Raw genomic sequence first — 241,511 nt, 5'->3', positions numbered from 1 at the left:
ACAAACTTTCCAATGTTCGATCGTAAGACAGACCAAATGTCTTTCTCCCACCATGATCGTAAATTATTCGTGTGGCGAAGCAATTTGGTATCGAGGACTTCTGGTTTTCCCTGTAAAGGGATAGTGTTTGCAGAGTATTGCAAACAAGGGAAGCAATTTGCATCGAGTACACGCGATAAAATTCAAAAGAAGAAATGTTTCCCGATCGTCTTGAAGCTACCAAGAAATTGAGCAACATAATAATCATTACGTTAACGCGGGTAACTATCCAATGCATCGCTATCGATTCCATCGCGGCGTTTGTTGTGCTTTCGTCGTTTCGAATCCGACTAGGCAACTATCGTGGCGGAGGAACAACGATTTAATCTAAACCCACATCACATCCCCATCGCGTTGTGTTTGATTTTACAAATCACGAGGCGACGATTGATGAATTTTAACGATAAACCAGATCGTTAGAGATTATTAACTCGCCAACGTGAACCAGTAGTCGAGCCATCGCGAACGATAAACGAACCGAGAGCGATGTGGCGATTGAATTTCTTCACGTTATGGTTGTTACTCGCCCTCGCGAGCACCCAGAAATCCCTTTTGACCAGACCTCTGCACGTTTACGAAAACTTGATCCAAGGAGTTCACGATTACTTCAACAACACCTGCATCATACTCTTCCATGGTTCTCCCAATGTGATTGAGACAGAGGGTAAGAACAATTGCAATGGGATTGAATCAGGTGTGCCAGGATGAGTGTTTTCAGGGTTGGAGGACATCGATGGACTTCTGACTCTGCAAAAGTATTTCAGTGGATCTCTGAGCATACGCACCGCCATCATGGATTTTCATATGTTCAAGGACCGAGTACGTCCAAGGAGGAGTCGGTCCAGATTAATTGGGATTACTTGGAATTTTTGTTCCAGGTGGGGAACACTTACTATAACATCAAGCGGCCGTTGTTTGTTCTGCTGAACGACCTGGATGAAATCAAGGAACAATTTGTAGTAGTAAGCGAGTGCACTTATGCTTCTGATTGAAGAATGAGTGAAAAATTTGATAAGCTACGTTCGTTTATTAAATCGACCGTTCCATGTGAAACAAGTTAATAATTACATACATTGATGACGTGCTTGTGGAATCTTAAACAGGTTTCCAAGTGGATCGCGATGGCTTATCCCACGTGGCTGATCTTCCTAAGGAACGACACCAGCTTCGAGGACTTCCTGGAAGAAGTTTACGTGCCTTTCAATTGCGTGCTGATGGTCACTCGAACAGACACCGAGGGACATGGAGAAATCGTTAAAGATGTCTACCGTATCAGCAGAGAGGATGACTTAAAATGGATGGAGTTCGGGGTCTGGGACCCTGAACAAGGCTTTCGAGGACCTCGGAAAGGACTCTACCAACGCAGACACGACCTGCATGGACTCAACTTAAGAGTCATTTCCATTCATGTAAGAGAAATGATCGAGATGTATTATCCTGACAACTTCGGTAAGACCCCTGGGGGTGTGGTCCAAGCGAGGAGCTGAAGCTAAGATGTGAAACCTTTGGCATTCTCCCATTCCTGCCTGTACGCGACTCTATAAAAAAAAGTGGTTAATTTCTCCGTTTTGAGTTACACACTCCCACAATCGGTTACTCTATTCCCTCACAGTTGATGTGTTAAAAGAGGAAAAACTACGAAAGAATGACAAGGACCATCTTTTAGCACACTCTAGGATCTTACTGAAGATAGTCAGATGATACAAGTTAATCCACGAGACTTATCCACTCCTGTTATTTCTACTGTTAGTACTCCGATCAAAATCGTCTTTGACTACTTAACGACTATGTTCGAGATGACTTTAAGCAAACTCTCTCCAGTCCAAGTAGAAGAATTAGTGAGAAAAAGGAAAAATATAATTTCTGGAACAGAAAGTATTAAAAATATTTTCATAATTTGTTTTTAAATATTGAAAGGAATGTTGCGTTTTTTAACATGTTCGCTATCACGTGTCACATGGGTGACTACTTATTATAAATATTCAGTTGGCCTCAAAGTTAAAAGTATATCTTATATTAAATAAAATTACATGCCTCGAACGTTACGCAGTCTATGACAGATAGTTAATCAAGTGAACTGTGCTAGGAAATGTGTTAAATCGATTACTAAAAAAATAAAACTCGACAAGGAAGTGATTGATCATTTTTCCATTGATAAATTTTAAAGATTACTTTTTCTTTTAGGCATAATTCTACAATTTTTGTAAACTTCAAACGACTTCGTACGGGAATTTATCTTAACGGAACTTAACATTCTAGACGATTGATATCCTTTCCAGAAAATTGTTTGTTTAATATAAATTTTCACATTCAAGGTCGTTTGAAGATTGACTCGTTACTCATCTTATCCATGGTAACAAAATTTGTACGGGACCGGTAACAAGAAAAATAATAAGATTGGATAAGTTACGTAGTTCACCCTATAGAATTTGACGGGAAATTACTATTATCCTTCCTAGTTCACCCTATAGAATTTGACGGGAAATTACTATTATCCTTCCTCCAACAAACGCTTATGTTCACAGGATCCTCCTGTGTCGCTGTTTGTCAAGAACGAGGTCAATCGAACTATTGGAATGAGAGGTTTCTTCGGTGAAGTGATCCTGTTACTGCAACAGGGAATGAATTGCACGTTAGTCGACGTCACCTTCTAAATACTTTTGTAATATATGTAAAACTTAGTTAACGACGTGACTTAGTTCAGAACTTACACCTACTTCAGAAGTTTCCATTTCTTATCAAACTACAATAAACAAATTAAATCGAATAGTAAGTCCTATTCCTAAAATTTTTAAGAGCCTGACTATCGAAACCTTTTATAAGTTCATTAGAGAACTTACTATTCAGTTCAATTTTTTTGTTGCAGTTTAATAAAAACTAGGGGCTTCTAAAGAGCGTTTTGCATCGGTTCTGTTGTCAACTACATTTTACATATATTTGAGAATTAAAGATAACTCAAAAACAACCCTTATATCTTCCTATTTTTCTCCGCTGTTGGGTCTTCCGTGTCGCTCTCAACTTTTCTCTTAACACTCCGCTTGCGGAGTTCCTCCAGCTGTCTCCTCGTTTCCCTGCGAAAATATTCATCCTCGTTGGCGGCTCCCCTCTCCTCGAATATGGTTCTCTTCCGGCCATCGCCGCTCCTACGGCTTCTTGCGCTAAAGAACCATTTCATCGCGATGTCGCGTCTCCGTATCAAACGTTCTCCTCTTGGGCTAACCGGTTCCAAACATCGCGATGAAAACCCGCGTAACATTACTTGTTTCTTGGTTCTTTTGATGACAGTAGCCGGTTAACCGAACGCGGATTTCCGCGCGTCCATCCGCGTTAAGAAAACGGACGATCGATCGAGAGAATCGATTGGACCACAGACAATTTCGCGCTCGAGCGGCCAAAAAATCGATGGAGAGAATGAAACCATTTTACTGTTACTATAACTCACTGCCTCTTGCGATTCTTTCTTTCCAAACCTTCCACTTCAAAAAGACCGCAGCAATCGCATTCATATTGCTAACCACTACTAAGTCTGTTGGTGTTAAAATTTAAAACTCAGTACGTGCCATTGTTCTTAGGTTGCTATTATTTTTTAAAGAATCAAAATGCTACAATAAAGAGCTTGACCAAATTGTAATTCCTATGTAATTATTAATTGTAATTATTATTATTGTAATTAAGACTAAATTGTAATTATTATTATTTCAGATTCAGCTACCAAGAGATTAATTCATGGGGCATTCGATTACCCAATGGCACATGGTCAGGTTCGATAGGAATGTTGATGGATGACAAGGCAGACCTAGCAGCCACTGAACTGATGATGACGTTGGATAGACTGGACGTGGTAGAATTTACCACGCCCGTTTATTCAACCAAGTACATAAGATTCGACGATTCGTGATGAAATCCATCCATAGCCAGGAAGATAGAATAACTTCTTTCTGTGTTTAGATGTCGTGTATACATCAAAAGGCCAGACACAATGGCAATCAAGTGGGACGCGTATTTGGCTCCATTCACCTTCAGCGTTTGGAACGCAATTGCACTGACGATCATCATCACGAGTCTAACGATTGCCACGATCGACGCCGTATTCTCAAAGGAAATCAACTCACGCTTGACTGCATACCGATCGTCCTTGTCCACGTTCTTCGAGATCCTGTTTTTTGTTTTCGGCGCATTTTGTGGTCAGGGTGCGTATAGCTCAAAGAACCTGACTTTCAAAGTTATCACATTTGTTAATTATACATCTTTATTATTTATAAATCATACGTTCTCAAATGACTTGACAATTCCTTTGTTTGTTTATGGATTCCTAAAAAGACATTAATTCATATTTAGATAGGTACTTCCTTATAATTTTGGCAAAATTGCTGTAAACGAAGTGTAGAGCTTCATGGGGAATCTGAAGCATGATATGTGGCTTGTAATATCAAAAGATTTCCTGGTATAACTTAACGAGTTAGAAAAGTTCTCTGAAAGAGTGGTCAGAGAACAATGAGATGAGGTTGAGGGATTAAACATAGAGTTGTGTCGCCAACAAGTGTCATCTAATATTGTTCAACATGTAGATTGTCACACCAATTCATTAACATTTGTCTGCACGATAAGATTCGTTGAATTTGGCAGGCATGGAATTATCATCCCTCGATCCGATAAGACTAGTGCACCTGAGCATTCATTCGACAGCAGTCGTGGTACTGGCAGCTTATTCAGCCGCGTTGATTAGCTACCTTGCGATTAAGACATTTGTGATGCCGTTCACCACGATGGAAGGCATGCTGGAGGATGGTAGCTACCGCTTTGCCGTGGTGGCCAATTCAGCAGATTACAGTTTCTTTCAGGTAATGCTTTGAACGGTTGAATCTTTGTTTATTGCAAAAGTAGCTTTTCATATGTCTTTGATGTCTCACTCTTAATGTTTGATCAAATTATACTACAAAAAATAGAAATATTCAATATTCCAATTATAGGGATAGATAACAATTTTTTCCTTGTTGATATTCTGAAGGAATGAGACACCCAGAAACATATACTATGGACCAAAATTTGTAGTACAAATGAAATCAGGGAGATTATGATTAACAATTGGCATTACAGATTTCCCTATAGATAGCTACTGTAATTATTTTGATTTTAATTTTTGTATTAGGACTAAGTATTATATTCATTTTATTCATAAGTATTGACTCTATTTGCACCACAGTATTAGTATAATTTTTTCAAACGTATGGCTCTCTGCATTGTAACTTTAAAATACACATTAACTAGAAATATAAATGTAGGAAAATAACAAAATTGTAGAAAACAAGTATTATTATATGTAAAAGAAACTTACTATCTTAATTGTTGATTAATAAATCAATAGTAATTCCACGTCTATATTATTCTATTAGAACGTGAAACGCTCAACACTTGAAAGATCAAGGCAACTAAAAGGTTAATGGAACCAAAAACTATTCAATACTTGAATGGTGTAGTTATCATTTCAGAATATTTTCAATAATATTAATATTATTCACAAATTCATGATAAAGTCAAAAATACAAATAGCATGATAAAGTCGAGTATCAGTCACCGTGTAATGCAACTATAAACGTGTCAATTCCTTTTCACTCGCTTCTCGCACGTGTTAGAATACCAGTGATCGCGTGCTAACCTACATGTTTGATGAGCTGTTAACCGGCGAAAAAGATCTTCCGTCTAATTATCTCGACGGTTTGGGACGCGTTTGTTGGGAGAACAAATATGCGTTCATGACACTAGACAATATGGCGGCCGTACTCCAAGAAAGAGTCAACTGTATTTTGGAACCTTTAGACACAATAGCGCAGACCACCATAGCCATGGCAGTGCCAGCAAACAGTCCTTACCGTGGTATTATCGACACCAAGTGAGTCGAATCGGTACGATGATTTCACCGTTGAATCAATCATCTACGCGTTACTGTCTTCTTTTTTCGTTTTCAGTCTCTTATTATTACGTGATAGTGGAATTCTTCAGAGGTTGCTCGAGACGGAATGGGCCACTGTCTCAAACCGGGTAATCTATTGGTTCTCCATCTCGGAGAACTTCGATACACGACAAACTCTTGAGGCTGTATCAAATTTTGAGAGCATGATTTTTTCTTTTGTTTTAGCTGAAATCTGGCTGGACATCAGTCGAATTGGAGGATGCGATGCCGCTGCTACTGTTTTTACTCTTTGCTTTCATTATCACTTGGCTTGTATTATTTATTGAACGTTCGATTTACGAAAAGCGCGGTGGAAATATCATAACGCGACAGACGGTGCCCAATAACAATAAATAATTTGTGGCACCTTTGCCGGAAGCAGCGTGAGTTTCACAACGTCGTCTATTTCAAACGACCGCGCGAACGTAAAAGAACATTTGGCGCATGTTTAATCGAGCGAACAAACACCGAGTGTATCAAATGTGTTTTGATTTAACTCTCGCAATCAACTGAAATATAAATTAAATATAAATCGAATTGATATTCAAATTGGAAAATGTTAATCAAAATCGATGGTGTTGAGTCAATTCAAAAATGTACATACACTTTCGCGATGAAATCGGTACCGAGTCAATATCAACATTGAAAGAGTTCTATGTTACCGATTGCATTAGCTCTTTGCTGCCATCTTCTGAATATTATTGAAGTATTGTACTGACTTCACCAGCTGGACATCGATAATCTTTGGTACGTGCACGTGCAATGTAAACCTAACCTCACTGTATCGTTGACGTTAAAAAATTATAATCAATATATCATTAAATCGTTGATCGAAGTAAAATAGGAAACTAGAATAACGTCAACTTAAATAGCGTAGTCGAAAATGGGTAAATTAGGGCCACGACTGAACAGTAGGAAAAAAGCGAAACGTTGGCCGAATGGTCAAAGCGCTAGTTCTAATCCAGAGACAATGAAACATCGTCAAAAGGCAACATGGATGTTTTTTAAAGATAGTTTAGGTTGGTTTTTGCGATTAATCTATTTAGTTATACATAATACCTTTACGTGATCTATTTTTCAATATTGTATTCAACTTTTCAACCGTATGTCTTTGCTACTACAGGAAAGCCAGGTCTGACACAGGCAGATTTACAGAAACATGATGCCATTCAGGGTATCGGTCCTCAATTTGAAAAGCTTGATCTTGATGAAGATCGTTCCGAGACTTGTACAGAAAGTACAAGCAATACATTCTATACATTTGCTACCAATTATAGTAATTGTTCAAATGAATCATTTAATAGGCAAGTAACTGGTTGTACTGAAAGTAAATATAGTTTTATTTAAAATTTGATAAAAATTTAAAAGATTAAGTGAATTTGTAGGTTCTTAAATCACTTCCAGTCAAACTCAGTATTGCATAAAGAAATGTTAGCTGTTTTATCAGCAGTTACAGAAGTTATAAAGCAGAATAAAGGAAATGAAACATCCACAGAATATTTTGCTGCATTGGTAATACATAGAACATTATAAAATTATATTTCTAACAGAGATATACTTGAAAATTATAAATATTAATATGTATTTATTGTGTATAGATGAGCACCCTGGAAGTAATTGAAACTGATACCTCAATTGCAGCTACACTTTCGCTGTTGGGTATGGGTTTAAAAACTGTACCCCAGAATGTTTTGAATTTACAATTTGGACCTGCAAGTCAAATTTTCCTTGATATACTTTCAAAGACTGTATCATCAGAAGACTTCCTAATATTACGCCATGTAAGCTTCTAACTGTTTACTTTTTAATCATTGAAAAATGGGCTATTCATTATTGACAATTTTAAATCTATTTTAGTGTATTCATTGTTTGTCTTTACTTCTTCGAGCATTGGAGACAGCTTTATGGTCAGATTCATCTACTATGAAAGTATTAGATGCCATTTTATCATTTATAACACATAGTAAACCAAAAGTACGAAAAGCAGCACAACATGGAATATGTGCCATATTGAAAGGTACATTCTGAAAGAAATAAAATGAAAATATACCATAAAGTTGGAAGAAACATAAAGAAACATTAAGCTTAACTATTTCATGGCATGTCTTTAATGAATTGTAGGAAGTGAGATAATGAAGGGTGATAATCCACCACAGTATCATCCAGCTTCACCGCAAATTGCAAAACATTGTATCAATCAATTGCAAATTAGTTCTGAGCCTGGTGGTGTTACTAGCATTCTTCATGTACTTACACTATTGAAGGATATTACTCATCATTTACCGAAAGCGCACGTGAAGGTATTTATAAAAAAAGGTTTGCATCATTTGTGCACACTACTTAAATAAAGTATTATTCTATACTTGTAGATGATTTGTGAAGCTTTGTTGAAAATCATGACATTAAAAAATTGTTTGCTAACATCATGTTGTTTGCAAACCTTCCATGGTTTGTTTGTCTCTCGTCCCTCGACAACAATTTTACCAGCGCAAAGAAATGCGCAAATCATCAATGCTCTTTATGATTATCAGTCTCCTGCATCTGATACACAACCAACACTTGCATGGTTAACAGTCATGCAGGAAGCTCATTTAAGTTTAGCTCAGTGGGTATAAATTTTAGATTCCAATCCTATATTTTCATATTGTTATTAAAATACAGTCTACTGATACTTTTTTAACTTATAGGAATGCATTCAATTTATGCGCAGCTATTTTACCAAGAATGTTAGAAAAATGCATAGAGTTGTGGCTTTCTGACAAATCGAATGTTATATCTAGTACATCGCACACAATCAAAATATTATTGCAAGATTGTGTTGGTAAAATGTGTGAAAATGCAGAACAAATAAAAAAGTAAGAATAGATTAACATTGTATTTGATAGATATATGTAGGTATACTATTATTTATTTTATGCACTCTATTTTAGATATAGGACTACAATTGATCAAATAATTGTTATGATGCACAAAGCATTGAGTTATCAATACTTGGAAGCATGGTACCACATTCTTTATCTAATAGCTTTACTTTTTCAGGTAATATTTCATTTCTATTTTTTAATTTTCACTAACTTTGTTTAATTACGTTATAGTTTTCTTTTATAATAGATAACTGGAAAAACAGGAAGCCCAAAGTTGGTAGACATATTAAAAACACTAGCAGATTTACGCGATTCTTACAATTTTGTATCTAGAAGTGAAGCTGAATATGCTATTGGAGCTGCAATAATAACTATGGGTCCAGAAATAGTATTAAATTTAATTCCATTGAAAGTATGTCATTGTATGTCATTCCTAGTTATATCTGTATTTTATATGTATAATAAAAACTTTCATTCTATAGGTGTCAGATAATGTAATTAACTTAAAAAGAAGATGGTTGTTGTCATTATTGAAGGATTGTATTACTAGCGGAACACTTACTTTCTTTACAGATGCGTTACTACCATTAGCTATGTTGTGCGAGTGAGTATTTTAAAATATTTCAATTGAAGAAAAAAGCTATATCTTTTTTATTGTTAATTTTAGGAAAAAAGCATCTGAACCAGTAGGAGGAAAGACTTATGAACTTATGCTTTCCCAGATATGGGCTGTTCTGCCATCTATATGTTACAATGCTACTGACGTAAAAGATAATTTCAAGGTATATATTACAGATTGCATGATATACCTATATTACTGTTTGTAATATGAATATTTTTTAGAATATTGCTAGATTGTTGGGAGAAACATTTTTCAACAAAAAAGATTTGAGATTATCGATAATGTCAGCCTTACGAAAATTAATCACAAAAGCGGTTGAAGACGATAAGAAAGAAGATATAGCGGAAATTGCTAAATTCGCAAAAAATTATTTACCGATATTTTTAAATTTGTATACAACTAAACCAAATGGAACCGACGAAGAAGGACAGAGACTGGCTGTGTTTGAGACGATTAAGGTTACTTGTAAATAACCATCTTTAAGATCAAGTATAAAGAAATTATGATTAATTTTAAATTATTTTTTTTGCAGGCATACCTTGCAATTACACAGAACGAGTTAGTACACGAATTATTCGATTGTGCATTAAGTAGGTTAAATGAACCTAATACTGACGATTTTTTCAAAGAAAGTGTTCATGATATAATAAGACTACTAGTTGAATACACTGATGTAGATAGATTAAAGACTTTTTATGATATTTGTGTACCATCCATTAAAACGAGTTCCAAAATTAAGGAACAGAAGAAAGCGTATAGGTAAAGTTTTATCCAATTTCTTATCTTTTTTCCAAACAAATTTGTTTAGAATTGAATCGTTTCTTACATATATTTTCAGATTTTTGGAAGAAATATGCGGCAGTGAAAAGAACACATGTAAAACTTTTGTTCAACAGCATAGACGTGAAATACAAAAATTGTTAACATCCTCAGCAAAAGAGGTTTTAAAACCAAGTAGGGGAGTAAGTGTTAAATCTCATTAACGATTCAATAATTTAATGATTCAATATCATCATGAAATTTATTTTTGATTAGGCTCGATTAAGGTGCTTAATTCACCTAGTCAAAGCTCATCCACAACTTGAAAAAACGAAATTTTTGGAAGCTATTATCCCTGAAGCAGTGATATATTTAAAAGATTTAAATACAAAGTGTCGCACATGTGCTTATCAACTTTTGAACTCTATAGCAGAGAAATTTTTAGGAAATTCTGAACATCTTAAAGATTATATTAATATGTTATTGGTTGGATTGGGCGGAACATCAAAGTACTGTACTGCGTCTCTTTTGGGACTTGCGTCTATTACTTATCATTACAATGGTAAGAATTAATTTAAAAGTAAAAATAAACAAACTGTACAAGATTAACAATGAAATTATAAATGTTAATAAATTTTGAAACAGGGTCTTTAGGTGTAGAAACAGTTAAAGAAATACTAGAGCATGCGTGCAGACTTGCTTCGAGTTCTACAAGAGAAATCACGGAATCTGCACTATCTTACATCAAAGTATACATTAGCGTGATGCCATCTCCTATTGTTGCTTCAACTTTATCTAAATTAGTAAGTTAGAGAAAGCGTTCAAAAACCATAATATTAACGTACTAAAGTGAATTGATCAAATTGTAGATGGAAGCTTTATGTGGAATGAATGACGATTGTCATAGACATTTCAGACAAAAAATACGAGATATTTTAGTAAAATTATTAAGGAAATATGGTTTAGAAACTATTTCAGGCATGATACCTTCTTCCAATATAATGCTACACCATAGACTTAAAGGTATAAATAAAAGGGAGGAGGCACAGAAAAAGAATAGAGAACTGAAGAAGTTAAAGCAACAGGACAATGAAGAAGATGAGTTTAATGCAAAGAGAAGACCCAAGAGGTAATTTCCGATTTGATCATAAGTAAAATTTTTATTCAATCTTCAATTCATTATCTTTTATTAAAATATAGTATCGAGGAAATATTGGCAGACAGTGAAGAAGAATTCGAGGGTACAGAAAATGAAACGTTGAGGAAGACCAAAAAACGGACGTCACGAAAAGAAGCTTGGATTGCAGAGAGCAAGGAGATTATTGATCTTATTGATCCTGCGGCTGCTCGCAACATATCAAGTGAGTTAGTCTGTTTTATAGAATTTGTTCAATTTTTAACTGTACTTTGGTATGACAATTATGAAATTAATTTTTTGCTCTTTAGCCACACAACCTAGAGTTTTAAATCAAAAAATAGCAGCTTTGAAATTGAAGGATCGTGGATTTAAGACTGCGGCAGATGGTCGTCTTATTATCACAGAAGGAAATGAAAGGGATGATGAAAGAGAAGTAAAGAAGAATAAAAAGGTTCCATTTTTGCATAGTGATTCCGAAGAGGATTACGGTAAGAAAATAATGTATAGTTATATAAAAGCATCAATGCAACTAAATAGAAACAATATAGCTAATGAATTTGTTTTCAGAGGACATTGATGATACTCAGTCAATGGTCACACATGAAATAAATAGGAAACGTAAACCAAACGATCATTTTGATAACATTACTGTAAGAAGTGAAGCCACATCAAAGTATCAAGGTAAACTATTTATAAAAGATTTTTATTACATTCTGTATTTTGATCAATATTCGAGTAACAAAAATTTATTATTCACAGCTGGAGGATCGGGAATTCATCGACCATTAAAGAAAGCAAAGATAGATCAAGCACCTGGAGCGGAATACAAGGCACAGAAAGCTGGAGGAGACATTAAGAAGAAAGGCAAACCGGATCCATACGTGTACGTACCTCTGTCAAGAGCAGCGTTAAACAGGAGGTAAATAATTCTATTTTAAACTTTATGTTAAGTTAATTGTATTCACTACACTGATTCATTAATATAATTTTCAGGAAAAAAAAGAAGAATGCGAGCAAGTTTCAAGGTATTATTAAAGGTGCACAGAAAGGTGCACAGAAAGGTGCAAAGAAAGGTGCATTGAAAACTGCGCAAATGATGATGAAAAATAGAAAAAAAAAATTAGAAATTATTCATTAAGGCGATATCATTGGAATGTAATGAATCGAAAATTGAAACAATTATGCTCCTATCAGGTTTATTAGCACTTGTTGCAATTTCTTTCTTTTTTTTTTATAAAGATAAATGTGTACAAATATATAAAAGTTTATAATCTAAGAAATTATACAATTACACACAATTGAATACGAACTTGTTTTTAATTAACTATACTTAATGTATATTAGTATGTTAAATTGTTGACAAATATATGTTTGAGCAAGTAGAATAGTTTTCTGAAATAAAATGATTTCATAGTAAAAATATCTGTGCTTTAACTACTTCAATTGACAGTATGTTATCTTATTGAAATGCAGGGTTCATAGAGAAACACTTATATACAGGCAATTTAATTTATTATATATTTTAGTCGATCAAGTGATCAGAATTTTTACAACCGATACAAAATAATTTAATAATGATATTAAAATAGTGATCAGCCTCCCTTACTGTTTGAAAGAAAAATAATTATCTCATGTTCAGTAACTAACATTATGTATCCCACAATTAAATAATATTTGCTATAATATAAACAGTGGCTAATAACGTTACCAAACTTACTTCCCTTATAAATTAACCCTTCTCTTCGGCAATATCATTTGTAATTCTCCAGTTTCGCTCATTTCTCTTACAATATCCAATCCTCCAATCAATTCTCCATCCACATAAAGTTGTGGATATGTCGGCCAATTACTGAACTTTTTAAGTCCTTCTCTAACATCATTATCTTGCAAAATATCGAACGATTGATAATCTGCTTCGTAAGAATCTAATATTGAGACTATTGTTCTAGAAAATCCACAGCGTGGGTTGGTAGGATTTCCTTTCATAAATAGCATACAGGGTGCTTGATTTATTAACTTTCTTAGCCTATCATCAAGATTTCCTTTGGGTTTACAAGCTTCAATTGGAATTGAGTTTTTGCTAGCAGAGTGTCTCTTAACTTTCTCTGCTATGGCAGAAGGATTAGCTCCATCAACTCTGTCAACTATAGTATCATTTCTTGTCAGAATAACTGTTGGTACTGCAGTAATACCAGCTTTCAAAGACACATCAGGTACTTTTTCAGCCTCAATTTTGGCAAATTTAATTCCTTTGTATTCAGCTAGTTTACTCATTTCATCGATCACATCATTTATTTGAGAACATTGATCGGCCCATGGTGCATAAAAATGAATAACGGAAAGATCCTGCGATCTAATGTGATAAAAAAAAATGTTGATAAACAGTGTCCTTGAAAATCTCGAAGTTTCCGCATGTTATATATACAAGTGTGGTATCGAAGTTTTACTATGTTATCACAAAACTATATTGATAAAAACTCGTGACTTGTGATCCGAGAGATATTTCCATCCCAAATAATAAGAAAATGTAAAATGTTGATCATTATTAATTACAAAGAATTACAGAACTGTTTGAACATCGTAAAAATGAAAAACTTCAATTTGAGGTAATTATAACAACATACATATAGCAATACGTCGAGTAAAAAAAGATGAGGTTATTATTGTTTTTTTCTATAAATCGTATTTTTAAAGTTTACAATTACTCACTTAATATAATTCTCGTATTCTAGTTGAGAATTGAGATTAGTGACAGTCATTCTGTCATAGAACTGTTTTCTTTTCTGATATTCTTTAGACACACGTTACTAATGAAAAAAACTTGTTACTTATTCACTCGTCACAGCGGCATATACGCGCTACGCGACTTTTACCATTGCCTTCATGGAGGTTTATGCGTAATACTAAGATCCTGCTTCAGCGCAGCATTCGCCAATCTTTTCTAAGCTACAGTAGAATGTTCTCATACTGTGAATGATAAACTCCATTAAACGTTAGAATAATTAGAAACAACGTTCATTTATGCTCCAATTATCGGTATCAGATTATTTATTATGAGACAAAAGAACAAATTAAAAAATAAATATTATGTTAAATATATTGAAATTCATTTGCAAAATCCGATTACTCACAACATTGTTCATCTCCTTTAGTTTATTCAGAAAATATTGATTGTTTAAACGATTTGATTCAAATACTTCGATATAAACTAAAACCTGAAAGTTGGATAGTTTGCAGTGCAGTGGGAACCCGACTTTTAGACAACGGTGCTCAATACAGAGTTCACGCAATGAAAGAGAAACTAATATTTGAATGCTTAGAATACAACATATGAAAAAAACGATAAATATATTTGTTAATTATACTTGTTGATCTTTTATAGACGGTTATCGATCGGGTGTACCTACTGAGCGTTTATAAGTATGCCAGGATTTTAATCCAAGGAATTAAATAAAACTACAAACTGACGAAGTAGTCGTTCAGAAAACTGATGAAAGATCGAGAAAAAAAGAAGCCGTGAACTGAGTGTCGCTGATGTAGATCGTGTGTGGTAAAACAGGTGCACTATAAGAAAGTGACCAATCGCAATCATGATGGACAGTTGGTCGTGTATCGTGCAGAACGGTCGTCATTGCATATACGTCATCGGATGGGGGGAAAAGAGAAAAATACGAAGCGGCGAGGGTTGTCAAGACACCTCGCTCGACAAAAACCAGATGCAGATGCGACCGGACGGTGAACACGTGCGACGATTTTTTTGTATCGAGCGCGCGAACACGCGGGTGCAATGTTTAAAAAGTTGTCGCAGATCAACGCCCTCGAGGACATATCCAATTGGACTACCGGTGATGTGGTGTGTCTGCTACGAAAGGTGAGTAAACTCTGACGATCCTTGACATCATCGGATGAACTTCTTGTATAGAGAGATTCAGAATCTGCATCGAGATTCTGGACGAAATTAGTAAAATATTTCGACATCCTCCAGGATCTTAGATTTCTATTTAGGCTCCATCTAGAAGTAGTAAATCTAAGATAGATGGAGACGTCTTGTCATTAGATTGCAATGAATGTAGGGGGTGCTGTTACTCGATTGAAATTGTTCCTACGAACATCTTAAGAGGGAGCAAATTATGTTTTTAATGACTGTATTGCTATTGAATTTTTCATCAATTTGTCACGCATTTGATTAGAGTCAGGGCTCAGGAATGGTGAAGTATGGTTAATGGTAAAACTAAACGACAAGTGGTCACGACCGATCAGTAAGGAAACGATCGATGAACGCATTACACGTGTTAGTTTCGCTACGTGAGATCACTTAATCGGTTAGTACACTTCGCGGACTGGTTGTCAAACAATGACAAATCTGGAATGCCAAGCACCGTACGCGGTGTATGTGTACAAATAGTGGTTCACTTGTATATTTTTAGCGTTGAACTATGGAACGAAATGTACGAGGATCTCGTACCATGCGGTGCTTTCTTCTTCTCTCACTTTAAGGAAAATTTTGAACATAGTCTTCAAATTTGACATAGCATCGAAAACAAAAGTTTGCAATGGCTTGCGCTCGACTTTGTAATAGAACTGATAAAATTCAATGATTAGATAAAGGGATTGTAATGTCTCAACAGATAACTTCCTATTTACTTAAAGTTCGTGGAATTGGAAGTTAGTTAAAAGAAAACAGAGCACTCGGCGTATATTACAACTAGATATATATATGTTACGTACTAGAGTTTTGGAATTGTGCCCAATACCGCTGGATAGTGCGTTCGAGTTGTCCGATATGCACTTGAATATATTCTGCAAACTTGATCATTTTTTCAATTTTCGGAATTAATTTTCAGGAATATATACTAAAATAGTTAAATTTGTTAAACACGCAAAAAAGTAAGTTTCGATGTTTTTGACTCGGTAATGAATCCGCTCTGGTTTACGATTATAGATAGCGTCAATATCTGTTCGGGATATATTCACAAAACAGGCAGCGCATCCTGTTTGATTACATGAGTATCTTCGTTTTACAGAACGGTTTGGAGGAATGTTGTAACGTTATCGCAAAGCGGCAAATTGACGGCAACGAGTTGTTGGTAAGTACATCGCTTAGAATTTAGTCACTTCGGTGATTCTTTTTCTTCGGGTTACAATGTATAACATTTGCATTATCCACGGGCCTGTTGACATTACGTTTTCACAAGTGGTAACAAGACCTCAAAAGGATGTCGACAGGGTGAGCAAGAACAGAGGACGATTCTTCGTTAAAACTTGTGTCGAAAATATGAGGCTATAGTGTTTCATATGGCGTTTCGATACCGAAAAAACCGTCTTTGAAGACGCTGAAGGCGCGCGCGATAACTGACTCGCTAGAGGGAGCACTCTGACAATTTTGAAAATTGTTTTCCTTGATAACGAAGCCTCGTTCGAAAAAACGTTATTCCACATTTTTATTTACTTTTTAATTTAGAAATTCTTTTAATAATTTACACAAATTTTCTAGTAGGAATATGAATTTTTTCCAAAGTCCAAAGTAATTTTCGATAATTAAAGGTTAATTTGTTTCTGTTATGCGAGATAATAAGGACTGATAATTTATTAAATCGCTACATTCAGTTTTGTAAATCTTAAAAATACCATCCTTGATTCGTTGATGTTCAATATGCCTTGACGAACAATTGAAGAAAAAGGAACATTAAGTCGTTTTGTAAATGATCAAAATGGTATTCTTCGATGGAAATTAAAGAAATTTATTCCACGCTTAGCGTACAACGAATTTTACCGATATTAAGCGAGAAAAGGATACCAAAGAGATATTTATATCCGTCGAGGTGGACGCCTGCAAAATAACTTAGCGAGTTTCATTCATATCTCATGGGCTCGTATTTCGGGCCAACCAGCGCGTGCTCTATTATGCTCTTCTTAATTGATTGTAATTATTCCAGCAATTGACGGAAGGGCAGCTGGCACTATGGAAGAGTGACCTCACGCGTCCGTTGATATGGTAAGAGAAACGAAAGTACACGTGAAGCATGATACATTTCATCGGGACGTGGCGGAATAGCACGAGCCTGTTCTCCGAGAAAATAGGATTACGAAGTCCGTTTCACGGTCTAACGGTTCCTCTCTACGCCCGTGAAGAATCTCTACGAGACACGCCTTCAGATTGCGTGGTCACCTCAATTCTAGCAATTACTCGCATGCATCGAAACGCTGGGCGTTTTCACCCAGCACGGGATAATCGGTGGACCATCTGAACCAATCAGTGACCGCGTGGTTCGGTAAATTAGACAACTCGCTCGTAACAAAAGCGTCTTAAGTTCTTAAGTATCACGCCTCTCGCGATTAGTTCATTCACCTGAATTTTCCAGGATCTCTGAAACGCTCTTGAGAACGCAGCAGGGTTAAATTAGGGCATTGAGCGAGGATGAGATTGCTCTTTCAGAACAATCAATGCTCAAATCCCTCGTTGGACAGTTCTGTTAAATTTTCTTGATCGAATCGTAACAGTTGCTCGTTCGTAACCCTGCTCGAACTTAACTTCACTGTTGAAATTCAGGTTCACAAATATTGACACAAGTTTGAGTATCTCTGGACTGAATTGTAGCAATTGTTTGATTGAAAGCGTGTACATACACTTCAACTTCAGTTTGCTGTTGCAGTTTGAGTCCAGAAATATTGACACAAGAGTCACGAGTTTCAGAGACAAATGTTAACGATCCGGATAACAAGAAAATATACTCCACGGTTGCGTAAATTAATTTTTTTTATTCGACAAATCGACCCAATCGTCTACCAATTGAGGCGACGTTTAGGGTACTCTAGGTTCCAGCGTTGTTGTAGCTCATAGCTGTTAAAAATTGTCGCGAGTCGGTGACGCTTGTAGAAAGCACCACGGGACGCAGCATGCATACAAAAAAGTCGGTTCAACGGCACGCGCAAAATCGAAATATGCCGTAGGTAGCGATTCCGAAGGCCACACCGAGTTGGGTTGTTCGATGACTGCTCGTTATGCCACACACACGTAATTCTATCGCGTGGGACGCGCTCGATCATTCAATACTGCGCTGACGCTTAGGGATTTATCTTCTTCGTTTATTAAGGAAATTCCACTTGACAATAAAGCGACTCTTAACGACGACGTTTGCATGCAACTTGAAACGTTCGCAGGATTACGTTTGCAATTCGAAGTAACATAAATTTCAGAAGCGAAAAGGTGACCACAAACATCTTTACCGAGTGTCAAATTTACCATGCACGTTGCACGGTAGGAATACGCAAAACCTTGAAGCTTTAGAATATTTTGCAATTTTTTAACGAGGCCAACGTTTGACAAATTTCCAGAATAACATTTTAAGCTCAAATTACAAATATTTCCAAGTCGATGGAAATGATCTGTTGATCACTAGTATATAATTAAAAAATTTCCTAGCTTCTCTTAGCTTCAACATTCTAAACCTGTGACTCGAGAATCCTATTTTAATGAACACTGTTGCACCGTCCAACTACTTGCAAAGATACCTATTTTAACAACACCATTGTACTGTCTACTTTCGACTAACAACAACCTTTTCTGTCCAGGAGTCTGTGGACGTTCATAGAAGAAATGAAGAAAACTCCAGAGAAATTCGTCGAGGAGAAAATCCCCAAACCAAACGCCCACGAGGACCACTTCAGCGACACCGGTTCCTGGGGTACCGACTTTGAAGACGAAACCAACGATGACACCGTCGTGCCGGTGGTCCAAAATAAGCAATCGAGTCCAGGGTTCAGAAGCAGCCCGAGGGCGTCGCGAGACTGTTCAGAGTCCAAGCATAAGAATGCACGAGGAGGAGCGAGCCCCATGCAAGAGGAGGAGGGAACGTATGCCAATTGTTGCTCCGCGCAGGACAACGAGAGCACCTACGCGAATTTCCAAGAGTCGATGACCGTGGCCTCGAAGAACTCGTCCAGGTTGCACGGTCAAGTCGAGAAGTCGTTAGTCGAGCAGCTGAAAGAGCAACTACAACTGAGGAATACCGAGATATCTATGGTTGGCCCAAAACCCCCGACCCTCCAGTCGAGGAGGATCGAAGTTCCGTCCACAGAGCGCTACCAACCTCAGAAATCGTTTCTGCATCATGCTTCAAAGGCGAAACCGAATGTTCCTAGTCAAATACAAAGTCAGTGAGAATACTGTAATAGGAAGATCGAAGTCAATTCACTGTTCGAGGTTGCTTAGTCGCATTAAATCGCATCAGACGTTACTCTCAGTTTTATGATAGCCTCTCTGTTTGAGACAGTGTCCGTAATCTCCACGATAGATAAATACATTGATCACTACTGTGATTCTTGAGATCACATTAAAAGTTACTCTTAATTTTCTGGCATATGGTAGCCTCTTTGAGACGGTATCTGTACTTTTCATGATAGTAAAATGGGCACTGTTCGGTATCAGTATCAAGATTTTGTTAAACCATTGATATCATGAGTCAGTATACTGTTGGATTCCTTATATTAATCAGTATCGGTGTTATGGCTGAGTTAGGGTGTTTTAAAATGAAAAAATAAAACGGCAGGTAGCCTTGAATGGTTTGTTCACTTTGGTTCCAACTACAGACAAATTAGCAACGACTAATGATTGAATTTCTGGTTTCAGAGAGAATGGCAGTACCACCACCACCCGAGCCAAAGAAAACCAGAGATAAGACCGTCATTATTGAGAGATCCAACAAGGATCAAGCGAAACCTCCGGCTACCTTGAGGAATCTGGACCTTGTTGCTAATTTACCTGCACAGACGGAGGAGAGCGAGGACGAATACGAAGTGTTCGACGAACAAATCGTCGAGCAGAATCAGAAGATGAGTATGCTGAGAGCGGTTAGCAAGCAATCTCTGGTCAGTGGTCATCAGAGTTCTGCGGAGAGCGTTTATCAGCCACCGAGTGTCACAAGTTTCGAGGAGGAAGAGCTACAGTACGAGATTTACGAGTCGATTACAGAGACAGTGAGTTCGCAAATATTTCCACGATGTTGATTTTGATAAAAGAAACACAAATAGCTAACCGACCGTTGCAATTCTTCCAGTCATACGACAACGACTACTACCTGAGTCCCATTCAAAGACCGTCGAATACTGTAGCACCGCCATTACTACCAGCAAAACCTGCTCAATCATCGGCAAGTCCCTCACCAACTTTGAGTCAGACTAGTTTGGACAAGTCGAAGGGTTGGTGCATTTATTTATATCACTCTTATGCGTTTTACCAAGTTGAACGTTGCGCAGGATGATTCAGAAAGCATGGTGAAAAGGTAAAACCGATGTTAAGAAGAGAAAGAACCTTAAAATCCCATAAATCTGAGTTCCTAGGGTACAGTATCATTAAATTTCATTCAAACATAACTAAAGTTTAAATAACTGTCTTTAACGAACCAAAAAAAAAAAAAAATGAAATATTAAAATTGTTAATAGTGAGAAAAATAATGTTTAACGATCAATGAAATTCAAACATCCAGGTTCATCTACCCGCAGATCCGGTACTGGGTTCAAGTGATTACACACTTCCACGGCATTCCACACTTTCCTCTTCGGTCCTCGAATCCAAGCGAAATACTCAAGTGACTTTTGTACCTCAGAAACAAAGAGTTGGTGGATTCACGTTCGCTGCACTTGTAATTGCGACACGGCTTTCGAATTGTCCTGCCCGAAAGAAAGCAACGAACGCTCGACAAAGCAGTTCCCATGATGCGATAGAACTGTTGTGTCGATGGGAGAAAAGTTGTAGAAAAAAAAAAGAAAAAAGAAGGAGAAAATCGAGCGGAGAACATACTATGGGAGACGTGTCACGGGTTGCCGGTAAAAAAGCATAGACTGCATGAAAATCAACGCAATAAAAAACTTCGGTGGTCCAACTTCTCATAAACATCTGTCTGGCAAATGTTTTGGCCTTTCGTGCAACCTGCTGCGCGATGCAATTGTAAGCCAGTCATGAACGAACTATCGTCCCCTTTATTTCGAGTGATTTCGCGGGTATGCTTGTACGGGCCGTGTGACATTGTTTATCGTAGCCAATTTCCATGCAATTAGTCGGACCGGTTGCACGAAAATAGAACGAAAAAATTAACATAAACAACGTTGCGCAAGGCCGAGTTGTTTACCATGAGCAACGGCAAGCATAAACGGTTCGAAGAGCATCGAGAAATCATACTCTCGGTCCAAAAGCCGATCGAACGCGCGGTGAGGAAAGCCGTTATTTCGTCGTCGGGAAACTGAAGCGGAAACAGTGTGATGGAATGTGTTCCTGTTTTTATCTGAGACTGAGCAAACAGCTCTTAGGTGGTCTGGGTGCCCGTTTGGCCGACGAGGTGTCCGATATGATAGTGAGAATCAAGAGAGGACTCTCTAGGTGTTGTTACTCACAACCGCCCGAGCCACTAGGTACAATCCCTCGAAGCGAGTTTCTAAACAGTTAATTAAAAAAGAAACGAATCGTTTCGCAAAAAATTGACAAGAAACATCGAATAATATTTGATTGGTATTTGAATTGTTGCCGCGCGAGAAACCTTCAAATTTAGAGATCGATATGGAAAAGAGATCCAAAGTTTCGTGTAATTGAAAAGAAAAAAGAACGACGTTCCAATTCGTTTGGAATCTGCCACGCAAGAACGATCGCAAATGGTTAAACAACTCGCGATATCACTGAACATTGCACGAAAAATATTTTTAATTCGTTTTCAAAAATTCTTACACGACCCGCGTTCCTTCTGTCCACGTTTCGATCGAGCGCTATAAATTATTCCGCAACGTGTTCTCGTTTTCAACGAAGACCTACACGCGCCAGTTCGATATTAACTACGACTGGAAACAAACGGTACAAAGTGTAGATCGATTAAAATTTGGCCAGAAATACACGCTCTCTCATCGTATTTGTACATTCGGAGAAGACCCACGCTGTGAGGCACAAATATTCACACGTGTCCTCGAGTTGTACACTAATCGGTGGAAAAAAGAAAGAATCGTGAAAAATACACGGTCGATTAAAATTCACCCGAAATAATGGCTGGTAACCCCCTGAAACACACGCTATCCGACGAGGTATATTTTTACACTTCGAAAGGACCCCGTACCTCATGCTGAGGGACCAACGGATGGTCGATCTTTATAGTTCGTTCGCGTCGTTCGCTGGTTAAATGGCCAGTAGGTGCAGTGATTTCGACGCGATCGGATCGATTACGAACCAGTTCTATAAGAATTCGTACCGTGAAATAGAAACGAATACTCGGTGAAACTTTGCAATTGTATCGCGCGGTGCACAGGCAACATTCGTTGAATAATCTTCGTCTCAGGTGGTCATCGCCTTCTATGGTCGCTGTACTGTTACCTAACGATATCGTTGGTCTCGTTTCATTTTTCTTTTTTTTCCCTGCATCGTTTCAATTTGTTTCCCTTCTGACGTCGTATCTCGCGTAATCTTATTTACGTAGAGTAAACAAGAAACAAAGGTGGCCGCTTATTGGATCGATCGGGTGCTATTTTCGTTGGCTCGACGAATAGATTGATCGCAATTTGTCGCAATTTGTCGCGTGGGTGTTTCAGAGCTCTTGTTCCCACGTTCGAACAGCGTTTTTCTTTTATCTCGTCCCGCTGTTGAAACGTTATGGACAGTGGAAGAGGATCGGAGGACGAGATGCTGGTACACGTGCTGATGTTGAACGCGTGAACACGCCTGTAGTCGTTGTCGCCACGAGTGTCGCAGAACGTTGACGACGCGAAACACGGTCGCCGAAAATGGCGACCATAATCGGTGATCCGAAAAGAAACGTGTCCTTGAACACCGCGATTCGCCGACAAGCGAGCCTCTCGGAGTGTCTGACCCAAGCAACCCTCACTCAGGCTCGTCTCAATCTAGCAAGTTAGTAGAAACATTGCTCGTCGTTGTGTTACAAAACACTCTTGAGTAAGTTGGAAATGAAATTGCGACTGCACGGACTACCGTAATTGTTGATACAGGTCGTTGAGAACGAGGATTCAAGACCTTTGGGCACACGCGCTCATTCGAACCGAATGAGAGTTCGATCGATGTAGATCGAGCAACTCGGATTCGAACGAGTGATTAAACACGTTTCGTGTCCTTGAACGATTTGTTTGAGTAGCCTGTACAGAGCGGTACCAGGTTTTCTAATTTATAGTAGCGCGATCAGCAGTTGGATCGAAACTATTCGAATACTTTCATATTTGTGGGCATTCCAATAATGCTACGAATAAACTTCGAGTATTCGAGTATTCGAATGTTGCGATTAAACTTTGAATACTTATGTATTCGAATGCTACGAATAAACTTCGAGTATTCGAGTATTCGAATGTTACGATTAAACTTTGAATACTTAAGTATTTGAATACTATGAATAAATTTCGAGTATTCGAGTATTCGAGTATTCGAGTATTCGAGTATTCGAGTATTCGAGTATTCGAGTATTCGAGTATTCGAATGTTGCGATTAAACTCTGAATGCTTAAGTATTCGAATGTCACAAATAAACTTTGAATACTTAAGTATTCGAATGCTGTGAATAAACTTTGAATACTTAAGTATTCGAATGCTATGAATAAACTTTGAATACTTAAGTATTCGAATGCTGTGAATAAACTTTGAATACTTAAGTATTCGAATGCTATGAATAAACTTTGAATACTTAAGTATTCGAATGCCACGAATAATCCGTTAGAGCTTTTATCTAGAAAAATTGGATGAAAGAATCCTGGACACTAATTTTTGAACGTTCTTTACATTCTCGTGCCTTCCAAGCATATTTAACGCGTACTATGTTATTTGCAGAACGATCTCCCGAGAAGAAATCAGCAACACTGCCTCATTCTAATAGTAATACCTCGCTGTCGTCGGAAAGAGCCTCGCGACCACTTCCACCGCCGCCTGAGAGACATTCTTACGTCGACAAACCTTGGTTCCACAATATCACGAGGGAACAGGCAACATCTCTTATCAAAGAACGTAAGTGTTCAATCGTTTGCACCTTCCGAGGAAAAGAAGGCTTGTAATCGATGTTGCTGAAGGTTTCCAAATACAGACTTTGCTCTTTTGGAAGAAGTATCTCAAATTTTCCAAACTATAACAGGAACTGAGGATATGCTAATGAAATCGGTTTGTTTTTAGTTTTTTAATGAAGCTAACACTTCAACTTCAAAAAATGTCTAGGTCATAATAATTATCTACCATAAATAATTGAATACTGTTGGATCTAAATAGGATGCAAGAAAAGTGAAATATTGGTCTTGCAGAAACAAATTAGTTAAGTAAACTGTATGTATATTCTACCTGCTCCTTTGATCAGGATCACTATCAATTATGATAAAAGGTTTCACTGTCTCAATTGAAGAGTTACTGCAAGAAACCAAGCTATGGAAAGGTTCAGAGATCTCAAAGAAAATTTGTAGCTGGGTGTTCACTGATCCCTTTTTATTAGCTATGATTAACTTTCTCAAAGACCACTGTCTTAAAGTCTAATCCAATTTCTCATACGATTTCTTTTTTTATGTAGAAAGTACTTACGGCAACCCGCAAGATGGATACTTTCTTCTAAGACCGTCCACAACAAACGTGAACAATCCGCTCGCACTGGTACTCTGGTACAACGACAGAGTTTACAATGTTCCAGTCAGAAAGAGGCCCGATAATAGGTAACAGGGTTCATACTTATCAGGCTCGCAAATTAATATTCTCTATGCACACGTATTAGCGTTGAGCCTAGAATTTTCTCTGTACTAAACGAGAAGCTTTATTTAACGTTTTGGTAATACAATTTTATTCATTATCCTAAGCAGTATGAGTCCTTGAGTTATTTAGAGAAAAAACCAGAGCAGAAAATCACTACAAAGTATAAGAAAAATTGTCTAACACAAAGCTGTGAAAATTTTTATGATAAAATAAAATTAATAGAAAGGTGTTATGTATATTTGGAAAGGATTTGAACATAATTGAGAAACGTTTGTCTTGTTGATAGATACGCACTGGGCTCTGCGAAGACAAACGAGCAGTCGTTCTCGAGTGTGGAAGAAATCGTGATGTTTTACACGAGAGAAGAACTAGTACTCACTCACAGTAGTGGTGTACAAATGGGAAGCACGAAATTGACTGACACGCCATCCAAGTAAATATTTCGGAGGCCTTACGCAAACAAGGAACAAAAGCGTTTTTCTTAACTCAAAGAAACGCACTGTAATACTTAAACTCATTTGTGCAATGCAACAAATGCTACCTGTCCAAGAATTCTGAAAGAGATTAGAGCTTGATGCGCATATATTTATTTGAGAAGTGCCTTTTCTATGTGCAAGAAGTTCAAACACCGTGCAAGGACAGAAAGTTAACATTTTAACATATATTCATTCTAACCAATGGTTAATTTTGAGAAACGCAAAATATTGTTAGTAAAAAAAAGATAAAAGCTGAATAATTGGCTTCAGAATAAAGCCTCGTAGTTATCAGAATAAAGAATCGATTTCAACTGTTTTTTTATTCAAGGTAGAGAGTGCTACAAGTACGTAAAAAAAACGGTACTACGTTATCTGATGTTAAAATGTTAACTTCTTATATATTTTTACAATGTTCAGATGCATTTATATACGTACATTATAACGCGCATAACTAAAGTGTTTAGTGTGTCAAAAAGAAACAAAATGGATCTCTAATTATAGTTCAAATGAATTGAACTTGTATATTTTGAATACAGAATTTTACGAATTGTATTTTTATCAATGTTGTATCTAAACGTTCGAATCTTAAAAACGTTTAATGATAAATGTCATTTGCTTTGTCTAAATAGTAGTCACTCTATACACATATCAACATATGATTTATTGTTTTATATCTGTATTCGTTATGCATAAGTTTTTTTATAAGACAGTTTCCAAAATGCGAAATTAAAAACTGAGCAATGATGTATGCATCGTACTTGTAAATACGTTTCCTAATATTTTTAAAAAGCTAGGGACTTTCGAGATAAAATCGCTTCAATAAAGCAAACAAAGAATATTATGATATGTTCTCTACATAATATCTACGTAAAGTAACAAATATACTTCACAAATTATGTTGAATTTGGTAGATGTAAACATCAAGAACATCTCATAATCATTTTTGTTTATTTAGAATAAAGTTTAGTAAGACAAAATTGTCTCAAGGTCACTCGTATTTTTATATATGTAATTAATATATGTAGATGTTAAAGAAAGTCAAGGAAAACAGGAAAACATCAAGGAAAAAGATTGGTTAATTAAGGTCAACTTAGAGTCATGTCTATTTGTCAAATAAAACAAATTTAACTAAAATTTAGGGTAAATACTACTTAACAATACTACTTGCCAAGAGCCATTCAAAAAATGATAAATGGCCTTTACGTCATTCAATGATTTCACATCTTGATGTTCTATTTTCCTCAATTCCCATTAAATTTTGCATATTTAATTTCCAAATCAACGCTTTTTTCAGTACACATATGTGCACGTACGCGCGCGCGCGCGCACACACACACACGCGCGCGCGCGCGCGCGTTTATAGATTAATATTAATCGCGACCTGTAAATTTGGCTCGTCAAAAAATGAAAAAAATTATTAATTTTCGCTCTATTATTATAAAAAATAGAAAAGAACTCCAAAAGTATCAGTGATTACATTTTACTTAAGCTTTTTATCAGAATGTTGATCTTCTATGTATTTTCAAAATCAAAATTAAGCAATCACTTCATCATTTATACACAATCCATGCATGAATTACGTGAACATGAATCAGTGAACTTGTAACTTATCCGCTCATATTTATCTAAACGTTCAATAATTGATAAGGATAACATTAAATAAGTAAACACTTCTAAATCGGGTTTTCAGCCTTCGACATCTTCAAGTAGTTGCGTATCAGGCTGTTGCACGCACGTTCTTATTTACTGTTAATACATACATGTATAGTATCTCATTTGATGTTTATGGTGTATATCGTCATGTTATATATTTAATTCGCGAAGTGAACTTGTGTGTACGTGAACTTTAAACCAATTACTCAACAATTGCAAGAAAATTACGTGCACCGTGATGAGAGATGTACAACATATTTGATCTTTCTCGATAAGACCATACTCGATATTAAATCTGTATTTATTTGAGCAGATAATTTGTTTCTATACGTTGATTGTACTGGGATAATGTTTGATACCTCCTATGATATATAATCTGATAATCCGTATAAGAAACAACAAAATTGATCGAGTAAGTTACTCATGTTATCGAAGCATGTATCGCAATGACGAAAACAAACGAAACAAATTTACTGTAGAATAAAGCATGCCACGTGTATTTTTTTGATGTTTTCGTTCGCGAGAACTTGAAATTCAATTTGACAATTTCGAACAGTGGATTCGATAGAAATTGTTGAAAGTCGCCAAAACGAGATTCAAGGGGTTGTATTTTGAGCGGGAATCCACATTTTTGAATCGTCTCGCTAGGTAAAAGTTACGGCTTTCGAAAATTCCCTAGATACGTTCGAGTTGGTTACTTTCGTGATGTCACGTTGCTGTCGTACGAGAAGCAATGTAGTGGGAGGCCGTAACAACGAAACACACGACAGGTTTGTGCGCACCGCCCCGTTAACTGCTTGGAACTGAACGTCAATTGAACGATTCATTTAGCTTGTCATTCGAAGCTTTTGAGACGGCAACTCGTGGATCCGGGGCGTTGTACTGAAAATGACATTCAAATTGTAAACAGCCGCGCTAGAATTGTGGTATTTTGTTCCCTCTTTCCGGACAGTGCGATAAACAACGCTGACATGAGTCAGTCGTTGCAGGAGCGTAATTCTAAACGGAAATAATGATGCGTTAGATAAGAAGTGTTAATCGCTCGAGAAATCGACGTAGAGAGCAATGGAAGATGAACAACCGACGAGAGAGGCGAACAAGATCTGCGGTGTTTGCGGTGATCGTGCGCTCGGTTACAATTTCAACGCGGTATCGTGTGAGAGCTGCAAGGCTTTTTTTCGACGGAACGCTTTGAAAAACAAGGTGACTAGTTTGAAAGTGTTTCACGTGTCTGTATTTCATGTTTCGCGATCTTTGGCACAATTTAAAGTTCCTCTTTTGATGTATCGCAATTCATGTTAGCAACTTACATATGTGTGAATGTATTCGGGTGTACCGCAAAGTAATGCTTCGGTACTTTATACTTTTCTTTTTAACTCGAGGTAGGTGTTATTGTACGAAAAGGTGGCGTCACTATAGAAGCCAAATTTGAATTGAATTAAGTAATGACTGTCAAGCGACGGGACAACAAAAAAGATATTAGTGTTTGTGATTTCTTGAACCTCGTTCACAACTAATAAAAGACACAACCCGACATAGCATAACAATGTTAATTGAGAGATTTTCATTTAGGATTTTTAATATATTTTTACAGGACTTCCGGTGTCCATTTACAGAGAATTGTAATATTACACCAGTTACTAGACGTTTTTGTCAAAAATGTCGTTTAGACAAGTGCTTTAGTATTGGTATGAGAAAAGAATATATTATGTCTGAGGAGGATAAAGTATTAAAAAGACAGAAGATAGAACAAAATCGTGCAAAAAAACGACCTCCCGTGGATAGTGCAAAGCCATCAAAAACTAAGAAAGGTTGCCTGGATGATTGTAATTTTGATGATACTTCTATGTCGGTTAACTCAGTTGCGTCAACAGTGTCGGATACATATTTCTGGGAATCTGACAGGAAATATACTGATTTAGATGCAAGTAGGCAAAATGTAACAGAAAGCATGAGTCCTGTAACAGCTGCAAGTGTTCCAAGTCCTTCTAGTCCACCAGAAAATGGAACTATAACTGGATCAAAAACACTTGATATGATGAAAGATTCTTCTCATAGTTCTAATTCTACTTTTGACAATTATGATCAATCTCCTTTGCATCATGAGGAAAATGAAACTGATGTGGAAAGATTAAGAATGAATTCTAATTCTCTTATACAAAATCAACAAAGATTTGACAAAGTTAAATCATTGGCTCATAACTTAGAAAAAAATAAGAAATCTGTAAGTTCAAGGAAATTTGAGCAAAATGTTTTAATCCTAAAGTCTGAGTTTGGCCCTTCTAACAATGAATCATTAAAATATCCATCTGAACTTGATAATAATTCTACTTACCATAAACTTGACCGTGGTCCTGTGCAAAATTCCACATACACTGATCATGCATCACATAGTAGAAAAACAAATTTTGACACGAATTCAGAGATGCACATAAATTTGCAAAATTGTTCAGAAGAGCCTGCAGTGTGTCAAAAGCCAAGTAAGGAATCATGTCCAAGGGAAGATAATTTAATTGCCAAATTCACACAAGATCCTACCTTAGTTACAAAACTTGTTAATTCGAATTTTATTGCAAAGATATTTCAAAATCAGGAGATATTTCTAAAGATCATGACAGACTCTACTGTTATTAGTAAATTAGAAGAGGATCCACAAATTTCACAGTTCTTTAGTGAGAATGGTGCCATTGCTGAAAGAGAGACAAAGTCTGAGAATGACACAAATATACAATTTAAAGACGACTCAAAGTCTAGTAACATTTCAAGTCAAATATTTAAACAAACCTTTAAAGTTAAACAAACACATATAGAAAATCCAATTTTGACAGATTTAATTACAAATTCTAATCAAGAAGAATGCATGAAGCAACATGCAGAACTTGGTGGTAGCAGTAGTAGTAGTGGTGGTGGTAGTAGTGGTAGTGAGTGGAATAAAAATATAACAGATGTTACAAGGGATGTGCTTCAAGATGTACAAAGGTATAAATACCATTAAAGTTTAATTCAAACTAAAAAAATTAATATTATAAAATATGTAAAATATTTGTTTGATTTCAGGGTACCCATTGTTGCAAATTCCATCGAATCCATTCTTTGTGAAGCGATTAAATTAGAGTTTTCAGCATATTCTGCACTTGGTGGTATGGAGACTAGAAAAGAATTAAATGATGCTGAAAGAGCAAAGTTAAATGAATTAATAGTAGCCAACAAAGCATTATTAGCTCCTTTGGACGAAGATATAACAAATTTAATCGGAGAAGACTATAAATTTAAGGTAACAATTAGTCTGATTTAATATTAGTTGGTATTATCTTTAATATTTGATAAAAATTTATTTATTTTTAGAGTAATTTTGGTCAGTCCTATCCAGCACTATTAGATGTCATAAATCTAACTGCCATTGCCATTAGACGCTTAATAAAAATGGCAAAGAAGATAAATGCTTTCAAAAACATGTGTCAAGAAGATCAGATAGCTCTTTTGAAAGGAGGTTGCACAGAAATGATGATTTTAAGATCAGCTATCAATTATGATGCAGAGAAAGAAATGTGGTGGATACCACATAGTCAAGAGAGTATGTCGAATATAAAAGTGGATGTATTAAAAGAAGCAAAAGGAAATCTCTATGCTGAGCATGCAAGGTTTATCAGAAGCTTCGATCCAAGATGGAGAGATGAAAATATTATTTTAATTTTGAGTGCAATTGCTTTATTTACACCTGATAGACCGAAAGTAGTACATAACGACGTTATTAAACTAGAGCAAGTAAGTGAATTAGTTTTTTGTGCTTATACATTATATTATGATAATAAAACAAATTTTAATAATACATTTTTTCGTAGAATTCTTATTATTATTTGCTAAGACGTTATCTGGAAAGTGTATATCCTGGGTGTGAGGCTAAGTCTATGTTTCTAAAGTTAATTCAGAAAATTTCTGATCTTCACAGATTAAACAACGAAGTTGTTGGAGTTTATTTAAATTTAAATCCCTCAAGAGTAGAACCACTTCTTATAGAGATATTTGATTTGAAACATTGATTAAAATTTTTTATGCTTGCACCAGCTTTAACATGCTAAAAGGGGAATAAACAATAATTTTTTTTATTCATTTCTAATTGTTTCTTTAAGTAACAAATTTAAGAAACATGATTATGGGTTTTGTTTTTTAAGTAAACATATGTTTATACAAATAATGTGTAGTAATAATTCGAGTACTTGATACAAAGTGAACACAAAAATTTTATATTATGAATTACACAAAGTTAGAATATATGATTGAAAATATATGTATGTACATATACATATGTACATAAAACATATAGTTATGTGACATTAATATTGGTGCATAATACCGTAATGAAAATTTTACTCGTACCAAACTTCGTGTGTATATGGAAGGTACGTTATAATATTTACGTACGTTAACATAGTTATCTAATTCTTGTTTTAAGAATAAAAAATTGATTGTTAAGTAAAAAATCTATGCTTTAAAAAATATCAATTTATCGTTAATATATACAATTTTATAAAAAGCAGAGATTGTAGTTGTCAATGAGCGTAAAAGTATTGCATCACTTTGCGTAATTCTCATCGTGTAGAATAAACGCGTACATGTAGCATTAGTACAATAATTCTTATACGATTGTTGAAAGCATTATGTATATTTTGTCGAGAGTACCTTGAATTATTATGTTTGGAGAAAATATTTGTTATACTTATATCAAGTTCTATATTCATGTTTGACATGTTGATACATGCAAAAATAAATATTTGTTTGTTTTAAAACAAATTAAAAATTTCTCAGCATAGAAACCAAACATGAATTCAGTCCTTGGTATGAAAAATATAAGACAATTTTGCTCCAAGCATACAAATGAAAATGCGGGACATGACCCGAGTAACGTGGGTTCACGTTACAAAGATTAAAATGTACACAATTGTGATATCGTGTCAAAATATATTTTTCAATGACTTGTTACATCTGACTTTAAGTAGACTAATTCATTCCCTTGTTATTATTGTCTGACAATTTAATTTTTTAATTTAGTTAATGAGGATCACATTAAATTTTGAAATTTACTTTTTACTATATAAAAAATAGAAAAGATATACCTTCTTCCATGTCATTCACTTTCGTCGTTTAATTTAATACCAAGCAACTGCAGAATCATGATTATCACGAGGTATGAAGATACAATGAAAAATGTCAAACTGATGAGGATAATAAAAATATATCCTACAGTTCTAAAAAGAAGTGAAAAGCACCCGACTATGCAGTTCCAAATAGATTTCAGTATCATTTTTTTTTTTGTATCACTTTAGAATTTGTCCAAACAAACTTCATATTTGACATCTTGTTTTCGATATGTCATATCGCCGAAATTTTTATCGCTAGATTAAAAATTGAAATAAAGATCGGAAAGATCTATCGAGATTGTCAACTGTTTTACACGACAAGCTTATTGCTTCAAGTTAATGTATTTATTATGTAAAAAATAACTATAAAATATGTATACTGTTATTATAATTTTGAAATTACGTGTGCAATAATAATTATTATTTTCTTAGCATCAATGTTTCGCCTTTCGTCTTCCAGAATTTTAATTTCTTCTTATACTATCATACTTTGCATTCAACATATTCTATCGTCGATTCTGTCTTAATTACTGGTTTTACATAATTCTCGCGTTTGTAATGACAAAATTTTTCGACGTTATCTTCGTAACGTTTTTTGAATATCCAATCGATTTTCTCTGCGGCGAGGTAACAAGCACCTATTGCCGATGATACTTTTAATCGAAGCAATGAAATTTCGTCCACAGCATTTGATTTGTGGATTTCTTCCAGGAAGGCATCCTTCATAAAGTCCCACGATTTCCAGACCGATCCGACGCAGATAACATTTAGTCCACCATCCAATAATTTAATGTCCTGCATTATTACATTATTAAAAATATAAAATTAAACGTTACAAGTCGAAGCATAATTAGCAAGCATAATTAGCTTACATTATGAGCCTTTCTTGCAAGAGCCACGACATGCTTCGCAAGTAGTGTTCCATTTTCCCGTAGAATGTGTAAACAAAGTGAATCTTTCTGTTTACAACCGTTTGCTATTTCCTTGGCAAAACTGGCAAATTTACTTTTGTCGAAATTCGTATATAAATGGGACAACATTTCGTGCCTATTTGATACGTTAAAAAATATCCTAAGTGCCGACCATACATAGGTTATTGCTTGAGGGGCTTGGAACAGGCCGTCGATGTCATCGAAAACGTATTTACAGGCTCGATAAGCGATCGAGTAAGCTGAAAATTTGAATTTAGAAATTATTAGTACGATTAAAAAATAACGTCATCAAATTTTTACAAGTATACCAAATCGTATTCGTTACAGCTCCTTTGTCAGTTGCAACAAATATGTTTCTTTCTGTTCCGAATCAATTATTTTATACAATGCTTTATGAAAGGGTTAATACTCTATCAAAGGAAAAAATCAATCAGCTGTTCAAGGTCGCTGACACGAGAACCAATCCTTATTTATTAGGTTACCTCCCATTGTATATAAAAAAAAATTCAAGTCATGTAATGACCTTCATCGGCCAATTCATTTCTTCTCAACTACAGCGTTAAAAACGTGCACAGAATTCACACATTTATGTAGACCTGAAAAGTAGTCTCGCTACCTTTATAGAAGTCCCTGTATTTCACTATCCAATTAAGAGGTCCACGTTATATCTGCAAATTAAGTAACACATTTATTGTCGCAGTACTCACCACTTCCTTCATCTCCTATCATATATCCCCAACCCCCGCAACTGATCTGTTTCCCATCAGTATCAATCAACAGTGCGTTGCTACCAGTGCCGGCGATAAGGACCACTCCGCTGGTCTCTAAGCCAGTTCTGAAACTACCGACGGTATCAGAAGTAATCACGTAATTCTTGGCAGTCTGCGGGTATTTTTGTTGCAGTGTTTCTACGAGCAGCTGATTTGTCTCTTCCTCGCAACCGCTGAGACAAAGGCCCTGATCGTTCAACGGAATAGATTTGGTTAGAATTAACGGAACAAATCGTTTAACGAAATAGATTCGGTAACAGCGATTGGTTATTCCAGAAACCGAATTAGTCACCGGAATAACTCACTAAAATTTCGACAACTAGTATTCCAGCGCCGATACAATAGCGACTTTATCCGAATCTCTGTTATCTTAATACTCTACCGTTCGAAGCAGTCAGGTCTGCCTGTTATTTTTATTGTACTTACTAAACTATCTAAAGGCACCTCCTCAGGTATATTCAAATTTTCCTTCCCTTTTTGCACCATCGCACTGATTCTGGCGACAGTTTCGTCTACTCCCAGATTCTGAACAAGAAAATATTCATTATTGAATAAAAAAAAAAAAAAACAAAATTTCGTTGCAACGTTTAGTTAGAAGATTACCCAGTGATTAGTGCTCGGGCCCTTTACCGTCGACAATAATTTCTCGTTTCCGTCGATGATCATAAGCATAGAATACGTACCCCCACTGATCGTGAAAATGATTGAATAATATTAGCATAAATTTTTTATTCAAGAATTTGTTAATATCTCTATTTTTTTCGATCATTTCGATTATTATTTGACTCTTATTATTGCTAAGCGGATCGTATAGTGAATTTAAACAAAATTATAATTATTTTCATTATTTTTTCGATTATTGTACGATATTTCCTTGATAAAAGTAGACAATAGTAACGTAGAAGAGTGTACAATTCTTGCGCGGTGCCCTTTCATTTCTTTTCTGCTAAAAGCAAGAGCGAGAGCCCCACATTCGCTTACTTTCTCAACTCAATCGATCTCGCTCTCACCTTCCAGGATAGAAATGAAACAGAAATGGTGGGGAGAATGTTCAGCATTTAGCGTGCAGGTCAAATCTAACTTTCATCTAGGAAGTACCGTATTCCGACCACTGGCTAGTTCTTTCAAATATGCAATATTTAAATGTAACTAACGTTTATAATTGCACGATTATATAGGTCTTTTTTAATTCAATGTGAAATAGGATTGTAGAGTTTATGTCGAGACGCTAGAAATTGAAATGTGTTCGCGTCAAACCATATCTAAGCTTGATACAATTATGCTTTTACTTCGAAATGATCGATATTCGAATTATGATTCGATTTGTCAAATGTAATCTTATCAGTTTGAAATTACGTTATCGTTTAATATCGAGCGACTATTACTAGTGGTATCGTAATTTTTACAAAGTAAAATTTTCTAAAAGGAAATATAGTTATGTTAATAACTCATTAAAATATGAAAAACACATCAGTACATCTTAAACATTAAATATAAATAAAGTTTAAATTTTCACCCTTCGATACCGCCGAGTCGGATTTCTTTGGCATACTGCGATAGATCCATCTTAGGTTTTTCCTTTGTTGTTTCCATATACTCTAAGTGTCTTTTGCGTGCTTGTTCCCTTAAATCTCTACGAAGTTGGTAATCGTCTATCTTCTTCTTCCCACCCTTCTTCTTTCCGCCCTTTCCCTTCTTTTTTCCTGCCATTTTTCAATTATACGATTTCAAATTCATTTTAGTTCTTGAAGTTTCTTTCGTTGTCTAAAGGAAGTCGGGATTTAGGAGCAGGATGCAACTGTATGATCATTCGATAACGCACAATACGAAGATGTTACTCTCGATTCAAATATCATATAATAATTTTGTCTTATCAAAAAGACAGATCAAAATGAAACAAAATAATAATCTGAATGACATTTTGTATGACGTGCAATATTTTTATTTTGTAAGAATACTTACTATAAAATTTTAACGATTCTTTGATGATGATTTAGTAGGCCGAATTAGTATGTACGGTAATAAAATGCCAAGAAAGTAGAACGTGACAGTTCCATATGTTCGACTGTCACGAAGTGGTACAGAGTTATACAAGTGAAGTTGCCTTTGACTGATACTAGTTGTTCAAAAAATTCGCACAAGAGGAACAGTGGGGAAATTTGGCATTTACCAAATGGTGGGGAATGAAATACAAGGGTATCGTAAGTTTTATATCATTCCATTGTTTTATTATTTATCACCAAGTTAACGGTAGTTTCCAACACCTACAGAGAAAAGATAGTCTTCGACATTTACGCAACAAAAGTTATGCTTCCACGATGTAAAATTGTACAGGCATGTAAAGGAAAATAACGGACAGTATAGCGTCTGTAATGATAAGAAGCGTTTGTAATGATAAGAAGCGTTTGTAATGATAAGAAATAGGGTTAGTGGCGTCATCCAACGGCGACCAACCGATGTTGGTCGATAATAGAATACATCGTAAGTGACATTTATACCCGATGGTGAGTATTATTTTTCAAGTTAACGGCAGTTTTAAACACTTACAGGGAAAAAGTATTCTCCTACATTTAAAAAGGAGACTTATCTTCCATGTGCACGTTATGCTTTCACTGTGTAAAATTGTAGAAACACGTAGAGGACGTTAAAGTATGAAAATGCGTTTACAGTGTTAACAAATAGGGTTAGTAACGACATCTGTCAAGTCGATATTAGTACTACATCTTTATCAAACTCTACGTTCTTCAAGGAATAGTCACATAATTGCTGCGTGTACTATAATACTAGACTGATCCATTATAAATCAATTGAATGTTCAAATTTCATGAAAAAGGGGAGAAATACACTTGGTGAATGTATTATATTCAACTTTTTTAATTGACAGTATTACGCACACAGTGTTCATTAGTTTCCTTTCAAAATTATTCTACCGAAAGAGAGTGTCGATTTCTTTCGTATAAAGTTAACTTTTTTTCTCTAATACTTGCACCTGACGGCGAAACGCCCAAGCTCATAGGAAAATAGTTCGACGTTTGCTCATGGATGGCGCCACTAACCCTATTTATGTAGTTTGCGTACACGTTTCATACTTTAACGTCCTTTACATGCTTGTACAGTTTTACATCGCGCAAGCGTAACGTGCGCATGGATGATAAGTCTCTTTTTTAAATGTAACAGACTATCTTTTCTCTGTAAGTGTTTAAAACTTCCAGTAACTCGTTTACGAATAATACTCGACGAACGGCTGCAAACAAACACGGTTAAGTGTCTAATTAGAACATGGCGTTACTCTTGTGTTTGCATAAATTTTAAAGAACGCGGTTCAACTTGCCAATGAGTGTCGCGACATGTGGCGCTACCTTCTGGTATACCTTGAAACAAGTGTTCTCGACGGCATTGGTTGAGTGAACGATCTGCGTGGAACTACGACAAGCAATGTGGTCCATGGTTACGACACCGTGGGAGCCGTGTGGTGGCGACCGCACACTTTCGACATCGGCAGCGCGCATCGAGTGAGGGAGTTGCATCGAAACGTGAGACAGAGGTGTCCGTATGTATCTCGTTCGGTGGGTCGCTGTCGGCCATTGTCTCTGACATGGAAGCCCATCAAAATGGCAGAGGCCGTGCAGATGTTTTTGTTCCTATATAAATCGAAGTACCGTCGGAAAGAAGGGCAGTGCCGCGAGGTGGTACGCGATCAGTGCGGTGTAAATGCGGTGCCGTGGCCGATACTGTGGGCGGCGTTGATCTGTTGGGTGGTGCACGTAACTGCGGCCGCCTCCTCCTCCTCGTCGTCGCTGACGACGGATACGACCTGCGACACGGAGAGTTGCGTCAACGGGGACTGTGTCAATGGCACCTGCGTGTGCCACGAGGGTTGGCAGGGCACTGCGTGCCAATTCTGCGGCGGAAAAGTCAGGTGAGCTAGAATGAGTAAGAGTTCTTCGTGGCTGTCTTTTATTGCACCCTTATCTCGTGCTCAGCCGCGCATTCAGGAAACGACAAGGAAAGCCTCGTTCGAAATTCCGCACGTCGGTACACTCAGGATACGGTTAACTGTACATTCGTCGAGAGCAACCGTGCGTGCAACGGTATCGACGCTTTTTTAGGTCGACCCGCGTTTGTCGCTTTGATTGTCCGACGAAAAAATTCGCCTCGGTCTCTTTCTCCCCCTTCCGTGAGCACGTAAATAAACGAGAAAACGCGAACTTGCGTACATGCGGCTTCCTCAGATTTAATTGTTCTGCCGTGCCCCTCTCGTCGTGGCATTTTGGAGGGGGACCGGGTTCGGTCATTGTTTGCCCGTGCCATAGTTGACGATGGAGGAGTAATCGGAACACTCGCGAATGTAACGGTGTTGACAGTGACCACGGAAATCGGCCAGCCTGCGTGCCACTGGCGTTCTGAGAGCCTCGACCCGGGATTAGATTTTGCGTCGATCGATCCGACGGCTTTAAACTTGACAGGGATGCTACGGTTTCAGCCACTGTCAAGGATGATTGGCCACTTCGCGCGCGCTTCAAGGCAGAAATATATATATATTTCCACCGTGTCTCCCGAATTCTTGTTTATAGGTACACGCCAACTCAACATGATAACATTTGCCGGGGATATCGCATTTGTCGAAGTAGACGGGAAAGTCTTTTCGTCTTTGCAAACGAAATTCGTACAAATATCGAAAAACACAGTTTCTTATAAGGTACGTGGTAAATGTCAATGATTAGGTTATGTAGACACGTATTAAGTTAAAATGAAATGCAATTACGTTACGGTCGGCGAGTTTTGTTTATCGAAAAATACAAGAAGACTTTTATTCGAATCTCGTCCAGCCGATACGTCACACTCGTTGGTTCACGGCTCACGAACGTGTGTTTCGACCGAAAATGAGAGACGCGTTAGGCGTGAGCTGATCTGCATAGTAACGTGATGCCACGTAACACGATGTTAGTGATAACAGCGCGTCTCCGGGTAATTTAAAAGCAGTTGCATACACGCGCCCGCATTCTTGAAGGCGGTGTGCGTTCACGTGCGCTCGTGTGACAATAATGTGTCACCAGCGAAGGAAATTCTGTTGAAAATGTCGAATCTCGGCGCTTGTGCAATGTTTATTCTTAAATCTCCGTGCAGGTACTCGGGAACAGTTGGTATCACGACGTGTTGAGCAACTGCCACGTGAAATACGATGGTGTTGCGAGGTCTTTTCGTTTTTACATTTTGAGTCGGTTGCACCGACGGAATACGGCGGAGAACCTCGCAACCGTTGTAACAAACCGAAAAGCTGTTTTCACGAAACGCAGTGACTGCATGCATGCTTCTACATGTATACAATAACGTGTGTCCCTCGCTTTTGTGCGTCATGCAGAATTTTCACGATGATGGCGACTGTGCTACCGTTTGACATTTTACAAGTTCAATAAGAAATATTACATGTACACGGTGTCTCGAAATACATGACACGACCTGAAAGATTGTTCCAAAATGTGCATTGGATCTTTATTTTTCTGTTAGTTTATTCGAAATATACTCGAATAAATTTTTGAGAAACACAGGTTCACCAGAGAAGCTTCATTCCACACTTTTTATTTGTTTGTTATTTGCAGTCGTGTTTTACAATTTTTTTTTTATACAAATCACTTTTAAGCCGTTTCTTTGATCGACGCTTTGCTTTTCTAAGTCGAAAGATCCATCGACACGATATTTTCGATGGTGTTTCAACATCGTTTGACACGGTCGGTGCTCGTAAAAATCTTTGCAGTGTTTCAACGACACCGATTGATCGACGCGAGGGTCTTAAAATCCCGAGCTTAACCCGGATTCGACGGGAGAAGTCGTTTCAAATTTTCATCGCGTACTCGTGAATAATTGGCGCCGGAAATAACCGCGCCTCCGGGGTCACGTTAACGCGAAGCTACGGCTACGAACAAAACAGTGAGAGGAGAGGGTGCGTTCTTAACAGCGAGAACACATGTGTACAGGGTGATTCACGGTGAAAAAAAAAAAACTTTCGCGATTCGTTGAGGTCACCTAAAAAGAAAAAGAAAAAACATGTATACGTATATACGGGTTCGTTGCGTCTACGTAAAGAATATTCTGAAGACCGTAAATACACCGAACAATAACACCAGAGAGAAAGTGTTACTCTCGAACGAAAGATCGCAACAGTGTTACAATATAACCTTTACCTGTCATATTTTATAAATTACACACATCGCAAAATTTCGCTTAGGTTTTTCTTATATTTACAAGTACTCGTGTATCTCGTATAAATTTTAAATTAATCGAACGAATCTGTTCCACCGAGAACAAAATCTTCTCCTGTCTTTGTTTAGCAACGGATTGAAACCGACGTTCCGGCATAGGCGTACGTTGAATCACGCGACGCGATGTGCACTTTTCGTTCGCGCGTCACAAATTGGTAAATATAGTCCGGGTGTATCCTACGTTCGTATAATATTTACGACGGTTGTAAATTTAAATACACAATTGCACGTTTGACTCGTCCGTAATCTTGGTGTCTCGGGTAGGATGTTACGTCGTCAGTGGGGAACAAAGAACGCGTAAGTGCGATCGCAGAATTGCCCTACCGAAGCCAGGACAACCCTAACTGCATCCACCGGCGGTGCTGACGGAACACAGCGGTGCGAGTGATCTTTTTAACCGTGCAGCTGATTATTTGCGTATCGTTGCTCATATGAAATGTAAACACAATCCACTGGCAGAGTGCGACGGTCAATGAGCGGTGACGCGACAATGTTGGTTCGTTAGTCACTTCGTCCCCCTGCCCCTCTCTTACGATGTTCCAGTTTGAGCCATTCTAATTACGAGGCTACGTACGCTCGGTTTTGTGTGTACGTGTTGTTTCGCACCTGAGTAGCCAACCAGGTACTTTATTAACCGGTCTAACGAACGATAGGTGCGAGACCCCCTAAATTTTGTTTATTAATTCTCATTAACTCCTACTGGGTAGCCAGAACCGTAACGCGGCAGCCGGCGACTCTGGTACGCTTCCCGCGACGCTTTCCGGATAACTGTAACGCGATCGGACCATCGACGTTTCAGTTATCCGGGTAAAGTTGGTTTTTCGTTCCAGGAATCAAATTTTCTTACTTCAATAAGATCAAGGCATGTATCGATCGAACGACCAGGTTCTCTCGATGAAAATTAGTCCAGACACGATCGCATTTGGGAAATTTTTATTCCAGAATTGTTTCAAAAGCGATTCGGATAACGTGATTGTAAATAATTTGAACTAGGTCGTGTTTGGACTCATTCTAATTGGGAAAGTCTCAACACCGTCACATCGCGGTTTAAACATTCTAATTTTCATCAGCGAGAGAGTTCGTGTACAGAATGGCTCGTTTGTTTATAAGAATAACAATTGTATCTTGGCAAGAGTATTATCAACGACTACCGAGAATTTTTCCATCGATTCTTCCGATGAAAATAAGCCCAAACACGATTTCGTTCGGAGTAGTTTTAATGTTATATATTATTCGAGTTATTTGCCAAAAAATTGTAAATAGCGTATAATGAAAAATTGATCGAATTAGATCGTGTTTGTACTCATTTTCATCGGGAGAATTTCGTCAATTCGGTGACGATACTTTTATAAAGACACATCGATGAATCTAGAAATTTTTATTTTCAACGAGACGAGGGGACAGTAGTGGGGGTAATTTCGATTCAGTTATCCGAAGATTAATGTAGATATCCACGCACACAATGAGTTGTCGCGGACGGTGATTGTCGAGGGTAATGGCATTTTGTCATTTAATCGTACCGGTCCAATGGCAGTCTGTTTATTAATTACCTGTGATACCGCGCGACACCAGAGAGGCTGTTTGTCAAGCGTGATACTATTTGCGCGTCTCCGTTGTAATTTGATATTGTACATTGGTTATAACCGAATCGATAACCGATGAACGCGTTAAGGCCGTCCTCGCGTTCACCTTATCATAGGATTAATTACCGTGATTATAGGAGGTAATCACTCTTCTGCGCCAATTGGATCCATTTAATCCCGGATTAACGAGCATTCGCGAGAGCTCAGTACCGTGCAAGTTGTCGAATTTACGAGCGCTTCGTGAAACGTTTTTCAAGCAGAGTGATAATACCTCTATACTTGCGCGTATAGGCAAACTTCGTTTGTTGCATTTTCTCGACAAATATTGGGTTGTTCGGAGAGTCATTTCGTTTTCCAAAATAGAGAATATATAATTTAATGAAATGTTTATACACTCTAAAAAAATCGTGTTTCATTTTCACAAAAAAAAAAAAAACCGGAATGACTTTCCGAAAATACATAATCATCAGTCTCAAAAGTTATTCCGTGTTCCTTATTGAATCAAATTAAGGAACACCGTCGTCCGACACAAGCGTAGATTTAAATATGTGTATATTTTTTAAACGTGTCGATATTGGAGAGTTCTTCGGTAACGAATAAGCTTCAATTTACAACAAAAAGAAAGGAAAAAGCGATACAAAATTTGTTTTATGAAAGATTAACAGAAAGAGAAAATTTTCAATTGCAGACTAAATATTCAGTTAGGTAAACAGTACTTCAAAAGGTTAAAAGTTAGATTTTTAATAATAATTATTAATCAACATTCGATTCGGATAGTTTCTAAATTACGATCATAATTATCGAAGAATAAAAATAAAGAAAAAAGTTCATATCTAAATGTATACATATCTTTTTTTTTTTTTTTTTTTTTTTATTAGAAAGTGAGGTCACCGAGTATAGTTTGTATATTTTAGTAACAAATCAGAATTCCGTAATTATGGAATGGACAATTTCAAAAGCGCAATTAAACCGTGTCATCCTGTTCTCCGTCACGACAATATTCCTTAGAATATATTACGTACACACATTCCGGTGATAACGATCAGGAAAATTGCGCGCGCGCGCGCGCGTTAATAGGTTAAGATCGAAAGGAATTTTCGTATTTAGCGTGGGGAAAGATTTCATGGGGATTGTCCCTTGTTGGCGTCTCGATGGAATAACAAACAATCGCGTGATGTTTCCGGTAGCGGTGTTACACGCGTTACGAGGCGAAACACGCCGGTAACCGAACCGGCGACGAGGGATTCTTTGAGCGGAAACGGTAGCTGTGGCGGTCCCGAAGGGCCGTAGCGAGAAACAAAGTTCTGCCCGGGTTTCACAATAGGGAACGTCGTTTCACGTGAAACGCAAGATAACGCCGAGACACGACCGCGAGCGATAACGTTCTCCCGCGGCTTGCAGAAATAATTTCGTTCGACGAAATTCCATTACGGTTTCAAAGTGCCGCGAGGCACTCGGCGGGTTCAAGCGACCATGAAAATACGGGATCTTCGACATCGACGCCACCGATCAACGACCTTGCGTGCTCAAGATCATTGACCTATAGCTCGACAAATTACAAACGGCCCCCTAGGGCGTGGTCTGGCTCGGTGAGCGAGGAGGGGGAATAGTATTATACTGTTCATACACGGATCGAGTATTATAACGAAAAATATATTTCATAAATTCATTAACACGGATATTGATGAGATTCTCTGCAAATTATTGCACGTATCTTTTACTCTATGCACAACCAATAGGACGAGATATAAGAAACGATTGGTTTCCGTTGCGGATACTTCAACGATTTCCATTATCTTTTTAGATCTTTACGACATTGCAATAAGTATCTTATGACTTGTGAACGGGGGCTGTAAATCACTGGCTAATTTATTTTCATCGAATCGCATGTACCGCGTTATACCGACCATTAAAGGAAACGATTAAATATTTGAAAATTGCGCGATGCGTATGACGTTGCCTTCGTTTATATCTTTCGTAATTCCTGGACATTTTCCGATATATCTTTTCTCTTAAATGGACCCGTATAAAAGTGAAAGACTGATTGGTAGATTCGCAGGCGTCTAAGCTGAGCAACTCCGTCCAGATGCAGAGTAGTCTCGGGAAATTGGAAAGCGTTCTAAATGTCACCTCGTCCATAAAGTCGCCTACTCCTCGCCCATGAAAGGATTACCGTTCGTGTCTTTAGACAAGCGAACTCCGCATTTAATCGCTCCTGGTGTCAATGGCGGCGTGTTTCCAATGACGGAATCACGCGTACAATTTTCGCCGTCGGATCACTCGATCGCGAACGTTTAACGAGAGAGGCTATCGGACGGTGTTGAACAAAAACCGGCTTGGGAACCGGTAGAATTCAAGCTGGACTTTTTACGAATTCCTTGTGTCCACCTGGTCTGGAAATCTACGGTTGAATTTCCTCTGGTGAATACTTGTGTACTCGTGCATTTTCGGCGGACACTGGTCCTCGACTGCGATGCCATCTGCGCGTGTCTATTGGTACTCGATAAGTGTAAATCGACGGGATCCGATCGGTAGCCTAGAATTTGTGAATCTCAACGTAAGGTCGGTAACGGTGATTCCGAAATAATCAGTCTACCGAACTAATCGGATCTCTTTAAGCTTCGATCAATGGTCGTTCGTTAGTTCGTGACGACATTTGTCGCAACAAGAAGTACTTCTTTTCGATAACGTTCACGTTCTTAGTCAGCAAATTACGATATTTAGACTCCGCGGTCTACCACCGTCTATCTGTCTACCTACGTGTAATCCTTTTTAAGAGCTCGTAAGGCTTTGAACTATTAAACATCGATTTTGACGAAACTTCGAGTAGGTGTTACACTTCCCCTCCGCTACGTCTCGGTTACAGTCTCGTCAGAGTCTCACGGACGTCAAAAGCTACAGTTGCCTCGATAGCGGTGGAACGTGCTGCTGGAACGCTTTGGAAATACGTGTCATAATAGAATTCAGGTTGAACTTTTTATTGAACTCGTATCCAGCTGGCCGGAGGAGAATCTATTCTCGGTTGAATTTCCCCGGGGCGAAAATTGGCGAACTTGTACGTCTTCCCGTCGACGTTACTCTTCCACGGTGCAATCAGTGGCACCGTGCCGGTTTCCAAGCCGCTCGGTTTTATCCGTTCTATCCTATCATTGAATTATGAAGGGACTAAAACTTTATATAATACCCATTGGTGGCGGAGGACGGGGACTTGCGCCGGTACGTGGCAAGTAGGCGAATATTGCGTACCTTGCCCCGTTCGATTAAAACCGTAAAATCGTCCGATTAAGTCGGCCAACGTGATTGTTGCTTCAACGGGCCGGTGAAATTAATCGTTCCGTTCGTTTTCGTTTAATTTTACACAAAGGCGGCACGCGACCTTTGATTCTCTACCTTTCTTAATCTCTCTCTTTCTCCAGTCCGGCGATTCTTATTCACTCGTTCATCTCACTTTGTGAACGTTTGTCGTTTCTTGTAAATTTTCTCCCTTTTCTTTTTTATTTACTTTTTTTTTTTACTTCTCGTCGACGGTTCTCCGGTACTATTTATTTCTTCTCCCTTTCATTACTTTTCCTTCCCTTTAAGTAATATTTTTTCTCTTGTTCATGTATATTTTCTTATTTTTTCTGCTTTATATAGATTGTATATTTTTGCTGTATTTTTATCGCATGTATTGTAATTGATTTCTTACGTATTCTATTTTCCTGTTTAGGCGGATACCACTTTGTATTTTTGATCAAGTGGTTTTACGAAAGCTCATCCCAGAGCATGTAATAAACGAACGACTCTGTCTTTCATTTCTCTTTCTCTCTCTCTCTTTCACTTACTCGCTCTTAATTACTATACGTTGCAAATTGTTTCTGAATCTGATCAGCATCAAATACGTGCGCTCAAAGAGAAATACGATGTCGGTGAAATTAATTAGCGAATTTCACGATGGAGGAACGAATTCGGTACAAGGATTGAAAACCGTACTATGTAATTTAATATCGCTGAATTTTTATCGAGTTAGTGCATGCAGTACACGTAGATCTTGGTTGCCTCGTTTCTGTTGGCCTGGTAATTACTTTAACGTGAATATTGCGCACGTGTAAGGATACAATATCGAGTATGTAAAATAATAATTATATAAGTGCGTAGGGGATGAGATTCGATGGAGATATTGTTATCAAAAGTAAACTCACTCAGAAAGGGTGTAAATACTAGGTGTTCGACCCATTTGTTACAAAGTTTGACTTAAAATGGTCAGGAGAAACAAACAAACACGTTTCTCGTATTTCGTAAACAGGTGGCCACAAACATTTACTAAATGTAATTTACTATCAAAGCGATGCAACATTGTATTGACTCGTTCGGAAAGTCATTTCGTTTTTTTTGGTGCAAATGAAACATAATTTTCTCAAAGTGTATAAACATTTTATTAAATTATATATTCTCCATTTTGGAAAACGGAAACGACTTTCCGAACAACCCAATCAATATTGCTCGTTAAAGAATCTTCTGAATCGAGCCATCGTCAAAAATCTTTAACGTTAATTGTAAATCGTTCTCAGAGAAGTCAGACGACTTCTGAATTTTCGAAAACAGGTTTTAACCTCGACTAACAAGATCGAGATAAAATTCCTCGGTGATTTTTTGCAACAACCGTCCGGCTGCCTAAAAACCGTGCCGGAGCAGCGCAGAGTGGTTCTTCCATACGTTGTACAGTTCTGGAGTTACGAAAGACTAGCTCGTTGCTACTTTCCTCGAAAAGTGGTGCAAAAACAGTCGGCGGAACGACCGAGCCGGTACTTCCTCCCAGACCTTAAGAAGTCGTTAGAGACGTTCCCCTCCTTTCCCCCTTTGCGATTCACAGTCAGTCCATCGCGGCGCTGCATACACGTCTCCGTAAATATCCATTCGCGTTCGTTCCCTTCCTTTTTGTTGCACGCTTTCCAGCTTAATTCCACGGCTCCGCGTCGGCGCCCAGTTCCTTAAGCCCTGACGAATCAACGTTGAAATTTGTTTTTAGACACCCCCTTACACCCCGAGCTCGCGACGAACAAGCTTCGCTTCGCGCGAGTTTCATTACGAATTCTTCACGCGCTTCTTCCACGGACGATTCTGCAAATTGCACTCCCGTCTTTACGGGACCAGAATTTCGTCGAGGACCGTGGAAACCGTGTGCCCGTTAATTCGCAGGGGCCATCGAGTATCATCCACGCGCCGTAACGGTCCCCCCCACCGAGCCCTCGACCGTTTGAATTTTCCTTAATCAGATCTAGAACGGACTCGTCGGTCCGCCAGAAATTTCTACAGCTTCCTGCGCGAGCCAATCACCATCTGGACGATGGTAAGGCTGGTTTACAAGTCTTATCAACGAACGTGTATGGTGGATGATGAAATGATCACGTTGTTCGAAAGTACTGTTTAAATATTCGAACGAAGAACGGTACGATTGAATGTTTTATAATTATTTCAATTTCATTGGGTTGTTTCTGCAAAGTGTGCAAATAATTAACAATAAGTTCAAAACTCGGCAAGTTCAGGTTATTCGGTACATTTAGTGAAGAACTCGTTCTTTTTTGTTTACAATGCAACAGTTTGTCTCCTCGTTCGCAAATTTGATTGCATTCCCCGTCGAGTGAAGTACTTAGCGAAGTGATTCTTTTATCGGGAATTTCTGCAGCGATTTCGGTCCACAACGCGACACAATTTCACCAAACGGAAGGTTTGCGCGAAAGTCAACGCGCTCCGTATTGTCCCCCGAGGTGAAAAGCCCTCCGTCGTCGACTGGTCGCTCGATTCGACGCCTTGACGTCGGAGAAAAATAGTCGCGCGGGAAAAAAAAATGCACACGCGAGGTGGATACACGATGAAAGAACACCTGCGCGCCGTTATCGAGCAGAACGCATTTATAGGGATGATTGCATCCCGAAAACGGATGCGCCATTGTCACCGGCGACGTTCCGGGAATAACAATATGTTGTCTCTGACAATGCCAGAAGAAAGAAAAGAAAAAACATCCCCTTCCCGCGGGGGGGGGGGGGGGGGGGTAGACTGTTCGAGCGCGGATGTTGGAGTCGTGTACGAACGCACTTTGCCCGACGTAAATTCTCATCGGAGATTTACGGTGTTAACACGTGTTGCGGACAGACCGCCGAGTAATATTTCCATGCGGAACATTTTTGCGCGGGGAACACGGAAATGCGCGTGGTTTAAAAAACCGGAAACAGGGCTCCGCATTGTCGAGGCGCGCGCTACACGGTAAAACGGAAATACACTCTTTAGGATTTGTTGGGGAATTATTGTACTCGGACTGTGTGACCTATATTCGGAGAGTTACGTACCGCTCTCAATGTGCGGCGCACGCGATGCTCGTAAAACGCTCGCTATCGATAGTCGTACTCGCTTCGAGCCGAGTATATTTTCAGTACTCGACACTCGGTATCTGGATTCGGTATTCGATAGTGGTAAGGAATAGTTACGTGGCCGTTATTAGTTTTTTTTAATCGTGGTCAATACCGGTACTCGATAGTCGTTCTCGGTTCGAGCCGAGTATATTTTCAGTATTCGATACTCGGTATCCGTACTGGATTCGGTAGTCGTAAAGAATAATTACGTGGCCGTTATTAGTTCTTCGTAATCGTGGTAAATATCGGTACTCGATAGTCGTGATCAGCAATGTGAATACTTCATAGCTATTGTCAGTACTGTTACTTCATAATCGTGGTCAATACCAGTATTCAACAGTTGTGGTCGATCCTAGTATTGGATAGTCGGAATTCGTACCGTTACTTAATATTCATAATCAATACCAGTAGTACTCGATGCTCGTACACGGCACAGTACATTCGGTATTCGATACTCAATACTCGTTCTCGACGCTTGTAGATACAGTATTCGGTACTCGATACTCGGTATTCGTACTGGATTCAGTAGTCGTATTGAATTCGGTACTCTATAATCGTAAGGAATAGTTACGTGGCCGTTACTAGTTCTTCGTAATCGTGATAAATACCGGTACTCAATAATCGTGATCAGCAATATGAATACTTTATAGCTATTTTCGGTACCGTTACTTCATAGTCGTGGTCAATACCAGTATTCAACAGTCACGGTCGATTCTAGTATTCGATAGTCAGCATTCGCACGGTACACTCGGTATTCGATACTCAATACTCGTTCTTGACCGAATACGTTCGTAGATACTCGAACAGTAATCGTACTCGATCCGATACTCAAACTACACTCGTGCTCGCGTTAAATGTTCACCGAAAATCCTCCACTATCGAGTATCCACCTGTACTCGTCTCGTTTTACTCGTACACGGAATCCTCGAACAATTCCAACGTGAGAGCACTTTGTTCGAAAATACTCGATACAAAATAAATTCACTTATTCCGAGCGCCAATGGTACGTCGCGATCCCGCTCGAATTCGCGAGGTTCGCTTACGAGCGAGACGAAACTCCGTGAAGTTTTATCTCCCGCGGTTTTCAACGGAAAACGTACCGTGGCTGGTTTCTCCAGTGAATAATTCATCGGTCGCCTGCCTCATGCCAATTACGCGACAATCTCGCGCGGATCGTTTATCGGAAATTTGTTTTCCAACTGAACTGCGTAGCAACGGGCCTGCGTTTCGCAACGTCTCCCCGCGGTGCATCAGGAGACGTCACGGCGGTTCTTCCATTCTCTCGTCTTCTGAGTTCGAACGGTTAAATCCCTCCGGTTTCGTTCGCGTTCCACTCTTCGCGCGAGGAGAGGGCACCATCGGTCGTTTCCACGTGAAATTACGTACAGTATCGCGGGAACCGAGACAAACACAGAGACACGGTCCTCGTGGAAATTCATGACAATTAATTTCGCGTCTATTGATTTCGCGAAAGCTATCGTTCACCGGGAAGGGTATCGTTCTCGTTTAACGCGAAATAATGTTCCTTTAATAACGAAGGCGTCCGATGAGTCACGAAATCGTGGTGCCGACGACCGTCGTGCGTCATCGCCGGTTCGCACACTTTACGCGACGACGGTGAAAAAGGACTGCGACTACTATTAAAAGAAACGCGGTAAATTGGACCGGGGGAATACGCTCCTTACAATAGAGGACTCGCGATCGTTCCGTGGAGACTTTCAACGTAGCACGGAAAGTAAACTCGCTCGGGCGTCGATACGTGCGGACCATCTCGCGGGAATACGAATTTCAACGAATTGAACGAACGTATCGGAAAACGTTCGATAATTTAATCAACGACGCTCTTAGCGAGGTGAATCCGGGCTCGAGCGTACTTGGTACCGACGTTAAACTTCGACGCAAAGTTCGATGGCCATTGATCGATCGAAATTACAATTTGAATAGCGGTATCTGAAGGAAAATACGCACTGTGGTTTTATATATATTAGATTGTTCGGAAAGTCATTTCGTTTTCCAAAACGGAGAATATATAATTTAATCAAATGTTTGTACACTCTAAAAAAATCAGTGTTTCATCTTCATCAAAAAAAAACGAAATGACTTTCCGAACAACCTATATATATATATAGTTATTATATATGTTACACACTTTGTACTTAATTTTATTAATATTCACATCTTACTCATTGCAACATATATTTATTATATATATTACATACTTTGTACTTAATTTTATTAATATTCACATCTTACTCATTGCAATATATATTTATTATATATATTACACACTTTGTACTTAATTTTATTAATATTTACATCTTAATCTACGCACGTGTCACACTCATGCTAATCGTATATCAGTCTTCTTGTTTTGTTTTTCTCATTCTTTCCTTGGAAAGTAGATAGCACCATCGATAGCATACAGAGTATGCTATAATACTTAACAGTATCAAATATAATTATAGATAAGTCGATAGATAGATATCTTGTCGGTTAGGTATTGTTCGAATCGAATTAAAATATATATATTATTTTACGACATTCTATGGAGATTCAACATCACCAATGTTTATACAGTTCATTGTAGATTCGTTTTCAAATTTAAAGCGTATTTACTTTACTACAAATTTAAACTAGTGAATTGGTGAGATTCAAAATCACCAATGTTTATACAGTTCATTGTAGATTCGTTTTCAAATTCAAAGTGTATTTACTTCATTACAAATTTAAACTTTATTGCTTCGATTTACCTACTATTCGAATTGCTCCTGTTCCCGCAGATTGTAGTCTCTTTTAAATTAAAATTAATACAAAATTGTTCACCTCCTCGATTATCAACGAAAGTTCAACTTTCCCTGTTGCTTGATTGTTCCACGAAGGTGTAGCCCGTGACGCGTACTTACCCTGGTTGTTACTCTCTCTTTCGAAAACGTTCCGGGCTGCACGAGTACGCGAAGGTCGGCCGCCAGATCCTCTTTTCAGGCCCGCCACTTCCGGTGCCTCTGGCTTCTCATTAGCGCAGGACGAGTCCCCCGGTCTGAAGACCACGGAGATTGCTTCGCGCGATGAATTCCCTTCGGAACGGTTTTACCAGTCGTCTCTTTGCTCCTCTACCCTTCTGCTCAACTTCCTGTGGCGCGAAACGCATTTTATTCGTCTAATTGCGTTTCGTTGCGCGCGAAAAACGTCACGGGAACGTCAAGTGGCGTCAAGCGTTTCGCGTGAATTCGAATCTGGGCTAGAGAGGCGTTAACACGGAAACAACAAACGTCAGGAGAGCGTAAGGCAGTAACAATTGTTGGTAGGGAGTATCAGGTACAGTTACGTGGCACAATAAATGGTGGATGGTGCTCGAGATAAGGGACAGTTGGCTACACAAAACAAGCGATAGAAAGTGCAAGTCCCTCGCTGGGGATATCTTAATTTATTTAAAAAATTTCTATTTCCATCTTTTGGCAAGGGACGAAACGTTGAGAATTTTCTTTAGAGAAAATATTCTACAGTTTGGTTATTTTCTTAACAAATATTCCCAAATCTTTGAATTATTCTTCAGGCTACCAGTGAAGGCGAATCACTTTCAAAGGGTCTACATTTTTTAAATTATTCTTTAGGTTACCCAGTGTAGGAAAGGGAATTAGTTTCAAAGGGAGTAACAATTGTTTGTAGGGAGCATCAGGTGCAGTTACGTGGAACAACAAATGATGGAAAGTGCAAGTTCCTTGCTGGGAATAATATCTTGGTTTATTTAAAAAATTTCTATTTCTATCTTTTGGGGAAGGGGGTTGAGAATTTTCTTTAGAGGAAATATTCTACAGTTTGATTGTATTCTTAAACGAACAGGACTATGCCACAAATATTCTCCAATCTTTGAATTATTCTTCAGACTACCAAAGAAGGGGAATCACTTTCAAAGGGTCTACATTGTTTAAATTATTCTTCAGGCTACCCAGGGAAAGGAGGGAATTATTGGGTTGTTCGGAAAGTCATTTTGTTTTTTTTTCGGTGAAAAAGAAACACGATTTTTGTAGAGTGTATAGACATTTTATTAAATTATATATTCTCTATTTTGGAAAACGAAATCACTTTCCGAACAACCCAATAGTTCCAAAGGTTTACCATTTCTTAACTCTTTTAGTACCAAACGACGATACATCATTGCGTATGCAATTGTGCCTTGGTTATTCGCATAGCTCGCAAGCTTTATCTCAAAATAAATATATAAAATGTTACAAACGGTCTAATTTCATTGCAAAAGAATTTTAAAAATTCTTAACCGGAACAATACGCAGGAACAGAAAATATATTCCACCGTAGCTCAAACAGAAATTACAAGTGGGCGAATATAACTACGAAATCGGGAAATATTGTTATTAGCATATAGCGTATAGAAGGAGGGAAAAGGTTTGCGTTATTTATAGTAGGAAGGATGGTGGGCTTGTGCGAAGATTACGCAAAACTTTATAATCATTGCAATAAAAGTTTACACGGTGTATGCATCAGTGAGCATCAATGCTAAATAAATTGCTTGTGTAAGTAAAACTGAGCAAATATTACACATTTTTAACAGCCAGATGATTAAATACAAATATTTGTAATACCTAATTTTTTTTAATCACGTTATAACGGTTACACGATCCACTTGTTCCGTAGTAGATCTGTCTGACGTTTACCTTTTGTTCTCGGGACCGATATTAGTTATTTGATTAAAAACGATTGAAAATAACAATACTTATATTTCATTCTACGTGACCTACATAAAACTGTGATCGAACGATGATTAGTGCAAATATTGTTCATAGAAGAGAAACTTGTTCCTATATTTTTCATCATGACTTATATCGACGTTATTATACGATTTTCAATAAGTATTGAAACACAAATTGGCATTACATTACCCTCCGTTTCTTCCTCAATACGCTGCATTTTAAATTTTCAAAATATCATTCTTAGTTCAGTTTTTACGAACTCCTTTCCAAATCTTGTTATCGTTAATTCGTCGATTCGTTGTAAATTCGTTAAATTCGTATCTTCGCATAGGCACTCGTTCTTCTGATAGGGTTAAAGGGTCGTACCCTTTGCGGTCGTATTAAATTTAAACATGGGTGATCGGAATTAATTTCCCTCGAAAAAGCAGCGATACATAATATTTAATATTACGAAGGACAAACAAGATTTATTAATTCTTTTGCGAACTTTAGATATACAGTGCTGGACAAAAGTATTGGCACAGCATCATTGTTCTGATACAAGTGCTTATAACTATGAAACAAATTGATAAAAAGGAGAAATTTTTTAATACATTTATTTATTTATTATTCTAGATTATTATTTAACAGAAACAGTAATATAAATAAAGTGATATGCGAAATAATAACAAAAACATATTTATTGAGCGTTTTAAGCGTGGACAAAAGTATTGGCACAAATGATTGAAAGTACTTAGAAATTAAAAATTAATATTTGGTTGGCCCTCCATTCCTCATGATAACTTCCTTCAATCGTTTTGGCATTGAAGTTACCAATTTTTTTGTAAAATCCGGCTCTATATTGTTCCATTCTTGTAAAATAATAGCTTTTAATTGGTTTTTGTTTGTTATATTATATTTTCTAATTCTTTTTTCTAATTCATTCCAAACATGTTCGATGGGATTCATGTCTGGACTCTGGGGTGGGGTATTTAACGTGTGTGCGGTATTGTAAACGATCCATTGTCGTACAATATAGGCAGTATGTTTTGGATCATGGTCTTGTTGAAAATAAAAATCACGCGGGAGATTTAATTTATTAGCACTTTTAAATAAGTTTTCCTTTAATATATTTAAATATACATATTTGTCCATAATCTCATCTATGAATACTAATTCGCCAACCACAGACGCTGCAATGGAACCCCATACCATGACTCCACCTCCTCCATGTTTCACAGTGGCTTGTAAATGTTGTGGATCCATTTCCGTATTTGGCTTTCTCCAAACTAATACTCTGCCATCTGATTTAAATATATTAAATTTACTTTCATCTGAAAATAATACGTTATTCCAGAATGTGGGATCCTTTTTTATAAATTCTTTTGCAAATTCTTTTCTCATCTTCCGATTCTTCTTGGATATGTATGGTTTCCTTCTTGCGACACACGCAGAATATCCCGCATCTTTTAACACTCTCAGTATAGTTTTCGAACTTACTTCTTTTTGATTTTCTTCATTTAACTTTGCTCTAAGTTGCGATGAGTTTAATTTACAATTTATTTTCACTTCCTTTACAATTTTCCGTTTTTCTCTAACTGTTAACTTTGAGGGACGTCCACTTCGATTCCTACTTTTGAAATCTGATTGATTCTCAAATCGTTTTACGACACTTCTAATAGTGAATCGACTTCTATTAACACTTTTTGCTATTTCACTATAAGATTTTCGCATTTTGTGCAAATTTAATATTATTTTTCTCTCTTCACTTGTAGTTTCTTTCCCTCTTCTTGACATTGTTGCTTGTTATATTTCCTATGTTGCTAATCGACTGAACTTAAGGATGACTGTTAGAAAAAATGACTATCAGGGAATCCCCTACCTATACCATCAAGTGACAATCGGATTTTTTTCCGAGAGATACAACTACACTAAATTTTGTATAATGTGCCAATACTTTTGTCCACGCTTAAAACGCTCAATAAATATGTTTTTGTTATTATTTCGCATATCACTTTATTTATATTACTGTTTCTGTTAAATAATAATCTAGAATAATAAATAAATAAATGTATTAAAAAATTTCTCCTTTTTATCAATTTGTTTCATAGTTATAAGCACTTGTATCAGAACAATGATGCTGTGCCAATACTTTCGTCCAGCACTGTATGTTCGTACAACAGTGTATTTTAATGTAACGTTTTTATGTAAAAATTATATTATTATAATTCTCCATCGTGTGGTATCTTTCAAAACAGTCTCCAACATACAGTCCTGCTTTTCGACTACACGTATCGCAAAAATAATTTTGCTTCTTCGAGAACTCCTCGTCTTACTTTTCATGCTAATATTTATAAGACGTTATAAATTCTATAATGAGAATTTATAGGGCGTTTTTCTACTCGTCACACTTTAACTACGATATTAAATTTTCTATTACCATCATTTGGTAATAGAATTACCAAATCCATTAATACCCAAAATTTCGATCAAATCAATCACCCAAAGATCTTGCACTTTCCTTGTCAGTCATAGAACAAAACGTCTGCCAGAATTTGAAATTCCAAATTATTTAGTTTGGTGTCTTCCGCTCTTAATCTTTTCCTTTCAACGTACAGAACAATCTTTACTTTTCACATCTTCGTAGTGCCGCAATATATGCAATTTTCCATTAAGGAAAATATCATCAAAGCCTCTCTTCTTCTCCTCCCTCCTTACTGGATTCCGTTTATCTCCAACAGAAGCACCGTATTTGCTTCGTAAACAGATCCTTTAGACATTCAGAGGTTCGTTCGGAGAAAGTGTAACCTAATACACAATCGAACAAAGTATAAGATTAGTAACGGTTCCTCGCTGTGGTAACTGAGAGGAGCAGACGTACCGTAGAGATTCAACCGTAAGTCGTAAATAGAGAACAACGAACTGTCATTAACCCATTTGCATCTAAGCGCGGAATAATCCGCGAACCTACGACTATCAACTATTACCAAGCACGTAATGAATAATACGCGAGTCTACGACTGACTCCCTCATTTTACCAGTTGCAACAGACCATGTTTAATAACCACTTCTGAGAACTTTTTGGTTCTTTGGCGGCTCTATGGTCGAATGTAGGAGAAAGGAGAGCGTTTTATCCCGGGGACCCCTGCTAGTGGACTCGTCAGTAAGGCATCCTAGCAGACCCTGCCTTATACGCCGGGACATTGGGAGATCGGTAAGGGATCGTATATATACCGATCGGAGCAGGTACGGGAACTTGCGGGAAACGATTGGTGGTGAGTTTCCCTCTGGTGGCAAGCGTGGGGAGCGCCGCCACAGTTCCATTAGTTTGATATGCATCAGTGTATTCTAAATAAGTTTTACTCTTTTGTGAAAATCTTTCAAACTGCCACTATGAGTGTTGCAGCACGTAAAAAACACTACGCGAAGGTGCAAAGAAGCCTATAAAAAAATATTTTTTTTTATTTCATCGACACGATGCTGCTGAACAGTTACGTAATCTTTAAAAATCATAAGCAAGATCGAGCGTTTCGTGTGTATAAACAGCTATTAGCCGAAGAAATTGTTGATAAATATTATAGCCAACGCAAATGTAAATGAGACACCTGTCAATGATTCCATTACGCGATTTACTGGTAGACATTTTCCTGTACGGATACCTGCAACTCTAGCAAAGGGAAATAGAACATCGAAACGATGCGTTGCATGCTTGAGTAAGTCAATTCGAAGAGAGACACTCTTTAAACGTCACGTTTGTGACGAAACATTATGTATCGACCACTTTAAAGAATTCCACGAGAATCAATTCATTTTAATTCAAATAAATCTATTCTATGTATAAAAAAATATTTGTTCTTACTTCTTCGTAAAAAAAAAAAAAAAAAAAAAAAAAAAAAAAAAAAAAAAAAAAAAAAAAAAAAAAAAAAAAAAAAAAAAAAAAAATGTAAAATGTAAAATGCGATATTTCCTATATAATATTGTGTATTAATCGTTTCGAACAGTATATTAACAGTATATAAACTCCATAAATAATTTTGATACTCGTTACTGCACATACGATCAACCACCGCTCACGGTGATACGGGTCAGTCGTCGGTTGAACGTCGCTGATGTTTGAACGCCAGCAGCTTAAGCAGAGCGATGATGCAAATGGGTTAAAATTTTTTATTTTATTATTTTTTTTTCACTCGTACCAACAAATTAACTTTTACTCACAGATTGTCCGAGCCGAGCGGTAACATCCACGATGGTGTCGGCAACTACACGGAGGACGTGAAGTGTTCCTGGCTGATCGAGAGCAACCCGAATTCTACTATACGTATGCACGTGGAGCAGTTCGCGACAGAATGCGGCTGGGATTATCTGTACATCTACGACGGTGACAGCGTCGAGGCGCCGTTGCTCGCCGTCTTTTCCGGTCTGATGCACAAGGACGGTTATCACATACGCCGCGTGCCGGAAGTAATAGCGCGTTCCGGAAGCGCGTTGCTGCACTTCTATTCGGACGTCGCTTACAACATGAGCGGCTTCAATATTACTTACAAGATCAACGCCTGTCCCAGCTGGTAAACGATCTTGTTTGCACGCGGAGATAGGCACGATTATGCTCGCGAACGACTGTGCGCGCTCTTTTTCCTCCAGCGAGCGTTTATTTTCTTTGCTTTTTTCTTTTTTTTTTCTCCTTTTTCTTCTTCTTCTTCTACCTTTCGTCGGCCGGAGGAAAGTGTTTACGCGGCGCATACATCGGTCTGTTTGATCCCGTGCCGGCCAACTTCTGGAAACCGAGAGGTCGCTTTATTTGTTTTATTCTTCTATGCAGGGTCGTGACGAGAACGAGGCCCTGGGGCCGCCGGAAAAATTACAGAAATTACATCAACCGCTTCGACACTTCCCTCTCGTTAAGCTCGGGATAATTATTTTTATCTACTTTCACTCTTTCTTGAGAAATTTTTCGTCCGGTGCCAAACTTTAAGTCTATTTGGATTTATATTGGGTTGTCCCGAAAGTCATTTTTTTTTTTTTTTTTTTTTTTTTGGTGAAAATGAAACACGATTTTTTTAAAGTGTGTAAACATTTTATTAAATTGTATATCCTCCATTTTGGAAAACGAAATTACTTTACGAACAAACCAATAATAACAATTTTAAGATTAGGGTGTAAGGAATTGGCTTTTTTTCATTTAATTGCTCATGCATTGTTTAAGTCAAATGTATTTTTATATGCATGTGTGTATCTACTCTAAAGAGGCTAGAAGAAAAAATGTCCCTTTTGATTTACCTTAGAAATGATTCTAATAGACACGTTTAACAATATAAGAGATTCGAGTAATCTCTTGCTTGGATCTTTAGTATTTATTCAAATCGTGTATATATGACCGAGAGGTGCAGTATAGAATATTTTGAATAAATTATCAAGTTCCTATTATGACCAAGAGGTGTAGTTTAGAACATTTTGAATAAATTATTGAGTTTCTATTATTGGTCGTAAAGTAGCAGAAAACATAATTGGCTGATCAAGGTCGTTCAAGGGCTGTTCACGCTGCAAACAGAAGGCACGTGTCCGCAGGTTTGCTCGAATGGAGTTCACAAACGTACCAATTCATCATGTGACAAGTTATGCGACTATGATCGATAGAACTGTTTGAACGATAATTGTAAACTATTTTGGTACATCGTACAACTTGTCATTGCTACATGGCAGTGCTGAATGCTACAGCTCACCTCGTTATAAATCGTTACGTCCACGATCCTCTTGAAGAGATAAAGTCAAACGCTATTAAAGCAATTAAGTTTGACCGCACCTCGAAGGTTTCCATGACCTTAGTTTTACAAACTTTTCTTCGAATAAAAGGTGACGAATAAAAGTGCAAGACCCTCGAGTCACGGATTCACCTGACTCGATTATTTCGTTCGTAAGAATCTAGCATCCTAGGAGCAGATATTCAATGTTTTTTAAATATTTATAATTAAAAGTAAAAGTTTCGTTACTACGTTTGCTTCTAAATGGTACTTATACAAGAACGGTACTCGTCATGAATTAAGCTTCTTCGAGAACTCCTCGTCTTACTTTTCATGCTAAAATTTAGAAGATATTATAAATTCTATAATGAGAATTTATAGGGCGTTCTACTCGTCACACTTTAACTGCGATGTTACATTTTTTAGCATCATTTGCTAATAGAATTACCAAATCCATTACTACCCAAAGTTTCGATTAAATAAATGATCCAAAGGTCTTGCACTTTCCTTGTCAGTCATAGAGCAAAACGTCTGCCAGAATTTGAAATTCCTACCAGGTGACATCTTTCCAGCTCGGTATAGTACACGGTACCGCGTTCTGATTATTTTAAAAATTTTATCTGCCATATTTTCTTCCAACGTTTACACGTTATGTGGCTCCACAGGTATTCGGACATCGATTGCTCAGGTCATGGTGTTTGCATAGACGGTGTGTGTACGTGTGACGCCACGTGGACCGGCGAAGCCTGCGAGGTTCAAGTCTGTCCGAACAATTGTTCCCACAGCTCTGGGCAAGGCGAGTGCAATCGCGAGAGCCATCACTGCGACTGCATTCACGGTTACAAGGGTGAGGACGACAACTACTGAACATTTTATCGAGTTCGGTCGCATGGGAAACCCAACACGCCTGGAAAATTGTTTTTGAGCGTTGTTCGTTTAGAATTTTAACGGTTGCCAGCCAAAGAAAAACCTCGAGTAGCATTATTTGTAACGAAGGTCCGTCGAGTGCATCTGACCTGGCCTAGCAAAATCGCAGGAGAGGCTAGATGCAAACTGGCTGCTTCGTGTAACGAAGATATGCTATTTAACCTTAAGTATTGCCCGAAATAATATTCGAGGCCCAAATCCTCGAGGGTTAGGTGTTTGTAACCAGTAGGTCGAGGAAAATTGATGGAACGTGTTAGTTAATCTTAGATTCTCGATAACCCAGAAGGCTTGCAATTCACCGTGAGTGGAACAGTAGGTTGATGATCGCCTACGAACTTCGTATAATTTGGAGTTACCTAAAACTACGAAGTTCTTGGTTCATGACCTACTGCAGTTAATGCACGTCACGAACTTCCAAGCGGATTGCCACAAGTTGATCCGATAGGACGGTTTAAAAGTCTGGGTAACCTTAGAAATACCACCGGTTGAGGATTTCAGCAACCAGATTGCAATTTTGATCTTCTTCGATAATATTTCATCGGGCGTTCTATTCGACTTGTTCTATTTCCAATTTTATTGTGATAGTTTTGGCTTTGGAAAAATAAGATCCCTCTGGGACAGTGTAATAAGTTTCTGAGGCAAAAATGTCCCCAATGTGTGAAACTTGAGTTTCCAAATTTATTATAATAATTATAGTTATGAAAAAAAAAGGTAATTATGATAGTTTTGACTTTGGAAAAATAAGATCTCTCTGGGACAGTGTAATAAGTTTCTGAGGCAAAAATGTCACCAATGTATGAAGCTTGAGTTTCTAAATTTATTATAATAACTATAGTTATGAAAAAATACGGTGACGTGAAGATGTAATGGGTCAAAAAACACATCCACACCTTGGAACATAGTTTCCCATACGATTATAGGTATTCCACTGATCCGAATTCCCTCTAATTGTTAATAAACTTTCAGGTTCAGACTGTAGTCAAAGAAGCGACCGTGGATTTTGGGAAACCGTGACGTACACAGATTTCTCACCGGAAGGTTCAGCTAGCCATTGCTCCATCGTCTGGAAGGACTCCCTGTACGTAGTCGGCGGCGAGAGCTTCCACCGTGCTAAGATGATATACGTCTACGATTACAATGGGAACGTTTGGGAGACTCCTCACGTCGAGGGGAAGGTCCCCTTGCCACGTTATGCTCACTCGTGCGTGTTATTCGGCGACAAGATATTCATGTACGGCGGTGTTGTACAGAACTCCACCGTGACGAACGAAATCTGGGCTTTCGATGTGTCGGCTAAAGTTTGGGAGAACGTCACTGTCCACGACAACTGCCACAACAACAAAACCATGTGCGGTCCCTTAAAGGTGATCAAACCGTTTTCTGCCGGTGTATTTATTAATAACAACGCCACCATTGTTCGTGTGTAATCGTTTGCACTTGACTTTATCGTAGAATCAATAGTGTGTATCATTAATATAGAACGTTTATTAAAAGCAAGATCACTGGAAACCGATTAAATCACCTTTCAAGAAAGTTTGGAAAAGATTCTAACCACTGTTGCAACATTATAGAGTGTATTGAGAGAATGCTTTTTGTTACATAGTAGACACAGTTCTCTGAGTATTTTATCTTTAGTATCTTTTCTAAATATTGTTCCCTGGTCAATATCTCTTTAGTTAGAATCTTTTCTAAATATTGTATAGCGAACAGATCATGTGATCTTGTATTTATAGACAGTTCTAATAGAGTCCTCTGGTCTTCTCTTTGAAAAGATCGGTAGGAACGTAAAGCCTCCTTAGGGCACTCTGTATACAACTGCGTTAAAATTTCTGTCAAACAGCAATATTTAATATGTTACTTTACACAGGTAGCTGGACACACCGCGACCCTAGTACAGAGCCACGGAAAGAAGGAGAAAATGGTGGTGGTGTTCGGTTACTCACCCCAGTATGGCTATCTCAATGTCGTGCAAGAGTACTACTTGGGTACTCGTGAATGGCAGATAGTGGAAACCGTTGGTTTTCCTGTGAAAGGTGGTTATGGTCACACGTCCGCCTACGATCCACTGACGAATCTGATTTACGTGTACGGAGGCTACGTGTCCGAATCGCAGAGCACTCAGGTGTTGGCCAACAGATTATACTCTTATCATCCGAATTATCGCGAATGGAGATTGCTGACGTCTGCCCCGTCGGCTCGGTTCTTTCATACCGCCGTGTTCGTCTCTGGAGGTCTGATGATCATATTTGGCGGTAACATGCACAACGACACGCAACATTCGGACGACATCAGGTGCTACTCGGCGGACACCATGGCGTATGATGTCACTTGCGACTCGTGGCAACAGTTCCCCATGCCTAAGGAGATGACCGACTTGCCTAGGTATGGGCACACCGCGACCGTGTTCGAGAGATCAATGTACATCTACGGGGGATTCGACGGCCAGATGTTGTCCGACATGTTGAGGTAGTTCATCCCCGTATAGTGAATAGGGTAGATATTAGAACGGTTCTGGAAACATAAACGTTAACGATCACAACGTTTCTAGTTGGATCCGCTGGTTGGATCATCGGTAAGATCGGTTGCTTCACCAGTTTTTTATTTCTGGATCTGTATTAATCTGTATATGTTTTTAGAAATGCTCTGATAATTATGGACCGTACTGAAGAACTCCTTTGAGACCCTCATGGAACCTATGCATTCCTTTGGAAAATATATTCGATTACATTATTCGACAAATTAGAACTTCTTTTCTGCCTTCCAATATAAGTTTCTCGAATATAGTCGTGTATATTTTATTAATTGTTTTTGGTCCTAAATAGTTATGAATTAATGTCAAAATTTAAAAAAATACATATGCGTGTAGTTTCTTTGCATTATTTTTGTATGTTTACCAAAAGTTCTTTACCTAGGACAAAACTCTGGTTATTGGAAGGCAGAAAAAAGTTTCAATTTGTTGAACAATGTAATTTAGGATTACACAAAGGGAATAGAAGCAGAACAGGTAAAGAAAGAAAGATATTCGAATTACTCGAAGTAAATTTATTACATATAAGTTTTATACATTCTTACACGTCGCAAAACTTTTCAATATCGTAATATAATATTCTACATTCGCAGCCAATTAGCTCGGTACTAACCGTGACGAAGAATTATCATTCGTCGTGAGTAATACCGATTACCAGGTCTCATCACGTGGAGGTTGCTGCGAACGGAGACCCAGAGAGAGATAGATGGAATCAAAGTTCCATCGATCTCCCTTGACATGCAGTACAAACGAAATTACTAACCCGAGGTGATGGAAGGAATCAAAGTTCCTTCGATCTTCCCGTTTAGTTCTGTCGAGCAATTACATTATGGGAAAAATAAGGCAAAATTGGGAAATACGCGACGCGAATCATGGAGTCGGTCCTACTAGATGGATCCCGTTTCCCCTTAGTGGGCCCGATTCGGGAAGAAGTGGCCGCCGCCGCTGAAAGAAGTGCCCTATTTCTCCACAACTTCGCGCCAGGAGCCACGCAAGCGTAATTACGACTTATGAAGGATTACGGAAGAGAGGGTCTTCTTCTGAGATTTGTGACTTCCACAGAAACAGAGATGAAACACCCCCCTCTGTGTTCGCATCATCTTCCTCTGGAAGCAGACGCACCAGAAGAGAGGGCAACTGACTTCTCGGATCGCCTACACGACTGGTCACTTGTTTATGCAACAAGCAGTGGTGACCAGAGTGAGAATCAGGCCCACTAAGGGGAAACGGGATCGACCTAGTAGGATCGATTCTACGGTTTGCGTCGTGTATTTCCCAATTTTGCCTCATTTTCCCCATAATGTAATTGCTCGTCAGAACTAAGCGAGAATATCGAAGGAACTTTGATTCCTTCCATCTCCTCGGTTTAGTAATTTCGTATGTACTGCGTGTCTCTGATTCCATCTATCTCCCTCCGAGTTTCCGCTCGCAGCAACCTCCACGTGATGAGACCTGGTAATTGATATTACTCGCGACAAACAATAATTCTTCGTCGCGAGTAATACCGAGCTAATTGGCTGCAAATTTAGAATATTATATTACGATATTGAAAAGTTTTGCGACGTGTAAGAATGTATAAAACTTATATGAAATAAATTCACTACGAGTAATTCGAGTATCTTTTTTTCTTTATCTGTTCTGTTTCTATTCACTCTGTGCGATCCTAAATTATTTATCGTTTATTGGACTTTTCAAACCAAATTCAATAATATAGATTTATTTTATATTTGTAAGAATATTAGTTATTCTAGCAAGTCCTTGATAAGAACTTAAAAAATAGAGCTGATCAATTCATTGTAATGAGAATTGTCTTTGGAAAGTTTTCTAAACACCACATCTCTACGAAATTTATTTTTTAAAGACTATTTCCAAATTCAATAAATCTACTGTTATATTTTGGATCGAAGAAAGAAAATTATTATTAATATGTACAATTTATTGACAGGTACACACCCGGGAACTGCGAACACTTGACGAATCAGAACCAGTGTTTGAACGCGAGAACTGGCACGAAGTGCGTATGGGATAAACGCGAAAGTCGGTGTATACAAATCACCAAGATACCGCGGCACGTGCTCCTGAACGACGACATGCACGATGGAATTTACATGAGATGCCTGGACGACACGCCGCCACGCGGAATGACATCTCACAAGGAGTTGTGTAAGCTGCTCACGGATTGCGTGGCATGCGTGCAGACCTCGTACAACTGTGTCTGGTGCGGGAAGAGCTGCTCACACGAGATATGTCGCGACAATGTGAACGCACCGCCAACAAAGGTTGTCACGGATCTAGGACAATGCGACGCGCATACCGGAATCGAGTGCCTACAATTACATACGTGCCACGCGTGTTCCAGCGATTCCCACTGTACCTGGTCGTGGTCCAACGGACCTGATCGCTGCAAGCCTCACTCAAAGGCTCGCGACGTGAGCACGCAGGTAGAAAAAATCATCGAACGAGCTTTGTGAACGGGGTCAACTAATTTTAAGAAAGTAACAGGAGCATTGGAGCATTGTATCGGTAGCAACATTATACAGAATTTTTGGAGTACAATTATACTTTCAATACATTAATTGAGTGTTATAGAAAGGAAAGACAATTCTTGGTTTTACGAGAAACGAAGTGCTATGTGTAAGTAGACTGTTATAGAATATCAACTGTATCGACACAATGTTCCTACTGCTTCCATAATGTTAGATTTATTAAGAAATAAGTGTTTCCGATGGTGCATTTCTTCCTTAGACAATCTAGCATCTAGAGATTCTCAATATTTGACATTGAATTAATTTTACAAACGTTTGCAGCAAGTGACCATTTTAAACGGGACTATACAGGCGCAGCGGTTGTCGATAGACTCTTGTCGCAACCCATGCGTGGAGTACACTTCTTGCAAGAACTGCACCGAGTTGGATTGTATCTGGTGTCAGAACGAGAAGAAGTGCGTGGACAAAAACGCCTATCCAGCGAGTTTTCCCTATGGACAGTGTCGAGAGTGGACGACAATTGACGTTAAATGTCGCGCCACGGAGACGGGAAAGGAATGGTGCACGTTTTACTCATCCTGCGCGACGTGTCGCTCGGATCCCGGATGTGGATGGTGCGATGATGGTTCAGGAACTGGAAAGGGACTGTGTTTGCCGGGTGGGGCACGTGGCCCGAGCAGCAAAAGCTTGGACACGTGCCCCTTCGAGCGATGGTATTTTACCAAATGTCCTAGTAAGTGAACCGTGAGACAATGGAATTTGTGCATCAGTAATTTGTATTACGTTGGGCGTGTCACGGTTTCTGAATGATAATTTTAGCTTGCCAATGTAACGGCCACAGCAAGTGTCTTCCAAATAGCAGCGTGTGTATCCAGCCGTGCGGAAATTTGACTTACGGGCCTCATTGCGACAAGTGCATCCCTGGTTATTACGGGAGTCCTTTGAACGGAGCAACTTGCCAACGTAAATACCTTACTTCGTCATTAGACTACGCACTATTACTATGTTGATACCGAGCTTCTCATTGAATTATGTTTTCGCCTTGCAGCTTGCTTTTGCAATAACCAAGGTACACAATGTACAAGCGAGACGGGAAAATGTTTCTGTACAACGAAAGGCATCATAGGTGATCATTGCGAGCGCTGCGATGTGTCTAGCCTCTATCATGGAGACCCGACAAATAAAGGATCGTGTTTTTGTGAGTCCTCTGTTTAAATTGTTTTTAACTACTTTCTTTGGGTATTTTGTAATTGAAGTTGTTTCGTAGATGATTTGGCGATTGATTATCAATTCACGTTTAACTTGAGTAAGAAAGAAGATCGCCAGTACAGGGCAATTAATTTTAAAAACTCCCCTCCAAAGCCTGACATCGATGCAGAGTTTTCCATTACATGCTCCGTTCTCGCGAAAATGAACGTTACTATCAAAAAGGCGAACACTCCGGAAATACCACTGCTTCTTGGGGCGAATTGCACAACGAGCATGTACAAGCATCGTTTCAGTAAGGCAGATTACAGTTTCGGCAGCGAGGACAATAACACATTGACCACGTTCTACGTGTACGTGTACGACTTTCAGCCACCGGTCTGGATCCAGATCTCCTTCTCCCAGTATTCTAAACTGAACCTGCAGCAGTTCTTCATAACGTTTTGCACGTGAGTATTTGAAACATGATCGTTGGACAAATTCAAATACGTGGAAACACGCATGGATTTTCTGTGTTGCACGTTGGAAGACCAATAATTGGTAATATGTAGTAAAACTGATCGTGTGATTTATTGTGTACGCTTCTTTTTCTTTTTTTAAATTTTCTACGCTTTTGTGTTGTCCTAAGCCCCAGGCAGTATTTACTTGTAAACTAGAGATTACATGCCACCACACAGGTGCTTCCTCGCTCTACTATTTGTGGCCGCTGTTCTCTGGAAGATTAAACAAAAGTATGACATGTACAGAAGAAGACAGAGACTCTTTGTAGAGATGCAACAAATGGCCAACAGGGCGTTTAGCCAAGTCTTGGTAGAAATTGAGAGGCGGGACATCAACAATTCGGATTCGGAACGAAGCGACTCCGAGCTAACAAATTGCCGTAAAAAGAAAAAGGTCTGCATCAGGTTGCAGTGTTTTAATTAGAAATAATATTAATTGAAATACTAGTGTAGTAGACGCCGAAAGTTTATAGAAAATGAAAATGATATTTCAAACTGTAGTTTCAGCTTTGGTTCTCAGTTGAAAATCAATTAATTAACAGAGATGAACACGTCATAATACTTTCCAATATATTATTTCGATACACTTTTAATTTAAGAAAATTTATGTCATAATTAGGAAACTTTACTTTTTCATCGGTCAGAAATTAAAAATACGTTGTAAATTTTCATGTTACGTTTGAAATACTATTTTTTATTTACATTCACTACGTAAAATAATATTTTAAATTTTATCCTATCTTGTACTAATATATACTGAGAGTTATCGTCATTGTAAAATTTGAATCGAGCGCCATTGATTTCAACACCGCCTTCGATAATCGATATTTCGATAAATGTATCGAACATACTTACATGTTCAAATTTGGTGAAAACGAACGTTCGTGCACGCGGTCGCGGTCGCGTTCCTGTTCGCTAGTGTAATTAGTGTTAGGAGTGTTAATTGTGTAAAATTGTGCTAAATATAATTTCAGGATGCCCCTAGTCCGATCGCGTTGGAGCCCTGTTGTGGTAACAGGGCCGCGGTCCTGTCGTTGCTAGTCAGACTGCCTACTGGCGGTGATCCGTACACGCCAGCCGGCCAAAGCGCCGGTTTAGCAGTAGCGTCTGCTTTAGTTACGCTGGGCAGTCCGCGAAGGCCTTCTCAGGAATTGACGACGAAAGAGCCGAAGAAAACTCGAAAGTCTGCCAGCCAGCACCCAGACTCCACTTGCATTTAGCGATAAAAAGGAATGGTAAAGAAAATGCAAACGTGAACGCAGAGAGACACGTAATATATAACTTCGTTGTGGGTGACTATGAGCCTTAGAACATATTTCTGTGATCTTGCCTCCTATGCGAACGGGCAGGACTATTGAGAGATGTTATTAATCTTTGAACTCTTATCGAGTGAAGTGTGATTTTTTTCCGCGGCGAATCTTCGTTTCGTTTAGATCACAGTACGACCAGTCCGTGGAATACGTCGTGTTTTCCGAAGAGAATTGAATAATCATGCATCGCACTTGGGGATCAGCCGAGCGTTTAACGTGCCCGTTAACTGCTGCATTGTTATGGAAGGAACAGGAACCAGCATTTTCATTGAACGTTGTTTATCGATCGCGGTAAGTAACGATTCCTCGAATGGTACGTATTCAACGTTAACATGGCTGACTTCGAAGCTTTACCTATTTGAACTTCTTTCGTTTCCATACGACGATGTACAGTGTTTGTATATAGATCTGTTAGATGGTTCTTTTTTCGTTTCTATTGAGTTCAAACATGGGGAGGAAGTTCGTCCCTTGAAAGAACTTTCCTTTCATTTTGCAAAGTATCCGACGATTCACGTGAGAGGTCGCCAATAGGAAACAAAAATGGGGGTTCGACGAACGAAACATTGGAAAATTCGATTTGCCAGTTGTGGTTCGAGAATATATTTTCCATGTTTCTTTTTGTAAAGCTGTAAATATGTGCGTTGTGTGTCTCTGAAACGAAAGCGATGACGATTCGCGCGGGAATCAAACAATAACGCAGCCGAGAGTAAACTGTATAGATAAATTGGTACGAAAGGGGGAAAAAGAGGGAGTGAGTGATAAGGAATATATCGTTCGTGTATTGGTCTTTAGTAAGGTGTAAAGCTTCAATTCTAAATTAAACGGAGATAAATAGAGGCGACATACATTTTAGCGGAAACATTGATCTTTGAGAAGTACGACATCATCGTGTGATGTTCATATTAAAATATATATTGTGCCAAATCATTTTTCGTATTGGTATTATTGAAAAGAAGAAGAAAAGTATCAGAATTCTAACAATGGAAGGAAATCGTGTTTGAGCAGCTTAGGAAAATTATGAAACAGAAATACATTGTTTTCGCTATCTTGTCTCTAATCATCTCCGTAGAAAAACGGGTCCATTGCACGATTGAAAAACTGATTTAGGAACAGAGTTCACTAACTAACTTTGTTATGGTTTTGTAGCATTAATTCATCGTTTTATGAGACGTTTTTTATACTTTCGATCGTGCAAGACTCGGTGTAATTTTAATACATAACGAACATAAAAAAAGAAGAATGTGGACATTGCAATTAGTTGTAACAATTGCAGTAATTCTGCTGTCAATGATTCGTTTCTGTTTTGTTACAAGATAGCGGTGCTGGTTGTTTAGCATACCAAGTTAAACCTCAAGTTGTAATATTTGGTCAATGGAAAAAGACGATTGCATATTTTTAGTACGTGGCTGTGGATGTTCTTTTCCATTTGTTTTTGGTATATAGATTTGTATTCGCGTACGTAATAAATGTTAGCTGCTTCCATTGTAAAATTCAAGATGATCTCATATGTTTTACTTCCTCTTCTGAATTTGGAGGCAGCTCGGATGATTGTATGTGAAAAGAGAAAAGCGTTTTACCTATTTTTACCAGAAAGAGGTTTAAGAAAACTTCCAGCACTAGCAGAAAATACAAACAGAATTGCGGTACTAGCGCTGTCTATTTTGTGTTTGAAATAATAACTGAGTTTTTAGCGCCAGGATCCATTTATTGTACTACTCAATATAATTAGATTGTGTTCAAATATTAAGACCAAAAGAAATACTATATTTATTAAATATCGTAAGATTTTTATGAAATATTTCGTTTATATTGTATGAGTAACTCGTAATGTATAGATTATCTTATTATTTGGCAGTCTAATTATTTTGAGCAGTGAAATAAGACTTGCATATACCAAGCATATTACTCTAGCTCGTTAAGCTTTTGTTCACAGTGTGTGAGCGATACAGGTGTTTTTAATCATTGTATAGCACAGACCGAGTGCAATGCATTTTATTTTACCATTTAATACTCATTGAGTTTCTTTCATTCTCTCTATTATATCCAGAGTCTTTTTTGTGAGGGTGCAACCAGACAGCGTGTAATTTAAATACGACAAAGTTACCTTCTACACCGAACCACTTTTATGCAGTTTAAAAAAACGAGAGTTGTTATTTATTCTTATTGTTTTCTTACTGTGCTCTGGTTGCATCTGTGTAAGAGCGTGGTGTACATTTTATTACCAGGAAGATAATTTAATTTTTTATACAACTGTTTTTTTTTCCTTTTATTTGAATAAGGAGAGCATTTGTTTTTCCTATTTGAAATGCAATTTTGTTCTTTGTGCGAGAATTTAGTTGTATATATGAGTAAATGTTACGTTATTTAAAAATAGGAGTATTGGATATTGCTCAACATTGAGTAGATTTCTCATTGCTTTCAGAATAGCTTTTTTTATAAACTTCTACATTTAAAACCGTGTCACTTAGACGTGTTTAGCAAACAAGAAAGTATTTAACAGGGAAACAGTAAGTTTTATATAATCAGGACGATGCTTCATTAATTACCACCTATATTCTTCAACCATGTTCTCTTCTTTTCGTACGTTGCATTTGTCTAGCGTCTTGATACTGCCAATATTCATCTACCGTTATCTAATTTCTATAATCGATTTGTCTTCGATCCTAAACAATTCGAATCACTGATCATTCAACCCCTTAGTGCCTGAGTTCATTTATAGATACAGAAATCACACAGTACGAAACCAATTGAGTCAAATATATTTTATTCGTATAAGCATGTATTACGTTAAACTTGAGAATGTTCCGTAAGAAAGGTTTTCTGCTAAGGCAGGTTGGCAAGCTGACAAAGTTTTAAAAGAACACAATACCAACACACGCGTTACAAGTGTTACAAGATTTCTGAATTTTTATTTCGTCGTGCTTCTTTACAACCACTTTTGTACAATGATGGCATCCACTTTCTGGCAGGTTTCTATCTTGCGTTTCGCTCCACATTCTCAGGGGATTTGGCCAAAGTAGACATTGAATTATTCTTTTCGTGCAACACAAGATTAGGTGTAATCTTCTTCGACTGGTTTCTTACGGTTGTGAGATTATGCTCTCTTGATTGTATTCATCGGCTGTAAACAATGTTCATTTATTTCTAACCGATAAAACATTGTCAGTACTATGTCAGGCGGCAAAGGGTTAATTACAACTTTTCAAACGGAATCGCACACCGTTGTTGTTCATACACCAATCGCATTAGGATCATCAGTGATCACAGCTTGCGAAAAACCTTTCACTTCCTTACGTTGGAAGATCACTGACACAGAGATCCTACAGCGATTAACTATGCTCCTTTGATTCGTCCAGTGAATTAACAGCGAGCGAGAAGCGTTCTGGTTAAGCGTAATGGGAGAGAACGTTCTCAGCTTTAAAAAGTCGAGCGACACTCAGTCATAATCTACATAATAGACCAGGTTTTTAGATCGTTAGCGGTAAGGATAGGCGATTAGGATCGGACCTATAGCGTAATACGGTGTTTTCGGAATGTTTTCGAGTTCTTTTGATTCGAAAATAGTAAACAAAATATATCATATCCATCGAGATTGAGACGCAACGCGACTCGCAGCCAAAGCAGACTTTATACTCTTAGGTGTGTGCGTCTGGGGGGAGAAAAGTTAAAAAAAAAAAAAAAACAAAAAAAAACAAAAAAAAACAAAAGAAAAAAACAAAAAATGAAATATCTCCGAGCCGATGTCCTTGTTGTTGAAAATGAACCGTTTCGCGTCGTTTCGTTTTTATTTTCTTGGTGGCTAGACCTCGAGGTGGGATGATACAGATTTTTTTTTATTCGTACTCGCGGGCCAACCGAGCACTGGTCAAGCATGCGTTTAAGAATACTTAATGTAATCTGTAAGTAGTTAGGTATACTATACGATATAGCTTGCAACAATTTTTCTAGGACACAATCGAAAATATTTATTTTTATTCAAACGTAACCGTAAGGGAAACTCTTTGATAAAACACACGTTCAAGAAAACTAAGTGAAAATTAACGAAACATTACGAAGCTACAGGGAAAGGGTATGTGATGGAACGAAAATCTTCTCGAGTATTAGATAAATAGCTCCTTTAACGCTCTACATAAGAGAAAATGGACAAAAAGAATTAATTGTCACTGCACGCGCGTATACATCCATTGTGCATATGTATATGTTATTGTACGTATAACGATAATTTCGAATGGCGATACAGATTTTGCGCAACATGTTAACTATATTACATCGTCGTCGTTCGTTCTCTTTAAACGCGATTGGTTGGGAGAACAGGGAGGGCCTCAAACCTCCAGCATTCACCGACCAACCATGTGAAACCAATCGTTCCGTTTTCCGTGTTCGATAATTCCAGATCTAGGCACACGAGAATGGAGAATTACTGGAGAATCGATTTGGTCAAATTTCAAATCCCAATTACGATAGATTCACGTTATTTTCCCTATTTTAAGTGCACGAATCAGAGATATGTTTTCGACGAACTGGAAACTTACTAACGATCGTACGTGTGTCTACTTCTAGTTGTTTTTTTCTAGCCTGTAAACCTTCGGTGGACCCAACGAGAAAGAGAAGAGAATCCACGTTGGTGTTTGAGGTCCTCCCGAGGACTGTCGAAATCGCCCGAGCTTGGTAACGATCGTTCTTAACTTACATGTAACTTGTCATTTGTATATGTAAACACGTAACTGAAACTTATTCGTGTGGTGGGTCAGTTTTGAATGGCTTCCGTATAACTGTATTTTGTAATCGAAACATCGATTTCGTTTCCCCTCCCCCGTCAAGCTGTGTGTAAATATATATACAGGGTGTGATGATGATGTTGTATCCAATTGAGAAACTGGTTCTAACTACATGGAGGACAGTGAGACTCGACGGGCAACGGACACATCGTCCAAAACGTTTTCAAACACTAACGCATAGTAGATGTAACGAAGTTATGGACAGACACGTTAGGCAAGTCGTACTCACTCGCACGTATACCAGGGAGATTTTCGAAATTGATTTTTACGCGAAACCCCGTAGGAAGAACGTTTCTATTCCACGTTTTCGTTCCGTCTTTATTTAAACTCTATACTCTAGTTTGCTATTCGTTCGCACGAATACGCCCACAGAGAGAGAAAGAAAGAGAGAGAGAGAGAGAGAGAGTGAGTGTGTGCGAGAGAGGGAGAATAAATAAATAAACGAATAAATCAATTTTATTTCACGCGTACTCGTAACAGGCGTTTTCATTAAAAGTAACAAAAGTACGTGTTGGGAGAGCATCGTTGATGTTTCTCTCAGATTGCACGCGTTGAACAGAAAGAAGAGAGAGAGAGAGATCGAATATGAGAATTTTGAAGCATACGTGTAAATTAATCGATCCTGAAAACAGTCGTACGTTAATATATACTTTTTAAAGACTGGCGAATGGCATTTTTCCTGGGGGGACTTGAACGACACAAGTGGGAGAGGTGAGGGTGAACAGAACGAGAGAGAGAGAGAGAGGAGAGAGTAAGAGAGAGAGGGGGATGCACGTGTGTGAAAGAGGGAGAGAGGTTCCAAATTATGCTCGTATTTTTGTGCTAGAGGTTTAACGAAAAAGATGAAGAAAAAAAAAGAAAAAAAGACGAAGAGGTGGTGTAGATTATTAGCATGAACGATGCGAGCGTGAATAGCAGAGCGGAACAAAATGTATTGTATTATATTAAATGAAACAGATATTGTTTAAATAAAATTGATATACATAAAGTTTGCGATGCCTTTGATAATTTTATCCATTAGAAGTTAAAGTTTTCCAGGAGATTCCGTAGGATTCGTTCCTCGAAACGAGGAGTGATTGCACGTTCCTGTTGTTGCTGCTCTTGTATACGGGGTGGCTCGGTGTCGTTGGAAAATAGTATCGAATCACGGACAAAACGATCGAGAGAACATTTTGTTTAATTTTTCGACCGAATGCAACGAAATTCAACGCTGTACGCACTCGACGATAATAATAATTCTCAAATATTAATTGTCAATCATCGATCGTATTTAACCCTAATTGTCAATCATCGATCGTATTTAATAATGTATTCGACCCTTTGCACTCGAAGCTTTTTTGCTACCAGAAACTAGCACCTCGACGAAATCCTTCGAATCTTGTAGTTAATTAATTTAAAACGGAGCATTTTCATTTCAACATTTCGTATACGTATGTTTACGTCTTACAAGAAAGGAGTAATTGAATTTTAATCTCAATTCCAAACCACGATGGTTTTCCCAATCGGAGAGAGTACACCGAATTAAGTGGCGATCGAGGATCGTCTCTCGAGTGAAAAGGGTTAATAATTATTATAATCGCGCACACTCTCGTTCAGATTTCATTTACATATACTATCGTAAACGTTTCAAAGACAAAACATTTCTATTTATTTTCTATTTAACATTTCTATTTACTTTATATTCAACATTTCTATTCATTATATTTGTACTTTCTATTTAACATTTCTCTTCCATTTTCCATTACTCTCCCCGGATACAATCGTATCGACGCGACTTGAAACGGCACTTCGAAACACCCCGTACACACCCGATCTATCCTCACAGTTGCTCGATTCTCTCCGCGTTCTCTCACTTGTTGCTTGTCCTTGGTCTCATCTCTCCTCTCTCGTTCCCGCCACCAAAAATCCATACCCAGTTCTTCGCCAGCGGGAAATAAAAACTCACGAAGGATTTTAACAAACTATCTCGTCCGAACGCGCGTGTCACACGTTCAGCAAACAAGGATACCAATCTATCCGAGGTGGGATTCACCGGTGAAAGGTACAGAGAAATAGAGAAACGTGTAAAGGGGCGCGATACACCGTTGGAGATAGCTTATCCTTCCGGTTCTCTGAACGCGTCTCTCCCTTTCATCCGCAGTGACACTTTTCATTTAGCAAATGGACCCCGACACGCGTGCTCCCGCCCAGAAAGTAACGTACGAACGGAATCGGAAAATCAGATTACTCGGCCCTCGAAAATAAAAACGTAACCAGCCGGCGCGCGACCGGATTAACCGGAATCGAATTAAAAGAATACGAGCCCTGCGCACCGGTTCCACGAGTGAAGGGCTGGCTGGCCGGTAGATGGACCGGGGGATAGGTTGGGGGACTTTGTTAAATGAATATTGATGAGGGAGTCGGTTGACGAAAATAGAATTCGCCCGAAAACGTACTGTTATGCAACGATCCCTTGGCATTTTACCGAGGTTTTATTGAAATAGACCTGTTGTAAAGTTTAGATTATAATATCTAGTTTATTATAATATGCAGGGATCTCGCGTATCTAGTAGTATAGTTATTGTACATATAAGAATATAAAGTCCGAAGAAACGAGTATACAGTGATATGTCTTGATCTGAACGACGACAGTGTCGTGTGGTCTTCGTGACTCTGGACTTGGAACTCGACTAGAAAGAAAAGCCAAAAGGAAAATGGCCAAACCTTTGACCGCGCCAATACGGAGACAGTTCTTAAAACTGATATCGACATCTGGCACCCTTAACACTAGAAAGACTGAAACTTAGTATATACCTATATTGCCCCAAAGCAGTCAAAATGACTGCATTGTGAAAGTGCAGAAAAAAATAACTGATGTGTAAAGAAATTTGTTTAAAATTAATTTTTAATATTTCTTATATTATTTACAGTCATACGACAAGTTATTAGTAAATATTAACAATAAAAAAAATTTACTTCACTTGGAAAAAAAAAATAATTTATGCATTATTTGTACATTTTAAGCAAATAAAAGTGGAAACCTTTTTATGTGTACATCTTCCGCAAACACACTTTTCACATTTTTCACATTTTTCACATATATTATTTGTTTCGTCATTGTGGCAAAGTCGTACTTGACAAATTTTTCGTTTGTTAGAATATGTTGTATTTGATGTTTGTGGGTCTTCATTTTCTGATGACTCTTTCTGTCTTGCAGATCTGTAATCGGTGGAGAGCTGTTCTGCTAATTGAAACAAGAACTGTTTCCGTTGTATTTGTATTCCTGTCGCTTCTTTGTAAAGGATCCAAGCTTTTATAGCAGCCAAATCTAAAATATTGAAAAATATTTGGAGGGCCATTTGATCCGTCATATCAACTCCAAATTTTGTTTTGTTATAAAATTGAATAGAGTCCGGTAACATTTTTTTATTACTTCTATCAATTTTCACAAATTTATGCCTGGAACTTGGAACAGCTACTCTTTTATTCGGTTTGCTTTTATATATTGTAAGGACAGAATTTTCCGATTTATATAAGATAGTGAAAAAACGAGGCATGTTATCCTTCGTTTGTTTGGCTACTTTGGGTAGTTCTCTTTTATTTCCTCTAATAGTTCCAACTAGTGTTGTTTTTTTGGCCAATAATTTCGTCGCGAGTGACATGCTAGTGAAAAAATTATCGATCGTGATATTCCTTCCACAGTTTGTGTATGGCTCGACCAGTTTCAGAACAACGTGTTCACTGAGAAGCATTGACGATGGTCGTTGTTCGTCTTTCCCCAAGTAAGAAAAACCGTTCAAAACGTACTTGCTACTAACATCTGATGCAAGCCAGAATTTGATGCCAAATTTGTTGGGTTTATTAGGCATATACTGTATAAACTTGCACGTGGCTTTTGTTGGAAATAATTGCAATTGTTATATTTTGCCCTGGTTGATAGCAAGTTTGACTATTTTCAATGAACTTGTCCCATATTTCCGAAACCAAGGTAAATTTATTTGTTCGGAGGCGTCTACTTCTTTCGGTTCTTTTGTCAAAACGAATAAATCGTAGGATTTGCTTGAACTTATCTCTGGGCATAGTTCTTCTAATAAAGATTCGAATAACAAGTCACGTACAAGTGACGGTAATCAAAAATGTATAAACTGTTATGCGAATTCGGAGCCAATCTGGTCATATAAGAAATTTATTCAATTCGATAATAAAAGTCATTCGATTATTTAAAATTTCCCAAGTAGTCAAAATGACTGCTTTTGGGCAATATAAGTATAACACATATATATACCGGAAATGAAAGAGGGGGGGGGGGGAGGCAACTACAATGATTAATAAACGCATTTATATGTTGTACAAAAAGTCACAAAATTCTAAGAAGCTGTGTCATTATATATACAATTGTTTTTCTAAATTGAAAAGCAGTCAAAATGACTTCCTTGGGCAATCTAGTGTTAAGATCATTGTTGCATTCATTCCAACACGCCCGAAAACGTACTGTTATGCAGGAGGAACATTCGTGTAGAATTCAACGAACCCTTGGCACTATTTTTATTGAAATAGACCGACTGACAAGAATTTCACGGACGTACTTAGCACTTAGACACAACTTAGAGAAGTGACTCTCGACTGGTCTTTCTATCGTTCGGTGACAAAGAAGAGTTCGATCGCAGCATGAGGTTCACACGGGGAGTCACGTAGCCTGGTCCAAGAAGTGTTTTGGCTGCCTTACGTTATCTGTCTTCTATGAATCGGCTCGCATGGGAACAATGATTAATCTTAAGAACGCAACGCGGTAGGTATCGTAGCACGATTACGGTATGGTATAACAGTACACAGCGATGAAATCGCGGCCTGGACGCGTGATCGATTTTCTTACGCAAAACGTGGGATTTTAATAACCGACTCGATATTTTCAGCGTGTGCGGATCGATCGTCGGTGGAATTGGAACGTGCACGAGAGTGGAAAAGGACACGACGACGTGGCGTGCCGCCCCGCTTAAATGTTCGAAGATACGTCGATTATCGATAAGCGAGTCACCGAGATAGAGAAATGGTCTCTGACCGGTCGAAGAGGACGATTAACGAGAGACACGATAACGTTCTAACGCCTTGGCGCGAATTCGAGGAACGAATCTGATCAATAACCGAGGCATGTATCCGGTTGGAAGAAATCGCGTGTATCGGTCGACACTTAGCGAAAGCAAATCTAAGAGCTTTGTAAACTTTATCGAGGGACTGGAAGTAGTATTATTTGTGTAAATTATTTACCGTAGCTTAGAGTATGGTCGAACTGTGGACAGACTTGTGTCACCACTCTCGAGAGAAAATTATTGCTATGTCGGTTTATTTCACCCCGCGAATAGGTTCATTCTTGTACCACGGAGAAGATCGAGTCGTCGATCGTTGGTCCAGTGGATTGTGGGAAAAATTACATCGCGAGGCCGAAATTTATCGAAACGGGGACCCTTCGAGGGCTCAAATATTGTCGCGGTACGCGAGAGCGGGAACGCGCGCGGAGAGACGCTCGAGGAGGGATCCTGGTACTTGTTTTCGCAAATGTCACGGGTCAAGATCCCTCCTTTCCGGCTAGGTAAACAGTACGTCGAGTACATAGAAGCGAGGAAGCTATTTTCTCGACTGTAATCGCGTTACAGTGGATCTCGTGGGCGGTTCTTTAATCAGTTCGACGTTTATCGCGTACGGCTTGTTTACGATATTCGAGTTGGAGTACATCGGTTTCACTTCGAGCACTGTGAATCAAGATATGCACGTTTATGAGACGATTATGTATTTCTGTGCGAGAATTGGAGATGGAGAGTATTCGTCTGTTGTGTGGGCGGAGCAAAGGAGACGAGATGCAGTGGTGGGGGTGGATCCTTCGACGACCTCGAACTGTCAATACTTTTCTTTCCAGGCGAACGATACACAAAACTATTTTTCACGAGGGCTTCTTGTCTGTGAATGTAGCCTTGGTTATTGATAAAATTAATTCTGCATTCATCGTTTCTATCTGTTTTGTATACCGATGATAATCGATGGTTTTGATTTTCGAACATTAAGCGAGGTACTACCATATATTGTTTAATCTGCTGCACACGTTGCAATCTTGATTAATTCTACATTCATCGTTTCTATCTGTTTTGTATACCGATGACAATCGATGGTTTTGATTTTCGAACATTAAGCGAGGTACTACCATATATTGTTTAATCTGCTGTACACGTTGCAATCTTGATTAATTCTACATTCATCGTTTCTATCTATGTTTTGTGTACTGATGATAACCCATGGTTCTGATTTTCGAACATTAAGCGAGGTACTACCATGTATTGTTTAATCTGTTGTACACGTTGCAATCTTGATCGTTACAATACCTACGTTGCTTGCAATGTTCACGAAAAATCTGTATAACGGGTATAGGAGTTTCTTCAGATATAAATACGAAGATTTCTTGGTAAATTGACTCCGCGTAAGGTATTCCTAGTCGTTTGCCAGGTAAACAGGCAGCCACGGTTTCTAGTTATCGAACACTTCGTAAACACTGGGATGATTTCTGGTCGGCGTCAACCAGACGTACGAAATTCCTGTAATTAGAATTTCCAAATTTCTAGCCCCCTGTAATTCGGGTAAATAAGCGAGTATCGAAGTCTTCCTGCACTCGTGAACGAGCTACGGTAGCAATGATTGGTATTTGCTCAATAGGGATGTTTGGGGAACAGCTTTATATAGAACGTGACGAGTCGCGAGGAATGATAGCGTTAAGAACCATTCGATTTGTTTCGATTACTTTATATCGAATTCGATACATCATTGGATGTACTCATTGGTAGCTATACGTACTTATTAGTACTAATTCGTGTTCCAAGTATCGTCTTGAGATAAGAAATAAATTTGTTATTGTTAATAGGTCTACTTGTAGATGTTCTAGTATCGATACAATTGAAGCATCGAGTATCATTGAGACCTCAGCTAGACGATAATTTAATTTGTTATTGTTAGTAGATGTACTTGTTGATGTTTTAGTATCGATACAATTGAAGCATCAAGTATCATTGAGATCTCAGCAAGACGATAATTTAATTTGCTATTGTTAGTAGGTGTACTTGTAAATGTTCTAGTAGTATCGATACAATTGAAGCATCAAGTATCATTGAGACCTCAGTAAGACGATAATTTAATTTGTTATTGTTAGTAGATGTACTTGTTGATGTTCTAGTATCGATACAATTGAAGCATCAAGTATCATTGAGACCTCAGCAAGACGATAATTTAATTTGCTATTGTTAGTAGGTGTACTTGTAAATGTTCTAGTAGTATCGATACAATTGAAACATCAAGTATCATTGAGATCTCAGTAAGACGATAATTTAATTTGTTACTGTTAGTAGATGTACTTGTAAATTTTCTAGTATCGATAGAATTGAAGCATCAAGTATCATTGAGATCTCAACAAGACGATAATTTAATTTGTTATTGTTAGTAGATGTACTTGTCGATGTTCTAGTATGGATATAATTGAAGCATCGAGTATCATTGAGACCTCAGCAAGACGATAATTTAATTTGTTATTCTTAGTAGATGTACTTGTTGATGTTCTAGTATCGATACAGTTGAAGCATCAAGTATCATTGAGATATCACCAAGACGATAATTTACAGTAACAACAGTTTCTTTCGAGTGACAATTTTTGAACCGTTTAAGTAGTATTGTTCAGCTCCTTTCAACTTGAAATAGTACAATGTTACTCCCGTAGACTGGAGAAGTCTGGAAAATTGGAAGATGTTGTCCAAGAATACAAATTTTACACGATTGCGTGTTTCAGATCGAACAATTACATTTATATTCTAATATATTCCGGCTTTTAGATTATCAGCTATACACGTATCGTTGTAGATCATTGAGTTTGTATTATAGATTGTATATTATATCCCGTGATAATGACAATATATCGATAACAATAGATGAGGAGTTGGATTATGATAACGCGATATCGTGGCCACAATAGGTGGGATTTATCCACGGAACTCGTTTCCAGCTATAAATAGATTTTCTTTGTGAGAACCATTCGATTAATTCGGTAATCCCGAACTCGACCACGATGCTATTTCCCGATGGCCATTGTACGTACGTTAACGAGAGACGGTTCGTTCAATGGATATAATATAGAAGCACCCACACGTGTGCACCTACTCACGTACGACAGCTAGATGGTCTATTGACTAGGGCGCCGTTATATTTTGCAACAATTCACCGTTACGTGTCTGTTGAAAATGGCGGATGCATCTTAGGTAACGTAATGAAAACTCTTCGAGCATTCTTCTGCTCTGGAAAGTTCATAGTAGTTCTACCTTTACATTTTATATAATAATATATAAAATAATATGCGCCTGATCGAAATTAGTTTCTTTCCACAAATAAGAGAAAATAAAACGAATCGAATCTCACCAGTGATACAACAACGCTGCTTGAGAATCCAAACTCGAGCAGTATTGTTATTTTTGAATCTATTCCCCGTAACGTATGTGTTTTTGCAAGAATTTTTTTTCAGAGGTCTACAATAGTTATTAGAAAATTAGAAAACAGTACTGTCCTATTCGACAGGTTTATAGTAGTTGTGCCTTTATATTTTTTATAATAATACTATGCATCTGATTGAAATTAGTTTCTTTCCACAAATAAGAGAAAATAAAACGAATCGAATCTCACCAATGATACAACAACGCTGCTTGAGAATCCAAACTCGAGCAGTATTGTTATTTTTGAATCTATTCCCCGTAACGTATGTGTTTTTGCAAGAATTTTTTTTCAGAGGTCTACAATAGTTATTAGAAAATTAGAAAACAGTACTGTCCTATTCGACAGGTTTATAGTAGCTCTGCCTTTATATTTTTTATAATAATACTATGCGCCTGATTGAAATTAATTTCTTTCCATAAATAAAAGAATCGAATCTCATCCGTGATACAACAATGCTGCTTGAGAATCCAAACTCGAGCAATATTGTTATTTTTAAATCTATTCTCTGTAACGTATGTGTTTCGCAAGAATTTTTTTCAGAGGCCAATAGTAGTTCTTAGAAAATTAGAAATCAGTACTGTCCTCTTCGTATTTAGAAAAACGGGTAAAATTTTGTCCTACTCTATTTTTCGCTAAATTATAACAAATGCGACTAGTATAAATATGTTTTATATGAATACTATACGTATTCCACAGGAGCTTCCAGCTTTGCAAAATCCAACCACTTGTTGTTCTTGTATTTCCACGGAACAATGTCGCGAGGGTGGGTAGACGATGCAATAATCGATCGAGCACGAATTGTTTCCACATTAACAGCGATTGGTCGATTGGTTTTCACGTCAACGTCGATAAATCGCACGATTCCTGCGAGAAACGTCGTTAATCGTGCTCCTTAATGAATTCGTCCGAGCTAGAATTACGTTTCGTGTTTCAAACGTCAATGTTACTGCTTCTCTTTTATTTCTTACCTCTGGCTCGCTACTGTATTTTTCTTTTAATGTTTCTACACACCGTTTCGAACAAATTAATCGTGGACATTACGTTATTATTATCGCGAAAAATATTTTAAAAACGCACAGTTGGAGAAACGTAGTAAGGACCATAGTGTAAGGGGAATACGATCAATTTTTGTACACTCTAAGATCTTCAAAGGCTCGCTAGAATGTCTGACCAAATACTATCCTCGATTCCTTCCAGAAGTCAATTTCTCGGCTCCACACAGTACATTTTCTGCATAATCGCGTCTAATAATTAGAATTCTTTCTCGATCTTTTTCCTAAATTCAAGTTCATTTCGTAGTTGCACTTCGATTTGAATTTTTCATACCTGCGTTATAGAACGCAGGGAATTCTTCATTTCGAATGTTTCTTTCAGAAATATCGGGCACGATATGTTCGACACGGTTTCTCACCTCTTACAAACCGCCCCAGTCATTATTCGCGTTATTATTTTGGTAATGCGTGAGAATGAAAGGGAATGAATGCGTGTGAGGACATAAGGTGCGAGAGAAGAGTGTTTAGGGCAATAGTTATTGTTGGAAAATTGTCAAAGCGTGTCGTGTCGCGTAAAATAAGAATAGTCAGCGTCGTCAGCGCGGTCAGCGGAGTCAGCGTGGTCAGTGAAGTCAGCGGAGTCAGCGGAGTCAGAGTGGTCAGCGTAGTCAGCGTAGTCAGCGTGGTCAGTGGAGTCAGCGTGGTCAGTGGAGTCAGCGTAGTTATTAATTGTGCGCTTTGTTACTATTTTGTTCCTACCACTACCGTCATTCGATACACGTACATCTTAGAACTTTATTCACCCTTATTTTACAACCACCAGCAGTGAACAAATTCCTACAAAATTGCTTAATTTTCCGTCTCCGATAATATTTTCGCTCGCACGGGGTAGCAACGCGCGTCGAAACAACGCAGCAACAATATTAAGAAACAAATTACGCGAAGTTTTGTAAAAGCGTGGCGTGGTGAATTGTTTTAATACTAAATCACCAACGGGGAGCAGCTGTTCGATTCTCAGGATCAGACAAACGGATTCGCATAATTACCGGGGCGGAACGCGTTCTGCCTTTAATATCTTTGCCAGAATCGTCGCAACCGAACCCCTGTGAAATTGTTGCGACAATATCTCAAGAGAGTATCTAACGATAGTAGCAATTTGCGCGCGCGAGTGTGGCCCGTTTCTACCGATCTCGAATTATTAAGGTTCGTTTATAATTCATGTTACATCTTCTGACACTAACAAACCCTCCTCCCTAGTTTCTGATTCGTTCTCGGTAACTCATCTCGACTATATTTTAATTTCACTTTTAATTTTAATTTTTATTTATTCGTTCGACATTTCTCGCAACGAAAACCTGTAAAATCGATGAATGGACCACATACAACTATAGCTGTTTTAATTTTCTGGCAAACTCTACTCTCGATTCATTTATTCGTACGAAGTTACGAACCGTTTCGCCAAACAGATGTATTCAATAATATGCGTGGAGTGCTTTCAGGCGATAGTAAACAGACGTAAAGAGAATCAACATTTACATTAAATGAATTGGCTGGTCTGCACGTTTCGTAGATATGATTCTGCTGGCTGAAAGGAGCACCGTGCGAGTTTAAATAAACTGCAGAATACCGTCAAAATGCTTCCGGGTGGTTTCAAATTTAAGTAGATTATTATTTGTATTATTTTTCTCTTCTTTTTCTCACTTTTATTCATCGATTTATCGTATCCTTAGCACCGTAACGTACACTTACTTTTATTTTCGTACATTCTTTCTCTTTTTCTTCTTTTTTGCTCGATATTTCGTTTCTTCTTCTTTATACAAAAAATTCTCGTTTCGTTCGACAAGAAATTACACGCCAGAGATCGTTTCGGAGGAAAGTTTCTTTTGGAAAAATATCTAGTGTCAATGTATCTTTTTCGAGTGTATAAACATTTCATCAAATTATATATTCCCCGTTTTGGAAAACGAAATGACTTTCCGAACAACCGTACAAATAGAGAAGTATCGAGAGTGGAAATGGCAAGGTGAAGCACTGTTTTCGAACCTAACTTCAGAATAAAATTTCTAACAACAATGGGAAACTTATCTTTTCTTAAGTTCTTTAATCAAAGCAATTTTTAATCTACAAATATATGAACGGTGTGAGTTGCAACCAGAGCTCTTCCGAACTTAACCTCGATTGAAATTTTTACCAACGGATTTGTTAACTTTGTTAATTAGGAAGTTGAGAAATATTTAATGTTAAAACGAGTGAAAAGACGAGGTGTATAACTTAACGATAATTGGTCAACTATTAGGTTGTTCGGAAAGTCATTTCGTTTTTTTGTTGGTGAAAATGAAACACGATTTTTTTTAAATGTATAAACATTTCATTAAATTATATATTCTCCATTTTGGAAAACAAAATGACTTCACGAACAATCCAATTCTCTACCTGGATTTTTCATACTTATTGGGTTGTTCGGAAAGTTGTTTCGTTTTTTTTGGTGAAAACGAAACACGATTTTTTTAGAGCGTATAAACATTTTATTAAATTATATATTCTCCATATTGGAAAACGAAATGACTTACCGAACAACCCAATAGAACTAACGTAGAAAGAAAGAATTTGCATCTCATGAAACACATATATGTATTCAGGAAATAAGAAGTAAATTTCTTTTTTCCGTTTAGCGAGAACTTTTCCACAAAGACTGCATAAATCTAGAAACTTGGAACACCTTTCGTGGAATCACTTTTTATTCTTCACGCGTGCACGCTGCATTTGCACCCATTCTGCCGGTTTGAACTATCTCTATGGCATACAAGAGTGCTTTTTTTCGGCGACTTTCTACATTTCTCGACTCTCTTTATACATTCACTTGGCACTGTACTGAAAACGAAACATTGACTAGTTATTCCAGAGCAAAAATTCTTCATCCTTCTCCATTCTCAAAAGAATTCAACCCAATAGTATAAAATAGACGAGTCTTCTATTTTTTTCTCATCGTAACAGTGGAACCAATTTCCAAATAATTATCACAGCCCCAATCAGATGATAGACGAATTTATAATAACTTCTGACCCATAACACGTGGCTCGTCATCTAAATACTTTAATTCCTGTTGGAATAGCAATAATTATTAATCGTTGTCCGATAAAATCAAACTACCCAAAATCGAGTCGTCTTGGCTACAATTACTCTATTGCGGGAAAATTTGGAAAAATTCGTACATTAAAATTCGAAAGGAGGGTCTACAGATGGGACAAGACCCTCCGTGACGTTGCTCGACTTCCAACGGGAATCTCCCGGCCAATCTATTCACCGAATCTGGCGCCCTGAAGATATTACCAATTCCTTCGGTTCTCTCTCCTCGGGCCCCTGGAACTTCACCGAACTCCCGAGCAAATTATAAATCCCGAGCAACCCAATTCGAAGCTCTTGGCACGACGGCGAGTCGCTAATTCTCGAATACAGGCTTCGTTGTCCCAATAGCGCCGTACGTTAATTATCCCTCGGATCTCGCGCGAGAGTTTTCGCCACCGAGAGCGACGAGTTCGTCGAAATATCCTTTACAAACCTGAAACCTGAAACAAAGACGAGAGACTCTGGTCCTTTCGAGGCGTGCGCGCAACAGTCGTTCCAGATATCACGGGGAAGCATAAGTTTTGTTGATCACGGACGAGCCGCAAAAATTGTTTATTCCGGACGAGCGACTAAAATTGTTGATCTCCGACGAGCTTTCAAAATTGTCGATCCTCGTACGAGCCTCCAAAAAATTGTACTCGTGCGGTGTGCCGGTGTATATTTATGTATATTATTATGTGTATTGTATGTTACAGTGTTATTAGTATTAGACGTGGTATCGGTAATAGGTTTCTCTTTTCACTGAAGATAGATCGACTGTGTATAAGACTAAGCAAATCGTCTTGATACCCTCGGTACGCGTCTTTATCGTCCTCGTCGCTTACGTCTTTTTCAAGTCTCTCGTTTTAGCGCGTCTTTTCAGCTGTTTTGTTTTATTACGTCTTTTTTATCCATACATACTGCTACGAACTCTTCATTCTTACTATGACATACTACAACATACTACAACATACTTTCCGTGACATATTACAACATACTACGACATACTACGACATACTACGACATACTACGACATACTACGACATACTACGACATAGTCTAGTATTAGACGTGGTATCGGTAATAGGTTTCTCTTTTCACTGAAAATAGATCGACCGTATACATACTGTTACGTATTCTTCTTTCTGACTATGACATACTACGACATACTACGACATACTTCCCGTGACATACTGTGACATACTACGACATACTACGACATACTTCCCGTGACATACTACAACATACTACGACATACTTCCCGTGACATACTGTGACATACTGTGACATACTACGACATACTACGACATACTACAACATACTTCCCGTGACGTACTGTGACATACTACAACATACTATGACATACTTCCCGTGGCATACTGTGACATACTTCCCGTGACATATTGTGACATACTACGACATACTTCCCGTGACATACTGTGACATACTACGACATATTTCCCGCGACATACTGCGACATACTGCGACATACTGCGACATACTACGACATACTACAACATACTACGACATACTACAACATACTACGACATACTACGACATACTACAACATACTACGACATACTACGACATACTACGATATACTACAACATACTACGATATACTACAACATACTACGACATATTACAACATACTACGACATACTACCCGTGACATACTGTTACAAAAACTGTCCTCTCGCACCCTATACAGCCACGCGCATTCATTCTCTCTCATTCTAATCCTCAGTCCCCCTTATTTCAGACATTCGGTCACGTTCGCCCCATCCTGATCGTTCGTCTTTTCCAAACACTCTTCATTTTCTCTGAACCATGTGTATTCCTTATCGTCCGCGTGTATTCCCACGCTCGTCTCGCAAGACCCCCTCTAAAGTGACACTCGTGCCTTCCACGAAACCTAGCGAACAGATCACTGCCAAGTGTTTACCTTCACGCAGCCCCGTTCGCACGCGCCATCTCTTCCAAACCTGGGCTCGAAGCAGGTCCAAGCGGGTGTCACGTAATAATTCAGTATTTGATACAAAAATATGTTGATCTCTAACGGGAGACGAACTCTTTATTATTTTCCCTTGCATTACACTTTAATTACAATTACCGTACCGTCGGTCATAGATTCGTGCGGATCAAATCACAGGTCAAAGACTGAACTGTCTCCTATGGGTCGGGTTTTTATATCCGTTCATTCCCTTGTTCTGAGTGTCCTGCGTTATGCAAGGAGTGTTGTTCGTGCGTCATTATGGGAACGGAAAGAGTCTCATGAGTTGTTATGGGAACGTATGCAAAACGAATTTCGGTTATCAGTGGTCTGTCGTATGGAGTGTCATGCGTTGTTATAGGAGCGGAAAGAGACTCGTGCGTTGTTATGGGAACGTGTGCGAAAAGGAATGTTATCAGTGGTTTGGTAGGGTTACACGGACACGGAAAATCCGATACCACAATATACTACCTCAGAAACCGTGAGTTCAAAATAAGACAAGTGTACTTCATCCCAGAGGAGCGTGAACCGGATAACACTAAAATCAAACAGATTAAAGAAGAAATAAAAGCGCAAACTATCGACACGTGACAGATAAACTGAGCACAATCAACAAAAGGAAGAAATCGCATTCGAATACATCGTAGAACGGAGATTTAAAGACAATCTGGATCGATCGAAACTTCTATAGCATGCAACTCTTAACCGGGCACGGAAAGAATGAAATGATGAAATGAAAACTGAATAAACTTGGCATCGGTGACAACATCTGCAGCTGTGGCCCCAACCACGAAGAAGAAGGAAGTGTACTCAGAAAAAAGATCACACAAAACAACACGACACTTTTATAACTGTGTAAGTGGCGCGCGAGAAATGTACACGCGTTTCCAAACCCCCCGTTTTCCGGAAAAGATGGCAGAGAGCGGTGAGCAAAGTTACCAGATGAGGGACACCGAGATTTCCTTAATTTCGCCATCGCGTTTCACTCGCCGTTCCGTGCTATCGGCTTATGGGCCATGCCGTACACCGGGAGAATCTCTCTGATTACATTGCCCGAGAATTCTCTTACGGAGTTTTTCTACGTAGAGTCTTCCTCGACTTGCCACTCTGACGATAGTAGAGTGGTTATCCGGTTCGTTTTACGGGGGACCCGAAAAATTCACTTCTTTACACGCTGAATCGACTCGGGGGGTATTTGTAGTGAAAGCTGATCGTATGGAGATGTGAACGAGGATTTAGAAATTTTGCTGGAGAAGGAACGTGAAAGAGTCAGTGGAAATCCAGAGTGTGGACGATCGAAAATATTTTTTGAACTTGCTATTAAGTACTTTTGGTGTTCTTTTACTCTTGGAATTGTATTAGGTCATCCTGTGAGTAATGTCGTTTTTTGACGGTGAAAAATATTAATACTTACATTTATTTTCAATCGTTTATACATTGACCATCAGTTTCGATTACCTTTTCCCATCTATTGGTCGACTTTTTTATTCCATTTTCGAAAAACTTCCGGGATTTTTAATCAAAATACTCATTTAGTGCTGATTTTATGTCCTCGCTGTTGTTGAAATTTTATCTACTTAAAAAATGTTACATCGACCGGAATATGCAAAATGTTGCATCGAGCGCGTTATCAACCGCGAAACAAATTCGTAGGTCTCTCTGGGAATTAATTAACGACCGTTTCGTTGTGTTAGGTCATCTCGTAAGTAGTATCGTTTTTTGACGGTGACTTTCGGTGAAAAATATCAATACTTACATTTATTTTCAATCGTCGATACATTGACCATCAGTTTCGATTACCTTTTCTCATCTATCGGTCGACTTTCTTATTCCATTTTCGAAAAACTTCTAAAATTTTGAATCAAAATACTCATTTAGTGCTGACTTTACATCCTCGCTGTTGAAATTTTATCCACTTAAAAAATATTGCATCGACCGGAATAGATGGTAATCGCTTGGGGCAAGATCCGGAGAGTATAGTGTGTGTGGTAGAAATTCCCAATTGAAATTTTTAATTTTTTCTACCGTTATCCTTGCTGTGTGTGGCCCAGTGTTATCGTGGTGGAATAGAACACCTTTGCGATTAGCTAACGATGATCGTTTTTCCACTAACGTTGCTCGAAGACGTTCAAGTCGTTGGCTGTAAATCTCAGCCGTTACGGTCCGATTTTGCTTGAAAAGCTCAAAATGAATGATTCCTCTAATATCCCATCACACGCGCGACAAAACTTTCCGGGGACGAAGACCTGGTTTTGGCCACTGTAAAGATGATCGACCAGGTGATAGCCATTGCAAACCTTTTCGTTTGGGATTGCGGTACAAGACCCACTTTTCGTCATCAATAATAATCTGATCGAGAGACGAACGATTATTTCGTCGATCTCGCAGGGAAGTAGAAATATTCATGCGCTGGATACGGTTAGAAATCGTCGGTTCACGCTGTACCCATTTTCTCAGTTTCGAAACTTTTCCCAATTGTATTAAATATTTATGGATGGTACTGCTGCTACTGCCTAATCTCTCAGCGATTTAATCGGTAGTTAATTGTGGTTCTAACTCGATGAAAGCTTTCAATGCCTCAGGATTGAACGCTGTTGGTCGACCGGATCTCGGTTCGTCGGAAAGCTCAAAATCACCTTTTCGAAATTTGAAAAACCATCTTTGATACATTCTCAAATTCAAAGCACGTTCACCATACACTTCGCAAATGTTTTTAATCGTATCCGTGGTTGTACCACCTTTTTTAAATTCGTATAGCACAGAATGCCGCAAATGAAGTTCGCACACGCTCGTTTAAAAATTTTTTCTCAAGTGAAAAATGTCGATCGAACTGCATCGAACTGCATCGATAGACTGTCGAGAGAGCACTCTTTAAGCTACATGGAAAAAAGTTTCTATAAACGCATCGCTCAGATGCGATTCAAGCGTTCGTTTAAAGTACGATAAGAGAGGACATTACTTGTGGGATGACCTAATAATTGTAATCGTTGTGTACGGTTACTTGCGATGCTTCCCAATGTCAATGGAATATTGCGTAAGTTTCTTAAAGAATGTGTTCAAAAATTGCCACAGATTCAGAATACTCATCGCACAACCTGACCGCAATGTATTACTCGCGGAGCTTCGGAAGTTCCCTCAAGATGGATTCTAAGGACCATCGGGTCCCTAGTGATCCACCACACGACCGTAACAAATTTTATTCAACATCGATGTCGTGTCTAACGAATAAATAAATTTCAGGTCATGCTCGAAGGACTCGAGAGACCACCGAAGCCCAGGAACAACACGATCGTTGAAGATATCGAAGGTGGTTCCCATTCGTCGATTCCCAAAATCGTCAGCGATGTCACTCGTGGACCGAGCGGATATTCAACGGGCGTGTTCTACAAACAAACAAACAAACAAAGCTCCAGATGCCTCGAAAAAGCCCCAATTGGAGCAGAAGAATGTTACAGGCGTTGTATATCGGGGCACGCGTTGCCTGGTCGCTTGAAAGCGTTTAACGACCCAGATTTTAATTGGCAAAGTTATTTGAGCGCGTTCGCGTTCGGCGACGTATCTCGCAGGACACTGGCATGGTAATGCGGCCGGTTTTAATAAAATCACCGGGCGATATTGCGTATAATGTCCGTAGCTGTAATCGACGCGCGGAAATTGCAACTGGGCGAACGTTTTTCTTTTAATGGCCAGCACCGTCCGACCTTTCGCGGTGAAAGACCGCGTTATACGGTGAAAGACCCGAGGAGTCTTCTTTTCCCCTTTCATGCAGTGAAAATTGACCTGTCTGTTTCAGTGTTTCGTCGATACCTTGAAATTTTTACCTTCAACTTCAATTCCTTTCGACATTGAACGATGATACCACCGTGTATCCGAGTAATCAAATAGACTTCTTAAATTTTCCATACGTTGGCGTTATTATAATTTTATACCTTCGAGGTGAATAGAATTGTGAACGTAAGATGACACCATTCGCGTGGAAAGAAGTGGCCACGATTGGTCGTTGATCTTAAAATCTTGACCACCGAGTGAGTTAGGAAGAATTACTTTCAAGTATTCGATACACTACCTGAAACAGAACACGTTCTTTCTGTAAGGTTAGAAACGAAGAAGGTACGGAAGTATTGGGTTCTTCGGAAAGTCGTTTCGTTTTTTTTGTTGGTGAAAATGAAACACGATTTTTTTTCGAGTGTATAAACATTTTATTAAATTATATATTCTCCATTTTTGGAAAACGAAATGACTTTCCGAACAACCTAATACTTCTTAGAAATTGATCAATAATTTTCACTTAACGATATATAAGTATACAAATAGAAATGTACATAAACGTTTATAAATACGTACTAAGTACTCAAGAATTCAAACTATGTATATTTACTAATATTCGAATCATCCAAGGAGTCGAGTATTCCAATTATCCAAGCTGTCGAGTATTCGAATCATCCAAGGAGTCGAATATTCGAATCATCCAAGCAGTCGAGTATTCCAATTATCCAAGGAGTCGAATATTCGAATCATTCAAGGAATCGAGTATTCGAATCATCCAAGGAATCGAATATTCGAATCATCCAAGGAGTCGAGTATTCGAATCATCCAAGTAGTCGAGTATTCGAATGCAGAAAAATTGGCCAAGTAGACTTAGCTTTGATTCTATTTGTTACAGTTCCTTCTCTGTCGCGGATAAACAACAATACTCAGGATCGGACGACTCGGCCCGTATGCGTACGTTGAAAGGATTGAAATCGTAATCTGTTTCAATCCCAAGAGTCACCTGACCTAGAGGTAGGGCTCGCTTTGTCCCGTGTCCTCCGAATCGATGAATACCCGAGTGGAGACGATGGTCCGTATCAGTCCACGTCGTGGAGCGGAGAATTTCAAGCCGCGATCGGGGTCAAAGAGGGTTTAAATAAGCACGGGTCGTTCAACCTGCACGAAATTGTCCGTAATGAGAACTGGAACTGTTCGCAGCGATTATTCGTTCTATTAGGATGGCATGCAATCTAACGAGCCACTAACAACTTTATCGCCTCTCGACCGGCATCGCTAGAAGGGCCGACCAGAGAGACAGGGAGAGAGTTTGTTAAAGAGAGAAAGAGAGATGTAGAGGGCAACAGCGAGAGAGATATGTATATATATAGAGAGAGAGAGAAAGAGAGAGAGAAAGACATTGATCAATTACAAGGAAGAATCTCGCCGTGGATATATTAGAACGCACGAAATTCTAGGGAACTTTCGAGGGAACTCGAACTTGGCCACGACGATGCTTAGGGGGTTAATTAATTAAGAGTTTTAATTAACCGTCGGTGGTAATTGAACGTAATTAGCCGCTGACATGCAGACATCTTGCTGCGCGGCTCTGGTGAAACGGTGTTATAAATAGTTTGCGATGTACAGGGTGTTGCGTGAAACACGAACGTTACTTTGAATCTTGTGGATGGAAAATGGGGAGAGGAAGGTTCGTCGTGGCGGGAAATTTGGAAAGAATTCGAGGCTACGGGAATTTCAATAATATCGAGCGCGACACGTGATTCTCGTTTCAATCCTTACCCGTGGTTGAACTTTTGGGTTGAGTTCAGATTTTCCTATACACCCTGTGCAACGCCGAGGAATATCGTTTTCGCTAGTTCACTGTACACGTAGCCAGGGAGCACACGAAGCGTTGGCCTCGCTTGCTCATTTGCTTGAATTAATGGCGCGTTTATTAAACCGCCCGACATGCGATTTTTACTTCTAATAAACGTTGTTGTTGCTGTTACTGTTTACCTGGAATAATAGTCGTAGACACAAACATCGCGTCTCACGGTTCCCGTTGTTACGAGCAGTCTCGGTTTCGTTGAAATTCCACCGGGTAGCTTGTCAGTTTTAATTGACTCGTTACCGCCGAGTCGAAATTAAATAAAAAAAAACAGCTGATTAATTATGTAGAAATAAATATCGCGAGGAGCACCGAAAAGAAGCTCTAGAGCTTCGACATCGATTGCTCGAATGCTACTCGAATACGAGATACTATTTAGATACCAGATATTTCAATCTTTTATGCACTCAAGTATCTGGATGTTCGTGAATCGTTCGAATACCAGATACTATTTGGATACCAGATATTTCAATCTTTTATGCACTCAAGTATCTGGATGTTCGTAAATCGTTCGAATACCAGATACTATTTGGATACCAGATATTTCAATCTTTTATGCACTCAAGTATCTGGATGTTCGTGAATCGTCCGAATACCAGATACTATTTGAATACCAGATATTTCAATCTTTTATGCACTCAAATATCTAGATGTTCCTGAATCGTTCGAATACCAGATACTATTTGGATACCAGATATTTCAATCCTTTGTGCACTCAAGTATCTGAATATTCGTAAATCGTACGTAATATTTGTGTAACACGTCCAGTTCTAGTGTAGGCGTAGTATTATATATATATATTCTTAAATTTTTCTTCAAAACCAAGCGATCATGCGAGTCAATTTAAGTAACAGCGTCTGATTATAGTAGAAATGCGTGTACAATGTATTTAAAATTGTTCTTCTCGAATGTTAACTCTTGATCTGATTTACGATTCAAAGACAATTCGTTGACAATTCTTGTAACGATACAAGACAAATGTTTTCTAAGAAAACATAGATCGGTAGAAGGTTTTAATTATCATATCTCGCATTTTTCAAAGAACGTCGGCACTGGAACCGCGAACACTACGTTTGTCGTTGAAAAAAAAAAGAAAGGATTGGAAAAAAAAAGAAAAATAAACGCGAGTCATTCGTGAACGTTCGACGTCGTTTAACGACCGTAAAAAACAAAAAGAAGAGGGATGAAAAATTTCGGAAAAGCAGGTCGAGCCGGTCGAAACGCGGCTAATTCGAACGGAAACCGACTTTTTCCATGCAAATTTCCAGCGGGCACCGAGAACCCTGCGGTCTTATCCGAAACGGGAAGCTCTGGAGCGTTTTTTTGCCGCGTATCCAGTCGGCTCCTGATCGATTGCCTCGTTTCTCATTTTCCGTCGAGTTTTCGCGTAATTTTTTGCGCTCGTTCCGGACCGTTGTCCTCGCAGCTGGAAAACTGGTGCTTCCAATTTTCGAAATGGATTATCGATGAGTGTCGATCGTCGATGCTTGAATACGAAACGACCGCGAATTGTTTCGCGTCGAAACGCCCCATTCGGCCCTTCGTGCGCCACGATTCTTGTATAATTTATACCCGCTCGAATGATTTTGTAATTGAAATACCGAATACGCGCATATCGAATGCATGTATAAAGCGACCGGGGGAACCTCCTATTTTTTATTCAACGAACAAACGATCGATATTCATTTGTGTCTTGTATTCTGTAACTTGTATCCGATGTGTCGTCAAATACCGAGTACAGAATACCTTCAGTATCGTTACTCATTACTTCGTATGTACTTCGATAGGATGTATTCGATTCGTACGTCTCTGTACTCGTAGTCTTGAATTATTGCTAATAAGTATCTAGATGTAGTCGACAAGTATCTGGATGTTCGTAAATCGTACGTAATATTTGTGTAACACATCCAGTCCTAGTGTAGACGTAGTGTTATATATATATGCGCTCAAGTATCTGGATGTTCGTAAATCGTTCGAATACTAGATACTATTTGACTACTAGATATCTCAATCTTTTATGCACTCAAGTATCTGGATGTTCGTGAATCGTTCGAATACCAGATACTATTTGGATACCAGATATTTCAATCTTTTATGCACTCAAGTATCTGGATATTCGTGAATCGTTCGAATACCAGATACATGACTCGCATGATCGCTGGATATATATATAGTAGATAATACTCGCGAAGCAATAATAAAGTTTAAATTTGTAATAAAGTAAATACACTTTAAATTTAAAAACGAATCTACAATGAACTGTGGTGATGTTGAATCTCACCAATTTACAAGTTTAAATTTGTAGTAAAGTAAATGCACTTTAAATTTGAAAACGAATCTACAATAAACTGTATAAACATTGGTGATGTTGAGTCTCACCAATTCACAAGTTTAAATTTGTAATTTTACAATGAATATATATACTTATATTTTTCTTCAAAAACCAAGTGATCATGCCAGTCAATTTAAGTAACAGCATCTGATTATAGTAGAAGTGCGTGTACAATGTATTTAAAATTGTTCTTCTCGATCTTGAATACTTAACGAATGAGATGTTGAATACTTAAAAACAAAAGAATAGATTAATAAGGTGTGCAGTTTGAATTAAAACCCGGGACTACTTTGATAATTCAATACTCGAAAATTGAATAGGTATTCGAATAATACTCGAGTAGTTACGAAGCATTCGAATAGAAACATTTTGACAAGTAGCATTGATACATTTGTAACAAATTTTCCTCGTTCGTTTTCGTCGACAATTTTCGTCGTGGTTTTTATTACGTAACGACAAAGAAAGAACCGGGCAGCAAAATGAAAGAAACGTGTACGTCGCGGCGTGACCAAACGACACTGGTCGGGAATATTTAAACGAAATCGTAGTTCTCGGACGAAAAATATTCTGGAATCGATACTTCGAAACCTTATTGTTGAAGCTTTTTCTACGGCTCCCTCATCACCGAGGGAATATTTCCCGCGAGTCTGGGACGGACCCATTGTTTCAGACAATGGTTCAGCCTGGTCCGCGTGTATCCGCGAAAAATTACAGACTAGTACAATTGGGGTAATCAGGATGAATCTCGCAGACAATGAGAGAGACTCGGTCGTCTAATTGCATCCTTGGAATTCGATCCGTGAATTAGAATCGTATCGAATTCGCGTCTACGTTAATCGTTCTTTAGATTCCTATCGAATTTTTCCTCGGTACCGATTTTCAATGTTATCGTATTCATTTATATCTAAGTAAATAATAATTGTTTTTCTCGTTCTTTCCAGGTGAAAATAGATATCAACATCAATAGAATACAGAGGTATTCTCTTAACAGTATCAAATGTAACGATAGATAAGTCGATAGATAGATAGCTCGTCGGTTAGGTATTGTTCGAATCGAATTAAGATATATCATTTATTTTACGACATTCTATGAAGATTCAACATCATCAATGTTTATACAGTCCGTTGTAGATTCGTTTTCAAATTTAAAGTGTATTTACTTTATTACAAATTTAAACTTGTGAATTGGTGAGATTCAACATTATCAATGTTTGTACAGTTCATTATAGATTCATTTTCAAATTTAAAGTTTATTTACTTTATGACAAATTTAAACTTTATTATTGCTTCACGAGTATTACCTACTATTCGAGTTGCTCCTGTTGCTGCAAATTGTAGTTCTCTCTCTCTTTATCTATCCATCTATCTCTATCTATCTATTTATTTAATGGGTGATGTAAAAAGTTTTGAGCGTTTTTCGTTAGATAGCTTCAGCGAGCCATATCTCACGATGCATACATTGTATCTTGTCATTCTAAACTGCGACTTAAAGGCGACCTAACGCTTTAAAAAAAGTTCACTGACGGTTTTCTGTTCAGTGGATCCAGTTGTGTGTTAGAGCGTTCCAAAATAGGGGTAAAAAGAGAGAAAATTCGATACATTGTTCAGTAACACTACGATCAAGGGAAAAAAGCGAAGCAGGCGGCGAAAAAAAATTGTGCTGTTTATGGACACGATACAGTATCGAATGCAACTGCAGAGGGGTGGTTTCAACGCATCCGTTCTAGTAATATGGACGTCGAAGATGAGACACGCTCTGGTAGGCCAATCGTCGAAAATGTTGATGAAATCATGGAAATCGTCGGGTCAGACCGGCACGCGAGCACTTGTTCCCTTGTCCAGGAACTGAAGATCAGCCAGAAAACCGTTTGGTACCATTTGCATAAGGCTGGTCTCGAGAAGAAGCTCAATGTATGGCTGCCACACGAATCGACGCGAAAGAACCTTTTGGAGCGAATCGATGCCTGCGATTCTTTGCCGAAATGTAACGAAATCGATCTATTTTTAAAGCGGATGATGACTTGGGATGAAAAATGGGTCACATGCTAGAACAACAGGCGAAAAAGATCGTGGTCCAAGCGTGGTGAGCAGGCCCAAACGAACGCCCAGCCCGGATTAAAGATCAAGAAGGTGTACTGTGTGTTTGGTAGGATTGGAAGGGAATCCTCCACTATGAGCTGCTCCCATTGGACCAATCACTCAATTCGGTCCATACTGTCAACAACTGACCAGATTGAAGAAGACGATCGATGAGAAGCGTCCAGAATTGGCCAATAGGAAGGTTGTTGTGTTCCATGAAGACAATGCCAGACCGCACACATCTTTAACGACGCGTCATAAGCTCCGAGAGCTTGGATGGGAGTCTATATCGCACCTGATGTATAGCCCAGACCTGTCACCAAGCGATTATCACCTTTTCAAGCATTTGCAAAATTGTCATCATGATAAAAAACTGGCCTCGAGAGAGGCTTGTGAAATGAACTGATCAAGTTTTTCACCAATATGGACGAGGACTTGTTCAATTTTGGAATTATGAGATTGCCTTCGAAATGGACAAAAGTTAATGAACAAAACGGCGTATATTTGATCCAAATCCGAGAATTCTAACTTTGTTAATTTCATCGTCGAAATGAAGAGAAAAACGCTCAAAAGTTTTTACTTCATCTAAAGTCTATATACACAATAGTAATCGTGCACCACGTGTTGAGGAGTAGTTCCGAATGGTAAATCGAGAAGCAAACAATCGTCGAAAGCTCGAAGCTCGATTACTCTCGCAAAACCGAGGTTTTCTTTCGGAAATCTCGCCTCGAAAGTAAAAAAAAAAAAAGAAAAAAAATGGAAAGCATCGGTTTACCACGACCAAACCGGAAGGTTAAAGACGGGATACGTAAAAAACGCAAACAAAGGGTCAATTTCCCGATTCGTCTGATTTTTAAATCGATTCTCCGGTCTCGTGGTGCGGCCGGGGCTGGTTTCCAATGGCGCGCGACCCGCGACCTATAACGGATGAAATCGGACCAGCCGGACGAGTAACGGGAACAAAACATAGAGGGAAACGAAAATAACGAGAAAAGATGAAAAATAACGCGGAGGGGACTCAACGGGAATAGCATCGGCAATTCGTTTTCGTTCCGGGCGACTCGCTCTTTGTTCATTAAAATTCATGGTCGAATTGCAATCTGTCGAGACCGGCCATGTTGTCGCCTCTTCAAATATGTACATTTATAAATTGGGTTTCCGGTGGGTTTCGAAAAAAAAAAACACTCGAAATATTATCAGGTGATCGGGTTTCGTTGTCTTTATTTCGTAGCAACGAAGAACGAGGGGATTGATACACGTAAAGAGGAAACGTAGCGCGTGTCTCTCGGCTTCATCTTGTTCCAGGATGTATCGTGTCACTGACCCTACCTTCTGCCAAGAAAGCAGAATTTAGCTTTCTGTTAAAGCCACGTTCCCAGATTTCCCTTGTAATAATACTCGGTGCTATGCAAACAGCTCTCAGCTCTCTTTTACGATAGATCTATACCGGATCGAGGGTTCTCGAGTTGGTGTCGCGTCTTTTGACGAGGGAAACTTGTGCCCAACGTAGTTCAATGGAAGAGAAATAATCCAGAGGGTCTAGATGCGATTGGTACAACGTGTAATGAGATACAGTGACTATCTGACGTACCACTGCGTGTTGTTGTTACGGGAAGCTACGGAGTTCATCGCGTGGTGCTACGTCAACATCCACTAGACTCACTGTCGATACATTCGTCGATGATTTCAGGTCCTCCATCGATACGAAACGCTTCTCCATGTGGAAATGTTATCTTACGCAGTACTGCTATTACTACTACTACTACTACCAATATTACTACTACATCTACAACTCAACTACAACTACAACTACAACTACAACTACTACTTGTACTACTACTACTACTACTACTACCAATATTACTACTACCAATATTACTACTACATCTACAACTCAACTACAACTACAACTACAACTACAACTACAACTACAACTACAACTACAACTACAACTACAACTACAGCTACAGCTACAGCTACAACTACAACTACAACTACAACTACAACTACAACTACAACAGCAACAACAGCAACAACAGCAACAACAGCAACAACAGCAACAACAGCAACAACAGCAACAACAGCAACAACAGCAACAACAGCAACAACAGCAACAGTACGTTTACCGCGTCGCTGGTTAGGTATGGGTTAGGTCTGGGTTAGGTCTGGGTTAGTACGTTTACCGCGTCACTGGTTAGGTCTGGGTTAGGTCTGGGTTAGTACGTTTACCGCGTCACTGGTTACTCGAGATTCGATAGTCGACGCGTAGGGTGACCCTTTTCATGTCGCGTTATCTTCGAAGCTCTTTAATTGTTCAACGGAACAGAGTACAACAGGAGGTCAAGGTCGTAGCGCCCATCGGTGACGGAAACTTTGACAATGGACACCGTGGACACCGGCGACCCTCGAGGGATTTAAACCGATGTTTGCGAGAAGTGGCTCGGAATATCTCTCCTGGATAATAGGAGGATCCTAGGATTATTTACACTCCAAGATAGGAAGGGAACAGGCGAAGAAAGTGAGCCAATAATACGAAAGTATTCTATATTTATTCAGAATGATATTCGAGCGTTTTAGAATTGGAAGGAATCTAATTGCAGGTGTTACGGAAAGAATTAGTTTGCGAAAATCCAGTCGGGGAGAAATCGTGACGTAAGATATTGGTGATATTCGAATACTGTGAAACTCTCCTCTACGATATTTATCCATCTTCGCTTAGAATTTTCGGGACTGAATATTCATGGAAACGTGTAATTTAATTATCCTTATTTTTCCACGTGATTAATCTTTCTCCTGTATTTTGAAAAACAGTATCGTTCGATACAGATCGAATTTCCGTTTTCTCTTGTTGGAATCAATAATTCGCCCCTTTCGGGACGTTCAAGTTCCCATGAGTGAAACTTCGATCTCTCACCCTTGATAGGCGAAGAGTCAAATCTCGTTTCGAATGTATGCAACAACAACAACAACAACTAAAATGACGTGTGAAAAATAAAGGTGATTTCGGTTAGGCCTGGATTTGGTCAACAACCACAACAACAACAACTACTACTACTGCTTCTACTATTACTACAACTACAATTACAACTAGAACTAGAACTAGAACTAGAACTAGAATTACAACTAGAACTAGAACTAGAACTAGAACTAGAACTAGAACTAGAACTAGAACTAGAATTACAACTACAACTACAACTACAACTAGAACTAGAACTAGAATTACAACTACAACCACAACCACAACCACAACCACAACCACAACCACAACCATAACTGCAACTACAACTACACTTTCTGCTTCCACTACTACTGCTACTACTACTACCAATACTACTACTACAACTACAACTCCAACTACTACTTGTCCTACTACAACTACAACTACAGTTTCTACTTCTACTACTACAACTACAACTACAATTTCTACTTCTACTACTACCAATATTACTACTACAACTATAATTACAACCACAATTACAACTACAATTACAACCACAACCACAACTACTATTACAAGAATAACAACAGCAACAACAACTAAAACAACGTACGAAGAATAAGGGTGGTTTGTTTAGAGCGCGTTGTTGACAGCGGCGAGCGTTTATCCGACGCAGCCGATCTGTCCTGCCGTCGATAAAACCCCTTGACAGTGGCGGCCGATGGCAGTCCGACGCCGGCCGTCGTTGCGAGCGGATACGTCGACGCTCGTCCCACTTCCGCTCACTGGGGATACGCGAGCGGCTCGCGGTGCGACGTAACTCGAGGATCGATCGTACCTCGAAGATCGCGCGTGATTTTCAACGCGTGCACGGACAGTGAACTTGTTTCCTTTTCTTTCTTTTCTTTTTTTTCTTCTTCTCTTCCTTCCAACGGTGCGGCAAACACCGAACGTGTTCTCTGTTGTTCACAGTGCGTCGTCACAGAGAGGAACATTGTCCACGACGTTGTTCGACGCGAAAATAATATTAGTGTACAATCAGGAAACGAAGATCGCCGCGATAAGGTGTGAAAAAAAAAACAATACACGAAACATTACACACGGTTATTTCCGATTCCCGAACCAGGCCTGTTTCAGAATCTTCGTTTCACGGAGTTACGAAACAGGATCGTACAAGTGGTGATAATAAATTGACAGTTATCGATGGCTGTGGATACAGTTTTCGGGTCACCTTTGGAAACATTCACGAAGAGTACTATGACGGAAAGAAAGAAGAAAATTCGCGCGAGGAGGGAATATTTTACAAAAAACAGTTATCGAAAAACAGATCTTCGAAAATTGAAAACATCATCGGTCGAGTTTGAACAAAAATTCTCCTCGTTACAATTCTAGAATAGTCCACTTATCACCCAAGAGTAACACCAACGAAAATATTGGAATATTAATAACCAGCTGTATTTGTCAATTTCGTCCTCGAATTTTTCAGATAACAATGGTACAAAGTTTCCCCGAACGAATTGTTCACCCGTGAAGAAGCTTCACCGAGCATAAAAAGAAAAATGAAAAAAGGAACACGTAATCTTCGCTCTTAAACACAAGTAGTTCGCGCCCGATGCCCTCGATATCTGTCATCAATTAATTTATTGTCCCCACTCGTACAATCTTATCTTCTTTTGTAGTATACTCAATGAAATCGAGACTCTCGAGAGGCTCTCCCCACTCTCCGCCAGCCTCGAAACCCAATACACGATATGATCGATTCGTTGAAGAAACACTCGTTTTCCCTTATCTCGTTCCTGGATTTCTCACTAATCGACTCGATCGAATTTTCATGCCCTGTATCGTGCGAGTTTTCTCGTCACGAAACGATTGGAATCGGAAATTGGGGGGGGGGGGGGGGGGGGTGTGTTCGTCTGGCGATGAAATTGTCTGAACCTCGGAAGTTGGAAGAATATACAGTGACGAGGAGGGGGAGGGAGGGCGAGTGGGAGGAAGTGGTCGTAGAAATTAGAATCTCAGCGGCGGTAAATTGAAACGAGCGGTGAATTAAGATATCGGTTAATCGCGATGAGAATTTCGAGTGTCGAGGGATCAGTGGAAAGATGGAACGAGACGTTGGAAAGAAGGATTGGAACGCCCGGAACCGGAAGAGGGAGAGAGAGGGGGGATGGTGGTGGAGGGAGTAGAATATCGCGAGACCCAGGAGGGAAATTAGAATCGGTTATCAGCTGGAGGAATTGGGGTGAAATTTGAAAATTGGACAAAAATGATGGGATACAATTGACCAACGTATTCCCCCACCCCATTCTTGGGGGGACAGGTTATCAATAAACGAAACATTCGAGTGCACGAGTACGTCGCCCGGTTGCAATTTTTTGTTTCAAGAGTTACACAATTTTCGTAATCTTTTAAAATTCGATATTTGGATGTTGTCCAGCGGTTTGATTAATTTTTTGGAGGAAAAATAAGACACTTTTTTGAAAAGGAGGGAAAATGGCAAAGGGTATGTTCGAAACGATAGTTGTTTATTTTAGTAAGGTACTTTTGAATAGACTAAGTTTCCATTGTCAGTAGTGTGGTTTTATTAATTGGTAGATATTTCTCTTTTGAATTTTGTACAGTACGCTTTAAGTGTACAATAAAGGGTTCTCTCGATTCTTTATTTTGTAGAACATCGTACCAAAAGTTCATCGACGAAGATTAATAAATTTTACCTATGATATTTTATTAAATGTACGTTCCAATTAATACAAAGAATATTGTACACTTGTGTCGGTCTCTTGCATCGATCCAATGCTTCGATCGATCCACATTTGTTCACATGAAACATTTCCTCGTGCACCACCCTTTGCATTGTAAAACACTTTTATATTCACACCAATGTTCCGTGTCTCGTGTATCGATAAATGTTACTCGCAATCAAGTGTTTATACCCACCACTGTTTGTATTCCTCTGCTTCTAGAAATCCTTGCTTTCGTATATGCACACACAAAAACAAATCCTGATTATTGGAACCTCGTATCGTTATCCTTTTCGAGCATCGAGTTCGAAAATTTCCTGAAAAAAAATTCTCTATCTGGATTTTTCATACTTATTGGTTCGTTCGGAAAGTCACTTCGTTTTCCAAAATGGAGAATGTATAATAAAATGTTTATACACTCTAAAAGAATCGTGTTTCATTTTCACAAAAAAAAAAAAAAAAAACAAACGAACTGACTTTCAATAGACCTAACCCGATAAGTGTGAAAAGTCCAGGAAGAGAATTGAGTTGTTCGGAAAGTCATTTCGTTTTTTTTTTTGGTGAAAATGAACAAGTATAAGTATGAAAAATTCAAGTAGAGAATTGAGTTGTTTGGGGTCATTTTGTTTTCCAAAATAGAGAATATATAATTTAATAAAATGTCTATACACTTCATTTTCACAAAAAAAAAAAACGAAACAACTTTCCGAACAACCTAATGGTTGACCAATTATCGTTAAGTTTTCCAAAATGGGGAATATATAATTTGATAAAATGTTTATATACTCTAAAAAAATGTTTACATACTCTAAAAGAAATGTTTATATACTTAAAAAAAAAAAAAAACGAAACGACTTTCCGAACAACCCAACACAAGTCCTCGAGTTTCTTCGACAGTAAACATAGCGCAATTAATTCGTGGAAATTCGTGGCTGTTGCTCGCGAAATGTTCGACAGGTCGGTGAAACCCGCGAAACGATGGAATCGGTTTCGTGACGACGTTTCTGTCCACGGATTCGTCATAAGATAAAACCGTATACGGAAGCGTGCAATTCTCGTGCAACGTCCGTTACCAACAATCGTAATTGTCGTACGTTCCTTGTGTACAAGTTATCTACCGCGCGATAAGGCGAACGTTTTCGAGTGGACTGTTTAATGTGCGTAAACGTTACGTCCATTAAGCGCAATAATGCATTTGATACGTCGACGAGCAGTGAAGCGATCGGGAGTGCCCGCGGGACAGAAACGCAGTATGAAAAATTCACAGGACGAACGAGAAATTTTCCAATAATTACCCCCGGTCAATATTCACCACCGTGCGAATTATCGAATATCGTTCGAATCACGATTTCCACACGTTTCGAGAAGAAATATATCAAAAAGAAAAGAAATTGATTCTTACCATTATTTTTTATTAAATACACGTGCAATTCAATTTAAAATTGAACGGAGGGTTACCATTCCGTTAAAAATTCCACGAAAGAATTTCGAACCGCGAAATCATTTCGTAACGCGGGATTTTGCACCGAAAGCGATAACAATCGTGTCATTTTATTATTATTATTTTTTCCCTTTCAATTTACCTACATTTCACGATTATTGATTTTTAATAATTGGGATACGTCGAACGTTCGTTATCCAATTAAAGTCTCCTCTTCTCTTATTTTTTCACCAGTAGAATCCTAACGTTTCCCGTTTCATCAGCGATTCTTCGTGGTTCTTTCGATGGAAACCGAGAACAGCTGGGAGAGTTCGCGTGGATCGGGAAGATAAATAATTTCGTGTGGATAATCGGCGACGGGTACTTAAACAAACTGTTGGAAACAGGACTGGCGGAGTTTCAACGATGAGAGAACCGACAGAGCGAGCTAATTAGCGGTGTAATTTTGATTTTTCGCGGTGTCGACGAGAATCACGAGGAGGGAGAGAAGCTCAGCTCTGGTGTTGCAGCTCGCGGTGAGTTGAAATTTTTATTGGGTCGAGCTAATGAGTTTTTAAGTACTGTTCGCCACAATGGAGGGCCAATCGAGTTTAGCACGGTTTAATTCCCCCACCGTCTCCACCGTTTGGCGAAACGAAAGTCGCGTTAATTGTTTTATCTTCGTGGATAACTCTCGAATTCGCGTGTTCTATAAACGGGGAAATTACATCCGTTTCTGTTAAGTTTTTCTTCTGTTTCTTTTTTTTTTTTTTTCTTCTTCCTCTCCCTGAACGAAGAATGGAACGAAATCGTGGAACTGACTTCTGTGAAACGCCGGTTCTTTTCCGCGTCGAAGTAAAAAGGTTCGTCTCGTCGACGAATCGATTTTTTTAATCAACGCGTTCAGCCTTTGTGTCAAAGTGTTTTCAGTTACAGCGTTTTCTATTTCGTTTGCATAGAATTGCGGCCGGTGGAATTTTATACCGGAGTGGATTATTTACACGTTCTTAATGGAAAATGGTCGGTGTTTGAGAAACTATGAATCGGTCGAGTAAATTATAAATATGCTTTGGACAAGATTCTCTAAATATTGGGGTGGTCGGAATGTCATTTCGTTCTCCAAAATGGAGATTGTATAATTTCATAAAATATGTTTATACACTCGAAAAAAATCGTGTTTCGTTTTGATAAAAAATAACGAAATTATTTTCCGAACAACCTAATTGTTGACCAATTATCGTTAAGGAATCATTTTGAGGATTACGAAACGTAGGACGAAATTCCTGTCGCGAAATTGTTTAATTCTTGTACGGTGGGAAAAAATTAATATTAACGAGAAATTCTTATATCTAAAGAAACATATATTCTAAATTCATAGCCAATCAGCTCGGTGTTGACGAACAATTATTTGTTGTGAATAACGTCGATTATTAGGTCCCACCACGAGGAGGTTGTTGCAAACGTAGTATTATAATTACATGTATTATAATTACTAAACAAAGGTTCAGTATACTATTACGAGTCAATTTAGTTTCGCACTAGGACAGCTCTATATATATATTTTTCTCATTGAAATTATAAATTTATTTACGATCCTCTGGTCGATCGAAACAACGATGTTAACGATTGCAGGAAAATGACAATCGAATTAAAAAACTTTTTATTCAACGAATAAAATTTCCCGTCGAACCGTTCGAAGCTGTCCCGAATAATTACATGCAAAAGTATACCGTATTTAAATTCTTCGCGATATTAAAACTCGTCGCTGTGCACCGAACGCAAATAAAATCCGAATTAAAAACAAAAATTGAAGCGATATATTTATCAAGGGAAATGATTAATGGAATTTAACTTCACTCCGAAACGACGAACCGACAAACAGTCGGGGGGTCTGCGTAAATAATCGTGGGCCATTTTTACGGAACAGATAATAAATTACGAAACGATAATAAACGAACAATGTAGTAATTGGTAATTAATTGTATTCGAATTCGTTTCGAACGAGTCCTTCGTCGTTCGATCGCGTGGAGGACAACATTCGATTAACGCTTCGAATGAATCGAACAACACTTTCTCGCGTGATCGTTGTTCGATATTGCGTTTGCCAGCGAATTGAAATTTCAATAGGGAGCTGCTCCCGAAATTTGCACGCGCTTCGAATTCGGCAGGCAAATACGCGATCGAGCCAATGCAACGTTTAATATCTTCTCGTTTAGCATGCCGCGCGTGCCGCCTTCGTTAAAATCTATTTTGGCCGTAAACAAGAGCCAGCGAAATGTTCATCGACGATACATTAAACTCGCGAAATGACTCGGTGGATGCTCGTTAAGTCCGCACTTTGGAATTTCACGGGAACGAAGCTTGTATCTAGCGTTAAGAACGAAAAACTGGGTCGGGTTTGATGCAGGGATTCCACGGTGATTTTTGTTCACATGGTGTCCCAGAAACCGCGTGTGTGGATTTTGGAACTTTATTCTTATTCAGAGGGTGAATGGTTGTACAATCGTGCGCGTGGAAAATCTCTGTTTCGGAGCTACGAACTCCATAGAAATTTATGTCGAATAAAAATCTGGAGAATATTCGTAAAGGATCGATAAAACGTGTAATAATCGAATTTTATTATATTTGCACTAAGATTTCACGCAATACTTAATCGAGTGATAAAGTATCCGAATGATACTAAAGTATTCAATAATTCGAATTCACACAATACATAATCGAATGATAAAGTATCCGAATAGTATTAAAGTATTCGATAATTCGAATACCGCTTGAGTTACGATTCGAATATGGAAAAATTCGGCGTATAAATTTCTAGAATATTCGTAGAGGATCGATGAAACGTTTAACAATCAAATTGCATTAAAATTGTATAAAGAATTCACGCAATACATAATCAAGTGATAAAGTATCCGAATAGTATTAAAGTATTCAATAATTCGAATACCATTCGAATCACGATTCGAATACAGAGAAATTCAACGCATAAACTTATAGAATATTCGTAGAGGATCGATGAAACATTTAACAATCAAATTGCATTAAAATTGTATAAAGAATTCACGCAATACATAATCAAGTGATAAAGTATCCGAATAGTATTAAAGTATTCAATAATTCGAATACCATTCGAATCACGATTCGAATACAGAGAAATTCAACGCATAAACTTATAGAATATTCGTAGAGGATCGATGAAACGTTTAACAATCAAATTGCATTAAAATTGTATAAAGAATTCATGCAATACATAATCGAGTGATAAAGTATCCGAGTAGTATTAAAGTATTCAATCATTCGAATACTACTCGAGTCACGATTCGAATGCAGAAAAATTCGACGCAACGTGTTGTTTCTTCATATACATGGCGGTACATGCGTAAGAGTCCATAGTTTTTCGTAATGAGGGTAAGAAAACACGAAAATTAAAAGTCATGTCTTCAAAGACCATTTTCACTCTTGAACAAGAGAAAAGTCGTTAGGTCTGGGTTAGGTCTTTAAATCTTTATTTTGGAGCTACCAACTGCATAGAAATTTATGTCAAATAAAAACTTGTAGAATATTCGTAGAGGATCAATTAAACGTCTAATAATCGAATTGCATTAAAATTGTACGAAGAATTTACACAATACATAATCGAATGATAAAGTATCCGAATAGTATTAAAGTATTCAATAATTCGAATTCACACAATACATAATCGAATGATAAAGTATCCGAACAGTATTCAAGTATTCAATCATTCGAATACCACTCGAGTCACGATTCGAATACAGAAAAATTCGATGCAAAAACTTCTACAGTATTCGTAGAGGATCGACGAAACGTCTAACAATCGAATTGCATTATATTTGTACTAAAATTTCATGCAATACATAATCGTAGCGATAAAGTATCCGTATAGTATTAAAGTATTCAATAATTCAAATTTACACAATACATAATCGAATGATGAAGTATCCGAATAGTATTAAAGTATTCAATAATTCGAATTCACACGATACATAATCGAATGATAAAGTATCCGAACAGTACTAAAGTATTCAATAATTCGAATACCACACGAGTCACGATTCGAATACAGAAAAATTCAACGCAACGCATTGTTTCCTCCAATCCGTTTTACGTACAACCGTAAGAGTCCGTAGTCTTTCGTAATGAGTGCAAGAGGACGAGAAAATGAAAAATCATGTTTTCAAAGACCATTTTCAATCTCGAGTACGAGTAAAGTCGATGCCCTCCCACGCGTAAAATCCACACCCACGCGAAAACATTTTCAATAAGGGGAATCGATTCTCCGCGTCTCCGGAGCATTCGCAACAGCTGAATCTCGTCGCGCGCTCTCGCAGCCGGAAGTAACGGTACGGTAATCCTAATCAACGTAAACGGCGTTGCCCTGTCTTCATCGCCCCGGTACACGATATCACGAGAGATCACCGCGCTGAATACCACCCTCGCTGTCTGTTTGCAGATCGCCAGCTCGTGCCAACCCCCGCCCGAATTCAACGCGAAAATCGGTCAGCCGAGTTATTCGATCTCGTAAGATACCGTGTTTATTAATGCCCCCCGGGAAACGGGATCTGGCAGACGGTCTGATGCACGGCATAATAACGCGCGTTCCTGGCTGTCACTCGAACCAGAGATACACCAGCCCAGCCAAGGGGAAACCGTTCTAACGAGCGCGTTTCCCGTGCGTCTAGCACCCGTTCGCCGCTTTATCGTTGCGAAAATAATCTCTCCTGTTCGCAACCGAGGTAAACGGCACTGACGTCGACCACCGGAGTAGGTATTGTCGCAAAAATTTTCAACATCTCCGATTCGTGTCCACGAGCTAACCAGTAAACGTTCCGTGCGGTGTCCTGTGTTCGTTCTGCTTTCGCGAGGATATTTCTTTCTCGTTTTCGAAACGAATAATTCTCGATTAGAAATGATTCACGTATCGATGTCCACGGTATCGTGGAAGATGAAGGAGCATTTCAACGTTACATCATTGTCATCGAACCAGTCAAGAACCACTGACCGTTTACCCCAGCCCAGCTTCGCTGACTCCATCATTCACTTTCAGAGTCAATTACCTCATTGAGCGTTGCGTTCGATAGCGATGGGCGTTCGAGTCGACCGGTTACATATTCTCAAACCACTCGACAACAACAACGGGACAATGTTAACGGGTGCTGGATTCTTTCTGTTCTCGTGAATGTTTCGAATTTTTCGAAAGTTGACGACGAGACTGGGTTAGTCATCAGACTCGATGTTCGCGTACAATCAGGTGTAGTTAATATTGTCAAAATAGCCAATCGTAGAGTGTGTTCGTTTTGTACGGTTGATCTGACTCTCAAAATTTACGTCACGGTAGTGTTTTGTTATTCCGTTGGAGTTTCAGTTACATTTCAACGTCGATACAATGCAAAATTGGAGACCATTATTTTCTGCAAATTAGTGTCTAGTCAAAGCTGGCGTTAAATTTCAAATGGTAGATATTGGATCGTGTTGAACAAAGTGCGTCTCATTGTTAGGTGAAAGTATTCTAAAAATTATTTTTAGATTCAGAAGGTTAACGGAATTCAATAGAACATGCATTTTTAGAATCGAATCGATAAAGTTCTTAGTAATTTTCAGACCATACTGGCCTTTATAGGGCAAGACCTCGTTTATTTTACATAAAAAGACCTCGATAAAAGTATATCCGACTCTTCGGGTCAAACCTTGCACAGGGATGCTCGTTTAATTTTGAAAATTACATACAACCGAAACTTTGGGAATAAACTTTTTAAAATACACGATCAAGGTTTCTTAAGACTCCGAAGAGTCTTAGACACCTTCTGGTGTAACATTGAAAATTATTCGAGACTCGACGCGGCACGTGCCCATCGCTAGCTTTCGATCGTTTTAACAAACGACGATCAAGCGGCGCGAACAACACGCTGAAACAATTTCGAAGCTTTCTCCGGGTGATCGTACGACTGCTTTTTTCCTCGCCGGTATCCAAACACGCGATTCTCGCGAAAATTGGCGCTATCGAAGCACCCTACACCCCCCCCCCCCCCCCCCCCCCCGGCACACGGATCGTAATTCTGCGGGCGACAGGTACCCTGAATGGCTTATGGGAACGCGTACGGTCGCGTTGCTGTGTTCCATTTAGCGCATTTCTGTAACTCACGAAGACAGCTTTCGAAGTAGGATATCGTGTATACGCAACCCAGGCCGCCATTCAATGCGCTTTCAGTGTCTTGAAAGCTCGCGACGGCTTTTCAAAATCATGGAGTGGAATTTAGGGCACGATCGTCCAACGTCTGAGGAAGTCTCCAGACGGTGACGTTTTTCTTCTGGTAAATGTCCCAAAATATCGTGACAAATCTTGGATAACATTTTACATTATTTCACTTCTCTTGGGAATCATTCGGATGCACAGAGCCTTCGTTGCCGGATTTAATACAGGGACAATAATGTAGAAATTATCTAATGCTGATGGTTGTAAAATTAGGGTGAACAAAGTTCTGGGATATACGTTTGTCGAATGTAGTAGTAGTAGGAACAAAACATTAACAAAGAACACAATTGATAACTACGTTGACCACGCTGACTGCACTGACCGCACTGACTGCACTGACTGCACTGACTGCACTGACCGCGCTGACCACGCTGACCGCGCTGACCGCGCTGACTACGCTGCCTACGTTGCCTACGCTGACTACGCTGACCACACTGACCACGTAGACTATCTTGACTACGCTGACCACGTTGACCACGCTGACTACGCTGACCACGCTGACGTCACAGGACCGTATCGGATCACGAAATAAAAATAATACAATCTTAAAGTCGTTTCATCCGCGCACATTAACTCACGATTTGCGAATGCAAATATTAAAATAATAGTATCTTGACTTGTTTCCTACTCCGTAGAAATAGGAAGTAATCACAAAAAGTTACTATTTAGCGAACGTCTCTGCAAAGAGTTACCGTTAACGAAAGTATCCGTAGAGAGTTACCGTTTGCCGAATATCTCCGTAGAGAATATACTAGCGTAATTACCGAATATCTCCGTAGAGAATACACTAGCCCAATTACAGGTAAAAGTACGCGACGGGTGACGAACAGCGATTTAAACTCAAGTAAGGTGGTACAATGAATGAATCTTTATTCAGCGGACGGTGACTTTTATACATGGCTTTTGATTATCGGTGATCCTGGTGGTTGGGTTATGTGTTGCTCTTATCGGAGTGCTCGGTGGTCTCCACACTGACTCCGCTGACCACGCTGACCACACTGACTACGATGACTTCGTTGACCACGTTGACCACGCTGACCACGCTGATTACACTAACCACGCTGACTCCGTTGACCACGCTGACTCCGTTGACTCCGCTGACTACACTGACCACACTGCCCACGCTGACCACACTGACTCCGCTGACTCCGCTGACCACGCTGACCACGCTATTCTTATTCTACGCAACACGACACACTTCGACAATTTTCCAACAATGACTGACGCCCTAAACACTCTTCTCTCGCACCTTATATCCTCACACGCATTAATTCCCTTTCATTCTAATCTTTAATCTCTCTCACTCTATGCATCTGGTCACGTACGTCCAAAATTTCCCAGTCTGGCGACTATCTCGATCGCTCTTTCACACTTCGCTCGCTCGTCTATTCTCGTTCACACTTCGGATACTCTCCGGACCACATGTAATCCCTTTCATTCTCACGCATTACCACAATAATAACAATCAGTTTTAATCGAACAAAAGTACGAAGAAAATGTACCAAATTTGTCACAAATGGACATCTTTGCTTTTGAAGATCGCGAAAAAGAGATTTCCATAACCATGTTATTCGTAACGAGATTACTTGGCGACATTGACAAAAAGATATAATCGCTTCGAGAAAAATATATACGACCATGAAGTGTCCTTAAAAATGACCACGAAGACATTTTGTGCCCTACTCTCGTATTTGTCACATCGAACCTCGCCATTTATCCGTATCTTTCAAAACAAACGAGATATTTCCGCTATTCATGATAAATGAAATATTCTATCTACCGGGTGAGCCGACCGGAAAATATCCGAGAAAGAATTGACGAGGAGAAATAAAATAAGAAGGGGCGCGAGATTCCAGGGCTGCGCCTGTTTCGCTATTATTGGAATCAGTTTTGATTGTTATCGAAGAACGTTTCAACGGTGGTAGGAACGTTGAAACGATGACGTGGCGGAACAGTTGATGGAGCATTCTGATAACAGAGATACGAGTGACGTAAATTCCTCTGTAACGGACAGGTCTTTGAAGTTCCAGTCCTGAACGAATTTTGAAAAGGAAGTAATTTCGCTTTTCAATGAGAGCGACTTCGTAGAAAATGGAAAATCAGACGGTAATGTCTGACAGAGACTTGAAAAGAGAGTCTCTTGGGTAGGGTGTACAGAGGGGTGGGGTGGGGTGTGGTTTCTTGTCTTTATTTTTGACGTGATCTCGTTACCGAAGCTTCTTGCTCGATCATCCTGCCTTTCTTGCCGGGATTCTGAAAGGCTTGCGTGTCCTTCCGCTTCCTTTTCACGGTCCCGGGGAAAAATTCGTATTGGATTACGAGGGAAGTTTATTGAATGGCTTTTGGACATTCTGTCATGCGATAAATTCGAAAACCGGTGTCCTTCTATTGGATAAACACGAAACCTTCGGCTTGAAAAGTTTCAGAATATCCTGATTCGTTTTTAAAGCACACTCAGGTACGTAGAAATAATTTCATTTCGTAAATCGTGGTTATTGGAATTCTAATTTTATCAAATTCTCATCGGGAAGTAAAACGCTTTTCATAAGAATAAATTAAATTTATCGATAGCTGATGGGAGCTTCTCTTTAATTAGCTTTTAAATAGGCTTCAGATCGTCATATTTTGGTCCGTTTTAGTGCACGTCGATATCTCGCGAAAAATCTTATTCTATATATGTGTACGTATATGGAAAACGTCACGAATTGCTTGCAAGCTTTCCGTGAAATTCGAGTAAACGACAAGGTAAGAAATGAAATTCTTGGAAACTTTGTAAAATGTTTTCAGATATTCTCGTAAGCGTGATAACTGGTCGTTGAATTTCTCCAATAGCGTTTGGTATCGATCCCCAACAATTTCGAAAGTTTCTTCGGGGTTCACCGATTAAATCTTCGCATCGAATTTCAAGGAAACGCCGCGGCGCCGAAACGCACGTTGTCAAAGAGCTTCGTCCGCAAGCTCTGTTTCCCGTTCTCCGTCTTCGTACTAAAAAGGAAGCTTCTCAAAGCATTCGCCATATAACTAGGGCTTCTTCTTATCCTTCTGACGTATCGTGGCAACCTTCGACAACGTATCGTCGAGAAGTCGTGTAAAAATTCCTTTCACAACACCCGAACTATTTTTATAAAAGTATTTTTAAACATTGCGATTCAAACTCGTCGTATCGACCTCGTTCCTTTTTCAAACCGTAGATCATTGTAATAGAAACAAAAAAGTTTGTGGGCTCGTTGCTCTAGGACTTATAGTTTCGCTACAAAGTCGAGATTTAAATCGCGGTGAAAGTTTCGGCCGAATAATTTGGCCGTTCAAGGTCACTGAGTAACAGTTAAATACATACATAATAATAACTAAATATTTATAAGTATTAATTCTTAAAATCTTTACACAGATTTGTAAACAGTATACTTTATTAATACTTAAATACATACATAATAATAACTAACAGTTATTATTACATACATAATAATAATTGACAGTTTCATAGGGTCAATCAACTTTGGTAGACATTCCGGAAACCAGAATTCCCACGATACGTTAGTTACCCTAAACGGAGATGATGTTGCGTTCGTGGAAAGTGTTGTTTTCGAAAATCGCTCAAATTATCCGGGTCCAGGGATGTTTAAACAACGTGCAGCTCACTTCGAGAATGTAACACCGCTCGTCGAGACGAAGAGTAAGTCGTGGGGCCACGTAAAGGTTCATTGTCTCTCGATTTCTGGGGCGTACAATACCGTCCAATTTAATGATCGAGATCTGAAAGCGCAACGGAAGCTTCCTTCTGGCCGTTTCGTGTCCCATTGTCGCCGAAAACAATGGACGATAGTCGACCTCTCTCTGTCACCTCTGGTGTCACCGTTCTTCGATCGAAAATAACTCTCGGTTGTTCTCTCGTCGACAAACTCGCGGGGGCTCTCGAGAATCTTTTCGCTCCGTGCTCCCCATTGGGCAACGCGGGGAGAACGTGGGTAGAGGGGGCCAAGTGGGCGTGTATTTGCGTGCGTTATTTACTCGTCGGGAACCGACGACCGCTCGTTAGTGCGAGCTTATTTGCCCGTTAAGAGCTCGCACGCATGAAATTATTTGTTTACTCTGTCGGGTATTTGCTTTAATCGTATCTTCGCCCCCGCACCGTGAACGTTCGCGTGTCGATTGTTGTTTTGGGGGTAGAGATTGCAGGGGTGTGTCCGTCGAGGAGGTTAATTGTCGGGTTTTCGTGTAGTTTCGACGGACGAGCGCGAAACGGAGAGAATTTCCACGCGAGAATGGACTCGGGAGCAGCGGTCGGGCCATTAGCGCAGTGTTTCTCAAACTTTTCTCACCGCGAGCTACAGGGAGCTTTGCATTGTTAGGTTAGAATCAGGAAACTGAACCTGAATAAAAATCCAGTGACGGTTTCCGGTCGACTTGCTACGTGAACAAGATTTGATTCGATATTAACTTGGGTAATCGTACAAATTGCGGGGAAAATTAAACGAGACCGCCCGGTTACATCGGTTTCGTGCACCGTAGTTGTAAATTCTCCCGAGTCGTGTCGCTTTCCAGTCGCGTTGGTCCGTAGACAAAATTCGCTCCGATCGTGAATTCGACGTTATATTGGGCTATTCAGCGTCTTTTAGACCATGCCCGAGTAAAAGGAGCTCGAGATCGTCGGTCGTGTTGCTTTTCAGTAGCATCGGTCCACAGACGAAATTCGTTCCGATCGCGAATCAAACGGTACAGGGCAGTGTCTCGTTTAATGTTCAAAAATCGTAGCTGTACGTAGCAAATAACGTAAAATATTGGATTGTTTGGGAAGTCACTTCGTTTTTTTTTTTTTGGTGAAAATGAAACACGATCTTTTTAGAATGTATAAACATTTGATTAAATTATTTTATTAAATTAACAGAATATCGACGTAAGATACGTTATTTGTCAAGGAAACGTGTTTTCCAAAATATTCTCCATTTTGGAAAACGAAATGACTTTCTAAACAATTCAATAGAAGAAAAGATTGTTTTCCTTCGAACGTTTCAACGATTTCCGTTATTTTGTCAGTTCATTGTGACATTTGACAACAACGAACTTTATCATTGTTCGAGACGTTATTGTGTACAGTTACGAAAACAAATACGCGCTAATCAATGACATGGAAATTGCGAGTCGAGAACGAGTTCGAAGCATTTTTATGCGACAATATAAAGTGGATAGTCGATAAAATATGATCCTCAAACTCCAACTATAAACCAAGGATATGGTTTACGATACAGCTGTGCAAGAAACAAAATGTTTTCAAGTAACCACGAATCGATATTCTTTCTCGATTTGAAATATCGTATTAATAGAAGCAAGGAACTGTCGATTCGGGTAGCCAATAACGTACGTATGCACGATATGACTGGGTAATAAAAATAATTTTAAACGAACGGAAACACGTCATTGTTCTAAAAAGGATTGTACACCCACACTGAAGGTTTATTCATTCAAGCTTTCGGTTCGTACTTATAATGGCAATGCGTCTATAATGCAGTCAATCGATAAGAAAGCTTTACAAGTGACGTATCTTACGTCGATATTCTGTTAAGAGAGTAGAATTCAACGATGAAAGGGAAACTTCTGAATTCACGTGACGATAAATTTTCCAGCGAGAAATTCAAATTCCGCGGAGAATCTCTCGAAAACCGGGCGGTCGTTGATTGATAATACAGGTCGACAAAAATAAAAAAAAATTGTTAAGTTTTAAAAAAATATTTTAATATTTCTCCAGGAATGAAAAATACACGACGAAAAGGAGTTGATCCGATAAAAGGGAATTTTTCAAGTGGCAAAGGAATACGTTAGAATTCGCCAAGGGATTTGATTTCTCGCGACGAAAGAAGCTTCTGACGGAGCCTATCCAAGGAAAGCCATTTAACGTGATACGTCCTGCGAGCCTCTTCTGGGCAGGGTTTCAATGACGCGACGAGGAGAAAGCGTTCGTTCTATGTATGGATCCGTCAAGGAAACGCGTTTAATTCGAGGCGCGGTAATGCGACGCCGCGATAATTGTACGGACGTTCATTTGTCCGAAGAAGAACACCTCCATCAGAAGATTAAAAGTCCAGAGACATTGTGCCGGCGCGGCAAGACGCGAGACATCGTTTCCTTCATTGTGCTCGGATTCTTGTTTCTCCCTTGGCGTTCCCGAAATCTTGGGAACTGGGTCGTCGGAACTTTCGGGGTACTTTTTTTTTTCTTTTCTTTTTTTTTTTCCACACGGCTCCGCGGTATCCAGCCTCCTTTCGTTCGCATCTTCAGAAATTTCCACTTGCACGGCGAGAAAAGCCTCCCTAAATATTGTATGGCTCGTGGTTGGATTCGTTTCGTGTCAGGCGCAACTAAACGCCCGATTTAAGGCACAAATTTGCCCACGTCGCTCGGTGTAATAATCGCCCTCGAGCCGGATTCGGAAAATTGAACTATTAAATTGCACGCGGCGATACGACCGTTCAGATAGACCCGAACGGACGTTAATTCGGCCTTGCAATTTCGTGCGATACTCCGTGTAATTTTTCCCGTAGCAAGAAAGCGGGGATTACGGTCCGCGATCGAGGTGGTTCGTTAAAATTCGTTCGAACTAGGACTGGGCGTATTCGAATAATTTAATGTTCGAATACTGTATAGGTACTGGGCTCTCAAACAACATTTGTCGAATGTTACTGTTTGAATGAGAATGTACTCGAGTAGTATTATCGTTCAGAGAAAAGAGTATTCGAGTAATAGTATTGTTCAGAAAAGAGAGTATTCGAGTAGGTACAATTATTCAAATAAGAAAGTATTCGGTTCTATGAATATCCGGATACTTTGCGCACAGAGTATTCGATTACTCAATAATTCGAATAATTTTCGATTACTGATCAATTCGAGTAGTATTCGATTACTCAACAATTCGAATAATATTCGAATTACATTTAAATGTACAATGAAACGTAACTCAATATGTATATAAAAACTTAAATACAAATCGAAAAGTTAAATACAGTTCCTACTCGGAGCCATCGGATACTCCATTTAGCGATACGAGTTTTTTTCGAGCAATCGGATAAATTGACGATGCAGTGTTTCAATAGCGAAATACCAACGTTGCGTTGCAACGAATGCGTCGAATCGACAATCGTAACTGCAATCCAGTTCTCGGCTGATCGCGAGAAGCAGATTAATCCGGTCTTTATCGACGATGAGATTCATGGGACATCCACTGTGGTCTCGCTGCTTTAAAAATTCGCTACTCGACCCTAAACGGGCAGAACGTGGAAATAAAATGGAGCCCCAGGGATATAGGGGACTTGGAAGCGGATGAACTTTCATCCCTCATAATCATGAGCTGCCCACGCGTGAAGCGAGCGCATAAAACAACCGACGAGAAATTCCGAAAGAAAGGAAGCTGCTCATGATTTTCGAATGAATCCATTTCAAATAAGGAATCATCGTTCGTACGTGACTGACATTAAAATTTTCATATTTTTCGAGAGGGTATGGATTGGAAGGTACAAAAACTTTAAGATTCAGAGTGTATTTAACGATTCTTAAGACTTTCACGGGTGCAAGTATCGTTGTAGTATTGGAAATAAAAAAGAATACAGTATAGGTACTGGGGTTTCGAACAACATTTGTCGAATGTTACTGTTTGCATGAGAAAGTATTCGAGTAGTACTATCGTTCAGAGAAAAGAGTATTCGAGTAATAGTATTGTTCAGAGAAGAGAGCATTCGAGTAGGTACAATTATTCAAATAAGTAAGTATTCGATTACTCAACAATTCGAATGGTATTCGAATACTCAACAATTCAAATAGTATTCGATTACTCAACAATTCGAATAGTATTCGAATTTACGTTCGAATTACGTTCGCTTGTTATTTATAACAAGTTCCGTATATTTTATAAGGTGTTCAGCCAGAATTTCAACCCTCTTCGGTGAACAAAGACTGACGAAAATAATCCAAATATAAAAATTAGTATGTGGAACAGGAAATAGAAAATTTGCACGTCCAATAAAATATACAAACAATATGGAAACGAGAAACATTCATTGGTCACGTGTGCACAGACGAGAATCATTTGCAATAAATTTCTACGTACGAAATATAAGAAAAGAAAAACTATTAACCCTTTCCAAAAAAATCCTCGCTCGCCACTTAATTCGGTGTACTTTCTCCAATTGGGAAAACCGTCGTGGTTTGGAATCGAGATTAAAATTCAATTACTCCTTTCTTGTAAGATGTAAACATATGTATACGAAATATTGAAATGAAAATATTTCTTCATTCGTTTTGAATTAATTACACGATTCGAAGGATTTCGTCGAGGTGCTAGTTTCTGGTAGCAGAAAAGCACTTCGAGTGCAAAGGGTTAAACGTGCATAGGTTTCTTCACGACTACTGCAGTGTTTCATAATTTCTCAGGAGCGATAAAAATATAGTAATTTCCGTTTTCGAGCGATAAAGTCAGTCTCGTTGGTTCCTTGAAAGCGGGGTGAATAGCGAACTTTATACGGAATCGAGGCGAACAAGCTCGCGCTACGTAAACATAAGCATCGGTGGGGATGATTTCGTGACTCGAATCCGGGGTAGTGATTGTCACTCGAAAGCGGGAATTACCGTGTAACTGTGAAGCGTTTAAACGATTCGCTCGCGAAAAGAATTTTTAAAGAGGCTTCGAACGTGCTCCTGCGCGACGTTCGAACCGTTTCTCCCACGATTTCATCAAAGAGGTGGATCGTCGAGTTCTTCGGGACGCAACAAGAGGAAAAAGGAGGGAAATAAATCGTCGAGGAAATTGGTGGCTGCTATAATTTAGAATATACGAACGACACGTAAGCCATCCCCGTAACTGTACATACGTAACTGGCGCGAATCAACGAAGTAGAATACTCGGATGCACCGGGTCGCGTGTGTACGTGTCTGTTTTTTTTTTTCTCTCTTTTTAAGCTCTACCGGATATTGATTTACCTGGCCAGTCGTGTTAAAAGATAAGCTCCTGTACGCGCATTCCGGCGTTCGACGATTCGTTTACGAGCCATCTATGGCGAACGAGAACCGATGACGAGGTCATCTCTCGCCGAAAATATTAGGCGAAGTAAAAACTTCTGAGCGCTTATTTCTTTTATTTCGACGATCAATTCAACAAAGTTAGAATTTTCGGATTTGGATAAAATATGCGCCGTTTTGTACGATAATTTTTGTTCATTTTCGAGGGCGAGATTTCGTTGGTTTATATAGATATTAGACGAAGTAAAAAGTTTTGAGCGTTTTTCTTTCTCTATTTCGACGATGAAATTAACAAAGTTAGAATCTTCCAATTTGGATCAAATATGCGCCGTTTTGTTCGATAACTTTTGTCCACTTCGAAGGCAATCTCAATTTACAAGTTTATATTTGTAATAAAGTAAATACACTTTAAATTTGAAAACGAATCTACAGCGAACTGTATAAACATTGGCGATGTTGAATCTCATCAATTCACATGTTTAAATTTGTAATAAATACACTTTAAATTTAAAAACGAATCTACAATGGACTGTATAAACATTGGTGATGTTGAATCTCACCAATTCGCAGGTTTAAATTTGTAATAAAGTAAATACACTTTAAATTTAAAAACGAATCTACAACGAACTGTATAAACATTGGCGATATTGAATCTCCATAGAATGTCGTAAAATACATTATATATTTTAATTCGATTCGAACAATACCTAACCGACGATCTATCTATCTATCGACTTATCTATCGTTACATTTATTACTGTTAAGAGAATACTTCTGTATCTAACGAAAAACGCTGAAAACTTTTTACTTCACACATCATTTCGGTATTAACCCTTTGGACTCTATAGGAGATCCTCGGTCACCACCTAATTCAGTGTACTAATTTCTATCCGGGAAAACTTGGTGGTTTGGAATTCAAATTGAAATTTAAATATTACGTTCTTGTAGAGTGTAAACGCGTGTACGCGAAGTATATAAAAATGTACCATTCGAGATTAATTTTACCACTTAAAGGATTTTCTCGAGGCGTCGGTTTCTGGTAGTAAATAAGTCTCGAGTGCAAAAGGGTCAAATGGAGAGCTACGAACGAAAAGAGACGAAGTTAATCGTGCACTCGAAATGGTATTTCGTCCGTGACGATGTTTGTTCGTAACAGAGAACGTTAACTTTCACGAATGTTAATTGAATCGACGACTCGTGTTCCCCTTTTTCGTTCAAACTTTGTTTTATCGCGAGCGTTAAGGTCACCGGATCGAAACTTGCGATGCAGGTCGGGTGTGACCCATGTCTCTTACCGGAAATCATATTTCGTCTCGTTGACCGTCCGGCCAAGTTTTTCCAAGATGGCCACCGTTAAAAGGGGAGAATGAACGTCGATATGGTGACCTGAGGAAAAATTGTCGCGAGCCGTTCGAAAGCTCGACAGCTCAACTGCAACTGCGATTCGAATGCAAATAACGGAAGAGAGTTCGAAACTCCCTTAAAGTTTGACAAGTCGAATTTTCCGTAAGTCGCGTATTTCACGCTTCCATTATGTTTCTTTCATTCGTATCGAAGCTACAACTGCTCGAATAATTTAATATTCGAATGTTTCAGGTTCAATATTAGTATTATTCGAATGCTTGACAATTTATCATTCGGTGATATTAATAATATTATTCATTTAACTACACACGTTATTCAAACATTACGAATATCCAGATATTTGATTAATTTACAATATGTGCAATTTCTCAAATATTTGAACATTTTAGGCAACTATTCGTATAACATAAATTGGTCGAAATTTAATATTCGAATATTTGAGATTTAATATTATTATTATTTGAATGCTTGACAATTTATTATTCGGTAATATTAATAATATTATTCACTTAAAGACACATGTTATTCAGATATTACGAATATCCAGATACTTGACAATTTATTATTCGGTAATATAAATAATATTATTCATTTAACGACACATGTTATTCAGATATTACGAATATCCAGATACTTGACGAGTTTACAAAACATGCAATTTCTCAAATATTCGAACATTTTAGATAACTATTTGTGTAGCATAAACTGGTCGAGTAATTTAACGTTCGAATATTTGAGATTTAATATTATTATTATTCGAATGCTTGATAATTTATTATTCGGTAATATTAATAATATTATTCACTTAACGACACATGTTATTCAGTTTACAAAATATGTTTACAATTTCTCAAATATTCGAACATTTTAGACAACTATTCCTACAGCACAAACGTTATTCCGGAAAAGATGTTTCAACTGTTCGATGCAACTGTTCGCTTTTCCTGCTCATAATTTTCTATGCGTTTTACGATAATGCGGAGGGCACAGTTTATCTTCTTTCTATTATTTACCCAAGCTAAAGTGTTTCCCAAGTCGAACGAGTAACAAAAGAGGATTCGATGTAGAAACATCGAATCCAATTGTCTCGTTACAGCAAATCTCCTCTTGCATTATTCAGAATAATAATAACAATAATCATACGTCTTTATTACACCAAGGAACGAAGCGTCGAATCGAAAGAAACGAAAGAAAAGGAAATTAATAATATAGAAATAATTATTCTTAAATTAGCAACGAGCCATTAATACTTGGCTCGTGGCGTTTCAATTCAAACCGAACTCGATGTTGTGTAAACGCGTTTCACATAGAGATCGATCTGCTTGTTTATACTTGCTTTTATTGGGGCTTAAAGAACCAACGAGCTAGATTTATCGAAGAGTGTTCGTTCAATTAAAAGAGACATTGGTTCCCTCGCGAGTGCTCTTTTTCTCACAAGAATATCCGAGCGTGTCGGTTCGCTAAAGGGAATTTCACTCCTCCGTGCATCGATCTGATAAAAAGGAAGAATACTTTTCTTGAGTTCCCCAGCTTTGCGACCTCGGGAAACGACGTTTTCCTTTATTTTCGTTCAATTCCTCTACACGCACGAACGCCCGCGAGCGTGTACGAAGAAAAATCGTTGCTGGATGTTCTCTTTGTTAGCTTTTCAGTTTCTCTTTGCGGTCGAAAGAAAAGCGAACGAAAGTAGAATGAAGAAATGTGTTACAGTTTATGGATAGATGCATACTTTTTTCCCTTTACGTTCCACAATTCACGTGTGATCCGTGCTCGTTTCGCGTTCAAATTAATTAAAAATGACTCGTGGTCCGTTATTTTTTTCTCACATTTAAAGAAATTACATTTAACAATTTTTGAATTTGTTTCTTGCACAGTTACTCGTTGATTATAGGATCCCCTCTATGTTTGATTAGTAGATAAAAGCAGAGATCGGCAGAAGTAGAAATTAGTAATTAGAAATTATTTTCTTTTCAAATTTAAAGAAATCAAATTTAATAATTTTTGAATTTGTTTCTTTCACCGTTCCTCATTAATTACAGAATCCCCTCTATGTTTGTTTCGTGGGGAAAGAGGATAAAAGCAGAAATTGGCAGAGGTAGAAATTAGTAGTTGAAAATTATTTTTTTTCCAGATTTAAGAAACTTAAATTTAACAATTTTTAAATTTGTTTCTTGCACAGCTCCTCTTCGATTATAGATTCCCCTCTAGGGGTTTTTCATGGGGAAAGAGGATAAAAATAGAGATTGGCAGAGGTAGAAATTAGTAATTAGAAATTATTTTCGTTTCAAATTTAAAGAAATCAAATTTCATAATTTTTTATTCGTTTCTTGCACAGCTCCTCGTCGATTATAGAATCCCCTCTACGTTTGATTAGTGGGAAAAGTAGATAAAAGCAGAGATCGGCAGAAGTAGAAAATTTCTACTAATTAGAAATTATTTTCTTTTCAGATTTAAAGAATTTAAATTTAACAATTTTTAAATTTGTTTCTTGCACAGCTCCTCATTAATGATAGAATCCTCTCTATGTTTGTTTCGTAGTGCAGTGATCTTTTCAGCGATGAATTTTTTCGATAGAATTATTTCTATTTTTTTTTTTCATACTCGCGGCGAACTAAAGCCAAAAGTTTCGCGAAATTCTAGGGAAGTTTGGGATATATTTCTCACCGCGGGAAACATTTGTCGGACGTCAAACTGCTTTCGCGAACCGAGTCTCCGCGGGACAAAGTTTCACTTCATCCACGGGAATGATCGATTTAATGAAATTCTCAAAAGTCCACGGTCCGCCGAATTATACCGTGGATATTACCCGGATATTTCACGGTTCCTATGAATAATTCAACCGTAATTTGTCTCACGATTCAATCTAACTTGGACTAAGGCCCTTTTGATTTTACAAGCAGCCACCGCGGTCACCTGACCTTATTAAGGTCCGTCGACATTCTCTCTATCGGAGAGAAAAATAAACGCTCCGGGTCGCTGTATAAGACGAGTGAAATTCAAATCAGTTTACGCGCCGGAGGATCGTTTCAGATTACGCCTGGAACTAGGTGAATCTGTTTGAATAATATTCAAGTACTCGAATATTCAAATATAATTCGAGTACCATTTAAATATCATTCGAATTCTATTCAAATATAATTCGAGTACCATTTAAATACAATTCGAATTCTATTCAAATATAATTTGAATACTAATCAAACATAATTCGAATACCATTCGAATACCATACGAATACCATTCGAATACCATTCGAATACCTTTCGAATACCATTCGAATACCATTCGGATACCATTCGAATATTCTCGGCTCCATTTCGAATTCCAAAAGACTTTTTACCTAAATTTTTCTCTCTCTTTATATAGTTTTTTTTCTCTTCTAAATAAAACGAGTCTATAAAATTTCTCTGACATTTAGACAAGAAATATAATATTTTCCTTGAGAAATAACATCGTGTATGTTGCGTGCCACATTCGATACGTAGTTACCGTGTATGTTTGTAACCCCCTTTTAAATTTATGATCTATACTCGTCGCTACCCTCGTATGTGACATTCGGGACTTCAGTACGAGATTCGAATCAGCTTTGTCATTCTCGAAACGAAGTGAACGATCGAAACGCAGAAATAAGGAAGTCAATAAATATGACGCGTTCATAAATTCGTGAATGATAGATTCATTGGTGCCCGTGCGAACAAATTTACAATTTAATACGATTGAAGAGGTAGGATGGACATTTATTGGGTTGGGATAATAATATCCCCTGAGGTCGTAAACAATATCAGTATATGCTAGAGCAGATTTAACAACTAGATATCTTCATGTTTGTCTTATTTCATTTATTTAGTAACTGTTAAATTAACTTATATTTTAGAAGCTAATAGCCACTGAGAGTAGAAATACCAGGAAACATTGTTGTTCGCTTACCGATTCTCCTAGCTGCCCGAAATAAATAACTAGTTAGCCATTAAATGACGTACGAGTTATGAACAAAAGTATCTCCCTTGGTGGTGATTCGTGAAGACGGACGAACACTCTAAAGACAGGCTACATCTTCAGGGAGACTCTCAATCCGTAGAACCAACGAAATGACAGGGTTCACAGTAACTGACACCAGTGTCAAGTTGACACCGACGTCTCCCAACGTCAAACTAGTCGAAGAAGATGTCAGTGTCGCGACGACACTTTGAGACAAGGGGATCGATATCAACGCCGAGTCGAAGAAGTCGATAAACTTCCGTTCCAGGAAGTCTGGAAAACTCTAACCAGCGAGCTCGGGCTCATAAAAAGCAATCGCAACGAGTCCGTGAATCGTGGATCCGTCGTCGTCTTCATTCGAGGCTCGTCGCGGTCGACCTACTTCCTGATTGTCCAAAAACCAACGACTCCGCCTTAGAATCGTTTCTAAAGAACGTTTCAACCTTCTGAGGATTCGGAGGAAAATAATTTTCCTGTTGGGGCGACAAAGGAGCTTACGCGGGGAAGCGAAGAGAAGTCTCGAATTGAAGAATCGGCACGTCAACGAGCGGAGCACGGGGCTGAAAGCTATAGAGGGAACTTGGATACGCTTATCTAACGGTGATAGTGTGTCCCGGAAACGCTTCGTTTTTTTTCGGGGTCGCGTCTTGCGCGCTCGACGAGAGTTCTTCGCTGGTCGCGGTATCAGCCTATCTCGACAGCTTTTGTCTTTGATCGAGCACGTTACACATGCGACGACGTCACGCGATCTCACGAATTCAAAATCCCGTTTCGAAGCGTCCATCGAGCTTGGAATTGAGTCCAAGAACGGCGAATCTTTCTGCGTTCGAATACTCGGCTGTTCAAATGTCATTCGAATACTTGGCCGTTCGTTATACTCGAATACTCGATCATTTGAATACCATTCGAATATCTATCTCTACACCATTAGAATACTTGTCCATTCTTTATTTGTATACTATTCGTATATCTAACTCTACACCATTCGAATACTTGGTCATTCGCTATCCGAGTACTCGATCATTTGAATACCATTTGAATATCTAACTCTACACTATTCGAATACTTGGCCACTCGTTATACTTGAATACTCCATCATTTGAATACTATTCGAACATCTAACTCTACACCATTTGTAATCTCGTTTCGAAGCGTCCATCGAGCTTGGAATTGAGTCCAAGACCGGCGAATCTTTCTATACTCGAATAGTCGGCTATTCAAATGTCATTCGCATACTTGGCCGTTCGTTATACTCGAATACTCCATCATTTGAATACTATTCGAATATCTAACTCTACACCATTCGAATACTTGGCCGTTCGTTATACTCGAATACTCCATCATTTGAATACTATTCGAACATCTAACTCTACACCATTCGAATACTTGGCCATTCGATATCCGAATACTCGATTATTTGAATACCATTCGAACATCTATCTCTACACCATTCAAAATCCCGTCTTGAAGCGTCCATCGAACTTGGAATTGAGTCCAAGACCGGCGAATCTTTCTGTATTCGAATAGTCGGCTATTCAAATGTTATTCGAATACTTGGCCATTCGCTATACTCGAATACTCCATCATTTGAATACGATTCGAACATCTAACTCCACACCATTCGAATATTTAGACATTCACTATCCGAATACTCGTTCATTTGAATATCATTCGAACATCTAACTCTATATTCGAATACTCGACCACTTTGAATACTATTTGAATACTTGATTATACGAATATCCGAATATTTTCCTATCCGGCACCCAGATCTCAAGAGTTCAAAGATTACAGAATCTCGTCATTCACGAAGCTCAATATTTCTCGCTAAACTTGAGTTCGTACGTTTTCATACTTGTTCGCACAGGATCCCAACATACCCAGAAGAGTTTCGTGTCAAGATCGAAACATTCCAACCGTTTCTTCCCCTTTTTTCTTTCATCTACGTTCTATCGTTAAAATTGTGCTTTTTCGTTACCGCGTTGATACTCCAGCTGCTCCTAAGACTCGATCGTTGCAATTTTAACGAAAACTTCGTTAAATGTTCCCCGCGGATACAGCGGAATACGCTTAAACAATACACAATCAACGAGAAATGCTGCATGATTTGCGATAGCGGCACAAGCCGTACCGTTAATCACGCGACATTTGCCAGTCATTGAAACGTCGCTTAATATCGAGCAATAATTTTCGGAGTCACGCGTACCCCACCCCGGTGTCTGATGGCGGACGCGCTGACCAAAATAAGAAAACAACAATCGACGTACACTGAATTTACCGTACACGTCGCCACGATCGTTCACAACCAACGTGGATTCCCGACGAAGATCGATTAATTGCTTCAACTAATTACATTTAAATCGCCAACGGGACGACGCTTTAATTTGGAGAGTTCACTCGCGTTTAATTAGCCGAATTTTCGTACGAGGCTCGATTGTACCTAGCTGGGAATAGTAATTAAGGAATAATTCAGACAAACTGCCGTCAGAAACGAGATAGCGAGCAAAATTTATTATTACCGTTACACAGTTATCGTCGATGTTCCAGGTTGTCGATATGAAAAATTAAATAAGAAGAACTCGGTACTAATCCGGCAATTTATAAAACGGGGGAAAAGATCTTTAAACGAAACCACGAGTCCTACGTTTCTCGATACCCACGATACGTGACTTTAATTATTAATATCTCAAAAATTATCGAGTTGTTGTACCTAATACTTTGCACATGGCAAGAGGGATCCGTAATCTACCATCCTGCAAAAGTAGGTTAAAATCGGAGGGGGGTAGGTTAAGTACTTCCCTTGTGAGTTGATTTTGTCCGTTTCTTTTATACACCGTTTAAAACTTCTCATCCGATTTAGTAAACAAAAATTCGGGAGAACATTGTCACTGCTTTTGAAATTCAATTCTCTTTCGACCAGTGTCGAGCACTCGTCCACTTCCAGCGAGATCGAGGGTTGACTTCGACAGAGGGCTGGTATCGATTTCAAGAAATATTCCACCAAAGTTAATGAAGGAATTTAAGACGCACTCGGGTCTAACGTCCACTTTAATTTCGTTGTCCTTATTCGTTCGCCACGAGAGTCTTAACGGGCTGCCCATTGCACGCGAAAAAGATGCTATCGTCTCGCTCAGGTATCGTGAGATCCCGACCGATTTCGTCAGATCGTTGAAGGTCGATTTACACTATCCGCCAAGCAACCGTACGTCAATTTTATTTTACATACTTTATATTTCGCACCTTTGCTCGGTATATGTGAAAATACACGATTGTACAAGTATTGGGTTGTTCGGAAAGTCATTTCTGTTGAATAGTCTCAGCTTCTACTCGTAAGTAGAAAAAGTTCGATCCAAGTATATTAGGTCGGAAAGACATTTCTGTTGAATAGTCTCAGCTTCTACTCGTAAGTAGAAAATGTTCGATGGACGTATATTAGGTCGAAAAGACATTTCTGTTGAATAGTCTCAGATTCTACTCGTAAGTAGAAAAAGTTCGATCGAGATATATCAGGTTGTTCGGAAAGTCATTTCTGTTAAATATTCTCAGCTTCTACTCGTAAGTAGAAAAAGTTCGATCGAAGTATATTAGGTTCAAAAAGTCATTTCTGTTGAACAGTCTCAGCTTCTACTCGTAAGTAGAAAAAGTTCGATCGAAGTATATTAGGTTCAGAAAGTCATTTCTGTTGAATAGTCTCAGCTTCTACTCGTAAGTAGAAAAAGTTTGATCGAAGTATATTAGGTTCAGAAAGACATTTTTGTTGAATAGTCTCAGCTTCTACTCTTAAGTAGAAAGAATTCGATCGAAGTATATTAGGTTTGGAAAGTCATTTCTGTTGAATAGTCTCAGCTTCTACTCTTAAGTAGAAAGAGTTCGATCGAAGTATATCAGATTGTTCGGAAAGTCATTTTTGGTGAAAATGAAACACGAATTTTTTAGATTGTATGAACATTTTATTAAATTATATATTCTCCATTTTGGAAAACGAAATTACTTTTCAAACAACCATACAAATAGAGAAGTATCGAGAACGGAAATGGCAAGGTGAAGCACTGTTTTCGAACCTAACTTCAGAATAAAATTTCTAACAACAATGGGAAACTTATCTTTTCTTAAGTTCTTTAATCAAAGCAATTTTTAATCTACAAATACATGAACGGTGTGAGTTGCAACCAGAGCTCTTCCGAACTTAACCTCGATTGAAATTTTTACCAACGGATTTGTTAACTTTGTTAATTAGGAAGTTGAGAAATATTTAATGCTAGAACGAGTGAAAAGACGAGGTGTAACCATCGGTGTTTTCAGACCTGGCCTCGATACAATGTTCACCGACGGTGGAGGTTTCATCTTCCATTAACTTTGTTAATTATAAACTTTAAAAATTTCTTCTGTTTACGATCAAGATAAAGTCTCTTTGAAAGTGTTTGGAAATTTTAAATCTTCCCAGTGATTCAGCATTTATGGCTATTTTACTCGAGGAAGAGCCATCGATGAAGGAGACCCGTAATTTTAACCCTTCGCCGATCCACTTTCGTATTACGTTCGAAAATAGTTGACATCGTAATTTTTCCGGCTGAGATTAAACTGGAGGTTCTTTGTTCGAACTGAAAAAAATTAACGACAGTACGGTAATAGAAGATTGCAGTATAACGACGCGTTGCTTGTTTGTCGTAAGTGACTTTTAGTTACCTTGAACGGCCTCGTGCTACAGGTCACTCTATTCGTTTTAACAACCGCATTCAAAAGACAAATATAAACATAGGGCGTTCTATTTGTGAAAAAAATTCAGCTGACCTTCTCATCTGAGAAGCGACTCCGTCTAGAAATAAAACGTTGCCAACACACGATGGCGCATACTGTAGTGCACCACTTGTACAAATTTGTCTCCCTAATATATAATATTGTTGCCAAAAAGGAAAGAAAAATGAAATTGGGTGAAAACAAATTTTAAACAGTTTCTTTTTATTCAATTATTGTCGTTTATTCTTTCACGTATTTTCATATTTCATCATACGTAATACTCTTTCTCAATATTCATCTACTTTATATTTTAACTTCTTTGTTCTACATTGATTAATGGAAAAAGGGATCACGAAACAAACAGTTCCAACACGAATAAATTTGGATATCGCTTTTTCCAACTTTTTATCTCGAACTTGAATAATATTAACGGGAATCAACCTTAAGAGACGAATCATTTATATTAAATTAGTAATTAGAAATTATTTTCTTTTCAGATTTCAGAAAATTAAATTCTCAAACTTGAATTTTTATCTCGAACTTGAATAATATCAATGGGAATCAACCTTAAGACACGAATCGTTTATATTAAATTAGTAATTAAACATTTTCTTTCCAAATTTAAGAAAATTAAATTCAACAATTTTTAAATTTCTTTCTTGCACAGTTCTTCATTAATTATAGAATCCCCTCTATGTCCGTTTCTTGGGAAAAGAGGCTAGAAGCAGAGATCGTCAAAGGTAGAAATTAGTAATTAAAAATTTTTTTCTATTTTTTCAAACAATACATAATATTCTTCCTCAACATTCATCTACTTTATATTTTAACTTCTTTGTTCTCCATTGATAAATGAAAGAAGAGATCGCGAATAAATTCGGATATCGCTCTTACTCAACTTTTTATCTCGAACTTGAATACTATCAATGGGAATCAACCTTAAGAGACGAATCGTTTATATTAAATTAGTAATTAAAAATTTTCTTTTCAAATGTAAGAAAATTAAATTCAACAATTTTTCAATTTCTTTCTTGCACAGTTCCTCATTAATTATAGAATCCCCTCTATGTTTGTTTCTTGGGGAAAGAGGGTAAAAGCAGAGATCGTCAGAGGTAGAAATTAGTAATTAAAAATTTCTTTCTATTTCTTCAAACAATACATAATACTCTTCTTCAACATTCATCTACTTTATATTTTAACTTCTTCGCTCTGCATTGATAAATGAAAAAAGAGATCGCGAATAAATTCGGATATCGCTCTTACTCAACTTTTTATCTCGAACTTGAATACTGAATATTGAATCAATGGGAATCAACCTTAAGAGACGAATCGTTCATGGAAAGTTGCACAGTCAGCTGACCGTCTCGCGAGACCCCTACATCGTTCCCTAAACCGGAAATAACTCGAGCAATAAAAAAGAAATGCACCCTCGGTTCCCGCGGGGCCACCGTTCCCGATCGAAATTATTCAAGAGCGAGAAGGGCACAAGGAGCGTGTATTATCGATGAACCGCCGCGGTACGAACGGTGTATTCTTATCAATCACGTTTGACACGAACCAGAAGGATATCGAGTCACGTGCTAGGCGGAGTTTCGTGACCGAAAGCTCGTGTTTCTATTTTGTTCGCCCGATGGTTATCGCGCGCGAGCGAGCGAGCTAGCGAGCGCGAGCGCGCCGCTAGTTTCCGCGTCAGTGAATTTTTAAGATACAAGCCGCGATCTTGCCACACGATTCCCCTGATCGATACGGTCGAACGTGCGACCAGTTACACGAATCTTGCTCGAATCTCCGTGGCTTCGTGAGAAATTTTACCGCTCGTGTCGCTCTCGAATCCCCAACTGACTTCTCTTCGCGAGTGGAGAGACACGCTCCCTTTGACTATCCGCCGCACAGGAATCCACTTTTATCCGCCATCTTTCGCGGAGCGATGATTCTCAAAGCGTTCGAAAAGAACTTGGAACACGGACGGGTAGATAAAATAGAAATCGACGTGAGCGAATTTATACGCTTGTCGATGAGATCAACACGTGTGAGTTTATTTCTTCGCTAACGAGTGGAAAATTAAAGTTAATCGATCGATCGTACGACCAGTTCTCTATTTGACGGAGCGTTCGTGAATTAATTCCTTGGTCTGGTTACGGGAAGAAATTATTTTTCTCGCCCGCGAATAAATAAAATAAAAATTGTCATTAATTCGATCTTCGAGCACCTTCAACTTATTTTCCCACGAAATTCCAACGTTTGGTATTTCGTTGTCAAATTCGTGGCACCGAGAGACAGACTATTGTTCCTTCATTATCGAACGACGATTAATTTTTCCCTCCCCTTCTACCCTTGGTTATCAAAGAAATTACTTTCAGCAGCTACACGAAAATGTTACATCATTCGACGAGAACCGAAAGGTCGATATCACGTGACAGATAGTTCCATTAGCAGGGTGCAGCCACATATTGCACTCCTGACGTTGCACTTTAGAAAAAAGTGCATGCATTACGGGGAGTGTCATTATTATCGAGCCATTCGAATTCCTCTGCTGTCGCGAAAAGTTCCAGTTCGTTCCAATTTCTTCGGTTACTCCATTTTTTTTTTTCTCCTTTTGTTTCTCCATTAACGACCAAATTGGCGGTTTTCTTTCTGCGAGAGAGACCTGAATATTCATCGAAACATTAGAACATCGAAGTACTCGAAATTGATTCGTAATATCGTACGAGTAATTATTCGAATAGTGTATCAGCCCAGCTCGAAAGCTACAAACCATAAAACTCCGCGAAGCATTCGCCACCAGCTCTCTTTCATCCTCTTAGAAGGTTCAGAAACCCTTCTCCCTAGTTTTCGTGTTCCCTTATCCGACTAATAGCTTCCTCTTGTTCCGCGTTTCTCGTCGAGAGGCCAGTTTAGTTTACCCGGACTTCTTTCGAGGTCTTCCTGTTCGCCTTTTTATATTTTCCTGCCGTGTTTCCACCTCCTCTTTACGTACCTCCTTCAGTTTTCTCGGTTTACTTAATATTCTTCGGGAGACTCGCAGAGGCTGTAATTCATGGCCAGTCGACGTATCTCTTCGCCTGGTATTTTATAAATGAAAGGAAGCACTTTGAAGAGCTCCGTTTCGAGACGTCGACTGGATAGATGGCGATGTCGGCTCTGATTCAAGGAACAACGAACCCTTTGCCCGATGACAATTCTATAATTCTTTCAATATTAATCCGCGACTCGGTTCAAACGATCTCAAACCTGCCATGAATTCGTGTTATCCTTGTCTCTGAATATTCATGAATAGATAGTTAACTCGAAACCAATACATTCGTTCCATCAAACTGGAACAAAGAGTATGTAATATCGCCTCTGTTTGAGGAGAAACCTACTACCAATTCGTGTTATCCTTGTCTCTGAATAACCACAAATAGATAATTAACTCGAAACAAATACATTCGTTCCATCAAACTGGAACAAAGAGTATGTAATATTGCCTCTGTCGAGGGAGAAACAAGCTCGTCGGTCATTAGTGTAGGACTTTATTTAGCGCTGGTGTTTATAAAACAAGGGTGAATAAAGTTCTAGGATATACGTGTATTGAATGAGGTAGTAGTAGGAACAAAACATTAACAAAGCACACAACTAATAACTACGCTGACTACACTGACCACGCTGACTTCATTAACTCTACTGATCACGCTGACTCCGCTGATCACGCTGACTCCACTGACCACGCTGACTCTGCTGATCACGCTGACCACTCTGACTACGCTGTGCTTTCTTCACGCGACACGACACGCTTCGACAATTTTCCAACAATGACTACTGCCCTAAACACTTTTCTCTCGCGCCACATAATTAATAACTACATTGATCACGCGAACCAGGCTGACCACCCTAACCATGCTGACTCTGCTGACTCCGTTGACCACGCTGACCGCGCTGACCACGCTGACCACGCTGCCTCCACTGACCTCGCTGACTCCACTGACCACGCTGACTACACTATTCTTATTCTACGCGACACGACACGCTTTGACAATTTTCCAACAATAACTACTGCCCTAAACACTCTTCTCTCGCACCTTATACACTCACACGTATTCATTCCCTTTCATTCTAATCCTTAATCTCCCTCACTCCATGCGTCTGGTCACATACGCCGAAAATTTCCCAGTATGTATGGCGCTATTTCAATCGCTCTTCTTTCACACTTTCACAATCCCTTTCATTCTCACGCATTACCACATTGGTAAACCAATAAAATTTTGTGTCAGCGATTATTGTGTCCGTAGGCGGAGCGCAATACGAACGACACGGTAAAGAACATCGTCGTGAAAGAAGCGACGCTCCGATCGAAAGGTTGAAGGTCCGATTCCGAAAGGTCGCCAGTGCAGTCAGATCGACGTTATAATGTCCTCGCGGCTACCGTGTTCTCCTTTCGCGTCGCATTTCGCCTTTTGCTGCACTGCTTACACAGATTCGTTCAAGTTTCGTTTCATTCCCGGCACGACTGCATCCGTTTCATCAGCTCCGATTTTTCTTCTCCTTCAATTTCGAGCAATCCCCTTCTTCACCAGTTCTTTCACTTGTTTTATGGTGTCGAGCTCCGCTTTTCTTCCGTTCAACCTTTTCCTTCCTCTCTCTCTCTCTCTCTCTCTCTCTATTTATTTATCTATCTATCTATCTATCTATCTATCTATCTATCTATCTATCTATCTATCTATCTATCTATCTATCTATCTATCTATCTATCTATCTATCTATCTATCTATCTATCTATCTATCTATCTATCTATCTATCTATCTATCTATCTATCTATCTATCTATCTATCTATCTATCTATCTATCTATCTATCTATCTATCTATCTATCTATCTATCTATCTATCTATCTATCTATCTATCTATCTATCTATCTATCTATCTATCTATCTATCTATCTATCTATCTATCTATCTATCTATCTATCTATCTATCTATCTATCTATCTATCTATCTATCTATCTATCTATCTATCTATCTATCTATCTATCTATCTATCTATCTATCTATCTATCTATCTATCTATCTATCTATCTATCTATCTATCTATCTATCTATCTATCTATCTATCTATCTATCTATCTATCTATCTATCTATCTATCTATCTATCTATCTATCTATCTATCTATCTATCTATCTATCTATCTATCTATCTATCTATCTATCTATCTATCTATCTATCTATCTATCTATCTATCTATCTATCTATCTATCTATCTATCTATCTATCTATCTATCTATCTATCTATCTATCTATCTATCTATCTATCTATCTATCTATCTATCTATCTATCTATCTATCTATCTATCTATCTATCTATCTATCTATCTATCTATCTATCTATCTATCTATCTATCTATCTATCTATCTATCTATCTATCTATCTATCTATCTATCTATCTATCTATCTATCTATCTATCTATCTATCTATCTATCTATCTATCTATCTATCTATCTATCTATCTATCTATCTATCTATCTATCTATCTATCTATCTATCTATCTATCTATCTATCTATCTATCTATCTATCTATCTATCTATCTATCTATCTATCTATCTATCTATCTATCTATCTATCTATCTATCTATCTATCTATCTATCTATCTATCTATCTATCTATCTATCTATCTATCTATCTATCTATCTATCTATCTATCTATCTATCTATCTATCTATCTATCTATCTATCTATCTATCTATCTATCTATCTATCTATCTATCTATCTATCTATCTATCTATCTATCTATCTATCTATCTATCTATCTATCTATCTATCTATCTATCTATCTATCTATCTATCTATCTATCTATCTATCTATCTATCTATCTATCTATCTATCTATCTATCTATCTATCTATCTATCTATCTATCTATCTATCTATCTATCTATCTATCTATCTATCTATCTATCTATCTATCTATCTATCTATCTATCTATCTATCTATCTATCTATCTATCTATCTATCTATCGATTTATCTATCTATCTCTATCTCAATCTATCGATTTACCTATCTATCTATCTCTATCTTTATCTATCGATTTATCTATCTATTTCTATCTCTATCTATTAATCTATCTATCTATCTAGTGGGCAAAGTAAAAAGTTTTGAGTGTTTTTCGTTAGATGGCTTCAGCGAGCCATATCTCACGATGTATACGTTGCATCTTGTAATTTTATACTGTTACTTAAAGGCGACGTAACGCTTTAATAAAAATTCTCCGACAGTTTTGTGTTCAGTGGATCCAGTTGTATATTAGAGCGTTCCAAAATGGAGATAAAAAGAGAGAAAATTTGATACATTCTTCAGTAACATTACGACCAAGGGAAAAAAGCGGAGCAAGTGGTGAAAAAAATTTGTGCTGTTTATGGACCCAATACAGTATCGAATACAACAGCAAAGCGGTGGTTCCAACGTTTCCGTTCTGGTAATATGGACGTTGAAGATGAGACACTCTCTGGTAGGCCAATCGGCGAAAATGTTGATGAAATCATGGAAATCGTCGAGTCAGACCGGCACGCGAGCACTTGTTCCATTGTCCAGGAACTGAAGATTAGCCAGAAAACCGTTTGGAACCATTTGCATAAGGCTGGTCTCGAGAAGAAGCTCGATGTATGGCTGCCACACGAATCGACGCGAAAGAACCTTTTGGAGCGAATCGATGCCTGGGATTCTTTGCCGAAGCGTAACGAAATCGATCCATTTTTGAAGCGGATGGTGACTAGGGATGAAAAATGGGTCACATACGAGAACAACAGGCGAAAAAGATCGTGGTCCAAGCGTGGTGAGCCGGCTCAAACGTTCGCTAAGCCCGGATTAAAGACCAAGAAGGTTTTACTGTGTGTTTGGTGGGATTGGAAGGGAATCCTCCACTATGAGCTGCTCCCATCGGGCCAATCGCTCAATTCGGACCTATACTGTCAACAACTGACCGGATTGAAGCAGACGATCGACGAGAAGCGTTCAGAATTGGTCAATAGGAAGGTTGTTGTGTTCCATGAAGACAACGCCAGGCCGCACACCTGGAGTCTATATTGCACCTGATGTATAGTCTAGACCTGCCACTGAGCGACTATCATCTTTTCAAGCATTTGCAAAATTTTCTTCAAGATAAAAAAACTGGCCTCGAGAGAGGCTTGCGAAAATGAGCTGGTCAAGTATTTTACCAATAGGGACGAGGAATTGTTCAATTTTGGAATTATGAAATTGTCTTCAAAATGGACAAAAGTTAACGAACAAAACGGCGCATATTTGATCCAAATCCAAAAATTCTAACGTTGTTAATTTCATCGTCGAAATGAAGAGAAAAAACACTCGGAACTTTTTACTTCATGTATTATCTATCTATCTATCTCTATCTATCTATGTATCTATTTCTATCTCTATCTATCTCTATCTCTATCTACCTATTTCTATCTCTATCTATCTATCTATCTATCTATTTCTATCCCTATTTATCTATCTATCTATCTATCTATCTATCTATTTCTATCCCTATTTATCTATCTATCTATCTCTATGCCCCTCCCTCCATCGTGTCTCAGTGCTGAGCTTTCGCCTTTCCGCTGCTCGAAATGTCACGCGTAGGTAGGTAGCCGCCGCCAGCGACTTCCATTTGTATGCCTCGGAGTTGAGCGGTGAGCTTAAAAGCACGGGACGGAAGCGCCGGGCGCGCGTGTGCACCGAGCGGAACCGTGGGCGTTCTTCGATTCGTTATTACACGCCCGGTTCCCTCGGCCACCCCGAGGGATGAAAGATTTCTGGGGATCTGTCCTCTGCATGGCCGCGTCGGGACCTTCTTTATTCGACCGGTGAAATAAAGTGCCAGATCCTCTTGCCTCGAATCCGGAACCGTGGATCCACGGGCGCGGAATTTTTACGGCTAATACTGTTTGCGTTTTTCGATGCGAATCGTACTGTTCGATGAGTCACGGTTGAGGCTGAAAAAATTGGCCGGTCAAGGTTATTATCTTTACTCTGAATTCTTCACACGAGTGGTCAAAACCTCGTTTAAAACTCTGAACCTAGAATCTCGAGCTGTATTTTAATCTTTATAAGTTTAATGGCTAGAGTTCTTTTTCGAAGAGTGTTTTAACGTTTATTCGGAATTGTAGCTAAAGTGAGGGTAGAATAAATTGACCGCTCAAGGTCATTCTCTTTCTATACATTCTTCAGACGAATAGAGTCAGTCTTGAACTGCATTTTTGTCATTCCGTATTTATTATATAGATTGGAGACGGATGTGGGTCAGTTTAAGAAAAGAATTAAGAAATGTATTGTGTCTTCTCAAGGTCTTGGACCGAGCAAAAATTATTTTAGAACGTTCGTATTTCTCGTATTTATGATAACATATTTTTCTCGAGCCGAAACTGGTCTTCTTATCTACTTTCATTACCCAAGGTTGTCGATAGTAACATTTTACGTCGTTCGAAATTACCCGCGCGCCCCTTCGCGATTTTGGGATTTAGTTTCCTCCGCTTGAAATTAGATTGGGTAGGGATATCAGAAAAGAACACTGGTTGGGAGCTACCGCTAAACGGCTGGATAAACATGTAGAGCCGGGAAGGTAAATAAAACCGGTACAAAAACCTCGAAACTATGTAAAATAATGATAAAAAAGAATTTCGACGAGAGGGGAAATGAATAGTTCTTGTCTTGCATAAACTTTATGTAACGTATAATATTTCCATCAATTTTTATGTGTGCATGTATGAATCGCAAAGTATGTGTACCATAAAAGTGTCGATATCGTACTATGAATACAAAATTTAAGAATATCCTTCTCGTGCGTGGCCACGCTTCTTTCGATCGGCAGTGTAAATTATTCCGGCCGCGATTTCACTTTCACACTCGTCTCGTTCTTTCAGAGACAAAGAACGTAGACCCACTCGTGCCTTAGTCCCCTGCGGTGTGGTAGGCGGAGCGAAGAGACAAGTGGTGGGGGTAGCCACTCGGTAACCTTGAGCGGCCAATATTTCCAGCGCCTTCGATTAACAGCGAAACTGGAGCATCGTAGTGGTCGATTCTAAATTTATCCACGCTTGTTTAATTGTCGTTGAACTACCAATTTTGTCGTTTCTACTGCTTGGAAGTTTACGTAACTTTAAACTCGCTCAAAAATGATTTTTTCTCGTCTAGTAAAATAATTTTCGAACGTAACGAGCCTGAAATGACCATCGATTTTAAAAAAATAGTAATCTGGTTCTCGATAAAAATTTCGGTGCATTCGCCTGTTGGAAAGTACCGATCCATGGATACGAATGTCGGAACGCAGTAAAACGACGAACATTTACGCGAATGTCTGGATAAGAGCTTCGAGCAAAGAACCGGAAGGAGGAGGAGGAGGAGGAGGAGGAAGACGCGTCACGATAGAAAAAGCTCGACGCGCTTCGAATTCGTTCGGTTAATCTCGATGCTCTTTCGCGAACATTCCCATACCATTTATAATACGGTGGAAAATATTCGTTGAACGATTCTTCGTTTCGAAATTGTTCCTCAGATATCATTTATCATCTTCAAAGCGGATAAGTGGGTGGAGGAGGTAAATCTCGAAAGGTTAGAATTAATCTTCGGCTTTAATTTATCATTTTTGTTTCGCTTCGAGAAGTAACTGCAAAGAAAAATGATGGAAACTTCGATCTCTTTATTCTAATAATATATAACTTCGATCTTTTTATTTTCTTTGTTTTATCATGAGCGAGAGGTCAGGTAGGCACCTGTGATGCGATTGGACGAAATTTTGAAGCTTCATACAACGATGGTGGTGGAAGATTTATCTCTCGAAGTCACTGCACAGTAATTGAAAATTATACGGAGAGGATCAATGTTCTATCAGTTACATTCTATAGTTTTTATTTTCTTGATCGTAACTAATCGTTTTCAAGATATTCAGTTTCTCGTGTTCTAACCCAAGTTCTTCGTAATACGTACCGTACAATGACTGATATCTCAAGAGTTCAGAGTGTCAACAACTTATTATAGGTGGCCTCAACCTGCATTACCGAAGTACGTATTGAAACGAATGATCGCCATTGACCGTCTATTTTAAAAGCATTCGTCACTTCACGATAGGTATACATAGACACAAAGAACGTAGATTAAACAATGAAGAGTCAAATATTTTTAATCAGATTATTTCACGAATCTATGATATATCTCTCACTATATTTAATATGAATTTTCTTCGATACAAGTTACCGTTAATTACTCGTAACTTCCGAAGAATATTCACTTTCAAGATTTCGTACTATAATATTAGGTTGTTCGGAAAGTCATTTTGTTTTCCAAAATGGAGAATATATAATTTAATAAAATGTTTATACACTCGAAAAAAAAAAACGTGCTTCATTTTCAACCAAACAAACGAAATGATTTTCCGAACGACCCAATAATATTATTAAAATAGAAATTAAATAGAAATAAAATATTATTAAAATAGAAATGAAATAGAAATGAAATAGAAATGAAATAGAAATGAAATAGAAATGAAATAGAAATGAAATAGAAATGAAATAGAAATGAAATAGAAATGAAATAGAAATAAAATATTATTAAAATAGAAATTAAATAGAAATGAAATATTACTAAAATAGAAATTAAATAGAAATGAAATTTTTATTAAAATAGAAATTAAATAGAAATGAAATATTATTAAAATAGAAATTAAGTAGAAATTAAATATTAAACTAGAAATGAAATAGAAATGAAATATTATTAAAATAGAAATTAAATAGAAATGAAATATTATTAAAATAGAAATTAAATAGAAATGAAATATTATTAAAATAGAAATTAAATAGAAATTAAATATTATTAAAATAGAAATTAATTTCATTCTCCAGTTCACTTTGCGTACCATTTGTTGTACATTAATTGTCCCAGTGCATTACAGGGAGGATCTAAAAAAATCTTCAGTGAAATGTTGCCGGTGAAGGAGTAACGAACACCCGTTGTTCAGGTTGTCCCGTTTCCGTTTCGATAATCATTCGACAGCTTGGCCCAGTCGGCGTTCCGTTTGTTCCTTTTAAAATATCCTCCTCCTGCGGGAGGCTTAATTGATCGCTCCGAGGGAAGAAAGAGGAGATTCAGGGCGGATAGTTAGCAACTCGACTTGGGAAACGAGGCCCGATTTGCCACGGAAGATTTAATCGTGTTAATCGGTTCGCGACCACTTAAGCCGCTTCTCGTGAAATTGCCGTTTGCAGAGGGGCTCGGCCAACCTTTTTATCGAGGGAGTCTTTCTTCGAGACGCGAACGATTTATAAATTGAACGGTAATAGGATAGTCGGCCGCCACTCTCCTCGCCTCTGGTACGGTTAGGGAAGCTCGAGTCGTCCTGACTCGGCGGACTTGGTGATTAACACCCAGAAGAATAACGTTGTGCTACTTAACACCCTGTTGGAAACGGTCCAGCAACCTTCGGGTCCAACTAGGTTCTCATCAACGATGCAATTCTTGAGCATCCGTTCCACAGTTTTCAAGCGAGCGCAAAATTTCACTGAGGTAATTTCGAAGCTCGATATACATCTTTGAACCTAGTGTCCATGAGGATTGTCCACTCGAGAAAAATCTCGAGCCACGAATGAAATAACAATATACTTTAGTTTGAATATAAATTTGTATAATAGTAACATTCAGTTTGAATTGAAATCTAGGCACCAAAAGAAAAGGAACAGAAATGAATATTTTATTTATTATTGATCGAATAAAAATTATAATTCAAATTATAGAACATTAGTGTCCATGAGGATTGCCCTGTGATAGCAAGGTACTATTGTCGGAGAAGGGCAAAGTTATTTAGGTGAAAATCTCGAGCGACGAATGAAATAACAATATACTTTATTCCTTATTGGTTTGAATATAAATTTGTATAATAGTAACGTTTAGGTTGAGTTGAAATCTAGGCACCAAAAGAAAAGGAACAGAAATGAATATTTTATTTATTATTGATCGAATAAAAATTATAATTCAAATTATAGAACATTAGTGTCCATGAGGATTGCCCTGTGATAGCAAGGTACTATTGTCGGAGAAGGGCAAAGTTATTTAGGTGAAAATCTCGAGCGACGAATGAAATAACAATATACTTTATTCGTTATTGGTTTGAATATAAATTTGTATAATAGTAACGTTTAGGTTGAGTTGAAATCTAGGCACCAAAAGAAAAGGAACAGAAATGAATATTTTATTTATTATTGGTCGAATAAAAATTATAATTCAAATTATAGAACGTTATTATAGTTTTAACGTTCCTTAAGTTGTTTCGTGCGTGAAATAACATTGAGATCAGGTCGAAATGCAGCACCTGATTGCAGCTCGCCATTGTGCAGTCATTTGTCCCGTTGCGAGGAGAACGGTTTAATTTCCTTGGAAAGAGTAAGAATTTTCACAGATCGTTTTCACCATCCTGCCCTATTTATTTTATATCCGTTCAAGGAAGAGCACACCGATTGTACATTCGATTCTATTTCGGGATTACTTACCTAGGTTTCCGGCCGAGGCGGAAACAGGAGGCAGTTGGAACGAGTTTCGGCACGGAACTTCTCTCGGCACGCAGAATAATGGCGGACGAAAATCGTCCCGCGGGCGGAGTTTCGAAATTCATCGGGCAAAAACCGAGCCGCGAAGTAGGGGACAAATTAGCTGCTTAACTCGAGTTCGCTAATTTCCGCGCGACCGTCCATTAATTAATCCGACGACGGCTTTAAATAGTTTAAATACCGCGGTGAACTGTACGAGAGGAAGAAGTAAGGGGAAAGAGGACGATGGTGGGGGATTGGTTGGTTGGTTGGGAAGAGGGGGGCGTTGCGAGATCCTGGTTTCACGGAAACCCGGATACCGAGGGTCGACTCGTCGAAATTCAGCGTACGAGGGTCGGAAAGTCCTTGGTATTCTACGGGAGTAACCATGAATATTGGTTAGGTACGTGTTCAACCTACCGCAACCTAGCGGATACGTCACTTCCGGCTAGCCGCCGATTTTCCTATATCGAAATCCGAGAAATCCTCCCCCTGACCCTCCACATACCGCGCGCCTTCTCGTTCGTACAGACTCCATTTGTGGGGGCCCTAGTCGACGATTAATGGTAGGGATCGGTTAATACTTGATAGATTTCCCTTCGAGGGAGGGAGGGATTAATTAGAACTGAAACCGAATGCTACGTCGAGTACTGCGAATATGCTTGAAATATCTGGGTATTCGAATATTCGAGTATTTAAATACTATGATTCTAATACTCGAGTATTGAGTACTCTAGTACTCAATACTCGAGTATCATTACTCGAATATTAATCATTGAACAGGAAAGTATGTAAATTAACAAAGAATTCTTCGAATCGTAACGTTCTACAGGATCTAAAAATTGTTGCATGAACACTGATATAGCATTGCACTAGGTATAAGATTGAAATACCTGGGTACTCGAATATTCGAGTATTCAAGTACCATGAATTCCAATACTCAAGTATTTGAGTATCATTACTCGAATATTACTCATCGAATAGGAAAGTATGTAAATTAACAAAGAATTCTTCGAATCGTAACGTTCCACAGGATCTAAAAATTGTTGCAAATGTTGATATAGCATTGCACTAGGTATAAGGTTAAAATACCTGGGTATTCGAATATTCGAGTATTCAACTACCATAATTCCAATACTCAAGTATTTGAGTATCATTACTCGAATATTACTCGTCGAATAGGAAAGTATGTAAATTAACAAAGAATTCTTCGAATCGTAACGTTCCACAGGATCTAAAAATTGTTGCAAATGTTGATATAGCATTGCACTAGGTATAAGGTTAAAATACCTGGGTATTCGAATATTCGAGTATTCAACTACCATAATTCCAATACTCAAGTATTTGAGTATCATTACTCGAATATTACTCATCGAATAGGAAAGTATGTAAATTAACAAAGAATTCTTCGAATCGTAACGTTCCACAGGATCTAAAAATTGTTGCAAATGTTGATATAGCATTGCACTAGGTATAAGGTTAAAATACCTGGGTATTCGAATATTCGAGTATTCAACTACCATAATTCCAATACTCAAGTATTTGAGTATCATTACTCGAATATTACTCATCGAACAGGAAAGTATGTAAATTAACAAAGAATTCTTCTAATGGTAACATTCCACAGGATCTAAAAATTGTTGCAAGAATACGGATATATCATTGCTCTAGGTATTGTGTTATATCGGAATAGGTGGGACGATAGTAGAGAAACGAAGAGTGACGTACGAATTTATTATGAATGCGAGGCTCGCGAGTGAGTCTACGAAGTTCGAACCGGGTTTGTATACGTGTGTTATCATCTGACTGAGGGCAGAATTATGAATGGTTTCTTGTGTAAGTGTTGGCAGATAATACGTTGCGCGAGCGTGAGAATTGAAAGCATGTGATTGAATGTAGTACGAAGATTTGCAAGATTCGCGAGGGGTCGGAGTGGGTGTTGTTACTTCCGACGTACGTTTACATATCATCTAAGTGGACGAGTCTGTTGCGTCAGAATTTCTTACGTCGAATATTTTTTTTTCTTCCTTCATGCCGTTTTCTTGCGCGTCATCGATAATGGAGAATTGATTGATACGACAGCGTGGTTCGTAAATTATTTTCGCGTTCCTCTGTGTTTATCCCTTACAAACACACGGAAACACATCGAGTTCGACGTTGATTGAATCGCGACGAGATCATCGTTGCCTTTTTTTTTGCCTGTCGAAATTTAGATCGTTTTTTTTTCTCATTTTTAGCGATGTTAAGTTCAAGACGTACGTCGCGACGGATCGATGGTCGATGCACTCGAGTTCAATTCCTACGGAATGCGAATTCGAGTGTTCGAATAATAAAGTATTTGAGTATTCGAATGGTATTTGAATTATATTCAAAAGAATAGTTTAATCACCGATGTGTATCCGAAACACAGTGTCGACTTACCTTCGGATGGATTTCAGGATATCGGGAGAGCAGAGTTAAAGAAAGAAAATTGATTGGAAATTTATTTAAAGACAATGCGCGTGATCGGTAAACACGATTCCATTGGACACGCGGTGAGCGGATTAATTTTTAATCTATTTCCGTCTGAAACATCGATTGCTTTTGTTTGCCGAACAATACCGTTATCGCGATTCAGAAAATCCACTACATGTATAAATCGTCGTGTATTATTCCCCGGGATGGGGTGGGGGTGGGGGGAGAAGGGGTGGTGGAACGAGCACGGGAGGAAGAAAAACACACTGCTCTCCATTGTGCCCCGTAAAATCGATTGTTTCGGGTAACAGGAACTCGGCCAGCCATTATTGTTGCTAGCGAAAAACGATGCCGCCTCTGGTCCGCGTTTCGTTCTATCGTTCATTAACGAAGAACGACTCAATGTCTTCTAACGGTGTTGTGCTAAGCGAAACGGAAACGATTCTATTTGTACCTCGAATTTTGGGACAGTGGCAGACAATGATCGTGATTAAATTTCATCCAAACGATCATTGTTGTTTATTTGTCCCAGTTTAGCCAAAACTATCTATCAATGAAAAATAAAACTAACGACTCGTGCGATCAAATTAAACTCCCAATATTCGAGACTCGTCCTAGATACGTTAGACGTGTCGGGAGGTTAGAAGCGCTCCGGCGTACGGTCAGCGGTGTAATGATTACCGCGCAGCTCCGTCGCGCAGCCAAGTCCCTTCTCGCGAGACGTTGACTGGGAGAAGGGGTAGCGCATGAACTTAGCCGGTCATTCCTCATTCGGTAAGAAACCACGGGCCCGTGCGTATCGGGGATACCAGGTCCACTGTCACCGCTCCGACTCAGCTTTCACGTCAGTGAAACGAGATGAGCTGTAGCCAATCTCGTAGCGGTGAATTTGGTATCTCTGGTGTGCAAGCACGTGGTCCGTGAGTTGTTGAACGGCCGATAGGCGAGACGTTAAAGCCTCGATTCAGCCGCGGATGTACGGTAAGTCGTGCCCTTCGCCCTTTCGATTCTCGTGACAGATGTGACAAATTACATTTTCACACCGCGCGACAGTACCTGTTCCGCCTTTCAAACGAGCCGTAACGTACCAGGTGAAATTTACTGCTCCCTTAAACTTATGTAAACTTCTCCGTGCACCGATTTAACTCTCAGTTGCGTGACCACGTAGCGAATAAACAGAACCAATAATTGCTACACGTCGAGAAAAATCTAGTCAAAATGGTACTTGTTAATAATTCTACATATATATCCCTTGGAAAAAATTCGAGAATAGTAAATTTACACAACGTCGAGTTTAAAAATATCGAATCGGCTTTTGGAATTTCTTCATTTAATTAATATCGAAGTAGAGCTTCCACGCGAGTATGAAGATCGTCCACGAGATTCTGTTCTCGTTCCCTTGGCACGGTTTAACCAAAATCACGTACCCTCGATCGTCGAACGAGGAACAAGAACCGTACTAAGGGGGAACCTTCGAAGACGAAACCCCGTTCTCCCCACCCCCCCTGAATGAAAATTCCGCGTATCGAGTAATTAATTGTCCTCTCGAGCGAAGTAACTCGACGAAATCAATCATGTTCGCCTGTAAAGTTCCTCGCCGTTCGACAGAGAGCGCTAGTGGGGGGGGGGGGGGGGGAATTCTGAAGTTATTCCGAGTCACATCGCGCGTTGGGTGTGACAAATTACTTTTTTGTACCGTTGTACGCGATCCTGTCGTCCATCATCTGCCGCTGAATCAGCGACGCGATCGCGAATTACTTTCCTTCCCCTTTTTCAGTGTCTGCTGCCCGTTCACCGATGGAAATAATCGAGACGATCGAACCTGGCGGCTCGAGTGATTAGCCAGCGCGTTTCAGTCGGATCGTTTCGTTTTTCTTTTCTCACTCGCCGTGGAAGACCTCTGGAAATTGTATTAAATGACAATATCGAGGAGAGGATTACGCGAATTTGATCGTAACTCCCGTCGATTGTCGTTGAATTTCATTTCGAATTGAACTACCGTGCGCGGAGTGTAGGTTAAGCGTTCCCTTTCTTTTTTTTTTCTCCCGTTTCTTTTGTTTCTTCCGAGTTCGTGCGAGCCAAACGATAATTCGTACGACGAGATACGCAAGCACGTGAAAGACGAAGAGAGGGGCCGGAGTGCCGCTGTTAAATCTAACCTCAAATATTGGTTTTCGAACGAAGACTCTTCACGTGAAAAAGGGGAGATTTCTGGCCGGTATCGGTGGAAACATTTTCACGGAATAGATAAAGAGAAGGGGTGGAAGTACTACGAGCGCACGAGAATCGAAGCGAAGTTCAGTAAACAGAACGTATCCATAACAAAACATATCTATTCGGGTAGTGTTTGTGGAGATGTCACGTTCACTGGGTAGCCACTAGCTCTGTAGCCGTGCAAAGAACCGTTGACTCGCTGACTGACTAAATAAAAATCCTTGAAACAATTAATTCACGGATCTGTATATGCAGGTTTTTTTCGTAACTTCGAACCACGATGTTCTGTTTCATCATGTTCTGTTTCATGGAGATCTGTCGCCCAGTTGTATTCGAATATCGAGGAATTCTGTTCGGGAGTATAATTTATTCCGTATGGAAAGGTTTTTTTAGCCCAAAAGTAATTCTTTTGTTGCTACGAGAACATTATATCTCGCGGACCTAACTTTAAGATTGGGTTGTAAGGCAGCTGTTGCTGAAAACCTCCCCCATGAATAATAATAATACGTTTTTACTGTTATCAGAACAATCGTTGTTCTGCGTACTGTACGGTTACGAGGGTAAATGCAACGAATGAAATAATAATGATTTTGTGTTGTCGATATTCCACCATAGGTATTGGTAACAATTGTACATTACTTTTGACGTGATAAAAACGATATTTCGAGTGGCAATTCTCTTCCGAAGATTCCGACACATCGGTTCCCAAGCGGACCGACATTTTTCTACGATTTTATTGCTGTAATAAATCGTTAGATTTATATGCTGTTACGGCGTATGCAGGGCCAGAAGATACCGTGTGCCGTTTCCTTTGAGTTATTGTTACGAAAAGTAAAACGTGCTTCGATACGTACGTGAAATATCGTGTCTAAGATTTCACGCGATTTTTACGGGATTTGGCCGCGGGGCAAATAGAAAGCAAACGATGTATTGTTCGAAACTTGAAGAGAAAGCACCGCGGATCGGAGCTTTCAATTTTTCATCGATGAATCATTCTACCTGTTACGGCTGCTACAGAATGTCTACTACTCAACGGTGCTTACTTATTACTCGATATTATGTAGAACTCGCTAGTATTTGTGTATTATTCGATCTTTGGTCCTTGAGACTACTTGCTACACAAATCGTATTATTTAATTATACTTTACTCACTACTCAATATTAATTATCCAGTAGTATTTACGAAGTACTATTCAGCCTCTAAGTCTTTGGAAGTATTTCCTATTGAGATTTTACTATTCAGTAATACTTTATCCACTATTCATTTTTATTACTCAATGCTATTAGTTACACTTACCACCCGACAAATCTACTTAGTACTTGCTCTATTCGATACTTACTCACTACTTACTCTATTCAATCATAGTCACCTTATTCGATATTATCAGTATTTACCACTTTAAGATACTTACTTATAAAACCGTTAGTACGTAATTCTTACCACTCATTGTTACTCACGTTCTCTAATCGCAAAACTGTCGCGAAAACAATTACGTCGAAATCTCGATCGAATCCGATTCTTTCGTCGATCTTATTTAACGCCGATTTTTTCGTCGATCCTTATCTAACGCCGGTAAGGGTGTCGTGAATGGGAATTTACAGGCGCGATAAATTTTCCAATTTTTGTAAGTACAGAATGGTACATCGTTCGAGTTCCCACGTGGCCGGTGTTACCGGTCCATTACTCTCGCCCGCGCACCTCGCGTTCTTTCGCGTCTGGTCGCCTGAAAGAAAGGTATTTAAGTCGTATCCTCCGACGAAGTCACCTCGCCCGCTAAAGCCTGACTGGCGCGTTCTAACTGATACGTAACGTTCGTAGCAACTTGTCGCGTGGAGAGATTTGTTTTTTTACTATTCAGTAGTACTTTATCCACTATTCATTTTTACTACTCAATACTATTAATTACACTTACTATCCGATAAATCTACTCAGTACTTGCTCTATTTGATACTTGCTCACTATTTACTCTATTCAATACTGCTTAACTTATACGATATTATCAGTACTTACGAAGTACTATTCAGCCTCTAAGTCTTTGGAAGTATTTCCTACTGAGATTTTACTATTCAGTAACAGTTTACCCACTACTGAAATTTCACTATTCAGTAGCACTTTACCCACTATTCATTTTTACTACTCAATACTATTAATTACACTTACTATCCGATAAATCTACTCAGTACTTGCTCTATTTGATACTTGCTCACTATTTACTCTATTCAATACTGCTTAACTTATACGATATTATCAGTACTTACGAAGTACTATTCAGCCTCTAAGTCTTTGGAAGTATTTCCTACTGAGATTTTACTATTCAGTAACAGTTTACCCACTACTGAAATTTCACTATTCAGTAGCACTTTACCCACTATTCATTTTTACTACTCAATACTATTAATTACACTTACTATCCGATAAATCTACTCAGTACTTGCTCTATTTGATACTTGCTCACTATTTATTCTATTCAATACTGCTTAACTTATACGATATTATCAGTACTTACGAAGTACTATTCAGCCTCTAAGTCTTTGGAAGTATATACTCAGTACTTGCTCTATTTGATACTTGCTCACTATTTACTCTATTCAATACTGTTTAACTTATACGATATTATCAGTACTTACGAAGTACTATTCAGCCCCTAAGTCTTTGGAAGTATTTCCTACTGAGATTTTACTATTCAGTAACAGTTTACCCACTACTGAAATTTCACTATTCAGTAGCACTTTACTCACTATTCATTTTTACTACTCAATACTATTAATTACACTTACTATCCGATAAATCTACTCAGTACTTGCTCTATTTGATACTTGCTCACTATTTACTCTATTCAATACTGCTTGACTTATACGATATTATCAGTACTTAAGAAGTACTATTCAGCCTCTAAGTCTTTGGAAGTATTTCCTACTGAGATTTTACTATTCAGTAACAGTTTACCCACTACTGAAATTTCACTATTCAGTAGTACTTTACCCACTATTCATTTTTACTACTCAATCATATTAATAACACCCGACAAACCCACTCAGTACTTGCTCTATTCGATACTTACTATTAACGTGGTTTTCACATCCACGTTCCACGATCTTCGTAGGACGAGTACCACCACCCGACGTGGATCGTTGACGTGTTCCGTTGTGCAGATCGTATCGCATCAACGACCAAGTCACTCGACTTTTTCAGATCGATAACGTGTGGCGGTGGTGCAAGCTCTCTCGTTGGGCTTCGAAAATCGTTTTCATCGCGGTGGATACGGGCTCGATGCGGGTGTTACCGGTGCGTCGCGATGAAATATTTGCATGGAAGGAAGAGTGGAGAATGAACGGGAGGGGGGAAGGCTCCTGAACACCTCCGGAGATTGCAAATAGACGATGACTGTTTCGAGAACGAAAATAGTGATTGTTTCCAGTCGTCGGCACAATGGTTACGTTCAGATCGCGAACTATTATGCATTTATGGCGTAGGAAAACGGTGAGAAACATGAGTTAGACGCGCAATGAAACAATATTATTATATTAATTCGCGAACTGTATGTTTACTATATCAGCGTATTTTACAACGGCAAGTTGCAATTCGCGTTGGATTATATTTTCAGTGAGTTCTGTTTTTCTATTGAAAACGTAACGGTTTTTAATGCAATTTTACTTCTTTTCCGGCTTCCTCGAGGGATTCTGCACAGGCGTGCAGGAACGTTGGAATATCAAACTGATTACGAGAGAATGGAGGATATTATTACAGGATAAATTTGCTCTTGATATTAACGAAGGAAACGTGGGGTATATTATACGGTTCAACTTGTCCATCTTCCCGCGAGCTGAGCTTCAGATCGGTATCGGTTTCGTTGAAATCGGAACGATACTCGTGGTTGAGTCGAGTCGGTGCTCGGTTACTTGATACTCGGCACTTGGCGTTAATTGCTGTCAGCCTTCGAACTGTGTTGCAATTTCTTGTCGTTACGAGAACTGTTACCGAACTATATGTTATCGTGACGATAGTTCGGGTCCGCATTCCACTTGCCCAGATTCCGACATTGGTGTCGCGCGTGTCACGACTTCTAAACTAGGGCTGCTACCATTTGAATAATTACGAATAAACTTGGAATATTCGAGTGGTTGATATAAATATCAAAATATACATCATCGTTCGAAAATTAAGTATTTTACGTGTAGCATTATTCAAGTATCGTTATTCAAGAAACAAATACCATTTGAATATCATTATTCGAACATTATTCATCGGATATTCGAATATTCGAGTAGTATTCGAACATCATTCATTGGATATTCGAGTATTCGAGTAGTATTCGGATTCTATTCATCGGATGTTCGAGTAGCATTCGAATTCTATTCATCGGATGTCCGAATATTCGGGTAGTGTTCGAAGTATATTTATTGAATACCTATTCGAATGATTGAAGTGTTCCAATATTCGAATACAGAAAAATTTATTACGAATAAACTTGGAATATTTGAATGGTTAATATAAACATTAAAATATACATCATTGTTCGAAAATTAAGTATTTTACGAGTACCGTTATTCAAGTATCGTTATTTAAGAATCAAATATCATTTGAATACCATTATTCGAACATCATTCATCGGATGCTCCAGTATTCGAGTAGCATTCGAATTCTATTCATCGGATGTCCAAGTATTCGAGTAGTATTCGGATTCTATTTATCGGATGTTCGAGTAGCATTCGAATTCTATTCATCGGATGTCCGAATATTCGGGTAGTGTTCGAAGTATATTTATTGAATACCTATTCGAATAATTGAAGTATTCCAATATTCGAATACAGAAAAAGTTATTACGAATAAACTTGGAATATTCGAATGGTTAATATAAACATTAAAATATACATCATAATTCGAAAATTAAGTATTTTACGTGTAGCATTATTCAAGTATCGTTATTCAAGAATCAAATACCATTTAAATATCATTATTCGAACATTATTCATCGGATATTCGAATATTCGAGTAGTATTCGAACATCATTCATTGGATATTCGAGTATTTGAGCAGTATTCGGATTCTATTTATCGGATGTTCGAGTAGCATTCGAATTCTATTCATCGGATGTCCGAATATTCGGGTAGTGTTCGAAGTATATTTATTGAATACCTATACGAATAATTGAAATGTTCGAATATACGGATACAGAAAAATCTATTACGAATAAACTTGGAATATTTGAATGGTCAATATAAACATCAAAATATACATCATTGTTCGAAAATTAAGTATTTTACGAGTACCGTTATTCAAGTATCGTTATTTAAGAATCAAATATCATTTGAATACCATTATTCGAACATCATTCATCGGATGCTCCAGTATTCGAGTACCATTCGAATGCTATTCATCGGATGTCCAAGTATTCGAGTAGTATTCGAATTCTATTCATCAGATACCCCTGTATTCGAGTACAATTCAAAGTATATTCGTTGAATACCTATTCGAATGATTGAAATGTTCGAATATTCGAATACAGAAAAATCCCTCGAGTAGTGTCATCTTGGTTTCAAAGCAAATACGATTCCCGAGGGAATATCCCGCAAATTCTCGCAATGGACGCTAAGAGAGGCAGTTCGACGGCGCATCACCGGTGTCGACGTTTCGATTTTTCGGGTCACCAATCCCGTTTTCGGGCGTCACGGAGACCTTTTTCTGGCCGGGATTGCTGGCAAATACGCGAGGCGGGTTCGCGCACCTCGAGCCATCAGCGTCTGCCCACGTTTGGCCGTGTGTTGACATCCTCGTTGGTTGTCTGTTGTCGTGGCGATGCCTTTATATGGGCCGTGCATCCAGAGACGTGTACGTCTACCTTTCTGCCTATCTCGTAGCTCGTGAGGCTCGTTTCCCGCCTTCCTGGCACCGCGATGCACATTCTGCGTTTTCGACGTGACACCTCTTTCGCGGACAGAGACGAGACCAGAGCTCTCAATTACGCCACGGACGTTTCCTCGAAGTTTTTAGTCCGCACGTATTAAAACTTGAATGAAAATCTTCGAATTCTGTTACTTTGGTTCATTGTACCTATTTGTATCGCGCTAATATATTATTGGACAATTTTCAATACATGTGTTCTCTGTATCATTAAGTGCATTACGTAAATACAGCAATAAGTAATATTGTATGAAAGTATCCAAGATAGATATATTCCAAGAAGGTTGGGATTAAATTGCTTCACAAGCATGACAAAGATTGATACAGAGAAACAGAATTAAAAATTGTTCGATAACTTTTCGATTAAATTTTTAGCATACAGTATTGTTTACATTTCCTCTATAATGTGGAAGATTAGTAAGTTCCATTGGTCGTTTAGTTCTTGCTCGGTATTTACCAGTGTACGATGACTTATGAACGTGAGTGTACATTCTCGAAGAGGCATCTATTTAGACACCGACCTTTGTCTAAATTTGATCGTACCGACTCATCACGCTACAATAGAACACCTCGATAGCTGTAACAATATGAGGCTGAAAATTCTTGCAGGTATTCGAGAGTGATGCAATTATCAAGGAACGAAATCTAACAAGAAGCACTTGTACAATATAATAACTCTTCCACCAACGTAATACAACAAACCTAATAAATATTTGCACGCAGATATCGAGGTTCAAATTTGTTAGAAATTTCGAGTTCCATTTCTATTTTTGCCATGCGAAAGAAACTTTTTTCCAGAGTTACTATATGTGCGACAAAGCAGATCGTCGGGCATCGATGAAAAGGTAGAATGTTCTCTGCATTGAGGTGTGGGCACAAAGGGGTTGAAAAATGGGTAACTCGTATCTATGAAGTTGAGAACCGCTGCAACTCTGTGACGAACAAAAAGCTACTGTGACGGTCGTTCACTTGTTCACCGGTGTATTCGAACGCGGTTACGAGGGCGAGTTTCATCGCGATCGTACTATTACTCAAGGCGGGACGATTAATTCCGCGTTTAACACGTTCCGCCGCCGCTCGCAGGGGGTGATAACTGCGATCGTAACGAACAGCCCCTTCGTCGTGGACGCGGCGGTGATATACGGCGGGTATTCTGTGAAATCGCGCGATACAAACGACGACAGTGGAATTTTAGCCAAGTTTATTATTGAAGTTTTCCTATTACACGACCAGTGATCCTGATCGCGGGGCCTTGTAAGCGTCGCGACGCTCGAGCGCGTAAATTAAATCCCGATTCCACGGACCCGTGGTCCCTGGATTAATCGCTTTCGCGGAAGACGGACGGAGAATTCTTGAATCGTTTAATCTTTTCTGCGGTCTATTGAAAATTATTCCTGCGGGTGGAACACCTCGCCGAATGTAGTCCAAATACTCGAGTATTCAAATACTAATCGAGTACATGAATGTTCGAATACTGTACATATACTTGGTTATTCGAATACTTCTGAAAGATATGATCATTTGAATACTTCTCAAATACAATGGCTATTCGAAAATTACTTAAAGACAATGACTAATCAAGTATTATTCAAATACTTTGCTATTCGAATACTTGCTATTCGAATACTTTGCTATTCGAATATTTGCTATTCAAACACAATGGCTATTCTAAAATTACTCTAAGACAATGACTAATCAAGTATTATTCAAATACGTGGCTATTCAAATATTTTGCTACTCGAGAGCTTTGCTATTCGAATACTCTGCTATTCAAATACTCTGCTATTCAATAAATGTTATTTCAATATTGGACTTTTCGATAATGAATGAATTCCCAACTTCACATTTGAGGTGAAATAGTGTTGCACGAGTATGCATAAAACATTCTACAATCAAGGTTTCCCCCCAAACGGTATAATACCGGTGCAACAGGATGCAATAAGGACGCAACAGGATCTTGGTAAACGCGTCGAGCCTCTTGCTTCCGCGAAAACGGGGAATGATTCTCTCGACTCGAGCGGCGTGGAAAAACGAACTTGAAGGGGATAAAGCGACTCGGTTGAATAGCGAACGAAACGACGAGTCCTCCCATCGGGATCCGTAGGGTGAATCCTTCAACGGTGACTACCACGAAAAACACGACCGGGACCAACGATTTCAATCTTCCCGGCATCCGAGGACTGGTTAATCCCTCGACGCCTCCCGGACGATGAAATTCCAAGAAAACACGATGGAAATCGGTTGTCCGGAGAGAGCACGAGGGGCTCGAATACTGTACAAATACTTGGTTATTCGAATACTACTCAAACACAACGGCCATTCTAAAATGACTCAAAGACAATGACTAATCAAGTATTATTCAAATATTTGGATATTCGAATATTTTGCTATTCGAATACTTTGCTATTTGAATACTTTGCTATTCGACTACTTTGCTATTCGACTACTTTGCTATTCGAATACTTTGCTATTCGAATATTGTACTATTCGACTACTTTGCTATTCGAATACTTTGCTATTCGAATATTTTGCTATTTGAATACTTTGCTACTCAAACACAACGGCTATTCTAAAATTACTCAAAGACAATGACTAATCAAGTATTATTCAAATATTTGGATATTCGAATATTTTGCTATTCGAATATTTTGCTATTCGAATACTTTGCTATTCGACTACTTTGCTATTCGAATACTTTGCTATTCGAATACTGTACTATTCGACTACTTTGCTATTCGAATACTTTGCTATTCGAATATTTTGCTATTTGAATATTTTGCTACTCAAACACAATGGCTATTCTAAAATTACTCAAAGACAATGAATAATCAAGTATTATTCAAATACGTGGCTATTCGAATACATTGCTATTCGAATACATTGCTATTCGAATACATTGCTATTCGAATACTTTGCTATCCGAATACTTTGCTATTCGAATACTTTGCTATTTGAATACTTTGCTATTCGAATACTTTCCTATTTGAATACTTTTCTATTCGAATACTTTGCTACGGTAGTCTCGCGAATCCTTTGTCCCACCTAAACGATAACATCGGTCGCGATCAGCTCGAGTCTCCTCGCGTCGAAAGATGTACGTGACGTTGGCACCGTTTCGACGATTCGAAGGAAAATCGTTTCCCCTCGGTACTTCCATTACTCGACACCCGAGAGTGGGGAGCCTCCGGGTGACATCAGGATAATAAGGAAGTCGACGAACCCCCCACGAACGTTTATTAAGTCTCGAAGCAAAATTTTCTTACCGTTCGCCAACGACGTTCACCTTGTTCCTGCATTTTCCTATAAGAGAGCTTACCAAGATAAATATCTGCCACCTAACGCGGACTTTTTCTGCAATTTTCAAAGTATTTCCAGCCATTTCTGGCCACCTCTATTAGCACGGGGTAAACGTTTTAAACCCGGCCTTCGAGGCACTGATTTTCACAGAATTCTTTTTCTTGACGCTGGTCGAATTTTTCATTGTTTATCGTTTCCTCACGAGAATCGTATTCGAGATACGAAAACGAATTCTAAGTACACTCAGTTGTCGATTTGTTTTTGGAACGCTCAAATATTTTGTTGCGCCTTGGACGACGTGAGTTGTCGATGATTGTAGGTTCTCGTCGTCCGCGCTTCTCGACAGCTCGTTAGAGGTCTCGAGATGGTTGGTGATTAAAAATGCACTATTGTCGATGTGGTTCAACAATAATATATTTTGTACAATGATGGTGAAGATTGTTGTTCGAACTTGCTGGCACAGTTGTATTTCAAGTTTCGACTTGTGTAGGCGAAGTGTAAGAAGGTTTCAAGTGTGACTTCTGGCAAATATGTAAGTCAGTGACTCCGTGTGTAATTTGTAAGTGATAGACTTGTGGCAAACTTGTAAGTCTTGCAAGTGGTGGTGACTCGTGGCAAACTTGTAGGAGTCTTGTCACTTGTAACAGTGTGACGTGTAGTGACGTAGTGTAATGACGTGATCTAAAGACCAGTGTTTAATGACATTTTTCGCGTCTCTACCCTCCGCTATATACACTCGGCTCAGGATCTGATTGGTCGAGGAAATTTGGAGGTGGACAGCGGTGGTGCAGGAAAGGGATCCCAGGAGTGGGAATGTTAGTTTAAAACGTGGGTTCTTGGAAGTCAAAGTTACTAAAAATCATAAAACGGCGAAAGTCGCCTTAATTACTTGCAGCTGCTTAGCAGCCCTCCAAGAACCCAGGCAGGGTAGTTAGTTGACGGGGGGAAGTACGTGCGCCGATGACATGCTCGGCACCCGTACTAATCCCGCCATAAAACGTAGGGCTCGACGGACTGCGCCGATTTTTGCGTGCCGCAACATATTTCAATATTAAATCAGTAAAACAGTTCCAGTCGGAAGGTAGCACGATTCTCGTGGTTGAAAAATAGAACTGTTGTAAAGTTCAGATTATAATATGTAGTTTATTATAATATGCAGGGATCTCGCGTTATCCAGTAGTATAGTTTTTATACGTATGAAAATACAAAGTCCGAACAAACAAGTATACAGTGATGTGCCTTGACGTGAACAACGACAGTGTCGTGTGGTTTTCATGACTCTCGACTTGGAACTGACTAGAAAAAAAAACCAAAAGTTTTTTCTAAACAGTTGGAAGACTTGGAACTGACTAGAAAAACAAACCAAAAGTTTTTTTCTAAAAAGTTGGAAGACTTGGAACTGACTAGAAAAAAACCCAAAAGACAGTCCTTAAAACTGACATCGACCATTCGTTATCGACATCTGGCACTCTTAGGATCATTGTTGCATTCATTCCACCAAGAACGATGAAATGAAGTCTAACGAGAGATTTGGGCTCGTTCAGGACCAGCTTCGTTCGAAACCGAATTTAAAATTGAAAAATACGTGCACAGATCGAACAATTTGTATCAAAGCCCGGTCTATCGTCGAGGCCTTCGTTGCAGTTGACTCTTGTCAACCGTGATACGTAAATGTGTGGTATCCGTGAAACGATATTTTCTACGTAAACACGTACGAACGAGCACGTATCGCTTCTGGAAAGCATATCGCCACGTACAGGGAATGTTACTCTGTTTTATTGGCACTCGTTTTGCAGTTGGTGCGTTTAATTTCACGAATGCGGTCCGTGCCTCTATCGGAAAAGCACTTTTCCAGAATTGGAGCGGCAGTAGAGGATTGGGGTGGGGGAGGGGCAACCATCTCCATGGCCCGGAAAAATCAGACGTCTCTCAAGTAATAATACTTAACATTTCTCCTGTTTTATTAGCCAGAGGAGTCTTGCGGAAATTAAAAAAGAAAAAAAAAACAAAGAATTCTTCGCAACGAGTCGCATCAGGATCGCGAAACAAGTTTAATTATTTTTAAGGAATAACTTAGCTCGGTTGATTCGATTATTCGGTAACCATAATTCGTTGTTCGAGTACCATTCGAATACTGTCCCGAGTACTTTAAAACATTCGACTACTATTTGAATACTTGTACATTCGACTACTATTCGAATACCTGACCATTTGAGTAGTGTTCCAATGCCTCAACATTCGACTACTATTCCAATACCTGAACATTCGAGGACTGTTCGAATACCCGAACACTCGAGTACTATTCGAATACCTGAACATTCGAGTACTGCTCGAATAGTTGAACATTCAAGTATTCTTCAAATACCTGAAAATTCGAGTACTATTAGAATTCCTGAACATTCGAGTACTGTTCGAATAGTTGAACATTCAAGTATTCTTCAAATACCTGAAAATTCGAGTACTATTAGAATTCCTGAACATTCGAGTACTGTTCGAATAGTTGAACATTCAAGTATTCTTCAAATACCTGAAAATTCGAGTACTATTAGAATTCCTGAACATTCGAGTACTGTTCGAATAGTTGAACATTCAAGTATTCTTCAAATACCTGAAAATTCGAGTACTATTAGAATTCCTGAACATTCGAGTACGGTTCGAATACCCGAACACTCGAGTACAATTCGAATACCTGAACGTTCGACTACTATTAGAATATCTGAACATTCGAGTACTATTTGAATATCTGAACATTCGAATACTATTCGAATATCTAAACATTCAAGTACTGTTCCAATACCTGAACATTCGAGTATTGTTCGAATACCCGAACACTCGAGTATTATTCGAAAGGAAAACTTTCTTTTACGTTAACCTTATTCATTTCTCGCTATTTTCGCGCACAATATACGTTTCATTACCTAAACAGGGCAAATGTATAAATACTTTTTCATCGAAACGATATCTCAATATTGAAATATTCAAACATACGTGTCACGCGTATTCGAATATCGAAAAACATTCGAACGTTGAAGTATTTGGATATGAAATTATTCGAGTAACCCCAAGCCCAATGAAACCAACCGATCGCGAATGTCCAATCAGGTCGAACCGAGACTTCCACGGTTGACTGACGAGGATCCGTAGACGTCGTCCCGGGAACGACTTTTGCAGAAAAGTTCAATCAGTCGTCGGTGATAAATTCGTCGATATAATCCTCGAGGCGTCCGCGGTAGTTTTCCGCGAAGTTGCTTAACGAGAATAAAGTGGAGCACGGTGCTCCCAGCGAGTTGCTCTTTTTCGACGTTGAGCCCGTCACGACGCTTCATCGCGGTCTTCGTTACGCTTATTTAACTCCGTAGTGTCCCCTTGGAGGTAAAGGTGTCCTCCAATCCCGTACCCCGAGGCTGTTCACAAATTTATCGCGCGTATTCTCCTCGGGTAAGCTGGTTACTTGCCGCAGCTGCAATTAAATCCGCGATACACCCTGTTAGGTGTTGTTTCGCTCAATGGTCGATCTCTAATTGCTAACCCTATTGATTCGCGTGTCGACGAGTCCAAGCCACTCGTCAATTTTCGACATCGGGATCACGGTGAATCGGTGTTTCGATTGCTCGACAACGAACGAACGATTTCGAATTTCCTCTGAAATTGATAAACGCGATCCTCGTTGGGGCGATTAATAACACCTTGGGTACGATTTTTTCAGACGCTCCACAGGTAGTCGTGATAAATAATGTATCGAGATGACTAATGGAAAATGATTGTTTGTAATTTATTTTTGACGCTCGAAGTAAAATCGGAGACTACGTTTTGAATTCGCCTGTAATCATATGTTCGGACACTTCGGTTGATTGGATTATTCGGTCACCATAATTCGTTGTTGTTCGAGTACCATTCGAATACTGTCCCGAGTACTTGAAAACATTCGAGTACTATTCGAATATCTGAACATTTGACTACTATTAGAATACCGGAACATTCGAGTACTGTTCGAATAGCTGAACATTCGACTATTATTGGAATACCTAAACATTCGAGTACTGTTCGAATAGCTGAACATTCGACTATTCTTCAAATACCTGAACATTCGAGTACTATTACAATTCCTAAACATTCGAGTACTGTTCGAATAGCTGAACATTTGAGTACTGTTAGAATTCCTAATCATTCGACTACTGTTCGAATAGCTGAATATTCGAGTACTATTCGAATATCTGAACATTCGAATACTATTCGAATATCCGAACATTTGAGTACTGTTCGAATATCTGAACATTCGAGTACTATTCGATATATCTGAACATTCGAGTACTGTTCCAATACCTGAACATTCAAGTACTATTCGAATACCTGAACATTCGAATAGAATTGAATACTCGAACATTCGCAATCTTTTCGAATACTGTTCAAACAGCCGAGTACCCGGACACTCGTAGTATTCGAATAATGCTTTTGAATCTACGTCGGACTAACATCGTGGTCGCGTTTTATTCAGCTTTGTTTCCGGTCGCCGCGAGCTTCGAGAGCATCCACGTCGTTATAATACACATGAGGAGACATTAGAATTTATTTGCATACAGTGGAAGCAGCTTCCCGGATATGAAATTACCTGCGGATGCGTCTCTACGGCGTGTTCTACAAATAAGCCCGTGTTTCCCCCAGAAATGTCACGGTTCGCGTCGACCCGACGCCCTTTCAAAGGGTACTTTCCCGTCCTCTTTCCGCGAAACGCGGTCTTTGTTCCTCTTTCGCAGCTATTTCGGAAACGAGCAACTCATAATCCGCTGTATCTCATTGTTCCCTCTTTCGCTCTGTGTCTCTTAATATTTTCTGCTTTCGTCGTTCCTTCGTGTCAACTTCAATATTGGATCTCGCCTTTCACTCGGCTTTATCTGTTCCGCGTCTTTCATCGTACCAGCTTTCGTTTTTCCATTTTCCTTTCTTCTCTATTTATAAATTTCTCGACGTTTCGTTTATAAATAATTTACCTCTCTCTTTCCTACGATACGACATCCTTCCAAAAGTTTCTCTACTTCTTTCGTGTTCTGTTTCTTGCGTTTACTTTGAGGTTAGGTTTAAAAGTAACCTTTGTTTGTGTTCTGACGTTAGTACAAGTTATTTTTTACACGAGAGTGATATATATGTATGCTGTATCAATAATAACAATAACATGGTTCAGATGTGTTCTCAAGGCGCATTCTCCATCCTCTCAGCGTTTACCCTGAGCGTCCGTTTCGGTCTTGTCTTGAGATTATCGCGACGGCCAAAGTGATTTTCGGTTCTGCACAAGCTCACCTGCAGAGTGCCTCATGATACCTCGTGTTCACCTTGGTTTAACCTAATCCCCTTATCTCGAAGATAAACAGATTTGGGAGTCCCCGGCCGCGTAATGGTAACTGGTAGTTATGCGAGGAGGGAGCAATTCTAATGCGTGCAACGGTTTCATCGATCGACTTTCGCTCCAGTTTGAGGAACTCGAGATACTCTATACGAATGCAATTGCTGGTCCATGTGCCACCTCCTTATTTTCAGTTGCAGAAATTGTCAATCGATCGTAGAAATTGCTGCTCTAAACTGTGCATGTATTCATGGTATATATTTTTTAAAACATGGGACTGATCTTTCTTGCTCCCTGCAATACAAGGGTCACTGCAAAGGCAAGGGAAATCTATGTATCCAATGAGTCAAGATTAAGTAAGGTACGACTATGTCTAGGTAGACGGGGCCAGATAGAATCTATTCATGGGAAACTAAAGAATCAGGCCTAGAAGGAATTTTGTTCAATATAACGGTCATTGCAAAGGCAAGTGGAATTTATGTATTCAGTGAGTCAAGATTAAGTAGAGTACAACCATGTCTGGGTATACAGGATCAGATAGAATCTATTCATGGGAAAATGAAGAATCATACCTGGAAAGAATTTTGTTCAATATAAGGGTCATTGCAAAGACAATTGGAATCTATGAATCCAATGGGTTAAAATTAAGTAGAGTACAGCCGTGTCTGGGTAGACAGGGCCAGATAGAATCTATTCATGGGAAAATGAAGAATCATACCTGGAAGAAATTGTGTTCAATATAAGGGTCATTGCAAAGACAATTGGAATTTATGTATCCAATGAGTCAAGATAACCCTGTCTGAGTAGATAGGGACAGATAGAATCTATTCATGGGAAAATGAAGAATCATACCTGGAAGAAATTTTGTTCAATATAAGGGTCATTGCAAAGACAATTGGAATTTATGTATCCAATGAGTCAAGATAACCCTGTCTGACCAGACAGGGCTAGATAGAATCTATTCATGGGAAAATGAAGAATCATATCTGGAAGGAATTTTGTTCAATATAAGGATCATTGCAAAGATAAGTGGAATCTATGTATCCAATGAGTCAAGATAACCGTGTCTGAGTAGACAGGGCCAGATAGAATCTATTCATGGGAAAATGAAGAATGAGGCTTGGAAAAAATTTTGAGATTTATTGGATCAGAAAAGTACACTTCAAGTCGGTACTTTGACAATGATTATACGAGAATATCATGTCACTTATTCATAGTACTGCCTTCTTCTAACTTGAGATCGATTCATTTTTCCCTGTAATATTAATATCTGATAATACAAAAATAAGTAGAATGCACCACCGTCTGACAAGTCATGTTTAAGTACAATATAACCGTATCTAGGTATACAGTCAAACAATGTATTTCGAGACAAAAAATCAGCCCTGATAAAAATTTCGCACATTGTATTTAATTTTCCTTAATTTCGAGATGAAATTTCCGTTTTTCTTTTTGTTTTAATTCACACCAAAGAAGATCTAGAAACTGTAGATGGAAAATCATGCTTATCGAAGCTACACCCTGTATTCCTTTTGCTCGAACACGAGACACGTATTGTACAACGGTATATTTTTCTTAAAGTAACCTAATCCGTGCCAAAGTTACAGATTCGGGGATACCACTTTTTGTTCGATTCTACCACTGCGTACGCTACGGTGAAATTTCAAGAACTATTCCGGATCCGAGTTTTCGAATATCATATCGTACCTTGGGGTTTATTTTCCTTGTGAAAACTTCCATTCAACGTGGGTAGAATTTCCATAGCGATGTTTCGAATCGTACCGGAGAACGATAACGTTGAATCTCCGAAAGTCTGTGTATCGCAGGAACACTCGGTTCGCGGCCGTAGTTTTGCATTAATTGCGTACGGCTCGTCGAGGTTAATGGTTGGATCACGTTCAATCGTTACTCATAGGATTCGCCAGGTGTAATCGTGGGCCAGCGATAGGATGTTGGAAGGAGGGAGGATCGACGCGTTATCAGCCCTCGCGATTCTAACGCGTTCGACTAAAATTTCTAATGCAACCTTTTAACGCGACGCTCAAGTGCTGGTGACGCGGATCGAGGGCTCGAGTGGCTGGAACGATATCGGTATAAACTGTCGCGAAAAATAGCTCGGGTACGCCCGTACCCGCTTGGATATCGAGGATCCAAAATTTCCGGGAACAATCGACTCGGTTCGCATCAGGCCCGAACATCGAGAGGATTGGCTTTTAGCGTTCGAAATTTCAGCAGCCGTGGCCGCTCAACGACGCAGTTTTCTTTTACGAGGGTATTACAATTTTGAAAATATTGTATTTATATCGGTAATTTGTGGGTGGGTCGAAACGATCGATAAATTCCACGCGACCCGAGCTAGGTGAATAATTCAAGCGCATCATGGCCGGGACAAGCTTAATTAACCGCTTAAGGTCAGTCTCCGTGGAGGGGGAAAGGATATTAAAACACACCGTATGTTACTCTTTCTGTACTTGGTAAATTATTTCCCTTCGAAAATAACGATATTTACAATCGATTACAGGGAATGAGTAGAATACGAAACAAACGGTAGAAAATATTTATAGTAGCGTTGAGAGCGAGCTCTATTATTATTACGTAATCTGAATAACAATATCGTGGCGATGCAGGAGAATGAAAGGGATTGCGTGTGGTCCGTAGAAAATCTGATACACAGAATCTGAATGTGAAGTGTGAAAGAAGAACGATTGAGATAGCAACGCACTAGGAAATTTTCGGTGTAGGTAACCAGACGCATGGAGTGAAAGAGATTAAGAATTAGAATGAAAGGGAATTAATGCTTGTGAGGATATAAGCTGCGAGAGAAGAGTGTTTAGGGCAGTAGTCTTTGTTGGAAAATTTTCGAAGCGTGTTGTGTTGTGTAAAATAAGAATAACGTGGTCAACGTGGTCAGCCTAGTCAGCATAATTTACGTGGTCAGCGTAGTTATTAATTGTGTGCTTTGTTAATGTTTTGTTCCTACTACTACCTCATTCACGTATAGCCTAGAACTTTATTCACCCTTAGTTTATAACTACCAGTATTAGATAATTCGTACAATATTATAAAATCAAAAACACTACCTAATAATACTTGAGAAAGTATTAATACATTATTTGCAACGAGTACTAATTTCGTTTTAGTAGATTATTCTGATAGAAACAAGAAATAATGGTGGTCAGTGTCGTCAGCGTAGTCAGCGTAAGCAGCGAGGTCAGTGTGGTCAGCACAATCAGCATGGTCAGCGTAGGCAACGAGGTCAGTATGGTCAGTGCAGTCAGCGCGGTCAGCCTAGTTATTAATTGTGTTGTTTCGTTCTCTCCTCCTATCACTTGGATCTCTGAAGGAGAGATCCTTTTGAATGATTTATCCCCGTACGAGCCCCCAAATAACTATTGCTCTGATGTGGTATATTAAAGTATATTTAATAATATTATATATTACAATGATGGTAGTGTTAGATGTAGTGTCAGTGGTTAGTTTCGCTGGATACGTCTTTTAGTTGTCTCGTCTTATCGTCTTTTTAGTCATACCGTCCGCGACACACTCTTCGGACTTACTCTCGTCGTCATACTTTGTCATACTATATCATACTGTGTTCCTACGTTCTTCTCGCGCTCTATATAGTCATTCTCATTCATTCTCTTTCATTCCAATCCTCAGTCTCTCTCACTTCAGACATTCGGCCACGCTCGGCCATCCCAATCACCCGTCTTTTCTAAACACTCTTCACTTTCTCCGAACCACATGTATTTCCTTTCATCCCCATGCATTCTCACGCTCGGTCGTCGCACAAGACCCTTTGTAAAGGATACTCGTGCCTTCCAGGAAAGCTAGCGAGCCGATCGGCGCTAAATGTTTACTTCAACTCGAGTCCAACCGCGCACGTTATCTTGTTTAGGCCTACGCTCGAAGCAAGCCTAAGCGGACGCCGAAAATCCGATACTACAATTGTGTGCTTTATTAATGTTTCGTTTCTACTACCACCTCATTCACGTATATCCTAGAACTTTATTCACTCATATTTTATAACCACCAGTATTAGATAATTGCTACAATATCATAAAATCGAAAACACTACAAAATAATACTTGAGAAAGTATTAATATATTATTTGCAACAAGTACTAATTTCGTTTTAGTAGATTATTTCGATAGAAACGAGAAGTAATGGTTTCGAACGGTTGGAATTATTGTTGTCTCCTACCATTGTCAAAGGGTTAATGTTAATGACAAAGCGTTTCAGTTGCCCGTGTAGACTATGTCCAGGGACGTGAAACAATCGTCTCTTCAGCGAAGCTGTCCTGGAGAGAGTAGTCGGTCGTTGGTTTCCCCACCAGAACGGTCGACATTGTTGCTTGATTACGCACGCAAAAAGCTCTCTACGCGCGCGTATCGCGCTGATACGGGTGGACGAGCGCGCGCGGATTTGCAGCTGCAGCGTTTCGTCGACTGGTCGCGCGCGTTGAGCCTCGAATCGGCTCGGAAGCTCTTTTTTGGGGGCCGAGGCCGAGCTTTGGTCCATGTTTTTGTCCGCCTCGTTCACGAAGTATCGTCAATCCGGCTGGAAATTTCACTCCTGAGGACGCTCCGAACGAAACAGTTTTCAAACGACGACTCTCGTGTGGAGAATTTTCGTAATTCTTAACTCGCGAACTTTCCAACGAACTTTCGACCGTAAGAATTGAACTTCACCGCAATTCCCCGAGTTCCATCGCTACCATTTTCAGAACACGCTCTTTCACTTTTTACCTCCGTGTTTATCCGAGAGATTTTCACAATAGAAGTAACACAGCAAGATGGCGCGAGAAGATACTTTAATTTACAACGAATATTTTCATGTCCTTTGACACTGAATTCAGTGTTTTATTTTTCGAAAACTCTTCAGAGATAAGTCAGACTGAATATCAAAACTTAATATAATAAGTTTTGTGATACAATAAGTAATAATATAATAAGAATATAAAGTTCGATATAATTCACAGATCTTAGAAATGTATCGACAAGCACATTTGTTACACAGTCTGTCTAATAAGAGCGTGTACGGCAAAACTTTTTCCTATGAATTGTTAGCTGGGAAATTACCACTTGGGCAGGTACCCTGACCCTTCCTCTAAGATGCTTTGTACAAAAATACTCAATTATTGCCTATTCTTGGTCAGAGCATTACATATTTCGAGAGTTACACATTATGAGTGTCGCATACGTATCACGTTACGAAGCAGTGTTTCTGTGTTCGCATCCGAGAGGACCAAAAATGTCATACTCAGCGGCTGCTAAGTACACGAGAAAGTCGAAAACATTTATTAGTAAGTGGGTGAATCGATATTTGGAGGTAAAAAACGTCGATGAGCTGCCAGATCGTGGCATTACACCAAAGACATCGAAAAAGGAAGACAAACCAATACTACGGACATTCGAGAAAAATCCTGGTCTATCTTTACTTTGGGGGCAAGTAATCTTACGTAAAAAAGGTGTGAATATATCATGCGAAACCATAAGAAGACGTTTATTGGCCAATAATGTGAAATTTCGTAGCACATTAAAAAAAAACGTTACTGTGCGACAAACGTATCGAAAAAAGACTCACTTGAGCGAGAGCAAATTCGGACCGCGATTGGGACAACATCATTTTTTCCGACGAGGATTCTTTTTGGGCACGTTCTTCGGTAACTCATACCTGGTGTACTCCTGCAAAACAGACTCATGCAACGGACCGTTAAATACTCGGTAAAGGTGGACGTTTGGGGTTGTTTCTCGAAACAGAGATTCGGGACTTTACACATGTTTACAGACAGCCTGAATGCTGCCAAAATGGTTAAAATTTACCAGAGGGCTTTATTACCGTCTGCCCAAAGGTGGTTTACAAGGAGAAATGAAAATTGGTTATTACAAGAAGACAACGACCCGAAGCATCGAAAGCCGACTGTGCACTGCGTGGAAGGAAGAAAATGGTGTCGATGTACCTGATTGGCCTTCACAATCGCCAGATGCAAGTACGATCGAAAATGTTTGGGCTGTTATAAAATTCAAGCTTAAGAGAATGAAAATCTACACAGTTGAGCAGCTGTTCCGACAAATTCGACTGGTGCGGAGATCTTTGTCCCAAAATTATGCAACGAAACTAGTAGAAAGTATGACTCGGAGATGTCAATTAATTATTGATAATGAGGGCGATTGGACACCGTATTAATAATAAAGCGTCTTGGTCCGTATCGTGAAGAATATGTGTATTTTTTTTCAACTCAACATCCCAAATAGTTTTCGAGTTTTGTCGTACACGCTCTTGTTAGACAGACTGTATCTTGAAATACGTGTAGTCGATATGACTGGAATCAGTCTAGGCAGTATAAGTTGGCCGTCGAGGTTATTCCCACCACAGCGTTTAACCCTCTCTCCATATCGCTCGTTCACCATACCATTTCGCTACTTCAATGCTCCGGCCTTCATCTCCGCACTCTTGTTTCCCTTATTAAGACCTTTTTTTATTTCTTCAATAATTTTTATCGATCGGTAAAATTTACGATTTCTCAGAGTTATGCAAAACCTCGGGAGTGACCATTTTTTTTTTTTTTTTTTTTTTTTTTTAATTTACATTGAATATCGAGTGGCACATTTAACGGGTAGAGCGCAAACGATGAGAACGCCATTCGATATCCTTCAGGGGGAAAGGTATAAAAAATTTCATTGCGGTTAAGGGCGAGGGCGGACGGTTATGCATTAGAAATAAACGAAGAATACGATCCGGAGCGGGTTCCGTTATAAAAAGCAGCGAGGAATGAAAAATTGCTCGCTACGTTACACGTCTTGAATTTTACTAGGATACTGTACGTAGAAAAAGGGACGTGCTCTGATCTTTTATTCGTTTTGTTCGTTCAACGAACGAATTGAAGATACAGATCGTGCTAATCACTCGGGATGGATCTTTTAACGAGGTGTACCAAATTTTCGTGTTTCCAAATTTGTTTGTGCAATATGAAAATTATTGCGATGGTCCTCGATAAGAGAAGGAACATTCCGCAAGGATATGATTCAGATAACAGAACGTTTGAACAGTAGAAGTGGCGTATAACGAAGTCTCGGTTAATGGAGGTTTTGTTATAATATTAAAGGAAGATCTCTCTTTACACCAGTATTTATACAGAATGGAGTACAGCCCGCGGCACGGATTCTTGTCAGCTCGACGGTTAATGACTCAGTTCACGTTACCCCTTCTCCTCGTCACCACGCGACTCTGTCACGTGTGATGGCTGCGCGACCTACTTGCGCAGTCGTACCACTAACCTCACAATGCAGCGACTCTAACCTTCTAATCCTCGTCTCTCCGTATCTCCGTGACATTTCGAGTTCGAAATAGGTTATCAATCCAATGATTGGAGTATCATTTGTTAAATACGTGTCGCTGCACTTCGAAAGCGAATTCCGATACGTGTAATCAATATTATGCATATTTCACTAGATAGGTATACCGTACATGTTTCATACGTTGGAGAATGGTTAAGATACGTTAGAATATGCATAATAAACCAGCGCGTAGTAATCGAGATCCGTAGAATATGCAGATTTCTATATACTTTAATGTATTCTGCGTATTACTCGTAATCCGATTACCACGACTCGTGGCGTATAGGTTGAAAGTCACGTGACGAGGTCAGGGCACGTGGCGAGGTGTAGTGGGAGTAACGTGAACCGAAACGGTCGTCTCTCAGCCGGCAAAAATCCATCCTGCCAAGTGTACACTGCGTCCAGCTTCCTCGTTTCATCCTACCGTCCTCGAAACACCAGAATTACTCATCGGTGATGACCTAACGCGACACGCGAACTCCGCATTAACCAACATAAACTTGTTGCGGCGTCTGCAAAGTTGATTTGCATTCCCACTTTCCGAAGCAATTTCCTCACCGCAGCAAGGATCATGTGGACAGCTGGCCGAAAGCGAGTGACCCTCTCTGACCGTCCCTTCGCCCGTCCCGGAGCCACGAATGACGGACAAACTGTGTAAATTAACGGACAAAAGTGCCACGGACGAAGGGACAGCTCGAATCTGTTCAATTGCGAGTCACGATCGTCGTTAAAGAAGAATGTAGGCGACAACGAAGGAAACCGAACACCTCATCGAATCCAGGGACGGTGACTAGAACTACTTGACAACGATTAGAGTTCCCTCTGGGGAAAGGGGGAACACCACTGAGTCATCCCCGTTTGATTTTCCCTTTGGATAGTATTCGAGTCGTCGAGTATTTGAATAATTTTCGAATAACCAAGTATTCAAATCGTCGAGTATTTTAATAATTTTCGAATAATCAAGTATTCAAGTCATTGAATATTTTAATAATTTTCAAATGACCAAGTATTCAAGTCATTGAGTATTTAAATAATTTTCGAATAACCAAGTATCCAAATCGTCGAGTATTTGAATAATTTTCGAATAACCAAGTATCCAAATCGTCGAGTATTTAAATAATTTTCGAATAACCAAGTATCCAAATCGTCGAGTATTTGAATAGTCAGTTATTCGACTAGTCAAGTATTCGAGTCATATTCAACGGGTAAAGTATTCAAATACTATTCCAATAATCAAGTGTTTCGACAGTATTCGAATGCTCTTTGCTGAAAATTTGAATCATTTTAAAATTTGAAAATTTAAATCATTCTGGGTACTCAGATTATCCAAATATTCGTATACAGAAAAGTTTGACGAATAGTCCTGATGCCAGTGGGAATACGATTAATCTATGTTAACTTTTGCGTAGTCACAGTCTTTACAAAGGTTAACTGAGTCATCTGATTCATACTAACACTGAATTTCTTCTTGCATCGATCTTTCTTTCTCCTTCTGATAAATGCAGAAAATTCAGGTTTACCCAATTACAGTTACGCACTACTTACTGTTGTCCGACTAGTCACAGGTATATTCCACTGTCATTCGTATGACCAGGTAGTAGTATTGTATAGAAATGATATTCATTACTGTCGTTATACGAAGACAGCAAGATTAAAATATTTCGTTGAAAAGTTGCATCTGTTTGTAAACTTGATCGTTGCAAAGAGCCCAATTAAATTTACCGGGAACTATGCGAAATAAACTGTTCCGATCTAAGGTTTCCCATCGATCGTCCTGCAGATTGTCCTCGTCATCTGACTCCGTTCCAAGGAAACCCGACGCAGTGCGATCTCAGTTTCGCGGACGACTTGCGTAACATGAAAAATAATAATAACGCGCGGCGTTGAGGTTTCCCGGGCTTCTATGTCCCACATGGCTGGATTACTCAATCCCGGCGCGATTGCTCCGCGCTGCAGCGGGAACGTGATCGCAAACAATCCTTCCATTGTTTCTTACGGGAACAGGAACGTGATTCGGGACAAAAATGTTCGTTCTGCTTAGGTGTCGTGTAATTTACGTTCCCAGGGCCTCGAGGTCCCAATCGTCGAAATGAAAAAAAAAAAAAAAGAAAAACAAAACAACAGCCTACCCTAAAATACCCTACAAAACAACACCCTAAAAATACTTCGTAGTTCTCTTTATTATCGAAGCTGAGATTTATTTGAAATAATTCTAGAACGATACCTCAGATTGTCACAGATATACGAGGGACCGTCAACCACCACTGACAACTGTATCTATATACCTGCTTCTCAGGTTTCTCCAGCGAAAAGTTACAAGACCTAAGCGTTTCATATCTTTCCATTAATATTTCAGAAAATGTAGAGGAAAATTTCTGTTACCTTCTCTGTATTTATATACTGGCTCGTTGAGTTTTATCATTGGCAGAGGTGGAGAGTATCGTGAAGGGGATACCTCTTCAGCAACTTCGACCGGCCTATACATTCGTCTGTGATGTAGGTAACGGTTCGCCCTCGACGATGACGCATAAAGATTCCTTTTAAATTCCCCGCCGACCCCTGGATTCTCTGACGGCTAATCTGCCCCTTTCTTCCTCGACAATATCGTAAATTATCCAGCGAATTTATCGACGCAATTCGACACGTCGCCACGCTATCGAGCAACGTCGAACTCTCGATCACTTACGAATCGTTAAACATCGTCCCGAGAGAAACCCACCAGACACTTCTCGAACGACCCTCTTTTTGTTCGACAGACGAAAGGGAGCCAAAACGAGGAAAGAACCAACGCGAGATATTACGTTCCATTTATCCGCTTCGCGATGATTTAGCAACAGCTACTACGTCCAGGACTTCGTTCCTCGTTTCATCGCGGTTATGTCTCTGTAACTTTTAACACCACGCTCCCCTTTTCGAAAACAATTTTTGGCGAAAAGTTACTCGAATCGAGCGAAATGCAACACTTTTCACTGCACGACAATGGAATATTGTAATTATGCAACATATTGTAGGAATTTATTTAGTGGCGGTGGTTATAAAACAAGGGTGAATAAAGTTCTAGGATAGACGTGTATCGAATGAAGTAGTAATAGGAACAAAACATTAACAAAGCACACAATTAATAACTCTGCTGACCACGCTGACCCCTCTGACCGCGCTAACTGCGCTGATCACGCTGTCTACATTAACGATACTGATCACGCTGATCACGCTAACTACGCTGATTCCGCTGACTCCGCTGACCACGCTGATCACACTGATCACGCTGACCACGCTGACTCCGCTGACTCCGCTGACCACACTGACCACCCTGACTAGGCTGATCACACTGATCACGCTGACCACGCTGACTCCGTTGACTACGCTGACCACGCTGACTCCATTGACTCCGCTATTCTTATTTCGCGCGACACGACACGCTTCGACAATTTTCCAACAATGACTACCCTAAACACTCTTCTCTCACATCATATATCCTCACACGAATTCATTCCCTTTCATTCTCTCTCACTTTAGACATCCGGTTACTTTCACCTATCTCAATCGTTCGTCTTTTCCAAACACTCTTCATTTTCTCCAGACCACACGCATTTCCTTTCACTCTCACGCACTCGCGCAGACTTGATATTCCGTCGTTAAACGAAAGGGAATGTACATTTACATTCAGAAAAAAACACACATTAATTCAATAAACAATATTTTTCCTCACACTAATGGAGCGAGTTCTCATTCTTCGACAATCGTACAATTGGAAATATAATTTTTCCCTTTGGAAGCATTTTTTTCCCCCCACGCGGTAAACGAAAGAATACACATACATTGGCGACAAAGCGCTTTTCAAAGTTCAAGGGGTGAGAAGAATAAAATCCTCCGGAGAAATGGTCGCTCCGAGTCTCGTTACCCAATCCACGAAAACGTTTTCGAAGGGGAACGTATATAGGAGAGAATCCGAAAATTTATTTTTCCACCGAAATTCGACGTGGCATCGATGATATTTTCGTCGGAAATTTGACGAGAAAGATCCTTCCCTCCTCGAGAGGAAGAAGCGCCGTTAAACGAAAGGGGGACCGTGAATGCGCTACGAGCTGGGTACATCCCGTTGGAACGGAGATGTCAGACAACATGGCAGTCATAAAGTACAGTCACAAGGAAGTTATGGTTTCCTCGGTGTTTACAGTCCGTGTTCACTCATTGAAGAGATACCAGTCGACTGGAGACGCAATTCTGATGTTATGCGCGCGGCATCTCGTTCGCGACGCTCCGCGGATCATCGTGATCCGTTTTACGATTTATTGGTTTTTATATTTCCACGAAGGATATTCGGAGATACGAGAATATTCTCGGTGAAGAAGTTGCATAATTCGAGGCTAAAGATATCGTAGAACGGGGAGAATTTTGCTCAAAGTTATTATTTACGAACGGAATGTTATTTCATTTTTCACGGTCTTACAGACGACGAGAAACTTAATCTGACAATTCAATTGGCTACTGCTGAGTAGCCAAGCAGGGGGGATAGTCAATTGGTGGGAGTAGTCAACCGGTGGGCGTAGTCAACTGGTGGGAGTGGTCAACTGGTGGGAGTGGTCCGGTGGTGGGGATAGTCTGTAACGAAGTTTTCAGTGGTTTTCTAGGGATAATTAATTATTTCTTTGTTCTCGTAACAGAACATCTCACACTTTCGAGATTGATACAGTATTAAAGACTTGGAAAAATTTTTAGTTTTTGCGTGGCTGAAACGACAGATGACGTCACTGTAGCGACACGATGTGCACGCGGAGAAACTAACATAGATTACGATAATTATTATCAAATAACAATGCTCTGTCAGTAGATACTGAAGAAATTAGAATATTAAAATACCTTTTGAGTGCAAGTCTCGAGGCTGTTGTATATACGCCAATGTAACAGGCTTTCTCAAACTCGGTAGGAGCTTACATCACCGTCGAACATCCATTGATTACATGTCCATCATTCGGACGAAGTAACTATGATCTTTCATCGAATTCAAGTCGATGTAACGCGATCGATTTGTTATCCGCGCCTAAAGGAAAAACTCGTCCATCGCGCAATCTACCCCCACCTATCCCACGGAGCATCGAATCGTCTATTAATGGAGTAGCGTGGCCTGGTAGATTTGATTCCGATAATGGAGCAGGAGCGTAGGCGTGTGGCTTACACGCGATTCTCCCGATTTTCCTAATGGAGAATAATTTAGGCGGCAATTAAAAGATCGATCGAACAATGGATGTATTGTAGAGAGAACGAAAGATCACTCTTAGTGTTAAAAGGATGGTGATCTACCATGAGTAGACGGTGGTACCATGTGGTCATTGGAGAAAAAAAAACAAACAATGATATTCGATATTATAAATAATCTATTTATTACTATTTGCTTTTCAAGCTTGAATTGATATTTTTCTCCCTACAATACCAGCGTGAAAAAATAAGTGGAATGTATTTTTCACTGATCAGACAAGAATAAGTAAAACACAGTCTGAGTAGACTGGAGTGTCTAAATGTATTCATGGGAGAATGAAAGATTAATCCTGGAAAGAATACCCCATTGGGTAGATGCTTTACGTCAGAGTTCATCCTTACGTTCGAAAGAAATTGTTCGATACCATTTACGTGGTAACACGTTTTTTCTTTAAGCCAAGATTCGATGTTTTCCTTCTTGTTCTCTTACAGTGTACTCGGTACGTTTGTGCGTGAACGTTCTCGATTCAAGCGTTCTTTCTTTCCCCTTGTTTAAACGATGTGCGGCCACACCTTCCAAACGTCGTTTCGCGGAATTGCGAGAGAAAAGGTCAACCACCGCATAGATATAGGAGACATGCAACGAGGAATAATTAACTCGTTCCTGTATACCATACACGGCAAGTGCCAATTTGTTTTATTCTGGTTTACAACCTTCACCGTACGCGAAGGTCGTCGCTGACAAACGCACCGAAAAAATAAGAACGGCAATTAGCCTTTTTTTTGCGCGCGCTGCAAAGGAGATAGATGGAAAAATAATTTCGAGGCCGGTCTGGACGCTCCTTTTCGCGTTCCATTTTCTTCTCGTCTCGCTGGTCGGACTGTGCGAAAGAGGAGGAGGAGGAGGAGGGGTGGGTGGGGAGAGAAAAAAAAAGGAACCGTGGAGAAACCCATTTGTCTCGGAGGAGTCACGGAGCACAATACAAAGTAGCCTCTTTAACTCTCTGTAGAACGAGCTTGCGAAAGATCACCGTTAGACGCGACGACCTTCTTCAGGGGATGCGCGACCAGGCTGCTCGTAATTTGTCTGACTCTGGTCCTGGGCTATACGGGATTTGGCCCGCATTTAACGGTACAAAAACAGGGAGATAGGGCACCGTTCGCCCGCGGATGATGTATTAATGAGTCACGTGCAACTGTACTGTCGTTTGCCTCAACCCTCTTCTTAAAGATCGAGCCCGCAGAAGCCCGAAGCGATAATTCCAATGGTCAAGTGTAACTTCGCGAGCCGGGGTACGTGAAATATGGTTTTAAACTGCTAGAACAACGTAGACGCGATAGCAGAAGGGACTGTGTGACGAGTTTTAGTAGCGTTGCATTTAATTGACCATTCAAGGTCAGCTCTTCCCACTCTCAGTCGCGTTAGTGATGAAATAACAAACGGGTGGGAGTAGCCAAGCAGTGGAGATAGTCAATTGGTGGGAGTAGCCACGCAGTGGGGATAGTCAACTGGTGGGAGTAGCCAAGCAATGAGGATAGTCAACTGGTGGGAGTAGTCAAGTGGTGGGAGTAGTCAGGTGGTGGAAGTAGTTAGGTGGTGGGAGTAGTCAACTGGTGGGAGTAGTCAGGTGGTGGGAGTAGTCAGGTGGTGGAAGTAGTTAGGTGGTAGGAGAAGTCAACTGGTGGGAGTAGTCAGGTATTGGGGATAGTCTGCGACGAAGCTTTCAGTGGTTTTCTACGGATAATTAATTATTTTCTGGTTCTCGTAACAAGAGTCACCTATTAAGTCCATTCTATCGTTCTTCAATTACGAATATTAGACATTTTGTTCAGTTTAGGACGTATTAATGAGTCACGTGCAACTGTACTGTCGTTTGTTTCAACCCTCTCCTGAAAGATCGAGCCCGCAGAAGCCCGAAGCGATAATTCCAATGGTCAAGTGTAACTTCGCGAGTCTGGGTACGTGAAATATGGTTTAAAACTGCTGGAACAACGTAGACGCGATAGCAGAAGGGACTGTGTGACGAGTTTTAGTGGCGTTGCATTTAATTGACCATTCAAGGTCAGCTCTTCCCACTCTCAGTCGCGTCAGTGATGAAATAGTCAACCGGTGGGAGTAACCAAGCAGTGGATATAGTCAACTGGTGGGAGTAGCCACGCAGTGGGGATAGTCAACTGGTGGGAGTAGTCAACTGGTGGGCGTAGTCAACTGGTGGGAGTGGTCAAGTGGTGGGGATAGTCTGTGACGAAGTTTTCAGTGGTTTTCTACGGATAATTAACTATTTCCTTGTTCTCGTAACAGAAGTCACCTATTAAGTTCACTCTATGGTTTTTCAACTACGAGTATTAGAAATTTTGTTCAGTTTAGGGAAAATGCTTTCTACGATTTATATATTTTCTATTAAAATCGTTGTTCTCTTCCTTCTCCTTGGATCACTGGAGAAGGAATCTTGAAGTTATTGATCCCGGACGAGCCCCCAAAATTGTTGTTCTTCTCTTTCTCTTCTCCTCGGATCACTGGAGAAGAGATCTTTGAGTGATTGATCCCCGTACGAGCCCCCAAATAACTGTTATACTCGTGCGGGGTATTGATATATATTTAAGGACATTATATATTACAGTGATATTAGTATTAAACCTAGTGTTGGTGATTGGTTTTGCTTTCCACTAAGGTGGATCGACCGCGTATTAAACTAAGCTAACTAAGCAGTCTTTGTGCCTTCGGTACGCGTCTTGGTCGTCTTTGTTGCTTAAGTCTTATACCGGTCTTTCGTCTTAGTGCGTCTTTTAATCGTCTCGTCTTATTGTCTTCTTACTCATACTGTCCGCGACACACACTCCGAACATACCCTCGACGTCGCACTCTTACACTCAGGACACACTGTCCTGTCCTAACTTCTGGACACACTGTGTTGTACCGTCTGTGACATACTGTCCTGTCCACCGTCCCTTTCGCACTTTATATAGTCATGCCCATTCATTCTCTTTCATTCTATTCCTCAGTCTCTCTCACTTCAGACACTCGGTCACGTTCGGCTATCCTAATCGTTCGTTTTTCCAAGTATACCTCACTTTCTCCGAGCCACATGTACTCTCTTTCATACCCATGCATCCTTACACCTGGTCGTCGTGCAGAACCCACTGTAAAGGGATCCTCGGGCCTATCGTAAAAGCTAGCGGACAGATCGGCACCAAATGTTTACCTTGACCCGGGTCTGTCCGCACGTGCTGCCTTGTTTAGGCCCGCGGTCGAAGCAGGCCCAAGCCGACTCGGAAAATCCGATACTACAAAATGTTAAGAGTTATTTTAATCCGACAATGAAAGCTCCAGTATACGACGTCGGAGCATTTATTTTTTACCGACAGGATAAACCGGATTTTAATTAAGCAAATTCTTGACTCGAAGATATTGCGATGATAAGAGATGACGCGAAGAAGAGAATAGGGAAGTTCTTATTGCGCGTTATCTAGGAGAAATGAATCACGGAATATTTTTCTCTCGGGGAAGACTCCTCGTCGCTCGAGAAGGTTAATGAAACTTCCTGAAAAGCTACTTCCACTTATTCTGATGCAACGCGTCCGATCAAAAAATAGATACAACAAATATTTCCTGGAAAAATTAAACTCGTACAAGGAGGCGATAAAGTATTGAACACGGTATCTCAATTAATTTAATTAAAATATAATATCATAGTAGTAAATTAAATTCGGTCTTTGAGCATCGACGAACCGCGTGGTGAGCAACAAACCATTATTCAAATTAGTAACATTCTACCTGAAATTAAATACAATACGAGCACTTATCTGACTTAATTAAAATCTAACCGAGTTCCGCAACAAAACTTCCGCTTCGAATATCCACCTGTCGTGAAATAGACGATCAATCGTACGATTAAAAAAAAAAAGGAAATACGAGAACGTTTCATTTGTAACATATCGCTCTTTTAAAACATCTTTTTCGTCGAGTGGTATACATCCGGAAGAATAACAAAATTTCACCTCGATTCTGAGTCCATCTACACCTATAGTAAACATTTATTTTATATTTTCGAAAGAATTGCCTCCAGGGCATGAACAATACCGATTACTTTATCTACAAAAACTTCCTCTATGTACTGTACGTGAGCGAGGAGATTGCGTTTGAAGTTATATGGGTTGTATGCCTTCAGGGGCATAACTTCTGGGGCACGTACGGGACAGATATATACAAACATCCTTTTCGCGCTTAAACGAACAGGACCCACCATATCTTCACAGACAATCTTCTCAGCCACGTACTGTACAAAATACCAACTCGTCGTTTTTTACGAACCGAAATTTGCCACAAACAGGGAAAATCTTTTTCAAAAATCGATTACCGTATGCAACGCAAAATTGGGTTAAAGTCTGATTGATTTTCTTCGTTGCTGAAGTTTGCGATAAATATTTTCTTTACACCGTGTGCATACAGTAGCCCAAGCCACATCACGTTGGCGATTTAATTTTTAATTCAATCCGTTTTCGTTGGCGAGTACGCACACGATAGATGGAACATTGCAAATCATATTTATGGAAAATCATCGCCCCCTCTCTTTCACTCCTCCCACGCTCTTAATACGCGCGGAGTACATACGTGGGCGGTAGCTAATGACTCGTCGGTAAACGGACCAGAATCCGTGTTTTTTTCGCGGCTCGTAATTTATTGAAGTCGCCTACTGGGTCACGAGGTTAGAGCGCGTGTTCGCGCGTGGGTGAAGCGTTACCCTTTCCGTGAATTTGCCCGTTCGCTGATCCCGAACTTCGCTCGGTATTACGCTCGATGGAAGGGATTGGAAACACGTGGACACGCCGACGCAGATAAACGAAACCGGAATCGTCCGCTTGTAATTTTACTCGCGCGTGTCCTTTAACTTCGTCGATTTGTTCAACGAAACGTATACCACACATCAACGGTTCCGTTTTTAATCCGATATTGACGTAATATCGAGTTCTCTCCTACGTTTATGGGTTACGTATTGCGCGAAAAGTTCGAATCGGGCCCTTTCGTCGAGTCGAGAAACGTTACTTTGCAGTTTCAAATTTCTTTCGTCGAGATTCAAAGTTTTCTAATTAAACGTTACTTCAATGTTGCGTGAAAATGAATCGTCGTTAGATTCAATGTTAGGTTCAAATGTCCAATTTAATTCCACAGTTGAATTCCTCTTAAGGGTAGTTGTAATGTATAGTACGAGAGGCGAAAGATTACACTTACTTTTTTTCGATGCGTAGACTTTATATTTTTTACGTTCAAGGTGTCCTAATTATATTAGTATCGGATACATGTAGTTATTTAATATTTATTTCTGTATTTGTAGTATATTAATTTTGGCTGACCCCCAATAATAGACTGGGTAAAGTTATTTTAATATTGTGTGAAAATGAATCGAGGTTAGATTCAATGTTAGGTTCAAATGTCCAATTTAATTCCACAGTTGAATTCCTCTTAAGGGTAGTTATAATGTATAGTACGAGAGGCGAAAGATTACACTTACCTTTTTTCGATACGTAGACTTTACATTTTTACGTTCAAGATCTCTCGATTATATTAGTATCGGATACATGTCGTCATTTAATGCTTATTTTTGTTTTACTTGTAGATTACAGATAGATAGATCTGTAGATTATTTTTTTATGTGTCATTAATTTTGACTGACTCCCAATAATAGCCTGGTTAAAGTCTATTTTAATAATGGCCCAAAATGGAACTGGAACGTATAATAATTTGAAATTTAATTTCCTTCTTCTAAAGGTAGCCATTTATATTATACATATTTTACGTTTTAAATAAAATTCATATACAAAAGTAAAAAATAAATGCAGGAGCTGGATATAGCTTTTTAACATCGATGAAAAAATAAATCGGTTAAAAAATAGTAATCGCTAATTGCGCTCGGTATTAAGTCCGACATGGAACGAATGTTTGCAAAGAACTGAGAGAATCCGGAAGATTCCTCGAATTTCCTGTCGGACTAATTTCACCGTCAATTAACAACGCGAATTCCAGCGCGGAAGTGTACGGCGCAGCCCGTTTAGGCGAATCGCGTGAACCTCGGCTCCGCTCACGGTAGAAATTCATCGATCTCTACGTGGAATGCTGTTCCGCGCGCTGAAGGAGATTTACCCAGTCTATTACGTTCCCTTTTCGCGATTCCCTGGACGATTAGGAACGTCGACGATACAGGAGACGTAATCGTTTGCGAATAGGTCGTCGACTGGCAAGAGAGGATTGCTGATTTCGGCAAAACTGTGTACAAATGTTCGTTGATTCGACTCATCTCCTATCAGCTTAGAATTTTTGAAGTAATTTCATACAAAAAAAATATCTTAAATAAGAGTATCGTACCAGCTTAGAATTTTTGAAGTAATTTTATATAAAAAAAATGTTTTAGATAAAAGTATCGTACTAGCTTAAAATTTTTGAAGTAATTTCATATAAAAAAAATGTCTTAAATAAGAGTACCGTACCAGCTTAGTATTTTTGGAGTAATTTCATATAAAAAAAATGTCTTAAATAAGAGTACCGTACCAGCTTAGAATCTTTGGAGTAATTTCATATAAAAAGAATGTCTTAAATGAAAGTACCGTATCTAGATTATAAATTTCTAGGACTGTGTACAAATGTTCGTTGATTCGACTCTCATCCCCTACCAGCTTGGAATTTTTGAAGTAATTTGATACAAGAAACTGTCTTAAATAAAAGTATCGTATCTAGACTACAAGTTTCTAGGAGAAGATATTCGAGAGAACAAATTTCTCCACGTGTTACTAATTTATAAATTTCCGGTACAATTTCTATTTGAAAAACTTATTCAATACTTTTCCGCGATTTAAGAATTATACAGCACGACTCCCAGAAAGTCGAAAAGTAACAGAAGTATGGTGCAGTTCTCGTTGTGGACCGATGAACTTTCGTGCAAAGTTTCATCAAAATTGGCGTCCAATAGTTCGCAGTCCAGCCTCGTGAGTTTCGCGGATGGTATCGATTAATCAGGAGAACGAGAAACGTGGGGGGAAGATGCAAAGAGGTAAAGGGTGCATTAGTCGAGTGCAAGGGAGACAGATACAGACGAACAAAGGACGAGATTATTGTATTACTATTAGCTCTGTTGCCGCGAGTCTCTCCATTGTCGTGGATAACGAGAAATTGTCGAGGACAAAACAATCGGTTGTGAAATGTGAGTTCCGGGATGAAGAGCAGCTCTTCGGAGACGAGTCTTTGTGATCTTTGTGCGCGGTAATTGAGGTGTTATGGAAGATATCGACCGAGAGACGCGAGCAAGTGCTCGACTAGTAACGAAGAACACCCGAGACGGCACGGAAGAGATATTAATCCTTTGTCGGGGTTAACTGTCTTGGAACGAAACAGTTTTTGGAGTTCCCGGTGTGAAAATTATGTTGATACAGAGGCTGTTTCCTGTCTGTCGCTGAAATTTCTTTCCGATTAGGGAATTGTACTGTACGTATCTGAAGAAATTACTTCCAGTGTTTCCAATGAATCGAGACCATTACTGGACTACTCAACGTGAAAATAATATTGAAGTTTTGTTCAAATTAGGGAATTCTATTGTACGTATTTGAAGAAATTACTTCTATTGTGTATCGAGACTGTTTCTGGACCACTCAACGTGGAAACAGTATTGAAATTTTGTTCAAATTAGGGAATTGTATTATACGTATCTGGAGAAATTACTTCTATTGCTTCCAATGTATCGAGACCATTACTGGACTACTCAACATGAAAACAATATTGAAATTTTGTTCAAATTAGGGAATTGTATCATACGTACATGATGAAATTACTTCTATAGGACATTGAGACTGTTTCTGGACTACTCAACTGGAAAACAATATTGAAATTTTGTTCTAATTAGGGAATTGTGTTGTACGTATTTGAAGAAATTACTTCTATTGTGTATCGAGACTATTTCTGAAACGTGAAACGTGAAGGTAAACGTTTTACGTGAAAACAATATTGAAATATTGTTCAAATTAGTGAATTGTATTATACTATACGTATCTGGAGAAATTACTTTTATTGCTTCCAATGTATCGAGACCATTACTGCACTACTCAACATGAAAACAATATTGAAATTTCTTTCCGATTAGGGGATTGTATTGTACGTATCTGAAGAAATTACTTCTATCGCTTCCAATGTTTTCGAGAACGTTTCTGGACTACTCCACATGAAAACAATATTGAAATTTTATTTACATTAGCGAATTGTATTGTACGTATCTGAAGAAATTACTTCTATAGGGTATCGAGACTGCTTCTGGACCACTCAACGTGAAAACAATATTGAAATATTGTTCAAATTTGGGAATTGTATTGTACGTATCTGGAGAAATGTATTTTACATTTCTCTATAGAAAATTAGTATTAATTCATAACGAATACAACCTAAAAGAATTATCGTTCAAATTAGGGAATTGTATTATACGTATCTAAAGAAATGTATTTTACATTTCTCTATGGAAAATTATTATTAATTCATAACGTATATAACCTAAAAAAATTATTGTTCAAATTAGTGAATTGTATTGTATATGTCTGGAGAAATGTACATTTACATTTGTACGTTTACATTTTTCTATAGGATATTAATATTAATTTATAACGCATGCACCTTAAAAAAATTATTGTTTAAATTAGGGAATTGTATTGTACGTATCTGGAAAAATGTACTTTACATTTTTCTATAGAAAATTAATATCAATTCATAACGCATACAACTTACAAAAATGATTGTTCCTCGATAATTTTATATCTCGACGAGTTCAAGGATACTTACGTGTCACCAACGATTTTTCAGAATATTGTCGCTAGGTCGATGAGTAAATTCATCCTTCGAAACCAAACTTCTCTCGAGCTAAAAATTGACACGCGTCCCATATTTTCGGCCGTTCTGAAAGCCCTCGACAAGTTTCCAGAAAACCGGACACGAGGCTTGCTTCCGAGGCTGAAACCAAGTTCCAGTGATTCTTGGGATTCTTTTGAGCGAGCGTGCCGGGGACAATCGCCGCGTAGACGCGTCGCCCCGGTATCGACGACACAGGAGATATTTATCGAACGTCATCGGGGGACGGCAAACAAGGGAACGGAAATTGGAGAGGAAATAGACGGAATCGGTGCAGAGCGAAAGGAGAAGATCAAAAGACACGTTCTGTAAACTCTCTTCCCCCGGTTGCCGGTCGCGAGTCTCGTAAATTAGAGAGCCGAACGAGGAGTTTACCCTCCGCGGGAATTTCAGTCGTTCGACTCGCATGGTTGGAGACCGTTCGCGTGTGTACACTGGGTATATCGTCGTTATTGGCTCCCAGGCCCCGAGGCGGGGGTCTGTTCTGGCAACTTTTACGACGCTGATATCGACACTGATGGCTCCTAGGCCCCCTTTTGCATACTCTCTGGTTCGCGTAACGATCGACAAGATATTAACATACGTATGCATACGTCGATAGGAACGATTTCCGACCGCTTCGAGACACGTACGATAATCGATACCAGAGAAAATAAAGTCCATTACCTATTGCGTTACAACGAGTATTCAAATTGTACAATTATACGAGCCGTTAGAAAAGAAAGTGTAATCGCTCACTTCCGAAGTCACGTGTACGTGACAGAGGCTGGTTACTGCTGCCTGGTGAAATTACGTCTGCGCGATAACGATCGGTTCGCTGCACAAATTGTGTAATTATACAAAATATAGTGCCTCGAGGAAACGAGGTATAATACTATAATCGCTGATTTTTTATATCACGTGTATGTGACAGCGATTGGTAACCAAAGTCACGTCTACGTGACAGCGGCCGGTTACCGTTGGCTGCGGTACTCTGAGAATCAAGAAATTGCAATTGTCGCGCGAATTTGGCTAACTTGAAGCTCTTAAAGCGAAGAAGCCAATGAAGTAATCACATCGGTATCGTACGAGCACTGTCCCGATCGGTTGGCTGCACTAATTATACAATTTTACAAAATGTAGAACCTCGAAGAAACAATGTATAATACTACAATCGCTGATTTTTGATATCACGTGTACGTGACAACGATTGCTAACCAAAGTCACGTCTACGTGACAGCAACTGGTAACAACTAGCTACCCTTTGGTAGCTTTGCTGACTTTTCACGTCTACTTGACGAGCGATTGGTAACAATTGGCTACCAAAATCACGTCTACATGACAGTGATTGGTAACAATTGGCTATCCTTTGGTAGCTTTGGTGACTTTTCACGTGTACGTGACAACGATTGGTAATAACTGGCTACCAAAGTCACGTGTACGTGACTGCGATTGGTAACAACTGGCTATCAAAGTCACGTCTACGTGACTACGATTGGTAACAACTGGCTATCAAAGTCACGTCTGCATGACAGTGATTGGTAACAATTGGCTATCCTTTGGTAGCTTTGGTGACTTTTCACGTGTACGTGACAACGATTGGTAACAACTGGCTACCAAAGTCACGTCTACGTGACTGCGATTGGTAACAACTGGCTATCAAAGTCACGTCTACGTAAATACGATTGGTAACAACTGACTACCAAAGTCACGTCTACGGGCCAGCTATTGGTAACAACTGGCTACCAAGGTCACGTCTACGTGACTACGATTGGTAATAACTGGCTACCAAAGTCATGTCTACGTGACAGCAATTGGTAAGAATTGCCTAACAAAGTCACGTTTATGTGACAGCGACCGGCATCTGTTCGTTATTGAACAGGTACTCTGAGAATCAAGAAATTACGATCTTCGATCTGTTAAAGTGAAGATGCACCGAAAACGAAGTAATCGCATCAGTATCGTATGAGTGCAGTCCCGATTGGTTGGCTGCACAAATTACATAATTATACAAAATATAGAGCCTCGAAGAAACAAAGTATAATACTATAATCGCTGAGTTTTTATATCACGTGTACGAGACAGCGATTGGTAACAACTGGCTACTTAAGTCACCTCTACGTGACAACGATTGGTAACAACTGGCTACCCATTGGTAGCTTTGGTAGCTTTTCACGTCTACGTGAAAGTGATTGGTAACAATTGGTTTCCCTTTGATAGCTTTGGTGACTTTTCATGTCTACGTGACAGCGATTGATAACTGGCTACCCTTTGGTAGCTTTGGTGACTTTTCACGTCTTCATGACAGTGATTGGTAACAATTGGCTACCCTTTGATAGCTTTGGTGACTTTTCACGTCTACATGACAGTGATTGGTAACAAGTGGCTACTCTGTGATAGCTTTGGTGACTTTTCACGTCTACATGACGAGCAATTGGTAACAACTGACTACCAAAGTCACGTCTACGTGACGAGCAATTGGTAACAACTGGCTACCGAAGTCACGTCTACGTGACAGTGATTGATAAAAACTGGCTACCCTGTGATAGCTTCGGTGACTTTTCACGTTCATGTGACAGCGACCGGTAACCGTTGACAATCGTACGGGTACTCCGAGAATCCAGAAATGACGAACTAGATGCTGTCAAAGTGAAGACGCACCGAAAACGAAGAAATCCCATCAGTAACGTACGACCACAGTGTCGGTCGGTGCACTTAGCTCAGCTTCGTTGCAAGGCACGTGAAGGGGCGGAGAGGTGGGGCATTGGGGTAGGGGGTATTCCGTCGAAGCTATCGTGAGCACGAAGCTAAGGAGCTGGAAATCGAGGGTGCTTAGCACGCGACTTTGCAAGGCCATGTCGTGGGAGGCCATTTTATAACCAATTAGTGTCCCTCTTTAAGAAACTGCCTACGGAAGTAGTACTCCAGTGTCCTTCGGTTCGCTCCAAGTGGCCGGGGAGCTACGGACACGGGTGAAAAATAGAAAATCATTGTCCCGTGATGACTCCGGCTTTTTACGGAGAGTCACGAACCGCAGGAACAATAGAAGTTTATCGTCGTTATTAATCGGAGATGACGCAGCGGCTCGCCCCGGGTTCGTTTCTGCTCCGTCGATTTTCTGCCAACCACGGACCGGACCATGATTGACAACGGTACCAACCTGCCGATGAATCCACTCCTACCGTTGTTTGTGTCAATTTTTTTCATCGTATTATCTTACCGCGTGTTTTCAAATTGAACCATCGAACTGCACCGATACCTTTTGTCACCAACAACGGGAGAACGAAAGTATTACAGAATGGGCGAGCACGAACGGTCCAACCGGCTAGAAATGGGATTCCTTGTGTAAAAATCAATCGAAAACACGGAATGCAAATTTCCCGTAAAACGCTTCGTTTGTCGTGGAATTGATTTTGAAAATTTACGGGGCACGTCTGACCATTTTTCGTTATTTCTACTTGTCTCGGTACTCTCGACGATCGTACGTTTTATTTATCGTGCGTTTTAATTATGCTTTAATCGTACAGAAAACGAACAATAGCTTACTCAATACCATTAATTTTAACAAATATCAACGCGAGTGGAAATAACGATCAATGGTCGGACACGTCGCCCAAGTGTTGCTCTCAGTTTTTCGAATCGATAGCTTTGAGAACGAGGTCTCGTACGAGAATATTCTATTCCACGCATTGAATTTAGTTTTCAACAAGAAATCTTCCCACGCGTTACACTTTCGCGGTCTCTGTATTATTTATAACAATTTCTATCCCTGAACCGTGACATTATACGAATCACTGTTGATAAAAATATATATTTATCGCTATTGGTACAAAGCCAACGGGACTGTACTCCCAGATACGAAACCACGTACGGTGATAATATTTTGTTCCATAATTCGAGGTATTTTGTACAGTTAGTTAGAAGTAAATTTTACGTTTCGTACAATGATGTAAGCGTTAGATTTAATAACGGTTCTCCGTTACGTACCGTGACTGTAAATAAATAATTATTATTGACGCGTAGTCACTGCGGGAATGAATAGGTTAAAAGGTCGTAACTAACCGACGGAAATAATAATTTCGCTCAATATTCCATTTGAAAATGTCGACGGCAAAGGTGAAAGAGAAGTAGGGAACGCGAACTCGGTTTTTCACCGAGTGAAATGACCGAAATAGTTTGAAAAAGGGGGTGTGTAACAGCGGAGCCCGCTTAAAGGAGTGACCCCCTTGGTGGAATTGAATTTTTCGATTTAATCAGATCTCTTAACCTTCTTTCAGATCCCTGACCGCACGGAAGAATCAAACGCCGGCCGTTTCGCTCGATCGTTGGAGGATTATCCTGTCCTGTAGTCCCAGGGAGATCCGATTTTAATGAAAGCTTTTCCCGGTAAGTCCCTTCGCGATGCGAATTTGTTGGCATCGATCAGCGATCGTCGCCGACAAGAATCGAAACTAAAAGATTCCGTTTCCTTCGCTCTGAAAGCTCGAGTGCTGTATCTTTGCACGGTGCTTTTGCGTGCAAGTTTTAAAGTAGCTTCACAGAGAAGATACATGCAAGAAAGTAGGGGAACACGTAATCCTGATCCTTGTTTGATAGTTCAAAAGTATCACGCGACGGGTAAAAATGTTCAAAGAACGAAATAACGGAAATGAAAACCTGAATGAGAAATTAGAGATTAGTTTGAACGAGAAATTTGATTTACATTCGTAGAAGTTGGTTGGGTTGTGTGATGCTTGCGATGCTATAGAAAAATTTTGAACTCTCTATAGTAGTGCCTCGGGTATTGATAAAATTTTTTTTTTTACTCTTAAAAATATTGATCCGCAAAAATCATGGTGAAATTTGAAAAAATTATTGTGCTACAGGACTTTCAACTATCTATAGTAAAAAAAAAATGTGTTTTTATGCTTCTTAATAATTGAATTTCCAAAAACATCGATCTGAAAATATTTTTGGTAAAGTTTGCAATATTATAGACAAATTTTGAACTCTCTATAGTAGTGTCTCGGGTATTGATAAAATCTGTTTTTTTTTTTTACTCTTAAAAATATTGATCCGCAAAGATCATGGTGAAATTTGAAAAAATTATTGTGCTACAGGACTTTCAACTATCTATAGTAAAAAAAATGTGTTTTTATGCTTCTTAAAAATTGAAATTGCAAAAACATCGATCTGAAAATATTTTTAGTAAAGTTTGCAATACTATAGAGAAATTTTGAACTCTCTATAGTAGTGCCTCGGGTATTGATAAAATTTTTTTTTTTACTCTTAAAAATATTGATGCATAAAGATCATGGTGAATTCTATAGTATCTCATTTTATAATGAGAATGACCTTAGGTTTGGTATAGGTTTCTATGAAATTGTTTTATTTTTCGATCTCACGATGTTAATCGTACATCGTGCACATATTTATTGTGCACACTGTGTTCAAAGATGTGTCGAGAAAAATAATTTTGAAGTACAGTGCCAGGAGCGTAGATAGTGGTGCCAATTGTCAATATGCGAATCACGAATAGAACAATTCAACTTAGAGAAATACAAGCAGTGGTGTTGATGACACAAATTTGATCAGTACCCAAAGCATTATTAGAGATAGTTGAAAGTCCTATGGCACAATCATTTTTTCGAATTTCATCACAATTTTTGTGGACCAATATTTTTAAGAGTAAAAGAAACAAATTTTATCAATACCCGAGGCACTACTATAGAGAGTTCAAACTTCTTTATAGTATTGCAAACTTTACCAAAAATATTTTGAGATCGATGTTTTTGGAATTTCAATTTTCAAGAAGCATAAAAACACATTAACTCTTATTACTATAGATAGTTGAAAGTCCTATAGCATAATCATTTTTTCGAATTTCATCACAATCTTTGCGGACCAATATTTTTAAGAGTAACAGAAACAAATTTTATCAATACCTGAGGCACTACTATAGAGAATTCAAAATTTTTCTACAGTATCGCAAGCTTTTCCCTAAATATTTTCAAATCGATGCTTTTGGAATTTCAATTTTCAAGAAATATAAAAACACATTAATTTTTTTTAATTACCAAACTGCAATCTCAAAAAAACCACCAAGTGCAATCTTTCGAAGTTTCTTAGGTATCGTTCGCACAATCGAGAAGGTACTCGCGTGACAGCGGTTCTCGGAAATATCTCGTCTCCAGTATCCCATAGTCGAGTTCTCGACGTAAAAACACGCGTGGAATGTGTTACGCCCGTTCCACGGGAGCCACAGCACAGAGAGTCGACATTTTATTGCAACCTCGGGAGTCCTTTTCTCTCACAGTATGCGCATAAAACCGATCGGTTGCCGGGAGATTTTCGTTCACCATTGGAGAGTATCATTCGCGAAAGAAAGCCCCGTTTAATGAGCTCCGTTCACGGGTAATGCGATTACGGTCGCATTAAAAAGTGCCGTCTATTCGTCGGAGATTTATCAATAGTCGACTCGTATCACTTAATCCCGGTATAATGGCCAGTGGAATCGTTCCTCGCATTATGTAAAACGCCGTGTGGGAGTTAATTCGTGGGTTGGAAACGATATGATGAAATCGTTTATGACCTTTCGAAATCACGATCGATCGACGATTCCGAAATGAAAATACGCTCAGAGTGTAATTCTCGTAAGTGAACAACCCGTGGAAGCGCGAAAGTGTAATTATCAAGGCGCCAACATATTTCTGATGCGTCACGACTGTTTAGATAATTGCACATTCTGAGAAATAGCTCGAATCCTACGTAATGTTAACGACCCAGACCCAACCGACTCGCTTTCGTTGTTACCAAAATTGCATCCTTTGTTGTATCGTACGGTACATTGTCTTTCAAGCATAAAGTGTACACCAAGATTCCTCGACCAATGGCACTCGAAAGATGTCTTAATGGTTGCATGACTTACGACACACTTTTGTCATTACCATAATCGAACCCTTTGTTACACCTTCGGTACATCATTTCGTGAGGGTAGATTAATTTGGGAACAATTTGCAAGGTTTGAGAAATTAATTCTTGGTGAAATTTTTGTCATCGTTTTCTCTCTAAATGACCGACTAGTTGGTGCACTTAACTTCTACGGGCGGGCTGCAAAGTGCCGGAATAGAGTGTAAAAATTATCTAATACTGGTTGTTATAAAATAAAGGTGAATAAAGTTCTAAGATATTCTAATATATACGTGCATTAAATGAGGTAGGAGTAGGAACAAAACATTAACAAAGCACACAATTAATAACTACGCTGATCACGCTGACTCCGCTGACCACGCTGACTCCGCTGACTCCGCTGACCACGCTGACCACGCTGACTACATTGACTACACCGACTACGCTGACCACGTTCACCTCGCTGACTACACTGATTACGTTGACTACGCTGATCACGCTGACTACGCTGACGACACTGACCACCATTATTTCTCGTTTCTATCGGAATAATCTACTAAAACGAAATTAGTACTCGTTGCAAATAATATATTAACACTTTCTCGAGTATTATTTTGTAGTGTTTTTAATTTTATAATATTGTAAGAATTATCTAATACTGGTGGTTATAAAGTATGGATGAATAAAGTTCTAGGCTATACGTGAATGAGGTAGTAGTAGGAACAAAACATTAACAAAGCACACAATTAATAATTACGTTGACTACGCCGACTACGCTGACCACGCTGACCTCGCTGACTACACTGATTACATTGACTACGCTGATCATGCTGACCACGCTGACCACGCTGACTCCACTGACTACGCTGACCACGCTGACCACGCTGACAACGCTGACTACGCTGACCACGCTGACCACGCTGACAACGCTGACCACGCTGACCACGCTGACCACGCTGACTACGCTGACCACGCTGACTCCACTGATCACGCTGACTACGCTAACCACGCTGACTCTACTGACCACGCCGACTCCACTGACCACGCTGACCACGCTGACTCCACTGATTACGCTCTTCGCGCTGACCACTCTGACCACGCTCAACCGCTCTTCTTTCTCGCTTCGCTCGCTCGTCCATTCCAAATGCTTAAGATTCTCTCCGTATCACACGCAATCCCTTTCATTCTCACGCGTCACCACAAGAGCAAAAGAGGCAAGTACGTTAGTTCGAACCTTCGGGCCAATTTTACGATCCAAGGACTCGGGGTAATCCAACGAATCAAAGTTTGTTCCATGCTGGTTGGAAGCATAGCCTAAATATCCTGATCCCGATTACATCAGGAACTTCTCGCCGTTTTCTTTCGCGTGGTCGCGGGCCATCGTTTGCACGCTACCGCGAAGGCGCGGCTCGAAAGCCCGTGAAACTTTCCAAAAGGATTTCGAGAGATGAAGCTGCTCGCGACGCGAACTTGCCCCGTGGCTTTTTTCTCTCCCAGGGTTAATGCATCTCGTGGGACGTGGATCGTACAAGGATCTTCCTGACGAATTTTTGATCGAGCTCCCTTTTCCCGCAGCGCGGGAAGTTTCTCCATTGAACCGTTGCGGAATCCTGTCCGCATGGAATATTGATTGCGTCGAACGAAAAGATATCGTAACGACCGATGTTTACGACAAAATCTCTGCTAAATTTTACGCCCGTTAGGGTCGCGCGAGAGCAGACTCCTTCACTACTATAACGCTCTTGTTTTAAAAATAATGAAAACGAAGCAGAATGGGACGAACGCGAGAGTGATAAGTAATAATTGTTCATAAATGTTCCCACGAGTTCTGAGATTCCTCGTAATTTATATTTTCCACACCAAATACTTCAATATTGATCAATTTGATCAGAAGTTTTCATATTGCACTTTTAAACGTTTACTCTTTAAAATAAAGGAAATGAGGAAAAATATAATATCACTTAGTGGAAGAAGAGTATTTTCGACCAACTAAAGCGAGTTCAGTGGTAGGAAAAATTTCTACGTCGAATTAAATTCACGGTTAATTTTTCAATAATTATACACGAATGTGGTAATTAAATAACAATGTGAAAAATCTTCGAGAATCCTGCCCAAAGGTCAAATAGACTCTATGTTTTCGTTAACTTTAACGCCTAGAATAATATTGTAACCCGAGTATATTCGAGCGCAGCGGTTGGAAGGTTAAATTATGTATCAAAACAGTGCCTGAAAAGGTCACATTTGAACGCCAACATATTGTAACGTTTGAATTTGCATCTGGATCCATCAAAGCTGTGGCCACTGGTAAGGAAATTTTTATTCAAAATACTGTGGTATCGGAATTTTCCGTTCCCACTTGGGTCTGATTCGAGTGCAGGCCTGGAAGAATGTATTGCGTGCGAATGGACTCGAATCAGGGTGAACACTTTGGCGTCGATCTGTCGCCAGGTTCCCCGAAGGGCACGAGCGACCCTTTACAGGTGGTCGTGCAAGACGACCGAGCATGGGAATGCACGAGGACGAAAGGAAATGCGTGTGGTCCGGAGAAAATGAAGAGTGTTTGGAAAAGACGAACGATTGAGATAGGTGAACGTGACCAGATGTCTGAAATGAGAGAGATTGAGGGTTAGAATGAAAGGGAATGAAGATGTGTGAGGATATATGGTGCGAGAGAAGAGTGTTTAGAGCAGTCATTGTTGGAAAATTGTCGAAGCGTGTCATGTTGCGTAAAATAAGAATAGCGGAGTCAGCGGAGTCAGCGGAGTTAGAGGAGTCAGCGGAGTTAGAGGAGTTAGCGGAGTTAGAGGTGTCAGCGGAGTCAGCGTGGTCAGCGTGGTCAGTGTGGTCAGCGTGGTCAGCGGAGTCAGAGGAGTCCCGGAGTCAATGTATTCAGCATGATGGGACAAACTCTAAGCTGTCACTTATTGGTGAAGGACTCGAGTCACATTCGAATCCTGATTTGTCGAAGTTAAATATAGTGAGGATTGGTGAGAGTCGCGACGATCATCTAATCCAAACTAAGAACTTTTACTTGAGATTATTCGGAATCGAGAAACAGTGGATTAAAACGGACAGCGTAACGACGTGGCGACAGGTAGACTTCAAAATGCAGATTGCTTTATTCGAGAGCTTGGTGGGTTTATATACATATTACATACATTATGTACATTATATACATTATATACATTATACATTATATACATCATACATTATATACATATCTTAAGGAATATTCTATGGCGTTATGTGAAGTACAGGCTGAAAAGTTCCACACGGCTAGTTTCCGGAGCAAGTCTTATCAGGAGGCGCGTTCGTCGAATTCGAGCTTGGAAATCGGAATGCACTGGCAGCGTTCCGCGTGGTCAGTTGAGTCAGCGTGGTCAGCGTGATCAGCGTAGTCAACGTAATCAGTGTAGTCAGCGAGGTGAGCGTAGTTAGCGTAGTCAATGTAGTCAGTGTGGTCACCGGGTGATAAAATCAAAAACACTACAAAATAATACTTGAGAAAGTATTAACATATTATTTGCAACGAGTACTAATTTCGTTTTAGTAGATTATTCGGATAGAAACGAGAAATAATGGTGGTCAGTGTCGTCAACGGAGTCAGCGCTATCAGCGTGGTCAGAGTAGTCAAAGTGGTCAGCGAGGTCAGCGAGGTCAGTGTGGTCAGCGCGGTCAGCATGGTCAACGTTGTGAACGGAGTCAACGTGGTCAGCGTGGTCAGCATACTAAGCGTAGTTATTAATCGTGTGCTTTGTTAGCGTTTCGTTCCTACCACTACCTCATTCGATACACGTACATCCTAGAACCTTATTCACCCTTATTTTATAACCACCAATATTAGATAATTCCTACAATACCATCGACTTTGAACTCTCGAAAATAGTCATTCGAAAGATACGATTTCGCCTCATCGTATAAATACGTTGCTCCTTCGAAGCGAACAATCCTCCCCGTTCCATCGAGAACCACTTCTTCCTGTATCGTTTTAAATTCACGGCACCGGAAAAAAGTTGGAAAAGAAATCCATAACCTGCGTAGGCACGATAAATCCCCCATTGTATCGCCGATCCATTCGTTACTATATATGAAATGTCTGTTGTTCCCCCGCGTTCATCCCCAGATATCCCGCGTGGTTTCTCCCCACCCTTTGCCCGAGTAACCGGAATCGACGATAAGCGTGACTCAGCGCCGTGCTCGTTTCTCGTGGCAAGGGGCGAGAACGACGAAGTTCGTGGAAAAGCCACGCGCGAAAATGTTTCCGGAGCTTCGTCCGCTTGAAGTGGCCGACGAGTGATCTCGAGGACGTCCCGAGCCGCAGTTTTTGAGTGGCGACATTCTCGTGAGCCAGCCGTGGGAACAATGGATTCCGCGACGAGTGTCTTCTCCGTCAACCTACTGTCCCTTTTGTACCGGAAACAATGGCTCCGTCCGTTTGAAAGAAGTCCCCTCCCCCCTCTACTTTCTTGGTCGATTCTCGTCTCGCGAAATTCCGACTTCGCGGCCCTTTTTGCATCTCACTCGTCTCGATCCCGGCCCTGCCCCACCCCCGAAGAAACCCTTTGGAACTTTACCCCGCCGGGTAATTCGATTCCCCACGAACAATCGAGAGCTCGCAAGTTCGGGAGATTGGGTAGGGGGAGTCTCGTTTATTGCCATTCGAACGAGAATTTTCCCGCGTTCGAAAAAAAGACTACAGAGTGGAAACGGGAGCCGAGAAGTTGTCGAGAGGATTGGGAGGACGTAGTTCTCTTTAGGGTTGATAGGCTTTGAGAGTGTAAACAATGTTAAAATTATTCGAGTAATTGAAAAATATGATGAGAGACCGTTGGTAGACCATCCCCTGTGATAATTCAATTTTCAGAGTTATGAGAGAACAATGTTCGACAGAGAGTCAGAACATCCATTTGGTGAAAGATAGCAGTGATAAGTTTCCAGAGATGGTCGAAAATCTAGTGAAATATTGTAGACACGTGTAGCAAGAAATGGAGGAATTGAAAGATGGGAAATGTTGGACCCAGTAACCGTAGGAAATTGTTTCCGAATATTTCTCCCGCGCATTCGTGTATAATTTCCCAGCTAATGAATTTCCCATCGAAATACACGTATCCCGCTCCCTTTGTTCTCCAACGAGTCAGAACCACCTCGGGCGAAGGCAGCGAGTAATTTCGGGGCGTCCTAATCCCGGGCTAATATTTCGTAACGGTGGTCGGCTATTCTATTATCCACGTGACGCCATAGATCTCCATCGTGCTTCGACGGACCTCGCGGACTCCGCGCCGAAACCGCGGCGCGTTTAATCAGATACGAGCGCTATTATGGCTCGTTATCCGATGGCTGGCGTAATGCAGCCGCGCGCCGCGGAAAAGATCGCGCGTTGACTTCGTTGACAGCGTTAACCTCCTGGGGAAAGGGGTAGGGAGAGAGGGGGAGGGTGCGGGTGCTCGTATCGCGCGATAAACCGTAACGAAGCGAACAAGCGTAATCGCGTCGAGTCGCGAGGGCTAATTACCCCCGGCCGCATCCCCACTCTCTGACCTCGCGCCCGCGCGATAACGCCCTCATTAACTCTCCTTTGGCGACGAGGACGGACCGCGACATTTCCTGCTCGACCCGGACCCGGAAGCAATAAGCGCGGTTCGTTGGTCAAAAGTGAATTTGGAAATCGAACCGTGTTCCTCGCAGAGATTCACGTACGTGTCCGCGAACGTATATTTTTTTTTTAGAGAGCGTGGCTGGGTGCCCGATATCCTGTTTGACTTGGTGTTTCCACGTCGAAAATTTGATCGCGGAACAGACGTCCCGGATTGCTTTCGAAATACGAAACGACAAGTTGACAATTTTCCGCGAATCTTTCCCTACGGGACCGTACGAACGACGATTCGAATATCCAAGTGAATACCGTTCGAGTACTTGGGAATTCGAGTGATGCTCGAACACTATTCGAGTACTTGAGAATTTGAGTAGGGCTCGAACACTATTCGATTACCTGAGAATTTGAATTGGGCTCGAACACTATTCGAGTACTTGAGAATTTGAGTAGGGCTCGAACACTATTCGAATACTTGAGAATTTAAGTAGGGCTGGAACATTATTCGAATACTTGAGAATTTGAATGGGGCTCCAATACTATTCGAGTACTTGGGAATTCGAATAGAGCTCGAACACTATTCAAATACTTGAGAATTTGAATGGGGCTCGAACACTATTCGAATACTTGAGAATTTGAATTGGGCTCGAACACTATTCGAGTACTTGAGAATTTGAGTAGGGCTCGAACACTATTCGAATACTTGAGCATTTGAATAGAACTCGAATACTATTCGAATGCTTAGTAATTCGAATACAGATCGAACACTATTCGAATATTTGAGAATTTGAATGGGTCTTGAATACTATCCGACTACTTGGAAATTCGAATACAGATCGAACACTATTCGAATATTTGAGAATTTGAATGGATCTTGAATACTATCCGATTACTTGGAAATTCGAATACAGATCGAATACTATTTCAATAGTTAAATATGTAAACTTTTTGTCAAGTCTCTGAATATTCGTACATCTAAATTGTTAGTACGGTTTGAATTATACATGAAGTACATTTTAAATTATATTTTTAATAGAAATATTACTGTTCAACATTTCTATTTTGGTAGAGAAGAAATTCGTTTACATTTCTCAGCTTCAAGCAGCTTCCTTTTGCGAGAGCTATGTTTCCATCTGTACAAAAGTGTCTTTCAGCGGACAAAGAGGTAACTGGCATATTTAGAAAGCATTCCGCTAACTTTGCCACGAAAGGAAACTTATCCTTATTTAATTTCCACCACTTTAGAGGATTTCCAACCCTCGACGCGACTTGATAACGAACTGATTATAAAATATAATGTCTAAATCCATCCTCGGTGTCTGCATCGTTCAAATACGTTACAAATATTTCAATACTTTCTTGTTTGAATAATAATACTGGAGTAACAACACGTAGATAATTTCTTGTTTGAATAATAATACTCGAGTAACGACACGTAGATACTTTCTTGTTTGAATAATAATACTCGAGTAACGACACATAGATACTTTCTGGTTTGAATAATAATACTCGAGTAACGACACGTAGATACTTTCTTGTTTGAATAATAATACTCGAGTAACGACATATAGATACTTTCTTGTTTGAATAATAATACTCGAGTAACGACACGCAGATACTTTCTTATTTGGACAATAATATTCGAATAAATACATCTTAGTACTCAAATAATCGAAATTCATTCGTATCGTTCGAGTATGCATAAAACGTTCGAATACCGAATTATTCGAATACTAGTAGTCACTCAATTCGTCGTAAAATGCACTTTAGGTGCGCACTAATAACACATAGCTCGTAGTTAGAACGCGTTAGCCGAATGGTTTTATAACATTTCCCAAAGGAATCTCGGGAGCGTGTCGGTGAGCCGGAGTGGCGAAACATTCACGGAAGAATCGGAATCCGCACGGATGGAACCCGCAAGCCAACTGGAACTCCGAAACTCGAGCATTCTCTAACTTGCACGCCGCAGAAACTCCATGGATCGAGTTCCGCGAACAAACGAATTCATGAAGTCCGGCGCGAGGTTTTCGATCCGCGACGCGTCTCTGGGTTCCAGACCCGTCGAGCTCGCGTCCCCAGCGGCATTAATAATTAGCCTAATGACAAAACCCGGCCCCCGTGCCGGACGCGGCGCTTGCACGGCAAACAGACGACAAATTCGCCCGGTCGCACGCGTTATTTCCGACGAATTACGGTGTTTGATCGCAGCCTGGAAACGTTTACGAAGGCCGGCTGGCGGTCGTTTTACACGGTCCGCCGTTTTGCCCAGCTTTCCCCACCAATATCCGGTGATTACAAGCCCCGCGGTTTAAGATTAACCAACCGAAACGCGACCCGCGTTCTGTTTCCCCGTGTTTTCGGCTCGCGGAACGCAGACCGTGGGTTTTTCGCGTTCCGTGTACTCCGCTCGCTGGATATTACGAGTTCGGACTCGTTTGTAAAATTGTTCTGTACTCGAATGCCAATCGAGTAGTACTTTAAATGTTATTTGAATAGTGGAAGCGATTCGAATACAATTCGAACAATTGAATGACTTGTATACAATTCGAATAATTAAATGACTGGAGTACAATACGAATAATTGAATGACTCGAATACTATTCGAATAATTGAATGACTCAAATACGATTACAATGTTATTTGAATACTTGGGTGATTTGAGTACTCGGAAAATTCAAATACTATGAGAGTAAAATGTGAATACTCGAGCGATTCCAATACAATTCGAATAATTGAATGAGTTGAATGCAATTCGAATAATTGTATGACTATAATACGATTAGAATAATTGTATGACTCAAATACATTTAGAATATTGTTTGAATAGTTGAATGATTTGAATACTCGGAAGATTCAAATACTATGAGAATAAAATGCGAATACTCGAGCGATTCCAATACAAATCGAATAATTGAATAACTTGAATACAATTCGAATAATTGTATGACTGGAGTACAATACAAATAATTGAATGACTCGAATACAATTCGAATAATTGAATGACTCAAATACGATTAGAATGTAATTTGAATACTTGGGTGATTTGAGTACTCCAAAGATTCAAATACTATGAGAGTAAAATGCGAATACTCGAGCGATTCCAATACAAATCGAATAATTGAATAACTTGAATACAATTCGAATAATTGTATGACTAAAATACGATTAGAATAATTGTATGACTCAAATACAATTAGAATATTGTTTGAATAGTTGAATAATTTGAATACTCGGAATACTCAAATACTATTCGAGTAAACCCCGAATACTCGGGCGAGTCAAATTCTATTGGAGTACTCGTGTATTCAAGTCCAATTCCAGTACTACGAATATTCCTATCACTCTAAAATTTCAGAGTTCGATCAAAGTTCCATTTCAGGTTCGAGTTTGAGTAAATTGCAGTCCGAAAAAATTATATCCATTCCAGTTTGATTACCTCGCAATTGACAATTTGTATGTTTTTTAATCTTGGGTCGAAGAATTGTACAATAAACAATGTATTCATCTCTTACGATCGAAAGATCCACATTATTTTGAAATTCAATTGTTGCTCGTTAATTTCCAATCTCGAAACGTTAACATACTGTTTCGCTGCACTCTCGACCGGGAACCATGATTTTCAGCGAAACGACAGTCGCGCGAGGTAACCTCTAAAGAAGGTAACTCGATCTCCGAGTTGAAACTCACTAAAACAGTTAGTAGGATGGGGATGGAGAAAAAAAATACTGCTCTTCCTACAAGACCGGTTGTGGACGTCAATCAGGCTCCGAAACGAATCAGTGGCAAATGACTAATCTGTTCTCCTTATTCGTGGATGTACGAGAAATCGGTATCGCGACAATCGGTAATTAAACCGGTTTCTGTTTGCCACGGCGGTGATTGTCGACGCAAAGTCGTCGCGGCGAGCGGTAAAACCGGATACAGAGAGGGGTGGGATAGTTGAGGGATGGGAGAGAAGAGAACGATGCAACCGCTGAATGTCAATGAGGCTTATTAAAGTCAATACCGACTGTGCGGATTGCAAGCCGCGTGCTCTAACGTTACGCGGACAACGTGTATCGAATCAAATCTGGCTGTTGTTCGTATAAAATTAATTCAATACGATTCGTCAGGAAATCGGTACCCCACGTATATAAGAATATACATAACGAATATAAGTCGAATACTCAATTATTCGTATCCTTGATCACACCGAATACACGGCCTTTCGAATACTATACATTCCTAATATTTTACTTCTCGAATCTTTCTACGATTGATACAATTTCTACGATTTGAATATCAAACTAATACAATTCGAATAATTGACCACTCGAATATTCAATTATTCGAATACCCGACCATTCGTATCCTTGATCACTCGAATACACGTTCATTCGAATACTATACATTTTCAATATTTTACCTCTCGAATCTTTCTACGATTTGAATATCAAACTAATACAATTCGAATAATTGACCACTCGAATATTCAATTATTCGAATACTTGTATATACATTCAATTCTAATTGAACAATGTATATACATTCAATTCTAATTGAATAATGTATATACATTCAATTCTAATTGAATAATGTATATACATTCAATTTTAATATCTAAATAGTGTAATGTGGGCTGTGAATCACGTTCTCCGAATTCCTCTATTTCATTTTCACACTTCACGTCGTGGAATATTCGAAGATCTCCGTTCGATTCCCGCCATCTCGACAAAAGTACAGGAAGGTACATAGTTGTATCATTTTTCATCCAATCTAACCGAAACCATTAAATCGAGAACGCTCAATACAGTCTCTGCTGTTTACTAAGAGACAGTCGTATCACGAAGCTTATCGTTTGATCGAACTGAAAGGAAACGTTGGAAAATTACTGTTATCCCAGGGGCGGGCACGTAAGTCGATGGGCGCGGAAATCGAGCGTTAAAAATTGAAAAGTTTGCGGAAAAGGGCGACAGGTGCGCTCGACGTGACCTTTATGTAATCCCGCGAACTTCCCCGCGAACGGAGTTTCGCATTTTCCGAGCGATTATCTCCCGCACTGGGCCTGGGCAACTCGATTTCTTTCATTCGCCACTTAACGCTGCCGCTCCGCTCGCCGTGAAAGCTCTTCGAAGTATTCCCAATCAAAATGAACGAAGGAAGAGAAGGAGGGAACCGAGGTCGTCCTGGTCCTCTTATTCAGGTCCCGTGTAATTCGATTACGGCCAGCTTCGACGCGACTTCATTACACAATCATTGTTATCCTGAGTTTGGTTTTCGGATCGTTCAGCTCTCGAAGTCAAAATTGAATCCAACAGCAGGAAGGAGGGTGGGAGAAGTACAAGCTTGACGAACAATCTAAGGATATTAACGAACGGTATATACTATACTATATTTTATTTATTTTTAACGGTAAATACTATGGTATATATAATACTATAGTATATTTTATTTATTTTTAACGGTAAATACTATAGTATATTTTATTTATTTTTAACGGTAAATACTATAGTATATTTTATTTATTTTTAACGGTAAATACTATAGTATATTTTAATAATAAATAAATATTCAGCAAGGCTGGGTTATTTATGCAGCCTTGATACTCCGTAGCACGTTCCTAAAACGCTTTAACAGGCTTAATTATACGATAATGGTTTCATTATGGTGGAAAGAAGATATTCGTTTAGGTACGTTATGGTCGTGGAAGGGATACTTTCAAAAAAGTTGATACCACCGTTGACGTCCTCGCGTTTCCTCAATCTCTTAATTGATTTAGGACTGCTGGAAAGAACACAGCATCGCGTATTCCACGGAACAGGCAGTTCGCGAATCAATTTAATCAACCGTTAATTTAATTAATTTCCGCTCGACGGCCGATTACATTAATTACATTTAATGGAACACCGGACTCTGGCGAAGAAAAACCGACCGTCACTCAAATGGCTGTTGGTGCCAACGGATTAATACGTCTCGTACGGAAAATGGTTACTTCAATATTTTATACCAAAGAGCGAAACAATAAGTCTAATGCGAAATGTCCATAAATAATCATTTCCGCTCGAACTGACGATAGTTTATATGCCTCCCTTGAATAGTACATATTTTTTGTATATATTAATTGGTACTCTCACGTACATACCTATTCCATATTCCAATCTCTTTCCTATTTTTATAATATAAATAATGGTAGTAATTATTTATTTTATAGTAGTACATTATTTTATTTTATTTCTGACGACTCGTAAACTCACAAATCGGAGGATAAAATGAAATATTTGAATAGATACTCAGATATTCAAATAACATTACTCGCAATACTCAAATATTCGAATACTACTCCTCGAATACTCACATACTCGAACATCAGTATCCAACTACTCGAGTATTCCAATAATATTACTCGCAGTACTCAAATATTCGAATACTACTCCTCGAATATTCACATACTCGAACATCAGTATCCAACTACTCGAGTATTCCAATAACATTACTCGCAGTACTCAAATATTCGAATACTACTCCTCGAATATTCACATACTCGAACATCAGTATTCAACTACTCGAGTATTCCAATAACATTACTCCCAATACTTAAATATTCAAATACTACTCCTCAAATATTCACATACTCGGACATCAATATTCAACTACTCGAGTATTCGAATAATACACTACTCGAAAATTCAATCATTCCAAGTTCGTTAATAAAATTCGAATATCCATTCTCAAACGATTCGAGTACCAAAAGGAGTTTCGGTTATCAGTGATCTGACGTATGGAGTGTCATTCGTTGTTATGGGAACCTGTGCAAATGGAATTTCGGTTATCAGTGGTCCGGTAGGTTTACAACCTCAAGTCGCCCGAACCGAGTCGTTCAAGCGTTAAGACGAGTATCTGCCCGCTTTGGTGACACTCGTACGCGATTCTCGTGCGAACCGTGTCGCAGAGGTAACCGTCCACTTGACTTTCAGCAAATCCGTGCTCATCGCCACAGAAGTACCGAAACGAAACAAACACCATTACCAAGAGACTAAACCGCGACGATGGTGTCTGTCGCTCTCGTAGGAAAATTTCGCGAGCCACCGCGAACTTCTCCGTAGACGTTCCACACAGTTAATAATGGCTTGTTAAGTGGTCTGACCTTGTTCAGCGCACTTAAGTCGTGCATACTGTATGGAAACCGGCGCAATATACGGGCAAACGGCGTCGCGGTAAACTTCCGGTGCACGTATTTCGCTCCTCTGCGCGGATCCCCCCCCCCCCCCCCCCACGTTCGTGTACCCCTTGCCCACGCTTCGTGCCTCTTTTTCGCCGAATTCGCGCTTCAAACGGTTCTCGTTCCCCGTACCCTTTGTTCCATTCGAGGAAATTGCATTCTTGAAGCGTGCAACGGTGCACGCGCGCGCGCACGAGCGTCTCTTTTATCCACGGTGCGCTTGATTTTAATCGTTCGCGCCTCGAATTATACACGAATTTTCGGAAACGATTCCAACCGCTTTGTCGACTGGTCTCGAAATTTTTAAGCTGAGCTTGTATCAGACTCTCGAACCTCTCACGGACGAGAAAAACGAAGTGGGGGGAGGTGTCTATTTGTCGTTTTTCTACGAACCACGAGGATCGTTTTTTCAGGCTCAACGGTTTTGGAATTTATTTATCCTTTTTACGTTTCTCCCGCAACGGTTACCAAATACGAAAAACGTAAGAAGAGGGGGGAGAAAAATAAAATCAGGTTTGTGGCCAAACGAAAACGGAGTAAAGTGCAGAGAGACGAGGGGTGTGTTCGAGAATTTATTATGGTGAAACTACCCGATGAATTATTTTGAAATTCGTCGTATATGTTTCTCGATTCTCGAGGAGTACTTGTACATTTTTTTATGTTGATACGATTGATAGTTTCTTCGAAAATAATTGTTAAAGAAGTCACCGGAAGAAGTGGTCGTTTCCCTCAGGAAAGCGAGGAGAATCGATACCAAAGGTTTAACAAATTTTCATTAGAACTATGGTCGTCTCGACCACTATTATCGTTCTATTGATTACTCATTTCCATTCGACAAAAGGGGGTTGGAGTGTCTACGTCCAGTATACTCTCTTGACCTTTCGCCCACCAATTATTATTTATTTAAGCATTTTGATCAATTCTCGCAACCAAAAGAATTCACCGACAGAACGACTGTATTATTTGCTCAGAGAACTTTCTCCGTTACTGTACGTCGAAAACTTGATCAATTCTATCGCAAAAAGAAAAAAAGAAATATATTCCTCCAAGGAGGAAAATTCTTGAGTGATCGTTTCTAAAAAAATTCCATTACCACTTTCGATAGAAAATTCTTGCAGTAAATTCTCATTTACTATGGCTTTATATTCACATACTCGAACATCATTATTCATCTACTCGAGTATTCGAATAGCATTACTCGCAATACTCAAATATTCGAATACTACTCCTTGAATACTCACATACTCGAACATCAGTATCCAACTACTCGAGTATTCCAATAACATTACTCGCAGTACTCAAATATTCGAATACTACTCCTCGAATATTCACATACTCGAACATCCGTATCCAACTACTCGAGTATTCCAATAACATTACTCGGAATACTTAAATATTCAAATACTACTCCTCAAATATTCACATACTCAGATATCAATATTCATCTACTCGAGTATTCGAATAGCATTACTTGCAATACTCAGATATTCGAATACTACTCCTCAAATATTCACATACTCGAACACCGGTATCCAACTACTCGAGTATTCCAATAACATTACTCGGAATACTTAAATATTCAAATACTACTCCTCAAATATTCACATACTCAGATATCAATATTCATCTACTCGAGTATTCGAATAGCATTACTTGCAATACTCAGATATTCGAATACTACTCCTCGAATATTCACATACTCGAACATCAGTTTCCAACTACTGGAGTATTCCAATAATATTACTTGCAGTACTCAAATATTCGAATACTACTCCTCGAATATTCACATACTCGGACATCAATATTCATCTACTCGAGTATTCGAATAGCATTACTCGCAGTACTCAGATATTCGAATACTACTCCTCGAATATTCACATACTCGAACATCAGTATCGAACTACTCGAGTATTCCAATAACATTACTCGCAATACTCAATACATATTCTCATAATACATATTCATGTGTTATGAAAATCCGTGTACAAAGAGAAATTTACTGGATGTAAACGGCATCAAACGACGCCAGAAACACTCGCCGAGCATCACCGAAAGCGAATCCCGTCGTTGGAAATAATTTCGTCTCGGTAATTTCTGAAAGGCCGCCGTAAAAGATCAACAGATTGATCGACGACACCTGAGCGAGTAAAAGGAACACCCCGAAGAGCGTAACGGAGCCCCGTAATGGACGTCCGCGTAATTTTTCTTTTATACACGACTTCTGGGATTTCAAGCCTCGGCGCTCCACGACGCTGATCACCTCGTCGAAAGGAGCTGTTTCTATCCGCGACAGCGCCAAGTTTCTCACCCTGTTCAAGGACTCGTTCGAGCGTGACATCCCTTTAGAGAACTGAGAGCTCCGAGCGGGCAGCGAGCGACGATTTCCTTGCGACGATCCGCTGGATCGTGAAACTTTAGCCGAGGTATTCCATCGTTTTCTCTCCGTACGATTTCTGGAATTCGATTAAACTCGCGGAGGTGTTCGTTGATTCGTTAGAGCGTTGATTTAGACACCATTGAGATCTTAGATCGGGAAAACTTCGAAAGAATTTCTTCCACGACTATTTCTTTCGCGTTTAATTGTCCAGGTTTCTAGGAGGTTTCTACACGAAGTGAACGAAATTAGCTCTGGTTACAATCGTACGATATTTGAGGTGAAACAGGATTCGTGAGAATCGAGTATTACCCGCTTTCAAGTAACAAGTTTCACACTCGCATTCAAGTAACGGAATTATATCCGGTAATGAAATTTAAAATTCTTATAGTTTTCATTCGATCGGAAGGATAGTATTGTTTAAGGAATTAGATGATGTTTAATGACAATTTGTTACTTTGTGTACATTATTTTTTGTCGAATTGCAAGTAAATTATGGCGAGAGTTGTGTAAAAGAGGGGAGTTAAATTACATACGTTAATGAAATTTAAAATTGTTATATTTTTTATTCGATCCGAAAAATAGTATTGTTTAAGGAATTAGATGATGTTTAATGACAATTTGTTATTTTGTTTAAATTATCTTTCGTTGAATTCCATCATTAACATCCGTTAATGAAATTTAAAATTCTTATATTTTTCATTCGATCCAAAGAATAATATTGTTAACGAATCAAATGATGTTTAACGACAATTTGTTATTTTGTGTACATTATCTTTTGTCGAATTGCAAGTAAACTATGGCGAGAGTTGTACGAAGGAGGGGAGTTAAATTACATCCGTTAATGGAATTTAAAATTCTTATATTTTTCATTCGATCCAAGGAATAATATTGTTAACGAATCATATAATGACAATTTGTTATTTTGTTTAAATTATCTTTCGTTGAATTCCATCATTAACATCCGTTAATGAAATTTAAAATTCTTATATTTTTCATTCGATCCAAAGGATAATATTGTTAACGAATCATATAACGTGATGTTTAATAACAATTTGTTGTTTTGTGTAAATTATCTTTCGTTGAATTGCAAGTAAACTATGACGAGAGTTGTGCAAAGGAGGGGAGTTAAATTACGATTTATATTCATCTCTCGTGATAAATATGCAAAGATTATAAAATTGCGATCTTGAATACGTATTACGTTCAGTTGTGCGTAAAACGAATCACTTCTAAAACGTATCTGCGCCTTCTGCTTGTTCGTTGCACAATTTTCCGTTCGGCTCTACAAACATAAATTCGTAGTAATTTATGCAAGCTTGAGATTTCGTATTAAGTTTGAGAAAGTTACCGCCGCGCGTTTTATTAATAATAAGCGGGGAACGACTGAAAGTAGTAGCGAATTAAGGAAACAATTTAAAATTCGTAGAGTACTCAATTTCCTCCGAGAGCAGGGAAACACGGTTCATCACAAACTCAGAGATTACGAGACGAATTGGCTGAAACGCTCGAAGGACTTATCGCCTCGAATTTCTCGCAAATTTCCAACGAGCGAACCGAAAGCGCACAGACAGCTCTTATAATTCACATTCGGGAGTTTCCAGCAATTTGGAAACGGGGATCGACGGTGATCTCTGCTGAAAGGCATCCGAGAATTCAACACCGAGAAAATTACCCTAGACGAACCACAGGGTGGTCCGTAAATCACGATCGTTGGAAACGTAACCTTGAAAAATTTGTCAAAGAAACGATAATTAAATCGTTCTCGAGCAACTCAAAACTGAACCGACAGATGGACTCATTTTTGGAACGGTGACTATTCAAGATTAATCTCGTTGGAAATGTGATCTTAAAAAATTGTCAAAGAAACGATTATTAAATCGTTCTCAAGCAACTGGAAACTGATCCGACAGTTGGACTCACTTTTGGAACGGTGACTATTTAAGATTAATCTCGTTGGAAATGTAACCTTGAAAAATTTGTCAAAGGAACGATAATTAAATCGTTCTCGACCAACTCGAAACTGAACCGACAGATGAACTCATTTTTGGAACGGTGACTATTTAAGATCATACTTTAAACGATCGCGATACACTGGACCACCCTGTATGCACAAACTGCGTGAAAAATTTGATAAAACTCACCTGGGTGGCTCCCGCGCGCAGTGAAACGGAAAACTTGCGAGCGGAGCGAACAGGGAGGGTGGGTTTCGCGTTTAATCTTGGATCTACGTTGCAGATCTAATCATTCGAAACAATATTGCCCTGTTCATAGTGTTGGCCGCGTTTCGTGTAGCGCACGCGACCGTTTCGCCCCGACAAAATCTTCCGGGTTCGCGTAATCTCATGGGGTGGCCCTTCATCGTGGTTAACTCGCTGCAAATGTTTGTCGGTGTTATACGCATTGACCCACATCAGCTGTTGAACGTAAATATTAACGTAACACCGCGAACAGGTCGGAGATTAGACGTCGATGTTTTCCTTTCGTCGGTTCTGCACTCTGCTGGCCGTTCCATTCGTCAATGGGATTTACGATTCGCGCTTCAACGGGCACCGTAAACTTTTAACGAAATCAATTTGTTCGGGTCGGGAAACCGGGTTATCGCGACCCAGCCATCTGCTTGACAGCTCTTGCAATGGTCGGTGTAATTGTGTTCTCATTGGGTCACGGGGAGCGATGGAAACTCGCGATTGTAGTAAAAAGCAAGACAATCTTTTTAAGATAGGCCGCCCAGTCGAGCGCAAGTGAAGATTTTTTAGCAATGGTGATTCAGAAACGAAGATACGTAGAATAAGGTTTTGCTATCTCGAAGGCGAAGTCCGGGCCGTTCTATCGCAAACGGAATATATTGGTCGTTCAAGGTCACCCTCCCTTCACTGTGAATTATTCAGAACTCTTTGCAAGCCTGGAACGGTTCGCGTAATTGTATTTTCATTGGGCGACGAGAAACGACAGAAATGCCCAATCTTGTTAAAAACAGGACAATCTTTCGAAGATAGGGCGCGCAAAACATTGTGTGCGACGATTTTTTGAAATACATTTTGATCGATACTTTTCGCGTATCATTTCCTTCTCTAGTCATAATCTTTCTAATTAACTTGAAACCACCACGCTATAGGCCAATCTTGACGTAACCACCTATCTCATTAGCCCAGTAGTTGATGTTAATTAATGTTACATTAATATGATATATAATATTGTCATAAATTATATCGCGAAGCAACGATAACATTGCAAATTTATGATAATTGCGAGTTAATCTATGCGCTGAATATACAAGTACATGAAGATTGGCAGTTGGGGGAAAAAATTTTGCTACGTAATGCTTCCGAATTTTTGAAAAAATTCATTCTTCTTAATAAATGACATTCGTTCGTGTATGGAAATAATAATATTCAATTGCTCGCATATTCAAACATTGAAATACTCGAGGAGCATTCGAATACTCGAATGGTAGGAATACTCGAGGAGTATTCGAATATTCGAATGTTAGCAATACTCGAGCAGTATTCGAGTACTCGAATGTTAGAAATACTCGAGGAGTATTTCAATATACTCGAGTATTAGAATACTCAAGTATTAGTACACTCAAATATTCAAATAGTGACACTCGAGGAGTATTCGAATATACTCGAGTATTAGAATACTCAAGTATCAGTATACTAAAATATTCAAATAGTGACACTCGAGGAGTATTCGTATATAAAAGTATACTGATACTCGAGTATTAGAATACTCAAGTATCAGTATATTTGAATATTCAAATAGTGATACTCGAGGAGTATTCGAATATACTCGAGTATTAGAATACGCAAGTATTAGTGTACTGAAATATTCAAATAGTGACACTCGAGGAGTGTTCGAATATACTCGAGTATTAGAATACTCAAGTATCAGTATATTTGAATATTCAAATAGTGATACTCGAGAAGTATTCGAATATACTCGAGTATTAGAATACGCAAGTATTAGTGTACTGAAATATTCAAATAGTGACACTCGAGGAGTGTTCGAATATATTCGAGTATTAGAATACTCAAGTATCAGTATATTTGAATATTCAAATAGTGATACTCGAGAAGTATTCGAATATACTCGAGTATTAGAATACGCAAGTATTAGTGTACTGAAATATTCAAATAGTGACACTCGAGGAGTGTTCGAATATACTCGAGTATTAGAATACTCAAGTATTAGTGTACTGAAATATTCAAATAGTGACACTCGAGGAGTATTCGAATATACTGAAGTATTAAAACACTCAAATATTAGTATACTCAAATATTCAAATAGTGGCACTGAAGGAGTGTTCGAATATAAAAGTATACTGATACTCGAGTATTAGAATACTCGAGTATCAGTATATTGAAATATTCGAATGGTGACACTCGAATTCGTAGCGTTTGACAACCTACACACGCGCAAACGAATATTAAATTATTCGCGTCGTCTCGATGCCAGTGATGACGCGACACGGTCGAAACGATTACGTTTCGTCGTACATCGACGCGCAAGAGTGGGGGGCGTGATCCCGAGCGGCCACTCAATTGCTTTCGTCCCGACTGTGGTAACTGCGTCACAGGTCCGTTCACGGGCCAAAGGACTGACCACTGCGAACTAATAATCGAGAGAATACGATACGGCGACCGAGCGCCGCGAAGTGCCGGTGCGTACGGACGTTAATCACGGCGTCGCGATATGGCGTTCAATTAACATCGAGCATTGCAGATTGCCGGCAATTGCTCGCCGGAGTTAAGCCGGTGGTAACGACGTACCCAGGTTTGGATTTCAATCGCGTTCCGGGGGAAGTTCGGCGTATTCAATGTTCGGGAATTTCGAACGAGCTTGTGGGACGGTACAGTATCGCGATAGAAATCATAAACATAGTGTGGAAACTGGAGACGAAAGGGCACGATGCGCTGGAGGAATAATTTTTCGAGCGATAAAATTTCACCCAGTGGAACACGCCCGTGGAGAAAAAGCGAAAATTAATTATCATTTTATCGTATCGAATCCGATGTTTGCCGAATCAATCCACCGTCCCTGGATATTTCCACAATTTTTTAATATTTGACGACTGCAACTGCTGGACTCTGTGATCCGTTGATGTTGCATAACATCATGTGCTGTGAGTTCACTTTTTATTGTTTCTTCGAAAAAGTTTCATTATTATTCGATGATAACACTACTCGCATTACAATATTCAGATACTATGGATATTTAGGTACTTTACCGGTGCACATACTATTCAAGTACTCAAGTATTCGAATATACTCACAGGTATTCGAATACTCGAGTATTCGAATAGCATTCGCGAATACTCGTGTATTTGAATATCTGTGAGTATATTCAAATACTCAAGTACTTGAATAGTATGCGCAAATACTCGAATGCCCAAGTGTTTGAACAGTATTCTCCAAATATTTGACTACTCAAGTATTCGAATAGTATTATATGTATCAAGTATTCGAATAATATTCGAATAGTATTATATGAATCAAGTATTCGACTAATATTCGAATAGTATTATATGTATCAAGTATTCGAATAATATTCGAATTATATCTAGGTATCAAGTGTTTGAATCACCGAAGTATTCGAATACGGAAAAATGAAAACGAGTCTTGTCGATCAAAGAGGAAAACTTTTTAAAATTTATTCATTCGTGTACACTCGCAAAAAAAATACATCTTTACTTTTTAAGTAGTCTTCGTGAAATAATTTGGCTACATTTACACATGACGTGATGCCATATTCAAAAACTATTTGAATGCACGAAACAAACAAAGTTTCCCATCGAAGTCTCTCCATACTCGAGGGAAATAACTTTGGGAGCGTACAGTTGATAAAGCAGCCGCCAGCGTTCTCGATTTGATTTCAATCGAGTTTCACCGAATTTGAAGCATTCGAAAATTCCATTCTTCGAAAGACTATCGATCAATATTTAAACACGTAACGTAACGAAGTGAAATTCAAGGGGTTGGCTTTTTTCATTTTTTCAAAATTCCTCCTGCGTATTTCCGGTACGGTGTTGGTCTTGGAGTCTGCAATAAATTCTGGAGACACCGTACGATATCCCTTTCGGCCATAAACATAAATTTCACGCCTCGCAAAGGAGAAGTCCCTAAGAAATTTTTCCCACAAAATGTCGTTACGTCTTTTGACGCTTACATCCCGGAACTTTTTACAATAATGAAAAGTGCCTAATTTACGTTCCCTTTCGCTTCATGCCTTCCTAAAGGACTCAAAGCGTTCACTTGTCCTACTTCGGTCTGATGTAAATAAACGTTCAGTAACTATTGGACAACAATTTTTTATTTTTTTTGCGTTTGTAAATATTTTAACAAATTTTTTATTCCCCCTTCATGGGTATATTCTTTGGCCCCTCTGGTTGCACTATTCTCTCCGTTCGTCGTTCCTCGATATCGAAAGCATTAAAAATTTTTTGTGTTTGTCGATCGCTCTAAAAAAATCCATACTCAGAAATTTTCTCCTTTTCCACCTTCGACACCTTTTTGACCGCCAAATACTTACCGAGACGCTCGAGAAAAAATTAATTCTCAAATTTCACGAGAATGTTCTTTGATGGTTCGACAAGTGTTTCCTGGTGGTTGGAGTATGTGAACATAACGCGACCGAGGTTGCAGCGGGATCGTCAGCGAGAGATAAAGCGTCGGATACGAGTCCGTAAACGCTTGCAAACGCGTCGGAAGCAGGGATTGAAACTCTTCCGGAAATAACTGTTCCGAACTGTTATATAAAGGTGAAACGGTTCTCGTATGTATCGGTGCCGATTACGGTTCTAATATCGGTTCTACTAGGGTTATATAAGGATTCTTTATTGGTTCTACAATGCTTCTATATCTGTTCTATATTCGTTCTCGCGTCGATTCCATTTTGGTTGCGTCATCAATTCCTTACAAAATTAAACTGTTAAATGAGTGTGGCATATATACGCTCCGTGATATTTTGTGTGTATACATACATGTATCGTGCGATATACAGTATGTATTAGATAATCTCGTAAGTAATGTCGTTTTTTGACGGTGATTTTCGGTGAAAAAAATTAATATTTACATTTATTTTCGATCGTCGATACATTGACCATCAGTTTCGATTACCTTTTCCCATCTATCGGTCGACTTTCTTATTCCATTTTCGAAAAACTTCCGGGATTTTCAATGAAAATACTCATTTAGTGCTGACTTTACATCCTCGCTATTGTTGAAATTTTTTCCACTTAAAAAATGTTGCATCGAGCGCGTTACCAACCGTGAAACTAATTCGTAGATCTCTCTGGGAATTAATTAACGACCGTTTCGTTGTGTTAGATCATCCCGTAAGTAATGTTTTTTGACGGTGACTTTCGGTGAAAAAAATTCATACTTACATTTATTTTCGATCATCGATATATTGACCATCAGTTTCGATTACCTTTTCCCATCAATCGGTCGACTTTCTTACTCCATTTTCGAAAAGCTTCCGGGATTTTTAATCAAAATACTCATTTAGTGCTGATTATACATCCTCGCTATTGTTGAAATTTTTTCCACTTAAAAAATATTGCATCGACCGGAATAAATGGTAATCGCTTGGGGCAAGGTCCGGAGAGTATAATGGGTGTGGCAGAAGTTTCTAATTGAAATTTTTAATTTTTTCTATCGTTATCCTTGCTGTGTGTGGCCTAGCGTTATCGTGGTGGAATAGAACACCTTTGCGATTCGCTAACGATGGCCGTTTTTCCACCAACGCTGCTCGAAGACGTTCAAGTCGTTGGCTGTAAATCTCAGGCGTTACGGTCTGATTTTGCTTGAGAAGCTCAAAATGAATAATTCCTCTAATATCCCATCACACGCGCGACAAAACTTTCCGGGGACGAAGACCTGGTTTTGGGCACTGTAAAGATGATCGACCAGGTGATAGCCATTACAAACCTTTTCGTTTGGGATTGCGGTACAAGACCCACTTTTCGTCACCTGTAATAATCTGATCGAGAAACGAACGATTATTTCGTCGATTTCGCAGGGAAGCAGAAATGTTCATGCGCTGGATACGGTTAGAAACCGTCTGTTCATGTTGTACCCATTTTCTCAGTTTCGATACTTTTCCCAATTGTATTAAATGTCTACGGACGGTACTGCTGCTACTGCCTAATCTCTCAGCAATTTCATTGGTAGTTAATTGTGGTTCTAACACGATCAAAGCTTTTAATGGCTCAGGATTGAACGCTGTTGGTCAACCGTACCTCGGTTCGTCGGAAAGCTAAAAATCACCTCTTCGAAATTTGGAAAACCATCTTTGACACTTTCTCAAATTCGAAGCACGTTCACCATACACTTCGCAAATGTTTTTAACCGTATCCGTGGTTGTACCACCTTTTTTAAATTGGTATAGCATACAGTGCCGCAAATGAAGTTCGCACAGGCTCGTTTGAAATTTTTTTTTCAAGTGAAAAACGTCGATCGAACTGCATCGATAGACTGTCGAGAGAGCACTCTTTAAGCTACATAGAAAGAAGTTTCTCTAAACACATCGCCGAGATGCGATTCAAGCGTTCATTTAAAGTACGATAAGAGACAACATTACTTATGGAATTACCTAATACATACGTTGTATCGTTCACAGTATATGTGTATTAATACGATACATTCCACAGTGTGTCGTATGTAAACACATATCGTGTAACGTGTTACATGGCGTGGAGATCGGTCGTGTTGTGTACAGCATATAGTGTAATGTACCCTCTTACACGAAATGTGGTTGATGTCACGCACAATGTACTGGTCTTACATGATCCTCGATTTACGATCTGCGTGTATTCCATATTACATACGTTACATCGCGTATTATGTATTGCACAGTGTGTCGTATGTAAACAAGTATCGTGTAACGTGTTACATGACGTGGAGACCGGTCTTGTTGTGTACAGTATATAGTGTAATGTACATTCTTACACGAAATGTGGTTGATGTCACGTACAATGTACTGGTCTTACACGATCTTCGATCTACGATCTGCGTGCATCGCATATTACATACGTTACATCGCGTAGTATGTATGTGCATCGTACAGTATGCATCGTGTTTATATATATTACGTGTTACAAAAGCCATCGCCTGAGGCGGTCTGGTTGGTTGCTGGCACCGGTACAGAACCGATACCGGAACTCGATACAGAACCGATATGTAAATCCATATTGAAACCAGAATCGACTGGTTCGCCAATTACGGGTTTACCCGTAACGATTATTCCGATCAATGATTCCTTAAAGCAGTTCCAAGACCCCGAAACCGATATTATAACCGTGTACAATCCCCACCCCCGTTCCACCTACTCACCGGTGGAAAGGGAGCGCGTGGGAGTTCGCAACGCGAATGGACCGGGAGTGGGGGGACAGGCGACGAAGAAACAGACGCGAGGAAAAAGAGGCGAACGCGGGAAAGAGATTAGGGAGGGGGAGAAGGGGGCGGGCACACGAACGCGGAACGAATGCAGGAAGACGTATAAACAGCGACAAAGGGGTACCGGTGAAGTTAGAGGGGGAGGGGACGCGCGCAAGAAGGAAACAGAGACAGAAAAATCGATGCAGGGTAAGAAGATAAATAACGATGGAGGGTTCCGTGGGGGCGGGGCGGGTGGCGGATAGGAAAACGGAGCGCCATGGTGAAACGGAATCGTGGAAATTGAAGAAACAGTCGAACGACTGGAAGAGTTGGGCGCGAAGAAGGGGTTGGGGGGGGGGGGGGGCGGGAGCTCTGGTTTAGAGCCGTGGAAAAGTTGATAAAGCGTTCGCAAGATCGAGTCCCCGATCTGTTTTCGATAATTGAGTTTTCATTGTTTCGAGCGGCGACAGTGTCGATAATTGATGTTTCTCTCGCAACGAGCCTTCTGTTGCGACCGTGGACCGGTAAATTGGTTTATTTAGTACCTCCACCTTGAATCGTATTAACAACCCGAATTCGGTGTAACTCCGGTCTCGGTGGTAACCGTACCATCGTGACGGGTTTTTGTCCCCCCCCCCCCCCCCCCCCGACAAGGCCCCCCGTGCGTTATAATGCATCGTTGTTTATATCGTCGGTTCACTTTGCACGCGATTCGTACTTTTCGCGTCGCGCGTATCCCGAGAGCTTTAAACGGGCCGTATTTTACTAGGGGGCTGTTTTTCAATTATTCTTGGACGCGCTTCCGGGTCGCGAACCACTCGACAAAATTTTACGCCATTCCACGTACAGGAAGCAGCTTAAATGGCAATTTTTTTAAATTATGGCATTGCCATTGCTTGGATATCCATCACATGGAAGGAAGAGTGGATCCACCCGATGTAAATTGAAAGAACATTAAGGGATACCCTATGAAAATATTAAGTTGTTCGGAAAGTCATTTCAATTTTCAAAATGGGGAGTATATAATTTAATAAAATGTTTATACGCTTAAAAAAAATTGTGTTTCATTTTGACCAAAAAAAAAAATGAAATGACTTTTAGAACAACCCAATAAGTATGACAAATCCAGGTAGAGAATTCAGTTGTTCGGAAAGTCATTTTGTTTTTTTTTTTTTTGGTGAAAATGAATAAGTATGGTAAGTATGAAAAATCCAGGTAGAGAATTAGGTTGTCGGGAAAGTCATTTCGTTTTCCAAATGTAGAATATATAATTTAATAAAATGTTTATACACTCTAACAAAAATCGTGTTTCATTTTCACAAAAAAAAATGAAATGACTTATCGAACAATACAATTCTAGAAATCGGAGTGGAAAATCTTGTCGAAGTCGCGTCGTATTTCTCTCGCGTCCGATGTCTGACGTTTTTGCCGCGTTCACTTCGAATTCTCTTTAAGAGACGGTGAAATTATTAGACGATCTTCGCGGACCATTCTTTCGGGAAATTGTGTAGCTGGATGGGTTGGAGAAGATCCCTGGGGGGTTGTGACACGAATAGAAATTGACGGAATGCAAAATCCTCTTTGCGTATTTTTTTTTTTTTTTCTATTAAACAGCATTGAAAATGAATTTTTTGAGTTTGATATGAAGCTTCTTTAAATATTACATTTTTCGGAAAGTAGTTCCGTTTTTTTTTTTAGTGAAAATGAAACACAATTTTTTTAGAGCGTATGAACGTTTTATCAAATGACACATTCTCCATTTTGGAAAACGAAATGATTTTCCGAACGATCCAATAGCTGACAACGCGACCAGGAAATCGGGCGATGGAGTTTATGGGACTTTTTTCCGGGAAGGTGTATAGTTCGACTAATTAAAGAATGTTCGCAAAGGGCGTGGCTTAAACATAGTAGGGAGGAGGCGCAAAGTCGTGACACTTGTAATCTTTAAAACAACATTACCGTTACCACAAAGGCTACGCAAAAACCAAGTACTCCGTTCAGCTGTTGAATACTTCAATCGTTCACTCTGTACTTAATTTCGAAAACAAGGTAATCAACGCGATCGAGTCATAGAAAATTCTTCGAGCCGAGATATCGTTCAGATGAATGTTCCACCGATCGCATAATTCTTCCGTATCCCACGCGAAACGTGGCGAAGTGTCCCGCAACTTTCGAAACTCGTTGCAGCTGGACGGTGCGTCGTCATACAGGCCCGAAGGCTATTGGAAGACTGACATTGGTGACTCACGCTATACCCAATCGGTAGCCTTCCCGCCTCCGTGGACGCACTGTCTACTTCCGACGAGTTTCCTGCCGCTCGGCGTACGCGTGTAACAAGTGATCGAATACGTGGCTCGGAGCGTGTGTGTATCACCGTGCGGGGTAAAAATACAAACCGAAAACAATACATAACCAACGTAGCGAGGGGTGTAGCGAAACGACTGCGAAAGGGAGTTCGAGAAAGCGGTGGAAAGCGTGGGTGGGGGAAGGTAGTCGGCGCGCGGAGTGGGGGGCTGCGAATACCGTGCGGTGGAACGCGCATGCGCCCGCGGCGCGACGTTGCGCCCGGATCCTCAGTGCGCTCCTCGCTCGCGACGCGTCCAGGACGATTCCTCACGGCTCTCCCGGGAGTCCCGAGGGACTCCGGGCATCCTCGCGATCGCGACACCGCGCTCGTACCGCTCCGTTCTCACAAGCGCCGCGCGGACTATCCGTTACGAAATTCGCGTGGAACTCGAGTGAAATAACATCCGCAAGCGCTTTTCCTGGATCCGTTGGCGAACCAGAGGACCAAGAAGAATTACGTGGGAGTTGTGAATGGACCCGGTGGGAGGACGCCACGGCTGGAAGGATACCCAGAGACGGAGTAAGGACGATCGATATTCTCGATCGATGGATCGCGTGGATTGAAAATATAGACGAGCGCGTTCACAAAGGAGGGATATTTTAGGGAAGTAGAAACAGAGGGCAACCGGTCGAATTTCAACGGTTTGATTATTTTGTTTTTCGATTTATATAGATCGCTCGTGGGTTGTTGCTTCATTCCAGAGTACACGTCTCGATCGTATTTCCCGCCGAGGGGGGAAATCATTTGGGATTTTCTCGGCGCCGGTAACGCGCGCGAAAAATCTGCTTTCGGAATCGAGAGATCTTTTGTTAAAAGTAGACTTTTGATCGAAACACTGTTTATAAGTTTGTTTTCGATTGTTTCGTAACAGTTCGATACGAAGATCGAGAAATTTGTCAGAAAACGTGGAAAGTATATCGACACGTTTCTTTCGTTATCGAGGGGGACAGGTGCAAACGACTGCACCGATCACACGAAGGGAATATAAGTTCCAATTTCTTAAAGTTCGATTTAAGCTTCGGTTCTTATAATTGAAGCTTTCGCGAGAAAATGGGTGTAAATTAGAAAGAAGTTCTACAGAAGTTTGTAAAGCTTTCGTAAAGTTTATTTGATAAAAAAAGGACAAATTTGTGTTATAATGTATACCAGGACTGATTCTTTGTAACTAAAATTTTGATTCTGGAATGTAACATTTCTAGAAGACTCAATATTTCGTTCGAATAGAAAATACACGAGTGCTAATATCACAATTTGCGATTTCATCTTTTCTTTGTCGATTTCGTCTCTTCGTCCCTTCTATGGACGTTCCAAGGGTTTCGCGGATTTTCGTTCGTCAGGAGTTCCGATCGTTCCTTCTCTGGAAATAGGGAAGTTGTTTTTATAAGTAAAGTTTTGGCCAAGCAAAGTGTACGAGCAAAACAGACATGAAACTCGACTTCCCCCCGTTGAGGAAACTGCTATAAATTTCAACCTCGGCGACACGAAAAAAACGTAAGTTCTGATCCAAGTTTTAATTGGTTATTAGGTTTCTTACTCTCTGCACTCTAAGGGTTTCTTGAGTCTGCTTAATTTGACTGTTCCTATGAAATCACCCAAAGCTGTTCTCGTATTTCGAGTTTTCACTGATGAAAATGTACAACTGTTTGGTAACACTGTTTGTTCAGATTCAAATACCTTTCGAAATATTATTCGCATCATTTACTATTAACGAATTTGAATTTTATTTCTTTAATCACGGAAGTACACTTTCCTGTTTAAAAATATTCGATAAACGAGTCACAAAAATAGTTTTGTAAATAGGAAGTCTCGTCAAATTTCGTTGTTTTATTTATTAAAATGCTTTATTATTCCCAAAAATGTATGGTACTGTAATCAAAGACATAAGGTATTCTGAAGTTTTCGTTGTTTACACACCTTATGAGTAAATTAATTACTTACGTAATTTATTATGCATCAAAACGTTAGAAGCAGTCAAATAACACGGTAAAAGAAAACATTCGAAGAATGAATTATTCAACGTGGAAAGGTGCCTGCGAGTCGTCGAATGCTAGCTTAATTATGGATTCGCCAACTCGCGCAGCATGATTGAAGTCTAGCGATAAAATTATATAAAAAAAGCGAACCCGATATTAACGACCGTGAAACACGCGTTTCTATAGGAGTTGGTTTGTCGCGAATTGTCTTCAACCGTGGTATAATTAGTGAACAGTTCCGAGGGCGTGCACCATTATGAAGAGAAAGACCAAACTTTGCGATTTTTGTGTTTTAATGATAATTTAGGGGTTGGATATTTTATAGTATCTGATGAACTTAAAAAACTTGATTTACAGTCTACATCGCAGTATTCAAATTCTAAGAATATTCAGATACTTGATTGTTGCGCAGAATAGTTGAATATTCGAATGGTCAGGTATTCAAATAGATAAATATTCGATCACTCGAGTATTCAGTCGTTGAACTATTCGAATAGTCAGGTATTCAAACAGTTATATATTCAATCGATCAACTATTCGAATAGTGAGTTATTCAAACAGTTAAATATTCAATCACTCAAGTATTTAATCGATCAACTATTCGAATAGTCAGGTATTCAAACAGTTAAATATTCAATCGATCAACTATTCGAATAGTGAGTTATTCAAACAGTTAAATATTCGATCACTCAAGTATTCAATCGATAATCTATTCGAATAGTGAGGTATCCAAACAGTTAAATATTCGATCACTCAAGTATTCAATCGATCAACTATTGGAATAGTCAAATATTGAAACAGTTAAATATTCAATCACTCAAGTATTCAGTTGATCAACTATTCGAATAGTGAGTTATTCAAACAGTTAAATATTCAATCACTCAAGTATTCAGTCGATCAACTATTCGAATAGTGAGTTATTCAAACAGTTAAATATTCAATTACTCAAGTATTCAATCGATCAACTATTCGAATAGTCAAGTATTCAAACAGTCGTTTGTTAGAGTAGTTAGATATTCAAACAATCGTTTAGTCGAATAGTCAAGTATTCAAACAGTCGTTTGTTAGAGTAGTTAGATATTCAAACAATCGTTTATTCGAATAGTCAAGTATTCGAATAATACTCTAATGCTTCAGTAATTAAATATACTCGAATACTCGAGTATTTGAATAGTATTCGAATCAAGATTCGCCGAATTTTTGATCGACAAGTAGTTCTATTTTATTTTTCGAGTTTTCTCGTGGAACCAGGTGAACGATTCTTTGAAAAATTCTTATCAAAGGGTGAAAAAGAATCGATTTCTTCGATTTCTCGGAACGGTGTAATTCCTTAAGGTTGACTCGACGACACCCAGCGCAATTCGTTCGCCAGTCGTGCCAAATCGAGCGAACAATTTCCTGTTAACGATCCAGTTGGAGTGTCGCTTTGCAATTTCGCGCGTGGATCGGAAAGCTGTCGATCGTGAGGGCTCTCTCGACCTTGCCCTACGTCATTTTTCCACGCGTTCATTTCTGCTGGCCAAGGTCATCCTCGAAGGACCTGCAGTTACGAAATTAAAAGAATCAGTCTCCATAAATACTAAAAAAAAAATCTAAAATATAAATACAAGGTTTAAATTGAACAGATAAATTTTCTACACCTTGCTCCGCGAAGTCTACCATGATCTTGCAAATTACAATTTACAATTATTCTCCGTTGAACTTTAAAGAGCAACAATTGTATCTCCCCACGGACGTATGCTTCTTCGGTAATGAAAATGGCGTTAATAACATTATAAAATAAATAAAAGTCGAACGGATTAACAGCGAGGACATTCTCAGGGTAAAAGCTGCTCAAGTTAGATGCATTCGGTAAACATAATCGATAAGACAGTCGCAAGGACGTTGTACACGTACTGTGGAAAAGTTGATATTCATCATTGACATTTGCGTATGAAATTTCTACGTATTGTTTATCCGCGTTCGAAGAACGCTGAAACTCTCACCGTACGTTTTTTTCTTTTCTTTTCGTTTTTTTTTTCTACGAAACCTTCTGTATTATATATTTCCCCCACTGAACAGAACGAACGTAACGAGACGAGTTCAAAGTCCGCGGTCGTATCGATTCGATAAACACCGACCGCTTCCCTGACACGTCATTAGCGGTGTTCTTTCGTTTTCAAGCCCAGTGGATCACGACAATCTCGGTCCTGATCGAACTGTGTAAAATAACCCTTAACCCAGTCCTGCGGACACCGATATCGTTACTCTCGGATCAGCAGTTTCTTTATCTCCCCGCTGGCCCTTGAAACCGCACGAAAAGTGATATCGTTATTTGATCATCGGGTTCAAAGTAGCAACGACGGGACCATTACTCATACCAGTCGAGTAGAATCGGATTATTTCGTCAAAGGGTGCCGAGAGGGTAGCGATGAACGAATTTACGTAAAAAGTGATATTACTAGCCGAAGAAGATAAATTTTAATAGTCGAGTATCGAGGAAAGAAGCTTCTAAAAAACAATTTTTTCTTTTTTTTTAAAAATCGACTCATACCAGTCGAGTAGAATCGGATTATTTCGTCAAAGGGTGCCGAGAGGGTAGCGATGAACGAATTTACGTAAAAAGTGATATTACTAGCCGAAGAAGATAAATTTTAATAGTCGAGTATCGAGGAAAGAAGCTTCTAAAAAACAATTTTTTCTTTTTTTTTAAAAATCGACTCATACCAGTCGAGTAGAATCGGATTATTTCGTCAAAGGGTGCCGAGAGGGTAGCGATGAACGAATTTACGTAAAAAGTGATATTACTAGCCGAAGAAGATAAATTTTAATAGTCGAGTATCGAGGAAAGAAGCTTCTAAAAAACAATTTTTTCTTTTTTTTTAAAAATCGACTCATACCAGTCGAGTAGAATCGGATTATTTCGTCAAAGGGTGCCGAGAGGGTAGCGATGAACGAATTTACGTAAAAAGTGATATTACTAGCCGAAGAAGACAAATTTTAATAGTCGAGTATCGAGGAAAGAAGCTTCTAAAAAACAATTTTTTCTTTTTTTTTTAAAAATCGACTCATACCAGTCGAATAGAATCGGATTATTTCGTCAAAGGGTGCCGAGAGGGTAGCGATGAACGAATTTACGTAAAAAGTGATATTACTAGCCGAAGAAGATAAATTTTAATAGTCGAGTATCGAGGAAATGAGCTTCTTAGAAGAAAATTTTTTCTTTTTTTTAGTACACGCAGGAGGTTCGAATATTCGGGACAGTTACTCGAACGTTTAACGTGCTTCAATCGTCGATTTTGAATACTCTGTGTTTCGATCGGGAAGAAATTTTGAGACGCTCGAACTAAGAGTAATCTGGTAATCGTTGGGGAGAAGTTTACGAGCGTTCGGATATTAAAATATTGATCGCGCGTAGCTTTGAAAATTCAAGCCGACAGGGAAGCTTTCCTGTGACGGGAAACTTCGAGTCCAATGCAAACTTTAACCCCCCGATTGGAAATAATTGAGAACGTGAAATCCACGCGGGAAAGTTCTATTTCGAACGAACGTTCATTTTCGATGCAATCGTGACAATTTCGAGTACATCGACCTTCGATTTCGGTCGGTGAAAGATACTCGCTCCGTTCGGAATCTGCAAATACACCGCCGATGGGTGAAAACGTTCAGCATCGGGGATTAAAAGATTCTCCCATGGAAAATCTATCAATAATAATTGACACGTCCGACAGCTTCCCGTACCATCGTTTCGAGCAAATATTTTTCCAGCACGGACCACCCTGAACGTTCGATGGCCGATCACGTGCAATCTGCTAAACATCGCGCAGAGACATCTCGTTCACTTTGCGATTCAGAACGCGGTCGATTCATATTCGATCTTGGATTTCCATTTTATTTACCGGCGAGACGGAGCCGATCTATTCCGGTCGTATAACGCCCGGTAAACATTTTACTGCTTACGGAAAATTCTACGAGGATCGAGGGTGTAAAACGACCCCAATAAAAACGAACGTAATCCAAATGTGCAGCGAGATCGTTGCGTATACGGCCTTAATTTGATGGATGCCTCGTGGTTTCTGTTCGAATGAAAATTTTCGAGCGAGAGAGATTCATCGACTATCGACCGTATATACATCACTCAAGTATTCAAATGATCAACTATTCGAATAGTCAGGTATTCAAACAGTCGTTTGTTAGAGTAGTTAGGTATTCAAACAATCGTTTATAGATGAAATTCACCCTCATCGTGAATCCAACATTACTTTCGGCTGTCTGACCGCTCTTGAAACACGTACCGGCGTTAAAAAAAAAAAAAAAAAGCGTGAGATATATTTGCCAGTCGGAGCCATTTCAATTACAAATTTCGCGAACGTTACAACCCTCGAATCGAAGCCAGGCAATCGGTACGGTAATTGCGCGAACTTTACGAGCTGTGAGTTGGGAGGATTTATCTCTCAGTATATAAGTACGTGTGAGTATTTATGAGTATTCATTAATGTTTAGTAGCATCGATGAACATCTGTGAATATACGAGTAACTACGAGAGCCTCTGAGAAGCTTCAAACTTTGAAGAATCAATGAAGTTAACGAGAAGGAATGTCTAGGTCGTGGTGTAAATATTCCGGAGTATCAAATTCGAATCCAATTCCGAAATTTTAGAGTCGTATCGGTTTCCAGTCACATCGGTTCGTAGATGAAATTCACCCTCGTCGTGAATCCAACATTACTTTCGGCTGTCTGACCGCTCTTGAAACACGTACCGGCGTTAGAAAAAAAGAAAAAGAACTCCACAGTTTTAAATAATTGATATTTCGGCTGGACGTAAAATATTGGACGTAAAAGTTGAACGGTTGTGATGTTTGTGTAATTTCGAACACCCACGCTTCGTTGCGGACGATTGATTTCATGGAAGAGAGACGAGAATCGAAACAGGAAACGAGATTCGAGGAAACAAGGAAGAAAGGGTGTTTCCCGCGCGTGAACTTTCCGTAGTCTTTCTTTCGGGAGTCTGTAACTCGGTTTGTCGAGGATAGACTAAAAGCTACGGTCGAGTTCCGCGCGTGCGCGATGACGAAACTTGTTTGTTTTAAAATTCCGTCTGACTCTCTTAGTTGATTTAATTTCAGTTCGCGAGACTTGTTTCCGATACCGAGGCCATGGTACAATTCTTTCCGCGGGAAATTTCCAACGCGATACAGGCGAAATTTTATTCTCCGATGGCACGAGTCCTTGGAAGTACGTCAAATACATGAAAAATTTTCAAAGCTCCCGATACATCAAAGGGAAGAACACTCCCTTCAGAGTACTCGAACCGTACACACGAATTCCTTAACTGATTTGAAATTTCTTGCACACATAAATCAGACGACTGTTCATCGCCCCCCTTTAAATAAAACTTTTTAAACTTTTTATTTCTGCGGTCGTCTCAGATTCTAATAAAATTGGTACAATATATGAAATCTTGTTCTAAAATGCCCTCTTGTTCAATTATATTTTTTAATTTTTTTCTGGCACGGGAAATATCAAATATATCAATTATAAAATGTTGCAACGTTCAGATTATAATATGTAGTTTATTATAATATGCAGGGATCTCGCGTATCCAGTAGTATATATGAGAATATATACATCCAGTACATAAGTATTGGAATAGCATTTGGATAGTCAAGTACTTGAATAGTATCAGAGTAGAATTTCAATGCTCGGCCAGTCGAATAGTATTGGAAGAGAATACTCAACTATTCGAGTGATATTGGAGTAGCACTGGGTTTCTACTACTTGCTGTCTTTTTTTGGACGGATAAGTACCTTTGCGACAAAAGAGTGGTTTTTGTACATATGAGAATACAAAGTCCTAAGAAACAAGTATACAGTAATGTGCCTTAACGTGAACGACGACAGTGTCGTCTGGTCTTCGTGACTCTCGACTTGGAACTGACTAGAAAAACCCAAAAAGAAAAAAAGCCAAACCGTTGACGACCCTTCCGCGCCAATATGGAGACATTCCTTAAAACTGACATCGACATCTGGCACTCTTCGGATCATTGTTGCATTCATTCCAACATAAAATAAATAAGAATCGAGTTTGGACAAATCGTCTCTCGTCGTGAGGTTTTCCACTTTCCAAAGTCCGGTTTCGTTCTCAAATAGGCCTCAGTCATCTCGCGTGGTGTTTATTATTGCAGCGAGTACCTTCGCTGGTTTTGCGAAATGCGAAGTCAAAAGGGAGGGAAGAAAAGGGCCGAGAGGTGTGTCAACATCGCGGTTCCAGCGGCCTTTCAAACCAGATCACGGTACGCGCCCCCTCCCGTCACGGTTCCCGTGTTTTCCTTTGCCCGCGGATATCGCGTCCCCCTTTTGGAAGGCCAAAACCTTGAGTAAACGTTCACCAGTGCCCCCGAAACGGCCCGTCTTCGGCCGTACGTCGTCGAAGTATGCTAATGCGCGACCTACGTCGCGTGGTAATTCCAATTTGCGCCCGAGAACACCGCGTAAATAAACAACGACGTTATCGCCGCGTTGCGGGACCGCCCAATTTGTTCCACGCGTTCACAGTCCGGCCAGCACTTGGTTTCTACTACTTGCTGTCTTTTTTTTGGACAGACAGGTACCTCTGTGACTCCGAAAGAGTGGTTGCAAATTTCTTACATCCAGTACATAAGTATTGGAATAGCGTTTGGATAGTCAAGCACTCGAATAGTATCAGAGTAGAATTTAAATGCTCGGCCAGTCGAATAGTATTGGAATAGAATACTCAACTATTCGAATCGTATTAGAGTGGAATACTCAACTATTCGAATGGTGTTGGTGTAGAATACTCAACTATTCGAGTGGTATTGGAGTAGAATACTCAACTATTCGAAGAGTTGAGTATTCTCGTTCAATAGTATTGGAGTAGTACTGGGTTTCTACTACTTGCTGTCTTTTCTCGGGCGGATCGTATCTTTGTGACTCCAAAAGAGTGATTCTAAATTTCTTACCTCCAGTACATAAGTATTGGAATAGCATTTGGATAGCCAGGTACTCGAATACTATCAGAGTAGAATTTAAATGCTCGGCCAGTCGAATAGTATTGGAACGGAATACTCAACTATTCGAATGGTATTAGAGTAAAATACTCAACTATTCGAATGGTATTAGAGTAGAATACTCAACTATTCGAATACTATCGGAGTAGAATACTCTACTATTCGAAGAGTTGGGTATTCTAGTCCTATAGTATTGGAGTAACACTGGGTTTCTACTACTTGCTGTCTTTTTTCGGGCGGACCGTATCTTTGTGACCCCAAAATGGTGATTCTAAATTTCTTACCACCAGTACATAAGTATTGGAATAGCATTTGGATAGTCAGGTACTCGAATACTATCAGAGTAGAATTTAAATGCTCAACTATTCGAATAATATTAGAGTAGAATACTATTCGAATAGTATTGGAGTAGCCTTGGTCTTCTACTACTTGCTATCTTTTTTCAAGCGGACCGTATGTTTGTGACTCCAAAAGGTTGGTTATAAATTTCTCACGTTACCTCCAATACACGAGTATTGGAATAACATTTGGATAGTCAAGTACTCGAAGAGTATCAGTATAGAATTTAAATGCTCGACCAGTCGAATAGAATTGGAGTAGAATACTCAACTTTGCGAATAGTATTGAAATGGAATGCTTAATCATTTGAATAATATCGGAGTAGTATATATTCGAATAATATTCCAGCAGAATACTCAACTATTCGAATAGTATCGGAGTAGAATACTCAACTATGCGAATAGTATTGAAATGGAATGCTTAATCATTTGAATAATATCGGAGTAGAATACTATTCGAATAGTATTCGAGCAGAATACTCAACTATTCGAATAGTATCGGAGTAGAATACTCAACTATTCGAGTAGTATCGCAGTGAGTAGAATTTAAATTATACTCACCGAATATTCGACTCGCTAAAGTGTTTCGATACTGGAATTCGGAAGTATTCGACGAGTAGTCCCGGCTCTGATTCGAATCGCGTTGTACGCTTTAGTATATCGGTAGAATGGAGTTTATGGGCGCGATTGTATACGTGTAACGCGGTATGTTTTATAGAAAAGACGCGGGCGATCTACATGCATACGGTATGAGCGTGTCGTCGCCGCTATATTCTAAAACGTGACAGCCCCTCTGGGCATTTTCATCCCCCTCGGCGCGTGTTGCCGTAGTCGAAATCGCCGGTCAGATGTGGAGACGGTGACTCGGTGGCTCACGACGCGTAACCGAGGCTCCGGATGAATGGTTCCCATCTTCTTTCTTGGGCAAACCGAGGACTTGGGTACTCGGGAACGCATGAATGCTGTCGTGTTACTTGGTCGCTTTGGAAAATCGAACGCGAGAGCAACGCGACTCTTGTTGAAATATTAATATCCGCGATTCGTCTCGAATCTCGCGAAAGCTCCGCGAGTTACGAGAATTTCTTCCCTTCTCGTGGCTCCTTTCAACATTTCACAGTAATCATTGCTGCGTCATGCGCAGAACCCGGACTGTTTTCACCAAGTTTTCATCTCGCTCGTAATATTACTACAAAAGAATTTTCAAACGGTTGATATTTCCTGCTTTCAAACGAACGTTAATTTGGATATTTTTAAGGAGACATTTTTTTTACACAAAGTACAATATTCACGAGAACAGTTGTACTATCACAGATTAAACTACAACGCGTACAAATTAAGAAAAACGGATGAATATTTCGTCATTACCGCAGAATTATTACTTAGTATACTTTAGCATTCAAATACTCGGAATATTCAAATACTATTGAGTATCGAAGTGTTTAAGTACTTAAGCATTGCAAATACTATTGAGTATTTAAGTATCGAGGTACTTAAGTATTGCAAATACTATTGAGTATTCAAATTCGAGTAATTAATACTCGAGTATTCGATGCTGTTTCAATACAATTCGAATACGTGAGTATTTGTGATGAAACTATTGCGTTCGATCTGAATTTGTATTTGTAAAGTAAATCTACGGTTTATCGAGATTTCTCCAGAATCACGGCTCGCCAATACTCGTCGATATATTTACATTCAAAGATCCATGGAACCCATTGTTCACGTCCCCCATCCTTTCTTTGTGCGTCAGCGACGATTGCGAGCGAATGAACGCGATTCAGTCTTCCTCAGTCCACCTCGACGTTTATATTTATGTCGCACGATACAGGTCGTCGGAAGAAACAAGCGCATTAATATTCACCGACGTAATGCACGATCTATTGCATGTCGAAGACAGACGTATCTCTGAAGCGTGTTCTCAAACATGAAAAATTCTCTCGATCGTCTCTACAAGCTTTTAAAAAAATTCAATACATTAGTTTGTTCGAAAACTCATTTCGTTTTTTTTTTGTGAAAATGAAACACGAAGTTTAAGGATATGAAAAATACTAAGATTATCGAGAAAACACTCGATAGAGAAAATTATTTCAAGAAAAGATAAATCTACTCTTGGTCAGCAATCTGCAATACTTAATCGTAAAATTTTGTTAAAAATAGCACACCACTCAAGTAGAGAAAGATTCCACTGTACAGAAAATTATCCATTTTGAAAAGATGTATTTATCCTCGGTCACTTAATTGTGACGTGTATCTAAAAACACAGTGCACCGTTTAAACGGAAGAAAGATTCCCGATATATTGGTTAGTTCGCAAAGTCATTTCGTTTTCCAAAATTGAGAATATGTTTAATAAAACGTTTATACACTCTAAGAAAATTGTACTTCATTTTCACTAAAAAAAAAACGGAACGACTTTCCGAACAATGTAATATTTAAAGAAGTTTCACATCAAACTCAAAAAATTAATTTTTAATGCCGTTTAATACAAAAAAAAAAAGAATACGCAAAGAGGATTGTGCATTCGGTCAATTTCTATTCGTGTCACCCCCCCCCCCCAGGGATCTTCTTCAACCCATCGAGCTACACAATTTCCCGAAAGAATGGTTCGCGAAGATCGTCTAATAATTTCACCGTCTCTTTAAAGAGAATTCGAAGTGAACGCGGCAAAAACGTCAGACATCGGACGCGAGAGAAATACGACGCGACTTCGGCAAGATTTTCCACTCCGATTTCTAGAATTGTATTGTTCGATAAGTCATTTCATTTTTTTTTTTGTGAAAATGAAACACGATTTTTGTTAGAGTGTATAAACATTTTATTAAATTATATATTCTACATTTGAAAAACGAAGTGACTTTCCCGACAACTCAATTCTCTACTTCGATTTTCCATACTTACCATAGTTATTCATTTTTACCAAAAAAAAAAAAACGAAATGACTTTCCGAACAACTGAATTCTCTACCTGGATTTTTCATACTTATTGGGTTGTTCTAAAAGTCATTTGATTTTTTTTTTTTTTGGTGAAAATGAAACACAATTTTTTCTAAGCGTATAAACATTTTATTAAATTATATATTCCCCATTTTGAAAATTGAAATGACTTTCCGAACAACTTAATATTTTCGTAGCGTATCCTTTAATGTTCAAAATCCCTTAATGTTCCCTTAATGCAGCAAAAACGTCAAACATCGGACGCGAGAGAAATACGACGCGACTTCGGCAAGATTTTCCACTCCGTTTTCTAGTATTGCATTGTTCGGAAAGTCATTGCATTTTTTTCAGTGAAAATAAAACAGGATTTTTGTTAGAATGTATAAACACTTTATCAAATTATATATTCTCCATTTTGTAAAACGAAACGACTTTCCGAACCCAGTAGTATTCCACAATTTTTCGTACATCTTCGAGATACCGGAGAAATATTGCATCGATTCTCCAACTGTCTTTTCTCCCAGAGAGTCAGTTCGAAAGTTGAGAAAAGTCGTTCGAAAAAATGGTGAAAAAAAAAAAACAAAACAAAAACCTCAGAACTCGGTCGTAATCGAAGGAATTGTGCGTAACCTCGGTGCACCGAAATACCACGAAGAAAAAAAAGGGTCGAAAGAGCGGGATGTTACGTTGGCGTTTAATTTAACAGAAACTCCCGTCGGGCAAATAAGCTCGTCGCGGCACTCGCTGCGAGAGAGATGCACAGAAACAATTCGTTCAAAGCTCTTCCACGCACGCTTACGCGGACGTACGTTAATTAATAGACGGAATGCTGTCGCGGGGCCACGAGCTCTGCCGAGAGGCCTTTGTTGTGCGCGCGAATGCGCGCACACACACACACACAGAGTCACACACACAATCACACACAGATATACCCTCACCGAACGCGTTTACATATTTCGACAGAGAAACGGCCGCCTTTTGGCTTCCATTGTTCTCGCTGAATGAAAATGCCTCGCCAAAATGGCATTCTCTTTCACGGAGGCCTCCTTGTGGTGCTCTTTCTCCATTTCATCCCCGTCTGCTAACTCGTGGTCGAGTGAACTCGCTCGAAAATTGGACTACTGTCTCTCCAGGTTGTCCTCGCCGAACCGAACAGTTCGTTTCCGCGTTCCTCGCCCGTAACCGAATCTCTTGGCCCGCGTTGTTGTTCGAGACAGCTCGACGAGAATTCCAACCATCGAATTTTTCATCCGGTTCCCTCCGTTTCGAATCTACAGAGCCACATAGACACTCCGTGTCCAGGGACGTATTGGTGGTAATTATTCGGAGGACCTTTGTCATAGACGGAGCCCAACACGGTTGAGGAGAGTGTGTTTGATGGTTTCCGGTTACGAATGCATCGTTTAGGTTTCGTTTGAAGTCACTTCGCTTCCAGGTTCCGTTCAGCACCGATTCAATTTTTCCTACCTTCTCTATCACGTACTTTTGACAGTAATTACGAAAACCGAGTGTAGAGTACCAGGGAAATTCAACTGGTCGTTTCACTTTGTACTCCGGACGATTTATTTCGCGACAACGTACATCGTTCTTGCAGGAACACGCGAAATATTTCCAACCGATGGAATTACCTGGCCCGTTGCACAGAAATAACAATATTCCCGAGGACAGTTATATATTTTTAATTTTATTTCAAACACTTTTTCAATTTTGTATCTTGATAGAATTACATATTTTCCAAATGCTCGAAATATCTACAAAAAGTATCGATTCGCTCGAAAGAATTACTTACGAGGGTTATCCGCGCAAAAGTGTTGATAAATGTAGCCGTGAAGAGGCACAAGGAAAATTGAGATCTTCGATTTTGATCGAATCTAATTTTACTCGACGAAAATCGAACGGTTGGAAAATGAGATTCTTTTCAAACCGTCACGGTTTGACCATCTATGACCAGACAGTAAAATGTGACCATCTATGACCCGACAGTAAAATGTGACCATCTATGACCAGACAGTAAAATATGACCACGTAATAGAATTTAATCGTATATGATCAGACAGTAAAATATGACCATATATGACCAGACAGTAAAATGTGACCATCTATGACCTGACAGTAAAATGGGACCATCTATGATCAAACAATAGAATATGACCACAGAATAGAATTTGACCATGTACGATCAGACAGTAAAATATGACCACCTATAACCAGACAGTAAAATGTGACCACCTATGACCAGACAGTAGAAGGTGACCATATATGACCAGACAGTAAAATATGACCACGTAATAGAATTTTACCGTATATGATCAGACAGTAAAATGTGATCGTATATATAACCAGACAGTAAAATGTGACCTTCTATGACCTGACAGTAAAATGTGACCATCTATGACCAGACAGTAAAATGTGACCAATTAGGACCAGACAGTAAAATATGATCACGTAATAGAATTTGACCGTATATGATCAGACAGTAAAATGGGATCATCTATGACCAGACAATAAAATATGACCACAGAATAGAATTTGACCATGTACGATCAGACAGTAAAATATAACCACGTAATTGAATTTTACCGTATATGATCAGACAATAAAATGTGACCATATATGACCAGACAGTAAAATGTGACCATCTATGACCAGACAGTAAAATGTGACCATCTATGACCAGACAGTAAAACGCGTTAACGAGCTGTTCCGTGGTTGGCCAGAAGAATATGCATATACGTATATATATATATATATATATATGTACAAAAGGAGGGAAAAATCCCGGCGTGGGGAAAAAAAAGATGGAAAAGTGCGAAATCCCGGCGAAGATGGGACAAAACCCCCGGGCGGTACATCGGTGAACGAAAATGGTGTGCCTTAATTCGTCGAACGCAGTCTCGCGTGAATTCGCATTTCAACGATCCCCGTCGCCACCGTGGCGTCCCTCTCGTTCCCTCGCCGCGTTCTCTTTCCGCTTCCAGTGTGAACGAAATCATCTTTCAACCGCGGGCTGCACGGTGCGCTAGTCCTCAAACATTTCGTTCGTTCGCACAAGCGAGTCGGAACCGCGCGTGCATTTCCCGTGGATTTCGATGCAACGAAAATTACCCGGAGGGAATATTTCACGAGCGGGAGGCGAGGAGGTGCTCGTACGTGACAAACACCAAAATATGAATGCGAGTGACCAGACAGCAATTTACGACTGTCTATGATCGGACAGTGAAATACGACTGTCCGTTCCCACTTGGTGGGATAAGACTGTCTACGACTAGGTAGTAAAATGACCCTGTCTATGATCGGACAGTGAAATACGACTGTCCGAAACTAGACGGTAAAATGTTCCTGTCTATGGTCGGAGAGTAAAAAATGTCTGCTTATAATGAGACGATAAAATATTGCGATGTATTATCGTATAATAAAATGTGACCGTCTATGATTAGACGATTAAATATATCTGTGTATGAGAAGACAGTAGAATGTGATCGTTTGTGATCAGACAATAGAGTGACCACATTGTAGAATTTTATCGTGTACGATCAGACAGTAAAATATGACCGTCTATGACCAGACAGTAAAATATGACCACCTATGACCAGACAGTGAAAGGTGACCATATATGACCAGACAGTAAAAGGTGACCATATATGACCAGACAGTAAAATATGACCACGTAATAGAATTTAATCGTATATGATCAGATAGTAAAATGTGACCATCTATGACCAGACAATAAAATTTGGCGATCCATGACCATATAATAACGTATGACTGTCTACGATCGGACAATAAAATTTTTTTGTATTTGACCAGATAGTAGAATATAATCGTCTACGACCAGACAGTAGAGTGTGATCATCTATGACCAGACAATAAAGTGGTCACATAATAGAATTTGACCATGTATGATCAGACAGTAAAATATGACCATCTATCACCAGACAATAAAATATGACCACAGAATAGAATTTGACCATGTACGATCAGACAGTAAAATATGACCATCTATGACCAGACAATAAAATATGACCATCTATGACCAGAGAGTAAAATGTGACCATCTAGGACCAGACAGTAAAATATGACCGCGTAATAGAATTTGACCGTATATAATCAGACAGTAAAATGTGATCATTTTTCACCAGACAATAAAATGTAACAATGCATAACCATCTAATAACGTACGACCGTCTACGATTGGACAACAAAATCTTTTTGTACTTGATCAGACAGTAGAATATGGTCGTCTACGGCCAGACAGTAGAATATGATCGTTCACGACTAGACAGTAGAATATGATCGTTTATAGTTGGACAGTAGAATGTTTTCGTCTGTAGTCAGACAGTAAAACGTTACTGCCTATGACCAGGCAGTAAAATGCACCTGTATGTGACCAGACAGAAAACTGAAACCGTCTATGGTCAGACGACGAGTCGGTGTTGAGGCACACAGTGGAATACGACTGTATGCGATTGGACAGTACAATAGAATCGTATACGACCAGGTAGTAAAATATATGTGCGATCGGCCGGTAAAATGTAACAGTGTATGATCAGAGAACCAAAATAGGATTGCATCCAGTCAGTCGAGTGACATAGAATGCTTATTCAGAGAAGTATTGTAGCGCGATTTTTGATCCGATAAGAAGATTAGAAGTATGCTTGGTCAAACAAGTAAATCAGGACACTGTCTGATCAGACTCGGAAACGACACTGCAATTTCTATAAACAAAATTTCGATCGATCGACAATGTTGAATTCAATTTTCCAGATCCCGTTATTTATACCGTTCAGTCTCTTTCGGATAACACGGAAATAAAAAAACAACCCTTGCACAGTTCACCGTAGAAATTTTTCAAAATTTACACACAATGTTTTCACTCACAGGGACACTCGTTGCTCAACTCGAGCGTCGTGTTTTATTTTTTCAAACAGTCACCAGTCTATTCCGTCGCGAATAAGCTCACGATGAAAAGAATACGATACATGTCAACGCACGGGGAATGTTACCCACAACAGCAACGATTTTCTATTTCACGTTCGTGCGAACAATCGAACCGAAAACGACGCAAGTCTGCGTCGCGCGCGCAACACGTTATTCGGGAACCTGTTCCTCCTATATTTTATTATTACGCAATTAAAAGAATGCAACGGTCATTGAATTAAATCGCTCCAGTAGCAGTTTTCCATCCGATCGAACGTGCAAAAAAAAAGAAACAAAAAAATCACAACGAACATAATTAAATGCAGCGTGCCAATCTCCCCGTAAAAATAATCAGTGCAAGACACACACGGTCGAGAACGATCGTAACGATCCGAAATCGTCGAGCGGAAAGGTGGTTAATTTGCCAAGTCGAGGCAAGAAAATAATTCAATTCTCCGTACATAAAATTAAATTTCCACACGATGGAGGGCTACGACCAGCGTCGTCGGTGTAACCCTACCAAACCATTGATAACATTCCTTTTCGCACACGTACCCGTAACAACGCAAAAGTATAGTACGAGTAGGTAGTAAAATGACGCTGTCTATAATCGGACAGTGAAATACAACTGTCCGAAACTCGGCGGTAAAATGTTCCTGTCTATGGTCGGAGAGTAAAAAATCTCTGCTTATAATGAGACGATAAAATATTGCGATGTAGTATCGTACAATAAAATGAGATTGTCTATGATTAGACGATTAAATATATCTGTGTATGAGAAGACAATAGAATGTGATCATTTGTAATCAGACAATAGAGTGACCACATTGTAGAATTTTATCGTGTACGATCAGACAGTAAAATGTGACCATCTATTACCAGACAGTAAAATGTGACCACCTATGACCAGACAGTAAAAGGTGACCATCTATGACCAGACAGTAAAATATGACCACGTAATAGAACTTGACCGTATGTGATCAGACAGTAAAATGTGACCACCTATGACCAGACAGTAGAAGGTGACCATATATGACCAGACAGTAAAATATGACCACGTAATAGAATTTTACCGTATATGATCAGACAGTAAAATGTGACCATCTATGACCAGACAGTAGAATGTGATCGTTTATAGCTAGACAATAGAATGTTATCGTCTGTAGGCAGACAATATAATGACCAAATAGTAAAATTTGACCATGTACGATCAGACAATGAAATATGACCGCGTAATAGAATTTGACCGTATATGATCAGACAGTAAAATGTGACCATCTATGACCAAACAATAAAATATGGCGATTTATAGTCATATAATAATGTACGACTGTCTACGATTGGACAATAAAATTTTTTGGTATTTGACCAGATTGTATAATATAATCGTCTACGACCAGACAGCAGAATATGATCGTTTACGAGTAGACAGTAAAATATAATCGTCTACGACCAGACAGTAGAATGTGATCATCTATAAGCAGACAATAAAGTGGTCACATAATAGAATCTAACCATGTACAATCAGACAGTGAAATATGACCATCTATGACCAGACAATAAAATATGAACACATAATAGAATTTGATCATGTACGATCTGACAGTAAAATATGACCATCTATGACCAGACAGTAAAATGTGACCATCTACGACCAGACATGAGACTCTTTTTACTGCCATAACAGCGCATGACACTCCATACGACAGACCACCGATAACCGAAATTCCTTTTGCATACTATACGTTCCCATAACAACTCATGAGACTCTTTCCGTTCCCATAATAACGCACGAACGACACTCCTTGCATGACGCAGGACACTCAGAACAAGGGAATGAACAGATATAAAAACTCGATCCATAGGAGACAGTTCAGTCTTGACCTGTGATTCGATCCGGACGAATCTACGACCGACGGTACGGTAATGTGTAATTAAAGTGTAATACAAGGGAAAATAATAAAGAGTTCGTCTCCCGTTGGAGATCAACATTCTTTTTTGTATCAAATACTGAATTATTACGTGACATCGGCATCGATTATCGAACAGTCTCATGTTTCCGTTTCTCGTGTTGCAGATCACGCCTCGCGTCCCGCCGCCACGCTCGAGCACGCGTCGAAGGCCCCGCTTGCAGAATAATGCGAGCGAAGCGCATCGAGGAGGAGACGCGCTTCAGACTGCTGAGGTACACGCACCGCGCCAAATCTCGGAAGATCATTTAGTCGAGCGTAACACGAACCGAGGATACACAACCGAGCGGACCGACACGAATCAGTCGCGACTCTGGCTCTGATCACGCGATCAGAGGACTCCGTGGACTCGTCCGAGCCATAGGGAACGTTACAAGCACGCGTGTAAACGCTGGAAGGATTTCTACTCTCGATTCGATCGATCGTGCGCGTACGCGCGTTCGTTACCAGTGTCGCCACTTTGCTTGAAGAGTAACAGCTCTAGTCCCCCGAAGGATTCGTTCGACAATTCGAAAAATCAAGCTTTAGCTTCGAGAGACCCGAAGCTGGTCCAGGGAGCTTCAAACTCGTTCCAAAGCGAACCAAGTTGGCCCAAAGTGAGTGTAACCGGTTCGAAGGAAAGAAAGTGGACCTCTCGGAAAGGTGAAGACACTTTGGGAAGGCTACTGTGGATAGAGATCTAGTCCAAGTGATTGGTATAGAGTGACTGTTGAAATTGGTTCGAACGAGTGGTTTGAGACTCATCTACAGAAGCTGGAGAGGCGAGGAGAATTTCATCGGTAGAGAACAGAGAGGAGGAATTTTTAGACAGTGTTGATGATTAGCGTGGTCCAAGGTGGCCCAAAGTGACTGTAACCGGTCCGAAGGAAACAAAGTGGACCTCTCAGAAGAGAGAAGATACTTTCGAAAAACTACCGTGATCCAAAGAGACTGAGAACTAGTCCAAGTGATTCGTCGGTAGAGAACGGAGAGGAGGAATTTTTGAACAGTGTCGATGATTAGCCTATCCTCGACGTGGGTTAACGAGTTCCGAGTACCGAAGTGTATTTGAGCGACGAGGTTAGAATTCGGTCGGTGGAAGGCCAGAGACGTGGTGATTCGCGGCACGAAGTGTTTAGAAATCGTGGAGACGACGCACGACTGCAAAGGGAATAAAATTCTCGGCTGAGTGCATCGTTCGACGCTCGAGGGAATTTCGAACACCCGGGAACAGAATTTCATCGAGGATTTCGCCGCTCGGAGAGTATAGAGAGAGGAATTGCGAGACTTTCGAACATCGGGTTATCGGAGGCTCTACGAAACATCCGAATCTGTCCACTAGTCTATTTACCAAAGAATATACGAAAGAGGGGGAAAGGAGGCGTAGAGGGGTCTCGAAAATTTGCTCAATAATCTCAAGGTTTGCGTTGCGGCGAGGTAGTGTTCCAAGTTCGAAGACTAAACCGAGAGCGACGAAATTGAAAGTTTTCTACGCTCAATGATTCAAATACAGGGAAAGGGAAGTTGAGTGTTTCAGGGAGCGGAGGACTGGCGGAAGTTTGTCGACTCGAACGACGAGAAAATTCGAGGGGAGACTGCCCCCCCCCCTCCTTTCTGAAGTTTATCGCGCGATTAAAAATTAATTCAAGAATTCTACGGTTCGTCCACGAGGGTTCCTCGGAATTTTAACCATCCCCGGTGGGTTGTACACTTGTAAATAAATTCAACGCGGAGAGATCAAACGGAGTCGATTCTGAAGCGTTCGAGAATCGCGAAGAGGATTCCCCGAAGATTTCTCACAAACCTCGAAAATAAGGATAAAGAAGCTTCCTTCTGGACTTACCAAGTTCGCGAAATTTTCCTCTTTAAGGTCCAGAAAATCAAAATTAGAACTCACGGAACATACAGAGAGTAGGTTTGTCGAAATCAGTGCCCCACGAAGTTCAACGAATAATTCTTTTTATCTGAAAGCAACTCTTAACCGAAGAAGTGGGAAGAACATGATGAATAATGCGGGAAGTTAGCGACGACTGTAGCTCAACAAGGGAGCTTTTATTCTGAAACAAATCTTGTCATTGAATCCACTCCAGGACTCCTAAAAAGAATCACGAAACATTCAAGTGGACGTTTAAAATCATCCACGTGACAAATCCTCTCCTCTCTGTACAGCTGCCCATTGAACGAACTTGCCTCCTATGGGACAAGGCCCCCTTGAATTAAAAAAGAAAGAATCTCTGTAAGAACTTTTATCCTGAAACAAATCTTGTCATTGAATCCAACCCCAGGACCCCTAAAAAAATCACGAAACCTTCAAGTGGACGTTTAAAATCATCCACGTGACAAATCTTCTCCTCTCTGTACAGCTACCCATCGAACGAACTTGCCTCCTATGGGACAAGGCCCCCTTGAATTAAAAAAGAAAGAATCTTTGTAAGAGCTTTTATCCTGAAACAAATCTTGTTATTGAATCCAACCCCAGGACCCCTAAACAAATCACGAAACTTTCAAGTGGACGTTTAAAATCATCCACGTGACAAATCCTCTCCTCTCTGTACAGCTGCCCATTGAACGAACGTGTCTCTTATGGGACAAGGCCCCCTTGAATTAAAAAAAGAAGAATCTCTGTACGAAAACCAAGAGTAAATCTCTCCTGGAGTGCTTCGTGACGGAAAAATCGACACGAAGAGTATTCGTGTGACCTGGCTCAATCTTCTGCCCCCTACGCCCCTTTAAAAAAACAAAAAATAATTGCACGAGAGGATCTTGGAATCGGGAAACCAGCCAGGAGGATCTAAAGCTTCCGTGACTTCGATTTTCGATCCACCAAGACTTAATTGATAGACTGAGAATCAAACTTCGAAAAGAGGGAGGCGTTCGTAGTCAGGGAGGGGGATTTGAGAAACGAGGAGGGGGAAAATAAAAAACGAGAGGATCTTGGAATCGGGAAACCGGCCCGGAGGATCTAAAGCTTCCGTGACTTCGATTTTCGATCCACCAAGACTTAATTGATAGACTGAGAATCAAACTTCGAAAAGAGGGAGGCGTTCGTTGGCAGGGAGGGGGACTTGAGAAACGAGGAGGGGGAAGATAAGAAAAACAAGAGGTGATACAGGAGGAAGGAACGTTCGAGGCAACGATACAACTACCTTCTGTGGGTAGAGGTGGTCGAAAAAGGGGGTTGTTGCACAGGAGAGGGGGGTAGAGGAGGATGGAGGGGAAACAAGGATCGAACGAGCAGCGTCAACGTACCAGGACGTTGTCCTCCTGGTGACGGTGAGATCGACGACGAGGGATAAGAAATGGGAACGATCGTGTCGTGGCAACGATACCGGACCAACGACTCGGGAACGGAGTGAGTCGTCCGAACGAACCGGAAGTCGAGGTATCCGCGAAAAAGGAACGGAAACCCGGTCGAAAACACCTGGAGTGCCGAGTGGAGAAGAATCGAGAGAGGTTCGTTCGACTGGGGAGGTGAAACCAGTGGAAGGGATTAACGAGGGAGATTGCACAGAGTCGGTTGGAGTAATTGTCTCGAGGAGTATGCCAGGGGCGACGGAAGAAATTAGAGGAAGAAAGGGCTGAAGGATAGAATTCAAATTAAAGGGCGCGTGCCTCGACCCGGGGGCTGAAATTGTTTCTTGTTGTTTCACCGTTGGGACGAAAGAGGGGGTTTCCAGGGGACATCGTCGAATTTTGATAATCGATCCTCCCCTCTCTGTAGAGCTACCCATCGAACGAACGTGCCTCCTATGGGACAAGGCCCCCTTGAGTTAGAAAAAGAAAAGAATCTCTTTAAGAGCTTTTATCCTGAAACAAATCTTGTCATTGAATCTACCCTAGGACCCTAAAAAGAATCACGAAACTTTCAAGTGGACGTTTAAAATCATCCACGTGACAAATCCTCTCCTCTCTGTACGGCTGCCCATCGAACGAACGTGTCTCTTGTGGGACAAGGCCCCCGTGAATTAAAAAAAGAAGAATCTCTGTAAGAAAACCAAGAGCCCCTCCCTACTTCAAAGGTAGAGGAAGAGAGGAGGGGGAAAGTTAAGTCTGTGTTAGATCTGGGTTACACTACTCTACCCCAAACAACAAAGATACCCTACTTCAAAGTTAGAGGAAAATACCTACCTTTCTTCAAGGTCAAAGAAAAGGAATAGTGTGCTTCGAGATTGGATCCAAAGACCCTGTTTCAAAGTCGGAGGGAAAGAGCCAAAGTATTCCACTCTAAAGTAAAAGAAAGAATATCTTATTTCATAGTTGGGGGAAAAGAGTTAGTCCACTGTACGATTAAGGAAAAGGAGTGCTTCGAGACTGATCCGAAAGGAGTCTAGATCCGAAGGATCCTCTCCCTCGAATCCAAGAAGAGCCCAAGAAGAATCCAAGAAGAGTCCAAGAAGAGTTCAAGTAGAGTCCAAGAAGAGTCCAAGAGAAGCTCTCGAAGGGAGATCTGGCTCGAATCCAAGAAGAGTCCAAGAAGAGTTCAAGAGTCGAAGAAAAACTCTCGAAAGGAGATCTGCCTCGAATCCAAGAAGAATCCAAAAAGAGTCCAAGAAGAGTCTCTTAGGTCCGGGGACCGCGCCAGGGACGCTGGATAACGGTGATACCGGGAAAGAGGGAGGGAAACTGGTTGTGGAACGAGAAGTTCGGGAGGACCAACTCTCTCTCTCTCTCTTTGGGCTTGGATCGTTCATCCGAGTGGATAAGAGATAAAAGGTGTAGGAGAGGGTAGTGACGGAGTAGCTCCGTTAAAGGAAACGGCGGAGTAATTAAGTCGATCTATCGGAACCGATCCGTGGATCCTAAGGCAGCGAGGTTCATTCGCTGACTTGTTCTCGAACGGAGGACAGGCTATCTGATTAAAAGAAGAAAGAAGCGAGCGAGCAGCTCGGGGTGTGTTCGCGTGGTGGAAGAGAAGTAGCAGAGTGATAGAAACCGGACACGGTGGAGGGTAAAATGTGTCCTTGGGAATAGGAATTGGAGTACTCGGGATCGAGGGAACGAAGTTAAAGTAATCCGTTTGGAGGTGAAAGAAAAAGAGTGGGATTCGGTGTACGTCTGAGAGAAGAAGGGTCCGAGTACCCCGAGGTTAGACAAAGAAGAAGTTTACTCTACTTCAGGGTCAGAGGAGTCGAACTTTGCTTCAAGATTCGAAGAGGAGTCGTACTGGTCTGTCCAAAGGTCAGAGGAAAGGAATACTTTACTTTGAAGTTAAAGAAACAGAGTTGAGTCTCAGTTAGGTCTGGGTTACACTACTCTACTCCAAACAGTAGGGATACTCTAGTTGAAAGTTTGGGGAAAACAGAAGGGGGAAAGTTAAGACTGTGTTAAGTCTTAGTGAAGTCTTTCTTGGTGAAAGTTAAGTCTGTGTTAAGTAGGGCTACACTACTCTACTTCAAAGTTAGAGGAAAAGAGAAGAAGGAAAGTTAAGTCTGTGTTAGGTCTGCTTTACTCCAAACGACAGAGATACTCTACTTCAAAGTTAGAGAAGAAGACCTATCTTTCTTCAAAGTCGAAGAAAAGTAATACTGTGCTTCGAGATTGAATCCAAAGACCCTGTTTCAAAGTCGGAGGGAAAGAGCTAAAGTATTCCACTCTAAAGTAAAAGAAAGAATATCTTATTTTATAGTTGGGGGAAAAGAGTTAGTCTACTGTACGATTAAAGAAAAGGAGTGCTTCGAGACTGATCCGAAAGGAGTCCAGATCCGAAGGATCCTCTCCCTCGAATCCAAGAAGAGCCCAAGAAGAATCCAAGAGAAGCTCTCGAAGGGAGATCTGTCTCGGATCCAAGAAGAGTCCAAAAAGAGTTCAAGAAAAGTCCAAGAAAAGCTTTCGAAGGGAGATCTGCCTCGAGTCCAAGAAGAGCTCAAGAAGAGTCCAAGGAAAGCTCTCGAAGGGAGATTGCTTCGAATCCAAGAGGAGTCCAAGAAGAGTCCAAGAAAAGCTTTTGAAGGGAGGTCTGCCTCGAAT

At 39.5% G+C, this 241,511-nt stretch overlaps 10 protein-coding genes, 1 long non-coding RNA gene and 1 pseudogene across 20 annotated transcripts; 10 read left to right on the top strand and 2 right to left on the bottom strand.

Annotated features, from left to right (window-relative positions):
• Nucleotides 1-222: 222 nt before the first annotated feature.
• On the top strand, nt 223-6,346 carry LOC143145322 (glutamate receptor ionotropic, delta-1). 4 transcript variants are annotated; one of them, XM_076308597.1, is made up of 11 exons: nt 496-703; nt 758-858; nt 918-1,001; nt 1,143-1,448; nt 2,565-2,671; nt 3,742-3,912; nt 3,988-4,229; nt 4,666-4,880; nt 5,673-5,929; nt 6,006-6,078; nt 6,176-6,346. In XM_076308597.1, exons 1-11 carry the CDS (start codon nt 526-528, stop codon nt 6,344-6,346), a joined length of 1,905 nt encoding a protein of 634 aa, XP_076164712.1. In that variant the 5' UTR covers nt 496-525. The 4 variants fall into 4 exon arrangements, with proteins under 4 accessions (XP_076164713.1, XP_076164712.1, XP_076164711.1 ...); XM_076308596.1 differs by having other exon boundaries at nt 6,006-6,343; XM_076308599.1 differs by lacking the exons at nt 5,673-5,929; nt 6,006-6,078.
• A 519-nt stretch (nt 6,347-6,865) lies between these two features.
• Nucleotides 6,866-12,768, top strand: LOC143145317 (RRP12-like protein). The gene is made up of 23 exons (XM_076308583.1): nt 6,866-7,008; nt 7,113-7,293; nt 7,375-7,501; nt 7,588-7,770; nt 7,847-8,006; nt 8,111-8,289; nt 8,359-8,594; nt 8,677-8,844; nt 8,920-9,028; nt 9,101-9,265; nt 9,336-9,457; nt 9,521-9,635; nt 9,697-9,933; nt 10,008-10,234; nt 10,314-10,437; nt 10,511-10,796; nt 10,880-11,037; nt 11,104-11,363; nt 11,435-11,595; nt 11,681-11,860; nt 11,940-12,053; nt 12,132-12,291; nt 12,366-12,768. Exons 1-23 carry the CDS (start codon nt 6,873-6,875, stop codon nt 12,508-12,510), a joined length of 3,933 nt encoding a protein of 1,310 aa, XP_076164698.1. The 5' UTR covers nt 6,866-6,872; the 3' UTR covers nt 12,511-12,768.
• A 94-nt stretch (nt 12,769-12,862) lies between these two features.
• Nucleotides 12,863-14,603, bottom strand: Grx3 (Glutaredoxin 3). Its single transcript, XM_076310040.1, has 3 exons — nt 14,504-14,603; nt 14,082-14,339; nt 12,863-13,725 (listed from the first exon to the last, which is right to left on the bottom strand). The coding sequence occupies exons 2-3, from the start codon at nt 14,129-14,131 to the stop codon at nt 13,095-13,097; spliced, it is 681 nt and encodes a 226-aa protein (XP_076166155.1). The 5' UTR covers nt 14,132-14,339; nt 14,504-14,603; the 3' UTR covers nt 12,863-13,094.
• A 421-nt stretch (nt 14,604-15,024) lies between these two features.
• On the top strand, nt 15,025-28,115 carry LOC143146050 (uncharacterized). 3 transcript variants are annotated; one of them, XM_076310034.1, is made up of 9 exons: nt 15,025-15,243; nt 16,397-16,459; nt 17,309-17,367; nt 18,945-19,525; nt 20,002-20,348; nt 20,429-20,570; nt 24,177-24,350; nt 24,898-25,036; nt 25,360-28,115. In XM_076310034.1, the coding sequence occupies exons 1-9, from the start codon at nt 15,160-15,162 to the stop codon at nt 25,508-25,510; spliced, it is 1,740 nt and encodes a 579-aa protein (XP_076166149.1). In that variant the 5' UTR covers nt 15,025-15,159; the 3' UTR covers nt 25,511-28,115. The 3 variants fall into 3 exon arrangements, with proteins under 3 accessions (XP_076166149.1, XP_076166150.1, XP_076166151.1); XM_076310035.1 differs by lacking the exon at nt 15,025-15,243 and adding an exon at nt 15,546-15,694; XM_076310036.1 differs by lacking the exons at nt 15,025-15,243; nt 16,397-16,459; nt 17,309-17,367 and adding an exon at nt 17,405-17,644.
• Nucleotides 28,116-28,261: 146 nt separating this feature from the next.
• On the top strand, nt 28,262-32,182 carry Hr96 (Nuclear hormone receptor HR96). The gene is made up of 5 exons (XM_076310033.1): nt 28,262-28,405; nt 28,797-30,181; nt 30,260-30,476; nt 30,548-30,967; nt 31,045-32,182. The coding sequence occupies exons 1-5, from the start codon at nt 28,268-28,270 to the stop codon at nt 31,240-31,242; spliced, it is 2,358 nt and encodes a 785-aa protein (XP_076166148.1). The 5' UTR covers nt 28,262-28,267; the 3' UTR covers nt 31,243-32,182.
• Nagk (N-acetylglucosamine kinase) lies at nt 30,894-36,930 on the bottom strand. 3 transcript variants are annotated; one of them, XM_076310039.1, is made up of 7 exons: nt 36,590-36,930; nt 35,559-35,745; nt 34,646-34,730; nt 34,469-34,567; nt 33,980-34,229; nt 33,213-33,511; nt 30,894-33,135 (listed from the first exon to the last, which is right to left on the bottom strand). In XM_076310039.1, exons 2-7 carry the CDS (start codon nt 35,633-35,635, stop codon nt 32,824-32,826), a joined length of 1,122 nt encoding a protein of 373 aa, XP_076166154.1. In that variant the 5' UTR covers nt 35,636-35,745; nt 36,590-36,930; the 3' UTR covers nt 30,894-32,823. The 3 variants fall into 3 exon arrangements, with proteins under 3 accessions (XP_076166154.1, XP_076166153.1, XP_076166152.1); XM_076310038.1 differs by lacking the exon at nt 36,590-36,930 and adding an exon at nt 36,005-36,160; XM_076310037.1 differs by lacking the exon at nt 36,590-36,930 and having other exon boundaries at nt 35,559-35,767.
• A 407-nt stretch (nt 36,931-37,337) lies between these two features.
• On the top strand, nt 37,338-67,585 carry Dsd (attractin-like protein dsd). Of its 2 annotated transcripts, none has more exons than XM_076310031.1 (12): nt 37,338-37,961; nt 57,177-57,524; nt 59,363-59,544; nt 60,591-60,988; nt 61,492-62,090; nt 64,097-64,592; nt 64,959-65,370; nt 65,457-65,600; nt 65,686-65,835; nt 65,905-66,292; nt 66,500-66,737; nt 67,318-67,585. In XM_076310031.1, exons 1-12 carry the CDS (start codon nt 37,654-37,656, stop codon nt 67,561-67,563), a joined length of 3,909 nt encoding a protein of 1,302 aa, XP_076166146.1. In that variant the 5' UTR covers nt 37,338-37,653; the 3' UTR covers nt 67,564-67,585. The 2 variants fall into 2 exon arrangements, with proteins under 2 accessions (XP_076166146.1, XP_076166147.1); XM_076310032.1 differs by having other exon boundaries at nt 37,357-37,961; nt 66,521-66,737.
• On the top strand, nt 38,054-39,483 carry LOC143146054 (uncharacterized). The gene is made up of 2 exons (XM_076310042.1): nt 38,054-38,741; nt 39,170-39,483. The coding sequence occupies exons 1-2, from the start codon at nt 38,511-38,513 to the stop codon at nt 39,371-39,373; spliced, it is 435 nt and encodes a 144-aa protein (XP_076166157.1). The 5' UTR covers nt 38,054-38,510; the 3' UTR covers nt 39,374-39,483.
• Nucleotides 67,586-67,815: 230 nt separating the features above from the next.
• On the top strand, nt 67,816-90,692 carry LOC143146055 (uncharacterized). Its single transcript, XM_076310043.1, has 2 exons — nt 67,816-67,944; nt 90,254-90,692. The coding sequence occupies exons 1-2, from the start codon at nt 67,894-67,896 to the stop codon at nt 90,593-90,595; spliced, it is 393 nt and encodes a 130-aa protein (XP_076166158.1). The 5' UTR covers nt 67,816-67,893; the 3' UTR covers nt 90,596-90,692.
• A 6,019-nt stretch (nt 90,693-96,711) lies between these two features.
• Nucleotides 96,712-97,465, top strand: LOC143146084 (histone-lysine N-methyltransferase SETMAR-like). Its single transcript, XM_076310094.1, has 3 exons — nt 96,712-97,017; nt 97,060-97,112; nt 97,213-97,465. Exons 1-3 carry the CDS (start codon nt 96,712-96,714, stop codon nt 97,463-97,465), a joined length of 612 nt encoding a protein of 203 aa, XP_076166209.1.
• Nucleotides 97,466-100,568: 3,103 nt separating this feature from the next.
• Nucleotides 100,569-238,527, top strand: LOC143145994 (uncharacterized). 2 transcript variants are annotated; one of them, XR_012991821.1, is made up of 3 exons: nt 100,569-101,062; nt 186,927-187,035; nt 235,673-238,527. It is a non-coding gene; the product is annotated as an uncharacterized LOC143145994 (long non-coding RNA). The 2 variants fall into 2 exon arrangements; XR_012991820.1 differs by lacking the exon at nt 100,569-101,062 and adding an exon at nt 104,423-104,694.
• On the top strand, nt 135,901-136,411 carry LOC143146334 (histone-lysine N-methyltransferase SETMAR-like; annotated as a pseudogene).
• Nucleotides 238,528-241,511: the final 2,984 nt, after the last annotated feature.

The sequence above is a fragment of the Ptiloglossa arizonensis genome, chromosome 4 (assembly GCF_051014685.1).
Source record: "Ptiloglossa arizonensis isolate GNS036 chromosome 4, iyPtiAriz1_principal, whole genome shotgun sequence".
Lineage (NCBI taxonomy): Eukaryota > Metazoa > Arthropoda > Insecta > Hymenoptera > Colletidae > Ptiloglossa > Ptiloglossa arizonensis.
Note: the sequence above shows the minus strand (reverse complement) of the source record. Positions and strands in the feature narration are given on the sequence as shown.

What these genes read in the sequence shown, in the direction of transcription:
- LOC143145322 (XM_076308596.1), top strand. Translation starts at nt 526, where the DNA reads ATGTGGCGATTGAATTTCTTCACGTTATGGTTGTTACTCGCCCTCGCG. An exon ending in CAATGTGATTGAGACAGAGG is followed by an intron (nt 704 to 757) that starts GTAAGAACAATT and finishes GAGTGTTTTCAG; the next exon opens with GGTTGGAGGACATCGATGGA. An exon ending in CGTGGTATTATCGACACCAA is followed by an intron (nt 5,930 to 6,005) that starts GTGAGTCGAATC and finishes TTTCGTTTTCAG; the next exon opens with TCTCTTATTATTACGTGATA.
- LOC143145317 (XM_076308583.1), top strand. Translation starts at nt 6,873, where the DNA reads ATGGGTAAATTAGGGCCACGACTGAACAGTAGGAAAAAAGCGAAACGT. An exon ending in GCTCATTTAAGTTTAGCTCA is followed by an intron (nt 8,595 to 8,676) that starts GTGGGTATAAAT and finishes TTTAACTTATAG; the next exon opens with GAATGCATTCAATTTATGCG. An exon ending in TAATAGCTTTACTTTTTCAG is followed by an intron (nt 9,029 to 9,100) that starts GTAATATTTCAT and finishes CTTTTATAATAG; the next exon opens with ATAACTGGAAAAACAGGAAG.
- Grx3 (XM_076310040.1), bottom strand. Translation starts at nt 14,131, where the DNA reads ATGACTGTCACTAATCTCAATTCTCAACTAGAATACGAGAATTATATT. An exon ending in GAATACGAGAATTATATTAA is followed by an intron (nt 13,726 to 14,081) that starts GTGAGTAATTGT and finishes TTATCACATTAG; the next exon opens with ATCGCAGGATCTTTCCGTTA.
- LOC143146050 (XM_076310034.1), top strand. Translation starts at nt 15,160, where the DNA reads ATGTTTAAAAAGTTGTCGCAGATCAACGCCCTCGAGGACATATCCAAT. An exon ending in TTGACGGCAACGAGTTGTTG is followed by an intron (nt 16,460 to 17,308) that starts GTAAGTACATCG and finishes TAATTATTCCAG; the next exon opens with CAATTGACGGAAGGGCAGCT. An exon ending in ACGAGTCGATTACAGAGACA is followed by an intron (nt 20,349 to 20,428) that starts GTGAGTTCGCAA and finishes CAATTCTTCCAG; the next exon opens with TCATACGACAACGACTACTA.
- Hr96 (XM_076310033.1), top strand. Translation starts at nt 28,268, where the DNA reads ATGGAAGATGAACAACCGACGAGAGAGGCGAACAAGATCTGCGGTGTT. An exon ending in GGAACGCTTTGAAAAACAAG is followed by an intron (nt 28,406 to 28,796) that starts GTGACTAGTTTG and finishes ATATTTTTACAG; the next exon opens with GACTTCCGGTGTCCATTTAC. An exon ending in GTGCTTCAAGATGTACAAAG is followed by an intron (nt 30,182 to 30,259) that starts GTATAAATACCA and finishes GTTTGATTTCAG; the next exon opens with GGTACCCATTGTTGCAAATT.
- Nagk (XM_076310037.1), bottom strand. Translation starts at nt 35,752, where the DNA reads ATGGCAGGAAAAAAGAAGGGAAAGGGCGGAAAGAAGAAGGGTGGGAAG. An exon ending in CGACTCGGCGGTATCGAAGG is followed by an intron (nt 34,731 to 35,558) that starts GTGAAAATTTAA and finishes TTTCACGATCAG; the next exon opens with TGGGGGTACGTATTCTATGC. An exon ending in GCCCGAGCACTAATCACTGG is followed by an intron (nt 34,568 to 34,645) that starts GTAATCTTCTAA and finishes TTTCTTGTTCAG; the next exon opens with AATCTGGGAGTAGACGAAAC.
- Dsd (XM_076310031.1), top strand. Translation starts at nt 37,654, where the DNA reads ATGGCAGAGGCCGTGCAGATGTTTTTGTTCCTATATAAATCGAAGTAC. An exon ending in TTCTGCGGCGGAAAAGTCAG is followed by an intron (nt 37,962 to 57,176) that starts GTGAGCTAGAAT and finishes TTTTACTCACAG; the next exon opens with ATTGTCCGAGCCGAGCGGTA. An exon ending in TTCTTCATAACGTTTTGCAC is followed by an intron (nt 66,293 to 66,499) that starts GTGAGTATTTGA and finishes CTTGTAAACTAG; the next exon opens with AGATTACATGCCACCACACA.
- LOC143146054 (XM_076310042.1), top strand. Translation starts at nt 38,511, where the DNA reads ATGCTACGGTTTCAGCCACTGTCAAGGATGATTGGCCACTTCGCGCGC. An exon ending in AAAACACAGTTTCTTATAAG is followed by an intron (nt 38,742 to 39,169) that starts GTACGTGGTAAA and finishes ATCTCCGTGCAG; the next exon opens with GTACTCGGGAACAGTTGGTA.
- LOC143146055 (XM_076310043.1), top strand. Translation starts at nt 67,894, where the DNA reads ATGGAAGGAACAGGAACCAGCATTTTCATTGAACGTTGTTTATCGATC. An exon ending in AACGTTGTTTATCGATCGCG is followed by an intron (nt 67,945 to 90,253) that starts GTAAGTAACGAT and finishes AATAAATTTCAG; the next exon opens with GTCATGCTCGAAGGACTCGA.
- LOC143146084 (XM_076310094.1), top strand. Translation starts at nt 96,712, where the DNA reads ATGGACGTCGAAGATGAGACACGCTCTGGTAGGCCAATCGTCGAAAAT. An exon ending in TGACTTGGGATGAAAAATGG is followed by an intron (nt 97,018 to 97,059) that starts GTCACATGCTAG and finishes TCGTGGTCCAAG; the next exon opens with CGTGGTGAGCAGGCCCAAAC. An exon ending in GGATTAAAGATCAAGAAGGT is followed by an intron (nt 97,113 to 97,212) that starts GTACTGTGTGTT and finishes ACAACTGACCAG; the next exon opens with ATTGAAGAAGACGATCGATG.